Source organism: Lampris incognitus, chromosome 15 (assembly GCF_029633865.1).
Source record: "Lampris incognitus isolate fLamInc1 chromosome 15, fLamInc1.hap2, whole genome shotgun sequence".
Classification (NCBI taxonomy): domain Eukaryota; kingdom Metazoa; phylum Chordata; class Actinopteri; order Lampriformes; family Lampridae; genus Lampris; species Lampris incognitus.
The window spans coordinates 6,227,832-6,516,189 of NC_079225.1; the positions used below are offsets into that span (position 1 = coordinate 6,227,832).

General features: G+C 47.2%; 1 protein-coding gene across 2 annotated transcripts; it reads left to right on the top strand.

Annotated features, from left to right (window-relative positions):
* Positions 1 to 27,544: 27,544 nt before the first annotated feature.
* On the top strand, positions 27,545 to 187,131 carry LOC130125237 (synaptosomal-associated protein 25-A). 2 transcript variants are annotated; one of them, XM_056294749.1, is made up of 7 exons: positions 27,545 to 27,616; positions 41,436 to 41,477; positions 45,744 to 45,792; positions 57,330 to 57,447; positions 66,971 to 67,090; positions 176,454 to 176,598; positions 187,063 to 187,131. In XM_056294749.1, exons 1-7 carry the CDS (start codon positions 27,545 to 27,547, stop codon positions 187,129 to 187,131), a joined length of 615 nt encoding a protein of 204 aa, XP_056150724.1. The 2 variants fall into 2 exon arrangements, with proteins under 2 accessions (XP_056150724.1, XP_056150723.1); XM_056294748.1 differs by lacking the exon at positions 57,330 to 57,447 and adding an exon at positions 57,687 to 57,804.
* Positions 187,132 to 288,358: the final 101,227 nt, after the last annotated feature.

Consider the following 288,358-nt stretch of genomic DNA (forward strand, 5'->3'; position numbering starts at 1 on the left):
GTACAGTAACACTTTTCAGTGGTTAGCTGCTGATCAGCTGAAGGTGGAGCTGATCTACCTCTACCAGCTGGAGGTAAAATTTTACATTTTTGAGAGCAGTTGAGCAGTAGTAGGGGAGAAAACATTCTTCCTCACCCACATATTCAGCTGGGATAGGGAGTCAAACTGGCAACCTTGCAGTGACAAACCAGATTCAGGAACACTGAATCAGGTTTGTGACTGCGTTAGGTCGTGACCTAACATTCTGAGGACAATTACTGGTAAATTCTCTCAGTCAGGCACCCTGTTTATTTTCACACATGACCAAACCAGCTGTGGTCAAGATGTTTTGTTTTTCTCTCTTCCTTACTGAATTGCTCTTCAGAGCCCAAACCAGGGGGCATAAATGTTAACGTGGATAGGTAAATACATAGAATAAAAGAAAAATGGTCCATCCTAACAGTTAAGCCAGTTAAATGCAGATCATGTTGGCTCAGGCCTGATTGCAGTGTCAAACCTTTGTTATGTCTTCCTCTACTCTCTTCACCATGTTTCACTTCTCTCTCTACTGTCCTTCTAATAAAAGCTCAGATATACACGTGCCAAAAATATAATTATTACAAACAATAAGTTACAACATATGATGGAACACCTTGCATGACAATTTTTCTAAAAGTTAATGATTATATTTTAATACAATATAATTATATACCATATTGATGACAACAGATTCTGATTACATTGCAACATACCTGGCAGAATCACAGAAAGTTGAATCAGTTCATCTGGACACAGCGTGTATTGACAAATATATTTCATCACTCATCTAAGTGACCTCTTCAGTTTCAACTGACTGCAGGTATCCCACCCTTATAAACAATACAGTAACTGCAGGTATCCCCACCCTTATAAACAATATAGTGGTATAATGACCAAACCAACGATTGGTTTCATATGCACATAGATGTGACCATTAACTAGAGTTACAATGGCCATGAGTACTATTCACAGAGGTTTGGAAAGGTTGCAATCGCAGCATTGCAAGATGGCGACAGATGTAATCTTAGCCCCCCGTTCAGGGATGGTCGTTTCCTCTTTACATAGATGGCCTCTTTGACTCCCCGTTCAAACCAACATCCCCCTCTATCAAGGACGTGCACATCCTCATCCTTGAAAGAGTGGCCACTGGCCTGTAGATGGTGTAGACTGTGGAGTCCTGGTCTGACGTGTTAGCTGTTCTGTGTTGTGTCATCCTCCTGGCCAGCGTCTTTTTAGTTTCCCCAATGTACAAGTAAAGGCAATCCTCCTGGTACTTAACAGCATAAACTATATTGCTTTGTTTCTGCTGGGGGACCCGATCCTTGGGGTGGACGAATTTTCTGGCGCAGCCTGGTTTTCGGTTTGAAAGCAACTGTGACGCGGTGTTTGGAAAATATGTCTCACAAGGTGAGAGAGGAAGAATCCTCCAAGGAGGAATTATCAAGTGACAGACATCTCAATAAAGCTCAAATTAAGTAAGCACCTACGTAAAGAGGTACTCAGAACTTGGTACCTTCCTGTCTGAAGGAAAGGATCATAACAAAGCTGAAAAATATAATTCCAAACTTCCAAGACTTGAAGATTAACAGCTTTATTTTACCTGAAAATATAGGTTGTGTCCAATTAGAGTTTATTTGGGGATAGAGTGTGACCTGAGAGTTTGTTGAATTACCAGCAACCTCTAACAGTCATAGCTATAAATGGATTTTGAGGGGGAAAAAAGTTTTTTATAGATTCAGAGGGAAATGGGAGATCAGATATTGATAGTTCCTGACATTCAGTTTATTCCATTTCCTCCCAAGTATGGTTTATTTGTTGCAGATAGTAGTGTCTGAAGTTTGGGGTGACTAGACCGTGACAGTCTTTTGTTTGTTGTAGTGTTGTCAGTTTAATTCTTGTTTTTTTTTTCCTGCTTCAAGTATTTGTTAAAGAGTCCCAAGTCACTGAATCACTTAACTTTCAGTTGAACTGGATTCATTGAGAAAATTTAGTTTATTTTTGGTAGTATATTCATTTTTACTGCTGCTATCCTGACAACCCAGCCACTGGGGATGCACAAACCAGAAACCAGTGCATTCTTAGTGCCAGTCCCAAGCCCAGATAAATGGGGAGGGTTGCGTCAAGAAATGCATCTGGCATAAAACCTTTGCCAAATCAAATGCGTGGGTCATAAATCAGATTTACATGCTGGATTGGTCAAGGTCCAGGTTAACAACGACCGCCGACAGTACTCTTGGCAAGCAGGGTGGAAACTATGCCACTGTTGGTTGAAGGTCAAGGAGAGTTGGAAGGCATGTCCAGAGGCAGTGGGAGAAGAAGAAGGGTAGGAGTGTGGAGGTGAGGGACAGAACTTTGAATGTCCGCACTATGACTGGTAAAGGAAGAGAGGTGGCAGATATGATGGAGAGAAAGAAGGCAGATATACCGTGTGTGTAAGAGACCAGGTGGAAGGGGAGTAAGGCAAAGGGCATTGGAGGTGGGTTCAAACTCTTCTACCATGGTGTGGATGGGAGGAGAAATGGGGTAGGAGTAATCATGAAGGAAGTGTATGTCAAGAGTGTGATGGAGGTGAAGAGGGTGTCAGACAGTGTGATGAGTATGAAGCTGGAAATCAAAGGTGTAATGATGAATGTTGTCAGCGCGTATGCTCCGCAAGTTGGGTGTGAGATTGAAGAGAAAGAACAATTCTGGAGTGAGTTGGGTGAGGTGGCGGAGAGTTTACCCAAGGAGGAGAGAGTGGTGATTGGAGCGGACTTCAATGGGCAAGTTGGTGAAGGGAACGGAGATGATGATGTGATAGTGTCAAAGAGAGGGATGTCGAAGGAGAGATTGTGGTGGATTTTGCAAAAAGGATGGAAATGACTGTGATGAATACATATTTCAAGAAGAGGAAGGAACACAGTGACATATAAGGGTGGAGGAAGGTGCAAACAGATGAACTATATCTTATGCAGGAGGTGAAATCTCAAAGCGATTGGAGACTGCAAGGTGGTGACAGGGGAGAACGTAACTAGGCAGCATCAGATGCTGGTCTGTAGGATGACTTTGGAGATCAAGAAGAGCATGAGCTTGAGGGCAGGGCCAATGATAAAATGGTGGATGTTGAAGAAGGAAGCCTGTTGTATGGAGTTCAGGGAGGAGTTATTCAGGGAGGAGTTCATCTTTTTTAGAGTTGTATAATGCAAAGAATGTGTGATTAACCGATTTAGCTTTACGTTTGATGTGCTCAGATGCAGTGAGGGGAGTTTCTTGTAGTAAACCGAAGGTGGGATGCATCCTTGAGAAGTGAATTGGGATTTTACTATGAGCTAGTGAGCTTATGCCCCTCATGTTCCAACTAATAAACTTAATAGATGCTATTGTGATTGGTTAAAGGGTGCTGGAAAAATTAGGGTATGAGTGATCTAGAAAGAGAGAGAAAAAATAAGAATGAAAGATGGTAAACACAGACTCAATTCATTTGTCTATGTAGGATAGGTGTCGTTCCTTTACAGCAAAGAAAGGTGTTCTTTTCCTTTACCTTTATTTCTGCTGTTGCTGCATAACTATAAAGCTGTGGGCAATGTATCTACACATATAAGAGGCAAATGGATAAGGATACACACAGAACATTATGACAGACAAACACAAAAGCGAATATTGAACATTTCAAAGTCAGAGTGGAACAGTGAATAGAGTGAGAACATTGAGAGGTTTGGAAAAAGGGATTAGAGAGGATAGATGTTGAGCAATATTTACATTCCTGACAGTGTTATCTGCTAGTTATTTTTCTGTGTCAGTTATCATAGCTTTCAAAACAACCAGGGCGGGGTGGAGGTATCACGGAACAGTGGACCATCTTCATATAGTTTGTCTACTACCAGTGATACCTGTTTACCGTCCTGCCTGTTCTCTTTCTGGATGGGGTACAGGGCCTTGTTTCATTGATCTCTTGGGGAATTGGTCGTTAAGTGAGAGCTTGGTTTCCGTCAGCTCCCGTCCGCTGCTGAGGAACTGTTAAAACTGGAACTGCTGGAACTGGTCAGATTTGACAATAATGGACCGGGGTCGGGTTCCCACGTGGTTTCCCTGTCTGTGGCCCAGGTGGATGATCTGGTTGACGGTGACCGATGGGAGTTTCAGTGCAGAGAGGAGAAAGTTTTTCACCGTCTTTTCTGTCGGGGATCCTATGTCACGCATACATACTTCTCGTTTGTACATCCAGTAGAGTCTCTTTCATCAATTTATTTTCTTTTTTAATGACGTCTATGTGAGGGCTGTGAGTCAGTGCTAGCTTTCTGCGTTGTCTTTTCGTAATTCGGCGGCTACGTGGTGCATGAAATCCAGGCTCGCTCGCAACTCGGTAAAATCTTCATGTAATGTACTGAGCATGTCCAGGTTTCTGTTGATGGAAGTCAGGACACTTACCTTTACATCGGTGGTCAGTAGGTCGTCTGTGTCGGTGGATGAATCTGCCTTCTTCCTCTTTACTGATTTGTTGCGGTCATCTTCCATGACGCACCGGTTGTAGTAGCGATCGATAAATTATTCAAGGTCCTCCACTCAGGCATATATGGTGTAAAGTTCCGAGCGAGGATCAATGTAATTTGGAGCGGATGGTTTTCATTTTATTTTTAACTAGTAATGTTATTTTTCCGTCCGTCCGGACGTAACTTGAATATTGTAACGTGCACGGATAAGAAGACACGCTGGCCGCTGGCTCGCGAGTCTGACCCTTTAGTCTAGCGGTTAGCGATGCCTCCTACGATGCGGGCGATACGGGTTCGCGTCCCGGCCGCGGCAGTTCCTGTGGTTGCGTTGTCCCCCGAATCCGCTACAATATGTACAACTTGAAACGTTTCACCCGTTTGCTGGTAGGTGCAGGGGAAAGTTTGTCGACAATTCTGTGCATGTCATTGACATTTATCCATGGTAAATCTGCAGGCACCGCAAAAAATATGCCATTGTCAATAGCACACTCCAACAAAAAGAAAACTGTTAGACCGCTGCAGTGGAAACCGGAAGTCAGTGGACTATAGTTATGCACAGAGTGGACACCGGCTGGTTAGACTATGGATGTATTATAGTAGAACTGGATACTAGATCTAAAAATGGCGCCTGTTCGTTCCTATGAGCATAGCTCGCCTGGCGCATATGCCGAAAAAGTTTTTTTTTTTTTTGATTTGGGCAGCATATTTTTAATGCCTAAACGTAACTGAATCCATACATTGGAGAATGCATCAACTGTTTATTGAAAGTTGCGAAATGCATACGCCGAAAAAGTTTCTGGCTTCCGGGTACAAGGGGCCTACTGAATATGCGCAGTAGTGTTACTCCCGTCATGCCTCTAGGCCACGAGAACGAGCGAACCACGTTCAGGATCCGGCGCTGCGCGTTCATGAATGCTACTCTAGCGGACTTCATGGACGCATAAAACACCACTACGGGACTTCACTTATTATGACACAACATGGCTGCGCGTAGGCGCTCGTACATAGTCGTGACGTCATGCAGAAAAAAACAAGATTTTTCTGGGCTTTTTCTGGGCTTTGGAAACAATTTGAAAAGATTAAAACCCCATGGCGTAAAAATATACAATACAAAGAGCAATAATTGACCATGATTATAGCTGCAAGTGTCCTGTCAACAGTTTTACAGGCGTCTCTTTTACAGTGGTGGTCTGTGGGGGAAATGCTTTTTTTGGGCCGCAGGGGATTTTTCGCTGCAATACCGTGTGACCAGTGGAAAAACTGGCGGCAAGGCTGAGCGCCGGCGCCGCCATAGGTCAGACAGCGTACGATCCAAGTCGCCTCCATCTTGGCTCACTAAAAACTACAGCCAATTACAGCCAAGTGGGGTCAACCACATACACTTCTTTTGCTATTCACCCTTTGCAGACGCGTCACAATTATCATGTGACGAGGAAGACTGCGCCATGACGGACGGCAGTAAGCGATAGACCGGGAAATTCAAAAGCGATCAACAAAAACAAACAAAATATTGCGACGGATGAGTAGCTATTATAGTTTAAATTGAAGTGATGGCTACCAATAGTCAGAATAACGTTGTGGAGTTGTCCCGTGAAGTGAGTCACCTTGTAGGACGGCACAAAGAGCGGTATGTGGAGAAGCTAGCGATAGCAGGGTTAGCTAGCGATAGCAGGGTTAGCTAGCGATAGCAGGGTTAGCTACCGACCCGTACCTTCTTCCTACCGATGTGTTCACGGATCTAGCAAAACCGTCCAGTCTGCCCGAGTTCAATCCACACGATCTGTACCACTATGTTACCAACGGAGTGTCCCCACACACAGGCGCTGACCTAAAAGCATACAAATGTCTGGATGCTTACCAGTTCTTTGTAGCTGGTTGGGTTACAGAGTCGCGGTGCTACGCTCACAGCAGGGGGATGTACCTCATAATGGCAAAGGTAAGACATACTAGCTAGCCAGCTGTGTATGTTTTTAACCTGTTTCCCCTAGGATGGCATCAAAACTCAAATCGACTGTAACCAAAAGCAGCTCATACTTCCGTTGCCATTTCATAGTAGGTTACACAGTCTTATATCATATGGGTTATAATATAGTCTATGATATGGGTTATATTATAGTATATAATATGGGTTATAGTATCGTATATAATATGGGTTATAGTATATAATATGATGTGTTATAGTATTGTATATGATATGGGTTATAATATAGTATATGATATGGGTTATAGTATAGTATATAATATGGGTTATAGTATAGTTTAGTATATAATATGGGTTATATTATATAATGTGGGTTATAGTATTATAACCCATATAGTATAGTATATGATATTGGTTATAGTATATTATATATTATAACTTATATTATATACTATACTATAACCCATATCATATACTATGCTGTAACCCATATCATATGTTATGAGTTATAGTATAGTATTGTATATGATATGGGTTAAACTATGGAATATAATATGGGTTATATTATAGTATATAATATGGGCTGCACTATAGTATATAATATGGGTTATAGTATAGTATATGATATCGGTTATGGTGTGGCAGGATGAGGAAAAACACAGGAGACCAAGGCGAATTTGATGTTTATTCCTCAACTCCAAAAAACCAACTGCAGCAGGAACAACCCTTCACCGGCGAGCCCGGGAACGTAAACCACGCCGCCAGCTCACAGTCCTGCTGGGTGAGAGGCATAGCCCCTAGTGTCCGCCACACAGCCCCCCCCTCCCCAACACCCAGAAGGGCCTCCTGGAAAGAAAATTAGTGTCTCACTGGAGGCTTAAGCAGCCTGCCATAACGGCTGCGCCGTCCCTCAGCCGAAACAGTAGGTGAAACACAGTCCAAAGCCGGCTGAGAAGCAGAACGCTGAACCCGTGAAGACACTGCCGGGGTCCTGGAATGAGGACGACCCCGACGGGGAACGTGGGCCGGAAACACAACTTCGCCTACCACCCTGTGCGCCGGTTTAAGCCTATCAAGCGTGACACGGTCCCTACGCCCACCCATATCTAGCACAAAACCCTTAGGACCCGTCTCAAGAACCCGAAATGGGCCATCGTATGGGGGTTGGAGGGGCGAGCGGTGAGCATCATGCCGTACAAAAACAAAACGAGCCGACATGAGCTCCGCAGGCACGAACGACCGCGGAAAACAGTGGTGAACGGGGCCTGGAACCCGAGTGCTGTCGGACAAAAAAGGATAAACGGCCGGACGGGGTCGAGGAGCGGAACTCCCAGGCAAAAATTCCCCAGGGACGCGGAGCGGCTGACCGAGCACCAGCTCAGCGGGTGACGCGTCGAGGTCCTCCTTAGGAGCCGAACGCAACCCGAGCATAACCCAAGGTAAACGGTCCACCCAGTTACCATCCGAGAGCGCAGCGCACAGCGCCGCCTTGAGCGACCGGTGAAAACGTTCACACAAGCCGTTAGCCTGAGGGTGATACGCGGTAGTGCGGTGTACCTGCACACCCAAGGATCGCGCAAGTGCCGACCAGAGCTCTGACACGAACTGGGGGCCCCTGTCTGAGGTGATATCTGACGGAGTGCCGAAACGGGCGACCCAGAAGGAAAGAAAAGCGCGTGCAACATCCGAGGATGTTGTGGAGGATAGAGGGACAGCCTCTGGCCACCTGGTGGTCCGATCTACCATTGTGAGCAGGTGCGTAAAACCCTGTGAAGAAGGTAGAGGGCCCACCAGGTCCACATGCACGTTGTCGAAACGTCTGGCCGGGATCGGAAAGGGTTCGAGGGGCGATTTAGTGTGCTGGTGGACCTTAGCGCGCTGGCACGCTACACATGCAGCTGCCCACCCCTTGACGTCCTTGCGGAGGCCAGGCCAGACGAACTTGGAACCGACCAACTTCACCGACGCCCGAACTCCAGGGTGCGAGAGGGAGTGAATCGAATCGAAAACTCGACGGCGCCAGGCCACTGGAACAACGGGGCGGGGACGGCCAGTGGAGACATCGCAGAGGAGGGCAGGACTGCCTTCCTGCATCACAGCGTCCTCTAGCTTGAGACCGGTACGCGTTGACCTAAGGACAAGGACGTCCGGGTCGCTGGGCTGGTCGGCAGCCATAGCGGAGAAATCCACACCGAGGTGCACAGGACACACAAGCACACGCGACAGACAATCAGCAACAGGGTTGGACTTCCCGGCCACATGCTGAATGTCCGTTGTGAACTCGGAGATTGCCGCTAGGTGGCGCTGTTGACGAGCAGACCACGGCTCAGTCACCTTGGACATGGCAAAAGTCAGCGGCTTATGATCCACATAAGCCGTGAATGGGCGACCCTCCAGCGGGAAGCGGAAATGCCGGGTTGCAAGGTGCAGTGCCAGCAACTCCCGGTCAAAAACGCTGTACTTGCGCTCGCTATCCCGCAGTTTGCGGCTAAAAAAATGCGAGTGGCTGCCACGCATTCGCCACACGCTGTTCAACCACAGCCCCCACGGCTATGTCAGACGCATCGGTTGTTAAAGCTATGGACGCCGTGGGTGTGGGATGGGCGAGGAGGGCAGCGTTTGCCAGGGCGCACTTAGCTTCGTCAAAGGCCTGGACCTGTTCGGGAGTCCAGTCGACAGGGTCGTTAGCCTTCTTAAGTCGCAGGGCTTCGTAAAGTGGCTGAAGGAGGTGGGCAGCGCGAGGGAGGAAACGGTTATAGAAATTCACCATGCCCAAGAATTCCTGCAATGCCTTAACAGAGACTGGGCGGGGGAAATTCCGCCACCGCTTGCACCTTAGAAGGCAACGGGACCGCGTCTTGCGGCGAAATGCGGTGACCCAATAAGTCAATCATCCGTGTTCGTCCAGACGACGGAAAACCTGTTTCAGGTGCGCCAGGTGCTCTTCAGCTGACGGACTGGCCACTAATATGTCGTCGAGATAAACGAACACGAAAGCAAGGTCACGCAACACCGAGTCCATCAGCCTCTGAAAGGTTTGCGCTGCCCCCTTCAAGCCAAAAGGCATGCGCATGAACTCAAAAAGCCCAAACGGGGTGATCACTGCGGTCTTGGGCACGTCCTCTGCGCGCACGGGAACCTTATGATAGCCGCGCACCAGGTCCACCTTAGAGAACATAGTGGTACCTGCCAGGCGTATGGAAAAGTCCTGTATGTTTGGGATGGGATAGCGGTCATTGGCGGTGACGTTGTTCAGGCGGCGAAAATCGCCGCAAAGCCGCCACGACCCATCCGCCTTGGGCACCATGTGAAGCGGCGAGGCCCACGGGCTGTTGGAACGCCTCACTATACCCAGACGCTCCATGATGGCAAACTCCTCCTTAGCTGTAGCCCATTTTACCGCGTCGAGGCGCCGCGCGCGCGCAAAAACTGGCGGTCCCAGAGTGGGAATGAAATGTTCTACCCCGTGTTTAGTAACCGCGGTGGAAAAGGCAGGCGTAGTCACCGATGGAAAATCCGCCAGTAAACACTGAAAAACATCCCCTAATGCTAAAAGGTTAGCGTGTGTTAACGGCCCGGCTCCCCCTGTCTCACACGAAACAGTGGCGAAAGTCACAGCATCAATTAAACGGCGGTTTGCAACATCAACCAGCAGACCATTAGCACACAGAAAATCCGCGCCGATAATAGGAACAGTAATGGCGGCCACTACAAAGTCCCACTCAAAATGGCGCCCGTGGAAGCAAACAGTCACCAACCTTGTGCCAAACGTCGCAATGGACGAACCGTTAGCTGCACTTAACTGTGGGCCGCCGCCTTCGGCCGACCTGTCTGTCTTAGCAGGAGGGAGTAGGCTCTTTTGCGAGCCGGAGTCCACCAGAAACCGTCTTCCTGACATCGTGTCCTTAATGAAGAGCAGCTCACTACGTCCGCCAGCGCCCACAGCTGCTACTGAGCGCTGGCCCTGGAGTTTCCCGCCGCCTCAAACGTGCACGGAGGGACGCAGCGCCTCGCCTTGCCGCCGAACCACCGGTGGAAGAAACAGACGCCTCTCCCGCGCCGTCTCCGTGCAGTCACTTCAGCCACCACTGCCGGGTCCGCGTCCTCCGACGTCGGCTGCAGAGGCTCCGATGCCACACTCTGCACAGAGAACCGTCTGGTAGCCAGCAGGACCCGATCGGCCTCCTCAGCCAAACCTCGGCAGGCACCAGCGGCCAGACACGGGGAGTTAGCCAAAGCCGCGCGCACAGGAGACGGGAGCTGGCGCAGGAAAACGTGCGGGAAAAGGAACCCACCTTCGTCTGAGCCTAGCAGCGACAGCATATTGTCCATGAGATCCACAGCCGTCCCGTCGCCCAAACCGGATAGGGAAATGATTATATCTGCCCTCTCTGCGGTAGATAGGCTGTACCTCCGGAGCAGAAGATGTTTGAGGGCGACGTATTTATCGTGTTGCGGAGGGGCGCGAAACAGCTGCATGGCACGGCGTGTGGACTGCTGGTCCAGCGCAGCGACGACCAAATAGTATCTGGAGTCGTCCGCGGAGATTCCACGCAGGTGGAACAGCGCCTCGACATGCTGGAACCACGAGGCCGGGTCGCTCTGCCAGAACTCTGGGAGTTTCACAGCCGCGGCGAGAACGGCCGGCTGTGAGAGTTGGGGCGGCGTGGCCGAAGTGGATTCACACTCCTCTTCTGCTCCAAACATGTTCAATTCGGGGTCACCAATGTGGCAGGAATGAGGAAAAACACAGGAGACCAAGGCGAGTTTGAACTTTATTCCTCAACTCCAAAAAACCAACTGCAGCAGGAACAACCCTGCACCGGCGAGCCCGGGAACGTAAACCACGCCCCCAGCTCACAGTCCTGCTGGGTGAGAGGCATAGCCCCTAGTGTCCGCCACAATGGTATAGTATATGATATGGGCAATAGTATAGTGTGGAGGACGAAAGAAAGGAGACAAGACCACTTCTCCTTTTGACCACACAGCCGTAGGGTCATTTATTTCCTCCAACCAACTCAAAATCAACAGTTCAATATCTTCACACCACAGCCTCGTGTCTACCCACAATACCCCTTGCTTACCCCCGCCCACTGTCTTAAAGGGACCGTCTCTCGCTCACATGGTGAATATCTGACCTGCAAGTAGGTCACTATACATGCCCCCCCAGCCCCCCAGAATTCACCATGACAAAAAGAAAAAAAATTCAACTGGCGGGGATGAATAATGCGGCCAAAACGGCTCCTCCTGAAAGGCGTAGGTTTGCTGCCACATAGTCATGAATTACTGAATATATATAAATATAAGTTATCGAAGTGTCTGGGTTGTATATAATTCAGTCATAATCAATCACCTCATGGTTTTGTTGTAACTCATCAAGCGATTGACTGATCTTGCAGTGTGGGTTTTGATGTAACTCTACAGTGTAGTGTTTGAAGTGATGGACTTATCTTGCAGTGTGGGTTTTTATGTAACTCTACAGTGTAGTGATTGAAGTGATGGACTGATCTTGCAGTGTGGGTTTTGATATAACTCTACAGTGTAGTTATTAAAGTGATGGACTGATCTTGCAGTGTGGGTTTTGATATAACTCTACAGTGTAGTGATTGAAGTGATGGACTGATCTTGCAGTGTGGGCTTTGATATAACTCTACATCGTAGTGATTGAAGTGATGGACTGATCTTGCAGTGTGGGTTTTTATGTAACTCTACAGTATAGTGATTGAAGTGATGGACTGATCTTGTAGTGTGGGTTTTGATATAACTCTACAGCATAGTTATTGAAGTGATTGACTGATCTTGCAGTGTGGGTTTTGATATAACTCTACAGTGTAGTGATTGAAGTGATGGACTGATCTTGCAGTGTGGGTTTTGATATAACTCTACAGTGTAGTGATTGAAGTGATGGACTGATCTTGCAGTGTGGGTTTTTATGTAACTCTACAGTATAGTGATTGAAGTGATGGACTGATCTTGTAGTGTGGGTTTTGATGTAACTCTACAGTGTAGTTATTGAAGTGATTGACTGATCTTGCAGTGTGGGCTTTGATATAACTCTACAGTATAGTTATTGAAGTGATTGACTGATCTTGCAGTGTGGGTTTTGATATAACTCTACAGTGTAGTGATTGAAGTGATGGACTGATCTTGCAGTGTGGGTTTTGATGTAACTCTACAGTGTAGTTATTGAAGTGATTGACTGATCTTGCAGTGTGGGTTTTGATGTAACTCTACAGTATAGTTATTGAAGTGATTGACTGATCTTGCAGTGTGGGCTTTGATATAACTCTACAGTGTAGTGATTGAAGTGATGGACTGATCTTGCAGTGTGGGTTTTGATATAACTCTACATCGTAGTGATTGAAGTGATGGACTGATCTTGCAGTGTGGGTTTTTATGTAACTCTACAGTATAGTGATTGAAGTGATGGACTGATCATGTAGTGTGGGTTTTGATGTAACACTACAGTGTAGTTATTGAAGTGATTGACTGATCTTGCAGTGTGGGTTTTGATATAACTCTACAGTATAGTTATTGAAGTGATTGACTGATCTTGCAGTGTGGGTTTTGATATAACTCTACAGTGTAGTGATTGAAGTGATTGACTGATCTTGCAGTGTGGGTTTTGATATAACTCTACAGTGTAGTGATTGAAGTGATGGACTGATCTTGCAGTGTGGGTTTTGATATAACTCTACAGTGTAGTTATTAAAGTGATGGACTGATCTTGCAGTGTGGGTTTTGATATAACTCTACAGTGTAGTGATTGAAGTGATGGACTGATCTTGCAGTGTGGGCTTTGATGTAACTCTACAGTATAGTTATTAAAGTGATGGACTGATCTCGCAGTGTGGGTTTTGATATAACTCTACAGTGTAGTTATTAAAGTGATGGACTGATCTTGCAGTGTGGGTTTTGATATAACTCTACAGTGTAGTTATTAAAGTGATGGACTGATCTTGCAGTGTGGGTTTTGATATAACTCTACAGTGTAGTGTTTGAAGTGATGGACTGATCTTGCAGTGTGGGTTTTTATGTAACTCTACAGTGTAGTGATTGAAGTGATGGACTGATCTTGCAGTGTGGGTTTTTATGTAACTCTACAGTGTAGTTATTGAAGTGATTGACTGATCTTGCAGTGTGGGTTTTGATGTAACTCTACAATGTAGTGATTGAAGTGATTGACTGAACTTGCAGTGTGGGTTTTGATATAACTCTACAATGTAGTGATTGAAGTGATTGACTGAACTTGCAGTGTGGGTTTTGATATAACTCTACAGTGTAGTGTTTGAAGTGATGGACTGATCTTGCAGTGTGGGTTTTTATGTAACTCTACAATGTAGTGATTGAAGTGATTGACTGAACTTGCAGTGTGGGTTTGTGTCTTTCTCCATGTTTAATAGGATGGGCTGTTTGCTGCAAACATCATGCTTGTAGGTTTTGCGAAGCTGAAGCTTGTTTAAGAACATGTTGAACATGTTTCAGGTATTTTTTTGCACAACAACTGACTCGTGGTATGCTTGACTTAGGACTTCTTGAGAGGTTCAATAGGTCAAAGTTACACAGTTTGTGAGAGCAACACAGTTACGTTACTGTGCTCTTCTTTACTTGTACCAAGGCACTTGTGAAGAGAAGCAAGGAAACTTATTCAGCAGCTACTGAGTGTGTAGTAAAAAAAACCAAATAAAAAACTTCTATTTTAACACTAGAAAAGCCCACCCTGTAGGCGGGGGATGCTTCTCCAACAAATGTTTGCAGTCACAATAATATCTACTACAAACTTTTAATGCAAAAGTAGTAAACACCATGCTTATAAGCTGTAATCTATAAATCCTGTTGGGTTTTTTTAAACAGAAAAAATGCAATCAAATCTGTTTCAAAGGGTTTTTTTTATGATAACTTTTCAGCCCACAGATGCTCAAGATCCAGCGAATTCAGGGACAGCCGCGGGAACCGCCACAGCCAGGACGCGAACCCGTATCTCTTGCACCGCGGGCGACAACGTTAACCAGTCAACTAAAGGGTCTGACCCATTTGCCAAGGGCTACCGAGCCTATCCATCCATGATAGTTACATTGACCCTTTCCTTCGGGATTCGAGTCCCCGCGAATCGCCACCGCCAGGACGCGAACCTTGGGTTCCCGCACGGCGGGCGGCATCGCTAACCGCTCGACTAAAGGGTCCGACCCGTTAGCCAAGTCTACTTACTCGTGCACGTTACACTACCCCCCCCTTTCGGGAAGTTCAGCATACCAGCTCCCTCACGCCTCTGGACGCACGCGCTTCCGAAGACCTCACCGTCTCACCATCCCACTTCTGACACCAATGCAGCGAATTAGTGGGGCAGCCCGAGACTCCTCTCTGCAGTCGAAACAGAGAAATCTCATGATTTCCTTGAAGCGTTTCCTTTCCATTGTTTCTCTGAAAAAAACCCTGAGCAGAAGCTCTCAATATTCAGGTTTATGCTACCATATATCCCATGAGCATGTACGATTCCAACGAAAGCTTTTAGTTCATTCATACACAATCATGGATGTTGTGCGCCTCAGACACTCTGCAGTCCCTGACGTGTGTCAGCATGTCCATGTCAAATAAACAAAGAAAGCTGCTGAGCTTACTGGATGTTTTTGTTTTAGCATAATCAGTTGGCGCTGTCTCCGTTAGAATAGTATGCGAATGCAGCCTACCTGGACCCTCACTGACTGTCTGCTCAAACCAAATCATGCCATCTCGCACCATCTCATCAGATTCTAGTAGCAGAGAGATGACTTCTTATGGTTCCTTTCGTTTTGTTGTAGCCACGGCAAAGTGATGTAGTAGGAAAATACTGTGCCATTGACTTTAGACCAGGTTTTTGTTGGTCAATGGTGCAATCGCTTTCTGCTGCCTCAAGATAGCAATGCATCAACAATACGCCTGACTACACCTCATTTAAAGATCAACACGCCAATGGGCGCACAGATTGGTGCAGGTACATTTGCTATTTAAATAACGTGGGCACTGGGCAGGAGAATGACAACTGCGTAGGTCAGATACTAGCAATGGCATGCTCTTTGCACCACTTCGCGCCAGGTGTAAAACGTGGGGTCCTTAAACTCTAACCCCCAAAACAGCCATTTACACCACTTTTTATTATTATCCATATATTTGTGAAGTGATATTATACATTCTTGAAAAATACTCAGAGATAGCCAATCCACTTATGGGGGTCCATTATGTTGCTGGCGCAGAGCTGGTGGAGGCACAAATGCAGGCTGGTTAGCATTTTCCTCAAGCGCAAGGTGAGTTTTCCTCGCCTGCGACCGTTTGGTAATTTCATGGCTAAAAAGGAACCCGCCTCTGCCAAAATGGGTGGCGCGGCACAGCTTGGGGGGGGGGTATAATATGCTGTGCCTGGGCACTATGTACGCATATACAGACCGAAGACAGGCGTGCTATTTTCTGTAACTTTATTCACCACGATGTCAATACCAAATCCGGTCTGTCCTCTAATAGCATCCCTACATCAACCCCGTACTATATATATGTTCCCACACATATCCTATCAGTACATCTGCCCCTTTTAGCTTAATGTCAGACTTTCTTAAAAGTGCTTTTCTTTCTTCAGTAAGCATGTCACTTATCTTGAACAATAAACATGAACAGTCGCTAACAGTGCTATCTATTGTGGATTACTCTCTTTTTCCTCTCCTTTTTTTTTCTTAGAGACATTCCTATCATTTAATAAAACAACAACATAGTACTGAATGTCTACTCACTAGGGGTCAGGGTAGACTACCTGGGTCTCCGAAGCTGTGCAAGGATTATTTTGCCTTGTGAAACAAACCACAGCTTTCTAACTTGTGACTATAAGTCTATTCTCTTGGGTGGTCTTATGGACCGGCCCGATCTGGTCACTGTGGGAGTCTCTGGAACGACCCTGATGTGAGATCTATTTCTCCTAAGACTTCCTGAGGGCAGGTCTATGTTAAAAGACCTTGGTGTATGAGCTGGACCACAAACAGTTCCTGTTTCGTTTGCGTTCTTCACCCAGACCGTTTGTCCTGGTCTGAGCTCTTGTCTTGTCTTGGTGTTGTGTCTTTTGTCATACCAGGAAGCTTGTTTCACTTTCAAGTCCTGATCCTTCCTCCTGAAAGCCTGGATGTCAGGCCAACCTGGCTGTAGCTTCTCCTGACTGATGGTCAAGGGCGTTCTGATGTTACGGCCCATCAGCAGTTGTGCAGGGGATGACCCGTGGGCCAAGGGGGTGGCTCTGTAAGCCATGAGGGCCTTGTGCGGATTCTCCCCTCCCCCTTCTTCAGGAGAGACTTTACCGTTCTCACAGCTCTCTCGGCTTCCCCTTTACTTTGAGGGTAGCGGGGGCTGCTCGTTATGTGTGTGAAGCCATAGTCTCTGGCGAAAGATGCAAACTCCGCTGCAGAGAACTGGGGGCCATTATCCATGACAACAGTTTCTGGGACCCCATGGCGTGCGAAGATAGACTTCAGCTTCTCTGTCACGTGGGCTGTGGTGGTGGTTGAGAGGTTGGCTACTTCTATGTAGCACGAGAAGTAGTCAATCACCACGAGGTACATCGCATTGTTCCACTGGAAGAGGTCCGCCGCAACGTGCTGCCACGGCCTGTCGGGCAATGGTGCCGTCAGCAGTGGCTCCGGTGCATTGTGAGCCTCATGTGCACAGATCTCACAGTTTTCCACTTCCTGTTTGATTTGACTGGTTAGACCTGGCCACCATATTGACTGCTGCGCTCTGGCGGCACGCTTTGTCATGCCTTGGTGGCCTTCATGAAGTTTGTTGAGCATCTCCTCTTGCATGGTGAGCGGGATGACAAGTCTCTCGCCCTTCAGCAGTAGCCCGTCTGCCATCAGCAGGTCCTGGTGATACTGCCAGTACGGTTGAAGTTCCAACGGAAGACATTTTCTGTTTTCAGGCCATCCGGTCTGCACCATGTTTTTGAGCTTTTTGCAGATATCATCTGTGTCCTGTGCGGTCCTGATCTGAGCCAGCCTGCCATCCGACGCTGGCAAGTGCTCCATTATTTGGTTGATGGACATGCACACATCCTGCTCCAGCTGCCTGTCCTCTGCTGTGGGCTCTCCACATGTCTAATAATGTCTAAATAGGTGCATTGACCTATTTGCATCAGCAATCTAGTCAGAGGACGCATGGAAACATAGTATATCCAAACGTTTTTTCAATGGGTGTTAGCCTACGCATTTCACCCCACTGAAAGAAATCATTCAACCAATAGCAACACTAATTAAATGTAATGTTCTGAATAAGTTAATCAGAAAACGTGTATATGTGGTTATGGAATTTGATGTGAATCAAAGTATTTGCACTTAATCATAATGCACAGTAAATTCAACCAAACTTTACAAAGTGAATAGCTCTCTGGTCTGTACAGATGTATCCACTAGTACAAACTGTCTATACTAGAACAGAACCCTCATTTGATTAAAAGTTAAGTCACTTAAATATTAATCAAATGGCACAGCAAAACAGCACGGTGGCGCAGTCGGCGGCACGGTGGTTCAGTGGTTAGCGCGGTCGCCTCACAGCAAGGAGGTCCTGGGTTCGACCCCCGGGGTAGTCCAACCTTGGTGGTCGTCCTCTGTGTGGAGTTTGCATGTTCTCCCCGTGTCTGCTTGGGTGTGCTCCGGTTTCCTCTCACAGTCCAAAGACATGTAGGTCAGGTGAATCGGCTGTACTAAATTGGCCCTAGGTGTGAATCTGTGTGTGTGTGGGCCCTGTGTGATGGCCTGGCGGCCTGTCCAGGGTGTCTCCCCGCCTGCCGCCCAGTGACTGCTGGGATAGGCTCCAGCATCCCCCGCGACCCTGATTGCAGGATAAGCAGTTAGGATGATGAATGGATTCGGATAATGGATTAATCAAATGAGTGGAACAGGTTTGTTTTTACTGAGTCACAGAACCGAGACATGAAAAGCCACTCCCGCATCAGAATATTGTGTCCATTGTCAATCTCTGTAGGCTTGTGGACAGTGTGACAATACTGAAGTCAATTTGTACATTATGTAAGCCAGGCTATATAATAAGGACTTGTGTGCTGCCACAAATATAGCTAGGATTTATTTTGTTTTGTCACAATTTATAGGAATTGTGTATAAAATTGGCCAATGGCGGCGGTGTAGCGAAATAATTTATCAATGCTGGATTTTACACATTGTAGGGGCACCGTACTGTACATAATTCACATCCAGCCTTTACCAGTACAGTTGTTAGGTCATTTGTTGATGATGTGCTGTTCTGCGACTTGTGTGTGTACTTTTACTTAGATGTGAGTGAAGTTGAACTGCAGCTAATTGCAATTACCCAATTACAAATTACAGTTACCCAAATGCAATTACATTGCCCAAAACGGCTACCAAACTGGCTACCTCCGTGTTGATTAAATTACGGCTTTTGCCTGGTATACCAATACCAATTTGTGGTTATGGCCCTGATATGAGGTTTCCAAGATAAGGATTCATCAAGCAAAATGCCAAGGAATTGTTAAAACACATTAGTTATAGGGATGCTATCGATTACGATTTTAGATGAGTTAAAAATCCCTGATTTAAGACCAAACAAGATAAGCTTGTTTTTTTAATGTTAAAGTGATACTGACATCAAAATCTGAAAATTCCTATTGATAGGCTATGTTCCGAGTTGGAATGTGACCACAGAGAAATTCAGTGGCCAAAGCAGCGTGTCTGCGGCCACTCGAGAGAGATCTGTGATTGACTGTATATTGTGTCCAATGACAAAATTGTGCCGGATATGTGGACACCAGTCAATCTGCATATAGGGTGTGTCCGTAGCGAGATGCTATAAAACCACGGAGAAGCCGTTCTTTCACCCCCTCCTGCGAACTATTTGGCTCGAGTTTGTACTATTTTGCTGAGACTTTATTATTGATTTTGCTACGACGTATTGCTATCTATCTATCTATCTATCTATCTATCTATCTATCTATCTATCTATCTTACAGTTATTTGTATCACCGAATCCTCCTCCTTGAAACTGTAATTCTCACAGAGGATCTCACTCTCGCTATCCGACATTTTTTGTAAATAACAAGTGACGAGCGGTACCGAGCCCAATCCACTCAGGGAGACCGTAGCCAATAGCTTTGAATTCATAAAACCACACATATTTTCGGTTATGATTCAAACTCCCAATATTAAAAAATGTGTTCAGAAAGGGCATGTCAGTCTCTTTTTAGGTGATGGTTTGTTTGACTTAAACCAAATAGAAAGCTTATTAGGTTCTTCATTTAACACCTTAATGATGGTGTTAGGATCTTAATATGAATAGAAGACACTTGTGTCATGTGTCATCTGCAAATAAAATTTTAGACAGCTTGTCTGAAACATTGGGGAGGTCATTAATATATATCAAAAATAACAAGGGCCCAAGAATTGAGCCCTGTGGTATGCCAGAGTACGGGAAGAGAAGGAAAATGGGTTCCATTATAGGACACAAACTGCTGTCATAACTGGAGTGCACTCCAAGATGTGAAAGCTTCTGAAGAAGAATATGGTGATTAACTGTCAAATGCCTTAGATAAGACTAAAAAAATACAGTGTTTTCCTCTGTATCTCTAGCTTTGTATAGTTAATTAATTAGATGTGTAAGTGCCATAGATGTTGAATGTTTCTTTCTAAACCCATACTGATGTGTCTATATTAATATTGTACGAAGACGTTCGATTAGTCTTTGATAGATGAGCTTTTCAAGTACTTTAGATATAACAGGCAATATGGAAATTGGTCTATAATGATTAAAAACGGATGGGTCATCATCTTTATAAATATGGGCAACCAGGGAGAAATATAACTGCTGGGGAGCCAATTAGGGAAATGGGGCGCAGGTGAGCAGGGCAGGGCAGGAACATGCATGCCAATCAGGGAATGGGGAACAGGTGAACCTTGAAGACTGAGACCACACCATGACATGACATATGGTTGCTAGGATGAATCTTGGAGGCCAAAGTTGGAACAACTTCTGAGAAACATCTATTTAAATTGTGGGCAGTTAATTGTGGATCAGTGATAGGACCCCCATCAACCTTAAATTAATTAGGTAACTACTGGTATTTATTGATTTATTTTTTGTTGAGCATACAATTGTTCTCCAAAGAAAGGTCATGTCTTTTATGTTAAGACAATTCTACTTTGTAGTGGTGTTTTTCAGATCCTCTGATAATGTGGTTTAGTTTATTTCTATAATTTTTAAATTGGGCAGGATTAAATGGAATGGAACTGAGAATATATTTTGGCACAATCTATGTTTAGTATTCAAGAGTTTCGTGATGATTGCCATTATCTACAGTTTGGTCAGTTTATGATGAGGTTTGGGAGACACCAGTAGAAGGGGAAAGCACAGATCATAGGCCTGAGAGATACATTCTGAAAACTAAGTAAAAAGCCTTTTGTGGGTCTACAGACTGAATGATGTCTGACCATGGCTACTCGCTGATCATTAATCCGAACTTCGCTATATTTGCTTCATTGAAGGTTCTCTTATATTTGGGATATAGTGTAAATGTAGGCTTATCTTGTTCCTTGAATATTATTAAAAAGATCAGGCTATGGTCAGCAATATTCATACACAGAACTCCTGATGTCATGTTCTTACCCAACACATTTGTAAATCTATTGTCTATCAGGGTGGCAGAGGTCTTTGTCACTCTGGTTGGTACTGTAATCATAGGATGAAAATAATAAGAGAACATTGTGTCAGAGTCCTTAATTAAATTATTGGTCTTATAGTTTACAATATTGATACTGAAATCACAAATTAAATATCAGTTTTTCCCTTCTTTAGAAATAATATTAAGAACATTTGCTAAGTTAGTATTGAATACAGACAAACTAGAGCTAGGTGGTCTATAGACACATGCAATAATGGTCTGGTGGGTTTCAACAACCACAGTCATTTGATCTTCTCTGCATCTCAATATATGATTATAGTTTTTCAATTCGTACAAATCTGCATTGTCTTTAGTCAACCGGGATTCAGCCAGCCCTATTACATTAAAAGAGAAGTCGAGGCTGGCCAAACAAAGGCCTAAGTTATCATATTTTTTGGCAGGCTGTGAACATTAATATGTAGAAGGGAGAGGTCACTCTTCATTTTTTGGAGGTCAAAGGATTTAAATTCGTTCTCACGGTAGTAATCAGATATTCCGAAAGAATCTTGTTTCAGTTGAGCAAAACAGTTTGTGTCAGGGTCATAATTATATAAAATGTTCGATGTTGGGGAGTCCCGACATTAACTATCTGATTGTTGGAAGGTATTGGAAAAGTAGTCTATTAAAGGTCCATTTGCTTGATCATATAGGTCAGTGTTTGTGTGTAGTAAGAAAGCGACTGATGTAGGGAAATTTTGGTAAAATGTTTCAGATTGCTTGGGTGGAGATGATGTCATGGTATTTTGGAAGGGAGAGAAAAACATGTTAAAAGGTAGTCACCATATGTATTGGGGTCCTGGTGGCACAGATTCACTCATGCTATGTGGTTGCTGTTATCTGCTGAAGCTTCCGTGGTTTAGCTACCAGTCTGTTGTAGTTGATGACAGCATAAATTCCTCATTCCCTAGCTTGTTTCATTGGTGGAATGAGGTCTGCTCTCTTCTTCCCTAGCGATTGAGAGAAGTCCTCAGTTATATAAATTGTAGTGCTGTTGAGGTGAGCTCTCACCTTGGCAATAATACGTTCTTTGTCTTTGTGCCTCAGTAATTTCACTACAATTGGTCTTGCTTTTCCAGAGTTCTGTTTCACGTTTCCAGTGCATTGGGCTTTTTCAATTTCAGTAGACTTGGGGTCAATTTTCAGTTTGCTGTTCAAAAACTCTCTGACCTTACGTTCAGTATCTGACCAAGACTCATAGACCTTGTCCTGTATCAGACTGTCAATAATTACATTGTTTCGTCAACTGTGATTCAATTTTGGATATGATGCCTTTGTTTTCAGAGCTTATGCACTGAGAGAACAGAGACTGCAGTTGTGATTCAAATGAACCAACTTTCTTCTCCATCTCGCTCAAGTCATCAATTTGGGCTTGAGAGAATTAAAGACTGGATTTAACTTCCTGAAACTCTGATTAACCAGAATTGGTGGAATCCATCAATTCTGCAGATTCCAGTTGCAGATTCCAGTCTGCAGATTCCAGTTGCAGATTCCAGTCTGCAGATTCAGTTGCAGATTGCAGGATCATCTTGGTGAAGGACATGATGATCGCCTCTTATCTGTTAAGCATTTCCGCATAGAATAACTTCTGCTGCTCCATCATATCGCTCATGGTTTCCATAGAGACATAGTCCTCATCATTAGTGATGATTTTTTTATTACTGCTACGGGACATGTTTACCTGCTGTTGAAGCTGCAATGGATGGATTCTCAACACTGAAGAGATCCGCTGGGGCCTTATCGGGGCCTAGTTGCTATTTTCCTCGGTCCCTAGCTGCAGCTACCCATGGTATCTTAGCCTAATTGCGTCTGGGTCTACACTACTAAATAAACAGAGCCAGAGTCGGTGTCAGAACAAATCCAACCAGGTGGCATTGCAGTCCCCCCCCCGGGGGGGGGACTGCATTTTGAGAACTCAATCTATGATGTAAAATGGTTGATATTACGAATTTGCGGTCAACAACCAACACACCAATCCAGTTCTAACTTCAAAACATGATGCAAATTCTCTCTTACACACACACACACACACACACACACACACACACACACACACACACACACACACACACACACACACACACTATACAAAAAATAGCCTATGTTCAAACCATGTCTCTCTCTCTCGCTCTCTCTCTCTCTCTCTCTCTCTCTCTCTCTCTCTCTCTCTCAGTGTGCGCAATCTCACTGTGCGCGTCATTAGAACATCATTTGACATACACTACATAATCTTCTCTTGCCACATAAGTTCAGACAGACCCCAAAAATCATTCAACACTGTGCAATAATCATGAAAGCCAAGGCTGGCATCATAAAGTGAATTAAATGCATGGCTTACCTTTAGAAGATCGGCAAGCAGCGAGTGTTGGGGCTGAACCTCCTAAGAATGATTTCCTTCCACCTTTTGCATTTTCGGGTCAAGACTCTCGCAAATGCTAGCTGAACCAACTGGGGCTTTCTTTTGTGGAGCATTGCGCGTCTGTGGTCCGAAAATACGTTTCTCAGAGTGGAGAATGAATTCTTGCAAATTGCTGTGGAGGCGCCAATTGTTAAGGTATGTTTGACAGTGGTCAGTACACTGGGCATTGGGACCAGATGTGTGAGGTACTTTGAGAGAATGTGCTGTATCTTCCAATTCCCCCGACTGGCTGTGATGGTTTTTGTGAGCTAAAAAACTGTTTAGCAACTTCGTACACTGTCTCAATTATAGGTGATCGTGACAGGTCCGTAACATGTGGAAATTCCAAAGCTAGCACTTATGCTAGCAGGTGCATCATGTCTGCTCACAAAAGGCGACTCTTGTTCTTCAGAGGTGGTAGTGCTGGGTGCATTTGCTCCCTCTTCTGTTGGTGGAGCTGGAGGAGAAGCATCACCTTGTAGCCATTTTCTTATATCAAGTTTTCTTTGTTCAAAGTGCACTCGGATAATTGTTTGCTCTCACTGAAACATATTAGTGCCAAGCACTTTCTCAGTGCTCGGTCCCCTTCTCTTCTCAATATGTACCACCTCACTTCATCCGCTGCCATGTTTTCTCATACCATTGCTATGCTGACGATATGCCTTGCGGATATCTCTACATGGATGAAAGAACACCACCTTCAGCTTAAACTATCTAAGACTGAACTCCTTATCATCCCAGCCAGTCCATCTTTACAACAACAGATCAATATCCGGCTCAGATCAACCCAACTCATGCCCACAAAATCTGGCCGAAACCTGGGTGTCAAGACTGATGAACCTTAAGGTTCACGTGGCCTCGATTGCTTGGTCGTACCCATTTGCCCTGTACAACATCAGGAAAAATAGACCGTACCTGTCTGAGGATGCAGCACAACCTTAAAGTGATACTGACATCAAAATCTGAAAATTCCTATTGATTGTAATGTGACCACGGAGAAATTCAGTGGCCAAAACAGCGTGTCTGCGGCCACTCGAGAGAGATCTGTGATTTGACTGTAGATTGTGTCCAATGACAAATTGTGCCAGTGGATGCGTAGACACCAGTCAATTTGCATATCGGGTGTGTCCGTAGCGAGATGCTATAAAACCACAGAGAAGTCCTCCTGCTAGCTACTTGGCTCGAGTTTGTGCTATTTTGCTGAGACTTTATTATCAATCTTGCTACGACGTATTGCTATCTATCTATCTATCTATCTATCTATCTATCTATCTATCTATCTATCTATCTATCTATCTATCTGTCTGTCTATCTATTTATCTAAATATCTATCATCTATCTATCTAACAGTTATTTTTATCATCGAACATATTATTCACCAAGTTGTATTGCACTGCTGTGCCGTAGGCCTACCACCATGCCATGGTTTCTACGGCAAATGGCGAGCAGTACCGAGCCCCACCCACGTGAAGACAGTAGCCAATAGCTTTGAATTCGTAAAACCACATCTATTTTTGCTTATTATTCAAACTCCCAAAGTTAAAAAATGTGTTCAGAAAGGGCACGTCAGTCTCTCTTTAATGTTTGCTTACAAAACGGCAACTAAAACGGCTCCTGCCTACCTGAACTCCCTCATTCAGGACTACACTCAATCCTGCTCACTACACTGTACCAATGAAAGGCAACTGGCATTTCTGCCACAACGGGGCCCTAAGTAACTAGCCAGACTCTTCTGTACTTCCCCGGTGATGGAACGAGTTACCAAACTCCATTTGATCTGCTGAGTCCCTCTCCATCTTTAAGAAGAAGCTAAAGACCCAGCTCTTTCTCGAACACCTCCACACCTGATGGTTTTCAGCTTTTTTCCTGTTTTTCAGGGGTCGCCACAGCAGATTTTACAGTTTCCATCAGGACCCTGTGAGGGCACAGCACCAATGCTGGCTGTTGTTCGTGTGGGCCTTGACCGATCTGGTATGCTCTTGTCGGTCCACATACTGATTTGGCAAAATTTTACGTTGGATGCCCTTCTTGACACAACCACTAACCCTATGGGCAGAGGCACAGGTAAAGCACTGGATGCCATCCCAGTATTCATGGACTTGTGCCCATGCCTGTTGCCACCACACCTGATGGTATTCATATTTTAAAAAAGAAATTGCTTCTATGCACCCTATGCATTGCCTTTGTGCATTGCCTGTTGACACCTATGTCGTATCAGACTTGAACCTATTTTTTGGCACTTATGTGCGTTGTCGCATCCTGCTTGTGTTGTATTAACTGTCAGATGTACTTCGTTTTGGATAAAAGCATCTGCTATATAAAACGTGTAACATTGTAACGTGCTCACTGTATTTTATGCTCTTATCTTAACATGCATCCTGAGTGTGGGTGGGAGGTCGGTGGGGAAGGGAAAGGGGCTGGCAGGGGATGCAGTTGGTGAGGGTGAGGGATATGATAGTGTGCTTATCAAGCCTGCAGTAAAACCCATTTAGATCGTCAGCCAGTTGATGGTTCCCTGCAGTGTGGGGGGATGGTCTCCTGTAGTTGGTAATGTCTTTCAAACTTCTCGAGACTGGTACTGGGTCATTGTCAGAAAACCTGTTTTTCAACTTTTCAGAGTAGCACCTTTTTACCACTCTGATTTCATTGTATTTTTGCCTTTGTTATACTGGATCCTATCTCCACTCCTGTAGGCTTCCTCTTTGGCCCAACGAAGCTGCCTGAGTTTTGCTGTGAACCAGGGCTTATTGTTGTTAAAGGTACAGAAAGATTTGGTGGGCACACACGTCCTCACAAAAGCTGATGTAAGATGTCACAGTGTCAGTAAGTTCGTCCAGGTGCCTGTCACCTTGGCCAACTCCGGAAAAGTAGAGTCCAGCCCCTCTCCATGAATTTGATACCAGAGCCCATGCTATGTGTACAGGTGAGCCCAACTATAGCTAGATGGTACTGCTCCACCTCCTGCACCAGCTCAGGCTCCATCCCTGCCAGAGAGGTGGCAGTCCACGTCACATTACCAATCTGCAATGCCGAAAGTTGGCACGCCCCGCCTGCATTGCACCCTACCCCAATGCTCGTCCCCGGGGGTGGTGGGTCCATGGGGTGATAAATACTTCAATATTTTTTAATTTATGCTCAAATGAGAAAATATTTTCATTACACTTGATTCATTTGTGAATTTAATTTATGTTAAAAGAGCATTTCTCTGGGAGGTGGCTCCCCGCCCCACCTCAGTGGCTCACCTGATAGAGGGGTACCACATAAGGCTGAGTCCTTACCGCAGTGGCCCGGGTTCGAATCCTCCCCGGGCCCTATGCTGCATGTCGTCCCCTGTCCCTCTCCCGCCTTTCATGTCTCTCTCTCTACTATCACTATCCAATAAAGGCAGAAAATGCCCCCCCCAAAAAAATAAAAATATTAATAATCAAAAAAAAAAGTAATTTCTCTGACACTAGCTTTTGTGTCATGATGTCATAAGTCAATCAATTCCACATTACATGCACCACTACAAGACATCGGTCTGTAAACGCTCTCTGTGTAAAAATCTATGTCCTCTCTTGCTAATTCCCTGAATTTCACACCGGCTTTCATAAACTATTGTCCACTTCCTCTCTTTTACTTAAGTCCAGATCAAACTAACACCAAGCACTGGTGCTTCTTAATCCAGCACTATACCATCATCAAATCAAGAATGTTATCTGGTGACAGAAGATCAGGCGGATTATTATGTATTTGCAGTGTTGTGGCCTGATCCTGATACCTTAAAACCCTCCTACATGCCACTGCTAGAGTGAAAGGCTGGATTTTGAACTGTACTACACAAAATGTTAAAGGTTTTATTTGTTGTTTCGTTTTCCAAACATCCGAAGCCTATTTGACAATACCACTTAGGAGCGGTGGCTGTCTGTGAAGTGGCATCTATCCACATATCACTAGTTCTAAATATTTGCATCTGTTTGCCTTTTTTTTTGCAGTCCTCCTCAGATTTCCACTAGGCTCTTCTCTTCCCTGTTGGAGACCACCTCCATCCCCAACATCCTGCAGCCATGGCAGAGGACGCAGATATGCGCAATGAGCTGTCCGATATGCAGCAACGTGCCGACCAGCTGGCTGATGAGGTAAGAACAGCACATTCCTTTGCTTCCGGTATCGGTCTGATGGCGCGCTCTTGAGCATTATCTAGTGTGCAAGATGAGGAAAGTCCTCCAAACCAAAGACATCCTAGGATAAATATATGGGGAATGGACTAAATATGACAGCTACCTAAAAACTGTTATTTTCCTAAAATGCTAACGCTCGGTCATTCTGCACTTTTGGCACCTAAAATGGCTGTCCTTGTTTTCCAGCTCATGCTGTTAACACAACACAGTACACAGTACAGTATCACAGTACAGTACAGTACACAGTACAGTATCACAGCACAGTATCACAGTACAATACAGTACACAGTACAGTGTGACAGAACAGTATCACAGTACAGTACACAGTACAGTATCACAGAGCAGTATCACAGTACAGTACAGTATAGAGTACAGTATCATAGTACAGTTCAGTACACCGTACAGTATGACAGAGCAGTATCACAACAGTACAATATCACAGTGCAGTACACAGTACAGCATCACAAAGCAGTATCACAGTACAGTGTACAGTGCAGTATCACAGTACAGTATGATAGAGCAGTATCACAGTACAGTACACAGTACAGTATCACAGTACAGTACAGACCAAAAGGGTGAGATCGCTGAAGCAAGTGGCTGAAATGAGTTTCCTCCGTAGGGTGTCTGGGCTCAGCCTTAGAGAGAGGATGAGGAACTCGGACATCCGAAGGGAGCTTGGAGTAGAACTGCTGCTCCCTTGCATCAAAAGGAGCCAATTGACCTTTCGCAAAGTACCGCCCCAGAATGGTGCTTGTCCAATCCTACCTTAGCAACGGTCCGTCAAGCTTCCAGACACACAACAAAATGCTGAAACGGTGTGCCTATGGGATCTGCAAATCGGATACTAGATATCTGAAAAGTTTGGAGGGGGTGTAATTTTCTTTCCCTTCCCAAAACCCAGAACGCAAGAAGTGCAATGTCGGCAATAGATTTGGCAGTATAGCAGACCCCATGGCCAGCTTAATCCATCCAAAATCAACAAAAATACCTGTCTGCTCCAAGCTTAGCTTGCTACTAGCTATTATTGATAGCTAATACAGCTAACGTATTATTACTGTTACTTTCACCCACACAATGCGCTGATTTCTTCCTTCATGTTTTAGTGTTTTCAGGCTACTTCCTGGATAGTTCTGAAATGCTTGATGGGCATAGCAACAGTAACTAAGGGGGGCGGGATTTTGCGAAAGGTCAATTGAGGTGGTTCGGGCATCTGATTAGGATGCCTCCTGGGCGCCATCCTTTGGAGGTTTTCTGGGCGCGTCCAAATGGGAGGAGACCCTGGGGTAGACCCAGAACTCACTGGAGGGGCGACTTGTCCAAACTGGCTTGGGAACGCCTTGGGGATCCTCCAGGAGGAGCTGGAGGACGTTGCTGGGAAGATGGACGTCTGGAGTGCCCTACTTAGCTTGCTGCTGCCATGACTGAAATGAAATAATAATAATGATAATAATAATAATAGTAATGATTAAAAAACAGTCTCAAATACAATAATTGTTGGACCGCACTGCATTTAGAATTGCACAGTAACTTGGTGTTTGTTGGCTGCTGCCTGAGGCTAAGGGCTGCAGATGTTTGCCTCAGTTTGTGTTTCTATATTTGTGTGTATGCATGCACATATGTCTGCATCCATTGGCAGCTGACCTTACAAAATGATGCATAACAGTATTTAGTGGTAATATATGTATGTGTAGTAGAAGTAGTAGTAGTAGTGGTGATAGTACAAAGCAGTATGTGCATATATTTGTGTTGTGTACGTGTGTATAAAACATTGTTGTAAATATCAGGATTCATTCTAACCTGCTCTCTGTAAGTGTGGGAGGTGCATTTAATGACATACTCATTAACATGCCTTTGTAGAGCCGAAGGAACGGAGAAGACCGTAGGTTCACACTTTAGCCGTGTAGGCAACTTTCTTTAATCCACGGTAAATCAGAGAGAGAACAAAACCACAGCTCGACTGAGCGGAGGTGGCAAGAATAATCAGAAAACTGGCTGGACAACCATAACTTAACCCTGCGTTAACCTGCCAGGGCAACCATGACTTAACCCTTAGTTCCTGGGTTGAATTCTGTCCCCAATACGTGTCCACCACATGAGCCCCCCCAGAATTCGCCCTAGTAATCGAAGTCAGGCAGGCGCGGGGGGACGACAGGCCGTCCGAGGCGGCTCCGGATAACAGGGGCCGGAGTGTTTCTGGGAGGCATTGACGCGGGCCTGTGGAGGTCGGCCTGAGGAGCAGAAGAGGCAGCTCGGGCCTCCACGGGGGGAGGAGGCGGAGCCGGGGGACGACCGCGACGAGGAGGTTGGGCTAACTCCAACGGCTGCGTCAAGTCCAGGTGTGCGGGTTTAACTCGGTCCACTGAAACATGCTCGGCCGTGCCCCCAAAATCCACCACCAGGTGCTTAGTTCCCCGTTCCAGGACGCGGAAGGGGCCGTCATAAGGGGGCTGCAGAGGGGGGCGGTGTGCGTCATGACGGATGAACACGTAGTCCGCTGACTGCAGACCTGGGGGCACCTGGGACACCGGAGCGCCGTGTTGGGCGGTAGGGACGGGTGTGAAAGCTCTGACCCCGTCCAGCAAGGAGGCTCGTTGGTCCACAGCTGACCAGGGACGCGTTGCATTGGGCATGAAATCGCCTGGGACTCGCAGCGGCGTGCCGTACACCAGCTCCGCAGAGGAGGCTTGTAGGTCTTCCTTCGGGGCGGTCCGCAGGCCCAGCATGACCCATGGGAGCTTGTCGACCCAGTTGCAGTCCTTGAGAGTAGCCCGAAGCGCAGCCTTCATGGACCGGTGGAAGCGCTCACATAGGCCGTTCGCCTGAGGGTGGTAGGCGGTAGTGCGATGAAGCTTGACGCCCAGAGCCTCACCCACAGCATTCCATAGCTCTGAGGTAAACTGTGGCCCGCGGTCAGATGAAAGGTCGGAAGGCGTACCGAAACGTGAGACCCACGACCCAATAAAAGCCCGGGCCACATCAGCAGACGTCGTGGATGCCAGGGGAACAGCGTCAGGCCAGCGCGTAGTCCTGTCCACCACAGTGAAGAGGTAGGTGAACCCATGGGAGGGGGGTAGGGGACCAACCAGGTCGACGTGGACATGGTCAAATCGTCTCTCCGGCACTGCGAAGCGTTCCAGGGGCGCCTTAATGTGGCGGTGTATCTTAGCCCGCTGACAGGCAACACACGAGTCGGCCCACGCTTTCACGTCTCTCTTAAGTCCCTCCCACACAAACTTAGCAGAGGTCAGGCGCACGGATGGCTTACTGCCTGGATGAGAGAGGCCGTGCACAGCTTCAAATACGGGGCGTCTCCAGCTGTGCGGGACGATGGGCCTGGGCTGTCCTGTGGAGACGTCACACAGGAGGGTGACACCTGTGTCGCTGAAAGGAACGTCCTGCAGGCGGAGCCCCGTGTCGGAGGCCCGGAGACGGAGGATGCTCGGGTCCGTGGCCTGGTCAGCAGCCATCTGTGCATAGTCAAGGCCTAGGTGGACCGCTCCAATCACCGCCCTAGAGAGGCAGTCAGCTACCTGGTTAGACTTACCAGCGACGTGCTGGATGTCAGTAGTGAATTCCGAAATGAAGGAGAGTTGTCGCTGCTGGCGAGCGGACCATGGCTCGGCCGTCTTGGACATGGCAAACGTGAGGGGCTTGTGGTCCACGTACGCAGTAAACTCGCGGCCCTCTAGCAGGAAACGGAAATGCCGGACGGCGAGCCAGAGACCGAGGAGTTCCCTGTCAAAAGTACTATACTTGTGCTCTCGGGGTGTAAGCTGGCGACTGAAAAAGGCCAAAGGCTGCCAAGCCCCCCCAACCCACTGTTCGTGAACCGCACCAACAGCATAGTCCGATGCATCCGTGGTTATGGAAATAGGCGCTGTAGGTGAAGGATGCGCTAGCAGGGTAGCCTGGGAGAGCGCAGCTTTAGTCTCGGTGAACGCACGGTCCCGCTCTGCTGTCCAGTCGACCGCCTGGTTGGGGGACATGCCTTTCAGCGCCTCGTACAGTGGCCGGATGATAAAGGCGGCTCGGGGAATGAAGCGGTGGTAGAATGTCACCATCCCGATGAACTCCCTGAGCGCACGAGCTGTTTGGGGGCGCGGAAAGGCCGCCACCGCTTCCACCTTTGAGGGCAGGGGGACTGCCCCGTCCCCAGTGATGCGGTGCCCGAGGAAATCAATGGCTGTCAGCCCGAACCGGCACTTCGCCGGGTTGACGATCAGCCCATGCTGGCTGAGGCGTGTGAAGAGGGCATGAAGATGGGACAGGTGTTCTTCCTCGGAGGCGCTGGCGATGAGTATGTCGTCCAAATAGACGAAGATGAAAGGAAGGCCACGGAGCACTGAATCCATCAGCCGCTGAAAGGACTGGGCCGCGTTTTTGAGTCCAAATGGCATTCGTAGGAATTCAAATAGGCCGAATGGGGTAGTCACCGCTGTCTTGGGGATGTCTGAGGGGTGCACGGGAACTTGATGATAACCACGGACCAGGTCGACTTTTGAGAAGACGCATTTGCCAGACAGGTTTGCAGAAAAGTCCTGGATATGCGGGACAGGATAGCGGTCGGGCGTGGTGGCGTCATTTAGTCGGCGGTAGTCCCCGCATGGGCGCCAACCTCCATCAGGCTTAGCGACGATGTGGAGTGGGGACGCCCACGGGCTGTCAGAGCGGCGGATGATCCCCATGCGTTCCAGGTGCTCGAACTCAGACTTGGCAATGGCGAGTTTGGCGGGGTCGAGACGCCTGGCTCTGGCGTAGACCGGGGGCCCCTTCGTAGCAATGTGATGCTCCACCCCATGCTTAGCGGTGGGTGCAGAGAAGGTAGGCTGGGTGAGGTCAGGGAACTCAGCGAGGAGGCGGTTGAACTTGTCTGCCTCTGAGAGAGAGTTGGCTAGACCTGCATAGGCCGCTTCCCTCCGCGTACATGCGAAGGAGGAGAAGGTTAAGGCATCGACCAGACGGCTGTTCTGAATGTCCACTAGCAAACCGTAAGCGCACAAAAAATCAGCTCCGAGGAGGGGAAGCGTTACATTGGCCATGACGAACTCCCACGTGAAACGTTGTCCACCAAAACACAGTTCTACAGACCGCACGCCGTAGGTGTGGATAGGGCTGCCGTCAGCCGTCGCCAACTGGGGGCCCCGCTCCCCGCCCATGATGTCGACGTCAGTAGCAGGGAGCACGCTTCTCTGTGCGCCCGTGTCACAAAGAAATCGCCGACCGGAGATGGTGTCGAGGATGAAGAGTAGCCTGCTCGTATCGCCAACACTCATGGCCACTACTGAGTGTTGGCCCTCTCGTTTCCCGTCGGCCTGTAGTTGCAGGGGGAACGGCACCGTTTAGCTTTCGCACCAAATCGAGCGTGGTACATACAGAGTCCAGAGGGCTTGTAGCGGTCTGATGCTGTGGCGCCACCGTCGGGCCACGCCCGCGATGTCGGCGGGGGGCCAGTGAAGGTAGGAGCCAGCACCCCGGCATGGGAGGAACGTTGTGTAGCGACGAAGAATCGGTCAGCCTCCTTTGCCAGCTCACGGGGATCAGTGATGGTGGAGTTAGCGAGCGCAGTCTGGACGTGGGGCGGCATGTTGCGCAGAAACAGCTCCATAAACAGGAAACATGGCTTTTCTTGACCCAGTAGGTTTAACATCCTGCTCATTAGCTCCGATGGTTTGCCATCTCCCAAGCCCTGAATTGCGAAGAGGCGACGTGCTCTCTCCGTTGTTGACAGTTCAAAAGTTTCAAGGAGGAGATGTTTAAGTGCGGCGTATTTACCATCGGCCGGTGGGTTGGTTATGAAACCGCTTATCCTGGAAGCCGTAGCGCACCCCAGCGCTGCCACTACGTAGTAGTACCTGGTCTCGTCTGCTGTTATGTCTCTGAGCGCGAACTGTGCCTCAGCCTGCGCGAACCACGTAGCCGCGGAAGACTCCCAAAACTCCGGCAGTTTAATTGCAACGGCGTTCGTAGCCATAATGTGTGTGGTTTCAGAAAACTTATCCGAAAACCGACGTCGGGGTCACCAGTGTAGAGCCGAAGGAACGGAGAAGACCGTAGGTTCACACTTTAGCCGTGTAGGCAACTTTCTTTAATCCACGGTAAATCAGAGAGAGAACAAAACCACAGCTCGACTGAGCGGAGGTGGCAAGAATAATCAGAAAACTGGCTGGACAACCATAACTTAACCCTGCGTTAACCTGCCAGGGCAACCATGACTTAACCCTTAGTTCCTGGGTTGAATTCTGTCCCCAATACGTGTCCACCACACCTTGATCTTTGCAAATGAGATTTTGTATGTGAACACGAGTACATTTCTATGCATACTAATGCATGTTCAGCCAATATTGTGTGTGTGAGATTATACATGTACGCTGCAAAACTATTGATTATTTTCATTATTGATTAAACTATTGATTATGAACTAATGTAGTGTATAAAATACCAAAGAAATATTGTCAAATACCCGTAACAAGTTCCCAGAGCTATAGTGATGTCTTAAAAAAAGGTATTTGCACTTTTGAAGTTGTATCCATCAAATGTTTGATAAATGACTTAATCAATTGCCAACAGTTTCTTTGTTGACCAATCATTTCAGCGCTGCTTGTAAGTGTATAACACAGACAGCAAGAGAAGGGCACTATAGGAAAGGAAGGCATCGAGAACATCAACTCCAGTGGTGTTCTGCTTCTTAGCAAATGTGCTCAGTACAACCTCACCAACACGAACACTCTGTTTCACCAGAAAAACAAATTAAAGGCATCTTGGAGACACCCCCGCTCCAGATAGTGGCATCACCTTGACTATGTCATTGTACAAAGTAGGGACCACCTTGATGTGAGCATCACAAGGGCCATGATCGATGCAGATGACTGCTGGACAGATCATCGCCTCATCTGCTCCATGTTGTCCATCAAACTCAAGAGGAAGAAGAGTGTTCAAAAAAAGCAGATCCAGCCAAGGCTTAACCTTGAAAACCTGAATGAAACTGCCACCCAGCAGCGACTTCAGTCCTCTCTTGGAGAAACCCTCCAATAGGAGTATTCTGATGACATTGAGAAGAACTGGAGCCTGCTCAAACCCACCTCTCTCGACACCTGCAAAACCACCCTTGGTTCAAAGTCCAGAAAATACCAGGACTGGTTTGATGAGAATGACACAGAGATAGAACAGCTCATCTCCAAGAAAGGGAAAGCCTTTTGTGCCTGGCAAAATGATGTAACCTGCAAGGCTAAAAGAGTGGCTCCCTCCAGAGCCAAGGCGGACAGCTAGAGATGGATGAGGGAGCATAAGAACTCTTGGACAGAAAAGGCCCTCGAAATCCAGTGACTGGCAGACTCGGGTAACACCACAGGCTTTTTCAGCGCTACTAAGGCCGTCTACGATCCAAGCAACCATGGGTTAAACCCCCTGCACTCAAAGGATGAGCAGAAGCTGATGGACAACGAGTCCATTAACAACCAATGGGAGGAGCACTTCCGTCCTCAACTGCAACTCCTTAACTGCAACAGCACAGCTGAACCAGACTGCCAGCCACATTCCCCAGAGTCCCATCAGAGAAAACATTGGGGAACCCCCCACCATGACAGAGGTTCAAGGTGCCATCAGGAGCCTTAAGAACAACAAGGCAGCCGGTCCAGATGGGATCCCAGCTGAGATTTTAAAGAAAGGTGGACCAGAGCTCCTGTACCACATCCATGCCCTCCTCCGCAAGGTCAGGGAAAAAGAAGAACTTCCCTCAGAGCTGAGGAATGCTCTAATAGTGGCCATATTCAAGAAAGGGAATGAGGCAGAATGTGGAAACTACAGGGGCATCGCACACCTGTCAACAACAAGCAAAGTCCTTGCTCACATCCTCACAAACTGACTGCTACCACTGGCTGAGGACGTATTCCTAGAATCTCAGTGTGGCTTCTGCCCATCTAGAGGTACAGCAGACATGATATTTACAGCATGTCAATTGCAGGAAAAAAAAGGCCGTGAACAAAAGCAGCATTTTTACGTTTTTCATAGACCCGACAGAGGCCCATGACTTTGTAGACCGCCAGGCTCTGTGGAGCATACTATCAAGATATGGCTGCCCTGACAAATACATCAGATTATTGAGGCTTCTACATGACGGCATGTCAGTCACAGTGCTCAGCAACAGCAGCTCTGAGTCAGAGCCTTTCACTGTGGAAACAGGGGCCAAACAAGAATGTGTCAACCTCTTTGCCTTCTTCATTGCTGCCATACTTCATTGGTAGAGAGCTGCCCAATCCTATTTAGAACTGATGACAGGCTCTTCAACCTTAATTGGTTCAAGGCCAAGAGAAAAGTCTGCAACGCCACCATCATGGAGCTTCAATGTGCAGATGACAACGCCATCCCAGCACACTCCACAGAAGACCTCCAGGACATTTTGAATGCCTTTACCAAGGCATACAGAGCCCTGGGTCTAGCATTAAACATCAAAAAGACCCAAGTCCTATATCAACCTCCACCCAACCAGCCATCTACCCAGCCCACCATAAAAGTGGACAACAAAATTCTTGAAAATGTTGATCACTTCCCCTACCTCGGCAATCTTCTCTCCTCAAAAGTTGGCATTGACTCTGAGGTCAACCGTTGCCTGAGTTGTGCTAGTGGTGCTTAGGAAAATAGTCTTTGAAGACCGAGACCTAAAGGCCCAAACAAAACATCTGGTCTACAGAGCTGTTGTTCTCCCCACCCTGCTGTATGGAGTAGAGTCATGGACTACCTACAGCAGGAACCTGAGAGCCCTGGAACAATATCACCAAATATCCTTACAAAATATCCTGAGGATCAGCTGGAAGGACAGACGCACCAACATCAGCATTCTGGAAGGAGCCAACATGATTAGCATCACCACCACAATAATGCAGCACCAACTCTGATGGACAGGCCATGTCATCTGCATGTCCAACACATGTCTCCCCAAACAGATCCTGTACTCCCAGCTGAAGGAAGGTCAGCAAGCTCCTGGCAGGCCAAAGAAACGTTTCAAGGACAATATCAAGACCAGTCTGAAGAAATTCAACGTAACATCGAACAACAGGGAACACATTGCACTGGATAGGTGCTCCTGGAAGAAATCCGTGCAGGAAGGAACTGCACGTCATGCAGCAGCAAAAAAACAACAGCATCACAAGGAGAGAGAGAAAAAGGCTCAACCACCACTACTTTCCCCTGTCCACACTGCACCAAAGTATGTGGTTCTCATATCGGCCTCTACAGCCATCTGAAGACCCACAAGTACACAACCCAACAGAGAGGACAGTCATACTCGCTGCGAGTGACTGCTGCCTCTGATGATGATGATGATAATGATGATGATGATGGTGTGTGTGTGTGTGTGTGTGTGTGTGTGTGTGTGTGTGTGTGTGTGTGTGTGTGTGTGTGTGTGTGTGAAAGAGACAGAGAGAGAGCAAGAGAGAGAGAAGAAAGATAAAAGATAGGGTAGTGAAAGATAAAGAAAAAACCTCGGCCCTGGCTCAGAGGAGATCAGCCCAAACCCCTCCAGTCTCACATATGACTCACACTGGCACAGCTGAGCAGAATATTAAACACGGACACATACTCAGCCACACAAATACAGGGCAAGCACAAAATGGCAGCATCCGGATAACAGTTTTCTCTGCGCTGCACTGTCATAGACCACCAGCAACCCAAAACAGTCGCGCACTGAGACAAAACTGCAAGTCATGTGACAGGCATTTGGTATATAAGCACCATATAAATACCATTAAAATACTAGAGAAGTGGAATCTTGCTTAGCTGATTTAGGAAAGTGGGAACACAAGATGTCAGCAAAAAGGAGGGAGGGAAGGGGAAAGAGATAATGATGAAAGAGCAGAATGGATGAGGATGGAATAGGAGGTGAGGTGAGGTGAGGGAGGGAAAGAATGAGTGAAGTAGAAGTAGATGGACCAGTATAAGAAGGAAAAAGGCCAGAGATGGCCACATCAACATTGGCCATTTAAATTAAGGTTGAATCCTTCCCTTTATTCTCCAATCCCCTCCTTACTCGCTTTTCTGTATTCACCCCATCCATCCTGCCCAGCCTCCACCACCTTCAGGGGATCAGTAGTGTAACAGTGAGCGAGGATGTATGAGTCCAAGCTGCAGTAATGCAAGATGGAGAAATCCCACTTCTCTCCATGTAGTGTATCCCTTGCTAGCACGTGGAAAGTAAAATACAAACTGAATTCAGAAAAAGTTGAGACGGTATGGAAAAATGCAACAATGATTTTGCTTCGACTTTTATTTCATTGCAGACAGTATGAACACACGCCATTTCATGGATTTTCTGTTCAAGTTCATTTCATTTGTACGTATACATCCATTCCCGCCATTCAGGCCTGAAACACATTCCAAAACAAGTGGGCAAGGCACGGAAATCCTCCTGGCACCGAGCAGCCTTCTGCACACATCACTAAGGCATGGCTGCAGAAGAAGCGGGTGCGGGTAGTGGACTGGCCTACCTGCAGTCCCGACCTGTCCCCAGTAGAAAGTGTGTGGTGCATTTTGAAATGCAAACTATGTAAACAGAGACCCTGTACTGTTGCACACCTTAAGATTTGTTTGCAGGAAGAATGGGACAAAACTACACCTGAAACACTCTACCACCTGGTTGTCGTCAGTCCCTAAAGGTCTGCTAAGTGTTGTGAACAGAAATAGCAGCTTTACAAAGTGGCAAAAGTGTTACTTCCCCAGCCTCTTTTGAAATATGGTGCAAGAGTCAAAATTGAAATAAGTGTTTATTTTGAAAAAGCAGTAAAATTCATGAGGTAAAACATCAAATCATGTGATGTTGTATTGTTTTCAATGCAACACAGGTCAAAGCTCATTTCAAATCACTGTTTTCAGTTTTAATTTTAATTAGGGTTGTGGAAACCTGCTGCAGTCCATCACTACACAGACCAGGAAGAGGCTGCAGGATGGAGCAAGGGGGATTGACTTGTTTTTATTGCGTGGGCCTGTTGCATGAGTAAAGATGAAATAAGCAAATTGGTATTTTGACAGTATCCCAAACATGTTAGCATTGTGTTGACTTATAGTGCAGACTTACACATGCAGCTCATATCTTTTATTAGTTGATCGATTCATTTCTCAATATCTATTGTTGTTGTACTCAACACTGCCATCACCAGGCAGGTTTCAGAGGTTCATGTCTCAGTGAGCTTCATGAGTTCATGTTGACTTGTGGTCAGTAGATGCCAGGTCGTGGTCCTCGGGTGTCCTGGTGATTGTATGAATGGGTTCTACAGTGGAGCAGTACCTATGTATACACAGTGTCACAGCCATACACAACATCTGTGCATTGTGAGTTTAACTTGTTGACACTTCCTGTGCTGATCTGATGGTGTTGTGATGTGGAACCCATATGAAAAGCTGTGTTGGTGCCACGTCATAGCAGGATAGTGTGTTCATATCATAGCAGGATAGTGTGTGCACGTCATAGCAAGATAGTGTGTGCGTGTCATAGCAGGATAGTGTGTTCATATCATAGCAGGATAGTGTGTTCATATCATAGCAGGATAGTGTGTGCACGTCATAGCAGGATAGTGTGTGCACGTCATAGCAAGATAGTGTGTTCACATCATAGCAGGATAGTGTGTGCACATCATAGCAAGATAGTGTGTGCGTGTCATAGCAGGATAGTGTGTTCACATCATAGCAGGATAGTGTGTTCACATCACAGCAGGATAGTGTGTTCACATCATAGCAGGATAGTGTGTTCACATCATAGCAGGATAGTGTGTTCACATCACAGCAGGATAGTGTGTTCACATCATAGCAGGATAGTGTGTTCATATCATAGCAGGATAGTGTGTGCACGTCATAGCAGGATAGTGTGTGCACATCATAGCAGGATAGTGTGTGCACGTCATATCAAGATAGTGTGCGCGTGTTGTAGCAGGATAGTGTGTTCACATCATAGCAGGATAGTGTGTTCACATCACAGCAGGATAGTGTGTTCACATCATAGCAGGATAGTGTGTTCATATCATAGCAGGATAGTGTGTGCACGTCATAGCAGGATAGTGTGTTCACATCATAGCAGGATAGTGTGTGCACATCATAGCAGGATAGTGTGTGCACGTCATATCAAGATAGTGTGCGCGTGTTGTAGCAGGATAGTGTGTTCACATCATAGCAGGATAGTGTGTTCACATCACAGCAGGATAGTGTGTTCACATCATAGCAGGATAGTGTGTTCACATCACAGCAGGATAGTGTGTTCACATCATAGCAGGATAGTGTGTTCACATCACAGCAGAACAGTGTGTGCGTGTCATAGCAGGATAGTGTGTTCATATCATAGCAGGATAGTGTGTTCATATCATAGCAGGATAGTGTGTTCACATCATAGCAGGATAGTGTGTTCATATCATAGCAGGATAGTGTGTGCACGTCATAGCAAGATAGTGTGTGCGTGTCATAGCAGGATAGTGTGTTCATATCATAGCAGGATAGTGTGTTCATATCATAGCAGGATAGTGTGTGCACGTCATAGCAAGATAGTGTGTTCACATCATAGCAGGATAGTGTGTGCACATCATAGCAAGATAGTGTGTGCGTGTCATAGCAGGATAGTGTGTTCACATCATAGCAGGATAGTGTGTTCACATCACAGCAGGATAGTGTGTTCACATCATAGCAGGATAGTGTGTTCACATCATAGCAGGATAGTGTGTTCACATCACAGCAGGATAGTGTGTTCACATCATAGCAGGATAGTGTGTTCATATCATAGCAGGATAGTGTGTTCACATCACAGCAGGATAGTGTGTTCACATCATAGCAGGATAGTGTGTTCACATCATAGCAGGATAGTGTGTTCATATCATAGCAGGATAGTGTGTGCACGTCATAGCAGGATAGTGTGTGCACATCATAGCAGGATAGTGTGTGCACGTCATATCAAGATAGTGTGCGCGTGTTGTAGCAGGATAGTGTGTTCACATCATAGCAGGATAGTGTGTTCACATCACAGCAGGATAGTGTGTTCACATCACAGCAGGATAGTGTGTTCACATCATAGCAGAATAGTGTGTTCACATCACAGCAGAACAGTGTGTGCGTGTCATAGCAGGATAGTGTGTTCATATCATAGCAGGATAGTGTGTTCACATCATAGCAGGATAGTGTGTGCACATCATAGCAGGATAGTGTGTTCACATCATAGCAGGATAGTGTGTTCAAATCATAGCAGGATAGTGTGTTCACATCATAGCAGGATAGTGTGTTCACATCATAGCAGAATAGTGGGTGCACATCATAGCAGAATAGTGTGTTCACATCACAGCAGAACAGTGTGTGCATGTCATAGCAGGATAGTGTGTGCATGTCATAGCAGAATAGTGTGTTCACATCATAGCAGGATAGTGTGTGCATGTCATAGCAGGATAGTGTGTTCACATCATAGCAGGAGAGTGTGTTCACATCATAGCAGGATAGTGTGTTCATATCATAGCAGGATAGTGTGTTCACATCATAGCAGGATAGTGTGTGCATGTCATAGCAGAATAGTGTGTTCACATCATAGCAGGATAGTATGTGCATGTCATAGCAGGATAGTGTGTGCACTTCAGGAGCTGTAGAACAGGTTCTCATGATGATGAAGAAGTGGTGCAGATGTGCACAGAGCTGTACATGCATGACTGTGACTTCAGTAGTATGAACTTTTGTGTGTATTGCAGTTTACAAACCTCAATCCGATCTCTCATCTGTGATCGTCTCAGATATTAATTCATCCTCTCTTTCGTTTCCCCCTCAGTCACTGGAGAGTACCCGGCGTATGCTGCAGCTGGTGGAAGAGGTAAGACATATCCTTCATGTAGTACTGTGGATTGTGGCTCTCTCTCCTTGTTTACCGTGTCGTTAAAAGCAACAACGGACAACATGTTCCACAGCAGGGATAGCAGACTATATGCAGTGAAACTAGAAATAAAACATCTCTTGGATACACCAGTAAAGTGTCGAGTGTAGATGACCATGTGAAACACATTCTTTCAGGAAGAACTTACTATCTACTGTAAAACCTAGACTTGAAGCTTTTCAGTCATTTATGAATCTGAATAAATATGGAGAAGTCCCTGAACTTGTACTGTATACTTTATATTGTATACTATATATAGTATATATATATATGTGTGTGTGTGTGTGTGTGTGTGTGTGTGTGTGTGTGCGTGTGTGTGTGAGACATCGGAGGCAGTGATACAGAGAAATAGAGAATACTCATGAACCATTTGTATGATGAATGAATATTATAGATAACATTGCTTTGGCTGTCTGTGAATGTTCTCATTCATCCAGGTCATGGTTATCCAAAGAAATTGAATCGAGTGCAACTGGACTTGGTATATATCCATATATACCAACTGGATAGTTGGTATATATGCAGGATAGTGCAGTTGGTATATATCCATATATACCAACTGGACTTGGTATATATCCATATATACCAAGTCCAGTTGCACTCGATTCAATTCCCTTGGATTGCTTAGGCTGTTCTGTTCATGTAATGTTCATGCTACACTGTACAGAGAGGGAAAGAAAGAGATAGAGAAAGAGTTAAGATAGTGGAGGTTGTGCACCATTTGGCAGGATAGCATTAGCAGATGGACTTTGCCAGCTTAGAAAAAGAGAGACAGAGAGCAACAGACATAGAAACAGATGCAAAGAATGAGGGACAAAGTGTGTCAGATAAATACAGGGATCCATATAGAGATGTAAGTACTATGCATGGAAAGACAGACCAAAACAGAGAAAGACAGAAAGAGAAAATTACAACCGCATGCCAGTGACATGTGCTATCATGCAGACTGAAATTAACATAGAAAATACAGAGGGAAGGAGAGAAAAAAGGGAGGACGAGAGAGAGAGAGAGAGGAGTTGAGTGTAGATAGCTACAGAGGAGGGCTTTCAGTGCAGTGCAGCGCAGTGCAGCACTGTGCAGTGCAGCGCTGTGCTGTGCTGTGCAGTGCTGTGCAGTGCAGTGCAGTGCAGTGCAGCGCTGTGCTGTGCAGCGCTGTGCTGTGCAGTGCAGCGCTGTGCTGTGCAGCGCTGTGCTGTGCTGTGCTGTGCTGTGCTGTGCTGTGCTGTGCTGTTCAGTGCAGTGCAGTGCAGTGCAGTGCCATGCTGTCCTCACCAGCTCCCACTTCATACCTCCAGGTCATATTGATCATCAGTCAACATCTCATTACACATCACGTCCTCACAACCATGGCAGGAGTGGAGGGTGGGGCAGGAGAGGGAGAGAGAGAGTGTCTCAGAAAGAGGGTTTGCAGTACCTCCAATGAGCTACACAGATATTATGCTTTTATGATTTACAAATGTATTTTTAATTCACTAATGTGAATTTAATGTGCATGTGTGCACAGAAGTGTATGTAAACAATTGCATATATACTTTTGGGAGTAGATAAAACTTAGGAAGTCGATGTGTAAGAGCAACTGTGGTAGCTTTAAAACTGCAAAAGAAGATAGGAGGTAGTGTGTGTCTGTGTAACTAACTAGTAACTGTGATTTCCCATCCAATAACATGAAATAGAGTCCCTACTGAGATAAACAGGCAACCTACAAATGTTCAGTCCTTCTGCACATCACAAAATTAGAATGATCCAGGTAACATGTGGCTGGCATGAGGAAGCAGCGTCAAGCTACGTGCACTCCCTTTCAGTCTTCTATGGGAACCTGGTTGATTATTCGCGGGATTTCCACCAGGGTCATGTTTGAACAACTTGGGGACTCCTCATAAAATGAGGGATAAACTACAGTATAATTCATGCGTTGCAGGGATCCTTATTGCTCCATTCACTCCTGTGAAATGTGAAATTCTTCAGTTTTGTAATGCCAGAGCAGCGAGCAGCAGGGAGTGTGGAGATGTTTGTGAGTCCAGACGCTGATGCACATCTACCACGCTTCTTCCCAGCAGGTGCTACATCATAGCAAAAGATGATGACACCACTACACACCAATTGCTCTACCCTGGGAATACTCTTTCTGCACAGAATCAAAAAGTGTAGCCAGACAAACATTTTGGTGACTCTAATTTTACTTCTAGATACCTGTACAGGCTCAGCTGTGTAGAAGTATCATTCAGAAGTAATAAAAGCAAAGATTTAATGCTAAGGGCTTAAAGGGATAGTTCAAGCCAAAAATGAAAATTCTGTCAGTATCTAGTCCCCCTCATGCCCATAGAAATGTGGATCAGTGTTCTGTTTCAACACAACATTAATGGAGTTATGTAACACAATGCCTGTGCAGCATTCTTCCAAACAAGACAGGTAAAACAGTTTAAAGCCAGGTAAAACGGTTTAAAGCCAGGTAAAACAGTTTAAAGCCAGGTAAAACGGTTTAAAGCCAGGTAAAACAGTTGAAAGCCAGGTAAAACAGTTTAAAGCCGGGTAGAATGGTTTAAAGCCAGCTAAAACAGTTTGAAGCCAGGTAAAACAGTTTAAAGCCAGGTAAAGCAGTTTAAAGCCAGGTAAAACAGTTGAAAGCCAGGTAAAACAGTTTAAAGCCAGGTAAAATGGCTTAAAGCCAGGTAAAACAGTTTAAAGCCAGGTAAAACAGTTTAAAGCCAGGTAAAACAGTTTAAAGCCAGGTAAAACGGTTTAAAGCCAGGTAAAACGGTTTAAAGCCAGGTAAAACAGTTTAAAGCCGGATAGAATGGTTTAAAGCCAGCTAAAACAGTTTAAAGCCAGGTAAAACAGTTTGAAGCCAGGTAAAACAGTTTGAAGCCAGGTAAAACAGTTTAAAGCCAGGTAAAGCAGTTTAAAGCCAGGTAAAACAGTTGAAAGCCAGGTAAAACAGTTTAAAGCCAGGTAAAATGGCTTAAAGCCAGGTAAAACAGTTTAAAGCCAGGTAAAACAGTTTAAAGCCAGATAAAACAGTTTAAAGCCAGGTAGAATGGTTTAAAGCCAGGTAAAACAGTTTAAAGCCAGGTAAAATGGTTTAAAGCCAGGTGAAATGGTTTAAAACTAGGTAAAACAATTTAAAGCCAGGTAAAACAGTTTAAAGCCAGGTAAAACAGTTTAAAGCCGGGTAGAATGGTTTAAAGCCAGGTAAAATGGTTTAAAACCAGGTAGAATGGTTTAAAGACAGGTAAAACACTTTGAAGCCAGGTAGAATGGTTTAAAGCCAGGTAAAACAGTTTAAAGCCAGGTAAAATGGTTTAAAGCCAGGTAAAATGGTTTAAAACCAGGTAAAACAATTTAAAGTCAGGTTAAACGGTTTTAAGCCAGGTAGAACGGTTTAAGCCAGGTAAAACAGCTTAAAGCCGGGTAGAATGGTTTAAAGCCAGGTAAAATGGTTTAAAACCAGGTAGAATGGTTTAAAGCCAGGTAAAACACTTTGAAGCCAGGTAGAATGGTTTAAAGCCAGGTAAAACAGTTTAAAGCCAGGTAGAATGGTTTAAGCCAGGTAAAACAGTTTAAAGCTAGGTAGAATGGTTTAAAGCCAGGTAAAATGGTTTAAAACCAGGTAAAACAATTTAAAGCCAGGTAGAATGGTTTAAAGCCAGGTAAAACAGTTTGTCTATACAACCCCTTATCCCGAAGTGTGTAATGTTGGCAGATCTGGATGCTGTAATCTGCTTTGCCATTCTCTTAACTACTAAGGAGAGGAAAGACACACAAACACATCTTCACTTGTCATGTACCTGAGTAGAACTAGGTTATCACCAGTACACGATAATATTTTTGCTCAATATAACACCTTGATGATATAAACCATGAATGTCAAAAAGTCATTCAAATTTCCCCGGACTATGTGGGAAACTTAATGAGTAAAAAACAAGCTCTTCACTGCCTTGGTAGCAGCAGCTGATGTGTTTGCAGCAAGCCTAGGCCGGGTTCAGGAAGCAAGAGGAATTGAGCTGGTTCTGACCACTGACCCAGACCCAGTCTGGCTCTTGTTGAATGAAGAATTTAAAGGCTAATGACAATGCATATCTTGCTAGAGATAAAGATGCTCCAACCCTTAATATTCCTCCCTACAAAATGTTCTGTTTCTCTTTCTTCTAACTTTATTTTTCCCCTTCCTCCACCTCTCCTCTCTGGCTGATGGCTACTGGGGAGTAGAGCAAAGATGCTGGCATCAGGACTCTGGTTATGCTGGATGAGCAGGGAGGTAAGTTCTCAAGCAGGGGCAAGTCAGAGAGACTGGATGTAGCAACACCTAGGTATTGATTACTAAACTATTTATGCACAATGAATTTATTCTGATGACGCCATCATCATAAATTATAAGTTTAAAGTGTGGCTACATTCACATTTTAAACTGCAATCCATGAGGTTTTTTTTTTTTACAATTTTATCCATTTGAAATGTGACGATGATGTGGCGATTTTGTTGCCCAATCAATCAATATTGTTGCCAAACAGCACTATGTTGGGGCCAGAGAGAAATAGATTTTCTTGGACTACAAACAAGGTGTAGCAGCCGTTGTAGCTACTTTGCCATCTGCTTACTAGTAAATAGTCCACACCCTTGTAAACATGTGATCCTGGGACCAACGCTAACGCAGGCAGTCTAAACTCCGTCAGACTACATCCATCGTCACATTGTTCTACAGTTATATCCATCATCTGTCTGACAGAAGCATCGCCTCATCAGCATCACATTTCAGACTTTTCCTGCTGGATTTGTTCCCAACAATGAAGTGGGAGGCGCTGCCCCAGTGTTGGCCCTGCCCTGTCACAACACCATTAGCATAACACCGTCACAACACCATCAGCACAACACCATCACAAAACCATCGCCACAACACTGTCACAACACCATCAGCACAACACCATCAGCCCAGCACCATCACAACACTATTAGCACAATACACCACAACACCATCAGCACAATACCATCACAGCACCATCAGCACAGCGCCATCACACCACCAGCACACCATCATCAGCACAACACCATCAGCCCAGCACCATCACAACACTATTAGCACAATACACCACAACACCATCAGCACAATACCGTCACAGCACCATCAGCACAGCGCCATCACAAAACCATCACCACAACACTGTCACAACACCATCAGCACAACACCATCACACCACCAGCACACCATCATCAGCACAACACCATCAGCCCAGCGCCATCACACCACCAGCACACCATCATCAGCACAACACCATCAGCCCAGCACCATCACAACACTATTAGCACAATACACCACAACACCATCAGCACAATACCGTCACAGCACCATCAGCACAGCGCCATCACAAAACCATCACCACAACACTGTCACAACACCATCAGCACAACACCATCACACCACCAGCACACCATCATCAGCACAACACCATCAGCCCAGCACCATCACAACACCATTAGCACAATACATTACAATACCATCAGCACAACACCATCAGCAAAATACCGTCACAGCACCATCAGCACACCATCATAACACCATCAGCAGAACACTATCGGCACAACACCATCAGCACAACACCATCAGCACAATACATCACAATACCATCAGCACAACACCATCAGCACAATACCGTCACAGCACCATCAGCACACCATCAGCACACTATCAGCACACCATCACAACACCATCAGCACAACACTGTCAGAACACTATCAGCACAACACCATCACAACACCATTAGCACAACACCATCAGCACACTATCAGCACACCATCACAACACCATCAGCACAACACCATCAGCACACCAGCACAGCACCATCAGCACAGCACCGTCACAGCACCATCAGCACAACCGCATCACAACACCATCAGCAGTGCTATCCAGAGCCCGGAGAGTTAAAGATGATAATGGTGTGTAATCTGACTCCGTGACCTGGGTGGATAAAATAATGATGTATTAAATGTTATGGATTGCAGCTTAAGAGATAAAGCAAGAAAGGAAGGAAGGAAGGAAGGAAGGAAGGAAGGAAGGAAGGAAGGAAGGAAGGAAGGGATACAGATAACATTATTTACACAGAGCATACATTAAAATGTCGCCAAGTTAATTATGGTGTCCAAACATTTGTGAATGGATGGATTGTTGTTTGGATTCATTTAAATGCATTACCAAAAAAAAAAAAGATCTGAACTTCTTGAGAAATCATTTCCAATGTTTCTTTCTTTTTTTTATTTAAAGCATGGTTTAAGCTTCCTTTGGTCACATGTGTCAGTTTAGCTGAAACTTGAAGAAAGATTTATTTCAGTCTTTCATTCGTCTGAATTTTATTCCTCTAATTTTCTATATGTTTTTGCAAATATGTTTTTCTTTTTTCTTTTTTGCCTATTCTTTCTTTGATTTTCCTTCACTAACAGTTTTCCTCTTGCCAGAGACAACAAGTGAATTTTTGAAATACCCAAGTGCCAAAATAATATTGACTTTCAGCGGAGAATAAATCCTCCCATCCATACCAGTGCCAAACCCGACAGCTCAAGATAAAAGAAATACGAACATAAAATAAAACAAAATGTTTCCTGTTCATTAAGTGATTGTTGTAACAGCTTTCCTGGCAACCAAAGGCAGGGGGGCTTCAGCCTGATGTCGTGTGCGTGTGTCTGTGTGCACGCGCGTGTGTGTGTGTGTGTGTGTGTGTGCGCGTGTGCGTGTGCGTGTGCGTGCGTGCGCGCGCCACTGATGCCTTCACATTCCCCATGTGCTACCATGTTCTGCCACAACTTGTGGCACGCTACCATGACAGTGTTGTTGTGGACAGCGGTGTTCAGGTGGACAACGGTGTTGTGTACCTTCGATAGCTGCTCAGCTTTGCAGAGAAAGGAAGGGTTCTAGTGACCAATACGACGACCCAGCAAGACTCATTGTCCAACCTTTTCCAATAGCAATGGCAGCTGGAATCTGCTGGACAACCCAGCCCAGCTGACATGCCAGACATATATAGCTATAGATATAAATATAGAGTTTTATAGATATAGATACGTATAGTTATATAGATATAGAGCTTTATAGATAGAAAGATATAGCTATAGAGATAGAGATATACAGTTAAAGATAGATGTGGATATAGAGACATAGCTATAGATATAAATATAGAGTTTTATAGATATATATATATATAGCTATATAGATATAGAGCTTTATAGATATATAGATATAGCTATAGCTACAGAGATAGAGATATACAGTTGAAGATAGGTGTGGATATAGAGACATACTAGATATAGATATAGATATAGAGAAGTAGATGTAGATATAGATAAGAGATATATAGATATTGCTGTAGCTATATAGAGATAGAGATATATAGTTAAAGATACAGGTGTATAGAGACATTGATATAGATATAGAGCTGTAGATACAGATATAGATATAGAGATGCAGATATAGAGACATAGACATAGATGGAGATATAGATATATAGATCGATATAGTGCTATAGATGTAGCTATAGATGTAGACATAGACATGGATATAGATATGTATAGATATAGATATTGCATCTATCTTTATCTACATATCTATATGTCTGTCTATATCTTATGGATAGCGATATAGAGATAGGTAGATAGAGACATAGAGATATAGAGATAGGTAGATAGAAATATAGATAGATGTATAGATATAGATGGAGATATAGAGATAGGTAGATAGAGATGTAGATATAAGTGTGTGTGTGTGTGTGTGTGTGTGTGTGTGTATAGAGATAGAGATGTGGCTATATAGATATAATGTAGATAGAGATATAGATATATAGCTACATAGCTACTATGTATAGCGATATAGAGATATTGTGGCGGACACTAGGGGCTATGCCTCTCACCCAGCAGGACTGTGAGCTGGGGCGTGGTTTACGTTCCCGGGCCCGCCGGTGCAGGGTTGTTCCTGCTGCAGTTGGTTTTTGGAGCTGAGGAGTAAAGTTCAAACTCGCCTTGGTCTCCTGTGTTTTTCCTCATTCCTGCCACAGTGGTGACCCCGAATTGAACATGTTTGGAGCAGAAGAGGAGTGTGAATCCACTTCGGCCACGCCGCCCCAACTCTCTCAGCCGGCCGTTCTCGCTGCGGCTGTGAAGCTCCCAGAGTTCTGGCAGAGCGACCCGGCCTCGTGGTTCCAGCATGTCGAGGCGCTGTTCCACCTGCGTGGAATCTCCGCGGACGACTCCAGATACTATCTGGTCGTCGCTGCGCTGGACCGGCAGTCCACACGCCGTGCCATGCAACTGTTGCGCGCCCCTCCGCAACACGATAAATACGTCGCCCTCAAACATCTTCTGCTCCGGAGGTACAGCCTATCTGCTGCAGAGAGGGCAGATAGAATCCTTTCCCTATCCGGTTTGGGCGACGGGATGGCTGTGGATCTCATGGACAATATGCTGTCGCTGCTAGGCTCAGACGAAGGTGGGTTCCTTTTCCCGCACGTTTTCCTGCGCCAGCTCCCGTCTCCTGTGCGCGCGGCTTTGGCTAACTCCCCGTGTCTGGCCGCTGGTGACTGCCGAGGTTTGGCTGAGGAGGCCGATCGGGTCCTGCTGGCTACCAGACGGTTCTCTGTGCAGAGTGTGGCATCGGAGCCTCTGCAGCCGACGTCGGGGGACGCTGACCCGGCAGTGGTGGCTGGAGTGACTGCCCGGAGACGGCGCGGGAGAGGCCTCTGTTTCTTCCACCGGCGGTTCGGCGGCAAGGCGAGGCGCTGCGTCCCTCCGTGCACGTTTGAGGTGGCGGGAAACTCCAGGGCAGCGCTCAGTAGCAGCTGTGGGCGCTGGCGGACGTAGTGAGCTGCTCTTCATTAAGGACACGATGTCAGGAAGACGGTTTCTGGTGGACTCCGGCTCGCAAAAGAGCCTACTCCCTCCTGCTAAGACAGACAGGTCGGCCGAAGGCGGCGGCCCACAGTTAAGTGCCGCTAACGGTTCGTCCATTGCGACGTTTGGCACAAGGTTGGTGACTGTTTGCTTCCACGGGCGCCATTTTGAGTGGGACTTTGTAGTGGCCGCCATTACGGTTCCTATTATCGGCGCGGATTTTCTGTGTGCTAATGGTCTGCTGGTTGATGTTGCAAACCGCCGTTTAATTGATGCTGTGTCTTTCGCCACTGTTCCGTGCGAGACAGGGGGAGCCGGGCCGTTAACACACGCTAACTTTTTTGCATTAGGGGATGTTTTTCAGCGTTTACTGGCGGATTTTCCATCGGTGACTACGCCTGCCTTTTCCACCGCGGTTACTAAACACGGGGTACAACATTTCATTCCCACTCTGGGACCGCCAGTTTTTGCGCGCGCGCGGCGCCTCGACGCGGTAAAATTGGCTACAGCTAAGGAGGAGTTCGCCATCATGGAGCGTCTGGGTATAGTGAGGCGTTCCAACAGCCCGTGGGCCTCGCCGCTTCACATGGTGCCCAAGGCGGATGGGTCGTGGCGGCCTTGCGGCGATTTTCGCCGCCTGAACAGCGTCACCGCCAATGACCGCTATCCCATCCTACACATTCAGGACTTTTCCGCAGGTACCACTATCTTCTCTAAGCTGGACCTGGTGCGCGGCTATCATCAGGTTCCCGTGCGCGCAGAGGACGTGCCCAAGACCGCAGTGATCACAACGTTTGGGCTTTTTGAGTTCATGCGCATGCCTTTTGGCTTGAAGGGGGCAGCGCAAACCTTTCAGAGGCTGATGGACTCGGTGTTGCGTGACCTTGCTTTCGTGTTCGTTTATCTCGACGACATATTAGTGGCCAGTCCGTCAGCTGAAGAGCACCTGGCGCACCTGAAACAGGTTTTCCGTCGTCTGGACGAACACGGCCTGATAGTCAACCCGGCCGAATGTCAGTTTGGACTGCCGGTGATTGACTTCTTGGGTCACCGCATTTCGCCGCAAGGCGCGGTCCCGTTGCCTTCTAAGGTGCAAGCGGTGGCGGAATTTCCCCGCCCAGTCTCTGTTAAGGCATTGCAGGAATTCTTGGGAATGGTGAATTTCTATAACCGTTTCCTCCCTCGCGCTGCCCACCTCCTTCAGCCACTTTACGAAGCCCTGCGGCTCAAGAAGGCTAACGGCCCTGTCGACTGGACTCCCGAACAGGTCCAGGCCTTTGACGGAGCTAAGTGCGCCCTGGCTAACGCTGCCCTCCTCGCCCATCCCACACCCACGGCGTCCATAGCTTTAACAACCGATGCGTCTGACATAGCCGTGGGGGCTGTGGTTGAACAGCGTGTGGCGAATGCGTGGCAGCCACTCGCATTTTTTAGCCGCAAACTGCGGGATAGCGAGCGCAAGTACAGCGTTTTTGACCGGGAGTTGCTGGCACTGCACCTTGCAACCCGGCATTTCCGCTTCCTGCTGGAGGGTCGCCCATTCACGGCTTATGTGGATCATAAGCCGCTGACTTTTGCCATGTCCAAGGTGACTGAGCCGTGGTCTGCTCGTCAACAGCGCCACCTAGCGGCAATCTCCGAGTTCACAACGGACATTCAGCATGTGGCCGGGAAGTCCAACCCTGTTACTGATTGTCTGTCGCGTGTGCTTGTGTGTCCTGTGCACCTCGGTGTGGATTTCTCCGCTATGGCTGCCGACCAGCCCAGCGACCCGGACGTCCTTGCCCTTAGGTCAACGCGTACCGGTCTCAAGCTAGAGGACGCTGTGATGCAGGAAGGCAGTCCTGCCCTCCTCTGCGATGTCTCCACCGGCCGTCCCCGCCCCGTCGTTCCAGTGGCCTGGCGCCGTCGAGTTTTCGATTCGATTCACTCCCTCTCGCACCCTGGAGTTCGGGCGTCGGTGAAGTTGGTCGGTTCCAAGTTCGTCTGGCCTGGCCTCCGCAAGGACGTCAAGGGGTGGGCAGCTGCATGTGTAGCGTGCCAGCGCGCTAAGGTCCACCAGCACACTAAATCGCCCCTAGAACCGTTTCCGATCCCGGCCAGACGTTTCGACCACGTGCATGTGGACCTGGTTGGCCCTCTACGTTCTTCACAGGGTTTTACGCACCTGCTCACGATGGTAGATCGGACCACCAGGTGGCCAGAGGCTGTCCCTCTATCCTCCACAACATCCTCGGATGTTGCATGCGCTTTTCTTTTCTCCTGGGTCGCCCGTTTCGGCACTCCGTCAGATATCACCTCAGACAGGGGCCCCCAGTTCGTGTCAGAGCTCTGGTCGGCACTTGCGCGATCCTTGGGTGTGCAGGTACACCGCACTACCGCGTATCACCCTCAGGCTAACGGCTTGTGTGAACGTTTTCACCGGTCGCTCAAGGCGGCGCTGTGCGCTGCGCTCTCGGATGGTAACTGGGTGGACCGTTTACCTTGGGTTATGCTCGGGTTGCGTTCGGCTCCTAAGGAGGACCTCGACGCGTCACCCGCTGAGCTGGTGCTCGGTCAGCCGCTCCGCGTCCCTGGGGAATTTTTGCCTGGGAGTTCCGCTCCTCGACCCCGTCCGGCCGTTTATCCTTTTTTGTCCGACAGCACTCGGGTTCCAGGCCCCGTTCACCACTGTTTTCCGCGGTCGTTCGTGCCTGCGGAGCTCATGTCGGCTCGTTTTGTTTTTGTACGGCATGACGCTCACCGCTCACCCCTCCAACCCCCATACGATGGCCCATTTCGGGTTCTTGAGACGGGTCCTAAGGGTTTTGTGCTGGATATGGGTGGGCGTAGGGAGCGTGTCACGCTTGATAGGCTTAAACCGGCGCACAGGGTGAGAGGCGAAGTTGTGTTTCCGGCCCACGTTCCCCGTCGGGGTCGTCCTCCTTCCAGGACCCCGGCAGTGTCTGCGTTCTGCTTCTCAGCCGGCTTTGGACTGTGTTTCACCTACTGTTTCGGCTGAGGGACGGCGCAGCCGTTATGGCAGGCAGCTTAAGCCTCCAGTGAGACACTAATTTTCTTTCCAGGAGGCCCTTCTGGGTGTTGGGGGGGGGGCTGTGTGGCGGACACTAGGGGCTATGCCTCTCAGCCAGCAGGGCTGTGAGCTGGGGGCGTGGTTTACGTTCCTGGACTCACCGGTGCAGGGTTGTTCCTGCTGCAGTTGGTTTTTGGAGTTGATGAATGAACATCAAACTCGCCTTGGTCTCATGTGTTTTTCCTCATTCCTGCCACAATATAGCTATAGTTAGAGATATACATATATGTTGATAGAGATATATAGATAGAGACATAGAGATATAGATAGAGATATGCATATATGTAGATAGAGATATAGATAGAGATATACATATATGTAGACAGAGATATAGAGATATAGATAGAGATAGAGGTATAGATAGAGATATGCATATATGTAGATAGAGATATATAGATAGAGATATAGAGATATAGATAGAGATATGCATATATGTAGATAGAGATACATAGATAGAGATATACATATATGTAGATAGAGATAGAGATATACATATATGTAGATAGAGATATATAGATAGAGAGATAGATAGAGATATACATATATGTAGATAGAGATATATAGATAGAGATAGAGATAGAGATATAGGAGGATCAATCAAACCATCGAGTTAGCCGGTAATGACAAAATACCCACACACTATGTATCAATCCATATGTCACTTTTGTACAATCCGTGAAGTAATTCAGTTTGATGATTGGCCTGGTATAGGTTTGTCACATAAACCCTGAAAATAATTTATGTTAATACAGCATAATGCATAATATTTGATCCACAATTCATCAGTTATTCTGTAATCATGTTGTAAACCGTTATAGATCCTGTTTGGTGGGTACTAAATATCACACCATTTACTATTCTAAATGTGCACATGCACATATTTAGCAACGATGCACGCAATTGAAGGGTTTCAAGCGGGCAGCATTATCTTATTAGACTGATGCAGAGATACAGACCAGATTGTGAGCTCTGGTTTGGGCATCAGCTGCAGTCCAGCTCTTCATAGGCTGGAGGGGCTGTGAAGCTCTCCAGCCATCCTGACACGGAGAGCCCAGCGGCTGAGTCTGTGCATCACAGTACCACCGCTGTTCGCCAGTGGGGATCACATCTCTTAGTTCCTCCATCTCTCCATCCTCATTCTTCATCCCCTCTTCTCTACTCATTGAACCCCTCCACAGTCACCAAGCTGCAGCCACATGCCCCCGCTAGACAGACACACAGCTGACTACAGCGTCACCTACTGCACAAGGCTCATGGCCTGTAGAGTTTAAGTAATAGAAATTGGAGCCTACGGGGTGTCTGGGTAGCATGGCAGTCTATTCCGTTGCCTACCAACACGGGGCTCGCCGGTTCGAATCCCCGTGTTACCTCCGGCTTGGTCGGGCGTCCCTACAGACACAATTGGCCGTGTCTGCGGGTGGAAAGCCAGATGTGGGTATGTGTCCTGGTCTCTGCACTAGCGCCTCCTCTGGTTGGTCGGGGTGCCTGTTCAGGGGGAAGGGGGAACTGGGGAGAATAGCATGATCTTCCCACGTGCTACCTCCCCCTGGTGAAACTCCTCGCTGTCAGGTGAAAAGAAGCAGCTGGTGACTCCACATGTATGGGAGGAGACATGTGGTAGTCTGCAGCCCTCCCCGGATCGGCAGAGGGGGTGGAGCAGAGACCGGGGCGGCTCGGAGAGCAGGGTGATTGGCCAGGAACAACTGGGGAGAAAAAGGGGGGAATAAAAAAACAAATTTTAAAAAAAGAAAGAAATTGGAGCAAGCATCCCAGCAAACAGGTTTAGATCTGCATGAATAAAGCAGAGGCATAGAGAAGGCCGCTCATGTTGTAAAGACTGTAAGAGTGCCCAGCTGACTGAACAAGACTTGTTGCTTGGCTGGATCAGCTGACATTATTGCATGACAAACAGGGGTTTTACAAATCTGACAGTCAACAGACTTGTTCCGAAGTCTGCTTCATCTTTTACTCTGCCCCACACTTCTACACTCACCTCAGATGATGTGGTACAATAACAACAAATATGCTACAATAACGTTTAAAGACTCAAATTATTTTGCTTTATAGGAGAAAAAATGGGTTTCCGTGCAATAAACCAAGTATCAAAGAAATGTGAGGTCTTACCACCTGCTAACCAAAACCCCACAAAGCTGCAGTCTGCATTATAGTTATAATGAACTGTAATGTACACTACCGCCTGCCCAGAAAGCCACACATGTCATGTTCATTTTGATGCCATTCGTGTCGGTTAAGTGTGCTTACTCTTCCAAAGGGATGATTTAAGAATTTAGGTCCTGTTTTCAAGACTTACTTTGACTAAAACAAACAGGGGCTTCCATTACCAACACTTTACCCACAGCCCATACTGACCACTTAGCTCCTCATCGCTGCTGTCTGACTGCATGTCTATACATGTATATGCATGCATGCACTATACATCCGTATGCATGTCTATACATGCACTATACATGTTTAAACATGTACTATCCATGCACTATACGTCTGTATACATGTCTATACATGCACTATGCATGCACCATACATGTTTAGACATGTGCTATACATGCACTATACATGCATATATATGCACTATACGTGTCTATACATCCACTATATACATCCACTATGAATGTCTATACATACATATGTATAGACATGTATATACAAGCTTTATACATGCACTATACATGTTTAGACATGTACTATACATGTCTATACAGATCTATACATGCACTATACATGTATGATGCATGTCTAGACATGTATAGACAGGTATAGTGCATCTCTATACATGTCTAGACATGCACTGTATATGTCATACATCCACTATATACATGTACTATACATGTATATGCATGTGTATAGACATGTACTAGACATGTCTATACATCCACTATATTTGTGATGTTGGGCTATACAAATAAAATTGATTTGATTTAATTTGATTTGATTATATACATGTACTATACATGTCTATACATGTGTATTTGTGTATAGACATGTACTAGACATGTCTATACATCCACTATATCCATGCACTATACATGTCTATATGTGTATATATGTGTATAGACATGTACTATACATGCATATACATCCACTATATACATCCACTATGCATGTCTATACATACATATGTATAGACATGTATATACAAGCATTATACATGTGTATACATGCACTACAGGACTTGACAGCAACAAGGAAGCCGTACACTTCACTGCCCCACCTCTTACATTTTGACTGTTAATCTGCACAGAGCTGAGAGATTGTTTGTAAAAACAATTCCATGATCCTGAAGCCATGAGAAACAACTACCAGGTGGCAAAGAGTGTTGTTTTGTCACTGGACTTTGATGATGATTTTTTTTACGACAGATACTCTTAAATATTCTCTTAAATAGTATGTGAAACATTACTTATTTCTCTCAAAATTCTCATTATTCTCTCTCTAAAGGTAGAAAATGCCGACATTGGAAAGGTTACTATTTCATGAATTCAATGAAAATTCGATATATGTTTGTCCTAATTCTGCTAAAATGCCATTCTCACTTCCAGTGATGCACAGAACTGTATTTCCAGCCCACAAATCAATGCGTGCACTCAATAAAAATGAACACAGTTAAAGTCATGAAGTCATAGTCTCTCTCGGCACACACGCACATGCACGCGCACACGCACACACATTAAGTGTACATTGATGTCATTCACGCAACGTGCTACAAGGTGCATGCTAACGCAGGCAGCACAAGACACTCAGGCTTGCGCCACACAGGTAGGCCAGTTTCTGCTTATGGTAACTCATAATTTGTCAATGAAATTCATTCCACTACTTTCATCCTTTGTCCTGACCAGAGCAACTCGATCGTGTTGAAGATGGCATGAACCATATCAACCAAGACATGAAGGAAGCCGAGAAAAATTTAAAAGATTTAGGGAAATGCTGTGGGCTTTTCATATGTCCGTGTAACAAGTAGGTACTGTCAGTGTGCCCCAAGGGTCTTTGCATATGTGGTGGCGTCCAGTTTTATCTCTTTTTGTTTGTTTGTTTGTTTTCTTTCTTTTTACTTTCTTTTGTCAAAGTGAGTGTCTGAAGTTGTTGTCTTCTCTCCTTTATTCTCTTTTTCTCTTTCTCTCTTCTTCTTTCCTCCTTCCTCCATCTTTTTCCTTGTGCTTCGTTCTATGGGGGATAAATGACTTGTGTTTAATCAGAGCAACTGGAGCGCATCGAGGAGGGAATGGACCAAATCAATAAGGACATGAAGGATGCAGAAAAGAATTTGAACGATCTAGGGAAATTCTGTGGTCTTTGCTCCTGTCCATGTAACAAGTAGGTGCTGCTTGCCTGCCTGCCTGCCTGTCATTCAAAAAAAAAAAAGTAAAAGAAGTGACGTTAGAATGATTGTCAGACTAGTCTGCTCTGCTCCAGCTCCAGCCCACGTCTGACAATGGACTCTGGTCCTTTCACATCCATTCAGGATAACTTGATGTGCTGTCACATACTTTCAGATGCATGCTCTCATGCTCACACCGAACAGTTGTCATTACCTAGTAAACATATCGCAAAACAAGTCCATGTTCTGACAATAAGTGCAGCAACATAAATACATAGATATAGATAATAGGGGTACATATGCACACTTAAATAGAATTACTGATTCATAAGCAAACTGGGGAGCTTCTTAGGGCTCGTTGCACTGGACTGGTGCCCTAAAACTTCCCATAATGCTCAGTCCCATGTCTAAGGCCATCCCTTAATACTGCAAGTCTGGGCCATCACAAAATCCCAGGTGTCTGAACAGTACATTAGTGGTTGAAAACAGAACACCGGACAATTTCTATTTGAACATGCAAACTCTTAAACCAAGCTCATGTATGTCTATCAAGCTTATGTAGTCTGCACACCAGGGTAGACTGCAGTCATGTGACTACAGGAATACATTGCAGGACCCAAATTCAATAAATCCAAGCACCGAACACACTCTCACACTCAAGATCAAGGTTCATCAACAAGTGCCTCTCTAAAAGCCCTTTTACCAAGGGCCCTCTTTTCTCTGAGCTTGCACCTTTGTCTCTGAGCACTTTTGTCATGGGAGATGTGTAGCCATTACAGAAGTTCCTCCTTTGACATAATTACTGGATTGCTGTTGCGCAGACTTTGCACTGGAAACAAAATTATTCCTGAACAAATCTGCAGTGATAATGCAGGACAAATGCAGGGTGAAGGGACTTCTACAATGGACACTACTGAAGCATCTCTCCCCATCAGTGGACTTTATAACCACTTAGATTTGACTGAAAAAGCAGGGCTAGGATTCCCAAAGCGTCTTTGCCCTGAGACCATTCTGACATGACTAACCTATAGTCATCCTATGACGTTGGTCTTAAAATGCCTCTGGGAAGCCTGGCCCAGGGCTGTTTGATAAGCCTCCTCATCTGCATGATCTTTACTGCTACTCTAACATCCAACAAATCCCCACCTTTGCAGGCAACTAGATCTTGTTCTTCTTTCTAAACACATCCCCTCGCAAGTGCCACTAACATGGAATGACCAGCGAGCATGACCCTTTGAATGTTAATGCATGCATGATGATGCAACTCATGATGGTGATAATGGTCATCAAATCTTTGTACTGTATGTATATTTCATCAAAGTCCAGCAGTAGAACGCCTGAGCGCCTTCTCTGGTCAACTGAATGGTTCTGGAAGTCGGTAGTTCTGGGGAAAAAAATAGATTCAAGTACTAGATGTAAAAAAAGGTTGAAGAGAAAATACATAGAATTTCAGAATTTAACAAAACTTTATAAGGAATTGAAAATACAAGCCTGAAGATTGTCACTTTTATTTTCCTGACATCTGTGGTGACATCAGTAACTGCATTAGTATTTGATGACTCTAAAAATCAATTTAACATACAGGCTTCTTGTGTCAGCACTTCCCCAACACTGACTAAACAATTCTGCTTTAACCTGAGTTTAAGCTATTTATTTATTATCTGGTGCCAAAGCTTTGTTACAAGCTTAGCTTGCAATTTCTGCCACTGCTTTGCTTCTTCATCAAACTTGCTGAAGACTATAACAATCTGTGGTCCAGACACCGATTCTTTTTGTGTAGTTATAATAACAGAATGAGAGAAAAACAGCTGATTTGACAAATAAAATCTTTACAAAGTACATAAATATATAAAAGAAGAGAAGATTTTGCACGGCAGAATTCAAACTTAAGTACTTATGTTAAGAGGAGGAAGAGAGGAAAGAGCTAGAAATGAAGGTAGGACGGATGCATGCACAGTGGCATGTTGTTAGACTCAGGAGTGTACAGCAGGTGTGTATCCTGTTGTCCACTGTGTTGTCACAGTGGACCTGGATTACAACAGAGAGACAGAGACTCTGTAGAGATGTTCTCTCTGTAAATGAGCACACTGTGCCACTGCAAATGTCCCATGTCCTTGTCTTTGCATCGCTCCCCATGACAAGCCAGGCAACTGCTGCTTTGTTTTGCCTCTAATTCTGCTGCAGCTTGCAGCAGCGCTACCTCTCCCGGCACAGCGCTGTGCTATATGAGCCATGATCTCTCACTAGCTGTTCTGCAGCACTCTCAACGCTCTCTGCCCTCAGGGACCCCGTTCACATTTAGGTCAGCCATATCAGATAACATCATGATACCCTGCTTCCAAACTGGCTAAAAGTGAGAGCACTGATACATGGATGATAGATGGGCATGCAAAACAGATTCGGTTGGATTTTATTCATTCTTCAGAAACTCAGAACTCATTTCTGTAGTCCTTTGGATAGTCATCCTTTTGGATCGCCAGACAGCCTACCAGAATAAGCAGATTCCTTTTGTTTCCAAACTCTTTGGATATGGCTCTCAGTATGCCAGCATTTGTGGATTTTAATTGGCGACTAGATTAACTTGCTAGTCCCTCTAGTGCTCTGTAAAAAGGAATAAGTGCACTTTAATCATGAATCCACACCACCTCTATGATCCAATCAGATCTTCTCAGTGGATCGTAAGAAATCTGATCACAGAAGTGCAGTTTGTCCAGAAAACCAAAAGCATGGGATAAGAAACTGATCACATGAAACCAGTCGCTGAAGAGGAGAGGAGAGGAGAGGAAAGGAAAGGAAAGGAAAGGAAAGGAAAGGAAAGGAAAGGAAAGGAAAGGAAAGGAAAGCATGGTCAAGTTGCGCAAATTTCACAAGGAGAACTAAGAAATAAGAAGAGGATAAAAAGGAAAAGAGCAAGGAAAGAAAATGACCAGACCATCAGGGAGAATAAGGGAAGGAAGCTAAAAAGAGAAGAACATGAAAAGAAAGAAAAATGTAGAAAAGTAGAGGACTTTGACTATGCTGGCATGCAGATGAATTGTATGATCATAAATTGATACGGGGGTTACTCTGACTATAGAAACAGTCATAGGTCATTTTTGGTTATTAGGGTAAAGTCAGCATCAGAGTAATATGTCATGGAAATTTACCTGCAAACCCTCTGGAACCCCCTGGAACCCTCTGGAACTCTCTGGACTCAGAAATAATTACACAAAACAATGAGGGAGGGTTGATGATAGGACACTTAGTACTGTACAATACAGGACAAATAGTATTATACAATAGGAGAACACCTCCCTGCACATACCATGAGGAGAAATGCCATCAGAGCCCAGGACCTGTCCCTAGAGTCTAACTGACCAAGGGAGTCGCCCCCCTTATCTTCCCTCGTTCTTAGACAAGGAAACGCTTATTGATTGGCCAACTGAACCTTACATTTTCGCTATACATCACACCATAGCTTGGTTAAACATCTGGCCATCACCAGTTACGTGGGATTACAAGACACTGCGTATATGGAGTGAGACAGAGGCCTCCCACCCCCAGTTCTGGAGTGTTCCTTACCCATGTGCTCTCTGGGGGAACATCAGAGCACAAGACGACACACACCTCCTTTGTTCAGGACGTGTGACCAACATGCTATAGGGAGACAGTTACAAAGTATGAGTGCTTCATGCCAAGTTCCCTTCACAGTGCACGGCACGAATAAGGCATCTTTTGTTTTACTGGTCAATTAACACGTCATAGCTGCGCTACTTCAGCTTTACATTTAATCACACACGTTTAACCAGATATCTGTTCAATATAAACATGAATATTGGCTGACAGCTCAATCACTGCTGAAATATAAGAACTAAAGAATACCAAGCTAGAAGAGGACAGTGGCTTGAAGACTATCAAAGGCAAGATTGGGCGACGACAGTTGAAAAAAGGAGTACTGGAGCAGAATGTTATGGACTGGTAATAGTTATAATTGGTCGCACTTTATTTTATGGTGCACTAAGCAGCTGTACTTTGTATCAGATTAGACAAAATTTGAAATTAAATAAAAAGCAAATACAATTAAAATTAAATACAATTTAATAAATACAATTAAAGTTAAATAAATTTAAAATTAAATTAATTTTTTTGAAAAAATCGGATAAGACAAAATTAGACCTAATTTCCCCTCAGGGATGAATAAAGTATTACGATTTTGATTCTGATTCTGAAAAACTAGAAATAATATGTCACATTATTAGACAGTAAACAAACAGTTATACCCTAATCAGATGCCATACACCTAAATTATGCTGTAATTAGAAACTGCATAGTGGACCCAAAATATACTGTACTTAGACACTATTATACCAAATTCTACTCTGATTAGAGATGAAAGATGCTGGTCACTACATCACACTTCCCTTGCAGCCTGGATGTTCCCCGAGTCTTGTGGAGTTTGTAGGTAGTACTAATACATCACCTAGTACACGCTCCCTTGATGCTCTACTGCCACACCAGTTAAGACACCAGACTACAGCAGGGCTCCTACAGCTGAAGGCATGTTACACTTAAGACTTAAGTCATTTTTCGTACCACTTGGAACGAAATTTAGGAGCAACTTTAGAATAACCAAAACCGAAAAAAACTCATCAAATACGTAGGGTTAAATGCTTCTTGTAACATAAATCATTCCTATTTTGGTCCAGTGAAAAGATAGATGGTCTACTTCAAATGGTGAAACAATGTACTACTTTCTAGAGTGGAACGCGTAGATGACAATAACACAAAACAACACAGAACTCATGAATGGTCAGTCAAAAGGACTGAGAACTATAGGATAGCTATTCTACTGCATTCATCAAGTATTTTGTCTTCCTTCATTTTTGGTTATGTTGTTAAACTGGTCTTAATTTTAATTCCGGGTGGTATGAAGAAAAAGTCTTTAATCTAACGTGACTTATGAACCCTGCTTTACTTTATGCTACAGTTCTGTTCTAATGTGTCGCCAATTACTTGCTAAGAAAGTGTAATAAGGGTCTAACGGGGGGGGGGGGTAAAGATGCGATGACCAGGCAGCTTCCATAGCCTAATGTGACTGGGGTCGGACAGGGACATGGCATTATGTCTGATGACTTCACTGGTATGGCAGTAGAGCATCAACTCCGCAGAACATCCAGCCTACACAGGAAGTGTGGCGTAGCAACCAGGTGTCATTCGTTTCTAATTAGAGCATGATTTAGGTGTATGGTGTCTAATTAGGGTGTAACTGTGTTTATTTACTGTCTAATAAAGAACATATTATTTCTAGTTTTTGTCTAATTTGATGATTTTTATCAAATTATACAAAACTATACAAGGTATGGCTTTTTACGTCTTATTAGAGTACCGTAAAATAAAGTGTGACCTTATAATAATTATTATACAGTAATAATTGTTATACTGTAAGAATTTGGGTATCTTGGACTGATTAAAATCTATTAAAATAAATATATACCTGGATATTAGGGAAATCACATTGTTTGAAGTAATTTAATCACTTAAATTGAAACATTGCCCTGAAAGGAAATTGATCTGGATAATCTTCTCAGTAATCTGGGTAATCTTCTCAGTAATCTGGATAATCTTCTCAGTAACCTGGGTAATCTTCTCAGTAATCTGGGTAATCTTCTCAGTAATCTGGGTAATTTTCTCAGTAATCTGGATAATCTTCTCAGTAACCTGGGTAATATTCTCAGTAATCTGGGTATTTGTATTCATTTAAACATACTCGGGGAGTATTTTCACTGTGTGTTTACCACAGTTGTGTCAACAGGGACAGGAATGTAAGCAAATCCTTGCCTCAGTCCATTTCTATGAATAAATCCAGTGTAGGAGTCTGATCCATTGATACAACAAGAATATTCAAATACTCACATGACTTCAAGGTTACACAAAGATCAGCAGCCAAACAAGTAATACAAGCACAGAAAAGAAAGCAAGTCATTGAAGGTTTAATATAATAAAAGAGTGGAGACAAATGATCATCACAGCAAATTAAAATTTCTAATGGGAAATGCTAGCAATGGCCATGCCACAATGTCAGTCTTATAAATAATAGTAAGTTTTGTGAATGTTACTTGTTTGCCTAAATAAATAATAGTAAGTTTTGTGTGTTACTTGCTTGCTTAACTGCTTTGTCATTTGATGGACACAATGGTTGAGGTGCTGCTCCAAGTGATGCATACACTGCCTTGCAAAAATACAGTCAACACTAATTTCTGGATTATAAAAGATGTGTGTTCCTGAACAATGTTATTTTGTGAACACATAAACTAACAGCATGTTCCCAAAGCCAAAATAAGTTATGTTTCACTGACTTTTTATTAATGAATTAAAAACTAAAATATAGTGCTTGCATAAGTATTCAACCGCTTGTGCTCTGAAAGCTCCACGTTTACACATGACAAATTATTCCTGAAACAAACTCAGGTAAACACAATAGGACATAATTAGCGTGCAGCTGTGAGATATTAAAGTAAGGGTCTGGTTTATGGGTACAAAAGCACTCTGTGTAAAGTTCATTAGCCAGGCGTGAACTCCATCAGAACATGAAGACAAAGGAGCAGAATACTGAAGAAACAGACAAAGTGATTAAAATGCAGAAGGCGGGAAAGGGACACAAAACAATATCCAAATGTTTGGATGTCCCACGGAACACTGTTGGATCCATTGTCAGAAAGTGGAAGCTGTACCACACACCACCCAGACACTTTGTAAGACAGACCGTCCCTCAAAGCTCAGTGTCCCAGCAAGACGTGGGCTGGTGAGGAAAGCCACACATGATCCTGCAGTCACTCTGAAGGAGCTGCAGAGGTCAGTGGCTGAAACTGGAGTAAATGTGCATGAGTCAACCATATCACGGCTCTCCATAAATCTGGCCTGTATGGGAGGGTAGCAAGAAAGAAGCCGTTGCTCAAAACTATGCATATAAAAGCATGCTTTGAGTTTGCTACCAAGCATGAGAGAGACCCAGTTAGGATGTGGGTACAGGTTTTGTGGTCAGATGAGACGAAAGTTGAGGTTTTAGGACAAAACTCAAAAATGTTATATGTGGTGCAAACCTAACTCTGCTCATGCCCTAACCCCCCCACACACACACACACACACAGTGAAGCATGGTGGCAGCATAATGCTATGGGTTGCTTTTCAGCTGCAGGCACTGGGAACCTTGTTCACACTGAGGGAAGAATGGATGGACCTAAATACAGGAAATATTGGAAGAAAACCTGTTGCAGGCTGCCATAAAACTGAAGCTGGGGAGAAGGTTCACCTTCCAGCAGGACAATGATCCTAAGCACAAGGCTAAAGCAATGATGGCATAGCTCAGCAACAAAAAGCTGAATATTTTGGAGTGGCCAAGTCAAAGTCCGGACCTCAACCCCATTGAAAATCTGTGGCACAGACTGAAAATCACAGTCCAGAGGCGCCATCCCACCAACCTGCAAGACTTGTACAAATTCTGCCGAGAATAATCATGGCTGTTACTGCAGCAAAAGGGTACTCTACAAAGTACTGATATGTGGTGGTTGAATACTTATGCAAGCATGATATTTTAGTTTTTAATTTATTAATTGAAAAGTCAGTGAAACATAACTTATATTGGCTTTGGGAACATGCTGTTAGAGATTGTGTTCACAAAAATAACATTGTCCAGGAATACATGTGTGAGCATATTTGATAATCCAAAAATTAGTGATGACTGTCAAGGGGGTTGAATACTTTTGCAGGGCACTGTATATTTGAAGTATACATAGGCCTAGTGGAAATGCAAGTAGAGTCGAACATTTAAAAGCAGAGAACCCTAGTCATAAGAGAAATCATCTTCTAACATCCTGTAACTGTCTAGGTCTCAGTAGGTACTTGTCCTTAAGCAAAGCACAAACCCCGTCCCCTCCGCTTAGTCATTGGAAGTTGCTTTAAAGTATCAGCTAAAAGCCAATGCAATATAATCAAGCAAGCAAGCAGACAAAATTAATAAATAAATACATTTTATTAATGCCTTTTTCCTTTTCTGTCTAGCTGTCTTATAACCCCCGGCTTCCCAACCTTCTGAACGACATATCATGTCTTGAATCTCAAAGTTTAATATCGGGCCAAGCTATGTGGTGACACTGTGATTATAAATCATGGTAGTTCAAGTGCTGTATCGGTCAGTATTTCTCCATCTCCTGAAATAGACAGGGATAGATATTAATGCAATGCCACTGGCTGAGGACTTTTTCCTGTCACTGCAAAAGCCTCTTCCCTTGATCACCTTAATGCCATGATGTCGCAGCTTGTCCAGAACCCTCAATGCAGGAGAGAAGGGTTGGCTTTTAACAAAGACAGTGTCAGTAATAATCATGATGTTTTTCTTTGTTGTTGACTCCCTTTAATTTCTGTTTTTTGTTTTGTTGTTTTAGTTACCTTTTTTCTTCCCACAGTTTGTTCTTCTCACCAATCCCTTCCCCAACGATGTGACAGTCCTGTATACTTTATGTTGTGTGCCTGCTGAATGCTTGTCTGGTTCTCTGTTCTCTGTCAAACTGGGAAATTAAACTGTGCAAGGGAGGTGTGGTTTGAGTGGGTGGTGGGTGCTAGCAGGTGGGGTAAGGAAAGGGAAGGGAAGGGGGCACAGTCAAACACTGAATCATGTGTTGTAGTTTTCAAAATGCATGCCTGTTCTATACATAAACCTCATTTGATTCCAGCTTGAGGATTGTATGTGCCTTAGCAGACAAGCCTGGCCTGGCTTTGACTGGTATGTTATATACTTACGAGATATAACATCACATATTGTTTTGTCAATTGATCGTTCATATAACAGCAGAATGAACCAGTCTACCTGCCAAACCAACCTACCAACCAGTCCGTGCGCGCAGTGCTTTGCTTGACTTAGTATAGCCCTTATCGTTACGATATGTTTATGTGCTTGATGCATGATCTCAAATAACACCTCTTTGTTAGCTGTTTTATGTACTTGTATATACAGCAACAGTTCCTCAAATTGAAGGGTCTCTTTAGTAAAGAGAGCCTTAAACGTAAAGAGTCTTTACGTACATTGCTAATAGTGAGCCAACCAGGGTGATGTAAATGATGAATTATGCAGCTAAGTTCTTGAGTGACCACCATCTCCTCATCGTCTTCATGGTTGCCGGTGACCAGGATGAAGAGTGGAGGCAGTAAGGCTTGGGGGAACAACCAGGATGGGGTGGTAGCCAGCCAACCTGCCCGCGTGGTGGATGAGCGTGAACAGATGGCCATCAGTGGAGGCTTCATCCGCAGGTGAGAGGGGGATGAGGGAACAAGGTGAGACAGATATTCTTACAGTAAAACTGACTAAGAGAGAACTGTTGGTTCTGGCCTTCCTTATACACTGAAGCAAGGGTGTTCAGATGTAGCCTCACAGAGCCAGCTGTCGTGGCAATTATTTTATTCCACTCTGACGGTAAACGAGGAGCAATACAAAAATCTCGTACAGTATTGTCACCCTTTAACATGTTCATGAACAGATGCGCAAAGCAGAGATACTTATATGCACGCCGTGATCTCAGAGTGCACTCCCTTTATGCCATGCAGCCCAAACATGCTTATTGTGATGTACCCAGATTTCTCCCTAATCCTGATTAGAAGCAGTAGCTCATCTTTGTTGCTGGACTGCCATTTTAATGGATAACAGAAGTTGCTCAAAGAGGTCATAGGTCAGGTCTGCTCTCGTTCTTATCTTCCCATAATTCCCCAAGACTGTTCCTGCAGAACTTGTTACACTCGTGTGAGTTTCCCATACATCCCTCTATTAGGTCTGTGCATGTTCTCATTCATCCAGGTCATGGTTATCCAAAGGAATTGAATCAAGTGCAACTGGACTTGGTATATAGCCGTGAAGACGTTTCGCCTCTCATCCAAGAGGCTTCATCAGTTCGTGCCATTCTGACTAGACCAAGCTAGTCTGACTGGCTGGTGATGAAACTCAGATATTTATCCTCTTTGGAGTCATTATCAGAGCTAACGATGTCCATGGCTCTTTGTGTTCCGATGTTTAGCAACGCCCGTCGTTATCAGAGGTATTGATATGCGTGGCTCTTTTGTGTTCAGATGTTTAGCAACACCCGTCGTTATCAATAGCTCTGATAATGACGGGCGTTGCTAAACATCGGAACACAAAGAACCATGGACATCGTTAGCTCTGATAACGACTCCAAAGAGGATAAATATCTGAGTCTCATCACCAGCCAGTCAGACTAGCTTGGTCTAGTCAGAAAGGCATGAACTGATGAAGCCTCTTGGATGAGAGGCGAAACGTCTTCACGGATATATACCAAGTCCAGTTGCACTCGATTCAATTCCTTTGGATCCCTCTATTAGCTAACAGTTAACAATATATGCCTTTATAAGTTCACATGGAGAAGACACTCTATAGCACCACCTTCGATTTGCTACCCACAAGCTTTAAAGCATCTACCCAAGCAGTGTAGGCTAAAGTGAAACATAGTATAGCTCATACATGGTCAAATATTAAAAGTAAGCAAACGTCCCATATGAATTGCCCTCACAGTCCCCATTTTTGATTACAGTAAACAACACCAAGTGTTCTAGATAAAACACCAAATGAAAACATGGCCATGGATATACATCCTGAGGAACATCTTACCTCACACAGAATAACTGTGAGGCCTGTCTGTCAGTTGTAAGCATACTGAGATGCATCAGCTTTACATCAACACACTCCACATAAACCCATCAGCCAGACACAATCATCCCATTTCCTCTCGAGCCAAACATCTCACCCCACTCTTGACCAGTAAAAGACTCGAGAGGTTACCTACACTCATCTGAGCAGACACATTACGGAAAATCCAGAGTTGACATTTGGGAAAAATCTATGTGAATACTCAAAATTCATTTAAAAACACAAAATAGTCCCTAGTGTCGATGATAAAAATGATGGAACAGTAAATGGGAGGTGTGTTCATAACACACATACTATATGTAGACTGATTACAGATTAACTAAGTAAGCATTAACATAAAGTAAAGAAAAAGAAACCCAGAACTAAATAAAAAGGATCTGGGGGAACCACTATGAAGCAGTGTTGTAGTTGAGTCAATAAACCTCGAGTCCGAGTCTGAGTCTCGAGTCCCCAGTATTCGAGTCGAGTCCGAGTCAAGTCCCCGTTACCTGAGTCCGAGTCCGAGTCATCAAGATTGAGTCTGAGTCAAGTTCCAAGATGGGCTCCAGTGTTCCACTGTGGCACCATAAAAAAGCTGACATACAAATAAAAAAGGTCTACATGAAACAACAACGACACAGCTGTCACCACTCCAAAGGGAGTTTATTTACTTTGTGACACAACAGCCAGACAAATGCACTTGCAAGCATGTGCACACACACACACACTGTGTGCACAGACAGTGTGTGCACATGCTTTTAGCAAGTGTCTGCAGTGACCTCACTTGATACCTCACTATCAAGTGAGGTCACTGCAGACACTTGCTAAAATCCTTATCATCATCATCATCATCATTACAATACTATGGCATAACCCAGGGATCTGGAGAATATCTGACTTGTACAGCATTAAGTACAGTCTTAATACAATATGTATGATCAACCCAATCATACAAGTAACGATGAAAACAATAACGAGAAAAAGATAATGCCCAAATCAGGGTACAAATGAATGATGCACCCACAGATGCCAAGGGAACAAACACTTCTGAAAAGGGATCCCACCCATGAACAGTATGTAACTCTTTTACCCCTTGTTCAGTATCATTTTTCGATGCGGGTACTTCTGTATCGTCGTTAGTAATACATGCACAGCTTTCGGGGGAGATCACTTTACACATACCACCCAGGGAGGCGAACAGAAGATCCAACGCCATCCTGTTTTCAGGTGCTATGCATCCTACAGCATCTAAGCATCTTGCTGTGGCTGTAATGGCAGCTGTAGACATGCTCATGTGATGTTCTAACATGGCAGACAGGGCTTGATCTATTTCTGGGCTGCATATATGTATATCTTACAAGGGTATCAATATGTCAAACTACACTGAGCAGGTGATAAGGCACATTTGAAGTGATAATAGCTCTGAAACAGACGCCTGTCTGATTAAGGGCATTAAATATGCAAAGTATCACCGACAGGGGGTTTGTCTTGGGCAGCTGTACGCCTGTTCACCACAAGTTAAACAGACTTTCCAGCAGTGCAGGTTGCTTACTGATGTTAACTTAACCGTTGTTACAGTGAGGAGTGTCTGCTGTGATTTCATAACCGGGGTCCTGTACACACAGAAACATCAGGCAGGGCATGTACACGCAGTTGCGAGTCAAAGACTTAGTAGAGAATATAGACCTGGAGCAATTATGTTCAGTAAAACCTAAAAATGCCAACTGTGTCAGCATTTTCCGTGGGGCTGAATGCACCCCAGCCACAATACAGTAAATGTATTGTGGTTCGGCTGCAGGCTTACATTCTGTATCCTTACTGCTGGTAGCAGGCACAGCCAGGAACTCGACACCATATTGAATCATTGCATTTATCATTTTTTCTACTTTAGATACCTTCCACAATACTGCACGGTTCAACTCAAGCAGCCTGTGTGCTTTATTGATTTTTGGATTTTGAGATACTTTATTGATCCCCATACAGAAATCACACTCTGCATCTAACCCATCCTAGCTGTGTTGCTAGCAGCAGTGGCAGCAGCCGTGCAGCACCTGGGGACCAACTCCAGTTGGTCTTGCCATGCCTCGGTCAGGGCACAGACAGGAGTACTAACCCTAACATGCATGTCTTTTTGATGGTGGGGGAAACTGGAGCACCCGGAGAAAACCCACTGCAGACACGGAGAGAACATGCAAACTCCACACAAAGGTTGACCTGGGATGACCCCCAAGGTTGGACAACCCCAGGGTCCTAAGACATAACAGACTGAGGAGGTGTCAAATAGGTGAATATTGAATGCCTTAAAGTCTGCTGCAGACAACGGTACTGAAACTAAAACAGGTGATTGAGATAATGCAGGTAAATGTTGACAAATCCAACAATTAATAAAGTTACGAGAGGTGGCCTATTCTTTCATCATAGTTATAGCGAGAATTCCCCTATAGGCGTTGTATAGCCTTGGAGCCCAGACACACCAAACCGACTAGTGGTGACAAAGGCCGACTGTTGCGTCGCCTCACGTCGCCTGCCGTCTGGGCCAAAAAGTAACACTTGAACACACCGCAAAGACTATACCCGACAGCCAGCATGCACGTTCTGCACTGATTCGCGAAGCTGAACCGCCAATCAGAGTGATCTCTCTCACCGACGGGCTCCCCCCATTCAACATGCTGACTCGGCCATAAAGCTGCCAACAGGGGTCCAACTAGTGCCGATGGTGCGGGACACACTGCAAAAACAAGGGTCACAGATGCTGACCGACTGCCTGACATTCGGCCTGGTTTGTCAGGGCGCTCACACACATAAGAGGGGTTTCAAAAGTTTGAGTGGCTACCGTGGGTTTAGCAATATCTTTACATATGTGTGGATGATGCCCTGGTGGCCATCTGCATTTATAAGACATGTGGGTTTCCCATCTTTTTGGCACCTGACTGTTTCAAGCCCTCAGCTATAGGTTGGTCTGGGACTAACACTTACTTACACCTGACAGTTTCAAGCCCTCAGCTGTAGGTTGGTCTGGGACTAACACTTACTTACAACTGACAGGTTAAAGCTCTCAGTTGTAGGCTGGTCTGGGACTAACACTTACTTACACCGGACAGGTTACAGCCCTAAGCCGTAGGTTGGTCTGGGACTAACACTTACTTGCACCTCACAGTTTCAAGCCCTCAACTGTAGGTTGGTCTGGGACTAACACTTACTTACACCTGACAGTTTCAAGCCCTCAGTTATAGGTTTGTCTGGGCTAACACTTACTTACACCCGACTGTTTCAAGCCCTCAACTGTAGGTTAGTCTGGGACTAACACTTACTTACACCTGACGGTTTCGAGCCCTCAGCTGTCGTTTGGCCCCGGGCTAACACTTACCTGCACCAGACAGTTTTAAGCCCTCAGCTGTAGGTTGATGTTGGACTAACACTTACACCTTACTGTTTCAAGCCCACAGTTGTAGGTTGGTCTGGGACTAACAGGTAGTTGCACCTGACTGTTTCAAGCCCTCAGCTGTAGGTTGATCAGGGACTAACACTTACTTACACCTGACAGTTTCAAGCCCTCAGCTGTAGGCTGGTCTGGGACTAACACTTACTTACACCTAACAGGTTAAAGCCCTAAGCTGTAGGTTGGTCTGGGACTAACACTTAGTTGCACCTGACAGTTTCAACCCCTAAGATGTACGTTGGTCTGGGACTAACACTTAGTTGCACCTGACAGTTTCAAGCCCTAAGCTCTATGTTGGACTGGGACTAATACTTAGTTGCACCTGACAGTTTCAAGCCCTCAGCTGTTGGTTGGTCTGGGACTAACACTTACTTACACCTGACTGTTTCAAGCCCTAAGCTCTAGGTTAGTCTGGGACTAACACTTACTTACACCTGACTGTTTCAAGCCCTCAGCTGTAGGTTGTTCTGGGACTAACACTTACTTGCACCTGACTGTTTCAAGCCCTCAGTTGTAGGTTGGTCTGGGACTAACACTTACTTACACCTTACTGTATGAAGCCCTCAGTTGTAGGTTGGTCTGCGACTAAAACTTACTTGCACCTGACAGTTTCAAGCCCTCAGCTGTAGGTTGGTGTGGAACTAACACTTTCTTACACCTGACAGTTTCAAGCCCTCAGCTGTAGGTTGGTCTGGGACTAACACTTACTTGCACCTGACTGTTTCAATCCCTCACCTGTAAGTTGGTCTGGGACTAACACTTACTTGCAACTGACTGTTTCAAGCCCTCAGCTGTAGGTTGGTCTGGGACTAACACTTACTTGCACCTGACTGTTTCAAGCCCTCAGTTGTAGGTTGGTCTGGGCCTAACACTTACTTACACCTGACAGTTTCAAGCCATCAACTGTAGGTTAGTCTGGGACTAACACTTACTTAGACCTGACTGTTTCAAGCCCTCTGCTGTAGGTTGGTCTGGGACTAACACTTACTTACACCTGACTGTTTCAAGCCCTCAACTGTAGGTTGGTCTGGAACTAACACTTACTTGCACCTGACGGTTTCAAGTCCTCCACTGTAGGTTGGTCTGGGACTAACACTTACTTGCACCTGACAGTTTCAAGCCCTCAGCTATAGGTTGGTCTGGAACTAACAACTACTTGCACCTGACTGTTTCAAGCCCTCAGCTGTAGGTTTGCGTGGGGCTAACACTTAGTTGCACCTGACAGTTTCAACCCCTAAGATGTACGTTGGTCTGGGATTAACACTTAGTTGCACCTGACAGTTTCAAGCCCTCGGCTGTAGGTTGGTCTGGGACCAACCCTTAGTTGCACCTGACTTTTTCAAGCCCTCAGCTGTAGGTTGATCTGGGACTAACACTTACTTGCACCTGACTGTTTGAAGCCCACAGTTGTAGGTTGGTCTGGGACTAACACTTAGTTGCACCTGACAGTTTCAAGCCCTCAGCTGTAGGTTGGTCTGGGACTAACACTTACTTGCACCTGACTGTTTCAAGCCCTCACCTGTAAGTTGGTCTGGGACTAACACTTACTTGCACCTGACTGTTTCAAGCCCTCAGCTGTAGGTTGGTCTGGGACTAACACTTACTTGCACTTGACTGTTTCGAGCCCTCAGTTGTAGGTTGGTCTGGGCCTAACACTTACTTACACCTGACTGTTTCAAGACATCAACTGTAGGTTTGTCTGGGACTAACACTTAATTAAACTTGACTGTTTCAAGCCCTCAACTGTAGGTTGGTCTGTGACTAACACTTTCTTAAACTTGACTGTTTCAAGCCCTCAACTGTAGGTTGGTCTGGGACTAACACTTCCTTACACCTGACTGTTTCAAGCCCTCAGCTGTGGGGTGGTCTGGAACTAAAATTTACTTGCACCTGACAGTTTCAATCCCTAAGCTGTAGGTTGGTCTGGGACTAACACTTAGTTGCACGTGACTGTTTCAAGCCGTCGGCTGTAGGTTGGTCTGGGACTAACACTTACTTGCACCTGACTGTTTCAAGCCCTCAGCTGTAGGTTGGTCTGGAACTAACAATTACTTGCACCTGACTGTTTCAAGCCCTCAGCTGTAGGTTTGCGTGGGGCTAACACTTAGTTGCACCTGACAGTTTCAACCCCTAAGATGTACGTTGGTCTGGGATTAACACTTAGTTGCACCTGACAGTTTCAATCCCTCAGCTGTAGGTTGGTCTGGGACTAACCCTTAGTTGCACCTGACTTTTTCAAGCCCTCAGCTGTAGGTTGATCTGGGACTAACACTTACTTGCACCTGACTGTTTGAAGCCCACAGTTGTAGGTTGGTCTGGGACTAACACGTAGTTGCACCTGACAGTTTCAAGCCCTCAGCTGTACGTTGGTCTGGGACTAACACTTAGTTGCACCTGACAGTTTCAACCCCTAAAATGAACGTTGGTCTGGGATTAACACTTAGTTGCACCTGACAATTTCAAGCCCTCAGCTGTAGGTTGGTCTGGGACTAACACTTTCTTACACCTGACAGTTTCAACCCCTAAGATGAACGTTGGTCTGGGACTAACACTTACTTAGACCTGACTGTTTCAAGCCCTCTGCTGTAGGTTTGTCTGGGACTAACACTTACTTAAACTTGACTGTTTCAAGCCCTCAACTGTAGGTTGGTCTGTGACTAACACTTACTTAAACTTGACTGTTTCAAGCCCTCAACTGTAGGTTGGTCTGGGACTAACACTTCCTTACACCTGACTGTTTCAAGCCCTCAGCTGTGGGGTGGTCTGGAACTAAAATTTACTTGCACCTGACAGTTTCAATCCCTAAGCTGTAGGTTGGTCTGGGACTAACACTTACTTACACCTGACAGTTTCAAGCCCTCAGCTGTAGGTTGGTCTGGAACTAACAATTAGTTGCACCTGACTGTTTCAAGCCCTCAGCTGTAGGTTTGCGTGGGGCTAACACTTAGTTGCACCTGACAGTTTCAACCCCTAAGATGTACGTTGGTCTGGGATTAACACTTAGTTGCACCTGACAGTTTCAAGCCCTCAGCTGTAGGTTGGTCTGGGACTAGCACTTACTTGCACCTGACTTTTTCAAGCCCTCAGCTGTAGGTTGATCTGGGACTAACACTTACTTGCACCTGACTGTTTGAAGCCCACAGTTGTAGGTTGGTCTGGGACTAACACTTAGTTGCACCTGACAGTCTCAAGCCCTCAGCTGTACGTTGGTCTGGGACTAACACTTAGTTGCACCTGACAGTTTCAACCCCTAAAATGAACGTTGGTCTGGGATTAACACTTAGTTGCACCTGACAATTTCAAGCCCTCAGCTGTAGGTTGGTCTGGGACTAACACTTTCTTACACCTGACAGTTTCAAGCCCTCAGCTGTAGGTTGGTCTGGGACTAACACTTACTTGCACCTGACTGTTTCAAGCCCTCAGCTGTAGGTTGGTCTGGGACTAACACTTAGTTGCACCTGACTGTTTCAAGCCCTCAGCTGTAGGTTGGTCTGGGCCTAACACTTACTTGCACCTGACTGTTTCAAGCCATCAACTGTAGGTTAGTCTGGGACTAACACTTACTTAGACCTGACTGTTTCAAGCCCTCTGCTGGAGGTTGGTCTGGGACTAACACTTACTTACACCTGACTGTTTCAAGCCGTCAACTGTAGGTTGGTCTGGAACTAACACTTACTTGCACCTGACTGTTTCAAGCCCTCCACTGTAGGTTGGTCTGGGACTAACACTTACTTGCACCTGACAGTTTCAAGCCCTCAGCTGTAGGTTGGTCTGGAACTAACAATTACTTGCACCTGACTGTTTCAAGCCCTAAGCTGTAGGTTTGCGTGGGGCTAACACTTAGTTACACCTGACAGTTTCAACCCCTAAGATGAACGTTGGTCTGGGATTAACACTTAGTTGCACCTGACAATTTCAAGCCCTCAGCTGTAGGTTGGTCTGGGACTGACACTTAGTTGCACCTGACTTTTTCAAGCCCTCAGCTGTAGGTTGATCTGGGACTAACACTTACTTGCACCTGACTGTTTGAAGCCCACAGTTGTAGGTTGGTCTGGGACTAACACTTAGTTGCACCTGACAGTTTCAAGCCCTCAGCTGTACGTTGGTCTGGGACTAACACTTAGTTGCACCTGACAGTTTCAAGCCCTCAGCTGTAGGTTGGTCTGGGACTAACACTTAGTTGCACCTGACTTTTTCAAGCCCTCAGCTGTAGGTTGATCTGGGACTAACACTTACACCTAACTGTTTCAAGCTCTCAACTGTAGGTTGGTTTGGGACTAACACTTACTTGCACCTGACTGTTTCAAGCCGTCAGCTGTAGGTTGGTCTGGGACTAACACTTAGTTGCACCTCACTGTTTCAAGCCCTCAGTTGTAGGTTTGTCTGCGCCTAACACGTACTTACACCTGACGGTTTCAAGCCCTCAGCTGTAGGTTGGTCTGGGACTAACACTTAGTTGCACCTCACTATTTCAAGCCCTCAGTTGTAGGTTGGTCTCGGCCTAACAATTACTTACACCTGACGGTTTCAAGCCCTCGGCTGTAAGTTGGTCTGGGACTAACACTTACTTGCACCTCACTGTTTCAAGCCCTCAGTTGTAGGTTGGTCTGGGCCTAACACTTACTTACACCAGACAGTTTCAAGCACTCAGCTGTAAGTTGGTCTGGAACTAACACTTACTTGCACCTGACTGTTTCAAGCCCCCAGCTGTCGTTTGGCCCCGGGCTAACACTTACCAGACAGTTTTAAGCCCTCAGCTGTAGGTTGATTTGGACTAACACTTACACCTTACTGTTTCAAGCCCACAGTTGTAGGTTGGTCTGGGACTAACACGTAGTTGCACCTGACTGTTTTAAGCCCTCCACTGTAGGTTGGTCTGGGACAAACACTTACTTGCACCTGACAGTTTCAAGCCCTCACCTGTAGGTTGGTCTGGAACTAAAAATTACTTGCACCTGACTGTTTCAAGCCCTCAGCTGTAGGTTTGCGTGGGGTTAACACTTAGTTTCACCTGACAGTTTCAAGCCTTCAGCTGTAGGTTGGTCTGGGACTGACACTTAGTTGCACCTGACCTTTTCAAGCCCTCAGCTGTAGGTTGATCTGGGACTAACACTTACTTGAACCTGACTGTTTGAAGCCCACAGTTGTAGGTTGGTCTGGGACTAACACTTAGTTGCACCTGACTTTTTCAAGCTCTCAGCTGTAGGTTGATCTGGGACTAACACTTACACCTGACTGTTTCCAACCATCAGCTGTACGTTGGTCTAAGACTAACACTTATTTACACCTGACAGTTTCAAGCATTCATCTGTAGGTTGGTCTGTGACTAACACTTACTTAAACTCGACTGTTTCAAGCCCTCAACTGCAGGTTGGTCTGTGACTCACACTTACTTAAACTTGAATGTTTCAAGCCCTCAACTATAGGTTGGTCTGGGACTAACACTTCCTTACACCTGACTGTTTCAAGCCCTCAGCTGTAGGTTGGTCTGGGACTAAAATTTACTTGCACCTGACAGTTTCAAGCCCTCAACTGTAGGTTGGTCTGGGACTAACTCTTACACCTAACTGTTTCAAGCTCTCAACTGTAGGTTGGTATGGGACTAACACTTACTTGCACCTGACTGTTTCAAGCCCTCAGCTGTAGGTTGGTCTTGGACTAACACTTAGTTGCACCTCACTGTTTCAAGCCCTCAGTTGTAGGTTTGTCTTGGCCTAACACTTACTTACACCTGACGGTTTCAAGCCCTCAGCTGTAGGTTGGTCTGGGACTAACACTTAGTTGCACCTCACTGTTTCAAGCCCTCAGTTGTAGGTTAGTCTGGGCCTAACACTTACTTACACCTGACGGTTTCAAGCCCTCAGCTGTAAGTAAGTCTGGGACTAACACTTACTTGCACCTCACTGTTTCAAGCCCACACCTGTAGGTTCGTCTGGGCCTAACACTTACTTACACCTGACGGTTTCGAGCCCTCAGCTGTAAGTTGGTCTGGAACTAACACTTACTTACACCTGACTGTTTCAAGCCCTAAGCTGTCGTTTTGCCCCGGGCTAACACTTACCTGCACCAGACAGTTTTAAGCCCTCAGCTGTAGGTTGATGTTGGACTAACACTTACACCTTACTGTTTCAAGCCCACAGTTGTAGGTTGGTCTGGGACTAACACGTAGTTGCACCTGACTGTTTCAAGCCCTCAGCTGTAGGTTGATCAGGGACTAACACTTACTTACACCTGACAGTTTCAAGCCCTCAGCTGTAGGCTGGTCTGGGACTAACACTTACTTACACCTAACAGGTTAAAGCCCTAAGCTGTAGGTTGGTCTGGGACTAACACTTACTTACACCTGACTGTTTCAAGCCCTCAACCGTAGGTTGGTCTGGGACAAACACTTAGTTGCACCTGACAGTTTCAACCCCTAAGATGTACGTTGGTCTGGGACTAACACTTAGTTGCACCTGACAGTTTCAAGCCCTAAGCTCTATGTTGGACTGGGACTAATACTTAGTTGCACCTGACAGTTTCAAGCCCTCAGCTGTTGGTTGGTCTGGGACTAACACTTACTTACACCTGACTGTTTCAAGCCCTAAGCTCTAGGTTAGTCTGGGACTAACACTTACTTACACCTGACTGTTTCAAGCCCTCAGCTGTAGGTTGTTCTGGGACTAACACTTAGTTACACCTGACAGTTTCAACCCCTAAGATGAACGTTGGCCTGGGATTAACACTTAGTTGCACCTGACAATTTCAAGCCCTCAGCTGTATGTTGGTCTGGGACTGACACTTAGTTGCACCTGACTTTTTCAAGCCCTCAGCTGTAGGTTGATCTGGGACTAACACTTACTTGCACCTGACTGTTTGAAGCCCACAGTTGTAGGTTGGTCTGGGACTAACACTTAGTTGCACCTGACAGTTTCAAGCCCTCAGCTGTACGTTGGTCTGGGACTAACACTTAGTTGCACCTGACTTTTTCAAGCCCTCAGCTGTAGGTTGATCTGGGACTAACACTTACAGCTGACTGTTTCCAACCCTCAGCTGTACGTTGGTCTAGGACTAACACTTACTTACACCTGACTGTTTTCAGCCCTCAACTGTAGGTTGGTGCGGGACTAACACTTACTTGTACCTGACAGTTTCAAGCCCTCAGCTGTAGGTTGGTCTGGGACTAACACTTAGTTGCACGTGACTTTTTCAAGCCCTCAGCTGTAGGTTGGTCTGGGACTAACACTTACTTGCACCTGACTGTTTCAAGCCCTCAGCTGTAGGTTGGTCTGGGACTAACACTTATTTACACCTGACAGTTTCAAGCGCTAAGCTGTAGGTTGGTCTGGGACTAACACTTACTTGCACCTGACAGTTTCAAGCCCTCAACTGTAAGTTGGTCTGGGACTAACTCTTACACCTAACTGTTTCAAGCTCTCAACTGTAGGTTGGTTTGGGACTAACACTTACTTGCACCTGACTGTTTCAAGGCGTAAGCTGTAGGTTGGTCTGGGACTAACACTTAGTTGCACCTCACTGTTTCAAGCCTTCAGTTGTAGGTTTGTCTGCGCCTAACACGTACTTACACCTGACGGTTTCAAGCCCTCAGCTGTAGGTTGGTCTGGGACTAACACTTAGTTGCACCTCACTATTTCAAGCCCTCAGTTGTAGGTTGGTCTCGGCCTAACAATTACTTACACCTGACGGTTTCAAGCCCTCGGCTGTAAGTTGGTCTGGGACTAACACTTACTTGCACCTCACTGTTTCAAGCCCTCAGTTGTAGGTTGGTCTGGGCCTAACACTTACTTACACCAGACGGTTTCAAGCACTCAGCTGTAAGTTGGTCTGGAACTAACACTTACTTGCACCTGACTGTTTCAAGCCCCCAGCTGTCGTTTGGCCCCGGGCTAACACTTACCAGACAGTTTTAAGCCCTCAGCTGTAGGTTGATTTGGACTAACACTTACACCTTACTGTTTCAAGCCCACAGTTGTAGGTTGGTCTGGGACTAACACGTAGTTGCACCTGACTGTTTTAAGCCCTCCACTGTAGGTTGGTCTGGGACAAACACTTAGTTGCACCTGACAGTTTCAAGCCCTCACCTGTAGGTTGGTCTGGAACTAAAAATTACTTGCACCTGACTGTTTCAAGCCCTCAGCTGTAGGTTGGTCTGGGACTAACACTTATTTACACCTGACAGTTTCAAGCGCTAAGCTGTAGGTTGGTCTGGGACTAACACTTACTTGCACCTGACAGTTTCAAGCCCTCAACTGTAAGTTGGTCTGGGACTAACTCTTACACCTAACTGTTTCAAGCTCTCAACTGTAGGTTGGTTTGGGACTAACACTTACTTGCACCTGACTGTTTCAAGGCGTAAGCTGTAGGTTGGTCTGGGACTAACACTTAGTTGCACCTCACTGTTTCAAGCCTTCAGTTGTAGGTTTGTCTGCGCCTAACACGTACTTACACCTGACGGTTTCAAGCCCTCAGCTGTAGGTTGGTCTGGGACTAACACTTAGTTGCACCTCACTATTTCAAGCCCTCAGTTGTAGGTTGGTCTCGGCCTAACAATTACTTACACCTGACGGTTTCAAGCCCTCGGCTGTAAGTTGGTCTGGGACTAACACTTACTTGCACCTCACTGTTTCAAGCCCTCAGTTGTAGGTTGGTCTGGGCCTAACACTTACTTACACCAGACGGTTTCAAGCACTCAGCTGTAAGTTGGTCTGGAACTAACACTTACTTGCACCTGACTGTTTCAAGCCCCCAGCTGTCGTTTGGCCCCGGGCTAACACTTACCAGACAGTTTTAAGCCCTCAGCTGTAGGTTGATTTGGACTAACACTTACACCTTACTGTTTCAAGCCCACAGTTGTAGGTTGGTCTGGGACTAACACGTAGTTGCACCTGACTGTTTTAAGCCCTCCACTGTAGGTTGGTCTGGGACAAACACTTAGTTGCACCTGACAGTTTCAAGCCCTCACCTGTAGGTTGGTCTGGAACTAAAAATTACTTGCACCTGACTGTTTCAAGCCCTCAGCTGTAGGTTTGCGTGGGGTTAACACTTAGTTTCACCTGACAGTTTCAAGCCTTCAGCTGTAGGTTGGTCTGGGACTGACACTTAGTTGCACCTGACCTTTTCAAGCCCTCAGCTGTAGGTTGATCTGGGACTAACACTTACTTGAACCTGACTGTTTGAAGCCCACAGTTGTAGGTTGGTCTGGGACTAACACTTAGTTGCACCTGACTTTTTCAAGCTCTCAGCTGTAGGTTGATCTGGGACTAACACTTACACCTGACTGTTTCCAACCATCAGCTGTACGTTGGTCTAAGAGTAACACTTACTTACACCCGACAGTTTCAAGCATTCATCTGTAGGTTGGTCTGTGACTAACACTTACTTAAACTCGACTGTTTGAAGCCCTCAACTGCAGGTTGGTCTGTGACTCACACTTACTTAAACTTGAATGTTTCAAGCCCTCAACTATAGGTTGGTCTGGGACTAACACTTCCTTACACCTGACTGTTTCAAGCCCTCAGCTGTAGGTTGGTCTGGGACTAAAATTTACTTGCACCTGACAGTTTCAAGCCCTCAACTGTAGGTTGGTCTGGGACTAACTCTTACACCTAACTGTTTCAAGCTCTCAACTGTAGGTTGGTATGGGACTAACACTTACTTGCACCTGACTGTTTCAAGCCCTCAGCTGTAGGTTGGTCTGGGACAAACACTTAGTTGCACCTGACAGTTTCAACCCCTAAGATGTACGTTGGTCTGGGACTAACACTTAGTTGCACCTGACAGTTTCAAGCCCTAAGCTCTATGTTGGACTGGGACTAATACTTAGTTGCACCTGACAGTTTCAAGCCCTCAGCTGTTGGTAGGTCTGGGACTAACACTTACTTACACCTGACTGTTTCAAGCCCTAAGCTCTAGGTTAGTCTGGGACTAACACTTACTTACACCTGACTGTTTCAAGCCCTCAGCTGTAGGTTGTTCTGGGACTAACACTTACTTGCACCTGACTGTTTCAAGCCCTCAGTTGTAGGTTGGTCTGGAACTAACACGTACTTGCACCTGACTGTTTCAAGCCCTCCACTGTAGGTTGGTCTGGGACTAACACTTACTTGCCCCTGACAGTTTCAAGCCCTCAGCTGTAGGTTGGTCTGGAACTAACAATTACTTGCACCTGACTGTTTCAAGCCCTAAGCTGTAGGTTTGCGTGGGGCTAACACTTAGTTACACCTGACAGTTTCAACCCCTAAGATGAACGTTGGTCTGGGATTAACACTTAGTTGCACCTGACAATTTCAAGCCCTCAGCTGTAGGTTGGTCTGGGACTGACACTTAGTTGCACCTGACTTTTTCAAGCCCTCAGCTGTAGGTTGATCTGGGACTAACACTTACTTGCACCTGACTGTTTGAAGCCCACAGTTGTAGGTTGGTCTGGGACTAACACTTAGTTGCACCTGACAGTTTCAAGCCCTCAGCTGTACGTTGGTCTGGGACTAACACTTACTTGCACCTGACAGTTTCAAGCCCTCAGCTGTAGGTTGGTCTGGGACTAACACTTAGTTGCACCTGACTTTTTCAAGCCCTCAGCTGTAGGTTGATCTGGGACTAACACTTACAGCTGACTGTTTCCAACCCTCAGCTGTACGTTGGTCTAGGACTAACACTTACTTACACCTGACTGTTTTCAGCCCTCAACTGTAGGTTGGTCCGGGACTAACACTTACTTGTACCTGACAGTTTCAAGCCCTCAGCTGTAGGTTGGTCTGGGACTAACACTTATTTACACCTGACAGTTTCAAGCGCTAAGCTGTAGGTTGGTCTGGGACTAACACTTACTTGCACCTGACAGTTTCAAGCCCTCAACTGTAAGTTGGTCTGGGACTAACTCTTACACCTAACTGTTTCAAGCTCTCAACTGTAGGTTGGTTTGGGACTAACACTTACTTGCACCTGACTGTTTCAAGGCGTAAGCTGTAGGTTGGTCTGGGACTAACACTTAGTTGCACCTCACTGTTTCAAGCCTTCAGTTGTAGGTTTGTCTGCGCCTAACACGTACTTACACCTGACGGTTTCAAGCCCTCAGCTGTAGGTTGGTCTGGGACTAACACTTAGTTGCACCTCACTATTTCAAGCCCTCAGTTGTAGGTTGGTCTCGGCCTAACAATTACTTACACCTGACGGTTTCAAGCCCTCGGCTGTAAGTTGGTCTGGGACTAACACTTACTTGCACCTCACTGTTTCAAGCCCTCAGTTGTAGGTTGGTCTGGGCCTAACACTTACTTACACCAGACGGTTTCAAGCACTCAGCTGTAAGTTGGTCTGGAACTAACACTTACTTGCACCTGACTGTTTCAAGCCCCCAGCTGTCGTTTGGCCCCGGGCTAACACTTACCAGACAGTTTTAAGCCCTCAGCTGTAGGTTGATTTGGACTAACACTTACACCTTACTGTTTCAAGCCCACAGTTGTAGGTTGGTCTGGGACTAACACGTAGTTGCACCTGACTGTTTTAAGCCCTCCACTGTAGGTTGGTCTGGGACAAACACTTAGTTGCACCTGACAGTTTCAAGCCCTCACCTGTACGTTGGTCTGGAACTAAAAATTACTTGCACCTGACTGTTTCAAGCCCTCAGCTGTAGGTTTGCGTGGGGTTAACACTTAGTTTCACCTGACAGTTTCAAGCCTTCAGCTGTAGGTTGGTCTGGGACTGACACTTAGTTGCACCTGACCTTTTCAAGCCCTCAGCTGTAGGTTGATCTGGGACTAACACTTACTTGAACCTGACTGTTTGAAGCCCACAGTTGTAGGTTGGTCTGGGACTAACACTTAGTTGCACCTGACTTTTTCAAGCTCTCAGCTGTAGGTTGATCTGGGACTAACACTTACACCTGACTGTTTCCAACCATCAGCTGTACGTTGGTCTAAGAGTAACACTTACTTACACCCGACAGTTTCAAGCATTCATCTGTAGGTTGGTCTGTGACTAACACTTACTTAAACTCGACTGTTTGAAGCCCTCAACTGCAGGTTGGTCTGTGACTCACACTTACTTAAACTTGAATGTTTCAAGCCCTCAACTATAGGTTGGTCTGGGACTAACACTTCCTTACACCTGACTGTTTCAAGCCCTCAGCTGTAGGTTGGTCTGGGACTAAAATTTACTTGCACCTGACAGTTTCAAGCCCTCAACTGTAGGTTGGTCTGGGACTAACTCTTACACCTAACTGTTTCAAGCTCTCAACTGTAGGTTGGTATGGGACTAACACTTACTTGCACCTGACTGTTTCAAGCCCTCAGCTGTAGGTTGGTCTGGGACAAACACTTAGTTGCACCTGACAGTTTCAACCCCTAAGATGTACGTTGGTCTGGGACTAACACTTAGTTGCACCTGACAGTTTCAAGCCCTAAGCTCTATGTTGGACTGGGACTAATACTTAGTTGCACCTGACAGTTTCAAGCCCTCAGCTGTTGGTTGGTCTGGGACTAACACTTACTTACACCTGACTGTTTCAAGCCCTAAGCTCTAGGTTAGTCTGGGACTAACACTTACTTACACCTGACTGTTTCAAGCCCTCAGCTGTAGGTTGTTCTGGGACTAACACTTACTTGCACCTGACTGTTTCAAGCCCTCAGTTGTAGGTTGGTCTGGAACTAACACTTACTTGCACCTGACTGTTTCAAGCCCTCCACTGTAGGTTGGTCTGGGACTAACACTTACTTGCCCCTGACAGTTTCAAGCCCTCAGCTGTAGGTTGGTCTGGAACTAACAATTACTTGCACCTGACTGTTTCAAGCCCTAAGCTGTAGGTTTGCGTGGGGCTAACACTTAGTTACACCTGACAGTTTCAACCCCTAAGATGAACGTTGGTCTGGGATTAACACTTAGTTGCACCTGACAATTTCAAGCCCTCAGCTGTAGGTTGGTCTGGGACTGACACTTAGTTGCACCTGACTTTTTCAAGCCCTCAGCTGTAGGTTGATCTGGGACTAACACTTACTTGCACCTGACTGTTTGAAGCCCACAGTTGTAGGTTGGTCTGGGACTAACACTTAGTTGCACCTGACAGTTTCAAGCCCTCAGCTGTACGTTGGTCTGGGACTAACACTTACTTGCACCTGACAGTTTCAAGCCCTCAGCTGTAGGTTGGTCTGGGACTAACACTTAGTTGCACCTGACTTTTTCAAGCCCTCAGCTGTAGGTTGATCTGGGACTAACACTTACAGCTGACTGTTTCCAACCCTCAGCTGTACGTTGGTCTAGGACTAACACTTACTTACACCTGACTGTTTTCAGCCCTCAACTGTAGGTTGGTCCGGGACTAACACTTACTTGTACCTGACAGTTTCAAGCCCTCAGCTGTAGGTTGGTCTGGGACTAACACTTAGTTGCACGTGACTGTTTCAAGCCCTCAGCTGTAGGTTGGTCTGGGACTAACACTTACTTGCACCTGACTGTTTCAAGCCCTCAGCTGTAGGTTGGTCTGGGACTAACACTTATTTACACCTGACAGTTTCAAGCGCTAAGCTGTAGGTTGGTCTGGGACTAACACTTACTTGCACCTGACAGTTTCAAGCCCTCAACTGTAAGTTGGTCTGGGACTAACTCTTACACCTAACTGTTTCAAGCTCTCAACTGTAGGTTGGTTTGGGACTAACACTTACTTGCACCTGACTGTTTCAAGGCGTAAGCTGTAGGTTGGTCTGGGACTAACACTTAGTTGCACCTCACTGTTTCAAGCCTTCAGTTGTAGGTTTGTCTGCGCCTAACACGTACTTACACCTGACGGTTTCAAGCCCTCAGCTGTAGGTTGGTCTGGGACTAACACTTAGTTGCACCTCACTATTTCAAGCCCTCAGTTGTAGGTTGGTCTCGGCCTAACAATTACTTACACCTGACGGTTTCAAGCCCTCGGCTGTAAGTTGGTCTGGGACTAACACTTACTTGCACCTCACTGTTTCAAGCCCTCAGTTGTAGGTTGGTCTGGGCCTAACACTTACTTACACCAGACGGTTTCAAGCACTCAGCTGTAAGTTGGTCTGGAACTAACACTTACTTGCACCTGACTGTTTCAAGCCCCCAGCTGTCGTTTGGCCCCGGGCTAACACTTACCAGACAGTTTTAAGCCCTCAGCTGTAGGTTGATTTGGACTAACACTTACACCTTACTGTTTCAAGCCCACAGTTGTAGGTTGGTCTGGGACTAACACGTAGTTGCACCTGACTGTTTTAAGCCCTCCACTGTAGGTTGGTCTGGGACAAACACTTAGTTGCACCTGACAGTTTCAAGCCCTCACCTGTAGGTTGGTCTGGAACTAAAAATTACTTGCACCTGACTGTTTCAAGCCCTCAGCTGTAGGTTTGCGTGGGGTTAACACTTAGTTTCACCTGACAGTTTCAAGCCTTCAGCTGTAGGTTGGTCTGGGACTGACACTTAGTTGCACCTGACCTTTTCAAGCCCTCAGCTGTAGGTTGATCTGGGACTAACACTTACTTGAACCTGACTGTTTGAAGCCCACAGTTGTAGGTTGGTCTGGGACTAACACTTAGTTGCACCTGACTTTTTCAAGCTCTCAGCTGTAGGTTGATCTGGGACTAACACTTACACCTGACTGTTTCCAACCATCAGCTGTACGTTGGTCTAAGAGTAACACTTACTTACACCCGACAGTTTCAAGAATTCATCTGTAGGTTGGTCTGTGACTAACACTTACTTAAACTCGACTGTTTCAAGCCCTCAACTGCAGGTTGGTCTGGGACTCACACTTACTTAAACTTGAATGTTTCAAGCCCTCAACTATAGGTTGGTCTGGGACTAACACTTACTTGCACCTCACTGTTTCAAGCCCACACCTGTAGGTTCGTCTGGGCCTAACACTTACTTACACCTGACGGTTTCGAGCCCTCAGCTGTAAGTTGGTCTGGAACTAACACTTACTTACACCTGACTGTTTCAAGCCTTAAGCTGTCGTTTTGCCCCGGGCTAACACTTACCTGCACCAGACAGTTTTAAGCCCTCAGCTGTAGGTTGATGTTGGACTAACACTTACACCTTACTGTTTCAAGCCCACAGTTGTAGTTTGGTCTGGGACTAACACGTAGTTGCACCTGACTGTTTCAAGCCCTCAGCTGTAGGTTGATCAAGGACTAACACTTACTTACACCTGACAGTTTCAAGCCCTCAGCTGTAGGCTGGTCTGGGACTAACACTTACTTACACCTAACAGGTTAAAGCCCTAAGCTGTAGGTTGGTCTGGGACTAACACTTACTTAAACCTGACTGTTTCAAGCCCTCAACCGTAGGTTGGTCTGGGACAAACACTTAGTTGCACCTGACAGTTTCAACCCCTAAGATGTACGTTGGTCTGGGACTAACACTTAGTTGCACCTGACAGTATCAAGCCCTAAGCTCTATGTTGGACTGGGACTAATACTTAGTTGCACCTGACAGTTTCAAGCCCTCAGCTGTTGGTTGGTCTGGGACTAACACTTACTTACACCTGACTGTTTCAAGCCCTAAGCTCTAGGTTAGTCTGGGACTAACACTTACTTACACCTGACTGTTTCAAGCCCTCAGCTGTAGGTTGTTCTGGGACTAACACTTACTTGCACCTGACTGTTTCAAGCCCTCAGTTGTAGGTTGGTCTGGGACTAACACTTACTTACACCTTACTGTATGAAGCTCTCTGTTGTAGGTTGGTCTGCGACTAAAACTTACTTGCACCTGACAGTTTCAAGCCCTCAGCTGTAGGTTGGTCTGGAACTAACACTTTCTTACACCTGACAGTTTCAAGCCCTCAGCTGTAGGTTGGTCTGGGACTAGCACTTTCTTACACCTGACTGTTTCAAGCCCTCACCTGTAAGTTGGTCTGGGACTAACACTTACTTGCAACTGACTGTTTCAAGCCCTCAGCTGTAGGTTGGTCTGGGACTAACACTTCCTTACACCTGACTGTTTCAAGCCCTCAGCTGTGGGGTGGTCTGGAACTAAAATTTACTTGCACCTGACAGTTTCATTCCCTAAGCTGTAGGTTGGTCTGGGACTAACACTTAGTTGCACGTCACTGTTTCAAGCCCTCGGCTGTAGGTTGGTCTGGGACTAACACTTACTTGCACCTGACTGTTTCAAGCCCTCAGCTGTAGGTTGGTCTGGGACTAACACTTACTTACACCTGACAGTTTCAAGCCCTAAGCTGTAGGTTGGTCTGGGACTAACACTTACTTGCACCTGACGGTTTCAAGTCCTCCACTGTAGGTTGGTCTGGGACTAACACTTACTTGCACCTGACTGTTTCAAGCCCTCAGCTGTAGGTTTGCGTGGGGCTAACACTTACTTACACCTGACAGTTTCAAGCCCTAAGCTGTAGGTTGGTCTGGGACTAACACTTACTTGCACATGACGGTTTCAAGTCCTCCACTGTAGGTTGGTCTGGGACTAACACTTACTTACACCTGACAGTTTCAAGCCCTAAGCTGTAGGTTGGTCTGGGACTAACACTTACTTGCACCTGACAGTTTCAAGCCCTCAGCTGTAGGTTGGTCTGGAACTAACAATTACTTGCACCTGACTGTTTCAAGCCCTCAGCTGTAGGTTTGCGTGGGGCTAACACTTAGTTGCACCTGACAGTTTCAACCCCTAAGATGAACGTTGGTCTGGGATTAACACTTAGTTGCACCTGACAATTTCAAGCCCTCAGCTGTAGGTTGGTCTGGGACTGACACTTAGTTGCACCTGACTTTTTCAAGCCCTCAGCTGTAGGTTGATCTGGGACTAACACTTACTTGCAGCTGACTGTTTGAAGCCCACAGTTGTCGGTTGGTCTGCGACTAAAACTTACTTGCACCTGACAGTTTCAAGCCCTCAGCTGTAGGTTGGTCTGGAACTAACACTTTCTTACACCTGACAGTTTCAAGCCCTCAGCTGTAGGTTGGTCTGGGACTAGCACTTAGTTGCACCTGACTGTTTCAAGCCCTCACCTGTAAGTTGGTCTGGGACTAACACTTACTTGCAACTGACTGTTTCAAGCCCTCAGCTGTAGGTTGGTCTGGGACTAACACTTCCTTACACCTGACTGTTTCAAGCCCTCAGCTGTGGGGTGGTCTGGAACTAAAATTTACTTGCACCTGACAGCTTCAATCCCTAAGCTGTAGGTTGGTCTGGGACTAACACTTAGTTGCACGTGACTGTTTCAAGCCCTCGGCTGTAGGTTGGTCTGGGACTAACACTTACTTGCACCTGACTGTTTCAAGCCCTCAGCTGTAGGTTGGTCTGGGACTAACACTTACTTACACCTGACTGTTTCAAGCCCTAATCTCTAGGTTAGTCTGGGACTAACACTTACTTACACCTGACTGTTTCAAGCCCTCAGCTGTAGGTTGTTCTGGGACTAACACTTACTTGCACCTGACTGTTTCAAGCCCTCAGTTGTAGGTTGGTCTGGGACTAACACTTACTTACACCTTACTGTATGAAGCCCTCAGTTGTAGGTTGGTCTGCGACTAAAACTTACTTGCACCTGACAGTTTCAAGCCCTCAGCTGTAGGTTGGTCTGGAACTAACACTTTCTTACACCTGACAGTTTCAAGCCCTCAGCTGTAGATTGGTCTGGGACTAGCACTTACTTGCACCTGACTGTTTCAAGCCCTCACCTGTAAATTGGTCTGGGACTAACACTTACTTGCAACTGACTGTTTCAAGCCCTCAGCTGTAGGTTGGTCTGGGACTAACACTTCCTTACACCTGACTGTTTCAAGCCCTCAGCTGTGGGGTGGTCTGGAACTAAAATTTACTTGCACCTGACAGTTTCAATCCCTAAGCTGTAGGTTGGTCTGGGACTAACACTTAGTTGCACGTCACTGTTTCAAGCCCTCGGCTGTAGGTTGACTGGGACTAACACTTACTTGCACCTGACTGTTTCAAGCCCTCAGCTGTAGGTTGGTCTGGGACTAACACTTACTTACACCTGACAGTTTCAAGCCCTAAGCTGTAGGTTGGTCTGGGACTAACACTTACTTGCACCTGACGGTTTCAAGTCCTCCACTGTAGGTTGGTCTGGGACTAACACTTACTTGCACCTGACAGTTTCAAGCCCTCAGCTGTAGGTTGGTCTGGAACTAACAATTACTTGCACCTGACTGTTTCAAGCCCTCAGCTGTAGGTTTGCGTGGGGCTAACACTTAGTTGCACCTGACAGTTTCAACCCCTAAGATGAACGTTGGTCTGGGATTAACACTTAGTTGCACCTGACAATTTCAAGCCCTCAGCTGTAGGTTGGTCTGGGACTGACACTTAGTTGCACCTGACTTTTTCAAGCCCTCAGCTGTAGGTTGATCTGGGACTAACACTTACTTGCAGCTGACTGTTTGAAGCCCACAGTTGTCGGTTGGTCTGCGACTAAAACTTACTTGCACCTGACAGTTTCAAGCCCTCAGCTGTAGGTTGGTCTGGAACTAACACTTTCTTACACCTGACAGTTTCAAGCCCTCAGCTGTAGGTTGGTCTGGGACTAGCACTTAGTTGCACCTGACTGTTTCAAGCCCTCACCTGTAAGTAAGTCTGGGACTAACACTTACTTGCAACTGACTGTTTCAAGCCCTCAGCTGTAGGTTGGTCTGGGACTAACACTTCCTTACACCTGACTGTTTCAAGCCCTCAGCTGTGGGGTGGTCTGGAACTAAAATTTACTTGCACCTGACAGCTTCAATCCCTAAGCTGTAGGTTGGTCTGGGACTAACACTTAGTTGCACGTGACTGTTTCAAGCCCTCGGCTGTAGGTTGGTCTGGGACTGACACTTGGTTGCACCTGACTTTTTCAAGCCCTCAGCTGTAGGTTGGTCTGGGACTAACACTTACTTGCAGCTGACTGTTTGAAGCCCACAGTTGTAGGTTGGTCTGGGACTAACACTTAGTTGCACCTGACAGTTTCAAGCCCTCAGCTGTACGTTGGTCTGGGACTAACACTTAGTTGCACCTGACAGTTTCAACCCCTAAGATGTACGTTGGTCTGGGACTAACACTTAGTTGCACCTGACAGTATCAAGCCCTAAGCTCTATGTTGGACTGGGACTAATACTTAGTTGCACCTGACAGTTTCAAGCCCTCAGCTGTTGGTTGGTCTGGGACTAACACTTACTTACACCTGACTGTTTCAAGCCCTAAGCTCTAGGTTAGTCTGGGACTAACACTTACTTACACCTGACTGTTTCAAGCCCTCAGCTGTAGGTTGTTCTGGGACTAACACTTACTTGCACCTGACTGTTTCAAGCCCTCAGTTGTAGGTTGGTCTGGGACTAACACTTACTTACACCTTACTGTATGAAGCTCTCTGTTGTAGGTTGGTCTGCGACTAAAACTTACTTGCACCTGACAGTTTCAAGCCCTCAGCTGTAGGTTGGTCTGGAACTAACACTTTCTTACACCTGACAGTTTCAAGCCCTCAGCTGTAGGTTGGTCTGGGACTAGCACTTTCTTACACCTGACTGTTTCAAGCCCTCACCTGTAAGTTGGTCTGGGACTAACACTTACTTGCAACTGACTGTTTCAAGCCCTCAGCTGTAGGTTGGTCTGGGACTAACACTTCCTTACACCTGACTGTTTCAAGCCCTCAGCTGTGGGGTGGTCTGGAACTAAAATTTACTTGCACCTGACAGTTTCATTCCCTAAGCTGTAGGTTGGTCTGGGACTAACACTTAGTTGCACGTCACTGTTTCAAGCCCTCGGCTGTAGGTTGGTCTGGGACTAACACTTACTTGCACCTGACTGTTTCAAGCCCTCAGCTGTAGGTTGGTCTGGGACTAACACTTACTTACACCTGACAGTTTCAAGCCCTAAGCTGTAGGTTGGTCTGGGACTAACACTTACTTGCACCTGACGGTTTCAAGTCCTCCACTGTAGGTTGGTCTGGGACTAACACTTACTTGCACCTGACTGTTTCAAGCCCTCAGCTGTAGGTTTGCGTGGGGCTAACACTTACTTACACCTGACAGTTTCAAGCCCTAAGCTGTAGGTTGGTCTGGGACTAACACTTACTTGCACATGACGGTTTCAAGTCCTCCACTGTAGGTTGGTCTGGGACTAACACTTACTTACACCTGACAGTTTCAAGCCCTAAGCTGTAGGTTGGTCTGGGACTAACACTTACTTGCACCTGACAGTTTCAAGCCCTCAGCTGTAGGTTGGTCTGGAACTAACAATTACTTGCACCTGACTGTTTCAAGCCCTCAGCTGTAGGTTTGCGTGGGGCTAACACTTAGTTGCACCTGACAGTTTCAACCCCTAAGATGAACGTTGGTCTGGGATTAACACTTAGTTGCACCTGACAATTTCAAGCCCTCAGCTGTAGGTTGGTCTGGGACTGACACTTAGTTGCACCTGACTTTTTCAAGCCCTCAGCTGTAGGTTGATCTGGGACTAACACTTACTTGCAGCTGACTGTTTGAAGCCCACAGTTGTCGGTTGGTCTGCGACTAAAACTTACTTGCACCTGACAGTTTCAAGCCCTCAGCTGTAGGTTGGTCTGGAACTAACACTTTCTTACACCTGACAGTTTCAAGCCCTCAGCTGTAGGTTGGTCTGGGACTAGCACTTAGTTGCACCTGACTGTTTCAAGCCCTCACCTGTAAGTTGGTCTGGGACTAACACTTACTTGCAACTGACTGTTTCAAGCCCTCAGCTGTAGGTTGGTCTGGGACTAACACTTCCTTACACCTGACTGTTTCAAGCCCTCAGCTGTGGGGTGGTCTGGAACTAAAATTTACTTGCACCTGACAGCTTCAATCCCTAAGCTGTAGGTTGGTCTGGGACTAACACTTAGTTGCACGTGACTGTTTCAAGCCCTCGGCTGTAGGTTGGTCTGGGACTAACACTTACTTGCACCTGACTGTTTCAAGCCCTCAGCTGTAGGTTGGTCTGGGACTAACACTTACTTACACCTGACTGTTTCAAGCCCTAATCTCTAGGTTAGTCTGGGACTAACACTTACTTACACCTGACTGTTTCAAGCCCTCAGCTGTAGGTTGTTCTGGGACTAACACTTACTTGCACCTGACTGTTTCAAGCCCTCAGTTGTAGGTTGGTCTGGGACTAACACTTACTTACACCTTACTGTATGAAGCCCTCAGTTGTAGGTTGGTCTGCGACTAAAACTTACTTGCACCTGACAGTTTCAAGCCCTCAGCTGTAGGTTGGTCTGGAACTAACACTTTCTTACACCTGACAGTTTCAAGCCCTCAGCTGTAGATTGGTCTGGGACTAGCACTTACTTGCACCTGACTGTTTCAAGCCCTCACCTGTAAATTGGTCTGGGACTAACACTTACTTGCAACTGACTGTTTCAAGCCCTCAGCTGTAGGTTGGTCTGGGACTAACACTTCCTTACACCTGACTGTTTCAAGCCCTCAGCTGTGGGGTGGTCTGGAACTAAAATTTACTTGCACCTGACAGTTTCAATCCCTAAGCTGTAGGTTGGTCTGGGACTAACACTTAGTTGCACGTCACTGTTTCAAGCCCTCGGCTGTAGGTTGACTGGGACTAACACTTACTTGCACCTGACTGTTTCAAGCCCTCAGCTGTAGGTTGGTCTGGGACTAACACTTACTTACACCTGACAGTTTCAAGCCCTAAGCTGTAGGTTGGTCTGGGACTAACACTTACTTGCACCTGACGGTTTCAAGTCCTCCACTGTAGGTTGGTCTGGGACTAACACTTACTTGCACCTGACAGTTTCAAGCCCTCAGCTGTAGGTTGGTCTGGAACTAACAATTACTTGCACCTGACTGTTTCAAGCCCTCAGCTGTAGGTTTGCGTGGGGCTAACACTTAGTTGCACCTGACAGTTTCAACCCCTAAGATGAACGTTGGTCTGGGATTAACACTTAGTTGCACCTGACAATTTCAAGCCCTCAGCTGTAGGTTGGTCTGGGACTGACACTTAGTTGCACCTGACTTTTTCAAGCCCTCAGCTGTAGGTTGATCTGGGACTAACACTTACTTGCAGCTGACTGTTTGAAGCCCACAGTTGTCGGTTGGTCTGCGACTAAAACTTACTTGCACCTGACAGTTTCAAGCCCTCAGCTGTAGGTTGGTCTGGAACTAACACTTTCTTACACCTGACAGTTTCAAGCCCTCAGCTGTAGGTTGGTCTGGGACTAGCACTTAGTTGCACCTGACTGTTTCAAGCCCTCACCTGTAAGTAAGTCTGGGACTAACACTTACTTGCAACTGACTGTTTCAAGCCCTCAGCTGTAGGTTGGTCTGGGACTAACACTTCCTTACACCTGACTGTTTCAAGCCCTCAGCTGTGGGGTGGTCTGGAACTAAAATTTACTTGCACCTGACAGCTTCAATCCCTAAGCTGTAGGTTGGTCTGGGACTAACACTTAGTTGCACGTGACTGTTTCAAGCCCTCGGCTGTAGGTTGGTCTGGGACTGACACTTGGTTGCACCTGACTTTTTCAAGCCCTCAGCTGTAGGTTGGTCTGGGACTAACACTTACTTGCAGCTGACTGTTTGAAGCCCACAGTTGTAGGTTGGTCTGGGACTAACACTTAGTTGCACCTGACAGTTTCAAGCCCTCAGCTGTACGTTGGTCTGGGACTAACACTTAGTTGCACCTGACAGTTTCAAACCCTCAGCTGTAGGTTGGTCTGGGACTAACACTTTGTTGCACCTCACTTTTTCAAGCCCTCAGCTGTAGGTTGATCTGGGACTAACACTTAGTTGCACCTGACTTTTTCAAGCTCTCAGCTGTAGGTTGATCTGGGACTAACACTTACACCTGACTGTTTCCAACCATCAGCTGTACGTTGGTCTAAGACTACCACTTACTTACACCTGACAGTTTCAAGCATTCATCTGTAGGTTGGTCTGTGACTAACACTTACTTAAACTCGACTGTTTCAAGCCCTCAACTGCAGGTTGGTCTGTGACTCACACTTACTTAAACTTGAATGTTTCAAGCCCTCAACTGTAGGTTGGTCTGGGACTAACACTTCCTTACACCTGACTGTTTCAAGCCCTCAGCTGTAGGTTGGTCTGGGACTAAAATTTACTTGCACCTGACAGTTTCAAGCCCTAAGCTGTAGGTTGGTCTGGGACTAACACTTACTTGCACCTGACTGTTTCAAGCGCTCAGCTGTAGGTTGGTCTGGGATTAACACTTACTTGCACCTGACAGTTTCAAGCCCTCAGCTGTAGGTTGGTCTGGGACTAACACTTACTTGCACCTGACAGTTTCAAGCCCTCAACTGTAGGTTGGTCTGGGACTAACTCTTACACCTAACTGTTTCAAGCTCTCAACTGTAGGTTGGTATGGGACTAACACTTAGTTGCACCTCACTGTTTCAAGCCCTCAGTTGTAGGTTTGTCTTGGCCTAACACTTACTTACACCTGACGGTTTCAAGCCCTCAGCTGTAGGTTGGTCTGGGACTAACACTTAGTTGCACCTCACTGTTTCAAGCCCTCAGTTGTAGGTTAGCCTGGGCCTAACACTTACTTACACCTGACGGTGTCAAGCCCTCAGCTGTAAGTTGGTCTGGGACTAACACTTACTTGCACCTCACTGTTTCAAGCCCACAGCTGTAGGTTCGTCTGGGACTAACACTTAGTTGCACCTCAATGTTTCAAGCCCTCAGTTGTAGGTTAGTCTGGGCCTAACACTTACTTACACCTGACGGTTTCAAGCCCTCAGCTGTAAGTTGGTCTGGAACTAACACGTAGCTGCACCTGACTGTTTCAAGCCCTCAGCTGTAGGTTGATCAGGGACTAACACTTACTTACACCTGACAGTTTCAAGCCCTCAGCTGTAGGCTGGTCTGGGACTTACACTTACTTACACCTAACAGGTTAATGCCCTAAGCTGTAGGTTGGTCTGGGACTAACACTTACTTACACCTGACTGTTTCAAGCCCTCAACCGTAGGTTGGTCTGGGAGAAACACTAAGTTGCACCTGACAGTTTCAACCCCTAAGATGTACGTTGGTCTGGGACTAACACTTAGTTGCACCTGACAGTTTCAAGCCCTAAGCTCTATGTTGGACTGGGACTAATACTTAGTTGCACCTGACAGTTTCAAGCCCTCAGCTGTTGGTTGGTCTGGGACTAACACTTACTTACACCTGACTGTTTCAAGCCCTAAGCTCTAGGTTAGTCTGGGACTAACACTTACTTACACCTGACTGTTTCAAGCCCTCAGCTGTAGGTTGTTCTGGGACTAACACTTACTTGCACCTGACTGTTTCAAGCCCTCAGTTGTAGGTTGGTCTGGGACTAACACTTACTTACACCTTACTGTATGAAACCCTCAGTTGTAGGTTGGTCTGCGACTAAAACTTACTTGCACCTGACAGTTTCAAGCCCTCAGCTGTAGGTTGGTCTGGAACTAACACTTTCTTACACCTGACAGTTTCAAGCCCTCAGCTGTAGGTTGGTCTGGGACTAGCACTTACTTGCACCTGACTGTTTCAAGCCCTCACCTGTAAGTTGGTCTGGGACTAACACTTACTTGCAACTGACTGTTTCAAGCCCTCAGCTGTAGGGTGGTCTGGGACTAACACTTCCTTACACCTGACTGTTTCAAGCCCTCAGCTGTGGGGTGGTCTGGAACTAAAATTTACTTGCACCTGACAGTTTCAATCCCTAAGCTGTAGGTTGGTCTGGGACTAACACTTAGTTGCACGTGACTGTTTCAAGCCCTCGGCTGTAGGTTGGTCTGGGACTAACACTTACTTGCACCTGACTGTTTCAAGCCCTCAACTGTAGGTTGGTCTGGGACTAACACTTACTTACACCTGACAGTTTCAAGCCCTAAGCTGTAGGTTGGTCTGGGACTAACACTTATTTGCACCTGACGGTTTCAAGTCCTCCACTGTAGGTTGGTCTGGGACTAACACTTACTTGCACCTGACAGTTTCAAGCCCTCAGCTGTAGGTTGGTCTGGAACTAACAATTACTTGCACCTGACAGTTTCAACCCCTAAGATGAACGTTGGTCTGGGATTAACATTTAGTTGCACCTGACAATTTCAAGCCCTCAGCTGTAGGTTGGTCTGGGACTAACACTTAGTTGCACCTGACTTTTTCAAGCCCTCAGCTGTAGGTTGATCTGGGACTAACACTTACACCTGACTGTTTCCAACCCTCAGCTGTACGTTGGTCTAGGACAAACACTTACTTACACCTGACTGTTTTCAGCCCTCAACTGTAGGTTGGTCCGGGACTAACACTTACTTGTACCTGACAGTTTCAAGCCCTCAGCTGTAGGTTGGTCTGGGACTAACACTTAGTTGCACGTGACTGTTTCAAGCCCTCAGCTGTAGGTTGGTCTGGGACTATCACTTAGTTGCACCTGACTGTTTCAAGCCTTCAGCTGTAGGTTGGTCTGGGACTAACACTTACTTACACCTGACAGTTTCAAGCGCTAAGCTGTAGGTTGGTCTGGGACTAACACTTACTTACACCTGACAGTTTCAAGCCCTCAACTGTAGGTTAGTCTGGGACTAACTCTTACACCTAACTGTTTCAAGCTCTCAACTGTAGGTTGGTCTGGGACTAACACTTACTTACACCTGACAGTTTCAAGCCCTCAGCTGTAGGTTGGTCTGGGACTAACACTTAGTTGCACCTCACTATTTCAAGCCCTCAGTTGTAGGTTGGTCTGGGCCTAACAATTACTTACACCTGACAGTTTCAAGCCCTCAGCTGTAGGCTGGTCTGGGACTTACACTTACTTACACCTAACAGGTTAATGCCCTAAGCTGTAGGTTGGTCTGGGACTAACACTTACTTACACCTGACTGTTTCAAGCCCTCAACCGTAGGTTGGTCTGGGAGAAACACTAAGTTGCACCTGACAGTTTCAACCCCTAAGATGTACGTTGGTCTGGGACTAACACTTAGTTGCACCTGACAGTTTCAAGCCCTAAGCTCTATGTTGGACTGGGACTAATACTTAGTTGCACCTGACAGTTTCAAGCCCTCAGCTGTTGGTTGGTCTGGGACTAACACTTACTTACACCTGACTGTTTCAAGCCCTAAGCTCTAGGTTAGTCTGGGACTAACACTTACTTACACCTGACTGTTTCAAGCCCTCAGCTGTAGGTTGTTCTGGGACTAACACTTACTTGCACCTGACTGTTTCAAGCCCTCAGTTGTAGGTTGGTCTGGGACTAACACTTACTTACACCTTACTGTATGAAACCCTCAGTTGTAGGTTGGTCTGCGACTAAAACTTACTTGCACCTGACAGTTTCAAGCCCTCAGCTGTAGGTTGGTCTGGAACTAACACTTTCTTACACCTGACAGTTTCAAGCCCTCAGCTGTAGGTTGGTCTGGGACTAGCACTTACTTGCACCTGACTGTTTCAAGCCCTCACCTGTAAGTTGGTCTGGGACTAACACTTACTTGCAACTGACTGTTTCAAGCCCTCAGCTGTAGGGTGGTCTGGGACTAACACTTCCTTACACCTGACTGTTTCAAGCCCTCAGCTGTGGGGTGGTCTGGAACTAAAATTTACTTGCACCTGACAGTTTCAATCCCTAAGCTGTAGGTTGGTCTGGGACTAACACTTAGTTGCACGTGACTGTTTCAAGCCCTCGGCTGTAGGTTGGTCTGGGACTAACACTTACTTGCACCTGACTGTTTCAAGCCCTCAACTGTAGGTTGGTCTGGGACTAACACTTACTTACACCTGACAGTTTCAAGCCCTAAGCTGTAGGTTGGTCTGGGACTAACACTTACTTGCACCTGACGGTTTCAAGTCCTCCACTGTAGGTTGGTCTGGGACTAACACTTACTTGCACCTGACAGTTTCAAGCCCTCAGCTGTAGGTTGGTCTGGAACTAACAATTACTTGCACCTGACAGTTTCAACCCCTAAGATGAACGTTGGTCTGGGATTAACATTTAGTTGCACCTGACAATTTCAAGCCCTCAGCTGTAGGTTGGTCTGGGACTGACACTTAGTTGCACCTGACTTTTTCAAGCCCTCAGCTGTAGGTTGATCTGGGACTAACACTTACTTGCAGCTGACTGTTTGAAGCCCACAGTTATAGGTTGGTCTGGGACTAACACTTAGTTGCACCTGACAGTTTCAAGCCCTCAGCTGTACGTTGGTCTGGGACTAACACTTAGTTGCACCTGACTTTTTCAAGCCCTCAGCTGTAGGTTGATCTGGGACTAACACTTACACCTGACTGTTTCCAACCCTCAGCTGTACGTTGGTCTAGGACAAACACTTACTTACACCTGACTGTTTTCAGCCCTCAACTGTAGGTTGGTCCGGGACTAACACTTACTTGTACCTGACAGTTTCAAGCCCTCAGCTGTAGGTTGGTCTGGGACTAACACTTAGTTGCACGTGACTGTTTCAAGCCCTCAGCTGTAGGTTGGTCTGGGACTATCACTTAGTTGCACCTGACTGTTTCAAGCCCTCAGCTGTAGGTTGGTCTGGGACTAACACTTACTTACACCTGACAGTTTCAAGCGCTAAGCTGTAGGTTGGTCTGGGACTAACACTTACTTACACCTGACAGTTTCAAGCCCTCAACTGTAGGTTAGTCTGGGACTAACTCTTACACCTAACTGTTTCAAGCTCTCAACTGTAGGTTGGTCTGGGACTAACACTTACTTACACCTGACAGTTTCAAGCCCTCAGCTGTAGGTTGGTCTGGGACTAACACTTAGTTGCACCTCACTATTTCAAGCCCTCAGTTGTAGGTTGGTCTGGGCCTAACAATTACTTACACCTGACGGTTTCAAGCCCTCAGCTGTAAGTTGGTCTGGGACTAACACTTACTTGCACCTCACTGTTTCAAGCCCTCAGTTGTAGGTTGGTCTGGGCCTAACACTTACTTACACCAGACGGTTTCAAGCCCTCAGCTGTAAGTTGGTCTGGAACTAACACTTACTTGCACCTGACTGTTTCAAGCCCCCAGCTGTCGTTTGGCCCCGGGCTAACACTTACCAGACAGTTTTAAGCCCTCAGCTGTAGTTTGATGTTGGACTAACACTTACACCTTACTGTTTCAAGCCCACATTTGTAGGTTGGTCTGGGACTAACACGTAGTTGCACCTGACTGTTTCAAGCCCTCTGCTGTAGGTTGGTCTTGGACTAACACTTACTTACACCTGACAGTTTCAAGCCCTCAATTGCAGGTTGGTCTGGGACTAACACTTACTTGCAACTGACTGTTTCAAGCCCTCAGCTGTAGGTTGGTCTGGGACTAACACTTCCTTACACCTGACTGTTTCAAGCCCTCAGCTGTGGGGTGGTCTGGAACTAAAATTTACTTGCACCTGACAGTTTCAATCCCTACGCTCTAGGTTGGTCTGGGACTAACACTTAGTTGCACGTGACTGTTTCAAGCCTTCTGCTGTAGGTTGGTCTTGGACTAACACTTACTTGCACCTGACTGTTTCAAGCCCTCACCTGTAAGTTGGTCTGGGACTAACACTTACTTGCAACTGACTGTTTCAAGCCCTCAGCTGTAGGTTGGTCTGGGACTAACACTTCCTTACACCTGACTGTTTCAAGCCCTCAGCTGTGGGGTGGTCTGGAACTAACACTTAGTTGCACCTGACTTTTTCAAGCCCTCAGCTGTAGGTTGATCTGGGACTAACACTTACACCTGACTGTTTCCAACCCTCAGCTGTACGTTGGTCTAGGACTAACATTTACTTACACCTGACTGTTTTCAGCCCTCAACTGTAGGTTGGTCCGGGACTAACACTTACTTGTACCTGACAGTTTCAAGCCCTCAGCTGTAGGTTGGTCTGGGACTAACACTTAGTTGCACGTGACTGTTTCAAGCCCTCAGCTGTAGGTTGGTCTGGGACTAACACTTATTTGCACCTGACTGTTTCAAGCCCTCAGCTGTAGGTTGGTCTGGGACTAACACTTACTTACACCTGACAGTTTCAAGCGCTAAGCAGTAGGTTGGTCTGGGACTAACACTTACTTGCACCTGACAGTTTCAAGCCCTCAACTGTAGGTTGGTCTGGGACTAACTCTTACACCTAACTGTTTCAAGCTCTCAACTGTAGGTTGGTCTGGGACTAACACTTACTTACACCTGACGGTTTCAAGCCCTCAGCTGTAGGTTGGTCTGGGACTAACACTTAGTTGCACCTCACTATTTCAAGCCCTCAGTTGTAGGTTGGTCTGGGCCTAACAATTACTTACACCTGACGGTTTCAAGCCCTCAGCTGTAAGTTGGTCTGGGACTAACACTTACTTGCACCTCACTGTTTCAAGCCCTCAGTTGTAGGTTGGTCTGGGCCTAACACTTACTTACACCAGACGGTTTCAAGCCCTCAGCTGTAAGTTGGTCTGGAACTAACATTACTTGCACCTGACTGTTTCAAGCCCCCAGCTGTCGTTTGGCCCCGGGCTAACACTTACCAGACAGTTTTAAGCCCTCAGCTGTAGTTTGATGTTGGACTAACACTTACACCTTACTGTTTCAAGCCCACAGTTGTAGGTTGGTCTGGGACTAACACGTAGTTGCACATGACTGTTTCAAGCCCTCTGCTGTAGGTTGGTCTTGGACTAACACTTACTTACACCTGACTGTTTCAAGCCCTCAATTGCAGGTTGGTCTGGGACTAACACTTACTTGCAACTGACTGTTTCAAGCCCTCAGCTGTAGGTTGGTCTGGGACTAACACTTCCTTACACCTGACTGTTTCAAGCCCTCAGCTGTGGGGTGGTCTGGAACTAAAATTTACTTGCACCTGACAGTTTCAATCCCTAAGCTGTAGGTTGGTCTGGGACTAACACTTAGTTGCACGTGACTGTTTCAAGCCCTCTGCTTTAGGTTGGTCTTGGACTAACACTTACTTGCACCTGACTGTTTCAAGCCCTCACCTGTAAGTTGGTCTGGGACTAACACTTACTTGCAACTGACTGTTTCAAGCCCTCAGCTGTAGGTTGGTCTGGGACTAACACTTCCTTACACCTGACTGTTTCAAGCCCTCAGCTGTGGGGTGGTCTGGAACTAAAATTTACTTGCACCTGACAGTTTCAATCTCTAAGCTATAGGTTGGTCTGGGACTAACACTTAGTTGCACGTGACTGTTTCAAGCCCTCGGCTGTAGGTTGGTCTGGGACTAACACTTACTTGCACCTGACAGTTTCAAGCCCTAAGCTGTAGGTTGGTCTGGGACTAACACTTACTCACACCTGACTGTTTCAAGCCATCAACTGCAGGTTAGTCTGGGACTAACACTTACTTAGACCTGATGGTTTCAAGCCCTCAACTGTAGGTTGGTCTGGAACTAACACTTACTTGCACCTGACGGTTTCAAGTCCTCCACTGTAGGTTGGTCTGGGACTAATACTTACTTGCACCTGACAGTTTCAAGCCCTCAGCTGTAGGTTGGTCTGGAACTAACAATTACTTGCACCTGACTGTTTCAAGCCCTCAGCTGTAGGTTTGCGTGGGGCTAACACTTAGTTGCACCTGACAGTTTCAACCCCTAAGATGAACGTTGGTCTGGGATTAACACTTAGTTGCACCTGACAATTTCAAGCCCTCAGCTGTAGGTTGGTCTGGGACTGACACTTAGTTGCACCTGACTTTTTCAAGCCCTCAGCTGTAGGTTGATCTGGGACTAACACTTACTTGCACCTGACTGTTTGAAGCCCACAGTTGTAGGTTGGTCTGGGACTAACACTTAGTTGCACCTGACAGTTTCAAGCCCTCAGCTGTACGTTGGTCTGGGACTAACACTTAGTTGCACCGGACAGTTTCAAGCCCTCAGTTGTAGGTTGGTCTGGGACTAACACTTAGTTGCACCTGACTTTTTCAAGCCCTCAGCTGTAGGTTGATCTGGGACTAACACTTACACCTGACTGTTTCCAACCCTCAGCTGTACGTTGGTCTAGGACTAACACTTACTTACACCTGACTGTTTTCAGCCCTCAACTGTAGGTTGGTCTGGGACTAACACTTACTTACACCTGACAGTTTCAAGCGCTAAGCTGTAGGTTGGTCTGGGACTAACACTTACTTGCACCTGACAGTTTCAAGCCCTCAACTGTAGGTTGGTCTGGGACTAACTCTTACACCTAACTGTTTCAAGCTCTCAACTGTAGGTTGGTCTGGGACTAACACTTACTTACACCTGACAGTTTCAAGCGCTAAGCTGTAGGTTGGTCTGGGACTAACACTTACTTGCACCTGACAGTTTCAAGCCCTCAACTGTAGGTTGGTCTGGGACTAACTCTTACACCTAACTGTTTCAAGCTCTCAACTGTAGGTTGGTTTGGGACTAACACTTACTTGCACCTTACTGTTTCAAGCCGTCAGCTGTAGGTTGGTCTGGGACTAACACTTAGTTGCACCTCACTGTTTCAAGCCCTCAGTTGTAGGTTGGTCTGCGCCTAACACTTACTTACACCTGACGGTTTCAAGCCCTCAGCTGTAGGTTGGTCTGAGACTAACACTTAGTTGCACCTCACTATTTCAAGCCCTCAGTTGTAGGTTGGTCTGGGCCTAACAATTACTTGCACCTCACTTTTTCAAGCCCTCAGTTGTAGGTTGGTCTGGGCCTAACACTTACTTACACCAGACGGTTTCAAGCCCTCAGCTGTAAGTTGGTCTGGAACTAACACTTACTTGCACCTGACTGTTTCAAGCCCCCAGCTGTCGTTTGGCCCCGGGCTAACACTTACCAGACAGTTTTAAGCCCTCAGCTGTAGGTTGATGTTGGACTAACACTTACACCTTACTGTTTCAAGCCCACAGTTGTAGGTTGGTCTGGGACTAACACGTAGTTGCACCTTACTGTTTCAAGCCCTCTGCTGTAGGTTGGTCTTGGACTAACACTTATTTACACCTGACTGTTTCAAGCCCTCAACTGCAGGTTGGTCTGGAACTAACACTTACTTGCACCTGACGGTTTCAAGCCCTCCACTGTAGGTTGGTCTGGGACAAACACTTACTTGCACCTGACAGTTTCAAGCCCTCACCTGTAGGTTGGTCTGGAACTAACAATTACTTGCACCTGACTGTTTCAAGCCCTCAGCTGTAGGTTTGCGTGGGGCTAACACTTAGTTGCACCTGACAGTTTCAACCCCTAAGATGAACGTTGGTCTGGGATTAACACTTAGTTGCACCTGACAATTTCAAGCCCTCAGCTGAAGGTTGGTCTGGGACTGACACTTAGTTGCACCTGACTTTTTCAAGCCCTCAGCTGTAGGTTGATCTGGGACCAACACTTACACCTGACTGTTTCCAACCCTCAGCTGTACGTTGGTCTAGGACTAACACTTACTTACACCTGACTGTTTTCAGCCCTCAACTGTAGGTTGGTCCGGGACTAACACTTACTTGTACCTGACAGTTTCAAGCCCTCAGCTGTAGGTTGGTCTGGGACTAACACTTAGTTGCACCTGACTGTTTCAAGCCGTCAGCTGTAGGTTGGTCTGGGACTAACACTTTGTTGCACCTCACTGTTTCAAGCCCTCAGTTGTAGGTTGGTCTGCGCCTAACACTTACTTACACCTGACGGTTTCAAGCCCTCAGCTGCAGGTTGGTCTGGGACTAACACTTAGTTGCAACTCACTATTTCAAGCCCTCAGTTGTAGGTTCGTCTGGGCCTAACAATTACTTACACCTGACGGTTTCAAGCCCTCAGCTGTAAGTTGGCCTGGCACTAACACTTACTTGCACCTCACTGTTTCAAGCCCTCAGTTGTAGGTTGGTCTGGGCCTAACACTTACTTACACCAGACGGTTTCAAGCCCTCAGCTGTAAGTTAGTCTGGAACTAACACTTACTTGCACCTGACTGTTTCAAGCCCCCAGCTTTAGGTTGGTCTGGGACTAACACTTAGTTGCACGTGACTGTTTCAAGCCCTCAGCTGTAGGTTGGTCTGGGACTAACACTTACTTGCAACTGACTGCTTCAAGCCCTCAGCTGTAGGTTGGTCTGGGACTAACACTTACTTACACCTGACAGTTTCAAGCGCTAAGCTGTAGGTTGGTCTGGGACTAACACTTACTTGCACCTGACAGTTTCAAGCCCTCAACTGTAGGTTGGTCTGGGACTAACTCTTACACCTAACTGTTTCAAGCTCTCAACTGTAGGTTGGTTTGGGACTAACACTTACTTGCACCTGACTGTTTCAACCTGTCAGCTGTAGGTTGGTCTGGGACTGACACTTAGTTGCACCTGACTTTTTCAAGCCCTCAGCTGTAGGTTGATCTGGGACTAACACTTACTTGCACCTGACTGTTTGAAGCCCACAGTTGTAGGTTGGTCTGGGACTAACACTTAGTTGCACCTGACAGTTTCAAGTCCTCAGCTGTACGTTGGTCTGGGACTAACACTTAGTTGCACCGGACAGTTTCAAGCCCTCAGTTGTAGGTTGGTCTGGGACTAACACTTAGTTGCACCTGACTTTTTCAAGCCCTCAGCTGTAGGTTGATCTGGGACTAACACTTACACCTGACTGTTTCCAACCCTCAGCTGTACGTTGGTCTAGGACTAACACTTACTTACACCTGACTGTTTTCAGCCCTCAACTGTAGGTTGGTCTGGGACTAACACTTACTTACACCTGACAGTTTCAAGCGCTAAGCTGTAGGTTGGTCTGGGACTAACACTTACTTGCACCTGACAGTTTCAAGCCCTCAACTGTAGGTTGGTCTGGGACTAACTCTTACACCTAACTGTTTCAAGCTCTCAACTGTAGGTTGGTCTGGGACTAACACTTACTTACACCTGACAGTTTCAAGCGCTAAGCTGTAGGTTGGTCTGGGACTAACACTTACTTGCACCTGACAGTTTCAAGCCCTCAACTGTAGGTTGGTCTGGGACTAACTCTTACACCTAACTGTTTCAAGCTCTCAACTGTAGGTTGGTTTGGGACTAACACTTACTTGCACCTTACTGTTTCAAGCCGTCAGCTGTAGGTTGGTCTGGGACTAACACTTAGTTGCACCTCACTGTTTCAAGCCCTCAGTTGTAGGTTGGTCTGCGCCTAACACTTACTTACACCTGACGGTCTCAAGCCCTCAGCTGTAGGTTGGTCTGAGACTAACACTTAGTTGCACCTCACTATTTCAAGCCCTCAGTTGTAGGTTGGTCTGGGCCTAACAATTACTTGCACCTCACTTTTTCAAGCCCTCAGTTGTAGGTTGGTCTGGGCCTAACACTTACTTACACCAGACGGTTTCAAGCCCTCAGCTGTAAGTTGGTCTGGAACTAACACTTACTTGCACCTGACTGTTTCAAGCCCCCAGCTGTCGTTTGGCCCCGGGCTAACACTTACCAGACAGTTTTAAGCCCTCAGCTGTAGGTTGATGTTGGACTAACACTTACACCTTACTGTTTCAAGCCCACAGTTGTAGGTTGGTCTGGGACTAACACGTAGTTGCACCTTACTGTTTCAAGCCCTCTGCTGTAGGTTGGTCTTGGACTAACACTTATTTACACCTGACTGTTTCAAGCCCTCAACTGCAGGTTGGTCTGGAACTAACACTTACTTGCACCTGACAGTTTCAAGCCCTCAACTGTAGGTTGGTCTGGGACTAACTCTTACACCTAACTGTTTCAAGCTCTCAACTGTAGGTTGGTTTGGGACTAACACTTACTTGCACCTGACTGTTTCAACCTGTCAGCTGTAGGTTGGTCTGGGACTGACACTTAGTTGCACCTGACTTTTTCAAGCCCTCAGCTGTAGGTTGATCTGGGACTAACACTTACTTGCACCTGACTGTTTGAAGCCCACAGTTGTAGGTTGGTCTGGGACTAACACTTAGTTGCACCTGACAGTTTCAAGTCCTCAGCTGTACGTTGGTCTGGGACTAACACTTAGTTGCACCGGACAGTTTCAAGCCCTCAGTTGTAGGTTGGTCTGGGACTAACACTTAGTTGCACCTGACTTTTTCAAGCCCTCAGCTGTAGGTTGATCTGGGACTAACACTTACACCTGACTGTTTCCAACCCTCAGCTGTACGTTGGTCTAGGACTAACACTTACTTACACCTGACTGTTTTCAGCCCTCAACTGTAGGTTGGTCTGGGACTAACACTTACTTACACCTGACAGTTTCAAGCGCTAAGCTGTAGGTTGGTCTGGGACTAACACTTACTTGCACCTGACAGTTTCAAGCCCTCAACTGTAGGTTGGTCTGGGACTAACTCTTACACATAACTGTTTCAAGCTCTCAACTGTAGGTTGGTCTGGGACTAACACTTACTTACACCTGACAGTTTCAAGCGCTAAGCTGTAGGTTGGTCTGGGACTAACACTTACTTGCACCTGACAGTTTCAAGCCCTCAACTGTAGGTTGGTCTGGGACTAACTCTTACACCTAACTGTTTCAAGCTCTCAACTGTAGGTTGGTTTGGGACTAACACTTACTTGCACCTTACTGTTTCAAGCCGTCAGCTGTAGGTTGGTCTGGGACTAACACTTAGTTGCACCTCACTGTTTCAAGCCCTCAGTTGTAGGTTGGTCTGCGCCTAACACTTACTTACACCTGACGGTTTCAAGCCCTCAGCTGTAGGTTGGTCTGAGACTAACACTTAGTTGCACCTCACTATTTCAAGCCCTCAGTTGTAGGTTGGTCTGGGCCTAACAATTACTTGCACCTCACTTTTTCAAGCCCTCAGTTGTAGGTTGGTCTGGGCCTAACACTTACTTACACCAGACGGTTTCAAGCCCTCAGCTGTAAGTTGGTCTGGAACTAACACTTACTTGCACCTGACTGTTTCAAGCCCCCAGCTGTCGTTTGGCCCCGGGCTAACACTTACCAGACAGTTTTAAGCCCTCAGCTGTAGGTTGATGTTGGACTAACACTTACACCTTACTGTTTCAAGCCCACAGTTGTAGGTTGGTCTGGGACTAACACGTAGTTGCACCTTACTGTTTCAAGCCCTCTGCTGTAGGTTGGTCTTGGACTAACACTTATTTACACCTGACTGTTTCAAGCCCTCAACTGCAGGTTGGTCTGGAACTAACACTTACTTGCACCTGACGGTTTCAAGCCCTCCACTGTAGGTTGGTCTGGGACAAACACTTACTTGCACCTGACAGTTTCAAGCCCTCACCTGTAGGTTGGTCTGGAACTAACAATTACTTGCACCTGACTGTTTCAAGCCCTCAGCTGTAGGTTTGCGTGGGGCTAACACTTAGTTGCACCTGACAGTTTCAACCCCTAAGATGAACGTTGGTCTGGGATTAACACTTAGTTGCACCTGACAATTTCAAGCCCTCAGCTGAAGGTTGGTCTGGGACTGACACTTAGTTGCACCTGACTTTTTCAAGCCCTCAGCTGTAGGTTGATCTGGGACCAACACTTACACCTGACTGTTTCCAACCCTCAGCTGTACGTTGGTCTAGGACTAACACTTACTTACACCTGACTGTTTTCAGCCCTCAACTGTAGGTTGGTCCGGGACTAACACTTACTTGTACCTGACAGTTTCAAGCCCTCAGCTGTAGGTTGGTCTGGGACTAACACTTAGTTGCACCTGACTGTTTCAAGCCGTCAGCTGTAGGTTGGTCTGGGACTAACACTTTGTTGCACCTCACTGTTTCAAGCCCTCAGTTGTAGGTTGGTCTGCGCCTAACACTTACTTACACCTGACGGTTTCAAGCCCTCAGCTGCAGGTTGGTCTGGGACTAACACTTAGTTGCAACTCACTATTTCAAGCCCTCAGTTGTAGGTTCGTCTGGGCCTAACAATTACTTACACCTGACGGTTTCAAGCCCTCAGCTGTAAGTTGGTCTGGCACTAACACTTACTTGCACCTCACTGTTTCAAGCCCTCAGTTGTAGGTTGGTCTGGGCCTAACACTTACTTACACCAGACGGTTTCAAGCCCTCAGCTGTAAGTTAGTCTGGAACTAACACTTACTTGCACCTGACTGTTTCAAGCCCCCAGCTTTAGGTTGGTCTGGGACTAACACTTAGTTGCACGTGACTGTTTCAAGCCCTCAGCTGTAGGTTGGTCTGGGACTAACACTTACTTGCAACTGACTGCTTCAAGCCCTCAGCTGTAGGTTGGTCTGGGACTAACACTTACTTACACCTGACAGTTTCAAGCGCTAAGCTGTAGGTTGGTCTGGGACTAACACTTACTTGCACCTGACAGTTTCAAGCCCTCAACTGTAGGTTGGTCTGGGACTAACTCTTACACCTAACTGTTTCAAGCTCTCAACTGTAGGTTGGTTTGGGACTAACACTTACTTGCACCTGACTGTTTCAACCTGTCAGCTGTAGGTTGGTCTGGGACTAACACTTACTTGTACCTGACAGTTTCAAGCCCTCAGCTGTAAGTTGGTCTGGAACTAACACTTACTTGCACCTGACTGTTTCAAGCCCCCAGCTGTCGTTTGGCCCCGGGCTAACACTTACCAGACAGTTTTAAGCCCTCAGCTGTAGGTTGATGTTGGACTAACACTTACACCTTACTGTTTCAAGCCCACAGTTGTAGGTTGGTCTGGGACTAACACGTAGTTGCACCTGACTGTTTCAAGCCCTCAGCTTTAGGTTGGTCTGGGACTAACACTTAGTTGCACGTGACTGTTTCAAGCCCTCAGCTGTAGGTTGGTCTGGGACTAACACTTACTTGCACCTGACTGCTTCAAGCCCTCAGCTGTAGGTTGGTCTGGGACTAACACTTACTTACACCTGACAGTTTCAAGCGCTAAGCTGTAGGTTGGTCTGGGACTAACACTTACTTGCACCTGACAGTTTCAAGTCCTCAACTCTAGGTTGGTCTGGGACTAACACTTACTTACACCTGACAGTTTCAAGCGCTAAGCTGTAGGTTGGTCTGGGACTAACCCTTAGTTGCACCTGACTTTTTCAAGTCCTCAGCTGTAGGTTGATCTGGGACTAACACTTAGTTGCACCTGACTGTTTGAAGCCCACAGTTGTAGGTTGGTCTGGGACTAACACTTAGTTGCACCTGACAGTTTCAAGCCCTCAGCTGTACGTTGGTCTGGGACTAACACTTAGTTGCACCTGACAGTTTCAAGCCCTCAGCTGTATGTTGGTCTGGGACTAAAACTTAGTTGCACCTGACTTTTTCAAGCCATCAGCTGTAGATTGATCTTGGACTAACACTTACACCTGACTGTTTCCAACCTTCACCTATACGTTGGTCTAGGACTAACACTTACTTGCACCTGACAGTTTCAAGCCCTCAACTCTAGGTTGGTCTGGGACTAACTCTTACACCTAACTGTTTCAAGCTCTCAAATGTAGGTTGGTTTGGGACTAACACTTACTTGCACCTGACTGTTTCAAGCCCTCAGCTGTAGGTTGGTCGGGACTAACACTTAGCTGCACCTCACTGTTTCAAGCCCTCAGTTGTAGGTTGGTCTGGGCCTAACACTTACTTACACCTGACGGTTTCAAGCCCTCAACTGTGGGTTGGTCTGGAACTAACACTTACTTGCACCCGACTGTTTCAAGCCCCCAGCTGTCGGTTGGCCCCGGGCTAACACTTACCTGCACCAGACAGTTTTAAGCCCTCAGCTGTAGGTTGATGTTGGACTAACACTTACACCTTACTGTTTCAAGCCCACAGTTGTAGGTTGGTCTGGGACTAACACGTAGTTGCACCTGACTGTTTCAAGCCCTCAGCTGTAGGTTGATCAGGGACTAACACTTACTTACACCTGACAGTTTCAAGCCCTCAGCTGTAGGCTGGACTGGGACTAACACTTACTTACACCTGACAGTTTCAAGCCCTCAGCTGTAGGTTGGTCTGGGACTAACACTTACTTACACCTGACAGGTTAAAGCCCTAAGCTGTAGGTTGGTCTGGGACTAACACTTACTTGCACCTCACAGTTTCAAGCCCTCAACTGTAGGTTGTCTGGGACTAACACTTACTTACACCTGACAGTTTCAAGCCCTCAGCTGTAGGTTGGTCTGGGACTAACACTTACTTACACCTTACTGTGTGAAGCCCTCAGTTGTAGGTTGGTCTTGGACTAATAATTACTTACACTTGACTGTTTGAAGCCCTCAACTGTAGGTGGGTCTGGGATTAACACTTACATCTAACTGTTTCCTGCCCTCAACTGTAGGTTGGTCTGCGACTAACACTTACTTGCACCTGAATGTTTCAAGCCCTCAGCTGTAGGTTGGTCTGGGACTAACACTTACTTACACCTGACAGTTTCAAGCCCTCAGCTGTAAGTTTGTCTGGGACTAACACTTACTTACACCTGACTGTTTCAAGCCCTCAACTGTAGGTTAGTCTGGGACTAACACTTACCTAGACCTGACTGTTTCAAGCCCTCTGCTGTAGGTTGGTCTGGGACTAACACTTACTTACACCTGGCTGTTTCAAGCCCTCAGCTGTAGATTGGTCTGGAACTAACAATTACTTGCACCTGACTGTTTCAAGCCCTCAACCGTAGGTTGGTCTGGGACTAACACTTAGTTGCACCTGACAGTTTCAACCCCTAAGATGTACGTTGGTCTGGGACTAACACTTAGTTGCACCTGACAGTTTCAAGCCCTAAGCTCTATGTTGGACTGGGACTAATACTTAGTTGCACCTGACAGTTTCAAGCCCTCAGCTGTTGGTTGGTCTGGGACTAACACTTACTTACACCTGACTGTTTCAAGCCCTAAGCTGTAGGTTAGTCTGGGACTAACATTTACTTACACCTGACTGTTTCAAGCCCTCAGCTGTAGGTTGGTCTGGGACTAACACTTAGTTGCACCTGACAGTTTCAAGCCCGCAGCTGTAGGTTGGTCTGGGACTAACCCTTAGTTGCACCAGACTTTTTCAAGTCCTCAGCTGTAGGTTGATCTGGGACTAACACTTAGTTGCACCTGACTGTTTGAAGCCCGCAGCTGTACGTTGGTCTAGGACTAACACTTACTTGCACCTGACAGTTTCAAGCCCTCAACTCTAGGTTGGTCTGGGACTAACTCTTACACCTAACTGTTTCAAGCTCTCAAATGTAGGTTGGTTTGGGACTAACACTTACTTGCACCTGACTGTTTCAAGCCCTCAGCTGTAGGTTGGTCTGGGACTAACACTTACTTACACCTGGCTGTTTCAAGCCCTCAGCTGTAGATTGGTCTGGAACTAACAATTACTTACACCTGACTGTTTCAAGCCCTCAACCGTAGGTTGATCTGGGACTAACACTTACACCTGACTGTTTCCAACCCTCAGCTGTACGTTGGTCTAGCACTAACACTTACTTACACCTGACTGTTTTCAGCCCTCAACTGTAGGTTGGTCCGGGACTAACACTTACTTGTACCTGACAGTTTCAAGCCCTCAGCTGTAGGTTGGTCTGGGACTAACACTTAGTTGCACGTGACTGTTTCAAGCCCTCAGCTGTAGGTTGGTCTGGGACTAACACTTACTTGCACCTGACTGTTTCAAGCCTTCAGCTGTAGGTTGGTCTGGGACTAACACTTAGTTGCACCTCACTGTTTCAAGCCCTCAGTTGTAGGTTGGTCTGGGCCTAACAATTACTTACACCTGACGGTTTCAAGCCCTCAGCTGTAAGTTGGTCTGGGACTAACACTTACTTGCACCTCACTGTTTCAAGCCCTCAGTTGTAGGTTGGTCTGGGCCTAACACTTACTTGCACCTGACTGTTTCAAGCCCCCAGCTGTCGGTTGGCCCCGGGCTAACACTTACCTGCACCAGACAGTTTTAAGCCCTCAGCTGTAGGTTGATGTTGGACTAACACTTACACCTTACTGTTTCAAGCCCACAGTTGTAGGTTGGTCTGGGACTAACACGTAGTTGCACCTGACTGTTTCAAGCCCTCAGCTGTAGGTTGATCAGGGACTAACACTTACTTACACCTGACAGTTTCAAGCCCTCAGCTGTAGGCTGGACTGGGACTAACACTTACTTACACCTGACAGGTTAAAGCCCTAAGCTGTAGGTTGGTCTGGGACTAACACTTACTTGCACCTCACAGTTTCAAGCCCTCAACTGTAGGTTGGTCTGGGACTAACACTTAGTTGCACCTGACAGTTTCAAGCCCTCAGCTGTAGGTTGGTCTGGGACTAACACTTAGTTGCACCTGACTTTTTCAAGCCCTAAGCTGTAGGTTGGTCTGGGACTAACACTTACTTGCACCTCACAGTTTCAAGCCCTCAACTGTAGGTTGGTCTGGGACTAACACTTAGTTGCACCTGACAGTTTCAAGCCCTCAGCTGTAGGTTGGTCTGGGACTAACACTTAGTTGCACCTGACTTTTTCAAGCCCTCTGCTGTAGGTTGGTCTGGGACTAACACTTACTTACACCTGGCTGTTTCAAGCCCTCGGCTGTAGATTGGTCTGGAACTAACAATTACTTGCACCTGACTGTTTCAAGCCCTCAACCGTAGGTTGGTCTGGGACTAACACTTAGTTGCACCTGACAGTTTCAACCCCTAAGATGTACGTTGGTCTGGGACTAACACTTAGTTGCACCTGACAGTTTCAAGCCCTAAGCTCTATGTTGGACTGGGACTAATACTTAGTTGCACCTGACAGTTTCAAGCCCTCAGCTGTTGGTTGGTCTGGGACTAACACTTACTTACACCTGACTGTTTCAAGCCCTAAGCTGTAGGTTAGTCTGGGACTAACATTTACTTACACCTGACTGTTTCAAGCCCTCAGCTGTAGGTTGGTCTGGGACTAACACTTAGTTGCACCTGACTGTTTCCAACCCTCAGCTGTAGGTTGGTCTGGGACTAACCCTTAGTTGCACCTGACTTTTTCAAGTCCTCAGCTGTAGGTTGATCTGGGACTAACACTTAGTTGCACCTGACTGTTTGAAGCCCGCAGCTGTAGGTTGGTCGGTACTAACACTTAGTTGCACCTCACTGTTTCAAGCCCTCAGTTGTAGGTTGGTCTGGGCCTAACACTTACTTACACCTGACGGTTTCAAGCCCTCAACTGTAGGTTGGTCTGGAACTAACACTTACTTGCACCTGACTGTTTCAAGCCCCCAGCTGTCGGTTGGCCCCGGGCTAACACTTACCTGCACCAGACAGTTTTAAGCCCTCAGCTGTAGGTTTATGTTGGACTAACACTTACACCTTACTGTTTCAAGCCCACAGTTGTAGGTTGGTCTGGGACTAACACGTAGTTGCACCTGACTGTTTCAAGCCCTCAGCTGTAGGTTGATCAGGGACTAACACTTACTTACACCTGACAGTTTCAAGCCCTCAGCTGTAGGCTGGACTGGGACTAACACTTACTTACACCTGACAGGTTAAAGCCCTAAGCTGTAGGTTGGTCTGGGACTAACACTTACTTGCACCTCACAGTTTCAAGCCCTCAACTGTAGGTTGGTCTGGGACTAACACTTACTTACACCTTACTGTATGAAGCCCTCAGTTGTAGGTTGGTCTTGGACTAACAATTACTTACACCTGACTGTTTTAAGCTCCCAGCTGTAGGTTGGTCTGGGACTAACACTTACTTGCACCTGACTGTTTCAAGCCCTCAGCTGTAGGTTGATCTGGGACTAACACTTACTTGCACCTGACTGTTTGAAGCCCACAGTTGTAGGTTGGTCTGGGACTAACACTTTCTTACACCTGACAGTTTCAAGCCCTCAGCTGTAAGTTGGTCTGGGACTAACACTTACTTACACCTGACTGTTTCAAGCCCTCAACTGTAGGTTAGTCTGGGACTAACACTTACTTAGACCTGACTGTTTCAAGCCCTCTGCTGTAGGTTGGTCTGGGACTATCACTTACTTAGACCTGGCTGTTTCAAGCCCTCAACCGTAGGTTCGTCTGGGACTAACACTTAGTTGCACCTGACAGTTTCAACCCCTAAGATGTACGTTGGTCTGGGACTAACACTTAGTTGCACCTGACAGTTTCAAGCCCTAAGCTCTATGTTGGACTGGGACTAATACTTACTTGCACCTGACAGTTTCAAGCCCTCAGCTGTTGGTTGGTCTGGGACTAACACTTACTTACACCTGCCTGTTTCAAGCCCTAAGCTTTAGGTTAGTCTGGGACTAACACTTACTTACACCTGACTGTTTGAAGCCCTCAACTGTAGGTTGGTCTGGGACTAACACTTACTTGCAACTGACTCTTTCAAGCACTCAGCTGTTGGTTGGTCTGGGTATAACACTTACTTACACCTGACAGTTTGAAGCCCTCAGTTGTAGGTTGGTCTAGGACTAACACTTACTTAAACCTGACAGTTTCAAGCCCTAAGCTGTAGGTTTGTCTGGGACTAACACTTAGTTGCACCTGACAGTTTCAACCCCTCAGCTGTAGGTTGGTCTAGGACTAACACGTAGTTCCACCTGACTGTTTCAAGCCCTCAGCTGTAGGTTTGTCTGGGACTAACACTTAGTTGCATCTGACTGTTTGAAGCCCTCAGCTGTAGGTTGGTCCGGGACTAACACTTACTTGTACCTGACTGTTTCAAGCTCTCAGCTGTAGGTTGGTCTGCGACTAAGACTTACTTGCACCTGACTGTTTCAAGCCCTCAGTGGTAGGTTGGTCTGGGACTACCAGTTACTTACACCTGACTGTTTGAAGCCCTCAGTTGTAGGTTGGTCTTGGACTAACACTTACTTACACCTGACTGTTTTAAGCCCTAAGCTGTAGCTTGGACTGGGACTAACACTTAGTTGCACCTGACTGTTTCAAGCCCTAAGCTGTAGGTTAGTCTGGGACTAACACTTACTTACACCTGACTGTTTGAAGCCCTCAGCTGTAGGTTCGTCTGGTACTAACACTTACTTACACCTGACTGTTTGAAGCCCTCAGCTGTACGTTGATCTGGGACCACCACTTAGACCTGACTGTTTCCAGCCCTCAATTGTAGGTTGTCTGGGACTAACACTTACTTAGACCTGACTGTTTCAAGACCTCAGCTGTAGGATGGTCTGGGACTAACACTTACTCACACCTGATAGTTTGAATCCCTCAGTTGTAGGTTGGTCTGGGACTAACACTTACTTACACCTGACAGTTTCAAGCCCTCAGCTGTAAGTTTGTCTGGGACTAACACTTACTTATACCTGACTGTTTCAAGCCCTCAACTGTAGGTTAGTCTGGGACTAACACTTACCTAGACCTGACTGTTTTAAGCCCTCTGCTGTAGGTCGGTCTGGGACTAACACTTACTTACACCTGGCTGTTTCAAGCCCTCAGCTGTAGATTGGTCTGGAACTAACAATTACTTGCACCTGACTGTTTCAAGCCCTCAACCGTAGGTTGGTCTGGGACTAACACTTAGTTGCACCTGACAGTTTCAACCCCTAAGATGTACGTTGGTCTGGGACTAACACTTAGTTGCACCTGACAGTTTCAAGCCCTAAGCTCTATGTTGGACTGGGACTAATACTTAGTTGCACCTGACAATTTCAAGCCCTCAGCTGTTGGTTGGTCTGGGACTAACACTTACTTACACCTGACTGTTTCAAGCCCTAAGCTGTAGGTTAGTCTGGGACTAACATTTACTTACACCTGACTGTTTCAAGCCCTCAGCTGTAGGTTGGTCTGGGACTAACACTTAGTTGCACCTGACAGTTTCAAGCCCGCAGCTGTAGGTTGGTCTGGGACTAACCCTTAGTTGCACCTGACTTTTTCAAGTCCTCAGCTGTAGGTTGATCTGGGACTAACACTTAGTTGCACCTGACTGTTTGAAGCCCGCAGCTGTAGGTTGGTCTGGGACTAAAACTTAGTTGCACCTGACTTTTTCAAGCCCTCAGCTGTAGATTGATCTTGGACTAACACTTACACCTGACTGTTTCCAACCTTCAGCTGTACGTTGGTCTAGGACTAACACTTACTTGCACCTGACAGTTTCAAGCCCTCAACTCTAGGTTGGTCTGGGACTAACTCTTACACCTAACTGTTTCAAGCTCTCAAATGTAGGTTGGTTTTGGACTAACACTTACTTGCACCTGACTGTTTCAAGCCCTCAGCTGTAGGTTGGTTGGGACTAACACTTAGTTGCACCTCACTGTTTCAAGCCCTCAGTTGTAGGTTGGTCTGGGCCTAACACTTACTTACACCTGACGGTTTCAAGCCCTCAACTGTAGGTTGGTCTGGAACTAACACTTACTTGCACCTGACTGTTTCAAGCCCCCAGCTGTCGGTTGGCCCCGGGCTAACACTTACCTGCACCAGACAGTTTTAAGCCCTCAGCTGTAGGTTGATGTTGGACTAACACTTACACCTTACTGTTTCAAGCCCACAGTTGTAGGTTGGTCTGGGACTAACACGTAGTTGCACCTGACTGTTTCAAGCCCTCAGCTGTAGGTTGATCAGGGACAAACACTTACTTACACCTGACAGTTTCAAGCCCTCAGCTGTAGGCTGGACTGGGACTAACACTTACTTACACCTGACAGGTTAAAGCCCTAAGCTGTAGGTTGGTCTGGGACTAACACTTACTTGCACCTCACAGTTTCAAGCCCTCAACTGTAGGTTGGTCTGGGACTAACACTTACTTACACCTTACTGTATGAAGCCCTCAGTTGTAGGTTGGTCTTGGACTAACAATTACTTACACCTGACTGTTTTAAGCTCCCAGCTGTAGGTTGGTCTGGGACTAACACTTACTTGCACCTGACTGTTTCAAGCCCTCAGCTGTAGGTTGATCTGGGACTAACACTTACTTGCACCTGACTGTTTGAAGCCCACAGTTGTAGGTTGGTCTGGGACTAACACTTTCATACACCTGACAGTTTCAAGCCCTCAACTGTAGCTTGGACTGGGACTAACACTTAGTTGCACCTGACAGTTTCAAGCCCTCAGCTGTTGGTTGGTCTGGGACGAACACTTGCTTACACCTGACTGTTTCAAGCCCTAAGCTGTAGGTTAGTCTGGGACTAACACTTACCTAGACCTGACTGTTTCAAGCCCTCTGCTGTAGGTTGGTCTGGGACTAACACTTACTTACACCTGGCTGTTTCAAGCCCTCAGCTGTAGATTGGTCTGGAACTAACAATTACTTGCACCTGACTGTTTCAAGCCCTCAACCGTAGGTTGGTCTGGGACTAACACTTAGTTGCACCTGACAGTTTCAACCCCTAAGATGTACGTTGGTCTGGGACTAACACTTAGTTGCACCTGACAGTTTCAAGCCCTAAGCTCTATGTTGGACTGGGACTAATACTTAGTTGCACCTGACAGTTTCAAGCCCTCAGCTGTTGGTTGGTCTGGGACTAACACTTACTTACACCTGACTCTTTCAAGCCCTAAGCTGTAGGTTAGTCTGGGACTAACATTTACTTACACCTGACTGTTTCAAGCCCTCAGCTGTAGGTTGGTCTGGGACTAACACTTAGTTGCACCTGACAGTTTCAAGCCCGCAGCTGTAGGTTGGTCTGGGACTAACCCTTAGTTGCACCTGACGTTTTCAAGTCCTCAGCTGTATGTTGATCTGGGACTAACACTTAGTTGCACCTGACTGTTTGAAGCCCGCAGCTGTAGGTTGGTCTGGGACTAAAACTTAGTTGCACCTGACTTTTTCAAGCCCTCAGCTGTAGATTGATCTTGGACTAACACTTACACCTGACTGTTTCCAACCTTCAGCTGTACGTTGGTCTAGGACTAACACTTACTTGCACCTGACAGTTTCAAGCCCTCAACTCTAGGTTGGTCTGGGACTAACTCTTACACCTAACTGTTTCAAGCTCTCAAATGTAGGTTGGTTTGGGACTAACACTTACTTGCACCTGACTGTTTCAAGCCCTCAGCTGTAGGTTGGTCGGGACTAACACTTAGTTGCACCTCACTGTTTCAAGCCCTCAGTTGTAGGTTGGTCTGGGCCTAACACTTACTTACACCTGACGGTTTCAAGCCCTCAACTGTAGGTTGGTCTGGAACTAACACTTACTTGCACCTGACTGTTTCAAGCCCCCAGCTGTCGGTTGGCCCCGGGCTAACACTTACCTGCACCAGACAGTTTTAAGCCCTCAGCTGTAGGTTGATGTTGGACTAACACTTACACCTTACTGTTTCAAGCCCACAGTTGTAGGTTGGTCTGGGAATAACACGTAGTTGCACCTGACTGTTTCAAGCCCTCAGCTGTAGGTTGATCAGGGACTAACACTTACTTACACCTGACAGTTTCAAGCCCTCAGCTGTAGGCTCGACTGGGACTAACACTTACTTACACCTGACAGGTTAAAGCCCTAAGCTGTAGGTTGGTCTGGGACTAACACTTACTTGCACCTCACAGTTTCAAGCCCTCAACTGTAGGTTGGTCTGGGACTAACACTTACTTACACCTTACTGTATGAAGCCCTCAGTTGTAGGTTGGTCTTGGACTAACAATTACTTACACCTGACTGTTTTAAGCTCCCAGCTGTAGGTTGGTCTGGGACTAACACTTGCTTGCACCTGACTGTTTCAAGCCCTCAGCTGTAGGTTGATCTGGGACTAACACTTACTTGCACCTGACTGTTTGAAGCCCACAGTTGTAGGTTGGTCTGGGACTAACACTTTCATACACCTGACAGTTTCAAGCCCTCAGCTGTAAGTTGGTCTGGGACTAACACTTACTTACACCTGACTGTTTCAAGCCCTCAACTGTAGCTTGGACTGGGACTAACACTTAGTTGCACCTGACAGTTTCAAGCCCTCAGCTGTTGGTTGGTCTGGGACGAACACTTGCTTACACCTGACTGTTTCAAGCCCTAAGCTGTAGGTTAGTCTGGGACTAACACTTACTTACACCTGACTGTTTGAAGCCCTCAGCTGTAGGTTCGTCTGGTACTAACACTTACTTACACCTGACTGTTTGAAGCCCTCAGCTGTACGTTGATCTGGGACCACCACTTAGACCTGACTGTTTCCAGCCCTCAATTGTAGGTTGTCTGGGACTAACACTTACTTAGACCTGACTGTTTCAAGCCCTCAGCTGTAGGATGGTCTGGGACTAACACTTACTTACACCTGATAGTTTGAATCCCTCAGTTGTAGGTTGGTCTGGGACTAACACTTACTTACACCTGACAGTTTCAAGCCCTCAGCTGTAAGTTTGTCTGGGACTAACACTTACTTACACCTGACTGTTTCAAGCCCTCAACTGTAGGTTAGTCTGGGACTAACACTTACCTAGACCTGACTGTTTCAAGCCCTCTGCTGTAGGTTGGTCTGGGGCTAACACTTACTTACACCTGGCTGTTTCAAGCCCTCAGCTGTAGATTGGTCTGGAACTAACAATTACTTGCACCTGACTGTTTCAAGCCCTCAACCGTAGGTTGGTCTGGGACTAACACTTAGTTGCACCTGACAGTTTCAACCCCTAAGATGTACGTTGGTCTGGGACTAACACTTAGTTGCACCTGACAGTTTCAAGCCCTAAGCTCTATGTTGGACTGGGACTAATACTTAGTTGCACCTGACAGTTTCAAGCCCTCAGCTGTTGGTTGGTCTGGGACTAACACTTACTTACACCTGACTGTTTCAAGCCCTAAGCTGTAGGTTAGTCTGGGACTAACATTTACTTACACCTGACTGTTTCAAGCCCTCAGCTGTAGGTTGGTCTGGGACTAACACTTAGTTGCACCTGACAGTTTCAAGCCCGCAGCTGTAGGTTGGTCTGGGACTAACCCTTAGTTGCACCAGACTTTTTCAAGTCCTCAGCTGTAGGTTGATCTGGGACTAACACTTAGTTGCACCTGACTGTTTGAAGCCCGCAGCTGTACGTTGGTCTAGGACTAACACTTACTTGCACCTGACAGTTTCAAGCCCTCAACTCTAGGTTGGTCTGGGACTAACTCTTACACCTAACTGTTTCAAGCTCTCAAATGTAGGTTGGTTTGGGACTAACACTTACTTGCACCTGACTGTTTCAAGCCCTCAGCTGTAGGTTGGTCTGGGACTAACACTTACTTACACCTGGCTGTTTCAAGCCCTCAGCTGTAGATTGGTCTGGAACTAACAATTACTTACACCTGACTGTTTCAAGCCCTCAACCGTAGGTTGATCTGGGACTAACACTTACACCTGACTGTTTCCAACCCTCAGCTGTACGTTGGTCTAGGACTAACACTTACTTACACCTGACTGTTTTCAGCCCTCAACTGTAGGTTGGTCCGGGACTAACACTTACTTGTACCTGACAGTTTCAAGCCTTCAGCTGTAGGTTGGTCTGGGACTAACACTTAGTTGCACGTGACTGTTTCAAGCCCTCAGCTGTAGGTTGGTCTGGGACTAACACTTACTTGCACCTGACTGTTTCAAGCCTTCAGCTGTAGGTTGGTCTGGGACTAACACTTAGTTGCACCTCACTGTTTCAAGCCCTCAGTTGTAGGTTGGTCTGCGCCTAACACTTACTTACACCTGACGGTTTCAAGCCCTCAGCTGTAGGTTGGTCTGGGACTAACACTTAGTTGCACCTCACTGTTTCAAGCCCTCAGTTGTAGGTTGGTCTGGGCCTAACAATTACTTACACCTGACGGTTTCAAGCCCTCAGCTGTAAGTTGGTCTGGGACTAACACTTACTTGCACCTCACTGTTTCAAGCCCTCAGTTGTAGGTTGGTCTGGGCCTAACACTTACTTGCACCTGACTGTTTCAAGCCCCCAGCTGTCGGTTGGCCCCGGGCTAACACTTACCTGCACCAGACAGTTTTAAGCCCTCAGCTGTAGGTTGATGTTGGACTAACACTTACACCTTACTGTTTCAAGCCCACAGTTGTAGGTTGGTCTGGGACTAACACGTAGTTGCACCTGACTGTTTCAAGCCCTCAGCTGTAGGTTGATCAGGGACTAACACTTACTTACACCTGACAGTTTCAAGCCCTCAGCTGTAGGCTGGACTGGGACTAACACTTACTTACACCTGACAGGTTAAAGCCCTAAGCTGTAGGTTGGTCTGGGACTAACACTTACTTGCACCTCACAGTTTCAAGCCCTCAACTGTAGGTTGGTCTGGGACTAACACTTAGTTGCACCTGACAGTTTCAAGCCCTCAGCTGTAGGTTGGTCTGGGACTAACACTTAGTTGCACCTGACTTTTTCAAGCCCTCAGCTGTAGGTTGATCTGGGACTAACACTTACACCTGACTGTTTCCAACCCTCAGCTGTACGTTGGTCTAGGACTAACACTTACTTACACCTGACTGTTTTCAGCCCTCAACTGTAGGTTGGTCCGGGACTAACACTTACTTGTACCTGACAGTTTCAAGCCCTCAGCTGTAGGTTGGTCTGGGACTAACACTTAGTTGCACCTCACTGTTTCAAGCCCTCTGCTGTAGGTTGGTCTGGGACTAACACTTACTTACACCTGGCTGTTTCAAGCCCTCGGCTGTAGATTGGTCTGGAACTAACAATTACTTGCACCTGACTGTTTCAAGCCCTCAACCGTAGGTTGGTCTGGGACTAACACTTAGTTGCACCTGACAGTTTCAACCCCTAAGATGTACGTTGGTCTGGGACTAACACTTAGTTGCACCTGACAGTTTCAAGCCCTAAGCTCTATGTTGGACTGGGACTAATACTTAGTTGCACCTGACAGTTTCAAGCCCTCAGCTGTTGGTTGGTCTGGGACTAACACTTACTTACACCTGACTGTTTCAAGCCCTAAGCTGTAGGTTAGTCTGGGACTAACATTTACTTACACCTGACTGTTTCAAGCCCTCAGCTGTAGGTTGGTCTGGGACTAACACTTAGTTGCACCTGACAGTTTCAAGCCCGCAGCTGTAGGTTGGTCTGGGACTAACCCTTAGTTGCACCTGACTTTTTCAAGTCCTCAGCTGTAGGTTGATCTGGGACTAACACTTAGTTGCACCTGACTGTTTGAAGCCCGCAGCTGTAGGTTGGTCTGGGACTAAAACTTAGTTGCACCTGACTTTTTCAAGCCCTCAGCTGTAGATTGATCTTGGACTAACACTTACACCTGACTGTTTCCAACCTTCAGCTGTACGTTGGTCTAGGACTAACACTTACTTGCACCTGACAGTTTCAAGCCCTCAACTCTAGTTTGGTCTGGGACTAACTCTTACACCTAACTGTTTCAAGCTCTCAAATGTAGGTTGGTTTGGGACTAACACTTACTTGCACCTGACTGTTTCAAGCCCTCAGCTGTAGGTTGGTCGGTACTAACACTTAGTTGCACCTCACTGTTTCAAGCCCTCAGTTGTAGGTTGGTCTGGGCCTAACACTTACTTACACCTGACGGTTTCAAGCCCTCAACTGTAGGTTGGTCTGGAACTAACACTTGCTTGCACCTGACTGTTTCAAGCCCCCAGCTGTCGGTTGGCCCCGGGCTAACACTTACCTGCACCAGACAGTTTTAAGCCCTCAGCTGTAGGTTTATGTTGGACTAACACTTACACCTTACTGTTTCAAGCCCACAGTTGTAGGTTGGTCTGGGACTAACACGTAGTTGCACCTGACTGTTTCAAGCCCTCAGCTGTAGGTTGATCAGGGACTAACACTTACTTACACCTGACAGTTTCAAGCCCTCAGCTGTAGGCTGGACTGGGACTAACACTTACGTACACCTGACAGGTTAAAGCCCTAAGCTGTAGGTTGGTCTGGGACTAACACTTACTTGCACCTCACAGTTTCAAGCCCTCAACTGTAGGTTGGTCTGGGACTAACACTTACTTACACCTTACTGTATGAAGCCCTCAGTTGTAGGTTGGTCTTGGACTAACAATTACTTACACCTGACTGTTTTAAGCTCCCAGCTGTAGGTTGGTCTGGGACTAACACTTACTTGCACCTGACTGTTTCAAGCCCTCAGCTGTAGGTTGATCTGGGACTAACACTTACTTGCACCTGACTGTTTGAAGCCCACAGTTGTAGGTTGGTCTGGGACTAACACTTTCTTACACCTGACAGTTTCAAGCCCTCAGCTGTAAGTTGGTCTGGGACTAACACTTACTTACACCTGACTGTTTCAAGCCCTCAACTGTAGGTTAGTCTGGGACTAACACTTACTTAGACCTGACTGTTTCAAGCCCTCTGCTGTAGGTTGGTCTGGGACTATCACTTACTTACACCTGGCTGTTTCAAGCCCTCAACCGTAGGTTCGTCTGGGACTAACACTTAGTTGCACCTGACAGTTTCAACCCCTAAGATGTACGTTGGTCTGGGACTAACACTTAGTTGCACCTGACAGTTTCAAGCCCTAAGCTCTATGTTGGACTGGGACTAATACTTACTTGCACCTGACAGTTTCAAGCCCTCAGCTGTTGGTTGGTCTGGGACTAACACTTACTTACACCTGCCTGTTTCAAGCCCTAAGCTTTAGGTTAGTCTGGGACTAACACTTACTTACACCTGACTGTTTGAAGCCCTCAACTGTAGGTTGGTCTGGGACTAACACTTACTTGCAACTGACTCTTTCAAGCACTCAGCTGTTGGTTGGTCTGGGTATAACACTTACTTACACCTGACAGTTTGAAGCCCTCAGTTGTAGGTTGGTCTAGGACTAACACTTACTTAAACCTGACAGTTTCAAGCCCTAAGCTGTAGGTTTGTCTGGGACTAACACTTAGTTGCACCTGACAGTTTCAACCCCTCAGCTGTAGGTTGGTCTAGGACTAACACGTAGTTCCACCTGACTGTTTCAAGCCCTCAGCTGTAGGTTTGTCTGGGACTAACACTTAGTTGCATCTGACTGTTTGAAGCCCTCAGCTGTAGGTTGGTCCGGGACTAACACTTACTTGTACCTGACTGTTTCAAGCTCTCAGCTGTAGGTTGGTCTGCGACTAAGACTTACTTGCACCTGACTGTTTCAAGCCCTCAGTGGTAGGTTGGTCTGGGACTACCAGTTACTTACACCTGACTGTTTGAAGCCCTCAGTTGTAGGTTGGTCTTGGACTAACACTTACTTACACCTGACTGTTTTAAGCCCTAAGCTGTAGCTTGGACTGGGACTAACACTTAGTTGCACCTCACTGTTTCAAGCCCTCTGCTGTAGGTTGGTCTGGGACTAACACTTACTTACACCTGGCTGTTTCAAGCCCTCGGCTGTAGATTGGTCTGGAACTAACAATTACTTGCACCTGACTGTTTCAAGCCCTCAACCGTAGGTTGGTCTGGGACTAACACTTAGTTGCACCTGACAGTTTCAACCCCTAAGATGTACGTTGGTCTGGGACTAACACTTAGTTGCACCTGACAGTTTCAAGCCCTAAGCTCTATGTTGGACTGGGACTAATACTTAGTTGCACCTGACAGTTTCAAGCCCTCAGCTGTTGGTTGGTCTGGGACTAACACTTACTTACACCTGACTGTTTCAAGCCCTAAGCTGTAGGTTAGTCTGGGACTAACATTTACTTACACCTGACTGTTTCAAGCCCTCAGCTGTAGGTTGGTCTGGGACTAACACTTAGTTGCACCTGACAGTTTCAAGCCCGCAGCTGTAGGTTGGTCTGGGACTAACCCTTAGTTGCACCTGACTTTTTCAAGTCCTCAGCTGTAGGTTGATCTGGGACTAACACTTAGTTGCACCTGACTGTTTGAAGCCCGCAGCTGTAGGTTGGTCTGGGACTAAAACTTAGTTGCACCTGACTTTTTCAAGCCCTCAGCTGTAGATTGATCTTGGACTAACACTTACACCTGACTGTTTCCAACCTTCAGCTGTACGTTGGTCTAGGACTAACACTTACTTGCACCTGACAGTTTCAAGCCCTCAACTCTAGTTTGGTCTGGGACTAACTCTTACACCTAACTGTTTCAAGCTCTCAAATGTAGGTTGGTTTGGGACTAACACTTACTTGCACCTGACTGTTTCAAGCCCTCAGCTGTAGGTTGGTCGGTACTAACACTTAGTTGCACCTCACTGTTTCAAGCCCTCAGTTGTAGGTTGGTCTGGGCCTAACACTTACTTACACCTGACGGTTTCAAGCCCTCAACTGTAGGTTGGTCTGGAACTAACACTTACTTGCACCTGACTGTTTCAAGCCCCCAGCTGTCGGTTGGCCCCGGGCTAACACTTACCTGCACCAGACAGTTTTAAGCCCTCAGCTGTAGGTTTATGTTGGACTAACACTTACACCTTACTGTTTCAAGCCCACAGTTGTAGGTTGGTCTGGGACTAACACGTAGTTGCACCTGACTGTTTCAAGCCCTCAGCTGTAGGTTGATCAGGGACTAACACTTACTTACACCTGACAGTTTCAAGCCCTCAGCTGTAGGCTGGACTGGGACTAACACTTACTTACACCTGACAGGTTAAAGCCCTAAGCTGTAGGTGTGTCTGGGACTAACACTTACTTGCACCTCACAGTTTCAAGCCCTCAACTGTAGGTTGGTCTGGGACTAACACTTACTTACACCTTACTGTATGAAGCCCTCAGTTGTAGGTTGGTCTTGGACTAACAATTACTTACACCTGACTGTTTTAAGCTCCCAGCTGTAGGTTGGTCTGGGACTAACACTTACTTGCACCTGACTGTTTCAAGCCCTCAGCTGTAGGTTGATCTGGGACTAACACTTACTTGCACCTGACTGTTTGAAGCCCACAGTTGTAGGTTGGTCTGGGACTAACACTTTCTTACACCTGACAGTTTCAAGCCCTCAGCTGTAAGTTGGTCTGGGACTAACACTTACTTACACCTGACTGTTTCAAGCCCTCAACTGTAGGTTAGTCTGGGACTAACACTTACTTAGACCTGACTGTTTCAAGCCCTCTGCTGTAGGTTGGTCTGGGACTATCACTTACTTACACCTGGCTGTTTCAAGCCCTCAACCGTAGGTTCGTCTGGGACTAACACTTAGTTGCACCTGACAGTTTCAACCCCTAAGATATACGTTGGTCTGGGACTAACACTTAGTTGCACCTGACAGTTTCAAGCCCTAAGCTCTATGTTGGACTGGGACTAATACTTACTTGCACCTGACAGTTTCAAGCCCTCAGCTGTTGGTTGGTCTGGGACTAACACTTACTTACACCTGCCTGTTTCAAGCCCTAAGCTTTAGGTTAGTCTGGGACTAACACTTACTTACACCTGACTGTTTGAAGCCCTCAACTGTAGGTTGGTCTGGGACTAACACTTACTTGCAACTGACTCTTTCAAGCACTCAGCTGTTGGTTGGTCTGGGTATAACACTTACTTACACCTGACAGTTTGAAGCCCTCAGTTGTAGGTTGGTCTAGGACTAACACTTACTTAAACCTGACAGTTTCAAGCCCTAAGCTGTAGGTTTGTCTGGGACTAACACTTAGTTGCACCTGACAGTTTCAACCCCTCAGCTGTAGGTTGGTCTAGGACTAACACGTAGTTCCACCTGACTGTTTCAAGCCCTCAGCTGTAGGTTTGTCTGGGACTAACACTTAGTTGCATCTGACTGTTTGAAGCCCTCAGCTGTAGGTTGGTCCGGGACTAACACTTACTTGTACCTGACTGTTTCAAGCTCTCAGCTGTAGGTTGGTCTGCGACTAAGACTTACTTGCACCTGACTGTTTCAAGCCCTCAGTGGTAGGTTGGTCTGGGACTACCAGTTACTTACACCTGACTGTTTGAAGCCCTCAGTTGTAGGTTGGTCTTGGACTAACACTTACTTACACCTGACTGTTTTAAGCCCTAAGCTGTAGCTTGGACTGGGACTAACACTTAGTTGCACCTGACAGTTTCAAGCCCTCAGCTGTTGGTTGGTCTGGGACGAACACTTGCTTACACCTGACTGTTTCAAGCCCTAAGCTGTAGGTTAGTCTGGGACTAACACTTACTTACACCTGACTGTTTGAAGCCCTCAGCTGTAGGTTCGTCTGGTACTAACACATACTTACACCTGACAGTTTGAAGCCCTCAGCTGTACGTTGATCTGGGACCACCACTTAGACCTGACTGTTTCCAGCCCTCAATTGTAGGTTGTCTGGGACTAACACTTACTTAGACCTGACTGTTTCAAGACCTCAGCTGTAGGATGGTCTGGGACTAACACTTACTCACACCTGATAGTTTGAATCCCTCAGTTGTAGGTTGGTCTGGGACTAACACTTACTTACACCTGACAGTTTCAAGCCCTCAGCTGTAAGTTTGTCTGGGACTAACACTTACTTATACCTGACTGTTTCAAGCCCTCAACTGTAGGTTAGTCTGGGACTAACACTTACCTAGACCTGACTGTTTTAAGCCCTCTGCTGTAGGTCGGTCTGGGACTAACACTTACTTACACCTGGCTGTTTCAAGCCCTCAGCTGTAGATTGGTCTGGAACTAACAATTACTTGCACCTGACTGTTTCAAGCCCTCAACCGTAGGTAGGTCTGGGACTAACACTTAGTTGCACCTGACAGTTTCAACCCCTAAGATGTACGTTGATCTGGGACTAACACTTAGTTGCACCTGACAGTTTCAAGCCCTAAGCTCTATGTTGGACTGGGACTAATACTTAGTTGCACCTGACAATTTCAAGCCCTCAGCTGTTGGTTGGTCTGGGACTAACACTTACTTACACCTGACTGTTTCAAGCCCTAAGCTGTAGGTTAGTCTGGGACTAACATTTACTTACACCTGACTGTTTCAAGCCCTCAGCTGTAGGTTGGTCTGGGACTAACACTTAGTTGCACCTGACAGTTTCAAGCCCGCAGCTGTAGGTTGGTCTGGGACTAACCCTTAGTTGCACCTGACTTTTTCAAGTCCTCAGCTGTAGGTTGATCTGGGACTAACACTTAGTTGCACCTGACTGTTTGAAGCCCGCAGCTGTAGGTTGGTCTGGGACTAAAACTTAGTTGCACCTGACTTTTTCAAGCCCTCAGCTGTAGATTGATCTTGGACTAACACTTACACCTGACTGTTTCCAACCTTCAGCTGTACGTTGGTCTAGGACTAACACTTACTTGCACCTGACAGTTTCAAGCCCTCAACTCTAGGTTGGTCTGGGACTAACTCTTACACCTAACTGTTTCAAGCTCTCAAATGTAGGTTGGTTTGGGACTAACACTTACTTGCACCTGACTGTTTCAAGCCCTCAGCTGTAGGTTGGTCGGGACTAACACTTAGTTGCACCTCACTGTTTCAAGCCCTCAGTTGTAGGTTGGTCTGGGCCTAACACTTACTTACACCTGACGGTTTCAAGCCCTCAACTGTAGGTTGGTCTGGAACTAACACTTACTTGCACCTGACTGTTTCAAGCCCCCAGCTGTCGGTTGGCCCCGGGCTAACACTTACCTGCACCAGACAGTTTTAAGCCCTCAGCTGTAGGTTGATGTTGGACTAACACTTACACCTTACTGTTTCAAGCCCACAGTTGTAGGTTGGTCTGGGACTAACACGTAGTTGCACCTGACTGTTTCAAGCCCTCAGCTGTAGGTTGATCAGGGACAAACACTTACTTACACCTGACAGTTTCAAGCCCTCAGCTGTAGGCTGGACTGGGACTAACACTTACTTACACCTGACAGGTTAAAGCCCTAAGCTGTAGGTTGGTCTGGGACTAACACTTACTTGCACCTCACAGTTTCAAGCCCTCAACTGTAGGTTGGTCTGGGACTAACACTTACTTACACCTTACTGTATGAAGCCCTCAGTTGTAGGTTGGTCTTGGACTAACAATTACTTACACCTGACTGTTTTAAGCTCCCAGCTGTAGGTTGGTCTGGGACTAACACTTAATTGCACCTGACTGTTTCAAGCCCTCAGCTGTAGGTTGATCTGGGACTAACACTTACTTGCACCTGACTGTTTGAAGCCCACAGTTGTAGGTTGGTCTGGGACTAACACTTTCATACACCTGACAGTTTCAAGCCCTCAACTGTAGCTTGGACTGGGACTAACACTTAGTTGCACCTGACAGTTTCAAGCCCTCAGCTGTTGGTTGGTCTGGGACGAACACTTGCTTACACCTGACTGTTTCAAGCCCTAAGCTTTAGGTTAGTCTGGGACTAACACTTACCTAGACCTGACTGTTTCAAGCCCTCTGCTGTAGGTTGGTCTGGGACTAACACTTACTTACACCTGGCTGTTTCAAGCCCTCAGCTGTAGATTGGTCTGGAACTAACAATTACTTGCACCTGACTGTTTCAAGCCCTCAACCGTAGGTTGGTCTGGGACTAACACTTAGTTGCACCTGACAGTTTCAACCCCTAAGATGTACGTTGGTCTGGGACTAACACTTGGTTGCACCTGACAGTTTCAAGCCCTAAGCTCTATGTTGGACTGGGACTAATACTTAGTTGCACCTGACAGTTTCAAGCCCTCAGCTGTTGGTTGGTCTGGGACTAACACTTACTTACACCTGACTCTTTCAAGCCCTAAGCTGTAGGTTAGTCTGGGACTAACATTTACTTACACCTGACTGTTTCAAGCCCTCAGCTGTAGGTTGGTCTGGGACTAACACTTAGTTGCACCTGACAGTTTCAAGCCCGCAGCTGTAGGTTGGTCTGGGACTAACCCTTAGTTGCACCTGACGTTTTCAAGTCCTCAGCTGTATGTTGATCTGGGACTAACACTTAGTTGCACCTGACTGTTTGAAGCCCGCAGCTGTAGGTTGGTCTGGGACTAAAACTTAGTTGCACCTGACTTTTTCAAGCCCTCAGCTGTAGATTGATCTTGGACTAACACTTACACCTGACTGTTTCCAACCTTCAGCTGTACGTTGGTCTAGGACTAACACTTACTTGCACCTGACAGTTTCAAGCCCTCAACTCTAGGTTGGTCTGGAACTAACTCTTACACCTAACTGTTTCAAGCTCTCAAATGTAGGTTGGTTTGGGACTAACACTTACTTGCACCTGACTGTTTCAAGCCCTCAGCTGTAGGTTGGTCGGGACTAACACTTAGTTGCACCTCACTGTTTCAAGCCCTCAGTTGTAGGTTGGTCTGGGCCTAACAATTACTTACACCTGACTGTTTCAAGCCCTCAACTGTAGGTTGGTCTGGAACTAACACTTACTTGCACCTGACTGTTTCAAGCCCCCAGCTGTCGGTTGGCCCCGGGCTAACACTTACCTGCACCAGACAGTTTTAAGCCCTCAGCTGTAGGCTGATGTTGGACTAACACTTACACCTTACTGTTTCAAGCCCACAGTTGTAGGTTGGTCTGGGAATAACACGTAGTTGCACCTGACTGTTTCAAGCCCTCAGCTGTAGGTTGATCAGGGACTAACACTTACTTACACCTGACAGTTTCAAGCCCTCAGCTGTAGGCTGGACTGGGACTAACACTTACTTACACCTGACAGGTTAAAGCCCTAAGCTGTAGGTTGGTCTGGGACTAACACTTACTTGCACCTCACAGTTTCAAGCCCTCAACTGTAGGTTGGTCTGGGACTAACACTTACTTACACCTTACTGTATGAAGCCCTCAGTTGTAGGTTGGTCTTGGACTAACAATTACTTACACCTGACTGTTTTAAGCTCCCAGCTGTAGGTTGGTCTGGGACTAACACTTACTTGCACCTGACTGTTTCAAGCCCTCAGCTGTAGGTTGATCTGGGACTAACACTTACTTGCACCTGACTGTTTGAAGCCCACAGTTGTAGGTTGGTCTGGGACTAACACTTTCATACACCTGACAGTTTCAAGCCCTCAGCTGTAAGTTGGTCTGGGACTAACACTTACTTACACCTGACTGTTTCAAGCCCTCAACTGTAGCTTGGACTGGGACTAACACTTAGTTGCACCTGACAGTTTCAAGCCCTCAGCTGTTGGTTGGTCTGGGACGAACACTTGCTTACACCTGACTGTTTCAAGCCCTAAGCTGTAGGTTAGTCTGGGACTAACACTTACTTACACCTGACTGTTTGAAGCCCTCAGCTGTAGGTTCGTCTGGTACTAACACTTACTTACACCTGACTGTTTGAAGCCCTCAGCTGTACGTTGATCTGGGACCACCACTTAGACCTGACTGTTTCCAGCCCTCAATTGTAGGTTGTCTGGGACTAACACTTACTTAGACCTGACTGTTTCAAGCCCTCAGCTGTAGGATGGTCTGGGACTAACACTTACTTACACCTGATAGTTTGAATCCCTCAGTTGTAGGTTGGTCTGGGACTAACACTTACTTACACCTGACAGTTTCAAGCCCTCAGCTGTAAGTTTGTCTGGGACTAACACTTACTTACACCTGACTGTTTCAAGCCCTCAACTGTAGGTTAGTCTGGGACTAACACTTACCTAGACCTGACTGTTTCAAGCCCTCTGCTGCAGGTTGGTCTGGGACTAACACTTACTTACACCTGGCTGTTTCAAGCCCTCAGCTGTAGATTGGTCTGGAACTAACAATTACTTGCACCTGACTGTTTCAAGCCCTCAACCGTAGGTTGGTCTGGGACTAACACTTAGTTGCACCTGACAGTTTCAACCCCTAAGATGTACGTTGGTCTGGGACTAACACTTAGTTGCACCTGACAGTTTCAAGCCCTAAGCTCTATGTTGGACTGGGACTAATACTTAGTTGCACCTGACAGTTTCAAGCCCTCAGCTGTTGGTTGGTCTGGGACTAACACTTACTTACACCTGACTCTTTCAAGCCCTAAGCTGTAGGTTAGTCTGGGACTAACATTTACTTACACCTGACTGTTTCAAGCCCTCAGCTGTAGGTTGGTCTGGGACTAACACTTAGTTGCACCTGACAGTTTCAAGCCCGCAGCTGTAGGTTGGTCTGGGACTAACCCTTAGTTGCACCTGACTTTTTCAAGTCCTCAGCTGTATGTTGATCTGGGACTAACACTTAGTTGCACCTGACTGTTTGAAGCCCGCAGCTGTAGGTTGGTCTGGGACTAAAACTTAGTTGCACCTGACTTTTTCAAGCCCTCAGCTGTAGATTGATCTTGGACTAACACTTACACCTGACTGTTTCCAACCTTCAGCTGTACGTTGGTCTAGGACTAACACTTACTTGCACCTGACAGTTTCAAGCCCTCAACTCTAGGTTGGTCTGGGACTAACTCTTACACCTAACTGTTTCAAGCTCTCAAATGTAGGTTGGTTTGGGACTAACACTTACTTGCACCTGACTGTTTCAAGCCCTCAGCTGTAGGTTGGTCGGGACTAACACTTAGTTGCACCTCACTGTTTCAAGCCCTCAGTTGTAGGTTGGTCTGGGCCTAACACTTACTTACACCTGACGGTTTCAAGCCCTCAACTGTAGGTTGGTCTGGAACTAACACTTACTTGCACCTGACTGTTTCAAGCCCCCAGCTGTCGGTTGGCCCCGGGCTAACACTTACCTGCACCAGACAGTTTTAAGCCCTCAGCTGTAGGTTGATGTTGGACTAACACTTACACCTTACTGTTTCAAGCCCACAGTTGTAGGTTGGTCTGGGACTAACACGTAGTTGCACCTGACTGTTTCAAGCCCTCAGCTGTAGGTTGATCAGGGACTAACACTTACTTACACCTGACAGTTTCAAGCCCTCAGCTGTAGGCTGGACTGGGACTAACACTTACTTACACCTGACAGGTTAAAGCCCTAAGCTGTAGGTTGTTCTGGGACTAACACTTACTTGCACCTCACAGTTTCAAGCCCTCAACTGTAGGTTGGTCTGGGACTAACACTTACTTACACCTTACTGTATGAAGCCCTCAGTTGTAGGTTGGTCTTGGACTAACAATTACTTACACCTGACTGTTTTAAGCTCCCAGCTGTAGGTTGGTCTGGGACTAACACTTACTTGCACCTGACTGTTTCAAGCCCTCAGCTGTAGGTTGATCTGGGACTAACACTTACTTGCACCTGACTGTTTGAAGCCCACAGTTGTAGGTTGGTCTGGGACTAACACTTTCATACACCTGACAGTTTCAAGCCCTCAGCTGTAAGTTGGTCTGGGGCTAACACTTACTTACACCTGACTGTTTCAAGCCCTCAACTGTAGCTTGGACTGGGACTAACACTTAGTTGCACCTGACAGTTTCAAGCCCTCAGCTGTTGGTTGGTCTGGGACGAACACTTGCTTACACCTGACTGTTTCAAGCCCTAAGCTGTAGGTTAGTCTGGGACTAACACTTACTTACACCTGACTGTTTGAAGCCCTCAGCTGTAGGTTCGTCTGGTACTAACACTTACTTACACCTGACTGTTTGAAGCCCTCAGCTGTACGTTGATCTGGGACCACCACTTAGACCTGACTGTTTCCAGCCCTCAATTGTAGGTTGTCTGGAACTAACACTTACTTAGACCTGACTGTTTCAAGCCCTCAGCTGTAGGATGGTCTGGGACTAACACTTACTTACACCTGATAGTTTGAATCCCTCAGTTGTAGGTTGGTCTGGGACTAACACTTACTTACACCTGACAGTTTCAAGCCCTCAGCTGTAAGTTTGTCTGGGACTAACACTTACTTACACCTGACTGTTTCAAGCCCTCAACTGTAGGTTAGTCTGGGACTAACACTTACCTAGACCTGAATGTTTCAAGCCCTCTGCTGCAGGTTGGTCTGGGACTAACACTTACTTACACCTGGCTGTTTCAAGCCCTCAGCTGTAGATTGGTCTGGAACTAACAATTACTTGCACCAGACTGTTTCAAGCCCTCAACCGTAGGTTGGTCTGGGACTAACACATAGTTGCACCTGACAGTTTCAACCCCTAAGATGTACGTTGGTCTGGGACTAACACTTAGTTGCACCTGACAGTTTCAAGCCCTAAGCTCTATGTTGGACTGGGACTAATACTTAGTTGCACCTGACAGTTTCAAGCCCTCAGCTGTTGGTTGGTCTGGGACTAACACTTACTTACACCTGACTGTTTCAAGCCCTCAACTGTAGGTTAGTCTGGGACTAACACTTACCTAGACCTGAATGTTTCAAGCCCTCTGCTGCAGGTTGGTCTGGGACTAACACTTACTTACACCTGGCTGTTTCAAGCCCTCAGCTGTAGATTGGTCTGGAACTAACAATTACTTGCACCAGACTGTTTCAAGCCCTCAACCGTAGGTTGGTCTGGGACTAACACATAGTTGCACCTGACAGTTTCAACCCCTAAGATGTACGTTGGTCTGGGACTAACACTTAGTTGCACCTGACAGTTTCATTCCCTAAGCTGTAGGTTGGACTGGGACTAATACTTAGTTGCACCTGACAGTTTCAAGCCCTCAGCTGTTGGTTGGTCTGGGACTAACACTTACTTACACCTGACTGTTTCAAGCCCTAAGCTGTAGGTTAGTCTGGGACTAACATTTACTTACACCTGACTGTTTCAAGCCCTCAGCTGTAGGTTGGTCTGGGACTAACACTTAGTTGCACCTGACAGTTTCAAGCCCGCAGCTGTAGGTTGGTCTGGGACTAACCCTTAGTTGCAGCTGACTTTTTCAAGTCCTCAGCTGTAGGTTGATCTGGGACTAACACTTAGTTGCACCTGACTGTTTGAAGCCCGCAGCTGTAGGTTGGTCTGGGACTAAAACTTAGTTGCACCTGACTTTTTCAAGCCCTCAGCTGTAGATTGATCTTGGACTAACACTTACACCTGACTGTTTCCAACCTTCAGCTGTACGTTGGTCTAGGACTAACACTTACTTGCACCTGACAGTTTCAAGCCCTCAACTCTAGGTTGGTCTGGGACTAACTCTTACACCTAACTGTTTCAAGCTCTCAAATGTAGGTTGGTTTGGGACTAACACTTACTTGCACCTGACTGTTTCAAGCCCACAGTTGTAGGTTGGTCTGGGACTAACACGTAGTTGCACCTGACTGTTTCAAGCCCTCAGCTGTAGGTTGATCAGGGACTAACACTTACTTACACCTGACAGTTTCAAGCCCTCAGCTGTAGGCTGGACTGGGACTAACACTTACTTACACCTGACAGGTTAAAGCCCTAAGCTCTAGGTTGGTCTGGGACTAACACTTACTTACACCTCACAGTTTCAAGCCCTCAGCTGTTGGTTGGTCTGGGACTAACACTTACTTACACCTGCCTGTTTCAAGCCCTAAGCTGTAGGTTAGTCTGGGACTAACACTTACTTACACCTGACTGTTTGAAGCCCTCAACTGTAGGTTGGTCTGGGACTAACACTTACTTGCAACTGACTGTTTCAAGCACTCAGCTGTAGGTTGGTCTGGGTATAACACTTACGTACACCTGACAGTTTGAAGCCCTCAGTTGTAGGTTGGTCTAGGGCTAACACTTACTTAAACCTGACAGTTTCAAGCCCTAAGCTGTAGGTTTGTCTGGGACTAACACTTAGTTGCACCTGACAGTTTCAACCCCTCAGCTGTAGGTTGGTTTTAGGACTAACACGTAGTTCCACCTGACTGTTTCAAGCCCTCAGCTGTAGGTTTGTCTGGGACTAACACTTAGTTGCATCTGACTGTTTGAAGCCCTCAGCTGTAGGTTGGTCCGGGACTAACACTTACTTGTACCTGACTGTTTCAAGCTCTCAGCTGTAGGTTGGTCTGCGACTAAGACTTACTTGCAACTGACTGTTTCAAGCCCTCAGCTGTAGGTTGGTCTGGGACTACCAGTTACTTACACCTGACTGTTTGAAGCCCTCAGTTGTAGGTTGGTCTTGGACTAACACTTACTTACACCTGACTGTTTTAAGCCCTAAGCTGTAGCTTGGACTGGGACTAACACTTAGTTGCACCTGACAGTTTCAAGCCCTCAGCTGTTGGTTGGTCTGGGACGAACACTTGCTTACACCTGACTGTTTCAAGCCCTAAGCTGTAGGTTAGTCTGGGACTAACACTTACTTACACCTGACTGTTTGAAGCCCTCAGCTGTAGGTTCGTCTCGTACTAACACTTACTTACACCTGACTGTTTGAAGCCCTCAGCTGTACGTTGATCTGGGACCACCACTTAGACCTGACTGTTTCCAGCCCTCAATTGTAGGATGGTCTGGGACTAACACTTACTTAGACCTGACTGTTTCAAGCCCTCAGCTGTAGGATGGTCTGGGACTAACACTTACTTACACCTGATAGTTTGAATCCCTCAGTTGTAGGTTGGTCTAGGACTAACACTTACTTACACCTGACAGTTTCAATTCCTAAGCTGTAGGTTAGTCTGGGACTAACACTTGTTTGCACCTGACAGTTTCAACCCCTCAGATGTAGGTTGGTCTGGGACTAACACTTAGTTGCACCTGACTGTTTCAAGCCCTCAGCTGTAGGTTGCTCTGGGAATAAGACTTACACCTGACTGTCTACAGCCCTCAGCTGTAGGTTCGTCTGGTACTAACACTGACTTACACCTGACTGTTTGAAGCCCTCAGCTGTACGTTGGTCTGGGACTAACACTTAGACCTGAATGTTTCCGGCCCTCAGCTGTAGGTTTGTCCGGGAATAACACTTACTTGCACCTGACTGTTTGAAGCCCACAGCTGTAGGTTGATGTTGGACTAACACTTACACCTTACTGTTTCAAGCCCAAAGTTGTAGGTTGGTCTAGGACTAACACGTAGTTCCACCTGACTGTTTCAAGCCCTCAGCTGTAGGTTTGTCCGGGACTAACACTTACTTGCACCTGACTGTTTGAAGCCCACAGCTGTAGGTTGGTCTGGGACTAACACTTACTTGCACCTGACAGTTTCAAGCCCTCAGTTGTAGGTTAGTCTAGGACTAACACTTACTTACAACTGACAGTTTCAAGCCCTCTGCTGTAGGTTGGTCTGCGACTAAGGCTTACTTGCACCTGACTGTTTGAAGCCCTCAGTTGTAGGTTGGTCTTGGACTAACACTTAATTAAACCTGACAGTTTTAAGCCCTAAGCTGTAGGTTGGTCTAGGACTAACACTTACTTACACCTGACAGTTTCAAGCCCTAAACTGTAGGTTAGTCTGGGACTAACACTTAGTTGCACCTGACAGTTTCAACCCCTCAGCTGTAGGTTGGTCTAGGACTAACACGTAGTTCCACCTGACTGTTTCAAGCCCTCAGCTGTGGGTTTGTTTGGGACTAACACTTACTTGCACCTGACTGTTTGAAGCCCACAGCTGTACGTTGATGTTGGACTAACACTTACACCTTACTGTTTCAAGCACACAGTTGTAGGTTGGTCTAGGACTAACACGTAGTTCCACCTGACTGTTTCAAGCCCTCAGCTGTAGGGTTGTCCGGTACTAACACTTACTTGCACCTTACTGTTTGAAGCCCACAGCTGTAGGTTGGTCTGGGACTAACACTTAGTTGCAACTGATCGTTTCAAGCCCTCAGCTGTAGGTTGGTCTGCGACTAAGACTTACTTGCACCTGACGGTTTCAAGCCCTCTTTTGTAGGTTGGTCTGGGACTAACACTTACTTACACCTGACTGTTTGAAGCCCTCAGCTGTAGGTTGGTCTTGGACTAACACTTAATTACACCTGACAGTTTTAAGCCCTAAGCTGTAGGTTGGACTGGGACTAATACTTAGTTGCACCTGACAGTTTCAAGCCCTCAGCTGTTGGTTGGTCTGGGACTAACACTTACGTACACCTGACAGGTTAAAGCCCTCAGCTGTTGGTTGGTCTGTGACTAACACTTACTTGCACCTGACAGTTTTAAGCCCAAAGCTGTATGTTGGTCTGGGACTAACACTTAGTTGCACCTGACAGTTTCAAGCCCTCAGCTGTTGGTTGGTCTGGGACTAACACTTACTTGCACCTGACTGTTTCAAGCCCTAAGCTGTAGTTTAGTCCGGGACTAACACTTAGTTGCACCTGACAGTTTCAACCCCTCAACTGTAGGTTAATCTGGGACTAACACTTACTTACACCTGACTTTTTGAAGCCCTCAGCTGTAGGTTGGTCTGGGACTAACACTTAGTTGCACCTGACAGTTTACAGCCCCCAGCTGTAGGTTGGACTGGGACTAACACTTACTTGCACCTGACAGTTTCAAGGCCTCAACTGTAGGTTGGTCTGGGACTAACACTTACTTACACCTGACAGTTTTAAGCCCTCAGATGTAGGTTGGTCTGGGACTAACACTTACTTGTACCTGACTGTTTCAAGCTCTCAGCTGTAGGTTGGTCTGTGACTAAGACTTACTTGCACCTGACTGTTTCAAGCCCTCAGTGGTAGGTTGGTCTGGGACTACCAGTTACTTACGCCTGACTGTTTGAAGCCCTCAGTTGTAGGTTGGTCTTGGACTAACACTTACTTACACCTGACTGTTTTAAGCCCTAAGCTGTAGCTTGGACTGGGACTAACACTTAGTTGCACCTGACAGTTTCAAGCCCTCAGCTGTTGGTTGGTCTGGGACTAACACTTGCTTACACCTGACTGTTTCAAGCCCTAAGCTGTAGGTTAGTCTGGGATTAACACTTACTTACACCTGACTGTTTGAAGCCCTCAGCTGTAGGTTCGTCTGGTACTAATACTTACACCTGACTGTTTGAAGCCCTCAGCTGTACGTTGATCTGGGACTACCACTTAGACCTGACTGTTTCCAGCCCTCAATTGTAGGTTGTCTGGGACTAACACTTATTTACACCTGACTGTTTCAAGCCCTCAGCTGTAGGTTGGTCCGGGACTAACACTTACTTGTACCTGACTGTTTCAAGCTCTCAGCTGTAGGTTGGTCTGCGACTAAGACTTACTTGCAACTGACTGTTTCAAGCCCTCAGCTGTAGGTTGGTCTGGGACTACCAGTTACTTACACCTGACTGTTTGAAGCCCTCAGTTGTAGGTTGGTCTTGGACTAACACTTACTTACACCTGACTGTTTTAAGCCCTAAGCTGTAGCTTGGACTGGGACTAACACTTAGTTGCACCTGACAGTTTCAAGCCCTCAGCTGTTGGTTGGTCTGGGACGAACACTTGCTTACACCTGACTGTTTCAAGCCCTAAGCTGTAGGTTAGTCTGGGACTAACACTTACTTACACCTGACTGTTTGAAGCCCTCAGCTGTAGGTTCGTCTCGTACTAACACTTACTTACACCTGACTGTTTGAAACCCTCAGCTGTACGTTGATCTGGGACCACCACTTAGACCTGACTGTTTCCAGCCCTCAATTGTAGGTTGTCTGGGACTAACACTTACTTAGACCTGACTGTTTCAAGCCCTCAGCTGTAGGATGGTCTGGGACTAACACTTACTTACACCTGATAGTTTGAATCCCTCAGTTGTAGGTTGGTCTAGGACTAACACTTACTTACACCTGACAGTTTCAAGTCCTAAGCTGTAGGTTAGTCTGGGACTAACACTTGTTTGCACCTGACAGTTTCAACCCCTCAGTTGTAGGTTGGTCTGGGACTAACACTTAGTTGCACCTGACTGTTTCAAGCCCTCAGCTGTAGGTTGCTCTGGGAATAAGACTTACACCTGACTCTCTACAGCCCTCAGCTGTAGGTTCGTCTGGTACTAACACTTACTTACACCTGACTGTTTGAAGCCCTCAGCTGTACGTTGGTCTGGGACTAACACTTAGACCTGAATGTTTCCGGCCCTCAGCTGTAGGTTTGTCCGGGAATAACACTTACTTGCACCTGACTGTTTGAAGCCCACAGCTGTAGGTTGATGTTGGACTAACACTTACACCTTACTGTTTCAAGCCCAAAGTTGTAGGTTGGTCTAGGACTAACACGTAGTTCCACCTGACTGTTTCAAGCCCTCAGCTGTAGGTTTGTCCGGGACTAACACTTACTTGCACCTGACTGTTTGAAGCCCACAGCTGTAGGTTGGTCTGGGACTAACACTTACTTGCACCTGACAGTTTCAAGCCCTCAGTTGTAGGTTAGTCTAGGACTAACACTTACTTACAACTGACAGTTTCAAGCCCTCTGCTGTAGGTTGGTCTGCGACTAAGGCTTACTTGCACCTGACTGTTTGAAGCCCTCAGTTGTAGGTTGGTCTTGGACTAACACTTAATTAAACCTGACAGTTTTAAGCCCTAAGCTGTAGGTTGGTCTAGGACTAACACTTACTTACACCTGACAGTTTCAAGCCCTAAACTGTAGGTTAGTCTGGGACTAACACTTAGTTGCACCTGACAGTTTCAACCCCTCAGCTGTAGGTTGGTCTAGGACTAACACGTAGTTCCACCTGACTGTTTCAAGCCCTCAGCTGTGGGTTTGTTTGGGACTAACACTTACTTGCACCTGACTGTTTGAAGCCCACAGCTGTACGTTGATGTTGGACTAACACTTACACCTTACTGTTTCAAGCACACAGTTGTAGGTTGGTCTAGGACTAACACGTAGTTCCACCTGACTGTTTCAAGCCCTCAGCTGTAGGGTTGTCCGGTACTAACACTTACTTGCACCTTACTGTTTGAAGCCCACAGCTGTAGGTTGGTCTGGGACTAACACTTAGTTGCAACTGATCGTTTCAAGCCCTCAGCTGTAGGTTGGTCTGCGACTAAGACTTACTTGCACCTGACGGTTTCAAGCCCTCTTTTGTAGGTTGGTCTGGGACTAACACTTACTTACACCTGACTGTTTGAAGCCCTCAGTTGTAGGTTGGTCTTGGACTAACACTTAATTACACCTGACAGTTTTAAGCCCTAAGCTGTAGGTTGGACTGGGACTAATACTTAGTTGCACCTGACAGTTTCAAGCCCTCAGCTGTTGGTTGGTCTGGGACTAACACTTACGTACACCTGACAGGTTAAAGCCCTCAGCTGTTGGTTGGTCTGTGACTAACACTTACTTGCACCTGACAGTTTTAAGCCCAAAGCTGTATGTTGGTCTGGGACTAACACTTACTTGCACCTGACTGTTTCAAGCCCTAAGCTGTAGTTTAGTCCGGGACTAACACTTAGTTGCACCTGACAGTTTCAACCCCTCAACTGTAGGTTAATCTGGGACTAACACTTACTTACACCTGACTTTTTGAAGCCCTCAGCTGTAGGTTGGTCTGGGACTAACACTTAGTTGCACCTGACAGTTTACAGCCCCCAGCTGTAGGTTGGACTGGGACTAACACTTACTTGCACCTGACAGTTTCAAGCCCTCAACTGTAGGTTGGTCTGGGACTAACACTTACTTACACCTGACAGTTTTAAGCCCTCAGATGTAGGTTGGTCTGGGACTAACACTTACTTGTACCTGACTGTTTCAAGCTCTCAGCTGTAGGTTGGTCTGCGACTAAGACTTACTTGCACCTGACTGTTTCAAGCCCTCAGTGGTAGGTTGGTCTGGGACTACCAGTTACTTACGCCTGACTGTTTGAAGCCCTCAGTTGTAGGTTGGTCTTGGACTAACACTTACTTACACCTGACTGTTTTAAGCCCTAAGCTGTAGCTTGGACTGGGACTAACACTTAGTTGCACCTGACAGTTTCAAGCCCTCAGCTGTTGGTTGGTCTGGGACTAACACTTGCTTACACCTGACTGTTTCAAGCCCTAAGCTGTAGGTTAGTCTGGCATTAACACTTACTTACACCTGACTGTTTGAAGCCCTCAGCTGTAGGTTCGTCTGGTACTAATACTTACACCTGACTGTTTGAAGCCCTCAGCTGTACGTTGATCTGGGACTACCACTTAGACCTGACTGTTTCCAGCCCTCAATTGTAGGTTGTCTGGGACTAACACTTACTTACACCTGACTGTTTCAAGCCCTCAGCTATATGATGGTCTGGGACTAACACTTACTTACACCTGATAGTTTGAATCTCTCAGTTTTAGGTTGGTCTAGGACTAACACTTACTTACACCTGACAGTTTCAAGCCCTAAGCTGTAGGTTAGTCTGGGACTAACACTTGTTTGCACCTGACAGTTTCAACCCCTCAGATGTAGGTTGGTCTGGGACTAACACTTGTTTGCACCTGACAGTTTCAACCCCTCAGATGTAGGTTGGTCTGGGACTAACACTTACTTGCACCTGACTGTTTGAAGCCCACAGCTGTACGTTGATGTTGGACTAACACTTACACCTTACTGTTTCAAGCACACAGTTGTAGGTTGGTCTAGGACTAACAAGTAGTTCCACCTGACTGTTTCAAGCCCTCAGCTGTAGGGTTGTCCGGTACTAACACTTACTTGCACCTTACTGTTTGAAGCCCACAGCTGTAGGTTGGTCTGGGACTAACACTTAGTTGCAACTGATCGTTTCAAGCCCTCAGCTGTAGGTTGGTCTGCGACTAAGACTTACTTGCACCTGACGGTTTCAAGCCCTCTTTTGTAGGTTGGTCTGGGACTAACACTTACTTACACCTGACTGTTTGAAGCCCTCAGTTGTAGGTTGGTCTTGGACTAACACTTAATTACACCTGACAGTTTTAAGCCCTAAGCTGTAGGTTGGACTGGGACTAATACTTAGTTGCACCTGACAGTTTCAAGCCCTCAGCTGTTGGTTGGTCTGGGACTAACACTTACGTACACCTGACAGGTTAAAGCCCTCAGCTGTTGGTTGGTCTGTGACTAACACTTACTTGCACCTGACAGTTTTAAGCCCAAAGCTGTATGTTGGTCTGGGACTAACACTTAGTTGCACCTGACAGTTTCAAGCCCTCAGCTGTTGGTTGGTCTGGGACTAACACTTACTTGCACCTGACTGTTTCAAGCCCTAAGCTGTAGTTTAGTCCGGGACTAACACTTAGTTGCACCTGACAGTTTCAACCCCTCAACTGTAGGTTAATCTGGGACTAACACTTACTTACACCTGACTTTTTGAAGCCCTCAGCTGTAGGTTGGTCTGGGACTAACACTTAGTTGCACCTGACAGTTTACAGCCCCCAGCTGTAGGTTGGACTGGGACTAACACTTACTTGCACCTGACAGTTTCAAGCCCTCAACTGTAGGTTGGTCTGGGACTAACACTTACTTACACCTGACAGTTTTAAGCCCTCAGATGTAGGTTGGTCTGGGACTAACACTTACTTGTACCTGACTGTTTCAAGCTCTCAGCTGTAGGTTGGTCTGCGACTAAGACTTACTTGCACCTGACTGTTTCAAGCCCTCAGTGGTAGGTTGGTCTGGGACTACCAGTTACTTACGCCTGACTGTTTGAAGCCCTCAGTTGTAGGTTGGTCTTGGACTAACACTTACTTACACCTGACTGTTTTAAGCCCTAAGCTGTAGCTTGGACTGGGACTAACACTTAGTTGCACCTGACAGTTTCAAGCCCTCAGCTGTTGGTTGGTCTGGGACTAACACTTGCTTACACCTGACTGTTTCAAGCCCTAAGCTGTAGGTTAGTCTGGCATTAACACTTACTTACACCTGACTGTTTGAAGCCCTCAGCTGTAGGTTCGTCTGGTACTAATACTTACACCTGACTGTTTGAAGCCCTCAGCTGTACGTTGATCTGGGACTACCACTTAGACCTGACTGTTTCCAGCCCTCAATTGTAGGTTGTCTGGGACTAACACTTACTTACACCTGACTGTTTCAAGCCCTCAGCTATATGATGGTCTGGGACTAACACTTACTTACACCTGATAGTTTGAATCCCTCAGTTTTAGGTTGGTCTAGGACTAACACTTACTTACACCTGACAGTTTCAAGCCCTAAGCTGTAGGTTAGTCTGGGACTAACACTTGTTTGCACCTGACAGTTTCAACCCCTCAGATGTAGGTTGGTCTGGGACTAACACTTAGTTGCACCTGACTGTTTCAAGCCCTCAGCTGTAGGTTGCTCTGGGAATAAGACTTACACCTGACTGTCTACAGCCCTCAGCTGTAGGTTCGCCTGGTACTAACACTTACTTACACCTGACTGTTTGAAGCCCTCAGCTGTACGTTGGTCTGGGACTAACACTTAGACCTGAATGTTTCCGGCCCTCAGCTGTAGGTTTGTCCGGGAATAACACTTACTTGCACCTGACTGTTTGAAGCCCACAGCTGTAGGTTGATGTTGGACTAACACTTACACCTTACTGTTTCAAGCCCAAAGTTGTAGGTTGGTCTAGGACTAACACATAGTTCCACCTGACTGTTTCAAGCCCTCAGCTGTAGGTTTGTCCGGGACTAACACTTACTTGCAACTGACTGTTTGAAGCCCACAGCTGTAGGTTGGTCTGGGACTAACACTTACTTGCACCTGACAGTTTCAAGCCCTCAGTTGTAGGTTAGTCTAGGACTAACACTTACTTACAACTGACAGTTTCAAGCCCTCTGCTGTAGGTTGGTCTGCGACTAAGGCTTACTTGCACCTGACTGTTTGAAGCCCTCAGTTGTAGGTTGGTCTTGGACTAACACTTAATTAAACCTGACAGTTTTAAGCCCTAAGCTGTAGGTTGGTCTAGGACTAACACTTACTTACACCTGACAGTTTCAAGCCCTAAACTGTAGGTTAGTCTGGGACTAACACTTAGTTGCAAATGACAGTTTCAACCCCTCAGCTGTAGGTTGGTCTAGGACTAACACGTAGTTCCACCTGACTGTTTCAAGCCCTCAGCTGTGGGTTTGTTTGGGACTAACACTTACTTGCACCTGACTGTTTGAAGCCCACAGCTGTACGTTGATGTTGGACTAACACTTACACCTTACTGTTTCAAGCACACAGTTGTAGGTTGGTCTAGGACTAACACGTAGTTCCACCTGACTGTTTCAAGCCCTCAGCTGTAGGGTTGTCCGGTACTGGCACTTACTTGCACCTTACTGTTTGAAGCCCACAGCTTTAGGTTGGTCTGGGACTAACACTTACTTGCACCTGACAGTTTCAAGCCCCCAATTGTAGGTTACTTTAGGACTAAAACTTACTTACAACTGTCAGTTTCAAGCCCTAAGCTTTAGGTTGGTCTGGGACTAACACTTAGTTGCAACTGACCGTTTCAAGCCCTCAGCTGTAGGTTGGTCTGCGACTAAGACTTACTTGCACCTGACGGTTTCAAGCCCTCTTTTGTAGGTTGGTCTGGGACTAACACTTACTTACACCTGACTGTTTGAACCCCTCAGTTGTAGGTTGGTCTTGGACTAACACTTAATTACACCTGACAGTTTTAAGCCCTAAGCTGTAGGTTGGACTGGGGCTAATACTTACTTACACCTGACTGTTTGAAGCCCTCAGCTGTACGTTGGTCTGGGACTAACACTTAGACCTGAATGTTTCCGGCCCTCAGCTGTAGGTTTGTCCGGGAATAACACTTACTTGCACCTGACTGTTTGAAGCCCACAGCTGTAGGTTGATGTTGGACTAACACTTACACCTTACTGTTTCAAGCCCAAAGTTGTAGGTTGGTCTAGGATTAACACGTAGTTCCACCTGCCTGTTTCAAGCCCTCAGCTGTAGGTTTGTCCGGGACTAACACTTACTTGCACCTGACTGTTTGAAGCCCACAGCTGTAGGTTGGTCTGGGACTAACACTTACTTGCACCTGACATTTTCAAGCCCTCAGTTGTATCTTAGTCTAGGACTAACACTTACTTACAACTGACAGTTTCAAGCCCTCTGCTGTAGGTTGGTCTGCGACTAAGGCTTACTTGCACCTGACTGTTTGAAGCCCTCAGTTGTAGGTTGGTCTTGGACTAACACTTAATTAAACCTGACAGTTTTAAGCCCTAAGCTGTAGGTTGGTCTAGGACTAACACTTACTTACACCTGACAGTTTCAAGCCCTAAACTGTAGGTTAGTCTGGGACTAACACTTAGTTGCACCTGACAGTTTCAACCCCTCAGCTGTAGGTTGGTCTAGGACTAACACGTAGTTCCACCTGACTGTTTCAAGCCCTCAGCTGTGGGTTTGTTTGGGACTAACACTTACTTGCACCTGACTGTTTGAAGCCCAAAGCTGTACGTTGATGTTGGACTAACACTTACACCTTACTGTTTCAAGCACACAGTTGTAGGTTGGTCTAGGACTAACACGTAGTTCCACCTGACTGTTTCAAGCCCTCAGCTGTAGGGTTGTCCGGTACTAACACTTACTTGCACCTTATGGTTTGAAGCCCACAGCTGTAGGTTGGTCTGGGACTAACACTTACTTGCACCTGACAGTTTCAAGCCCTCAATTGTAGGTTAGTTTAGGACTAACACTTACTTACAACTGTCAGTTTCAAGCCCTAAGCTTTAGGTTGATCTGGGACTAACACTTAGTTGCAACTGACCGTTTCAAGCCCTCAGCTGTAGGTTGGTCTGCGACTAAGACTTACTTGCACCTGACGGTTTCAAGCCCTCTTTTGTAGGTTGGTCTGGGACTAACACTTTCTTACACCTGACTGTTTGAAGCCCTCAGTTGTAGGTTTGTCTTGGACTAACACTTAATTACACCTGACAGTTTTAAGCCCTAAGCTGTAGGTTCGACTGGGACTAATACTTAGTTGCACCTGACAGCTTCAAGCCCTCAGCTGTTGGTTGGTCTGGGACTAACACTTACTTACACCTGACAGGTTAAAGCCCTCAGCTGTTGGTTGGTCTGTGACTAACACTTACTTGCACCTGACAGTTTTAAGCCCAAAGCTGTATGTTGGTCTGGGACTAACACTTAGTTGCACCTGACAGTTTCAAGCCCTCAGCTGTTGGTTGGTCTGGGACTAACACTTACTTGCACCTGACTGTTTCAAGCCCTAAGCTGTAGTTTAGTCCGGGACTAACACTTAGTTGCACCTGACAGTTTCAACCCCTCAACTGTAGGTTAATATGGGACTAACACTTACTTACACCTGACTTTTTGAAGCCCTCAGCTGTAGGTTGGTCTGGGACTAACACTTAGTTGCACCTGACAGTTTACAGCCCCCAGCTGTAGGTTGGTCTGGGACTAACACTTACTTGCACCTGACAGTTTCAAGCCCTCAACTGTAGGTTGGTCTGGGACTAACACTTACTTACACCTGACAGTTTTAAGCCGTCAGATGTAGGTTGGTCTGGGACTAACACTTAATTACACCTGACAGTTTTAAACCCTAAGCTGTAGGTTCTTCTGGGACTAACACTTAGTTACACCTAACAGTTTCAAGCCCTCAGCTGTTGGTTGGTCTGGGACAAACACTTACTTGCACCTGACTGTTTCAAGCCCTGAACTGTAGGTTAGTCTGGGACTAACACTTACTTGCACCTGACTGTTTGAAGCCCTCAACTGTAGCTTGGTCTGGGACTAACACTTACACCTGACTGTTTCAATCCCTCAACGTTAGGTTGGTCTGGGTCTAACACTTACTTGCACCTGACTGTTTCAAGCCCTCAACTGTAGGTTGGTCTGGGACTAACACTTACTTACACCTGACAGTTTTAAGCCCTCAGCTCTAGGTTGGTCTGGGACTAACACTTACTTACCCCTGACAGTTTTAAGCCCTCAGCTGTAGGTTGGTCTGGGACTAACACCTAGTTGCACATGACAGTTTCAAGCGCTCAGCTGTTGGTTGGTCTGGGACTAACACTTAGTTGCACCTGACTGTTTCAAGCCCTAAGCTGTAGGTTAGTCTGGGACTAACACTTACTTACACCTGATTATTTGAAGCCCTCAACTGTAGGTTGGTCTGGGACTAACACTTACACCTGACTGTTTGAAGCCCTCAACTTTAGGCTGGTCTGGGTCTAACACTTACTTGCACCTGACTGTTTCAAGCCCTCAACTGTAGGTTGGTCACGGGCTAACACTTACTTACACCTGACAGTTTGAAGCCCTCAGTTGTAGGTTTGTCTAGGACTAACACTTACTTACACCTGACAGTTTTAAGCCCTCAGCTCTAGGTTGGTCTGGGACTAACACTTAGTTGCACCTGACAGTTTCAAGCCCTCAGCTATTGGTTGGTCTGCGACTAACACTTACTTGCACCTGACTGGTTCAAGCCCTAAGCTGTATGTTAGTCTGGGACTAACACTTAGTTGCACCTGACAGTTTCAACCCCTCAGAGTTAGGTTGGTCTGGGACTAACACTTAGTTGCACCTGACAGTTTAAAGCCCTAAGTAATATGTTGGTCTGGGACTAACACTTAGTTGCACCTGACAGTTTCAAGCCCTCAGCTGTTGGTTGGTCTGGGACTAACACTTACTTACAACTGACTGTTTGAAGCCCTCAACTGTAGGTGGGTCTGTGACTAACACTTACATCTAACTGTTTCAAGCCCTCAACTGTAGGTTGGTCTGGGACTAACACTTACTTGCACCTGAATGTTTCAGGCCCTCAGCTGTAGGTTGGTCTGGGACTAACACTTACTTACACCTGACTGTTTGAAGCCCTCAGCTGTAGGTTGGTCTGGGACTAACACTTAGTTGCACTTGACAGTTTACAGCCCTCAGCTGTAGGTTGGTCTGGGACTAACACTTACTTGCACCTGACAGTTTCAAGCCCTCATTTATAGATTGGTCTGTGACTACCACTTACTTACACCTGACTGTTTCAAGCCCTCAGCTGTATGTTGGTCTGGGACTAACACTTAGTTGCACCTTACTGTTTCAAGCCCTCAGCTGTAGGTTGGTCTGGGACAAACACTTACTTACACCTGACTGTTTGAAGCCCTCAACTGTAGGTGGGTCTGGGACTAACACTTACATCTAACTGTTTCCTGCCCTCAACTGTAGGTTGGTCTGCGACTAACACTTACTTGCACCTGAATGTTTCAAGCCCTCAGCTGTAGGTTGGTCTGTGACTAACACTTACTTTCACCTGACAGTTTGAAGCCTTCAGTTGTAGGTTGGTCTAGGACTAGCTATTAATTACACCTGAGAGTTTCAAGCCCTAAGCTGTAGGTTCAGTTGGGACTAACACTTAGTTACACCTAACAGTTTCAAGCCCTCAGCTGTTGGTTGGTCTGGGACAAACACTTACTTGCACCTGACTGTTTCAAGCCCTAAACTGTAGGTTAGTCTGGGACTAACACTTAGTTGCACCTGACAGTTTCAACCCCTCAACTGTAGGTTAATCTGGGACTAACACTTACTTACACCTGACTTTTTGAAGCCCTCAGCTGTAGGTTGGTCTGGGACTAACACTTAGTTGCACCTGACAGTTTACAGCCCCCAGCTGTAGGTTGGACTGGGACTAACACTTACTTGCACCTGACAGTTTCAAGCCCTCAACTGTAGGTTGGTCTGGGACTAACACTTACTTACACCTGACAGTTTTAAGCCCTCAGATGTAGGTTGGTCTGGGACTAACACTTACTTGTACCTGACTGTTTCAAGCTCTCAGCTGTAGGTTGGTCTGCGACTAAGACTTACTTGCACCTGACTGTTTCAAGCCCTCAGTGGTAGGTTGGTCTGGGACTACCAGTTACTTACGCCTGACTGTTTGAAGCCCTCAGTTGTAGGTTGGTCTTGGACTAACACTTACTTACACCTGACTGTTTTAAGCCCTAAGCTGTAGCTTGGACTGGGACTAACACTTAGTTGCACCTGACAGTTTCAAGCCCTCAGCTGTTGGTTGGTCTGGGACTAACACTTGCTTACACCTGACTGTTTCAAGCCCTAAGCTGTAGGTTAGTCTGGCATTAACACTTACTTACACCTGACTGTTTGAAGCCCTCAGCTGTAGGTTCGTCTGGTACTAATACTTACACCTGACTGTTTGAAGCCCTCAGCTGTACGTTGATCTGGGACTACCACTTAGACCTGACTGTTTCCAGCCCTCAATTGTAGGTTGTCTGGGACTAACACTTACTTACACCTGACTGTTTCAAGCCCTCAGCTATATGATGGTCTGGGACTAACACTTACTTACACCTGATAGTTTGAATCCCTCAGTTTTAGGTTGGTCTAGGACTAACACTTACTTACACCTGACAGTTTCAAGCCCTAAGCTGTAGGTTAGTCTGGGACTAACACTTGTTTGCACCTGACAGTTTCAACCCCTCAGATGTAGGTTGGTCTGGGACTAACACTTGTTTGCACCTGACAGTTTCAACCCCTCAGATGTAGGTTGGTCTGGGACTAACACTTACTTGCACCTGACTGTTTGAAGCCCACAGCTGTACGTTGATGTTGGACTAACACTTACACCTTACTGTTTCAAGCACACAGTTGTAGGTTGGTCTAGGACTAACAAGTAGTTCCACCTGACTGTTTCAAGCCCTCAGCTGTAGGGTTGTCCGGTACTAACACTTACTTGCACCTTACTGTTTGAAGCCCACAGCTGTAGGTTGGTCTGGGACTAACACTTAGTTGCAACTGATCGTTTCAAGCCCTCAGCTGTAGGTTGGTCTGCGACTAAGACTTACTTGCACCTGACGGTTTCAAGCCCTCTTTTGTAGGTTGGTCTGGGACTAACACTTACTTACACCTGACTGTTTGAAGCCCTCAGTTGTAGGTTGGTCTTGGACTAACACTTAATTACACCTGACAGTTTTAAGCCCTAAGCTGTAGGTTGGACTGGGACTAATACTTAGTTGCACCTGACAGTTTCAAGCCCTCAGCTGTTGGTTGGTCTGGGACTAACACTTACGTACACCTGACAGGTTAAAGCCCTCAGCTGTTGGTTGGTCTGTGACTAACACTTACTTGCACCTGACAGTTTTAAGCCCAAAGCTGTATGTTGGTCTGGGACTAACACTTAGTTGCACCTGACAGTTTCAAGCCCTCAGCTGTTGGTTGGTCTGGGACTAACACTTACTTGCACCTGACTGTTTCAAGCCCTAAGCTGTAGTTTAGTCCGGGACTAACACTTAGTTGCACCTGACAGTTTCAACCCCTCAACTGTAGGTTAATCTGGGACTAACACTTACTTACACCTGACTTTTTGAAGCCCTCAGCTGTAGGTTGGTCTGGGACTAACACTTAGTTGCACCTGACAGTTTACAGCCCCCAGCTGTAGGTTGGACTGGGACTAACACTTACTTGCACCTGACAGTTTCAAGCCCTCAACTGTAGGTTGGTCTGGGACTAACACTTACTTACACCTGACAGTTTTAAGCCCTCAGATGTAGGTTGGTCTGGGACTAACACTTACTTGTACCTGACTGTTTCAAGCTCTCAGCTGTAGGTTGGTCTGCGACTAAGACTTACTTGCACCTGACTGTTTCAAGCCCTCAGTGGTAGGTTGGTCTGGGACTACCAGTTACTTACGCCTGACTGTTTGAAGCCCTCAGTTGTAGGTTGGTCTTGGACTAACACTTACTTACACCTGACTGTTTTAAGCCCTAAGCTGTAGCTTGGACTGGGACTAACACTTAGTTGCACCTGACAGTTTCAAGCCCTCAGCTGTTGGTTGGTCTGGGACTAACACTTGCTTACACCTGACTGTTTCAAGCCCTAAGCTGTAGGTTAGTCTGGCATTAACACTTACTTACACCTGACTGTTTGAAGCCCTCAGCTGTAGGTTCGTCTGGTACTAATACTTACACCTGACTGTTTGAAGCCCTCAGCTGTACGTTGATCTGGGACTACCACTTAGACCTGACTGTTTCCAGCCCTCAATTGTAGGTTGTCTGGGACTAACACTTACTTACACCTGACTGTTTCAAGCCCTCAGCTATATGATGGTCTGGGACTAACACTTACTTACACCTGATAGTTTGAATCCCTCAGTTTTAGGTTGGTCTAGGACTAACACTTACTTACACCTGACAGTTTCAAGCCCTAAGCTGTAGGTTAGTCTGGGACTAACACTTGTTTGCACCTGACAGTTTCAACCCCTCAGATGTAGGTTGGTCTGGGACTAACACTTAGTTGCACCTGACTGTTTCAAGCCCTCAGCTGTAGGTTGCTCTGGGAATAAGACTTACACCTGACTGTCTACAGCCCTCAGCTGTAGGTTCGCCTGGTACTAACACTTACTTACACCTGACTGTTTGAAGCCCTCAGCTGTACGTTGGTCTGGGACTAACACTTAGACCTGAATGTTTCCGGCCCTCAGCTGTAGGTTTGTCCGGGAATAACACTTACTTGCACCTGACTGTTTGAAGCCCACAGCTGTAGGTTGATGTTGGACTAACACTTACACCTTACTGTTTCAAGCCCAAAGTTGTAGGTTGGTCTAGGACTAACACATAGTTCCACCTGACTGTTTCAAGCCCTCAGCTGTAGGTTTGTCCGGGACTAACACTTACTTGCAACTGACTGTTTGAAGCCCACAGCTGTAGGTTGGTCTGGGACTAACACTTACTTGCACCTGACAGTTTCAAGCCCTCAGTTGTAGGTTAGTCTAGGACTAACACTTACTTACAACTGACAGTTTCAAGCCCTCTGCTGTAGGTTGGTCTGCGACTAAGGCTTACTTGCACCTGACTGTTTGAAGCCCTCAGTTGTAGGTTGGTCTTGGACTAACACTTAATTAAACCTGACAGTTTTAAGCCCTAAGCTGTAGGTTGGTCTAGGACTAACACTTACTTACACCTGACAGTTTCAAGCCCTAAACTGTAGGTTAGTCTGGGACTAACACTTAGTTGCAAATGACAGTTTCAACCCCTCAGCTGTAGGTTGGTCTAGGACTAACACGTAGTTCCACCTGACTGTTTCAAGCCCTCAGCTGTGGGTTTGTTTGGGACTAACACTTACTTGCACCTGACTGTTTGAAGCCCACAGCTGTACGTTGATGTTGGACTAACACTTACACCTTACTGTTTCAAGCACACAGTTGTAGGTTGGTCTAGGACTAACACGTAGTTCCACCTGACTGTTTCAAGCCCTCAGCTGTAGGGTTGTCCGGTACTGGCACTTACTTGCACCTTACTGTTTGAAGCCCACAGCTGTAGGTTGGTCTGGGACTAACACTTACTTGCACCTGACAGTTTCAAGCCCTCAATTGTAGGTTACTTTAGGACTAAAACTCACTTACAACTGTCAGTTTCAAGCCCTAAGCTTTAGGTTGGTCTGGGACTAACACTTAGTTGCAACTGACCGTTTCAAGCCCTCAGCTGTAGGTTGGTCTGCGACTAAGACTTACTTGCACCTGACGGTTTCAAGCCCTCTTTTGTAGGTTGGTCTGGGACTAACACTTACTTACACCTGACTGTTTGAACCCCTCAGTTGTAGGTTGGTCTTGGACTAACACTTAATTACACCTGACAGTTTTAAGCCCTAAGCTGTAGGTTGGACTGGGGCTAATACTTACTTACACCTGACTGTTTGAAGCCCTCAGCTGTACGTTGGTCTGGGACTAACACTTAGACCTGAATGTTTCCGGCCCTCAGCTGTAGGTTTGTCCGGGAATAACACTTACTTGCACCTGACTGTTTGAAGCCCACAGCTGTAGGTTGATGTTGGACTAACACTTACACCTTACTGTTTCAAGCCCAAAGTTGTAGGTTGGTCTAGGATTAACACGTAGTTCCACCTGCCTGTTTCAAGCCCTCAGCTGTAGGTTTGTCCGGGACTAACACTTACTTGCACCTGACTGTTTGAAGCCCACAGCTGTAGGTTGGTCTGGGACTAACACTTACTTGCACCTGACATTTTCAAGCCCTCAGTTGTATCTTAGTCTAGGACTAACACTTACTTACAACTGACAGTTTCAAGCCCTCTGCTGTAGGTTGGTCTGCGACTAAGGCTTACTTGCACCTGACTGTTTGAAGCCCTCAGTTGTAGGTTGGTCTTGGACTAACACTTAATTAAACCTGACAGTTTTAAGCCCTAAGCTGTAGGTTGGTCTAGGACTAACACTTACTTACACCTGACAGTTTCAAGCCCTAAACTGTAGGTTAGTCTGGGACTAACACTTAGTTGCACCTGACAGTTTCAACCCCTCAGCTGTAGGTTGGTCTAGGACTAACACGTAGTTCCACCTGACTGTTTCAAGCCCTCAGCTGTGGGTTTGTTTGGGACTAACACTTACTTGCACCTGACTGTTTGAAGCCCAAAGCTGTACGTTGATGTTGGACTAACACTTACACCTTACTGTTTCAAGCACACAGTTGTAGGTTAGTCTGGGACTAACACTTAGTTGCACCTGACAGTTTCAACCCCTCAACTGTAGGTTAATCTGGGACTAACACTTACTTACACCTGACTTTTTGAAGCCCTCAGCTGTAGGTTGGTCTGGGACTAACACTTAGTTGCACCTGACAGTTTACAGCCCCCAGCTGTAGGTTGGACTGGGACTAACACTTACTTGCACCTGACAGTTTCAAGCCCTCAACTGTAGGTTGGTCTGGGACTAACACTTACTTACACCTGACAGTTTTAAGCCCTCAGATGTAGGTTGGTCTGGGACTAACACTTACTTGTACCTGACTGTTTCAAGCTCTCAGCTGTAGGTTGGTCTGCGACTAAGACTTACTTGCACCTGACTGTTTCAAGCCCTCAGTGGTAGGTTGGTCTGGGACTACCAGTTACTTACGCCTGACTGTTTGAAGCCCTCAGTTGTAGGTTGGTCTTGGACTAACACTTACTTACACCTGACTGTTTTAAGCCCTAAGCTGTAGCTTGGACTGGGACTAACACTTAGTTGCACCTGACAGTTTCAAGCCCTCAGCTGTTGGTTGGTCTGGGACTAACACTTGCTTACACCTGACTGTTTCAAGCCCTAAGCTGTAGGTTAGTCTGGCATTAACACTTACTTACACCTGACTGTTTGAAGCCCTCAGCTGTAGGTTCGTCTGGTACTAATACTTACACCTGACTGTTTGAAGCCCTCAGCTGTACGTTGATCTGGGACTACCACTTAGACCTGACTGTTTCCAGCCCTCAATTGTAGGTTGTCTGGGACTAACACTTACTTACACCTGACTGTTTCAAGCCCTCAGCTATATGATGGTCTGGGACTAACACTTACTTACACCTGATAGTTTGAATCCCTCAGTTTTAGGTTGGTCTAGGACTAACACTTACTTACACCTGACAGTTTCAAGCCCTAAGCTGTAGGTTAGTCTGGGACTAACACTTGTTTGCACCTGACAGTTTCAACCCCTCAGATGTAGGTTGGTCTGGGACTAACACTTAGTTGCACCTGACTGTTTCAAGCCCTCAGCTGTAGGTTGCTCTGGGAATAAGACTTACACCTGACTGTCTACAGCCCTCAGCTGTAGGTTCGCCTGGTACTAACACTTACTTACACCTGACTGTTTGAAGCCCTCAGCTGTACGTTGGTCTGGGACTAACACTTAGACCTGAATGTTTCCGGCCCTCAGCTGTAGGTTTGTCCGGGAATAACACTTACTTGCACCTGACTGTTTGAAGCCCACAGCTGTAGGTTGATGTTGGACTAACACTTACACCTTACTGTTTCAAGCCCAAAGTTGTAGGTTGGTCTAGGACTAACACATAGTTCCACCTGACTGTTTCAAGCCCTCAGCTGTAGGTTTGTCCGGGACTAACACTTACTTGCAACTGACTGTTTGAAGCCCACAGCTGTAGGTTGGTCTGGGACTAACACTTACTTGCACCTGACAGTTTCAAGCCCTCAGTTGTAGGTTAGTCTAGGACTAACACTTACTTACAACTGACAGTTTCAAGCCCTCTGCTGTAGGTTGGTCTGCGACTAAGGCTTACTTGCACCTGACTGTTTGAAGCCCTCAGTTGTAGGTTGGTCTTGGACTAACACTTAATTAAACCTGACAGTTTTAAGCCCTAAGCTGTAGGTTGGTCTAGGACTAACACTTACTTACACCTGACAGTTTCAAGCCCTAAACTGTAGGTTAGTCTGGGACTAACACTTAGTTGCAAATGACAGTTTCAACCCCTCAGCTGTAGGTTGGTCTAGGACTAACACGTAGTTCCACCTGACTGTTTCAAGCCCTCAGCTGTGGGTTTGTTTGGGACTAACACTTACTTGCACCTGACTGTTTGAAGCCCACAGCTGTACGTTGATGTTGGACTAACACTTACACCTTACTGTTTCAAGCACACAGTTGTAGGTTGGTCTAGGACTAACACGTAGTTCCACCTGACTGTTTCAAGCCCTCAGCTGTAGGGTTGTCCGGTACTGGCACTTACTTGCACCTTACTGTTTGAAGCCCACAGCTGTAGGTTGGTCTGGGACTAACACTTACTTGCACCTGACAGTTTCAAGCCCTCAATTGTAGGTTACTTTAGGACTAAAACTTACTTACAACTGTCAGTTTCAAGCCCTAAGCTTTAGGTTGGTCTGGGACTAACACTTAGTTGCAACTGACCGTTTCAAGCCCTCAGCTGTAGGTTGGTCTGCGACTAAGACTTACTTGCACCTGACGGTTTCAAGCCCTCTTTTGTAGGTTGGTCTGGGACTAACACTTACTTACACCTGACTGTTTGAACCCCTCAGTTGTAGGTTGGTCTTGGACTAACACTTAATTACACCTGACAGTTTTAAGCCCTAAGCTGTAGGTTGGACTGGGGCTAATACTTACTTACACCTGACTGTTTGAAGCCCTCAGCTGTACGTTGGTCTGGGACTAACACTTAGACCTGAATGTTTCCGGCCCTCAGCTGTAGGTTTGTCCGGGAATAACACTTACTTGCACCTGACTGTTTGAAGCCCACAGCTGTAGGTTGATGTTGGACTAACACTTACACCTTACTGTTTCAAGCCCAAAGTTGTAGGTTGGTCTAGGATTAACACGTAGTTCCACCTGCCTGTTTCAAGCCCTCAGCTGTAGGTTTGTCCGGGACTAACACTTACTTGCACCTGACTGTTTGAAGCCCACAGCTGTAGGTTGGTCTGGGACTAACACTTACTTGCACCTGACATTTTCAAGCCCTCAGTTGTATCTTAGTCTAGGACTAACACTTACTTACAACTGACAGTTTCAAGCCCTCTGCTGTAGGTTGGTCTGCGACTAAGGCTTACTTGCACCTGACTGTTTGAAGCCCTCAGTTGTAGGTTGGTCTTGGACTAACACTTAATTAAACCTGACAGTTTTAAGCCCTAAGCTGTAGGTTGGTCTAGGACTAACACTTACTTACACCTGACAGTTTCAAGCCCTAAACTGTAGGTTAGTCTGGGACTAACACTTAGTTGCACCTGACAGTTTCAACCCCTCAGCTGTAGGTTGGTCTAGGACTAACACGTAGTTCCACCTGACTGTTTCAAGCCCTCAGCTGTGGGTTTGTTTGGGACTAACACTTACTTGCACCTGACTGTTTGAAGCCCAAAGCTGTACGTTGATGTTGGACTAACACTTACACCTTACTGTTTCAAGCACACAGTTGTAGGTTGGTCTAGGACTAACACGTAGTTCCACCTGACTGTTTCAAGCCCTCAGCTGTAGGGTTGTCCGGTACTAACACTTACTTGCACCTTACTGTTTGAAGCCCACAGCTGTAGGTTGGTCTGGGACTAACACTTACTTGCACCTGACAGTTTCAAGCCCTCAATTGTAGGTTAGTTTAGGACTAACACTTACTTACAACTGTCAGTTTCAAGCCCTAAGCTTTAGGTTGATCTGGGACTAACACTTAGTTGCAACTGACCGTTTCAAGCCCTCAGCTGTAGGTTGGTCTGCGACTAAGACTTACTTGCACCTGACGGTTTCAAGCCCTCTTTTGTAGGTTGGTCTGGGACTAACACTTTCTTACACCTGACTGTTTGAAGCCCTCAGTTGTAGGTTTGTCTTGGACTAACACTTAATTACACCTGACAGTTTTAAGCCCTAAGCTGTAGGTTCGACTGGGACTAATACTTAGTTGCACCTGACAGCTTCAAGCCCTCAGCTGTTGGTTGGTCTGGGACTAACACTTACTTACACCTGACAGGTTAAAGCCCTCAGCTGTTGGTTGGTCTGTGACTAACACTTACTTGCACCTGACAGTTTTAAGCCCAAAGCTGTATGTTGGTCTGGGACTAACACTTAGTTGCACCTGACAGTTTCAAGCCCTCAGCTGTTGGTTGGTCTGGGACTAACACTTACTTGCACCTGACTGTTTCAAGCCCTAAGCTGTAGTTTAGTCCGGGACTAACACTTAGTTGCACCTGACAGTTTCAACCCCTCAACTGTAGGTTAATATGGGACTAACACTTACTTACACCTGACTTTTTGAAGCCCTCAGCTGTAGGTTGGTCTGGGACTAACACTTAGTTGCACCTGACTGTTTGAAGCCCACAGCTGTAGGTTGATGTTGGACTAACACTTACACCTTACTGTTTCAAGCCCAAAGTTGTAGGTTGGTCTAGGATTAACACGTAGTTCCACCTGCCTGTTTCAAGCCCTCAGCTGTAGGTTTGTCCGGGACTAACACTTACTTGCACCTGACTGTTTGAAGCCCACAGCTGTAGGTTGGTCTGGGACTAACACTTACTTGCACCTGACTGTTTGAAGCCCACAGCTGTACGTTGGTCTGGGACTAACACTTAGACCTGAATGTTTCCGGCCCTCAGCTGTAGGTTTGTCCGGGAATAACACTTACTTGCACCTGACTGTTTGAAGCCCACAGCTGTAGGTTGATGTTGGACTAACACTTACACCTTACTGTTTCAAGCCCAAAGTTGTAGGTTGGTCTAGGATTAACACGTAGTTCCACCTGCCTGTTTCAAGCCCTCAGCTGTAGGTTTGTCCGGGACTAACACTTACTTGCACCTGACTGTTTGAAGCCCACAGCTGTAGGTTGGTCTGGGACTAACACTTACTTGCACCTGACATTTTCAAGCCCTCAGTTGTATCTTAGTCTAGGACTAACACTTACTTACAACTGACAGTTTCAAGCCCTCTGCTGTAGGTTGGTCTGCGACTAAGGCTTACTTGCACCTGACTGTTTGAAGCCCTCAGTTGTAGGTTGGTCTTGGACTAACACTTAATTAAACCTGACAGTTTTAAGCCCTAAGCTGTAGGTTGGTCTAGGACTAACACTTACTTACACCTGACAGTTTCAAGCCCTAAACTGTAGGTTAGTCTGGGACTAACACTTAGTTGCACCTGACAGTTTCAACCCCTCAGCTGTAGGTTGGTCTAGGACTAACACGTAGTTCCACCTGACTGTTTCAAGCCCTCAGCTGTGGGTTTGTTTGGGACTAACACTTACTTGCACCTGACTGTTTGAAGCCCAAAGCTGTACGTTGATGTTGGACTAACACTTACACCTTACTGTTTCAAGCACACAGTTGTAGGTTGGTCTAGGACTAACACGTAGTTCCACCTGACTGTTTCAAGCCCTCAGCTGTAGGGTTGTCCGGTACTAACACTTACTTGCACCTTACTGTTTGAAGCCCACAGCTGTAGGTTGGTCTGGGACTAACACTTACTTGCACCTGACAGTTTCAAGCCCTCAATTGTAGGTTAGTTTAGGACTAACACTTACTTACAACTGTCAGTTTCAAGCCCTAAGCTTTAGGTTGATCTGGGACTAACACTTAGTTGCAACTGACCGTTTCAAGCCCTCAGCTGTAGGTTGGTCTGCGACTAAGACTTACTTGCACCTGACGGTTTCAAGCCCTCTTTTGTAGGTTGGTCTGGGACTAACACTTTCTTACACCTGACTGTTTGAAGCCCTCAGTTGTAGGTTTGTCTTGGACTAACACTTAATTACACCTGACAGTTTTAAGCCCTAAGCTGTAGGTTCGACTGGGACTAATACTTAGTTGCACCTGACAGCTTCAAGCCCTCAGCTGTTGGTTGGTCTGGGACTAACACTTACTTACACCTGACAGGTTAAAGCCCTCAGCTGTTGGTTGGTCTGTGACTAACACTTACTTGCACCTGACAGTTTTAAGCCCAAAGCTGTATGTTGGTCTGGGACTAACACTTAGTTGCACCTGACAGTTTCAAGCCCTCAGCTGTTGGTTGGTCTGGGACTAACACTTACTTGCACCTGACTGTTTCAAGCCCTAAGCTGTAGTTTAGTCCGGGACTAACACTTAGTTGCACCTGACAGTTTCAACCCCTCAACTGTAGGTTAATATGGGACTAACACTTACTTACACCTGACTTTTTGAAGCCCTCAGCTGTAGGTTGGTCTGGGACTAACACTTAGTTGCACCTGACAGTTTACAGCCCCCAGCTGTAGGTTGGTCTGGGACTAACACTTACTTGCACCTGACAGTTTCAAGCCCTCAACTGTAGGTTGGTCTGGGACTAACACTTACTTACACCTGACAGTTTTAAGCCGTCAGATGTAGGTTGGTCTGGGACTAACACTTAATTACACCTGACAGTTTTAAACCCTAAGCTGTAGGTTCTTCTGGGACTAACACTTAGTTACACCTAACAGTTTCAAGCCCTCAGCTGTTGGTTGGTCTGGGACAAACACTTACTTGCACCTGACTGTTTCAAGCCCTGAACTGTAGGTTAGTCTGGGACTAACACTTACTTGCACCTGACTGTTTGAAGCCCTCAACTGTAGCTTGGTCTGGGACTAACACTTACACCTGACTGTTTCAATCCCTCAACGTTAGGTTGGTCTGGGTCTAACACTTACTTGCACCTGACTGTTTCAAGCCCTCAACTGTAGGTTGGTCTGGGACTAACACTTACTTACACCTGACAGTTTTAAGCCCTCAGCTCTAGGTTGGTCTGGGACTAACACTTACTTACCCCTGACAGTTTTAAGCCCTCAGCTGTAGGTTGGTCTGGGACTAACACCTAGTTGCACATGACAGTTTCAAGCGCTCAGCTGTTGGTTGGTCTGGGACTAACACTTAGTTGCACCTGACTGTTTCAAGCCCTAAGCTGTAGGTTAGTCTGGGACTAACACTTACTTACACCTGATTATTTGAAGCCCTCAACTGTAGGTTGGTCTGGGACTAACACTTACACCTGACTGTTTGAAGCCCTCAACTTTAGGCTGGTCTGGGTCTAACACTTACTTGCACCTGACTGTTTCAAGCCCTCAACTGTAGGTTGGTCACGGGCTAACACTTACTTACACCTGACAGTTTGAAGCCCTCAGTTGTAGGTTTGTCTAGGACTAACACTTACTTACACCTGACAGTTTTAAGCCCTCAGCTCTAGGTTGGTCTGGGACTAACACTTAGTTGCACCTGACAGTTTCAAGCCCTCAGCTATTGTTGGTCTGCGACTAACACTTACTTGCACCTGACTGGTTCAAGCCCTAAGCTGTATGTTAGTCTGGGACTAACACTTAGTTGCACCTGACAGTTTCAACCCCTCAGAGTTAGGTTGGTCTGGGACTAACACTTAGTTGCACCTGACAGTTTAAAGCCCTAAGTAATATGTTGGTCTGGGACTAACACTTAGTTGCACCTGACAGTTTCAAGCCCTCAGCTGTTGGTTGGTCTGGGACTAACACTTACTTACAACTGACTGTTTGAAGCCCTCAACTGTAGGTGGGTCTGTGACTAACACTTACATCTAACTGTTTCAAGCCCTCAACTGTAGGTTGGTCTGGGACTAACACTTACTTGCACCTGAATGTTTCAGGCCCTCAGCTGTAGGTTGGTCTGGGACTAACACTTACTTACACCTGACTGTTTGAAGCCCTCAGCTGTAGGTTGGTCTGGGACTAACACTTAGTTGCACTTGACAGTTTACAGCCCTCAGCTGTAGGTTGGTCTGGGACTAACACTTACTTGCACCTGACAGTTTCAAGCCCTCATTTATAGATTGGTCTGTGACTACCACTTACTTACACCTGACTGTTTCAAGCCCTCAGCTGTATGTTGGTCTGGGACTAACACTTAGTTGCACCTTACTGTTTCAAGCCCTCAGCTGTAGGTTGGTCTGGGACAAACACTTACTTACACCTGACTGTTTGAAGCCCTCAACTGTAGGTGGGTCTGGGACTAACACTTACATCTAACTGTTTCCTGCCCTCAACTGTAGGTTGGTCTGCGACTAACACTTACTTGCACCTGAATGTTTCAAGCCCTCAGCTGTAGGTTGGTCTGTGACTAACACTTACTTTCACCTGACAGTTTGAAGCCTTCAGTTGTAGGTTGGTCTAGGACTAGCTATTAATTACACCTGAGAGTTTCAAGCCCTAAGCTGTAGGTTCAGTTGGGACTAACACTTAGTTACACCTAACAGTTTCAAGCCCTCAGCTGTTGGTTGGTCTGGGACAAACACTTACTTGCACCTGACTGTTTCAAGCCCTAAACTGTAGGTTAGTCTGGGACTAACACTTACTTGCACCTGACTGTTTGAAGCCCTCAACTGTAGCTTGGTCTGGGACTAACACTTACACCTGACTGTTTCAAGCCCTCAACGTTAGGTTGGTCTGGGTCTAACACTTACTTGCACCTGACTGTTTCAAGCCCTCAACTGTAGGTTGGTCCGGGACTAACACTTACTTACACCTGACAGTTTTAAGCCCTCAGCTCTAGGTTGGTCTGGGACTAACACTTACTTACCCCTGACAGTTTTAAGCCCTCAGCTGTAGGTTGGTCTGGGACTAACACCTAGTTGCACATGACAGTTTCAAGCGCTCAGCTGTTGGTTGGTCTGGGACTAACACTTAGTTGCACCTGACTGTTTCAAGCCCTAAGCTGTAGGTTAGTCTGGGACTAACACTTACTTACACCTGATTATTTGAAGCCCTCAACTGTAGGTTGGTCTGGGACTAACACTTACACCTGACTGTTTGAAGCCCTCAACTTTAGGCTGGTCTGGGTCTAACACTTACTTGCACCTGACTGTTTCAAGCCCTCAACTGTAGGTTGGTCACGGGCTAACACTTACTTACACCTGACAGTTTGAAGCCCTCAGTTGTAGGTTTGTCTAGGACTAACACTTACTTACACCTGACAGTTTTAAGCCCTCAGCTCTAGGTTGGTCTGGGACTAACACTTAGTTGCACCTGACAGTTTCAAGCCCTCAGCTATTGGTTGGTCTGCGACTAACACTTACTTGCACCTGACTGTTTCAAGCCCTAAGCTGTATGTTAGTCTGGGACTAACACTTAGTTGCACCTGACAGTTTCAACCCCTCAGAGTTAGGTTGGTCTGGGACTAACACTTAGTTGCACCTGACAGTTTTAAGCCCTAAGTAGTATGTTGGTCTGGGACTAACACTTAGTTGCACCTGACAGTTTCAAGCCCTCAGCTGTTGGTTGGTCTGGGACTAACACTTACTTACAACTGACTGTTTGAAGCCCTCAACTGTAGGTGGGTCTGTGACTAACACTTACATCTAACTGTTTCAAGCCCTCAACTGTAGGTTGGTCTGGGACTAACACTTACTTGCACCTGAATGTTTCAAGCCCTCAGCTGTAGGTTGGTCTGGGACTAACACTTACTTACACCTGACTGTTTGAAGCCCTCAGCTGTAGGTTGGTCTGGGACTAACACTTAGTTGCACTTGACAGTTTACAGCCCTCAGCTGTAGGTTGGTCTGGGACTAACACTTACTTGCACCTGACAGTTTCAAGCCCTCATTTATAGATTGGTCTGTGACTACCACTTACTTACACCTGACTGTTTCAAGCCCTCAGCTGTAGGTTGGTCTGGGACAAACACTTACTTACACCTGACTGTTTGAAGCCCTCAACTGTAGGTGGGTCTGGGACTAACACTTACATCTAACTGTTTCCTGCCCTCAACTGTAGGTTGGTCTGCGACTAACACTTACTTGCACCTGAATGTTTCAAGCCCTCAGCTGTAGGTTGGTCTGTGACTAACACTTACTTACACCTGACAGTTTGAAGCCTTCAGTTGTAGGTTGGTCTAGGACTAGCTATTAATTACACCTGAGAGTTTCAAGCCCTAAGCTGTAGGTTCGTTTGGGACTAACACTTAGTTACACCTGACTGTTTCAAGCCCTAAGCTGTAGGTTAGTCTGGGCCTAACACTTAGTTACACCTGACAGTTTCAACCCCTCAGAGTTAGGTTGGTCTGGGACTAACACTTAGTTGCACCTGACAGTTTCAAGCCCTCAGCTGTTGGTTGGTCTGTGACTAACACTTACTTGCACCTGACTGTTTCAAGCCCTAAGCTGTAGTTTAGTCTGGGACTAACACTTAGTTGCACCTGTAGTTGCCCTACAGTTTAGGGCTTGAAACAGTCAGGTGCAAGTAAGTGTTTGTCCCAGACCAACCAACAGCCCTCAGCTGTACCTTGGTCTAGGACTAACACTTAGACCTGACTGTTTCCAGCCCTCAGCTGTAGATTTATCCGGGAATAACACTTACTTGCACCTGACTGTTTGAAGCCCACAGCTGTAGGTTGATTTTGGACTTACACTTACACCTTACTGTTTCAAGCCCAAAGTTGTAGGTTGGTCTAGGACTAACACGTAGTTCCACCTGACTGTTTCAAGCCCTCAGCTGTAGGTTTGTCCGGGACTAACACTTACTTGTACCTGACTGTTTCAAGCTCTCAGCTGTAGGTTGGTCTGTGACTAAGACTTACTTGCACCTGACTGTTTCAAGCCCTCTTTTGTAGGTTGGTCTGGGACTAACACTTACTTACACCTGACTGTTTGAAGCCCTCAGTTGTAGGTTGGTCTTGGACTAACACTTACTTACACCTGACTGTTTTAAGCCCTAAGCTGTAGCTTGGACTGGGACTAACACTTAGTTGCACCTGACAGTTTCAAGCCCTCAGCTGTTGGTTGGTCTGGGACTAACACTTACTTACACCTGACTGTTTCAAGCCCTAAGCTGTAGGTTAGTCTGGGACTAACACTTACTTACACCTGACTGTTTGAAGCCCTCAGCTGTAGGTTCGTCTGGTACTAACACTTACTTACACCTGACTGTTTGAAGCCCTCAGCTGTACGTTGGTCTGGGACTACCACTTAGACCTGACTGTTTCCAGCCCTCAATTGTAGGTTGTCTGGGACTAAAACTTACTTAGACCTGACTGTTTCAAGCCCTCAGCTGTAGGTTGGTCTGGGACTAACACTTACTTACACCTAATTGTTTCAAGCCCTCAGCTGTAGGTTGGTCTGGGACTAACACTTACTTACACCTGACTGTTTCAAGCCCTAAACTGTAGGTTAGTCTGGGACTAACACTTACTTACACCTGACTGTTTGAAGCCCTCAGCTGTAGGTTCGTCTGGTACTAACACTTACTTACACCTGACTGTTTGAAGCCCTCAGCTGTACGTTGGTCTGGGACTACCACTTAGACCTGACTGTTTCCAGCCCTCAATTGTAGGTTGTCTGGGACTAACACTTACTTAGACCTGACTGTTTCAAGCCCTCAGCTGTAGGTTGGTCTGGGACTAACACTTACTTACACCTGATTGTTTCAAGCCCTCAGCTGTAGGTTGGTCTGGGACTAACACTTACTTACACCTTACTGTTTCAAGCCCTCAGCTGTAGGTTGCTCTGGGACTAAAATTTACTTGCACCTGACAGTTTCAAGCCCTAAGCTGTAGGTTGGTCTGGGACTAACACTTACTTACACCTGATTGTTTCAAGCCCTCAGCTGTAGGTTGGTCTGGGATTAACACTTACTTCCACATGTAGCAAAACAATAGCAATTGCCAAAGAAGGTTGAATCAGCTCATCGGGATACAACGTGTACTGACAGATACGTTTCATCACTCAGCTAAGTGCTATCTTCAGTTTAAACTGACTGCAGGTGTCCCACCCTTATAAACAATACAGTCCCTAATGACCGGAACCAACGACCAGTTTCGTATGCAAATATGATGTGTATATGAAACTGGTCATTAGTTCCAGTCATTATACATCTCTCCCCATCTTACAATGCCGTGATTGCAACGTTCCCTAATCCTCTCTGAATAGTACACATGTCCTGTGAAACTCTGGTTAAAGCTCACACCCATATTTGCATATGAAACTGGTTGTTATGCAATTGCAGTTTAGATGATGAGAAACGTGTCTGTCAATAATCGTTTTGTCCAGATGAACTGTTTCAGCCTTCTTTGATTTTCTTACCTGGGTTACTGAGCGTACCTCAATAGAACTCAGCATTTTTTTTAACTGCATACAATAATCAAGCATTACTTCTTCTATGAGGTCTGAGCTGAGGACCTGCTTTTTCAGGGGAAGGGCTATTCCAGTGTTCATGTCTGCTTGTGTGGATTTCAAACGGTGACAAACCTGTTGCAGCCCTCCCTCTTGCTCACATGGCTATCAACACTAACGGTAGTGTTTTTATCCACGAGTCCTGTCTCATCACAACATTAGGGCAATTTATTTTGAATTGCTCCATTTTCTCTCTCAACTACCCCACCACTCTGTGGATGATAGGTACAGTGTTGCCTCAGATTGATACCCAAAAATCTTGAAAGTTGTTTAATAGCACTAATTACCATAGGCGGCGTCCGCGGTGACGTAGCGGTCTAAGCATCGGCTTGGTGTCGATGCAGTTGCCCACTGGGGACTGGGGTTCGCGCCCCGGTCTCGTCAGATCCGACTATGGCCGGACTCGATGAAGCAGCAATCATTGGCAACGCTGTCTTCGGGAGGGGGGCGGAGTCGGCTTGTGTTCGTCATGTGAATGCGTCTCTCTGTGTGTCGGAAAAACAGTGGTTCGGCTTGGATTCGCCTTGTCACGAAAGTGGGGAGGCGCTTTCCTTCGAGACTGCCGGCCGGAGAGATGCAGTTGGCGAACGCATGCAATACGAGGGTGGGTGTTTGAATTAAAATAGGGATCAATTGGCCACTAATTTGGGAGAAAAAAGGGAAAAATCAGAAATAAATTTATTAAAAAAAAAAAAAATTACCATAGGCGAAGATCCCGGGGGAGGGGGACACGACCCCCCCATCTTGGGAAAATATGATATATTCCCCCAATATATCACTATAAACATAACTATGTAATTTCAATAATATTAATAATACACAACGAAAGCACCTGTGCTGATTATAGACACTTAATAGTGCATATTTAAGTTTCAAAAGGTGATCCCCCACCCTTTGCATCACAATGGTTTGATTTTCCCCTCCAAAGTTGATATCAGATTTTTGCCCCTGCTAATTACAAAATGAGTTCTGCTGATCTTCCATGGCATTCCCCGTCTGGGAATAATCTCTCTTTCTAGCACCTTTACTACTGTGGAGGAATCTATCTTTCCGGTAGGGAAAACTTCAACCCACTTGGAAAACATATGAACAATCACAAGACAATGTTTCAATAATTCTTTCCCTCACATGGTGTTAGTTCAATGAGGTCCATCTGCAGGTTGGTCTGAGGGAGGGTGGCTTGAGGCTTGTGTGATTTGCCCTCTTGTGGCATTATTTTTCAAACAAATTCAACATTTTGAACGAAACTTTTGGGAATAATTTGTGAACCCTCTCGTAAACCAATGTTTGTTTACTGTGTCCACTATCCCCTCTTTTTTTTGATGCATGATATTTTCCATTTGCCAGTTTTACATGAAAAGGAAACAAACACGTAGGCAGGCAAGGACGTCCGTACATGGACTGTCATATATTATTTACATATGTGCACCCAAACTTTTTTCTTTCTTTCTCTCTGTCTCAGCTGACTAACTTATCAACACAGACATCACTAAACCTCCTTTTCTGTTCTTAGTTTGTGTGAATGGTCTGTCTGGGTCAGGCAGTCCTAAAGTAGGCGTGCTAGTCAAATTCTGTTTTAGTTGAGTGAAAGCTGCGTCAGTAGCCTCTGTCCACATCACATTGTCAGTTGGTTTTAGTCCATGGCCATGCGTAGAAGCCTCCAGCGATGCATAGTCACAGATCCACTATGTACAGTAACCTGTCATCCCTAAAATTAATGTTAATTGTCTCTTAGTTAGAGGTTTTGGAATGTTGAAGATGGCTTCCACTCATTTTGAGCTCAGTGTTTTGCCAGTTTTAGAGCTCGTGTGCCCTAGAAAGGTGACTTTTTTCCTGGATGAATTGCAACTTACTCAGACCAGCCTTGTGGCCCTGCTCTGCCAGATGTTTTAGCAATGCAGTATCAATCTCACAAGTTTGTTTTGTTGAGGAACAGATCATTAAATCATCAACATTTTGTATTAGTGCGCTCCCTGCTGGAGGACAAAAAAAATAACCAGACTTGGTTGCAAAACTTGAGAGTAGACTGCTGGGGACTCAACCTTGTGGCATCCTGGTCCATGTTTATGTTTTACCCTGAAATGTGAAAGCAAACCAATACTGAGAGTTTGTGTACACAGGGACACTGAAAAATGCATTAGCCAAATCAACAACAAAAAACCACATGCCACAACCACAATCAGGTGGTACCTGTGAAAGTATTATATGTGGGTTAGGCATTATATGTGCCCGTGCATTGCACTGCTGCATTTACTGATTGTAAATCTATCAGGAATCGCCCCTCTACTGGTTGATTCTCTGGCCGTATCTTTTTAACTGGTAAGACAGGCGTCCTCACTGTGCAGTGTGCACATGGGGTAATGAGTCCTGCTGCCAGTGAACTGTTAAACACTTGTGTTATGCCTATTACCGCCTCTGGTTGTAGCTGATATTAATAATGACAATAAAAACGTTATTTATATACTACTAATACTACTACTACTACTTCTACTACTTTCAGCTGTTCCCGTTAGGGGGCGCCACAGCAGATCATCCGTTTCCACCTCTCCCTGTCCTCTGCATCTTCCTCTGTCACACCAGCCACCTGCATGTCCTCCCTCACCACATCCATAAACCTCCTCTTTGGCCTTCCTCTTCTCCTCTTCCCTGGCAGCTCCATATTCAGCATCCTTCTCCCAATATACCCAGCATCTCTCCTCCACACATGTCCACACCATCTCAATCTTGTCTCTCTTGCTTTGTCTCCAAACTGTCCAACCTGAGCGGTCCCTCTAATATACTCGTTCCTCATCCTGTCCTTCTTCATCACTCCCAATGAAAATATTATCATCTTCAACTCTGCCACCTCCAGCTCCACCTCCTGTCTTTTCATCAGTGCCACTGTCTCCAAACCATACAACATAGCTGGTCTCACAACCATCTTTTAAACCTTCCCTTTAAAACTCTCGCTGGTACCCTTCTGTCACACATCACTCCTGACTCTCTTCTCCACCCACTCCACCCTGCCCTTACTCTTCTTCACCTCTCTTCTTGCATGAACATATGCTGTGGTGACATGTGAGTTTGTGCTATTTTTAAGCAAATTGGAGGTTATCTATCTTGGCCCTGATGGCAGCAGATCCCATTGATATATGTACAGTGGCTTGCCATACCATAATTGTACACACTGACCTGAGATGTTTAATACTCTAGTGACTTTAATTCCTTCCTCTGTACAATGCAATATCAAGCCCAACGTACAGTAAATCTGTGGCTAACAGATTTACAGGGCAATATCTGCAATGATTTTTTTCCCCTGTCACCGTCTTCCTTGGCACTGACAATGGTGCAGTACATAATTATTTTACTGCAACCCTGGTGCTGCTACAGTATTAATATATCTACCAATCAATTTTGGGAGGAATCTGAAATTTTTTTATTATTATTATTGAAACTGTAGCTATGGAGTCAACTATAAACATGATATTTTTTTGTGTTTTTTTTTCCTGACACTTCCAATATCATTGCTGGTAAAACCTCTCATCTACTCATTTTTATCATGTTGAATGTATCTCGGCTGTCATGTGTGTGTGTGTGTGTGTGTGTGTGTGTGTGTGTGCGTGCGTGCATGCATGCATGTGTGTGTATGAGAGAGACGTCTGGGGTGCACTCAGCAGACTCCAGAAACTCCCCCATCCCCGCAGCCAGTCACACCTGTGTACACAACATGTATGAGTCCAGTGGGTCCCTGTCTCTTTCTTGGTTCGGTACAGTCTTTTGCCCAATGGTCAGGGGCCTCACAGCTCCCAAATTTGTCATTTCAAGGTTCTGCACTGCAGGGTCCTCTACTCGACCTCTGCCGTGCCCTCTGCTTCTCCCTCTGCAGTGCCTCAGTTGGTGCTCTGCTTAGTCTTGAGCTGTGCCAGCTGTGCCATTTGAAGCTTATCAGTCAACTGAGTTTTGGCTCATTGGGCTTTTGTCTCCAAGAGTTTCCTATTCTTTTCAACATGGATGGCATGCTCCTGAACAGCAGCCACATGTCCTTTGTCCCAGCCCACACAGTGTTTGCAAACCTGGCGGCTGATTTCTTCCTACATGCCATCCAGGCAACAGTTTTTGAGCTGGGTATGGGGAGTCATTTTGCTCATTCAGTGGTGCTGGTGGTGCTAGACCGGGGTTTTCTCTGAAAAGTTTTATCAGTCTGACTCAAAAGTCATCCACAGTCTCTCCAGGCTGCTGGTTGCAGTCTTATATTGTCCCCCATCTCATGGTAGCCAGGAAATTGTCTCTCATTCTACCACAGAGTCCCTCCACATGGTGCCAATAATCAGCATAATCTGCCCACTTATAATGGTCAGTTTCATCCTTGGCTGTACCTGCCTGGTATGGACGTGGGCAGTCGCTGGGCTCCACGTGATGGGCTGTACTGCTGCAGCCAGCTGTTCGCGGGCCTCTTGATATATTGGAGCAGGCTGCTGTGGATCTGCGGCAGGCTGCTGCTGGTCTGCGGTTCTCTGATGAGCGGCTGAGACGAGAAGGAGGTGCAGGTCTTTCTGCAAAAGCTGTGGACAGTGATTAATTGCCCCCCTTTCTCTTTTCACCTGTCTTTTCTTTGCCTCCTCTTTCCACATCATAAATGCTTTCCAAACTACTTTAACTTTCCCTTTTTCACTTTCATATTTTTCATTCTTATCTTGCAGTTGTTGTAGCTGATTTACTCTAAAACTACCACTTTCAGGAAATCCAAATTTCTTTTCCCACTTTGGAACCTGTTTACAGGAGTCATTATCATGTTTTTCACATATGATTTTTGCAAATCCTTTCCTACAAGACTTGTCAGTTTGCTTTGGTTTTTCCCCATTCTGTTATACCGCAGTCACTCATCATCATCATCAGGTCGCGTATCCTCAGATAAAGTCACTTTCTTACCCGGAAATTCCCTAATCCTGACATTCAATTGACATTATTCATTATTTCCTTTGCCAATGGGTTGCCACCCCTAAGTTTAATTAAATAAAAATCAATATTAAACAATTCCGGAAATGGTGGATTGCTCCCTCCGGGTTGGGGATGAGTTGTTGCCTCAAGTGAAGGAGTTCAAGTAGAGAGAGAGATTGACAGACGGATTGGTCCAGCATCAGCAGTAATGTGGATGTTGTACCGGTCCGTTGTGGTGAAGAAGCAGCTGAGCCAGAAGGCAAAGCTCTCAATTTACCAGTCAGTCTTCGTTCCAATCCTCACCTATGGTGATGAGCTTTGGGTAGTGACCGAAAGGGTGAGATTGCAGATACAAGTGGCTGAAATGAGTTTCCTCCATAGGATGTCTGGGCTCAGCCTTAGAGATAGGGTGAGGGCTCGGACATCCAGAGGGAGCCTGGAGTAGAGCCGCTGCTCCTACGCATCGGAAGGAGCCAGTTGAGATGGTTGGGGCATCTGATTAGGATGCCCCCTGGGCGCCTTCATTTGGAGATTTACCGGGCATGGCCAACTGGGAGGAGACCCCGGGGTAGACACAGAACTCGCTGGGGGGAATACATGTCCAATCTGGCCTAGGGACACCTTGGGATCCCCCAGGAAGAGCTGGAGGGTGTTGCTGGGGAGAGGGACGTCTGGAGTACTCCTGCTTAGCTTGCTGCCACTGTGACCCGACCCCAGAGAAGCATGAACATGAAAAGATGAGATGAAAGACGAGACAATTCCTTTCCCCACAATCTCACAAACTGTCTCTTTTCACCCCCAGGAGTTGGTTACAAGCAGTCTTCAGGAGAGGTAGACTTCCTGGGTCTTAGGCAATTTTTCACCCCTTTCACCAGTGTGGCTGGCTAGATTCAATCTGCAGAATGTGGGTCAAGGAAGAATATGAAGCAGGCTTCCCGGATCAGCCCCCAAATTGTCATGGCAATTATTCAATTCCACTCTAACAATAAATGAGGAGTGAGACAAAAATCTCTTACAGTATTGTTACACTTTAATATGCTCATGAACAGATGCACAAGGAATCAGAGCCAGGAATCAGGAACATGCATGCAAGCATGAAGATATGGGAAAGAGTAATAGAAGCTAGGTTAAGAGAAGAGGTGATGATCAGCGAGCAGCAGCATGGTTTCATGCCACGAAAGAGTACCACGGATGTGATGTTTGCTTTGAGAATGTTGATGGAGAAGTATAGAGAAGGCCAGAAGGAGTTACATGGTGTCTTTGTGGATTTAGAGAAAGTTTATGACAGAGTGCCGAGAGAGGAGGTGTGGTATTGTATGAGGAAGTCAAAATGTGGCACAGAAGTATGTAGGAGTGGTGCGGGATGTGTATGAAGTCAGTGTGACTGGTGAGGTGTACAGTATGAATGACAGGTGGGTTCAAGGTGGAGGTGGAATTACATAAAGGATCGGCTATGAGCCCATTCTTGTTTGCAATGATGATGGACAGGTTGATGGATGAGATCAGGCAGGAATCTCTGTGGACTATGATGTTTGCGGATGATATTGTGAGCGAGAGAGAAGAGGAATGAAAGTCAGTAGGCACAAGATGGAATACATATGCATCAATGAGAGGATGGACAGTGAGGATGCAAGGAGTAGAGGTGATGGAGTATGAGCTTAAATACTTGGAGTCAACTGTCCAAAGTAATGGGGAGTTCAGAAGAGAGGTGAGAAAGAGAATGCAGGAAGGGTAGAGTGGGTGGAGAAGAGTGTCAGGAGTGATTTGTGACAGAAGGGTACCAGCAAGAGTTAAAGGGAAGGTTTACAAGATGGTTGTGAGACCAGCTATGTTATATGGTTTGGAGACAGTGGCACTGATGAAAAGACAGGAGACAGAGCTGGAGGTGGCAGAGTTGAAGATGGTAAGATTTTCATTGGGTTTGATGAAGAAGGACAGGATTAGGAGCGAGTATATTAGAGGGACAGCTCAGGTTGGACAGTTTGGAGACAAAACAAGAGAAGCAAGACTTAGTATCCAAAGGAGTTGAATCAAGTGCAACTGGACTTGGTATATATCCGTGAAGACGTTTCGCCTCTCATCCAAGAGGCTCCCTCAGTTCGTGCCTTTCTGACTAGATCAAGCTAGTCTGACTGGCTGCTGATGAGACTCAGATATTTATCCTCTTTGGAGTCGTTGTCAGAGCTATTGATGTCCATGGCTCTTTGTGATCAGATGTTTACCAACGCCCGTCGCTAACAGAGCCATAGATATGAGTGGCTCTTTTGTGTACCGATGTTTGGCCACGCCCGTCCTTATCGGAGCTATTGATATGCGTGGCTCTCCTGTGCTCCGATGTCCAGCCGCGCCCGTCGCCATCGGAGCTATTGATTTCGTTGGGGGTGTTAGTTTCGACTTCATTATTCAGTGGTCATGAGAGCCGTTGGAGCCATTAGTGAGCGACTGTTGTTCTTGGAGGCTAGGCTTCTTGAGTCTCCTGGGTAGAGATGAAAGGATGGCATTGTAAGTGGGAGATAGGTGGTGTCGCAGACCTCCTCCTCTGTTGAGGGATGGTTTTTCCAGTTTCGCATAGATGGCTTCCTTCACCCCTCTTTCAAACCAGCTATCTTCCCTGTCCAAAATGTGTACGTTGCTGTCTTCGAAGGAGTGTGTCTTCTCCTTTAGGTGTAGATACACTGCTGAGTCTTGTCCTGGGGAGTTTGGCCTTCTGTGTTTGGCCATCCGTTTTTGTAGTGGTTGTTTGGTTTCTCCTTTGTATAGGTCAGTGCAATCCTCATATCATTGTACAGCATACAGCAGATTTCTTTTCCGGGTGTGTGGTACACGGTCTTTGGGATGAACCAGTCTTTGTCGGAGTCGGTTGCTGGGTTTGAAGTATACTGGGATGCAGTGTTTGTTGAAAATTCTACTGACTTTCTCGGAAACCCCAGAAAAATACGGAATGACTGTGCTCTTCCTTCTGTTCCCTTTCTCCTCGTCGCTCATCTGGTTGGTCTTTCTGGAACGTGTTGCAGTTTTCACAAAGGTCCAACTGGGGTAGCCGCAGGTTTTTAAAGCTCCCCTCAGGTGTTTATGTTCTTCTCGTTGGGCCTGAGTGCTGCTGGGCACATTGTCAGCTCTGTGTTGCAAAGTTCTGATGACGCTCAGTTTGTGTTCCAGAGGGTGGTGTGAGTCGAAAAGTAGATATTGGTCTGTGTGTGTAGGTTTCCTGTAAACCCCAGTGTGGAGGCTCCTGTCTTCCCCAATGTGGACGTCACAGTCCAAGAAGGGCAAACTGTTGTTTTTTACGTCTTCCCTTGTGAACTTAATGTTCTTGTGCACTGAGTTGATGTGTTTGGTAAATGCTTGCACCTCTTGTGTTTGGATTTTGACCCATGTGTCGTCCACATATCTGAACGAGTGGCTCGGAGATGTTCCTCTGAAGGAGTTTTGGGCCCTGTGTTCTACCTCTTCCATATATAAGGTGGCCACAATGGGCGATACTGGTGAGCCCATTGCACAGCCATGTTTGTGTCTGTAAAACGGGCCCCTGAATTGGAAATATGTAGTGTTGAGGCAAAGGTCCAGTAGTTGGCAAATCTCATCTGGGCTGAGGTCGGTCCTATTGTGGAGGGTGTCGTCCCGTAGCAAACGTTGCCTCACAGTTTCCAAAGTCTCCATGGTTGGGATGCAGGTGAATAATGAGGTCACGTCGTAGGATACCATGGTTTCATCCGGTTCCAGTTTTACGCTTTGGACCTTGTCCACGAAGTCAATGGAGTTTTGGATATGGTGTCGTGTTTCGCCCACCAAAGGGGTCAAGATGTTGGCTATATGTTTGGCAATGTTGTACGTGACCGAGTTTATGCTGCTGACAATGGGCCTGAGGGGGGTTCCATCTTTATGGATCTTAGGGAGTCCATATATGCATGGAATGTTATCTTGTGGGTAGAGACGGTGGTATTGTATCCGATCAATGGTTCCTCCTTTCTGTAGTTTCTGTAGGTACTCTATTATTCTCCTCTTGTAACCACTAGTAGGATCGCGTCTCAGAGGTTCATAGGTGTCGGTGTCGCTGAGTAATGACTTGATCTTGGCGTGGTAGTCTGTTGTGTTGAGGATAACCGTGCATCTCCCCTTATCTGCTGGAAGGATAGTGATGTTTTCATCCTTGCTCAGGGCAGTCACGGCTTTCCTTTCCTCCGTGGTTAGGTTGGAAGGAGGGAGTTTCGCATTGGACAGAGCTGCTGACACCTTTAACCTAAGCTCTTCCGCCTCAGTTACTGTTAGCTTGTTTTTCCTTATGGCTGATTCTGTGGATGTGATGAGGTCATCTATAGGTAGTTGTTTGGGTGTCATGGCGAAGTTCAGTCCTTTGACTAAGACCTCCTTCTCTGATTGGGTAAGTACCTTGTCCGACAGATTCTTGATCCATCTGTTCTGCATTCCGTTTTGTGTGGGATGCTCTGTCTTTTGTCTCCAGGTAAGTATACCTGCTTGGGTAGTGTTGTTGGTTCATCGCTGTAAGTTTTGAAGCTTCCTTGTCTGCCTTTCTTTGGTTTTGTGGTGTTGAGATAGTTGGGCTTTCTTGGTGAAATCAGTGATCCTCTCCAAGACTGCACTAGCCAAGTGGGATAACGACGGGCGCGGCCAAACATCGGTACACAAAAGAGCCACTCATATCTATGGCTCTGTTAGCGACGGGCGTTGGTAAACATCGGATCACAAACAGCCATGCATATCAATAGCTCTGACAATGACTCCTAGAGGATGAATTCTGAGTCTCATCACCAGCCAGTCAGACTAGCTTGGTCTAGTCAGAAAGGCACGAACTGAGGAAGCCTGTTGGATGAGAGGCGAAACGTCTTCACGGATATATACCAAGTCCAGTTGCACTTAATTCAACTCATTTGGATAACCATGACCTGGATGAATGAGAACATTCACAGACAAGCAAGATTGAGATGGTTTGAACGTGTGGAGGAGAGATCCTGGGTATATTGGGAGAAGGATGCTGAATATGGAGCTACCAGGGAAGGTAAAAGAGGACAGCCAAAGAGGAGGTTTATGGATGTGGTGAGGGGGGACATAAAGGTGGCTGGTGTGACAGAGGAAGATATAGAGGACAGGAAGAGATGGCAATGGATGACCTGCTGTGGCGACCCCTAACGGGAGCAGCCGAAAGTAGTAGTAGATCCAGATGGTAGCTAGCTGACTAAGCAGAGTGAGAAGAATCACAGATGAAATATGGGTGAGAGTCTGCCAGTGAAACAGGGCAGTGCTCAAGTGAAATTTCAACTTGGGGATATGTGATCTATGGGGTGTTTGTGTGTATATGTATGTTTTTATGTACTGTGTCTATGTGTGCAGGGTAACAGATGATGCCCGGGAAAATGAGATGGATGAGAATCTTGAGCAGGTGGGAGGCATCATTGGTAACCTGCGCCACATGGCCCTGGACATGGGTAATGAGATCGACACCCAGAACCGCCAGATCGACAGGATCATGGAGAAGGTATGGAACACAAGCACAAGTGGATTGAGTTTTCACAGCGGTTTTAATCTTATTCATGTGGATGGCTTTAGTTGGAAAAAACTACTAAAACTACTACTAAATGTTCTCTTCTTTCTTATTCTGTTATTCTATCTTTTTCATAAAACTGAATTGTATTTTAATTGTGTGTTTCTCCCAAGATTCTATTTCTGATTTGTTTTTCAACTAATCTTAATTAAAAATGGACGTAACAGATCCTGGGCAGAAGTAAGACAGAGTTAGCTGTATTTTTAAAATATATAGCAAAAGAATACATCCCTTCACTTCTGCCAAAGAGCCATTTGAAAGCTCAAACTGATCGACAGCATCTAGAAATCAATGGAGACAGCGGCTTGCTAAGAACTCCTCTGACTAATAAGGAGCGGCATTTTTGTCTCTGCTTCTAGCACTTAGGACAGCCTCAGAGACCAGATTGTTTTCTCCTTGCATTTTCTTACCCGATAGCTGCCAGAATGCAGAGTTTAACAAAATATTAAAAAAGGTCTTCTAAATCAAAATGGCTATTACGACTTTAAAGAGTAAGTTAACCGCAGACAACTTCAGTGAAGATTTCTGACAGGTACAGGCTAAAAACCATGTAAATGTTAAAACATGGCAGGCTGGTCTTGGTACTCGGTGATGTCAGTATAGCAGGATCAACACCGCTGCAGATAATAACATTAATAATGGAACTGTTGAACATAGGTTTGCAAAATATTCAGCAGAGACAGCGCTATTGCCAGTTTAAATACTAGCTCTGTCTGTACGTCTGTCTGCTAATGCTGATAGGTGTGCTGGTACATCTAAATCAAATGGGTCCATTATTACTGTTATGCTGTGTTTATACTGCTATGCTCACGTCATAGATACCCAGACTATACTGGAACATTTTAACCCTTCTGTTGTCTTCTGGGTCATGACCCATAACAGGGTTTAACAGCAGAGAAAAGACTCAAAATGATGTTTTTTCAACCTGAAATGTGATGACTTTTCCTACAGTGACCCCAACATTAGCAACACAGGATGACTTTTCCTACATTGACCCCAATATTAGAAACACGTGAGGACTTTTCCTACAGTGACCCCGACACTAGAAACATGTGAGGACTTTTCCTACAGTGACCCCGACATTAGAAACATGTGAGGACTTTTCCTACAGTGACCTCAACATTAGAAACATGTGAGGACTTTTCCTACAGTGACCTCAATATTAGAAACATGTGAGGACTTTTCCTACAGTGACCCCGACATTAGAAACGTGAGGACTTTTCCTACGGTGACCCCAACATTAGAAACATGTGAGGACTTTTCCTACGGTGACCCCAACATTAGAAACATGTGATGAATTTTCCTAGTCATCCCAACATTAGAAACATGTGAGGACTTTTCCTAGTCAGCCCACCATTAGAAACATGTGAGGACTTTTCCTACAGTGACCCCAACATTAGAAACATGTGAGGACTTTTCCTACAGTGACCCCAACATTAGAAAAATGTGAGAGCTTTTCCTACAGTGACCTGAACATTAGAAACATGTGAGGACTTTTCCTACGGGAACCCAAACATTACAAACATGTGAGGACTTTCTCTAGTCATCCAAACATTAGAAACATGTGAGGACTTTTCCTACAGTGACTCCAACATTAGAAACATTGATGACTTTTCCTGCGGGAACCCAAACATTAGAAACATGTGAGGACTTTCCCTAGTCATCCCAACATTAGAAACATGTGAGGACTTTTCCTACAGTGAACCCACCATTAGAAAGATGTCAGGACTTTTCCTACAGTGACTCCAACATTAGAAACATGTGAGGACTTTTCCTACGGGAACCCAAACATTACAAACATGTGAGGACTTTCTCTACTCATCCAAACATTAGAAACATGTGAGGACTTTTCCTACAGTGAACCCACCATTAGAAACATGTGAGGACTTTTCCTACAGTGACCTCAACATTAGAAACATGTGAGGACTTTTCCTACAGTGACCTCAATATTAGAAACATGTGAAAACTTTTCCTACAGTTACTCCGACATTAGAAACATGTGAGGACTTTTCCTACGGTGACCCCAATATTAGAAACATGTGAGGACTTTTCTACAGTGACCCCAACATTAGAAACATGTGAGGACTTTTCCTAGAGTGACTCCAACATTAGAAACATTGATGACTTTTCCTACGGGAACCCAAACATTAGAAACATGTGAGGACTTTCCCTAGTCATCCCAACATTAGAAACATGTGAGGACTTTTCCTACAGTGAACCCACCATTAGAAACATGTCAGGACTTTTCCTACGGTGACCCCAACATTAGAAACATGTGAGGACTTTTCCTACAGTGACTCCAACATTAGAAACATTGATGACTTTTCCTACGGGAACCCAAACATTACAAACATGTGAGGACTTTCTCTAGTCATCCAAACATTAGAAACATGTGAGGACTTTTCCTACAGTGAACCCACCATTAGAAACATGTGAGGACTTTTCCTACGGGAACCCAAACATTACAAACATGTGAGGACTTTCTCTAGTCATCCAAACATTAGAAACATGTGAGGACTTTTCCTACAGTGACTCCAACATTAGAAACATTGATGACTTTTCCTGCGGGAACCCAAACATTAGAAACAGGTGAGGACTTTCCCTAGTCATCCCAACATTAGAAACATGTGAGGACTTTTCCTACAGTGAACCCACCATTAGAAAGATGTCAGGACTTTTCCTACAGTGACTCCAACATTAGAAACATTGATGACTTTTCCTACGGGAACCCAAACATTACAAACATGTGAGGACTTTCTCTAGTCATCCAAACATTAGAAACATGTGAGGACTTTTCCTACAGTGAACCCACCATTAGAAACATGTGAGGACTTTTCCTACAGTGACCTCAACATTAGAAACATGTGAGGACTTTTCCTACAGTGACCTCAATATTAGAAACATGTGAAAACTTTTCCTACAGTTACTCCGACATTAGAAACATGTGAGGACTTTTCCTACGGTGACCCCAACATTAGAAACATGTGAGGACTTTTCCTACAGTGACCTCAATATTAGAAACATGTGAGGACTTTTCTACAGTGACCCCAACATTAGAAACATGTGAGGACTTTTCCTACGGTGACCCCAACATTAGAAACATGTGATGACTTTTCCTAGTCATCCCAACATTAGAAACATGCGAGGAATTTTCCTACAGTGAACCCACCATTAGAAACATGTCATGACTTTTTCTACAGTGACCCCAACATTAGAAACATGTGAGGACTTTTCCTACGGTGACCCCAACATTAGAAACATGTGAGGACTTTTCCTACACTGACTCCAACATTAGAAACATTGATGACTTTTCCTACGGGAACCCAAACATTAGAAACATGTGAGGACTTTCCCTAGTCATCCCAACATTAGAAACATGTGAGGACTTTTCCTACAGTGAACCCACCATTAGAAACATGTCAGGACTTTTCCTACGGTGACCCCAACATTAGAAACATGTGAGGACTTTTCCTACAGTGACTCCAACATTAGAAACATTGATGACTTTTCCTACGGGAACCCAAACATTAGAAACATGTGAGGACTTTCCCTAGTCATCCCAACATTAGAAACATGTGAGGACTTTTCCTACAGTGAACCCACCATTAGAAACATGTCAGGACTTTTCCTACGGTGACCCCAACATTAGAAACATGTGAGGACTTTTCCTACAGTGACTCCAACATTAGAAACATTGATGACTTTTCCTACGGGAACCCAAACATTACAAACATGTGAGGACTTTCTCTAGTCATCCAAACATTAGAAACATGTGAGGACTTTTCCTACAGTGGACGCACCATTAGAAACATGTGAGGACTTTTCCTACAGTGACCCAAACATTACAAACATGTGAGGACTTTTCCTACAGTCACCTCAACATTAGAAACATGTGAGGACTTTTCCTACAGTGACCCCGACAATAGAAACATGTGAGGACTTTTCCTACAGTGACCCCGACATTAGAAACATGTGAGGACTTTTCCTACGATGACCCCAACATTAGAAACATGTGAGAACTTTTCCTACAGTGACCCCAATATTAGAAACATGTGAGCACTTTTCCTACAGTGACCCCAACATTAGAAACATGTAACTACTTTTCCTATGGCGACCCCAACATTAGAAACATGTGAGGACTTTTCCTACAGTGACCCCAAAATTAGAACATGCGAGGAATTTTCCTACAGTGAACCCACCATTAGAAACATGTCATGACTTTTTCTACAGTGACCCCAACATTGGAAACATGTGAGGACTTTTCCTACTGTGACCCCAATATTAGAAACATGTGAGGACTTTTCCTACAGTGACCCCAACATTAGAAACATGTGAGGACTTTTCCTACGGTGACCCCAACATTAGAAACATGTGATGACTTTTCCTAGTCATCCCAACATTAGAAACATGCGAGGAATTTTCCTACAGTGAACCCACCATTAGAAACATGTGAGGACTTTTCCTACATTGACCCCAACATTAGAAACATGTGAGGACTTTTCCTACGGTGACCCCAATATTAGAAACATGTGAGGACTTTTCCTACAGTGACTCCAACATTAGAAACATTGATGACTTTTCCTACAGGAACCCAAACATTACAAACATGTGAGGACTTTCTCTAGTCCTCCAAACATTAGAAACATTTGAGGACTTTTCCTATGGGGACCCCAACATTAGAAACATGTGAGGACTTTTCCTACAGTGACCCCAAAATTAGAACATGCGAGGAATTTTCCTACAGTGAACCCACCATTAGAAACATGTCATGACTTTTTCTACAGTGACCCCAACATTAGAAACATGTGAGGACTTTTCCTACGATGACCCCAACATTAGAAACATGTGAGAACTTTTCCTACAGTGACCCCAATATTAGAAACATGTGAGGATTTTTCCTACAGTCACCTCAACATTAGAAACATGTGAGGACTTTTCCTACAGTGACCCCGACAATAGAAACATGTGAGGACTTTTCCTACGATGACCCCAACATTAGAAACATGTGAGAACTTTTCCTACAGTGACCCCAATATTAGAAACATGTGAGGACTTTTCCTACAGTGACCCCAACATTAGAAACATGTCATGACTTTTTCTACAGTGACCCCAACATTAGAAACATGTGAGGACTTTTCTACAGTGACCCCAATATTAGAAACATGTGAGGACTTTTCCTAACGTGACCCCAACATTAGAAACATGTGAGGACTTTTCCTAGTCATCCCAACATTAGACACATGTGATAACTTTTCCTACATTGACCCGAACATCAGAAAAGTGAAATGTTGTTTTTGTTCATATTTCCATGAAAGCTGTACACCACTAGGGTACTAAGACTGTTTTAGAAACATGTGAGGACTTTTCCTACAGTCACCACAACATTAGAAACATGTGAGGACTTTTCCTACAGTGACCCAAACATTAGAAACATGTGAGGACTTTTCCTACAGTCACCTCAACATTAGAAACATGTGAGGACTTTTCCTACAGTGACCCCAACATTAGAAACATGTGATGACTTTTCCTACAGTGACCCCGACAATATAAACAAGTGAGGACTTTTCCTACAGTGACCCCGACATTAGAAACATGTGAGGACTTTTCCTACGATGACCCCAACATTAGAAACATGTGAGGACTTTTCCTACAGTGACCACAACATTAGAAACATGTGATGACGTTTTCTACAGTCACCACAACATTAGAAACATGTGAGGACTTTTCCTACATTGACCCCAACATGAGAAACATGTGATGACTTTTCCTACAGTGACCCCGACAATAGAAACATGTGAGGACTTTTCCTACAGTGACCCCGACATTAGAAACATGTGAGGACTTTTCCTATGGGGACCCCAACATTAGAAACATGTGAGGACTTTTCCTACGGTGACCCCAACATTAGAAACATGTGAGGACTTTTCCTACAGTGACTCCAACATTAGAAACATTGATGACTTTTCCTACGGGAACCCCAACATTAGAAACATGTGAGGACTTTCCCTAGTCATCCCAACATTAGAAACATGTGAGGACTTTTCCTACAGTGAACCCACCATTAGAAACATGTGAGGACTTTTCCTACAGTGACCCAAACATTAGAAACATGTGAGGACTTTTCCTACAGTCACCTCAACATTAGAAACATGTGAGGACTTTTCCTACAGTGACCCCAACATTAGAAACATGTGATGACTTTTCCTACAGTGACCCCGACAATATAAACAAGTGAGGACTTTTCCTACAGTGACCCCGACATTAGAAACATGTGAGGACTTTTCCTACGATGACCCCAACATTAGAAACATGTGAGGACTTTTCCTACAGTGACCACAACATTAGAAACATGTGATGACGTTTTCTACAGTGACCCCAACATTAGAAACATGTGGGGACTTTTCCTACGGTGACCCAACATTAGAAACATGTGAGGACTTTTCCTAGTCATCCCAACATTAGACACATGTGATAACTTTTCCTACATTGACCCCAACATCAGAAAAGTGAAATGTTGTTTTTATTCATATTTCCATGAAAGCTGTACACCACTAGGGTACTAAGACTGTTTTAGAAACATGTGAGGACTTTTTCTACAGTGACCACAACATTAGAAACATGTGAGGACTTTTCCTACAGTGACCCCAACATTAGAAACATGTGATGACTTTTCCTACAGTGACCCCGACAATAGAAACATGTGAGGACTTTTCCTACAGTGACCCCAACATTAGAAACATGTGAGGACTTTTCCTACGATGACCCCAACATTAGAAAAATGTGAGGACTTTTTCTACAGTGACCCCAATATTAGAAACATGTGAGGACTTTTCCTACAGTGACCCCAACATTAGAAACATGTAATGACTTTTCCTATGGGGACCCCAACATTAGAAACATGTGAGGACTTTTCCTACAGTGACCCCAACATTAGAAACATGTGAGGACTTTTCCTACGTTGACCCCAACATTAGAAACATGTGAGGACTTTTCCTACAGTGACTCCAACGTTAGAAACATTGATGACTTTTCCTACGGGAACCCCAACATTAGAAACATGTGAGGACTTTCCCTAGTCATCCCAACATTAGAAACATGTGAGGACTTTTCCTACAGTGAACCCACCATTAGAAACATGTGAGGACTTTTCTACAGTGACCCAAACATTAGAAACATGTGAGGACTTTTCCTACAGTCACCTCAACATTAGAAACATGTGAGGACTTTTCCTACAGTGACCCCAATATTAGAAACATGTAATTACTTTTCCTACGGGCACCCCAACATTAGAAACATGTGAGGACTTTTCCTAGTCATCCCAACATTAGAAACATGCGAGGACTTTTCCTACAGTGAACCCACCATTAGAAACATGTGATGACTTTTTTCTACAGTGAACCCAACATTAGAAACATGTGAGGACTTTTCCTACAGTGACCCAAACATTAGAAACATGTGAGGAAGTTTTGCTACAGTGACCCCAACATTAGAAACATGTGAGGACTTTTCCTACAGTGACCCAAACATTAGACACATGTGAGGACTTTTCCTACAGTGACCCAAACATTAGAAACATGTGAGGACTTTTCCTACAGTCACCTCAACATTAGAAACATGTGAGGACTTTTCCTACAGTGAACCCACCATTAGAAACATGTGAGGACTTTTCCTACAGTGAACCCACCGTTAGAAACATGTGAGGACTTTTCCTACAGTGACCCAAACATTAGAAACATGTGAGGATTTTTCCTACAGTGACCCCAACATTAGAAACATGTAATGACTTTTCCTACGGGGACCCCAACATTAGAAACATGTGAGGACTTTTCCTAGTCATCCCAACATTAGAAACATGTGAGGACTTTTCTACAGTGACCCCAATATTAGAAACATGTGAGGACTTTTCCTACAGTGACCCCAATATTAGAAACAGTAGAAACATGTGAGGACTTTTCCTACAGTGACCCCGACATTAGAAACAGGTGAGGACTTTTCCTACGATGACCCCCACATTAGAAACATGTGAGGACTTTTCCTACAGTGACCCCAATATTAGAAACATGTGAGGACTTTTCCTACAGTGACCCCAACATTAGAAACATGTGAGGACTTTTCCTAGTCATCCCAACATTAGAAACATGTGAGGACTTTTCTCTACAGTGAACCCACCATTAGAAACATGTGAGGACTTTTCCTACATTGACCCCAGCATTAGAAACATGTGAGGACTTTTCCTACAGTGACCCAAACATTAGAAACATGTGAGGACTTTTCCTAGTCATCCCAACATTAGAAACATGTGAGGACTTTCTCTGCAGTGAACCCACCATTAGAAACATGTGAGGACTTTTCCTACAGTGACCCCAACATTAGAAACATGTGATGACTTTTCCTACAGTGACCCAAACATTAGAAACATGTGAGGACTTTTGCTACAGTGACCACAACATTAGAAACATGTGAGGACTTTTCCTACAGTGACCCCGACATTAGAAACATGTGAGGACTTTTCCTACGATGACCCCCACATTAGAAACATGTGAGGACTTTTCCTACAGTGACCCCAATATTAGAAACATGTGAGGACTTTTCCTACAGTGACCCCAACATTAGAAACATGTGAGGACTTTTCCTAGTCATCCCAACATTAGAAACATGTGAGGACTTTTCTCTACAGTGAACCCACCATTAGAAACATGTGAGGACTTTTCCTACATTGACCCCAACATTAGAAACATGTGAGGACTTTTCCTACAGTGACCCAAACATTAGAAACATGTGAGGACTTTTCCTAGTCATCCCAACATTAGAAACATGTGAGGACTTTCTCTGCAGTGAACCCACCATTAGAAACATGTGAGGACTTTTCCTACAGTGACCCCAACATTAGAAACATGTGATGACTTTTCCTACAGTGACCCAAACATTAGAAACATGTGAGGACTTTTGCTACAGTGACCACAACATTAGAAACATGTGAGGACTTTTCCTACAGTGACCACAACATTAGAAACATGTGATGACCTTTTCTACAGTGACCCCAACATTAGAAACATGTGGGGACTTTTCCTACGGTGACCCCAACATTAGAAACATGTGAGGACTTTTCCTAGTCATCCCAACATTAGACACATGTGATAACTTTTCCTACATTGACCCCAACATCAGAAAAGTGAAACGTTGTTTTTGTTCATATTTCCATGAAAGCTGTACACCACTAGGGTACTAAGACTGTTTTAGGGTCATGTGTGACCCTAATACACGTGTGGGTCATGCGACCCTATAAAAACGATTGGTGTCCACTGATTAACTGCAGTCTTTCTGCACTGTGAAGAGGTAAAACCCAGATAGTCAAACAGTTTGTGATGAATGACAACTTGTTTCTTCGTGCAGAATAGATTTGGGGTTTAAAATTAAATGAACTTGCTTTAATTTAGAGGTTTAATGAACACAGCTCATAATGACCCTGAAGACAAGGGCAGTGTACCGAATGTGTGGACAACAAAAGGGTTGAACCTTTACATGGTTTTAAACCTGTAGATGTCAGCAAACCCACTAAATGGTCTAGGGTTTAGTTACTCTTTAATGAAGAGGATTGGTGGGGCAGGCTGTTTCTTTTCCAAGCGGTCATTTTCTTACTTTAACTGGTTCATATCCTGGAGCAGCACCAACACAGTCCTCTACCACTGCTCACACAGCAGCTCCCAGTGGACAAGCCAGCAAGTTAAATGTGTTTTTGAAAAGGGGGAGAAAGTTTCTCAGTCACTTTCCCCACTCAGTCACAGGATTCCAGTGACTTCATCCTTGACCTTGACTAGAGACGATCAGGTCACAAGGCCATAGTTCGAACCTCTGAGTTACTGTATCACTGGCCACAAAGGTTCCCAAACCACCAGCCAACAGAACAAATACAGATAAAATGATCTCAAGTGGAAGCTTGATAAGGCAACTCAGAGAAAAGAAAAAAGAAAAAATACTTGTACACAGTAGTGCATGACAGAAACAAAGCACATACCGTATGTGATACATACTGTTAGTAGAACTTAACCCTGAAGCAGTGTGAGTAAACATTACTTATTTGAGTCCATTGGGCCACCAGGACACCCCCAAAATGGATTCTTTAATAGCACAAGGAAATAAACATTACAACATTCTTATCAAAGCGCCTCTCTTAAGATTGATACCAAATGGGGAATTACAATAAAGCAGCAGTGGATGTCATCTTCTCAGAAGGAATACAAATATCATCTTCAGTAGGACCATAAGAAGGATATTTAGAGCACCACATCTGTTACATGGTGGCAAGTTGAAGTCATAAATGCATACACATACTTGGTAGCTCATTTTCTAACTAATTGTAACTGTTTGCTGAGCTTTTGCTTTCTTTTCTACACCCAGGCTGATTCCAACAAGACCAGGATTGATGAGGCCAACCAGCGTGCCACAAAGATGCTGGGCAGTGGCTAAGCTCCCCAGGCCCCGAGCCTCCTCCTCCTGGATGCCCGTGCCACTTGTCAACAGGCACAAACATGCTTTCATTCTGGTATTGACCTTCTCAGTTTGCACACATGCACATATCACCTCCCCTCCCATTGTAAATGTTGTTCTGTGTGTTGTCCGTCGAGCTTTTTCAAGATGATTGTCCTTGTGAAAAGATGATTTCTTCTTATACTCCGTATATCGTATATCATTCTTTCCAAAGGTTGTATATAAAGTGCTGACTTGATGGATCCCTAGCTCACCTATGAGGTTTTTATTCTCTTTATTTGTTTTTCAATATTTCTGTCATGTTTTTTATTTTGATGTTGTCATGACAAAATGTAATTTAAGCAGTGGTACAGTCGGATGAGCACTTACAATCAAAAGACAGTCTTCAGTTAATTTTTTCTCCTCATCATCATCATAATGAGTTACTGTTTGGACAATGTGCAACTAGACTCTGTAGCTGTATTAGACATAGCATTCCGAGTGTTGTGAATTGTGCATTTTCTGCATGACAAATGGTAGAACTTAGAGTCTTATAAATAAAACCTGTCTGAAAAATATATATAAAAAAATAACATGGCAGTAGCAGATTGACAAAATGCATGCTCAGTATTAGGACACAGTTGATCTTTCCATACTCCTACAAGTTTGCAATAGTGCCACTCTTTCTGTCTTGATATATTTACCAACTGTGACCATCTTGTTGTAAAATAATGCAAAAGGGATCAACACAGTAAAGAGAGTATGACAAAAATTGAGGACTTGGGGTTGTATTTCAAAAAAGACCTGTTTTCTAAACGAATATGCAGTTCAGTGCTGATGTTGATGATGTGCTGAAAGATGGGGACTGGTTGTGTACTGTAAAATAGGTTTTGGATGCTCTGAAAAAATAAACGTTTGCAATGTAAAGCGAAGATGCATATTTCTGAGAGACCTTACTTTTATAAGAAGACTGTATCTGTAAGTTTATTCTCCCCGTGTGGTTTGTTATCGGTACAGATAATTATAATATTGAATAACTCTAAAAAATATACTCTGAAACAAACAAAAAATACATACAAAATGTTTTTTGTTGCTTCTGTATATTAGAGCTATGCACACCAAATGGCCAAAATGTTACGTAGTTACAGTAAAATGATTAAATACCTTCAACCTGAATGACTCCGTAGGTTAAACTGTGAGATTGATGTCCTCAACGCATGTGATATTAAAGACTCCCTCTGTATTCTGTCAGTGTGTGAAGTGGTGGACATTTTGTAGCTAGCTGAATTGATTAAAAGTAATAAACCCTAGTCAGTGTCTGTCGTCATTGTTCCTATCAAGAGGCTCCTGCGTCCTTTCAAAGTGAGCAACATGTGTGTCCAGCAATGTCACCTGTAGGGAATGTCACCTGTAGGGAATATGCGCAGAGGAACTGAAACGTGCCAATCAACCAGTGCGTTTACGTGCACAGTTAAGTCGAGGTACGGTTATAGCTCGATTAGGCCATGTAATTGCACTACTGTCGTCGTCCCAGTCAGGGCCGGATTAAGACGCTGTAAGGCTCAGGGCTTTGACCACATTTAAGCCCCCCCCCCCCTTTCACCTGTGGTTGTATAGCGCCTATAGGCCTACCTGTCGCAGTGTTTCAGCACCATAGACAGCGCCGTCTTTGTATCCAGACACAGGCAGAACAGTCCATCTGTATCTCGGCCTATTACCCATCAAATAAAATTCAGTCGGCTACATTAAATGGCGTCGTAGACAAGCTCTCAACATACGTAGGGCCTACACTTTCAACATAACCGATGCACAGATAGTGCAGACATTTGCAACAAGTCGCCAGCAGAGTCATCACAACACACGCACACCAGTGATCATCATTGTAAACCCCAGGTGACACCACAGCATCATACGCAAATAACGGAGCTCGCCATGTTGCATCAGCACTAGACATTCACATTCAAAGCAGTTGATGAAAAAAAAAATTGCTAACTTACCCACTCAGGAGGTCTTCCTTCTTGCTTTTCGAGCCGAGAAGTCCGCAATAACATCCTCAAAATCCATTTACCTTAACAAGTCACTTTCCAAAGACATGCGAGTCAGATGCCTTAGTCTGTTTTGTCCCATTTTGTTCTTAATCAACGACAGCTTGGAGAACGGCCGCTCCTCAGATGCGTTGGTCCCCGGCAAAGCCAAGTATATGTCAACATTGGGAAATACGTAGCTGATGTTCCTTTTCTTAATCATGAATAAGAGTTGCCTTGCGGGTTGGTTTTGGTCCTTTTTTATAAGCTCTTTAAAGTGGACCATTTCCTCGACTAAGCCTTCTTACAAAACATTTGGATATTTCTCTTGTAGGCTAATGGATGAAGAACGAATTTTGTTGTCTGGAAGGGATTGTATAATATTAAGAAATCCAAAACAGTGATCAATTCCCTACAAGTTTGTTGACAAAAACAGTGAACACATTCACGGCAAACTTTTCTTTCCCAGACAGATTTTGTTGACCGTCAGGCCCCGGCGGTTCGTCAGCCCGCTTTGTGCGCCGCCGCTCTCTCCGTGTGTCACGTCTATACGTCTCGGACGGAGACACTTAGTGACATGCCTTTAGCTTGGGCTTCAAACAGTTCATAATGATCACGGAGGCCAGCAACCTGTGTTCGAATTATGTGGGAGCCAATGGGAGCTGCGCTCCCATGAAGGGGGGCATTAGCTCCCTTGAAAGCTGTAAAACTCTAGATCTGTGGGGGTCTTTAACAAAATATTTAAATACAAATAATGTATCTTTCGTTTTTAGGATTCTTTATGTTAGTGAAATAAATTGTTTTAAATAAATATGTTTTCGAAAAGAACTACCCACCATTATTCGTCAGTGAATAGGACATTTGGCTGCACTTCACCACCGAGACACTGTGAGGCGCTGTAGGATAGCCTAAAGCAACCTTGGTTTTGGGAAACCCGGTATGCTTGAAACGTTGACAGGGGCGCCAAGGTGCGGAGAAGGACCGTTATTAATGTTGTCTTAACATTGTCTTAGCTAGTCACATCAGGTAATGCGCAGTATTTTTCACCATGCCTCCTCCTCGGCCACCAAAAAGACAGCTCACTGCAAGCCTGCTGGACTTTGGTTTTAACAGCTCAAAAGCTAAAAGTTGCTGATTCAGAAAAAGTCAGCGACGTTAGCGTTAGCTCGGCTGCTGCTAGCAACATTTCTGAAGAGGACTCGACCACCACAAACGGTAACGAGGTAAGGCTCGATCAAGTCATTTTGCATTTTCTACAGAAAAGCATGGCTAGCTAACACTCTTTCAGATTAATTTTGAATTTCCCGTTTAGTTAGCAGTGTTTAGTATACGTTAATGTGTGTTTATGTAAACTAACGTTATGCCTTCCTATAGGTTCGCCTGGGCTCTAATGTTGGTACAACCATAGACATAAAAGACTAGACGCCGCATCGACCGCTACTGCCTATTGGCGCTGACGAGCCGTGGGGCCGCCATCTTGGACCGGTCACCCGCTCCACTCAGTGTAATGTGTTTGGTAGGCGCAATGAACTGTCAGCGCAGTTAATCAATCATCACTCGCTGAATACCAAACTGATTTCCACGCCTTTTTTGTTGCTGAAAACGTCATACATGTAGCTATGATACAGGACACATGGTTTGACGTATTTTAATATTCATAGTTGGCTTAACACTAATAGAATATTCTGATGTATGATATATGTGATGTATGATAGGTAGCTACCGTATTGTTCTGAATATAAGACGGGGTTTTTACCCTGGAAATACGTATGAAAAAGTGGGGGTCGTCTTACATTCGCGGTCTAGACTTTTGAATGTCAATATACAGTCTCACTCAGTCAGATTTGTTTCAAGACCGTTCTAAAATTAGACCACTTCGATGGTTAATGCAGTTATTGAAATGTTGAAATGGTTATTTTTTCACTATGAGATGGATAGTCTCAATAGACTACAGTTTATTTTCATTTGTATGCTATTTAAATAACATGTCATTCATTTACAAATGTATTTACATTTTTTTATTTAAATGTGACGATTTCATCTAAAATATATTGAAAACATAATTTTATTTAAAAGCTGTTAAACAGACTACCTTGTTTTATTCAATGTGTTTTTATTATCATTATTTTCAAATATAATGTTTTTCTTTATAAAACCAATATTTGCTCTTCAAAAAGTATTTTTCCAAAAATGAGTCTTGAAAAAGGGGGGGTCGTCTTATAATCAGGGTCGTCTTATATTCGGAACAATACGGTATTTAGCAAAACACTCACAATATATATATATATATATGTACATGAATTCTGGAGTGAGTTGGACGACATGGTGGAGAAGGTACCCAAGGAGGAGAGAGTGGTGATTGGAGCGGACTTCAATGGACATGTTGGTGAAGGGAACAGAGGTGATGAGGAGGTGATGGGAAGGTATGGAGTCAATGCCTGAGGAGTGGAGAAGACGCATACTGGTACCGATTTTCAAGAACAAGGGCGATGTGCAGAACTGTAACAACTACAGAGGTATAAAGTTGATCAGCCACAGCATGAAGATTTGGGAAAGAGTAATAGAAGCTAGGTTAAGAGGAGAGGTGATGATCAGCGAGCAGCAGTATGGGTTCATGCCACGAAAGAGCACCACAGATGCGATGTTTGCTTTGAGAATGTTGATTGAGAAGTATAGAGAAGGCCAGAAAGAGTTGCATTGTGTCTTTGTAGATTTAGAGAAAGCTTATGACAGAGTGCCGAGAGAGGAGGTGTGGTATTGTATGAGGAAGTCAGGAGTTGCAGAGAAGTATGTAGGAGTGGTGCAGGATATGTATGAGGGAAGTGTGACAGTGGTGAGGTGTGCGGTTGGAATGACAGATGGGTTCAAGGTGGAGGTGGGATTACATCAAGGATCGGCTCTGAGCCCTTTCTTGTTTGCAATGGTGATGGACAGGTTGACGGACAAGATCAGGCAGGAGTCTCCATGGACGATGATGTTCGCGGATGACATTGTGATCTGTAGCGAGAGTAGGGTGCAGGTTGAGGAGAGTCTGGAGAGGTGGAGGTATGCACTGGAGAGAAGAGGAATGAAAGTCAGTAGGAGCAAGACGGAATACCTATGCGTGAATGAGAGAGAGGATGCAAGGAGTGGCGGTGACAAAGGCATTTGAGTTTAAATACTTGGGGTCAACTGTCCAAAGTAACGGGGAGTGCAGTAGAGAGGTGAAAAAGAGAGTGCCGGCAGGTTGGAGTGGGTGGATAAGTGTGTCAGGAGTGATTTGCGACAGAAGGGTACCAGCAAGAGTTAAAAGGAAAGTTTACAAGATGGTTGTGACACCAGCTATGTTATATGGTTTGGAGACAGTGGCACTGACGAAAAGACAGGAGGCGGAGCTAGAGGTGGCAGAGTTGAAGATGCTAAGATTTTCACTGGGAGTAACGAAGAAGGACAGGATTATGCACGATTATATTAGAGGGACCGCTCAGGTTGGACGGTTTGGAGACAAAGCAAGAGAGGCAAGATTGAGATGGCTTGGACATGTGTGGAGGAGAGATGCTGAGTATATTGGGAGAAGGATGCTGAATATGGAGCTGCCAGGGAAGAGGAGAAGAGGAAGGCCAAAGAGGAGGTTTATGGATGTGGTGAGGGAAGACATGCAGGTGGCTGGTGTGACAGAGGAAGACGCAGAAGACAGGAAGAAATGGAAACGGATGATCCGCTGTGGCGACCCCTAACGGGAGCAGCCGAAAGTAGTAGTAGTAGTAGAGCCGAAGGAACGGAGAAGACCGTAGGTTCACACTTTAGCCGTGTAGGCAACTTTCTTTAATCCACGGTAAATCGGAGAGACAACAAAACCGCAGCTCGACTGAGCGGAGGCGGCAAGAATAACCAGAAAACTGGCTGGACAACCATAACTTAACCCTGCGTTAACCTGCCAGGGCAACCCTGAATTAACCCTTAGTTCCTGGGGTGATTTCTGTCCCCAATACGTGTCCACCACATGAGCCCCCCCCAGAATTCGCCCTAGTAATCGAAGTCAGGCAGGCGCGTGGGGACGACAGGCCGTCCGCGGCGGCTCCGGGAAAGGGAGGCATTGACGCGGGCCTGTGGAGGTCGGCCTGAGGAGCAGAAGAGGCAGCGCGGGCCTCCACGGGGGGAGGAGGCGGAGCCGGGGAACGACCGCGACGAGGAGGTTGGGCTAACTCCAACGGCTGCGTCAAGTCCAGGTGTGCGGGTTTAACTCGGTCAACTGAAACATGCTCGGCCGTGCCCCCAAAATCCACCACCAGGTGCTTAGTTCCCCGTACCAGGACGCGGAAGGGGCCGTCATAAGGGGGTTGCAGAGGGGGGCGGTGTGCGTCGTGACGGATGAACACGTAGTCCGCTGACTGCAGACCTGGGGGCACCTGGGACACCGGAGCGCCGTGTTGGGCGGTAGGGACGGGTGTGAAAGCTCTGACCCCGTCCAGCAAGGAGGCTCGTTGGTCCACAGCTGACCAGGGACGCGTTGCGTTGGGCATGAAATCGCCTGGGACTCTCAGCGGCGTGCCGTACACCAGCTCCGCAGAGGAGGCTTGTAGGTCTTCCTTCGGGGCGGTCCGCAGGCCCAGCATGACCCATGGGAGCTTGTCGACCCAGTTGCAGTCCTTGAGAGTAGCCCGAAGCGCAGCCTTCATGGACCGGTGGAAGCGCTCACATAGGCCGTTCGCCTGAGGGTGGTAGGCGGTAGTGCGGTGAAGCTTGACGCCCAGAGCCTCACCCACAGCATTCCATAGCTCTAAGGTAAACTGTGGCCCGCGGTCAGATGAAAGGTCGGAAGGCGTACCGAAACGTGAGACCCACGACCCAATAAAAGCCCGGGCCACATCAGCAGACGTCGTGGATGCCAGGGGAACAGCTTCAGGCCAGCGCGTAGTCCTGTCCACCACAGTGAAGAGGTAGGTGAACCCATGGGAGGGGGGTAGGGGACCAACCAGGTCGACGTGGACATGGTCAAATCGTCTCTCCGGCACTGCGAAGCGTTCCAGGGGCGCCTTAATGTGGCGGTGTATCTTAGCCCGCTGACAGGCAACACACGAGTCGGCCCACGCTTTCACGTCTCTCTTAAGTCCCTCCCACACAAACTTAGCAGAGGTCAGGCGCACGGATGGCTTACCGCCTGGATGAGAGAGGCCTGGGCTGTCCTGTGGAGACGTCACACAGGAGGGTGACACCTGTGTCGCTGAAAGGAACGTCCTGCAGGCGGAGCCCCGTGTCGGAGGTCCGGAGACGGAGGAGGCTCGGGTCCGTGGCCTGGTCAGTGGCCATCTGTGCATAGTCCAGGCCTAGGTGGACCGCTCCAATCACTGCCCTAGAGAGGCAGTCAGCTACCTGGTTAGACTTACCAGCGACGTGCTGGATGTCGGTAGTGAATTCCGAAATGTAGGAGAGTTGTCGCTGCTGGCGAGCGGACCATGGCTCGGCCGTCTTGGACATGGCAAACGTGAGGGGCTTGTGGTCCACGTACGCAGTAAACTCGCGGCCCTCTAGCTGGAACCGGAAATGCCGGACGGCGAGCCAGAGACCGAGGAGTTCCCTGTCAAAAGTACTATACTTGCGCTCTCGGGGTGTAAGCTGGCGACTGAAAAAGGCCAAAGGCTGCCAAGCCCCACCCACCCACTGCTCGTGAACCGCACCAACAGCATAGTCCGATGCATCCGTGGTTATGGAAATAGGCGCTGTAGGTGAAGGATGCGCTAGCAGGGTAGCCTGGGAGAGCGCAGCTTTAGTCTCGGTGAACGCACGGTCCCGCTCTGCTGTCCAGTCGACAACCTGGTTGGGGGACTTGCCTTTCAGCGCTTCGTACAGTGGCCGGATGATAAAGGCGGCTCGGGGAATGAAGCAATGGTAGAATGTCACCATCCCGATGAACTCCTTGAGCGCACGAGCTGTTTGGGGGCGCGGAAAGGCCGCCACCGCTTCCACCTTCGAGGGCAGGGGGACCGCCCCGTCCCAAGTGATGCGGTGCCCGAGGAAATCAATGGCCGTCAGCCCGAACCGGCACTTCGCCGGGTTGACGATCAGCCCATGCTGGCTGAGGCGTGTGAAGAGGGCGTGAAGATGGGACAGGTGTTCTTCCTCGGAGGCGCTGGCGATGAGTATGTCGTCCAAATAGACGAAGATGAAAGGAAGGCCACGGAGCACTGAATCCATCAGCCGCTGAAAGGACTGGGCCGCGTTTTTGAGTCCAAATGGCATTCGTAGGAATTCAAATAGGCCAAATGGGGTAGTCACCGCTGTCTTGGGGATGTCCGAGGGGTGCGCGGCAACTTGATGATAACCCCGGACCAGGTTTTGAGAAGACTCGTTTGCCAGACAGGTTTGCAGAAAAGTCCTGGATATGCGGGACAGGATAGCGGTCGGGCGTGGTGGCGTCATTTAGTCGGCGGTAGTCCCCGCATGGGCGCCAACCTCCATCAGGCTTAGCGACGATGTGGAGTGGGGACGCCCGAGGGCTGTCAGAGCGTCGGATGATCCCCGTGCGTTCCAGGTGCTCGAACTCAGACTTGGCAATGGCGAGTTTGGCGGGGTCGAGACGCCTGGCTCTGGCGTAGACCGGGGGCCCCTTCGTAGCAATGTGATGCTCCACCCCATGCTTAGCGGTGGGTGCAGAGAAGGTAGGCTGGGTGAGGTCAGGAAACTCAGCGAGGAGGCGGTTGAACTTGTCTGCCTCTGAGAGAGAGTTGGCTAGACCTGCATAGGCCGCTTCCCCCCGCGTACATGCGAAGGAGGAGAAGGTTAAGGCGTCGACCAGACGGCTGTTCTGAATGTCCACTAGTAAACCGTAAGCGCACAAAAAAATCAGCTCCGAGGAGGGGAAGCGTTACATTGGCCATGACGAACTCCCACGTGAAACGTTGTCCACCAAAACACAGTTCTACAGACCGCACGCCGTAGGTGTGGATAGGGCTGCCGTCAGCCGTCGCCAACTGGGGGCCCCGCTCGTCAGTAGCAGGGAGCACGCTTCTCTGTGCGCCCGTATCACAGAGAAATCGCCGACCGGAGATGGTGTCGAGGATGAAGAGTAGCCTGCTCGTATCGCCAACACTCATGGCCACTACTGAGTGTTGGCCCTCTCGTTTCCCGTCGGCCTGTAGTTGCAGGGGGAACGGCACCGTTTAGCTTTCGCACCAAATCGAGCGTGGTACATACAGAGTCCAGAGGGCTTGTAGCGGTCTGACGCTGTGGCGCCACCGTCGGGCCACGCCCGCGATGTCGGCGGGGGGCCAGTGAAGGTAGGAGCCAGCACCCCGGCATGGGAGGAACGTTATGTAGCGACGAAGAATCGGTCAGCCTCCTTTGCCAGCTCACGGGGATCAGTGATGGTGGAGTTAGCGAGCGCAGTCTGGACGTGGGGCGGCATGTTGCGCAGAAACAGCTCCATGAACAGGAAACATGGCTTTTCTTGACCCAGTAGGTTTAACATCCTGCTCATTAGCTCCGATGGTTTGCCATCTCCCAAGCCCTGAATTGCGAAGAGGCGACGTGCTCTCTCCGTTGTTGACAGTTCGAAAGTTTCAAGGAGGAGATTTTTAAGTGCGGCGTATTTACCATCGGCCGGTGGGTTGGTTATGAAACCGCTTATCCTGGAAGCCGTAGCGCCCCCCAGCGCTGCCACTACGTAGTAGCACCTGGTCTCGTCCGCTGTTATGTCTCTGAGCGGCGCGAACTGTGCCTCAGCCTGCGCGAACCATGTAGCCGCGGAAGACTCCCAAAACTCCGGCAGTTTCATTGCAACGGCGTTCGTAGCCATAATGCGTGTGGTTTCAGAAAACTTATCCGAAAACCGACGTCGGGATCACCAGTGTAGAGCCGAAGGAACGGAGAAGATCGTAGGTTCACACTTTAGCTGTGTAGGCAACTTTCTTTAATCCACGGTAAATCAGAGAGACAACAAAACCACAGCTCGACTGAGCGGAGGCGGCAAGAATAACCAGAAAACTGGCTGGACAACCATAACTTAACCCTGCGTTAACCTGCCAGGGCAACCCTGACTTAACTCTTAGTTCCTGGGGTGAATTCTGTCCCCAATACGTGTCCACCACACCTTCATAGTTCATCGTCCAGTTTGGTGTTTATGTTAGCACAGCTGTTAGTGTTACCATTAACGTTACGGTAGCATGGACAGCACAGCTGTTCAGCTAAGGTGTGCTTTCAATACCCCCACCCCCATGCATGGAGTCCACTACCTGCAGATATGGTCTTCTGAAGTAAATAAAAAGCTGTAACGTCACACTGACCATGTCCCCATTCCTTGACTGTAACGTTAATATGTTCTGCCTAGTGCCTTGTGCTTGTGCTTTTATTCAGTTCAAGTATTCCCCCTCCCAATGAGGGAAAGCAATGATGCTGGACAAACACGTAGACCAGGGGTTCCCACTCTTTACTGACTTAAAGCCCACTTCAAAATCTCAAAAGTATTCGGGGCCCACATGTGTATTTTTCTCACACAACCTTCTTTCCCTCTGTCTCATTATTTTCTTATTCTTACTAACTGTACGTTTCAAATGCATTATCATGTAATGGGAAGAGAAACCCCTCAGAAGTTATTTACTTTTACTGGAGAGCACTCTGATCCAATAACACACCGACACCAAGTCACACTTCCATAATTGTTTTTATTTAGAGCTCTGCTTTCGGGTTAACTATACAAATAACAGGAAAAATATCTTTGGACTGTGCATGTTAAGGTAGATTTCTCAGTCAAAAATAAGTGTCAAGGGAATACAAAAAAACTCCACAGCAAAACAAAACCATGAGAGGGAATATGAACTATGAAAGGAACTGTCCCCAGAACTGTCTGCCGGAACGGTCTCCTCTTCTCTGTTGGCCCCGTTCTCGTCCTCTTGGCTCGGTCTGTATTCTATGAGACACTCCTGTGTTCTCCAGTCATCCACCAGCCCCTATAAATACACCCAAAAAGCATGCCTTATTAGCAGAATATTGGCTGTGTTTCCTATTCTGATTCAAAAATACTACCTGATGTGTGGAGTGTACAGCCTATGTAACTCAGGGGAGAGGCTTGATCCCATTGAATCTCACAACACCAAACTCTAACCCTAACCATTAGAAACCTGTGCCTAAATGTATCTGTCCAAAGCAGTCCCTAAACTTGACAGTCTATAATTGTTACAGTGTACTCTATGGGATCTAGCCTTAAACATTTATGTGACATGGAGGCTAAAGTCATGAGCAACCAATGTTGTTTCAACCCTGTAAAACATCTCCTATCAACAGCTATGCTACCTGCAGATTGACTTGGTCAACAGAAGAGTGTCTGTGGCTGTTTCTGACTGAGGAGATGATGTTGTAGAAGTCTTTATCACAGGGATAAAACCTTCTCTTCGTCGGGGGAGGTAGAGGGAGGCCCTGTCCTCTGAAAAGGTCTTGGACATACTTGTTCACTTGTCTCTTGAATTCCAGGAGCCTCCTGGCTCCAGGCAAGGCTAGCTGCTCTACAAAGCTAACTATCCTGGGGTCTACAGCCTCTCGAACCTCAGCGGCCTATAGAACGAATAATAATGGCATGAATATTTAGGAAACAAATTTCGACATGTAAACATCAAGGCAAGGAAAAAAACGTTGGATTCCCATTGGTTGTCAGTTATGGGCATGAGTAGTAGGGCAATTGGAAGGCGGGTCTAAGCAAATGGGACCCGACCTGTTTGTCAGGAAATGTTTAGAAAGGCAATAAATCGAAGGACTCCAGACAGGGGCGGATCTACAGGGTGGCAAGGGGTGGCAGCTGCCACCTCTGGGACACAGTCTTGCCACCCCATTTATAAATCAGATAATATGTTTTTAAAGTATATTTTATGTACATGCATGGTGAAGGTCAATGAGACCCGCACCAAACTCATCTCAAACAGAAGTCGCCGATTTAGAATCCCCCTCCCCCTCACAGGCGCGGATCTACAGGGTGGCAAGGGGTGGCAGCTGCCACCTCTGGGACACAGTCTTGCCACCCCTTTGCCACCCCAGGAAAAAATCTCTAGATCCACCACTGACTCCAGATCATGGAGAAACCATAAAACCATACAAGATCTGGAGTACTGGTAAGGGCTAGTGGATCAACTACCCTGCATTTACATTGAAATGTCAGAGTACATTGTCAGAGTAATACATTATAGGCCTACAGCTCAACATGGCTTTGTTAGAATGTCCCTGCACTGGTTTTAATTACAACTCCAAACCCTTGGTAGCTCACGTAAAATTAAGGTTATTACGAAGGCAGGTGGAAATGTTGAGGATGTGCTTCAGTCGGTGGCATTCTCACTTATTTTATTTGAACTCCAAAAGCCAATAAAAAAATTAGGGTAGGGGGCAAAATGGGAGGGTCGGTAGGCAATGGGAACCCAAAGATTTTTTTGGGCCTAAGTAATCAAAGCAAAATACATGGGCTACTTGACACTGACCTCTCCATATATCGGGTGATTCTTATGGTCTTTCTCTGTTTGGCATCATCAGCTTCAATCTGAAAAGCATACAATACAAAGCAAGAGAAGGTAACACAAAAGCTTAACATGATGAAGATAAACGACTGTTGCAACTCTATACAGGAAATAGAGGAGTGCCACCTTGCTGATTTTATTCTACATGTGCTTACAATCACTCAGATAGCATGGTCAGAACTAAATGGTGTGCAGTTAAAAGATAAATGTTTAAAAAGGAAATACTTGGAAATACCTTGTAAAGATATCGGAACATGGCTGCTGAGCAGTCAATGTCATGTGACCAAAATGCAACCCTACCTGTCGTACTCTGTTGCCTAATGCTAATGTTATCTCTCATTTGGAGTTGTTTTAGGACCTGATAGACTCCAATTCAATACTTTTTAAAAATACTATTAAGGCCTTTAAGATATGTTTTTAAATTTAATACTTTTTAAGGCATTTAATGCCCAGTAGAAATACTGCCATTTGAAATTTGGTTGATGCAGGGAACAAATAAAAGCTCCTTGTTCAAAATAGAAAATACCTTGTAATCAGGGAATCTGATAAGATGAGCCACGTTGATTCCAGCTGGGCAGTCAAGCTTCTTGGAATCTTGCAGGTGATGACGTCGAGTCTCTTGATAGGAGTGGTCTGAATGGTCACCAAGCTAAGATAAATATGGAGAGAAGACCCCAAACTGAAAATATGTCTGCATGGTGTCAATAGTATTAAAGTAATATACATCAGGTAGTTCCAGTACGGGTGGAAAGGGGTATTGGCTCCCATGGCATGGACAAAACTTTTAGAAACACTACGGCTCACCGTGTAATATCCCTTAAAAGCAACCACCTACATGTATATGTAACCCACACAGAATATGCAGTCACTAAAGGGTTAACTAATTGAGCGTCAATTCACATGACGCTAGCAGAGGGCGCATGCGCACTATTTTTACACCAGTCATGAGAGATTTTCCTTCGTATGAAGTTGCGTGAAAGAGCTCCAGCTCATTTGGCGAAAATAGACAGAAATAAATGAAGATATTCAGTTAATTATTATCAGGAGCTGTGCGTAAGATAGTCTCCTGTTAGTAACTCAAGTGCTGCATCGTGAGAGCCCGGTTTCCTGCTGGGTTTACCGTGTTTTCCCTGCCCAAAACTCCGATGGGTTTTTCTTTATCCTGGATTTGGTTTGGTTCCACACCATATCGACTTGGATGGCGAGCCTGTCCCAGTGAGGACTCTCCACAGAGGGAAGGTTTGGACGCAGCGTGGCCAGCTGTGTCGCTTTCCATCCTGCGGAGTGACTGAACTGATCTGCTGCATCAGGGTATCGGATACTGGATTCCAGATAAGGAACACTTGGAAGTGTTTTGTGTTACTACCCGGGTAGATCAACTCTCCACTTTATTTTCAAAGACAAACCAAAAGACAATTTATTTCCACTGTTATTTTTCCTAAAACAAAGAGCTCTATTTTATTTTGGGGTATTTTCCATTACAAAAGAAAACATTATTGTGAATGGTGTGTTGCAGAGATTGTGCAATAAACCTGCCAGCTGTTCTGTTATAAAAGCGACGTCTCCTTGTGAGTCTTGTCAGCCACACTACTCAGAGCCTAGGAGATTGATGTATAGTGTCGCGGTTTTTCTATAGCCCGGATAACTATGGATGGAGGCGGGGACTTTTAGGTGCGACAAACCGGGCTTCACCACCGTTTGCTAGATAGCTGCGCCAATGCTAGAGCTAGCCTGCTAGTTAGCTAGTTAGCCGTGTGCTAATGGGTTAGCAAGCTCACCTTGGGACCAGGGCTGGTGATGGAACAGGGCGGCTGAGCTCTAGGCGGGGCGGGAGATGGATGGCTGCTCTCCGGGGTGCGTGTCTCTCTCTCTCTCTGTACTCTGGCTCCGGTGTGACCGGGTGAGTGTCTCTCTCAGTCTCTCTGGGGAAGCTCTCGGGGGTAGTCAGCTAGCTACAGGTACCGAGGCAGTCTGCTGCTAACACTACCACTGCTAGCCACCGTATCTACTGTCTAGCCCAGGATACGCTAGGTTTCCCTGCTCTATCCCACGCTAAGGTGACAGTCTACGATATGGTTACTAAACAGTTCTGGCGCTTTGTCTCTCCCGCGGTGTCTAATATAGTTGCGTCTGTGACAGCGCGAGCTAACCTGTGATTGGTCCTCTAGCTGCACAAGCCCAGTGCAACAGTCCAAGTACATCCCCAGGCATTTCCCACTACACTGCCCCCCTCCAGCACTGTTGAGTCCCTTCAACATAAATGAACAACAGACTACAAAGATCAGTCTGATTAATCTAACACGATAAACGGGACAGAACACCCGCGAAATGAACTAGGCCCGGAACAAAGGGCGTCAAACAAATGTGGGTGGTCGCTATCCATACTGGACTCTTGTGACTAGCCTAGTAACCCCCAAGTCAACTAGTCACGTCCGTCAAAGTTAGTCTAGGAGCCAGGCGGGCCTCCGGACTGGCCGGCCCCGTCTGGTGGTGTACGGGAGATGGGACTCAGCGGCGTCGGCTTCATCTCCTTCTGGGTCAGGGGCGTTGGACTGCCCGCCCGGAGCACAGGCTGCTGTCCCATGACGTTGGGTGATTGTCGACTCGCCTGAAGAGTAGCTGGCAGCAGTGTGTTGGAGCGGCTGGAACCGAGCCGGGGAGCCTGGTGTGCTGGGTCCTCCATCGTCGTTTGCGTGGAACAGGTCCTCCAGCCGGAGATCAAGGTCTTCATCGATCTCCTCCTGCTCTGTCACTCCTTCATACTCCTCTGTTCTCTGCGCCCCCGGCTCCTCCATGTCAGCAGCGGGAGGACCTCCTTCAGGTGTTTCCTGCGGCCCTATGGCTGGTGCTGGAGCAGACAACAGAGCATGGCGCCTCCGCTGAATCCAGACCGGCACGTCGTCTGAGAGGTAGGGTAGCAGTCGATCGTGGTGGAGGACTCTCTCCTTACGACCTTCCTGGACTCTGTGCAAGACGTCTCCCATCTTCTCTGTGATGAGGCCGGGACCTCTCCACCGTGGCTTCAACTTTGGAGATTGACCCTTCTTCCTGGTGTCGTCCCGGACATACACTAGATCTCCAGGGTGAAATGTGCGTTGTCGAGCACGTAGGTCGTGGTCCTTCTTGTTCCTGAGCTGGGCAGCACGGAGATGCTGGCGCGCCACTTCGTGGGTGTCCCGCATGTTCGCCTCCAGGTCAGCAACGTACTCGGCTGGGGAAGTGCGATGAACGTTGGCTTCCTGCACCCTCAGGGTGAGTCCTTGCGGCTGGTTGACTTCTCGCCCAAGCATCATCCGGTTTGGTGTGTAACCCGTACAGGCATGGGGTGAGCTGCGGTAAGCCCCGGCGAGGAGGTGGAGGTGTTGGTCCCACTCGCTCTGGTGTTTCCCCACGTAACAGCGGATCATTTGCAGGAGAGTTCGGTTGAACCTCTCGACTTGACCATTGGACGCAGGATGGTAGGGGGTCGTTCTGGTCTTGGCCACCTGGAGAAGTTCACAGAGCTCACGAAACAGGGCACTCTCGAAGTTGCGTCCCTGGTCTGTGTGGATCTCCAGGGGTACTCCAAACCTGGAGAGGAACTCCTGTAGCAGCTTCTGAGCGGTGATCTCTACAGTTTGCTCGGGGATCGGGGCCACCTCCACCCAGCGCGTGAACTGGTCCACCATCACAAGGATGTATCGGTTCCCCATCTTGGATACTGGGAGCGGTCCAACCACGTCGATGTGAACCCTGTCCGTAGGAGCGCCGGCCTGGTACATCTGCAAGGCAGCTCTGCCTGTTCTTCCAGAGGATTTACACGCCTGACATTCAGGACAGCGTCGGACGAACTGGTTCACACTGTCAGTCAGACCAACCCAGAAGAACTCTCTGCGAACTCGATGGTAGGTCTTCTCACGGCCCAAGTGACCGGACAGCAGGGCGCAGTGACACAAACGTAGGACCTCTTCTTGGAGCGCTGTTGGAACAATGAGACGGAGGATGGATGGCGTGTCAGCTCCTTCGTCCCAGCGGTAGTACAGGACTCCATTTCGCCTTTCTACTTGCGTCCAGACCAACCAGTACTTCCGTGCAGCAGGTCCTTCCAGCGCCATCTCCTCTTCTTGTTGAAAGCCCAGGGGCGTGCGCCGAGCCGGTTGTCGGACAGGTTGGCCTTCGCTAGTGTTGATTCGGTGCTGGACCGCATCGAAGCGCCCCAGGTCCGCGTCACTGGCCGCGAACACGCCCTGGTGTTCAATCAGGAGTTGTTGCAGGGCCCTCCGCTGATCCTCATCCAACCCTTCACTGGCGGACTCATACAGGGACGACAGATGGTCAGGCAGACCCATAGTTGGTGACGACTCCATCCGTCGGACTGTGGCTGGTTCATTTTTTCGGCTCATGTCGTCCTCTTGTGGGGCCTGAAGCTCCTCTTCCGCCTCCACTAGCACGCCGAGGCAGGCTCCTTTCTTCAGCCTAACTTCTTTCGGCATCAGGTTACACAGTCGCACAGGGACGTGTGGGGCAACGTTGACCAACACACTGCCAGATGAAACTCCCTCGGTGAGGCCAGCAGGCTCCAGGACGGCGGAGATACCTGCCTTGGGGCTTTCCACCACACCCCAGACGTCCTGCTCGCTCTCCGCTGATAGTGTCAAAGAGTCCTGCAGCAGTACGCGAGAGACGGCGTACTCCCCCACGGACGTACCCACGATAACTGTGGCCACTGGCTCCCCTTCGACGTAGACCTGGCCTCCCCCGGATACAGTGACATGAGCGGCCAACATGAGATCTAGGCCCAGGAGGAAGGGGTCGCGGATGGGCGCGATGAACACATCGCATTCGATGGTCTTGGGGCCCAAGCGGATGGTCACCCTATACTTCGGGGTTTCAGCCATGTCTTTACCCTCTTCAGCGTTACGCAGAATGGCGATTCCGACGCTCGGCTGGTCGGCCAGATTTAATCGTTGGAATGTGTCTCGGGACATCACCGTGGCTTCGGCCCCTGTGTCAACGATGCACTTCAGCTGCAGGCTGTTCACGGTGATGGGAATGACGAGACTGGGTCCATTCCCCGAGGCTCGGCCGAGATTGACTGATGGCTGCTCGCTGACCTTCCTCGGAGCCCTCGGGCTTGGTGACCGTGAGTTACACTCTCGCTTGAAATGGCCCTCCTCTCCACACTGGTAACAGGTCCCTTTGCTGCGGGAACTTGGGCTCGGGGACCGCTGCGCGCGTTGCCCCGTGTGCGCGTAGGTAGCCCGCTCAAGCGTCCTTCCCCGTTCCACTCCTACTTGTTCTTTGGCCATGTACCGCTCGATGTTTAAGAGCACCTTGTTAATGTTGTCGATGCCACTGGCCAGGGTCTTGAGCTCGGGGGTGCTCATGCTGTCTCCTACCGGCGGAGGACTTGGAGAGCTATCGCGACGCCACTCGTCTTCCCATGCTACTCGCCGGATTCTCCCTTTTCCTTCAACCTCTCGCCCCAGCGTCGCTTTAAAGTCATACTCGCGTGCCTCAACCTTCCTGATTGCTTCAGCTAGTGTTTTGGGTTCTGCCCCCAGGACTTCATACGCGATGTTTTGGTTCTTCAGCCCGCACAGAAAGGCTTCTGCAGCGTAGGCCTCCTGCAGTGTAACACCAACCTGCGGGTATGCCAGTGTGACAAGTCTCCTCACTTCCTCGCCAAACTCATAGAGGGTCATCTCTCTGGCCTGCTTAACCTCGCTGAGTTTACGGCGCGCAGTTCCCTCAGGCAGCTCTTTACCGTAGCGGCGGCGTAACTGGGTGATGAGCGCGTGGTAGTCATCTTTTATCGGAGCCGGCTGCGCGATGACAAAAGACATGGCGTTGTCCCTCAGTCGGAGATACAAGGCGTCCAAACAGGTCTCGTCAGTCCAGCCCCTCTTTCTCGCCATCCGTTCGAATGGTCCAACGAAACTATCCCAGTCGCCCTTACCATCAAAAGTGGCGAGGAGCTTGATGTCATTTTCGTGTCCTCGGTCGGGACCTTGTGAGCTTCGGTTGCCGCTCCGACTTTGAAGGTCTCCTGTCTGGCTCTGTTGACCTCTAGAGGAACCTGCCTGCCCTCCAACGCTGTCATCCAGCAGGTTTCGGCCGCCGTTGCTGTCCAGGGACATTTGGCCACCCTGCATCCCGTCGGGGGGTGGTACTGCAGTCGCTCCATTTTTTCCACCATGACCGATCGGAGTGCTGGTAAGTGGTGCGGGCTCACTGGGTCCATTTCCTGTATAGCGCAGGGCTGCTGGGGCCGCTTTGCTGCTCGGCCTGGCTGGCGTCTCCTCGTTGCGCCGGTCGCTCAAGTTAGCCACTGCGGCCATAGCTGCTGGCCACAGGTGATCAGCGCCGTCTCGCTGTCTGGCCCCTGGGTTCTCCCGGGCCGGGGTGAACTGCGAGAGTAGGCTCATGTCTTGCACCGTTCTGCTAGTTCGTTCTCCGACCACAGCCCCTGCCGACCCTACACCACTATCGCTTTGAGGGCTACTAGGAGAAACCCCTTGCTTCACTACTTGAGCGATGGGCGACAAACCGGGAGGCTCACCTTGGATATCTGAACGATGACGGGCCCAATCGGTGCGCTGAATGGGAGGTGTGGGTGGACGAGATCGCTTAGCCACCGCTTCCGCTAGTCCATCGATACGCGCTGTGAGGGCCTCCATCTGCATCTCTATCTGGCGTTGCATCTTAACCTGGGTCTGGCGTTCCATGTTTTCCATCTGGCGTTGCATCTGAACCTGGGTCTGGTTCATGGTTTCCATCTGCGCCAGGAGGAGCTTCATCCAGGCGTGCTCTCCGGGGTCTTCTGTCCCCACACCAGCACCATCCAGACTCAACTCAGACTGTTCTTTTACATTTTCTTTGTCCTGTGACATTTTTATTTTTCCACTGATTTACGTGACTACTGAAGAAATTACAGTGCTTCACAAAATGGCTGACTCACTCAGTTGCTAGCTAGCTATAGCGATGCCGCCAAAAAGCTGCTAAATGCTGCTTTGAAATGCTGCAGAATGTCAATGCTAATTAGCTAGCGCCACTGGACGTCCTTTTGTGCACTTTCAGGGTGAAACTCAGTGAAAAACAATATCCTCACAGTGTGAATGGCGTTGAGAAACTAATGAGTCTTTTTATTCACTTTTTCGTTTGGGTTCCACTTCATAAAGAAGTTTCTTATTCACTTTTTTCGTTGGGGTTCTACTTCACGAAGAAGTACAAAATGGCTTCTTGCTAGCTGGGTTAGCTCACAGTGTGCAGGCTGAATTATGCCGCCATGTGACCGGGGCAGGATCCTCCGGTGTTGAGATTATGGCGAATCCCAACCTTTTATCCCACTTCTGACACCACTTGTCGCGGTTTTTCTATAGCCCGGATAACTATGGATGGAGGCGGGGACTTTTAGGTGCGACAAACCGGGCTTCACCACCGTTAGCTAGATAGCTGCGCCAATGCTAGGGCTAGCCTGCTAGTTAGCCGTGTGCTAATGGGTTAGCAAGCTCACCTTGGGACCAGGGCTGGTGATGGAACAGGGCGGCTGAGCTCTAGGCGGGGCGGGAGATGGATGGCTGCTCTCCGGGGTGCGTGTCTCTCTCTCTCTCTGTACTCTGGCTCCGGTGTGACCGGGTGAATGTCTCTCTCAGTCTCTCTGGGGAAGCTCTCGGGGGTAGTCAGCTAGCTACAGGTACCGAGGCAGTCTGCTGCTAACACTACCACTGCTAGCCACCGTATCTACTGTCTAGCCCAGGATACGCTAGGTTTCCCTGCTCTATCCCACGCTAAGGTGACAGTCTACGATATGGTTACTAAACAGTTCTGGCGCTTTGTCTCTCCCGCGATGTCTAATATAGTTGCGTCTGTGACAGCGCGAGCTAACCTGTGATTGGTCCTCTAGCTGCACGAGCCCAGTGCAACATTCCAAGTACATCCTCGGGCATTTCCCACTACAATAGCTATCGTTTCTAATTCAGAAGAGACGTGCTACATAAATCTTGGCGAGCCAGCCAGGAGTGGTTTTATTCATACGTGTATATACAGAACAGCTTGGCACATTTGTTCACAACTTATTATTATCCCTCAGACTGTAAATTGTTGTTTAATTTTTTTGGTTGTTTTACATTTCACTTACTGCAACGTGAATGTTATTCAGTCTGAAAATATTGAGGTGCCCAATTCAGTCCTAGTCGGTGGTCTCTTTGGCACTAAGGTAGATGAGGAAGTGATTGAATTTTGGGGGCAATATGGGTCTATAGCAGGAGTGGTTAAGATTGAAAGTTCTGATGCTGATTTCAAGAACACAGCTGTTGTTGAGTTTCAATTTGCTCAGCTATTCAAACACTCCAGCGTGACCATGCCACAGACCCTCTTCTGATCCCAACATTACCCACCACATCCAGTTTTTGTCTAGCCTTTACACTGCTAGTGCAGGCTCAAGCCTAACCCAATCCTACCTCTCTGAGTTGAAAAATGTTGCAAAAATGAGTGGTACAGATTTTGAGAAAGTACTGCTAGAGGAGTTGGCCAGAATTCAACATTCTGCAAAACAGGACCGCCCAGTTGAACATGAAGAGCTTACAGTGGACAAAACCCCACCATATTCCCCTTATACAAATGCAGTGGCAGCACTGGCGACTGACCAGACCCAAAGTGACCCAACCACTCACTCCAGCGTGTCTATGAATATTGATGGTATTCCGTCCCCACTCAAACAGGTCTCGGAGGCTCCACCTAGTGGTGGCAGATCACCCTACCAGTTATCACCCGAACAACTTAGTACACCTGAAGTCCAAAGAGTGGTGGTGGAACACGTAGTGAAGAGTAGTGACACGTCTTCAATACATTACGGCTTTTCCAAGTTGAGGTCTTTCTCCGGAAAAACTCCTCGTCCAAGCCTGGAATGTATTGAGTTGTCTAGTCTATGCACATCCTAATGGCCCCAGTCTTCTTTCTGACTACAACTATTAGGGAAGCATAGGGGCTTCGTGACTCTGTTATGATCCCTGCCTGCAGCAGGTCTTGTAAATGCTTTCTCATGTCTTCGATATCTGCAGGAGCCAGTTGGCGTGACCGTTGATGGAAAGGCCGAGAATCAGAAGGTCGGATTCTGTGCTCTACTCCTTTTGCTAATCCCACGTCCATTCGTGCATTGAGAAGACATGAGACTTCTAAGCCAGTTTCTTACATAATCTGTTCTTCCATTGTTCTGAGATAGGAGAGTCTCCAAAATGTATCATACTCTCATCAAAGTCAGAGGAAACAGTCTCCTTAGGGGGAATCGTCGCTACTGAATCAATGTGATACACACATCCAATCACTGTTCCAGCAGGTATGGAAGTTTCTCTTGAAGATTCATTCTTGAGTAGTATTCTCAAGCTGTTGATATCCAATGCCCCACTGGGCACAACCATGGGATGAAAAATCACATCAGCAGGTAAGGCGGCTGCTGGTGATGAGTCTATCATCAGGATTTCTTGAGCAACAGGCTTCTTCATTTCCACTTTGCACACAACATGAGTGTCACCATCTGGGGGTAAGATCAAAGGGCCTGGACCCATCCATCTGACACGTCCAGCCTCATCATCATGGACCGGGACTGCAACACCCTTGAGTGCAAGTTGACTTTCCTTGACACGAACACGAAGGCCTAGTGTTCGGGTGACATCAATGCCATTGTCCTTGCATTGATTCACCAAGCGTCTAACATGGCTCGCATTGGTGCCTACAATGACAGACGTCTTATCTCCAGTCCTGGGGTTAGGACATATGAGAGCTAGGACAGTTACAGTCTGACTGGTTCCTAACACCTCAGCTGGATACTCCACATCAACAACCACATAGACTGCTGGAGTTGTGGGTGGATGTTTTTTGCATGATATTAAATGTTGAATGAGTGGGACCTTCCTCAGTACCGTGGCGGGACAGTAGCAGCAGTGAAGATGTGCTGAGGGTCTGCATTTCAGATTGCATTTGATGATGATTAAATGTAAAATGTAAAAAGTGTTATCAGCTGTCTTGTTTAAAATAATCAAAGTGGCTAAGCACACAGCACTCCTGCATAGCTTTGGAATTGTGCATCTTGCATCTCCATAAAGTCAACTTTCGGGTATTAAGATAAAAAAACAATATAAGTCCTATTAATAATGTATAAGTCACAAGGTGTTAAAGATGTATTCTGCTGGTCATAGAGTTATGATTTGTTTTACAAAGATATCAATCTTTTATTTTATTTTATTTTGAAGGTTTAGGGTGCAGGTTAGGGTTAAAGTTCATGGGTAGGCCGTATGAATACACTATTTTGTTTCATATGCCTGCCTTACATGCACCCAGGGCCTAAATAATAACAGCTTTGTAGAAGGGTGAGCATAAGTAAGTGAGACGCTTAACACAGGGCCATAATTAGTTCAATTAAAAAGGAAATGTTTATGTCTGTTTAATATTGTGTTGAGCTGACAGGTTAAAATGATAATGTAACAGGCCTGCATCAATAAAGAACCATAACACACAAAGACTCTACATACCTCCATGCTGAGCTGCCAGACTGCTGTGCTTACTTACATGCTTTTGAAGGTGATGGATTTCATTTGGATTTTCTACTTTGTCGCAGAATGGGCAGTGATTACTTCTGCAACACACTGCACATCTTTCTACTTTGGCTTCTGCCCTCGTTTTAAGGTTGTTTGATGCATCTGTGGAGGTTACACACACACACACACACACACACACACACACACACACACACACACACACACACACACACACACGAAATATTTCACACACATGTCGTCAATGGGCCAGCAAAATATCAGCACCATTCAAGGTGGCAAAGGGTCACAGTCCCAGGTTGTTCTTCACATATCAGTGAACATATTGATATACACTCACCGGCCACTTTATTAGGCACACCTGTCCAACTGCTCGTTAACGCAAATTTCTAATCAGCCAATCACATGGCAGCAACTCAATGCATTTAGGCATGTAGACATGGTCAAGACGATCTGCTGCAGTTCAAACCGAGCATCAGAATGGGGAAGAAAGGTGATTTAAGTGACTTTGAACGTGGCATGGTTGTTGGTGCCAGACGGGCTGGTCTGAGTATTTCAGAAACTGCTGATCTACTGGGATTTTCACGCACAACCATCTCTAGGGTTGACAGAGAATGGTCCGAAAAAGAGAAAATATCCAGTGAGCGGCAGTTCTGTGGGCGAAAATGCCTTGTTGATGCCAGAGGTCAGAGGAGAATGGCCAGACTGGTTCGAGCTGATAGAAAGGCAACAGTAACTCAAATAACCACTCATTACAACCGAGGTATGCAGAAGAGCATCTCTGAACGCACAACACGTCGAACCTTGAGGCAGATGGGCTACAGCAGCAGAAGACCACACCAGGTGCCACTCCTGTCAGCTAAGAACAGGAAACTGAGGCTACAATTCGCACAGGCTCACCAAAATTGGACAATAGAAGATTAGAAAAACGTTGCCTGGTCTGATGAGTCTTGATTTCTGCTGCAACATTCGGATGGTAGGGTCAGAATTTGGCGTCAACAACATGAAAGCATGGATCCATCCTGCCTTGTATCAACGGTTCAGGCTGCTGGTGGTGGTGCAATGGTGTGGGGGATATTTTCTTGGCACACTTTGGGCCCCTTAGTATCAATTGAGCATCGTGTCAACGCCACAGCCTACCTGAGTATTGTTGCTGACCATGTCCATCCCTTTATGACCACAGTGCTCCCATCTTCTGATGGCTACTTCCAGCGGGATGACGCGCCATGTCATAAAGCTCGAATCATCTCAGACTGGTTTCTTGAACATGACAATGAGTTCACTGTACTCAAATGGCCTCCACAGTCACCAGATCTCAATCCAATAGAGCACCTTTGGGATGTGGTGGACCGGGAGATTCGCATCATGGATGTGCAGCCGACAAATCTGCAGCAACTGCGTGATGCTATCATGTCAATATGGACCAAACTCTCTGAGGAATGTTTCCAGTACCTTGTTGAATCTATGCCACGAAGGATTAAGGCAGTTCTGAAGGCAAAAGCGGGTCCAACCCGGTACTAGCAAGGTGTACCTAATAAAGTGGCCAGTGAGTGTATATCAATCAATCAATCAAGTCTTACTTTATTCAGACACAAAGGTAGGTCCATTTTAAAGACAACAACAAAGAAATACAACACAAGACAAGAACACAAAAATATAGCTAAAACAGCAGCTCACAAGTCCACCATGATTAAAAGCTGCAGACATTTTTTCCAGTGTCCCAGAAACAAGAGGAGGACCTGGTGTCACTTTGTGTAGGCTCAGTTAACAGTATTATAATTACATTCTTAAATCGACACATACATGTGTACATAACATTCCTCAACACAACATGAAAAGTGGGAACATTACTAGTCACAAACACGTGACCTGCACTTGTCCATCTTGGAAGCTTGAGTAAGATTCTGAATGCATCATTATATGCTACCTGCAGCTTTTTCATTGTTGCTTTGCTATAAGTGCGCCACAAGTGGGCAGTACAGAGTGGAGTACAGTAGGCCCCAAAAAGAGCAGTTTTAACATCATCTGCACACATTTGAACTTTGCGTGCCAGCATATTGGCTTGTGCATACAGTCTGCAACACTGGGGCTACACATCATCGACATCACATAGATCATTCCTGATCATGTGACCCACAAATCTCATTTTGTTCACCACATTTAGTGCTTGGTCTGCCAAGAAGAATGAGGGAACATATTGCTGCTCGTCCTCCTTGGTTTTAGCACGCATGACAACACTCTTTTTGGAGTTAAATGTGATGTCATGCTGCACACCATAACTTGAGCAGACTCTGAGCAGTTGCTGTAGGCCAGCACTATAAGCGCACAGGAGGACTAAGTCATCAGCGCACATCAGATGGTTAATAAGACTACTCAACCATACAGCCAGTCTTACACTCAACGTTTTGGAGAGATCATCCATATACACACTGAAGAGAACAGGCGACAGTATTCCACCTTGTCGGACCCCAATGGTCACTGGGAAGGGGGCAGATATATTCTTACGCCATCTGACTTGCATGGTTTGATATGAATACCAAAAATGCAAGATCCTGATCAAATAAGAGGGGACCCCTCACTCTTGTAGTTTAAAAAAAGCTTTTGATGCATCAAAAAACACATAAATACTGTAGTGTTGTATCTTCTATATTTATTATCAACTTCCTGCAGTGCATATATGCACAAATCTGTGCCGTGTTTATTTTTAAAGCCAAACTGATTGTCAGTAGTTGATATGTATTCTTGAAGCCTATCCAAGAGAATTGGTTCCAATACTTTGGAAAGTATGCTAGCCAGAGCAACTGGCCTATAATGTTCTGGATATTTTACCAGTTTTGTCTGTGATTACTGGCACTAGTAAGACAGACAACATAGAGTCAGGTAGGATGCCCTGCATTAACAATCCAGAAAAACACACAGCCAGTAACACTGAGATTCTGTGGCTAGCATGCTTCAGATGTTCTGCTGTTATTTGGTCAAGGCCACATGCTTTGTTCACTGACAATTTCTCAATGGCGTAGCACACGTCATCAGGTCTAATAACCACATCATCATTGTTAGAGACGTCACCAACATTAAATCCATCACTCTTTACACAAATAAAACTGTCTCCATAGTGTTTTCTCCACAGTTCAGCAATATTTCCAGGCCCAGTAATCCCATCAATGCTGGATGGTAGGGCATCTTACTATTATTAATAACCTCAACTTCCTTCCAGAAGTCATAGACATTATTCTGCTGAGGCTTTGTGGCCATGGAGTTTGCCCTCATGGCCTGCTCATTTCTTTTAATAAAACGTACAGCATATTGAAGTCTAGCGTTAGCCTGTTTCTTGTGTTCACACTCTGGCCCACGCCTGGCTCTTCCTGATGAGACCCAGTTTCTAGAAGCTTCTTTGGCCTCTACATGCAGTTCTGCTACATATTCATTCCACCCTGGCCTGACATCACGTTGTTTAGCCCTTTTTTGGTGGAATGATTTACTGCCATTATTTAGACATTTCACAGTTGTATCATACCTTATACATATAGCAGACCAGGCCGCGTCCGGTGGGCCCAGGGGCCACGGCCGCCACCTGGAGCTGGGCCCGAGGAGGAAGCACTGAGGGCGGTGTGACTGGACGTGGGAGTGGGACAGGCTGGGCTAGCTGCTAGACCATGCAGACCGGCGGTCCATGCAGACCGGCGGTCCCGACACTCATGCTGTCTGGCGTTCGTTCTCTGGAAAGGGACATTTTGGACTGTGCTGCAACTTTACTGAATGCACTGTGTTGCTGGCTGTTAGTGTGGGTTTATTCATTTATTTTGCGTTGTTCTCCCCGTTGTTGTATGTTTTTGCTGGTGTCGTTTTCTTGTGATGCGTTTTGTGTCTTTTGTGTTGCACTGCTGTGGGCTGGGAGAAAGGAAATGTCGTCTCTTTTGTGTATGAAAGTGCATGACTGAGATGACAACAAACTGCTTCTGACTTCTGATATGCCTGCAAGCTAGCAACAATAGCCAGCTAATTTAGCTGGTCTGTCGTTTGCCTATCAAGCCAACATGTAGAATGGACAGGACAGGCTAGTTAATGTCAAAACTAGCGGCACAAAATGTCCTTAAACTAACAGTTTTGTCCCGTTTCCTTCTCTTTTTGGTTAGAGCCAGCTCAGCGTGCATTGCAGGGTGTAACATAACGTGTATTTATCGTCTGCTGCGAGAGAGAGAGAGAGAGAGAGAGAGAGAGAGAGAGAGAGAGAGAGAGAGAGAGAGAGAGAGAGAGAGAGGGAGGGGAGAGGGGAGAGAAAGAGAGAGAGGGAGAGAGAGCGGGAGAGAGAGAGAGAGAGAGGAGAGAGAGAGAGAGAGAGAGAGAGAGAGAGAGAGAGAGAGAGAGAGGAGAGAGAGAGAGGGAGGGAGAGGGGGAGAGAGAGAGAGAGAGAGAGAGAGAGAGAGAGAGAGAGAGAGAGAGGAGAGAGAGAGAGAGAGAGAGGGGGAGAGAGAGAGAGGGAGGGAGAGGGAGAGAGAAGAGAGAGAGGGAGGGGGGAGGGAGAGGGGGAGAGGAGAGAGAGAGGAGAGGGAGAGGGGGAGAGAGAGAGAGAGAGAGAGAGAGAGAGAGAGAGAGAGAGAGAGAGAGAGAGAGAGGGAAGAGAGAGAGCGAGAGCTCGCCACTTGGTGTACTCTGCTGGGTGTTGCTGCACGTCCGGGTCTATTACGGCTTATAACGTCTATTTAGCTGCTCTTTTGACAGGTCTGTCATATACACATTTGTTCATTGTGATGTGGAGAACAACGTAGGACCACTGAACCCCGTCACCAGTTCCGGAGCACGCCAGAAACCTCACACTAAACATTTGGCCAACGTTGACCCTGGTGTTTCCGGAAGCTAGCTTGGTCTAAATCCCCGGTCTAAATGTTCTTGCATGCAGCCATTACGGTACGACACGTTGTGTGTTTGCTTCCGCGTTGTAATGCGAATCCCCCCACCCGCCAACAATGTGGGCGCGCACCACGTTGCCTTAATGGTGATTTAAACCTGAGCTAAAACACATTAAAGCGCTTCGCTGAGCTGCCTTGGTGGACATGATATGAACTATTATGACTAACTGGTTAGTAACAGCTTCTCTCAAATACCTGGATACAGTTGCCACTTACTGAGGTAGAGGCTAGTTCCCATCGATGCAGAGGACGGAAATGGACTGGAGCAGAGAACGGTCAACTGAGCATGCGTCGAGATGTGGTTAACGATTGGTCCGTTACCTAGCGACAGCACACCGGTAGCTAGCTAGTAAACTAACCTAGCTAGTAATAATGGCCCTAATGGACGAAAGCGGTTCCTTTTTAAAAGAATTTCAAGAGGAAACAAAAACGAGGTTCATCGTAAAATGTGTGGATGCATTATGTAAAGACAAAGGTATGTTAGGCTTGTAGAGCCGAAGGAACGGAGAAGACCGTAGGTTCACACTTTAGCCGTGTAGGCAACTTTAATCCACGGTAAATCAGAGAGCAACCAAACCACAGCTCGACTGAGCGGAGGTGGCAAGAATAATCAGAAAACTGGCTGGACAACCATAACTTAACCCTGCGTTAACCTGCCAGGGCAACCATGACTTAACCCTTAGTTCCTGGGTTGAATTCTATCCCCAATACATGTCCACCACATGAGCCCCCCCAGAATTCGCCCTAGTAATCGAAGTCAGGCAGGCGCGGGGGACAACAGGCCGTCCGCGGCGGCTCCGGATAACAGGGGCCGGAGTGTCTCTGGAAGGCATTGACGCGGGCCTGTGGAGGTCGGCCTGAGGAGCAGAAGAGGCAGCTCGGGCCTCCACGGGGGGAGGAGGCGGAGCCGGGGGACGACCGCGACGAGGAGGTTGGGCTAACTCCAACGGCTGCATCAAGTCCAGGTGTGCGGGTTTAACTCGGTCCACTGAAACATGCTCGGCCGTGCCCCCAAAATCCACCACCAGGTGCTTAGTTCCCCGTTCCAGGACGCGGAAGGGGCCGTCATAAGGGGGTTGCAGAGGGGGGCGGTGTGCGTCGTGACGGATGAACACGTAGTCCGCTGACTGCAGACCTGGGGGCACCTGGGACACCGGCGCGCCGTGTTGGGCGGTAGGGACGGGTGTGAAAGCTCTGACCCCGTCCAGCAAGGAGGCTCGTTGGTCCACAGCTGACCAGGGACGCGTTGCATTGGGCATGAAATCGCCTGGGACTCGCAGCGGCGTGCCGTACACCAGCTCCGCAGAGGAGGCTTGTAGGTCTTCCTTCGGGGCGGTCCGCAGGCCCAGCATGACCCATGGGAGCTTGTCGACCCAGTTGCAGTCCTTGAGAGTAGCCCGAAGCGCAGCCTTCATGGACCGGTGGAAGCGCTCACATAGGCCGTTCGCCTGAGGGTGGTAGGCGGTAGTGCGATGAAGCTTGACGCCCAGAGCCTCACCCACAGCACTCCATAGCTCTGAGGTAAACTGTGGCCCGCGGTCAGATGAAAGGTCGGAAGGCGTACCGAAACGTGAGACCCACGACCCAATAAAAGCCCGGGCCACATCAGCAGACGTCGTGGATGCCAGGGGAACAGCTTCAGGCCAGCGCGTAGTCCTGTCCACAACAGTGAAGAGGTAGGTGAACCCATGGGAGGGGGGTAGGGGACCAACCAGGTCGACGTGGACATGGTCAAATCGTCTCTCCGGCACTGCGAAGCGTTCCAGGGGCGCCTTAATGTGGCGGTGTATCTTAGCCCGCTGACAGGCAACACACGAGTCGGCCCACGCTTTCACGTCTCTCTTAAGTCCCTCCCACACAAACTTAGCAGAGGTCAGGCGCACGGATGGCTTACCGCCTGGATGAGAGAGGCCGTGCACAGCTTCAAATACGGGGCGTCTCCAGCTGTGCGGGACGATGGGCCTGGGCTGTCCTGTGGAGACGTCACACAGGAGGGTGGCACCTGTGTCGCTGAAAGGAACGTCCTGCAGGCGGAGCCCCGTGTCGGAGGCCCGGAGACGGAGGATGCTCGGGTCCGTGGCCTGGTCAGCGGCCATCTGTGCATAGTCAAGGCCTAGGTGGACCGCTCCAATCACTGCCCTAGACAGGCAGTCAGCTACCTGGTTAGACTTACCAGCGACGTGCTGGATGTCGGTAGTGAATTCCGAAATGTAGGAGAGTTGTCGCTGCTGGCGAGCGGACCATGGCTCGGCCGTCTTGGACATGGCAAACGTGAGGGGCTTGTGGTCCACGTACGCAGTAAACTCGCGGCCCTCTAGCAGGAAACGGAAATGCCGGACAGCGAGCCAGAGACCGAGGAGTTCCCTGTCAAAAGTACTATACTTGCGCTCTCGGGGTGTAAGCTGGCGACTGAAAAAGGCCAAAGGCTGCCAAGCCCCCCCCCCCCCACTGTTCGTGAACCGCACCAACAGCATAGTCCGATGCATCCGTGGTTATGGAAATAGGCGCTGTAGGTGAAGGATGCGCTAGCAGGGTAGCCTGGGAGAGCGCAGCTTTAGTCTCGGTGAACGCACGGTCCCGCTCTGCTGTCCAGTCGACCGCCTGGTTGGGGGACATGCCTTTCAGCGCCTCGTACAGTGGCCGGATGATAAAGGCGGCTCGGGGAATGAAGCGGTGGTTGAATGTCACCATCCCGATGAACTCCCTGAGCGCACGAGCTGTTTGGGGGCGCGGAAAGGCCGCCACCGCTTCCACCTTTGAGGGCAGGGGGACTGCCCCGTCCCCAGTGATGCGATGCCCGAGGAAATCAATGGCTGTCAGCCCGAACCGGCACTTCGCCGGGTTGACGATCAGCCCATGCTGGCTGAGGCGTGTGAAGAGGGCATGAAGATGGGACAGGTGTTCTTCCTTGGAGGCGCTGGCGATGAGTATGTCGTCCAAATAGACGAAGATGAAAGGAAGGCCACGGAGCACTGAATCCATCAGCCGCTGAAAGGACTGGGCCGCGTTTTTGAGTCCAAATGGCATTCGTAGGAATTCAAATAGGCCGAATGGGGTAGTCACCGCTGTCTTGGGGATGTCTGAGGGGTGCACGGGAACTTGATGATAACCACGGACCAGGTCGACTTTTGAGAAGACGCATTTGCCAGACAGGTTTGCAGAAAAGTCCTGGATATGCGGGACAGGATAGCGGTCGGACGTGGTGGCGTCATTTAGTCGGCGGTAGTCCCCGCATGGGCGCCAACCTCCATCAGGCTTAGCGACGATGTGGAGTGGGGACGCCCACGGGCTGTCAGAGCGGCGGATGATCCCCATACGTTCCAGGTGCTCGAACTCAGACTTGGCAATGGCGAGTTTGGCGGGGTCGAGACGCCTGGCTCTGGCGTAGACCGGGGGCCCCTTCGTAGCAATGTGATGCTCCACCCCATGCTTAGCGGTGGGTGCAGAGAAGGTAGGCTGGGTGAGGTCAGGGAACTCAGCGAGGAGGCGGTTGAACTTGTCTGCCTCTGAGAGAGAGTTGGCTAGACCTGCATAGGCCGCTTCCCTCCGCGTACATGCGAAGGAGGAGAAGGTTAAGACATCGACAAGACGGCTGTTCTGAATGTCCACTAGCAAACCGTAAGCGCACAAAAAATCAGCTCCGAGGAGGGGAAGCGTTACATTGGCCATGACGAACTCCCACGTGAAACGTTGTCCACCAAAACACAGTTCTACAGACCGCACGCCGTAGGTGTGGATAGGGCTGCCGTCAGCCGTCGCCAACTGGGGGCCCCGCTCCCCGCCCATGATGTCGACGTCAGTAGCAGGGAGCACGCTTCTCTGTGCGCCCGTGTCACAAAGAAATCGCCGACCGGAGATGGTGTCGAGGATGAAGAGTAGCCTGCTCGTATCGCCAACACTCATGGCCACTACTGAGTGTTGGCCCTCTCGTTTCCCGTCGGCCTGTAGTTGCAGGGGGAACGGCACCGTTTAGCTTTCGCACCAAATCGAGCGTGGTACATACAGAGTCCAGAGGGCTTGTAGCGGTCTGATGCTGTGGCGCCACCGTCGGGCCACGCCCGCGATGTCGGTGGGGGGCCAGTGAAGGTAGGAGCCAGCACCCCGGCATGGGAGGAACGTTGTGTAGCGACGAAGAATCGGTCAGCCTCCTTTGCCAGCTCACGGGGATCAGTGATGGTGGAGTTAGCGAGCGCAGTCTGGACGTGGGGCGGCATGTTGCGCAGAAACAGCTCCATAAACAGGAAACATGGCTTTTCTTGACCCAGTAGGTTTAACATCCTGCTCATTAGCTCCGATGGTTTGCCATCTCCCAAGCCCTGAATTGCGAAGAGGCGACGTGCTCTTTCCGTTGTTGACAGTTCAAAAGTTTCAAGGAGGAGATGTTTAAGTGCGGCGTATTTACCATCGGCCGGTGGGTTGGTTATGAAACCGCTTATCCTGGAAGCCGTAGCGCACCCCAGCGCTGCCACTACGTAGTAGCACCTGGTCTCGTCCGCTGTTATGTCTCTGAGCGCGAACTGTGCCTCAGCCTGCGCGAGCCATGTAGCCGCGGAAGACTCCCAAAACTCCGGCAGTTTAATTGCAACGGCGTTCGTAGCCATAATGTGTGTGGTTTCAGAAAACTTATCCGAAAACCGACGTCGGGGTCACCAGTGTAGAGCCGAAGGAACGGAGAAGACCGTAGGTTCACACTTTAGCCGTGTAGGCAACTTTAATCCACGGTAAATCAGCGAGACAAACAAAACCCACAGCTCGACTGAGCGGAGGTGGCAAGAATAACCAGAAAACTGGCTGGACAACCATAACTTAACCCTGCGTTAACCTGCCAGGGCAACCATGACTTAACCCTTAGTTCCTGGGTTGAATTCTGTCCCCAATACGTGTCCACCACAGGCTATCTTTATCCTACCCCTTTTCCACTTAAATTAGCGGGTAAAGCCGGGTTGTTTTAAACGGCCGAGAAGCCGTTAAAACTTGCCGAATGGCAGCTTTCACACGGCCACTAGCCGAGTAGGCCTCCGCCTTTCTGTTTGCTTTGTTTGGCTGATCGCAGCAACATCAACGCGAATGTCTGTGACTGCCTGGCCAAGCAGTACTTCGGCAGAACCAACAGATTTGCTTGTCAACGTGATTGCATCTAAATGCTGCTAATTAACGCCATGGAAAGCTGCCCTGAAAACGAGTTATTCACGAACGCGCCGGATAAGGGGCGGGAATGAGCGGGTCTACCCGGGTGTCCTGTTTACATCAATGCCGAGCGGAGCTGAAGCCGATAAAACCCGTGTTTATTGCAGTCGACTGGATGCCCATTTTACCATTTGCCACTGGCCAAAAAGCCGGGTGTAAGCGGGTGTTTTGGCCAGGTGGAAAGGGGCTTTCACTGCGCTGTCGTTGAACAACAGGTTCTGCTCTGCATAACTTGGGGTAACGGGAACGTATTTAATGTCCACAACATAGCTAGTAACGTTAGATAACAAGTAACCATGTAGCCTAGATTGTGTTTACCTGTTGACCTTTTTATACAGAATGGCAGCCATCAATTGGGATCCAACAAGTTTATTCGGAGTGGTCGAAAGATGACGCCCCATCAATCCCCTGCAGTGGAGTTCCCTTCGTATTTGTTGGGTACAAAACGATGGTGGGCCATCAGGGCAAGGATGTGGGAGCCAAAAAAACGAGGCACTATGCTGAGGCGAAATCAAAGGAAACAGTAAGTTGTCACTTCTGTCTTGGACTCTCAGAATTGTTTAATGCACCATTGTCCATATTAGTCAACACACTAAAAATAAGCACCAGTTTCATGTAGAATTATGTCCAACATGTATTATTCGTTGCAGACTCAAGAGCATAGTTTTCGCAAAGGGAGGTATCTCCTGCAAGATACAAAGAAGGTTGGATGCCCAGCTGGGGTGCACCTCACCCATATTTGCCGTTTTCCAGCATTCAAGGTTAGATTAACTAACCTTTTTATTTAACCGTTTTTTTGGGGGGGGGGGTTCAGTACAAAATGTAACTTATAGATAGACTGTTTATAAACAATGAGAACATGAAGAAATTGATTAATGCCTCAAAGAACATGAACAACTCTGTTTACCTGTGTTGTTGAACAAATCTACTTTGCTGTTAGTTGAATGAGAACAGGGAGAGTCTGAGAGTGAGAAAGGCGGCTGCAGTGAGGCTTAGAGAAGCTCTGAAAAGGGACCCCATTGTCTGGGAAAATGTATTCTTTGTGAAGACACCCACAGCCGGTGCACATGTGGGACACCCAGTCGAGGGAGAGGTATGGTAATAAACACAGTAGAACACAGTAAGAATGTCAGGTAGTGTTTATGTAGACTAGATAGTCTACACCTCAGGAATGATTCTGCAGTGACTGGTGATAAATTAAACCTGTGCTTAGGAGAGATGGGACTAAAGCCTAATTTATGTCTTGTTTCAAAGTGTAGTGCGACGCGCAGCTGGATAAAAATGATGCAAATTCGACAGTTTTGATGTAAAGCCGACACTTTTAGAGGGTCGGCGACGGGTGTCGTGTACCTGCTGATTTTTGTAAGGTTGCAGATGCCTTCATAAGTTTCGCGCAGCTGTGATAGGATGAATAAATTAGCCTTAAGGCTGAATCTTATCATACTTATTTTTACACTACTAAAATAACCCTTATGTTATATTGATACATTTAGTGTTGACATGTAAATTAATTAGCTAAAGGGAATGTTGTTTCATGAAGTCCCTATCATTAAGGCGCTAATCACTTTGTACTATATTATCCTGAAGGCTGCCTCTATCCGTGAGCCTATTGACAGCAGGGTGGAGCAGCGCATCTCAGAACTCACCAAGCAAGGGGTCAAGAGGAGCAGTGAGATGCGTCGACACATTGCACAGTATGTCAACACTGACTTGTTTAGGGGAGCCAGCCCACCACCACTCACAAGGAGGAGATTTCATACCTTAGACAAAGACATACGAAATGTGATGTCAAAGGCCAGAGACGAGGGGCGACAGTCCAAAATTGATCAAGTCAATTTGCAAGTGAGTGAAATGTTCATTTAAATCAAACATTCGATAATATACAATGGAAACACATGCATATCTCTACTGTTTTAATATACGTACATGTAATAAACAGGAGCTGGTAGAAAGCCACAAGCTGAAGGGCCCAAAAGACAGCATCCATCTTCGGTTTAATAGCGAATCAGAGGACCTTCTATTCTGTTATCAGTCCGAGTGGCAGCAGAAGAGCCTGCAGCTGTATGGCAAAGACATCTGCTTACTTGATGCAACATACCGCACCACACGCTATGCATTGCCATTGGGTTTTTTTGTGTGTACGCACAAATGTGTGCTATGTGGTAGCGGGTGTCTTTGTCGTACAGCATGAGCCGACTGAATCAGTCAAGGAGGCTCGAGTGTTTTTATGGAGTGGAACACAAATTGGTCTCCAGCTCACTTCTTGGTGGACTATAGTGAGGTGGAAATCCAAGCTGTGGAATCAACCTTTGAAGGTAGGTAACTATGACCTTCCTATTGCACCACCTTAATTATGTTAACCCCTCATAAATAAAGGTTATTCGGGAGACAGAAATGACTCTTCACACACGTACATGCTGAAACAGTCTGTAAAGTGTAATTGGGAGTTGAAATGCTTTTAATTGCATGTATCAACAAAGATCCTAATGTCTCAATATTTTGAACCTAACAAGGCACACAGGCTGTGCTGTGTGATTTCCACCGGGAGAAGGCATGGGTGGAATGGGTCTGAAAACAGGCACACGGCATTGAGGACCAGGGTGCCCTGCTGAAGATGCTGAGGGCGATTGCTGCAGCCGACACACCAGAAGCCTTCCAGCAGTCCGTCGACTTCTTGGCTAATAGCTCCATGTGGAAAACCAACAGCATGTTGCAAAACTGGTTCTCTACGACGTGGCTCTCAGAAGCCAAGGTAAATTGGTCACATCGTAGCATCGTATTACCCCCAATAATGAAAGAAATGGGGTATTTTCTAATGAAGGCAAATATGTGTAAAATACACCTGAAATTAACTTATAATCCTATCGTAACTATCACAGTTTAGCACGACCTTGAGTATGTTATTTGATAATACTTTTTTATTAGTTGTGATATATATGTTCACATTGTCAAATTACTTTTTATTACATCTTTAGAGATGGGTCCCAGTGTTTAGGGATGAGACTCTACCTGTCACCATCACTACGAATAATGGTGTTGAACGACAAAATTAGACATTCAAACACTGCTTCTTGGACGGGTGCAAGGACAGCACCTTAACTGAGATGGTGACTATAGTTATCAACAGCTATGTCCCATACATGCAAAAAAAGTAAGATCCCAGTTATTATGCAAATCATCTAAAGACTAAATTTAAGAATTCCCCATTATGCTTGTTTCTACGAGTTTACTTATGTGACTTTTATTTTCCAGGTACACTGAGCTCAGTGTGAGGTGCTCATCGGGGTACAAGCAGTACAATAAGTCAGTGCCAGCCTTTCTAAACAGTCGGCCGAAGGACATGGTCAAACATGTTCTTCAGAGAATGGACACTTCCTTGGGGGCAGAGGATATTGAAACTCTAGGGGGAGGAGTGTTCAATGTCCACAGTGAGACGAAGGATGGCGCTTCCTACATTGTCAACTTCGGAGCCAGCAACACCATGCCAAGCTGCCAGTGCCAGGACTGGAAGCGGCACCGCTTACCCTGTAAGCACTTCTGTGCTGTGTTCCGGTCTGTCCCCGGATGGACATGGAATGAACTGGGAACAACATACTACAGGGAACAACCCATGTACATTCTGGACCTAAACTGCTTCTGTTCAGAGAACAGTGAACCGATACCAACTGTTGTCACAGGTATACACACTGTTTTACCATTGGGGTGTATTCTTAACATGTTAATGCGGGACGACATAATTAACATGATTTATTTCAAGGGTAATGACAATATAGTTTTTCTCCTCCAACAGACACCACAGACACAGCAGAACCAGACACAGCAGTCACTGTTCCAGACCTCCCCCTCAGAAAGTCAAGCAAGAACCTTCTTAGGAGGGAGTGTATCTCCACCCTGAAGAACGTCATGGAGAGTGTATACTTGCTTGACACTGAAACAACGCTGCTGTCTTGTAAGGAGCAGCTCATGTCCTTGCAAGCAAGTATACAAGGGATGGTGCCGGTTGACGATGGTCTGAACTTAGGTCTGCCGTCTAAAAGAAGGCAAGTGAATACCACCACATCTCTTCCAAGAGTATATGGCAGGCCAAAGAACAGGCACACCAATCGGTTTGGAGCAAAGGCTGAAATGATGCGAGAGTCGGCTGCCTTCAAGGTATCATCCCACTGCCTTCCCAAGAAAGGGAAACGGGGAACCAGTTCTGCAAGGGAGGTAAGGTCACAGCTATTGGTTGTGTTTCTCAGTGTGCTGTTTTACACGGTGCACAGTCTGAACAGTATTAATCAGCAATAATGCACTTTAACCGCACTCTTTTTATGCTTGATTTTGCACACAAAAGGCTATTGCTGCTCTGCTGATACTGATACGTTGTTGTTGCTAATTCCATGGCCGCCCAGCTTCAGTAGGGAAGCAGGGAGGAGAGAAGAGAAGAGGGGGAGGAGAGGAGAGGAGAGGAGAGATACGGAGAACAACAGCAAAGGGGAGAGGAGACTAATGTTGAGTGTAATTGTAAATAGTTATTATTAAAACCCAATCTTTCTCACTGTGTGTTGTATTATTTACTAATATTGGAGGTATCATGCAATTCCTGTTTACTAACTTCAAAAATATGTAAGTGGGTTGAATGTGTTTATCTTGGTCGTATTCTCAACACAGCCCAGAGTAGGTAGTGCTGATCCAGTCAGTACTTCTTAGATCAGCTTCTCCACTACTACAGGGAGAACTGATCCTGCATGTGTACTCCTAAATCAGAATCATTTTATTTAGCCAAGTATTTTTTGCACATGCAAGGAAAGTGACTTGGTGAGGTTGGTGCATACAAGACATAAAACAACAAACAAGAATTAAAATGAAAATATTGTACATGTTTATTTACACTGGGGGGGGGGTAGTCCCAGTCAGTGAGAGGCAGGGGGCTTGTTTGTGAGCCCCACTGCCACTCACTTGTTTCACTGGTGTGTGGTTTTGGTCTTGATAGCCTAGAACCTTTTGCCTCATGAAAGTCTATGGAAGAGGTGGTGACCGAGATGGGAAGGATCAGCAACGATATATCCTGCTTTCTTCCTGGTCCTGGAGTGGTACAGGTCTAGGAGAGACGTTAGGTCACAGCCGATGACCTTCTCAAAAAATGCAGTGTGCATGGTAAAACCATGTGAAACCACAATGTGCATTTATATGGGCCTCCAAGAGCAGGGTTGAAAACAATGCCTATAAATTAACCAGGTTAAAATAGGTTCCCAACCCCGGTCCTAGGGGAGCCCTGTGTATGCTGGTTTTCGTTCCAACCACAATTGAAATCCCAGAATTTTAACAAGCTGTTCATTTTTTTGGGTGCTTTTGTGTTTTTCACACACCTGATTCTGCTAATCAACCACTAGAGTCTTTGCTATGTACCTTGATTAGTAGAATCATGTGTGTTACTGCTTCATTGAAGCAAAAGCACCCACACTGGCCCTTTCTGGATAAGACTGGGGACCCCTGCTCTATCAATCAATGAATTTTATTTAAAGTGTAGAATCACCATGCAACATGGTCCACTTGGTACACTTTACAATTAAAAGGATAAATACGAGAAAGCATACAGAAAAAGTTACAATAAAACCACATTAAAAACACCAAAGTTAAAGAGATGTTTGTATATAGTAAAAACTAAAACTCTAAAACACGATATAATCATGAAAAAGCTTGTTAAAATTCTGGGATTGCAATTGTGGTTGGAATGAAAACCAGCATACACAGGGGTCCCCCAGGACCGAGGTTGGGAACCTCTGGCTTAGAATGAACACGGACTGTTAACAAGGCTAGCCATCTGTGGCTAACGTAGGTTAAACAGTAACAGTAAACACATATAGCGATGTCAGATTATGCACATGAAGAACAAAGCCCATCTCTTAGATACATAGCGGCTGGTTCATTATGGTAACGTTATACCTCGTATCATTAGAGCGGACACACGTGGTCACGTTGTGTAGCTACAACTCTTCACGCTAAGCTATGTAGCTAGCTGTAGGTCAAAACACTTAGCATCGGTGATCACAAACGCCAGTTAACTTAGCTAAGTTAATGACCTAAAACAGCGGACAATCGGTGATCACAAACGCCAGTTAACTTAGCTAATTACCTAAAACAGCGGACAAAGGGTAACGTTTACTAACTTTGCTAAATCAGTAACAAGTCCTTAGCGAACCACCGTGCGGCTCTGAACAAATAATAAAGTTCGTCTTACCACAAAGTTCGCGCGCCGTCTGCACATGCGTAGTCTTGAAAAGTACAGGAAGCGCAAGAGACCAATACAAACTGGATGTGTTCTAACCCCGCCCACTGTATCTGATGTAACCACGCCCTAGAGCCATCCCTGCCCATTGGTTCTAAAGTCTCAGCTCCTCCCACGCTGTGTCGTCACAGCGTTCCATCCCGGCTCACAGTGTATATAAACTGGTGCGCTCCGCCTGGCCGCACAGTTCCTTCTAGACTCTAGCAGGAGCAACACGAGAGTAAAGCGCCGCTGTAAAGAGATCACTGAAGACTACGAGGTAAGCATCTTTACACTGTTATGGACCCATCGTTTTCTACATTCTCCTTATTGTAAAGCCACTTAGAGTGTTAGAAAAGCGCTATATGAGTTTGATTTATTGTTATTACTGTTATTATTATCATTATTATTATATTTATTACTATTATATTTATTATTATTATTATCATTAAAAAAAGTCAAGTGTGATTGTACCTTCAGTGAAAAGGTAGATGATGAATTGCATTTGTTGCTTTGTGTAATTTTACGTTTTGGTGCAAAAGTGTACTGTTTTCAGTGGTCAAGCTTATTTTTGTTTCACTGGCTTTTTTCTGTGTAACTCAAATCTATGAACTACTTTACTGTGGTACCCTGTGCTAATTGAATAGACTCTCAAAAACTAGGTTTTTTTTAAAGAAAAAAAACAACCTTTTTTTAATGCAACCTGAATGTTATTAGAATGTCCTGTAAATATTTTTAAATATAAACGAACGGTAACCATCAAGGAATGTTCCCAAGACGTACTTTGGAGGTAGTGTGAGAAAATCCAAGAAACATCACCGTTTTAACTATAATTAATGTCCTCGGTGATTTACATATGAAACCGGTGTTAGATCACCGGTGTTAGATCACCGGTTTCGGTCGTAATGCAACTGTACTCTTGATGAGGTTGGACCTGCAGTCAGCTGAGACTGACGAAGTCGCTTCGATGAGTGATGAAACGTTTTTCCCACTAAACTTGATGTCCAGATGAACTGATTCAATTTCTCTGGGATTTCTACACCTGGATTATTGAGCACTTAGTGCAGTACCCGTTCAAAACGAATTTACACCTGTTGTGTAAATGCGTAATCTGAGTGTGGGGACAGTTGAGCTGTGGTATTTACTACCGTGACGTCATCACGTCTGTATGTTTGACGAACATTAGCCCTAATGGTGATTTAAGCATTAGCTAAAACACATTAAAGCGCTTCGCTGAACTGGTTGGTGGACATCATATTAACTATTATGACTAACTGGTTGGTAAAAGGTTCTCTCAAATACCCTGATACAGTTGCCACTTTCCACAAAGTTAGCGCGCCGTCTGCACTTGCGTAGTCTTGAAAAGTACAGGAAGAGCAAGAGACCAATACAAACTGGATGTGTTCTAATCCCGCCCACTGTATCTGATGTAACCACGCCCTAGAGCCATCCCTGCCCATTGGTTCTGCAATCTCAGCTCCTCCCACGCTGTGTCGTCACAGCGTTCCATCCCGGCTCACAGTGTATATAAACTGGTGCGCTCCGCCTGGCCGCACAGTTCCTCCAAGACTCTAGCAGGAGCAGCACGAGAGTAAAGCTGTAAAGAGATCACTGAAGACTACGAGGTAAGCATCTTTACACTGTTATGGACTCATCGTTTTCTACATTCTCCTTATTGTAAAGCCACTTAGAGTGTTAGAAAAGCGCTATATGAGTTTGATTTATTGTTATTACTGTTATTATTATCATTATTATTATATTTATTACTATTATATTTATTATTATTATTATCATTAAAAAAAGTCAAGTGTGATTGTACCTTCAGTGAAAAGGTAGATGATGAATTGCATTTGTTGCTTTGTGTAATTTTACGTTTTGGTGCAAAAGTGTACTGTTTTCAGTGGTCAAGCTTATTTTTGTTTCACTGGCTTTTTTCTGTGTAACTCAAATCTATGAACTACTTTACTGTGGTACCCTGTGCTAATTGAATAGACTCTCAAAAACTAGGTTTTTTTTAAAGAAAAAAAACAACCTTTTTTTAATGCAACCTGAATGTTATTAGAATGTCCTGTAAATATTTTTAAATATAAACGAACGGTAACCATCAAGGAATGTTCCCAAGACGTACTTTGGAGGTAGTGTGAGAAAATCCAAGAAACATCACCGTTTTAACTATAATTAATGTCCTCGGTGATTTACATATGAAACCGGTGTTAGATCACCGGTGTTAGATCACCGGTTTCGGTCGTAATGCAACTGTACTCTTGATGAGGTTGGACCTGCAGTCAGCTGAGACTGACGAAGTCGCTTCGATGAGTGATGAAACGTTTTTCCCACTAAACTTGATGTCCAGATGAACTGATTCAATTTCTCTGGGATTTCTACACCTGGATTATTGAGCACTTAGTGCAGTACCCGTTCAAAACGAATTTACACCTGTTGTGTAAATGCGTAATCTGAGTGTGGGGACAGTTGAGCTGTGGTATTTACTACCGTGACGTCATCACGTCTGTATGTTTGACGAACATTAGCCCTAATGGTGATTTAAGCATTAGCTAAAACACATTAAAGCGCTTCGCTGAACTGGTTGGTGGACATCATATTAACTATTATGACTAACTGGTTGGTAAAAGGTTCTCTCAAATACCCTGATACAGTTGCCACTTTCCACAAAGTTAGCGCGCCGTCTGCACTTGCATAGTCTTGAAAAGTACAGGAAGAGCAAGAGACCAATACAAACTGGATGTGTTCTAATCCCGCCCACTGTATCTGATGTAACCACGCCCTAGAGCCATCCCTGCCCATTGGTTCTGCAATCTCAGCTCCTCCCACGCTGTGTCGTCACAGCGTTCCATCCCGGCTCACAGTGTATATAAACTGGTGCGCTCCGCCTGGCCGCACAGTTCCTCCAAGACTCTAGCAGGAGCAGCACGAGAGTAAAGCTGTAAAGAGATCACTGAAGACTACGAGGTAAGCATCTTTACACTGTTATGGACTCATCGTTTTCTACATTCTCCTTATTGTAAAGCCACTTAGAGTGTTAGAAAAGCGCTATATGAGTTTGATTTATTGTTATTACTGTTATTATTATTATTATTATTATATTTATTACTATTATATTTATTACTATTATTATTATTATTATTATCATTAAAAAAAGTCAAGTGTGATTGTACCTTCAGTGAAAAGGTAGATGATGAATTGCATTTGTTGCTTTGTGTAATTTTACGTTTTGGTGCAAAAGTGTACTGTTTTCAGTGGTCAAGCTTATTTTTGTTTCACTGGCTTCTTTCTGTGTAACTCAAATCTATGAACTACTTTACTGTGGTACCCTGTGCTAATTGAATAGACTCTCAAAAACTAGGTTTTTTTAAAGAAAAAAAACAACCTTTTTTTAATGCAGCCTGAATGTTATTAGAATGTCCTGTAAATATTTTTAAATATAAACGAACGGTAACCATCAAGGAATGTTCCCAAGACGTACTTTGGAGGTAGTGTGAGAAAATCCAAGAAACATCACCGTTTTAACTCTAATTAATGTCCTCGGTGATTTACATATGAAACCGGTGTTAGATCACCGGTGTTAGATCACCGGTTTCGGTCGTAATGCAGCTGTACTCTTGATGAGGTTGGACCTGCAGTCAGCTGAGACTGACGAAGTCGCTTCGATGAGTGATGAAACGTTTTTCCCACTAAACTTGATGTCCAGATGAACTGATTCAATTTCTCTGGGATTTCTACACCTGGATTATTGAGCACTTAGTGCAGTACCCGTTCAAAACGAATTTACACCTGTTGTGTAAATGCGTAATCTGAGTGTGGGGACAGTTGAGCTGTGGTATTTACTACCGTGACGTCATCACGTCTGTACGTTTGACGAACATTAGCCCTAATGGTGATTTAAGCATTAGCTAAAACACATTAAAGCGCTTCGCTGAACTGGTTGGTGGACATCATATTAACTATTATGACTAACTGGTTGGTAAAAGGTTCTCTCAAATACCCTGATACAGTTGCCAATTTCCACAAAGTTAGCGCGCCGTCTGCACTTGCGTAGTCTTGAAAAGTACAGGAAGAGCAAGAGACCAATACAAACTGGATGTGTTCTAATCCCGCCCACTGTATCTGATGTAACCACGCCCTAGAGCCATCCCTGCCCATTGGTTCTGCAATCTCAGCTCCTCCCACGCTGTGTCGTCACAGCGTTCCATCCCGGCTCACAGTGTATATAAACTGGTGCGCTCCGCCTGGCCGCACAGTTCCTCCAAGACTCTAGCAGGAGCAGCACGAGAGTAAAGCTGTAAAGAGATCACTGAAGACTACGAGGTAAGCATCTTTACACTGTTATGGACCCATCGTTTTCTACATTCTCCTTATTGTAAAGCCACTTAGTGTTAGAAAAGCGCTATATGAGTTTGATTAATTGTTATTACTGTTATTATTATTATCATCATTATTATTATTATATTTATTACTATTATTATTATTATTATTATCATTAAAAAAGTCAAGTGTGATTGTACCTTCAGTGAAAAGGTAGATGATGAATTGCATTTGTTGCTTTGTGTAATTTTACGTTTTGGTGCAAAAGTGTACTGTTTTCAGTGGTCAAGCTTATTTTTGCTTCACTGGCTTCTTTCTGTGTAACTCAAATCTATGAACTACTTTACTGTGGTACCCTGTGCTAATTGAATAGACTCTCAAAAACTAGGTTTTTTTAAAGAAAAAAAACTTTTTTTAATGCAGCCTGAATGTTATTAGAATGTCCTGTAAATATTTTTAAATATAAACGAACGGTAACCATCAAGGAATGTCTCAAGACGTACTTTGGAGGTAGTGTGAGAAAATCCAAGAAACATCACCATTTTAACTCTAATTAATGTCCTCGGTGATTTACATATGAAACCGGTGTTAGATCACCGGTGTTAGATCACCGGTTTCGGTCGTAATGCAGCTGTACTCTTGATGAGGTTGGACCTGCAGTCAGCTGAGACTGACGAAGTCGCTTCAATGAGGGATGAAACGTTTTTCCCACTAAACTTGATGTCCAGATGAACTGATTCAATTTCTCTGGGATTTCTACACCTGGATTATTGAGCACTTAGTGCAGTACCCGTTCAAAACGAATTTACACCTGTTGTGTAAATGTGTAATCTGAGTGTGGGGACAGTTGAGCTGGGGTATTTACTACCGTGACGTCATCACGTCTGTACGTTTGACGAACATTAGCCAAAAGAACGACTGACTGCGCAAGGGTTGAATATACGTGAACTAACTCGTGGAAGAGGGAGGGATAAGTAAAGCGAGCGAGAAAGAGAGAGAGGCAGAGAGAGACACAGAGAGAGCGAGAAAGAGAGAGGCTGAGAGAGAGAGGAAAGAAAAGTGTAACTGAAAAAGTGAAAGGGGAGCGAGGTAGTGTGCGCTGTCATTTGGTTTGAGCTACACAACGAAGCGGCTGTCGTCTGGGAAGGAGTTTGTTTCACAGCGACGCTGACATCCTTCTTTTATTCTTTTATTCTTTATTTCAGACCCCCATTAATCACTGCTTCAGCAGCGACTATTGCACAGCTGTTGTTTGTCATCTCCATAAAAGTTGTCATGTGTGATCTGGGTCATCGGCGCTCTCCCATCCCCTGATTGGTGTTTTTTGTTCACCTGCGCCCGTATGCCCAAATTACCCTGATTGCCCATCTTCACTCACCCCCCCTTTCTCTGATTGGCTGTCCGGTTCCTGCCCTATTCTGTGCAAGCGCGCCCAATCTCCCTCCCCTTTCTCCGATTGGTTGTACTGGTGTTACGCACCCGCACGCCCAATCTCCCTGATTGGCCTCCACTGGGTATATATGCACCTAGGTTGCTCTGACTCGTCAGTTCGTTTCTCACTCATTGGGCTTAACAGCAACACAACATCCTGTCCTTAGACCCTCTGTGTGTCTCAGAAACACAGAAAGACTCTTGGTAACGGGTGCCTTGTCTGTTTGTGTGCTTCCCCAATGTCTGTACTTGCCGTCTGTTCCCTCTATAGTGTAATTTTGTGACCGAGTGACCCTTCTGCCGAGCCTGAGGTCTGTTTACCGAGGTACCCTTCCACCGACCTCGATGTCTGTTTCCGAAGCGGTCCTTACACCGCCCCGGGTTTCTGTTTCCCGAGCGTCCCTTCTGCTGCGCCTGAGGTCTTTTTACCGAGCGGCCCCTCCCCCACCTCCGAAGCCTACTCCCCGAGCGGCGGCCCTCCCATCGCCTCCAAAGTCCGGTCCCCTAGGGGCAGACCTTCCACCGCCTCCCAAGTCTGGTCCCCGAGCGGCGGCGCTTCCGATGCCTCTGAAGTCTGTTTCCCAAGCGGCCCTTCCACCACCCCAGGTGTCTGTTTCCCAAGCGACCCTTCTGCCGCGCCTGAGGTCTGTTTCCCGAGCGGCCCTTATGCCACCTCAGAAGCCTGGTCTCCGTGCAGCGGCGCTTCCGCCGCCTTCGAAGTATGGTCTCCGAGCGGCCATTTGTACGCCTCTGAAGTCTATTTCCCAAGCGGCCCTTCCGCCATCCCAGGTGTCTGTTTCCCAAGCAACCCTCCCGCGCCTGAGGTCTGTTTCCCGAGCTGCCCTTCCGCCACCTCCGAAGCCTACTCCCCAAGCGGCGGCCCTTCCATCGCCTCCAAAGTCTGAACCCCTAGTGGCAGACCTTCCGCCGCTTCCCAAGTCTGGTCCCCGAGCGGCGGCCCTTCAGCTACCCCAGGTGTCTGTTTCCCGAGCGACCCTTCTGCCGCGCCTGAGGTCTGTTTCCCGAGCGGCCCTTCTGCCACCTCCGAAGCCTACTCCCCGAGTGGCGGTCCTTCCATCGCCTCCAAAGTCTGATCCCCTAGTGGCAGACCTTCCGTTGCCTCAGAAGTCTGGTCCCCGAGCGGCGGCGCTTCCAACGCCTCTGATGTCTATTTCCCAAGCAGCCCTTCCGCCACCCCAGGTGTCTGTTTCCCAAGCGACCCTTCTGCCGCGCCTGAGGTCTGTTTCCCGAGCGGCCCGTCCGCCACCTCCGAAGCCTACTCCCCGAGCGGTGGCCCTTCCATCGCCTCCGAAGCCTGGTCCCCGAGTGGTGGCTCTTCCGCCGCCTCCGAAGTCTGTTTCTCAAGCGTCTCTTCCACCGACCGAGATGTCTGTTTCCCGAATGACCCTTCTGCCGCGCCTGAGGTCTGTTTCTCGAGCGGCCCGTCCACCAACCCCGAAGCCTGTTTCCCGAGTGGCCCTTCCGCCACCTCGGAAGCCTGGTTCCCGAGCGGCAGACCTTCTGCCACCTCCGAAGACTGCTCCCCGAAGGGCGGCCCTACCACCGCCACCAAAGTCTGTTTCCCGAGCTGCCCGTAAGCGGTGTCCGAAATCTGTTTCCCGAGCAGCCCTTGCACTGCCTCCGAAGTCTGTTCCCCGTGAGGTCTGTGGCTGTGCTGCTGGTAGCTCTTGCTGTTTGTTTTCACGGTAAAGTCAGCTGTCTTTGCCGATGAACCGGCTGGTCTGTTCCTGAGCCATCGGCTACCCCAATACTTTCAAATATGCTCCCTGAACGGTTGCCCTGCCCCCTCTGAAGCCTGCTCCTCAAGCACCTGTCCCGCCACCTCCCCGAGCGGCGTTCCTTCCGCTGACTCTGAAACCTGCGCCTTGAGCGGCAGTCCTTCCGCCTCCTCCGAACTCTGCTCCCCAAGTGGCGGCTCTTCTGATGCTTTCGAGGTCTGTTTCCCAAGCAGCCCTTCCGCCATCCCCAAGGTCTGTTTCCCGAGCGGTCCTTCAGCCGCTCCTGAGGTTTGTTTCCCGAGAGGCCCTTCCACCGATTTTGAAGTCTGTTTCCCGTGCTGTTAGTCCTTGCGCCACCGGCCGGGGAGGTGATGTGTTGCTGTGCCGCGGGCCGCCCTTGCCGACGGGTGGTCAGTTCCTGAGCCGTCAGCTGCCCCACTGCCTCCGAAGCCTGTTCCCCGAGCGGCTGACTCTGAAGCCTGCTCCCCGAGTGGCGGCCCTTCCACCGCCTCCGAAGCCTGCTTTCCGAGTTGCGGCCCTTCTGCTAAAGCTTGGTCCCTAAGGGCAGCACTTCTGTCACCTCCAAAGCCTGCTCCCCCAGCAGCGGCCCTTCCGCCTACCCCAAAGCCTGCTCCCCAAGCGGCGGCCATTCCATTGCCTCTGAAGCCTGCTCCCCAGCGGCGACCTTTCCGCTGCCTTCAAACCTTGCTCCCTGAGTGGCGGCCCTTCCGCCACCTCCAAAGCCTGGTCCACAAGCGGCGGCCCTTTCGCCGCCTCTGAAGCCTCATACCGGAGCGGCTGCCTCGCCACCTCTGAAGCCTGCTGCCCAAGCAGCGTTCCATTCGGCTGACTCCGAAGCCTGCTCCCCGAGCGGCAGCCCTTTCACTGTCTCCGAAGCCTGCTGCCTGAGTGGCAGCCCATCCGCCACCTCCGAAGCCTGCTGCCCAAGCAGCATTCCATTCGGCTGACTCCGAAGCCTGGTCCACGAGCTGCGGCCCTTCCACTGCCTTCAAAGCCTGCTGCCTGAGTGGCAGCCCATCCGCCACCTCCTGGTCCACGAGCTGCGGCACTTTCGCCGCCTCAAAAGCCTTGTTCCCAAGCGGCGGCCCAGCCGCCTGTGAAACCTGCTCCCCGAGCGGCGGCCCTTCCAAAGCCTGCTCTCCAAGCAGTGGCTCTCCCACCACATCCGAAGCCTGCTTTCCGAGTGGCGGTCCTTCTTTTGCCTCCGAAGCCTGGTCCCTGAGGGCGGCATTTCTGTCACCTCCAAAGCCTGCTCCCTGAGCAGCGGCCTCTGTAGCCTGGTACCTAAGCAGTTGCCCCACTGCCTCAGAAGCCTGTTCCCCGAGCGGCTGCCCCGTCGCCTCCGAAGCCTGCTGCCGAAGCAGCGTTCCATTCAGCTGACGCCAAAGCCTGCCCCCCAAGCAGCAGCCATTCCGCTGCCTCCGAAGCCTGCTCCCCAGCGGTGACCTTTCCGCTGCCTTCGAAGCCTGTTCCCTGAGCGGCGGCCCTTTCGCCGCCCTCTGAAGACTGGTACCGGAGCGGCTGTCTCGCCACCTCCGAAGCCTGCTTCCCGAGCAGTGGCCCTTTCACTGCCTCTGAAGCCTGCTCCCCAGTGGCGGCCGTTCTGCTGCCTTCAAAGGCTCCTGCCTGAGTGGCGGCCCTTCCGCCGCCTCCAAAGCCTGGTCCACGAGCTGCGGCCCTTTCACCGCCTCCAAAGCATTGTTCCCAAGCGGTGGCCCGGCCGCCTCCAAAGCTGTTCCCCGAGTGGCTGCCCCACTGCCTTCGATGCCTGCTGCCCGAGCGGCGTTCCATTTGGCTGACTCCGAAGCCTGTTCCCCGAGTGGCGGCCCTTCTGCCGCCTCCGAAGCCTACTCCCCGAGTGGCGGCCCTTCTGCCACCTCCAAACCCTGTTCCCCGTGTGGCGGCCCTTGAGCAGCGGCCCAAGATGATATGGGTGAAGAGAAGAAGAAGGCACTGATCAAACTGGTGCGAGAGAAGCAGCGCTCTGTCGCTTTGGCAGCCTATAACGAGCTTGAACTGGACCTGAAGGAACTGGAGGCTGCCAACAAGAACCATGACGAGGCCCTTAAGTTGCTGAAGAAATTCCAGGCCCAGATGAAGAAACTAACCAGGGAGCTAAATAAAAAAATGTTCAGCAACAGTATTGAAGTCTCCTCCGAAAATGTATCTAACAGTTTGGAAATGTATATAACCAGTGAAGAAGACGTTTTTTCTAATCTGTCAATATAATGATTATTGTCTGTTTGAGAGTTAAAACCATAAACATTAGCTACAATGTAATTACTGAAACTTTTCCATTAAAACGGTGTTTCAAAATGCAAACACCAGCTGAGCCTTCTGACCCATGAGACAGCCATAAATCACATCCCCACTGTGATCTCCAGAAGTTACTGTCTTGTTCAGCTGAGTGAGATTCTTGTATAAAAGAAGTCAGTATCATGTTGTTTGCAAAATAGAAATGTAGCCTTACGTTTGACGTGATTTCTTAGACCGCTCGCGTTTAATGAAATAATAGACAAAGACATAATGAATAAAAAGAAAAGATGGTAGATTGATACACCAAGTAAATGGTAATACACCGAAATAGAAAACGTACGGACCGTGAGAATGTATTAACAAGGGAATGAAAACTGCAAACCTTTAAGGAAAATTTGTGTTACGGCTCGCCCATCCTGCGCCTGCAGCCAATCAGCTCGTCAGGGCTGGGCTTAGTCTCTGCTGAGTTTTTTTCCCTGCGGAATCATCCTGCCGTGTCCGCAATTGGGATTACCCGTGAGTTTTCCCGTATTTTCTCTGTTTGTTGGTGACTACCCACAAAGCGACTCGCCGGACTCTTTTCGTTGCCTTGCATGTTGTCCCGTTGGACCTTTGTATGAACTGTTAATAAAGTATGCCAGTTTCAGCGAACTCTATCTCTGCTTGGTGTCGTGCGCTTGGGGTCTTCCACAAACCTCAACAATGTGAACATAAGGTGCAGAATCAAATAACAGTGTGAACATGAGGATAAATAACAACATGCTCAATGTGGCAAATATCCTCTCTTAAGAACACTATTTTACTCATTTCTCTTAAAGAAAGAGGTACATAAACCAAGCTGCTTTTAACTGTACCATGTGTTATCTTTTATGTAACATTTGTACATACCAAAATATTTTAATATCCAGCTTAGCAGCTTTTAGCATAAGTTATGGCATCTCGCTCCTAATTAACTTGGTAGATCAATTAAATTATCATTAAAAAATAATCTCAGACATTAATGCAGAAAATAAAAAAAAATAAAAAAATGAGTGACACTGTAAACTGTACCTTGGCTGTACCTGTGCTAAGTTTGGCTCACCAACCGTGACTCTAAGGTGGGAAGATTTCTGATCCATTCACAAAAGCACGGCCCCCAACAAAGAAAGCCAGCTTGTTTTCTTTCGGTGCCTTTTCTACGGTGGCCCAACGTTTATTTCTCCTTTCCCCGTCTTCTGCAGACAAGTCCTCTGCCAGCTTCAAATTGTTATTCTTCAGGAAGATTGAATTTTTGGCAGAACGCCAAACAGTGGTGCAGTAGATCCGAGAGGTGACTTGAAGGATGATGCCTCTGGGTTGGGTGTTGTTCGGCTTCCTGGGACCAAGGCGATGCACCGTGTCAATTACGTCTGGTATTTTATCTTTGGTCTCTGGAAGAAGAGCTTGGCACAGATGGATGACTTCTTTCGCACGTCCCGTTTCTCCTTTTCATTTAAGCCACAGAGTTATAGATTCCAGTGGCGCGAGTAGCTTTCCAAATGAGATATCCGTTTCTCAGGTGTGTTAGAGATTGCTTCATGTTTTATGATCTGTGACTCAGTGTCTTCCACTCCATCCTTCATGGTTTGATCTCAGCACACACAGAGTCAAACGATTCTTTAATGCCTGCAATCTGCCTAGCGTTTTCCTTAACGGCTTCTTTCACTTCTGCAATCACACTGGAGTTGTCACTGACCATCTTTTCCAAGGTGTTGGATCTGTTGTTTATCAGCAAGGAGAGAAACCAGAGCTGGGAGAGAATGGATTGATCTCCTTGTTTTCAGTTCTTCTCTGTTTAATGGCAGGAGACATAGAAGGTGTTTTGGGAAGAGATCGAAAATCTTCCATCATCGTAATGTCATCCTCCAGTCAATGTCAGAAATCGTGAGTGTGACAGAGACCAAGTCAGAGGTCTCAAATGAGCTCAACCGACTGGTGGCCATTGAGGCCACTGAGATTAACTCTATCCTCTCTGAGATCGCTCAGAAGCCAGTGCTGGAGCCCTAAGGTATTTGTGGGTGGACGTGTTCATAAAACCCACACTCTCCACGGCATTGTTGCCGCCATGGGCACCACCATGAGAGGGTGCCTAGAAAAGATGATGGGCTGCTGCACAACATTCCAGTCTACAGCCATAACCACCACTGACCCCTCAGCATAGGAGGAACTCCAAAGTGTTGAGGATGCTTCGATGATGTCTGACCTTGATGTCATCGATTCCGAGAGACCACCCATGCATGGAGCTGATGGATACCATGGTTGCTACCACTTTTGAGAAGACAGTGGCAGCCATAGATCCAGGCATGCAACACCTTGCTTGTCAGAACCTCAGACCTTGTTCTCACAAAGTGGTGGCCCAAGTCACTACACCACAAATGGGACACATAGGGCAAGGTTTGCACAGTTTGTATAAAAATACATTGGTTACACATTGACTTTTTCTTTCTTTTTCAGATGCACTAAAGGGATCTCTGATGTGGTCTGTGCAATGGTGGGTTCTACAAAACAGATTCCAGGGGACATGGAAGCTAAGTCAGAGCCCATGCAGGCCTTACGCAGCCCCATCATTCCTTCAGTCATGTTTTGTCCAACCAGAGGCTGCATGTGACTCAACCACAACCAGCACTCTTGACAGCGTTCCTCCTACTAAGAGAGTCTCAGTCCTTAGCATTAATGCTTTGGACACTGTAGACAAGGAGGAGGATATCAGTGGAGGTAATTGAGTGGCTGGTGGGGAATGTTCTGGAGTCAGATGACGAGGGCGGAGAACAAAAAAAATCTGAGACTCGCACCTCCAGCAGTGAGTTGAAAGCCATTGCAGAACAACTTTTAACTAAAATATTTGCCCTTGTTATGGGATATATTAATAACAATGCGTTCTAACTTTAACCATTCCCATGTGTTTGATCAATAAAATTACTGGTTGCACCAGAGTCAACCACCATTTTCAGATTTACTCCCCCTACACAAAAGGGAAATCTCTCAGTCATTTCCATTAATCACAAATGTAAAGTCATGTCTCCTTCTACACTGTTGACAGTTTCTTTGTAGGCCTGCCATTTGTCAGGCACACTTTTGAGAAATGATCCTATTGTGTTTAGAAATCATGTCAGGACACAGCGCTGTCACTCGACACAACCTCTGCGTTGCATTGTTTATTTAGACTGACACAGCGTCACAGGCAGACCTGATCAAACAACCCAGAGGCAGCAGGCATCACCAATCAATCCCAGCACAATAGAACAGCACCAAATCAAATGGAGCACTGTCGATGTGTGCAGACATAACATCACCCCCCCCCCCGGCAAGATTTCAAACATGAAAGGTTGATACAAAGTCCTCTAGGTGGCCAGGGCTTAAACATGTGCGAACAGCTCGCGAGGCGGCCTGAGGCTGCGCAGGCCGAGATGGGGAGGGGGGAGGCAGGGGAAACTGAGGTCCAGGAATGTCTGGGGCCCGTGTAGGAGCTGCATGAAACCCCAGGGCGTCTTGCCATACTGAGGGAATGGCTAAGGTTGTGTCACCAGCTGTGTGTGGCATAGCTGACACCTTCCGTAGACGACTGGAGTGCCACCAAGTGCCATCGCCGAGGAGGTAACTGGCTGGGCCCAGCTGACGGGTGACTTGGAGAGGACCAGTATGAAGCCATTTTATTGTCCCTGTGGGGCCTGCGGACCCTGACCCAGTCTGACACATTAATGTCTGGCACCTTGGTTCGCTTTGACTGGTCAAACCATTGCTTCATCCGCATCTGCTGACGAGTGACTGAGGCTCTGACCCCAGAGGGAGGTGCCTGGGGTGTGGAGAGGCGGAGCTTGTCAAGGGGCATGCACAGTTCCCGGCCCAGCATGAGAGAGGCTGGGGAGACGCCTGTGGTCGAGTGCTGTGTGGCCCGATAGTGCAGCAGAGTGTGACGGATGGCCTGCGTGAAAGAGCACCCTTGGGCCATGTGTGCTCTGAGGCCGTTCTTCAGTGACTGGTGAAAACGTTCAACGCCGCCATTGGCCTGGGGGTGGTAATACACAGTGCGTACTATATGACAGATGCCCTTGTTTTCGAGATAAGCAGTGAACTCAGCAGAGACCAGCTGAGGACCGTTGTCAGTGGTGATGGTCTTTGGGAGGCCCCAGCAAGAGAAGAGAGAGTCAAGGAAGTCAATGATGATCTGTGAGGTCACAGTGCCAGAAGTGGTGAGTTCAGGCCATTTTGGGTGTAGATCGTAGGCGACCACCATGAAGCGTTGGTGGTGGAGAACTCCATGGATCTCACCACAGATGTCCAACTGCAGGTGTTCCCAGGGCTGAGAGGGCCAGGCGAGAGGTTGCAGGGGTGGGGGAGCCTGGTGGCCAGTCTTGCCACTCACAAGGCAGGCAGAACAGTCCTTCACCAGAGCCTCAATATCTCTGTCTATCCCCGGCCACCACACCAGGTTTCGGCAGCGCTGTTTCAGTTTCACAATGCCCAGGTGGCCTTCATGCGCCATATTCAAAAGACGCGCACGGAAAGCACCTGGGACCACTGTGCAAAACCCACGTGCCACGCAAGTGTCGTTCCAGCAGGAGAGCTCCTGTCTGACTCGGGAGAACGCAGCCAGCTCCTCTGGGACCTTGTGAGGCCAGCCGTTCTGGATGTAGATGCAGAGCTGGGAGAGGACAGGGTCCTGTTCGGAGACTGCCCTCAGCTCCTGCAGAGAGGCAGTGGCCTGAGGGGTGTGTGTAGCATTTGGACAATGTCCTTTTCCACACAGTCAGTGTCCGTCTGTGGAGCTGGGGTGGAGACAGAGCGAGAGAGCAGGTCGGCGACAACATTGTCTCTGCTTGGGGTGAACTGCAGGCTGAAGTTGTACTGGCGGAGGCAGTCAGACCAGCGGTGCAGCCTCAGGGGTTTGTGGCCTGTCCGAGATGTGGACAGCAGCGCTGTCAGGGCCTGGTGATCTGTCCTGAGGGTGAAGGAGCGGCCATAGAGGTAGAGGTGTCACCTTTCACAAGCCCAGATGCAGAGGCTAACACCTCACGCTCACCCACGGAGTACCGCTGCTCGGTCAGGTTGAGGGCACAGGAGGCGAAGGCGATGGGCTTCTCCACACCGTTCTGGGTTTGAGACAGCACAGCCCCTATCGCTGTGGCTGATGCGTCACAGGTCACAAAGGTGGAGCTGGAGATGTCGAAGTGAGCCAACACTGGTGGTGAAGTCAGTTGAATCTTGAGATCACGCACAGCGTCACTGCATGCCTTTGACCACACCCATGGCTCGTCCTTACGCAACAGCTGGTGCAGCGGTGCTGTCGTCGCAGAGTACTGGGGAAGAAACCTCAGGTAGCCTGTCATATCCCAGGAAGAAGGTGACCTGGGCGGCCGAGCTGGGCTCAGCGATGGCTTGAATGGCGTCCACGTTGGATTGTAGTGGAGTTACACCGCTCGCTGACAGCTGGAACCCCACGAACTCGATGCCTGGCAGAGACAGGACACATTTCTCAGCATTGCGAGTTAGCTTGTGCTTGGACAGCGCTGCGAATACCATGTTGAGGCGCTTGTCGTGGATTTCACTGGTGGGCCCGTGTACCACTATATCATCCAGATAAATGGCCACGCCCAGTATGCCAGCCAGCACGGAGACCATGTTGGCTATCTGTCGGCCTGTCTATACATGGACACAAACACGTAGGACAGAATAAGGGGATTGTTGGGCAAGCTGGTAGCATGGGATGAAGGTAGAGGAAGGGATTTAATGTTTAGAGACGTCAGGAAAAGAATAAAATAATTAAATAAATAAAGGGCGCTCAGTCATGTTCTTTATAGGGGCACAAAATCCCTGGCGGCACCCCTGTGTGCGGGTGAGCGTTAGGCCTAGCCCTTCTTCTAGCAGTTTCCTCCGCACATAGTATGTTGATGTACATCTACTCAGGATAGCATCTCTTATCTGATTATCAGAACCCCTCCCCCAAAACCCACATTCCCTGGCTGCCTGCCTGCCGCAAACGAGTGGAAAATTGTTGTACAGTCTCACCTGGCTTTTGGGACAGCTTGTGAAATGCTTGTCTGGCATATGCTGCGTTGATTTGGGGTACGAAGTTAGCGCATAGTCCGCTGGCTGACCTGTGTTCGGTAACGTCGAGAATATGTCTTGTACATCTGGTCCGGCTAAGTGTAACAGTAGAGCTCTTCTCCGCTGTCTCGTAGCATCTGTAGAGTCGTCCTCGATAATGAGTCCCTTGCCATCGGCATATAGCTCGAACACTGGCTAACGTCTTCCTGTCCATCTTGGACCCAGCGTGGCTGGCTCGGCGAAGCAGGCTTGATTATCTATCTAACTACACGAGCACGGTCGTTATCCTCGTCGCCAGTGTTGTGTCTGTCTGTCTTACGACATTCAGTTAGACCGATAGACATAGCGAATTAAGTCATACACGTGACACGGACCTATTCAACTAGTTATCATCCGTGTTAATGGTAGCCATGCTCACATAATCGATAAGGGGCTTCCAGGTCTTGTCAAAAGATTTGCTAGAGTTTTTGTGGGAAAATCTAATCTTTTGAGTTTAATGTGAGATAGTATCTCCCTTACCCATCTATTTTGTGAGGGAGGAAGAACATGCTGGTGCCTTGTAAAGAGTTGTAAATGCCAAGACACGTTGTTTTATCGAAGGGAAATTGGGTTTTATCGAAGGGAAATGGGGCGGGACTCCAATTCGAGTTGTAACAGGTTCAGGCTTAAGGTTCATACCAAATATTGTCCCAACTGTGTTAAAAATGTGATGCCAGAAATCTGTTAGATTTGGACAGGACCAAAACACGTGAGTATGGTTTGCGGGTGATTGCTTGCACCTATTGCAAGTATCATTGGTATCTGAGTGGATTTTTGCCTGTCGGACATGAAAAGAACCTTGCGCTGGAGTAGACCATCCCTAGCACACATACGTAGAAGTTGAGTGGACCAGATCAAGAATATGGTACCACTGGTCGTCCGGTATTGACACACCAATTTCCTGCTCCCAAATCTCCTTCAAATGGGTTGTCAGATTCGGATTAAGGGAATGGAAGGAGCCATAAATCATGGAAATGGGGCGTTTCTGTGCAGGGTCCAAAGTAAGAGGAGAGTCAATAGCCGTTCAAAGGAGGGTGGTTAGGGAAATGGTAATTAGTTTTTTTTTTCAATAATATTTTTTTTTGGAATGAACATTGGGTGTACAAAAAACATACTAATACAATGTGAATGGAAATGATTGTCCCTCCGTATTATGGTCCCCCCCACCCCCCCACCCAGCCCCCTCCCAGCTAACCCTCACCCGTTCCCGATGCAAAAATAAATAAAAATAGAATATTAATTACAGTAATAACAGTGGCGGCTGCTGACCAAAATTGTTGGTGAAGCAACTAAAAAAAAGAAAAAGAAAGAAAGAAAAGAAAAAGAAAAAGAAAAAAGGCGCAACGGCAATCTCACTTTTTATCTCCTGAATGGTAGCAGCATTCATTAATTCTTGACCATTTTGTGTGGTCTTAGACATCCCAGAAAACACAGTGGCCGATTTCTAATCAATACCATAACATCGTCTGCGTGTGCTACAGCTGAAGTACAACCTGGAAAACAAAAACAAAGAAAAACATCCGAGAGTTCTTTTCTGAGTTTGTGAAGAAAATGCTCGATGGAAAGGAGTACAGCATCCCAGAAAGTGCGCATCATTGACGTACTCCCCTCTGTACATTAAAAGGTGCAGCCAAACCACCATTAATTTTTAGTATACTCGCAATATCACGGTACAGTACCTGGATCTTGGCTATGAAACCTGGGCTGAACCCAAACGCATTTAGCGTCTGCCACAGATACTGGTGTTCAACCCGGTCAAAGGCCTTTTCTTGGTCTATGGAAACGAGACCAGTATCGGTAGTATATGGGTTTGAACATATACACAGATTGATTCGGTGGTGAGCCTATACTATAGGTAATACGACGAGAGGCCAGTAGGCGCGCTCTCGGGCGGATGTACTTAAGTAGAACTGAAGTCGGTTAGGATACGCATGCACGGTTGTTGTGCTTTGTTCCTGAATAAAGTTCATAGGAAGGACTCCCCGCCAGTCTGCTCATCAGTACAGACCACAACATGGTGTCAGAAGTGGCGGCGTTTGATGTTTAATCGCCGAAGAAGACGAGAGACCGAGAGAAGAGAGTGGTGAGCTTGTCACAAAGTCCCAGTGACTAAATGTAAACGTGTTGGGTCGGAAAGTCAGTAGAGGTAGGGGTTACGCTAACGCGGAAGAGAAGACAAAATGGAACAGTTTAAATCACCACCTCCGTTAGTATTAATAGGCAACATATGTGAAAACTGGCGCGGATGGGGGCAAAGATATAGGTTGTACATGACGGCAACTGAAATGTGGAAAAAGGAAAAGGAGGTGCAAGTGGCGATATTACTGCACACGCTAGGCGAAGAAGCGCTCGAGGTGTACAACACACTTGACATAGCCAGGGCCGAGCCCCAACACGTGCAGGGGGACCACATATTGCAGGCTTTCAGAGACTACTGTACGCCAAAGAAAACGTGGTATTTGAGAGGCACCAATTTTGGACGTATGCAATGCAAGAACCGATGCACATCGACAGATTTGTCACAGAGCTAAAACACAGGAACAAAGACTAACCGAAAATGACACGCTGAGAGACAAAATCGTTTTCAGTGTGACAGATAAGCATCTGAAAGAGAAACTGCTGAGAGAACCTAACCTGACTTTAACTAAAGCCATTGATATTTGCAGGGCATCAGAGATAGCCAAGGAGCAAATCAGCATAATGGTGTGCGCAAAGAAGGAAAATGAGGTGCATGTAATAACAGAGGCAACAAGACCAATAAGGCAAAATAAAGCTAATGTCAACAAAACAGCGTTCAATGCTCATCATAAAAAGGAGAAATATGTCAACCAAACAAAAATATGCAACAGATGCGGAAAGACACATGGCCCAAAAGCATGTCCAGCATATGGAATGAAGTGCAGAGCTTGTGGGAAGGGCCATCACGTTTCCAAGCTGTGCAGAATGAAAGGAGTGCAAGCAGTGCAGACAGTGGATTCACTCTTTGTGGGCAGTCTGGAGTGCACCCAGGTAAATGCACTGAGTAAAGCTAGTGATATGCCGTGGCGAGCTACTTCATCAATTAGAGGAGTGCCCATCATCTTTAAACTAGACACGGGTGCTGACGCTAGTGTTCTCCCTCTACTAGAGCAGGTCAGAAAACTCCTAGGCAAAGTATGCCTTAGTCCCACAAACACAGTATTAAGAGCCTATGGAGGTAACCAGATAAAGCCAGCCGGTAGCACCTATACCTGAAATGCAGTACTGAGTGAACAAAGTCCAAGCCATTAAGCAGTCAGCATCTCCAGTTCTTGGAAGAGCAGCATGTGAGGAGTTGAACTTGGTCAGACGTGTTGATGAAATCAAGGAGAGCTCACCTGCAACCAAAGAAGAGCTGGTGAGGCAGTATCCAGAGGTGTTCCAGGGGCTTGGGGAGTTCCCTGGTGAGCATCATATTCACACTGACCTAGAAGTGACCCCCGTGATCCATGACTGCAGAAAAATCCCGTTTGCCATCATGGACAAACTAAAAAAGACACTGAATCAGCTGGAAAAAGCTGATGTCATCACTCCAGTAACAGAACTGACACAGTGGGTGAACAGCTTGGTAATAACTGAAAAGAAAATGGCTCACTCAGACTTTGCCTTGATCCTTGAGAGCTGAACAAAGCCATCAGACAACAGCACTACTCCACACCGACACCTACAGATGTCCAAAGCAGACTGTCAGGCAAGAGAATATTTACAATACTCGACGAAAAAGACGGATACTGGCGAATTAAGCTGGACAGAGCATCGTCGCTGTTATGCACCTTCAACACGCCATGGGGGCGTTACAGGTTCAAGCGTATCCCATTCGGTATAAAATCAGCCAGCGAAGTCTTCCAACAGAAGAACAGTGAAACATTTGGTGACATTGACGGTGTACAGGTGATAGCTGACAATATGATCATCGCTGCAGCTGATGAGAAGGAACACGCCGAGATACTGCACAAGGTAATACAGAAAGCCAAAGATGAATGTTAGGTTTAATGCAGACAAAGTGCAGTACAAAGTGACGGAGGGGAAGTACATGGGACACGTGATAAACCCTGAGGGAGTACGGCCAGACAGTGACAAGGTGAATGCTATTGTACACATGCTAGCACCAGAAGATAGAAAGAGTCTACAAAGGCTACTTGGTATGACTAAGTACCTGTCCCAATATATAGCTAATAAAGCAGCAGTGACAGCCCCTTTACGGCAGCTACTGAGGAAAGATATGCAGTGGCTGTGGTCACATGAACCCGATGCTTCCCTGAACAAACTCAAGACAGCACTAACTGGGGCTCCAGTGCTGAAATTCTTCAACCCAAAACAGCAGATAGTCCTCCAAGCTGATGCATTGAAAGATGGGCTAGGTGCGTGCCTGCTGCAGCAAGGACAGCCAGTGGCATATGCATCCAGAGCCCTAACACAGGCCGAGCGCAGCTATGTGCAGATTGAAAAAGAACTGCTTGCGGTCGTGTTTGCGACACGAAAATTCCACCAATACGTGTTTGGTGCACATGTGGTGGTGCAGTCACACCACAAGCCTCTGGAGGCTATATTCACAAAGCCATTTAGGACAGGCACCTGCCAGACTACAACAAAAGCTGGTACAGCTTCAGCGTTATGATCTCCACATCAAGTACACGCCTGGAAAGGAAATGCTAATAGCAGACATTTTATCCAGAGCGTTTGGTGCTGTGGAAACACAAGAGGAGTCCATGAATACAGACGAAAAGGTAGTCTATGCCACGGAAGCAACTGAGGTTCTGGAAAGAGAGATGCACGAGAGGCTTAAGATGGCAACTGAGGAGGACCAGACCTCGCAAAAGCTACTAGACATTCACCGGAGAGGGTGGCCAAAGCACAAAAACAGACAGATGCTGGTCTTAAAGTCTATTGGCCAATCAGAGACACAATCACAATAAATGGGGGGGGGGGTCCTGATGACAGGAGACAGATTCATTATCCCTAAAAAGTTGAGATCAGACATGCTACAGCGACTGCACATAGCCCACCAAGGAGTACAACGGACCAAAGAACAGGCACGCAAGTATCTATATTGGCTAGGCATATCGGCTGATATGCAGCAAATGGTTGGGAGCTGCCCCACCTGTCAACAACACCTGCCGAAGAATCAGAAGGAGCCACTAAAATGCCATGAGCTGCCAGAGCTACCATGGTGCAAATTAGGTGTGGACATTTTTGAGGCAAATCTTTCCTCCTCACAGTAGATTATTTCTCAAAATATCCTGAGGTCCAACAAGTGCGTGACAAAACAGCAAGCACAGTAATAGCAAAGCTGAAGGCTGTGTTTTCCAGACATGGTGTTCCGAAGGAAGTGGTGAGTGACCATATACCATTTGCTAGTGCTGAGATGAGTCGGTTTGCAAGTGACTGGGGCCATAACATGGACATTCTCAAGCCCAGGCTATCCACGGTCTAACAGGATGGCAGAACACACATTAAAATCATGCTAAAGAAGGCAGAGCAGACTAAGACAGACCCCCACCTGGTTCTGTTGACTTTAAGGAACACTCCTGTGACTGGACTTGGTCTCTCTCCTGCAGAAATGCTGATGGATCGGGTCCTAAGAAGCACATTGCCAGTAGCCAGTGCTGTGCTCAAAACAAGGCATCCGACAAGAGTCAAGCAGAGGCTACTTAACCTGCAACAAGACAAGGAGAGTACTACAACCAACATGCAAGACCTCTCTCTGTGCTCAAACCAGGAATGGCTGTCAGTATAGAGACTCCACAAGGCTTGAAACCTGCCCTGGTAGAACAGAAGAGACAGGAGCCGAGATCATATAATGTTGTGACAGCTGCAGGACAAAGGTACAGGAGGAATAGGAGGGACTTGAGAACAATTCAGAATGACACACATACTGAAATAGAGGACGGTAATGTCAGTGTCACTGAGCAGCCACCTCCAAGCGAGCCTGCAGAACCACATGTACATGACGCGACAAGAAATGTGGAGCAACCAGTCAACTGTTCAGACACACAGGTCCAACACACCAGAAGTGGCAGGCTGGTAAAGGAGCCTACCAAATTCAGTGATTTTCAAATGGGCCAACAGTAAAAGTTATGCTCCTACAGAGGGTCATGTACTAGAAACCTCTGACCCCGGTGACAGTGTACAAGGAATGTACAGAGTTCTTAAGAAAAAGAAAGAAAGAAAATGTAATGAATGTCTAGTATGAACAATGAATGTATGAATAATGTAACACTGTACTGATGTCAAGAATAAATATAGTAAACATTCAAAGCCAGACCTTTAAACAGTTCATAGTGGTCTTGTAGACAGTGTTATATCTCCATTTTGATATATCTCCAAACTGACAGATAGTGAAACAAACCAGTCTATAATGTGATTGTTGTGTTTTTTTTGTTCTGTGGAAAAGGGGGATGTAGTATGTGGGTTTGAACATATACACGGAGTAATACGGTTGTGAGCCTATACTATAGGTAATACGACGAGAGGCCAGTAGGCGTGATCTCAGGCGGATGTACGTAAGTAGAACTGAAGTCGGTTAGGATACACATGCACGGTTGTTGTTCTTTGTTCCTGAATAAAGTTCATAAAAAGGACTACCCGCCAGTCTGCTCATCAGTATAAACCACAACAGTATCTACACTCACCGGCCACTTTATTAGGTACACCTTGCTAGTACTGGGTTGGACCCCCTTTTGCCTTCAGAACTGCCTTAATCCTTCATGGCATAGATTCAACAAGGTACTGGAAACATTCCTCAGAGAGTTTGGTCCATATTGACATGATAGCATCACTTAGTTGCTGCAGATTTGTCGGCTGCACATCCATGATGCGAATCTCCCGGTCCACCACATCCCAAAGGTGCTCTATTGGATTGAGATCTGGTGACTGTGGAGGCCATTTGAGTACAGTGAACTCATTGTCATGTTCAAGAAACCAGTCTGAGATGATTCGAGCTTTATGACATGGCGCGTTATCCTGCTGGAAGTAGCCATCAGAAGATGGGAACACTGTGGTCATAAAGGGATGGACATGGTCAGCAACAATACTCAGGTAGGCTGTGGCGTTGACACGATGCTCAATTGGTACTAAGGGGCCCAAAGTGTGCCAAGAAAATATCCCCCACACCATTACACCACCACCACCAGCCTGAACCGTTGATACAAGGCAGGATGGATCCATGCTTTCATGTTGTTGACGCCAAATTCTGACCCTATCATCCGAATGTCGCAGCAGAAATCGAGACTCATCAGACCAGGCAACGTTTTTCCAATCTTCTATTGTCCAATTTTGGTGAGCCTGTGCGAATTGTAGCCTCAATTTCCTGTTCTTAGCTGACAGGAGTGGCACCCAGTGTGGTCTTCTGCTGCTGTAGCCCATCTACCTCAAGGTTCGACGTGTTGCGCGTTCAGAGATGCTCTTCTGCATACCTCGGTTGTAATGAGTGGTTATTTGAGTTACTGTTGCCTTTCTATCAGCTCGAACCAGTCTGGCCATTCTCCTCTGACCTCTGGCATCAACAAGGCATTTTCGCCCACAGAACTGCCGCTCACTGGATATTTTCTCTTTTTCGGACCATTCTCTGTAAACCCTAGAGATGGTTGTGCGTGAAAATCCCAGTAGATCAGCAGTTTCTGAAATACTCAGACCAGCCCACCAACAACCATGCCACGTTCAAAGTCACTTAAATCACCTTCTTCCCCATTCTGATGCTCGGTTTGAACTGCAGCAGATTGTCTTGACCATGTCTACATGCCTAAATGCATTGAGTTGCTGCCATGTGATTGGCTGATTAGAAATTTGCGTTAACGAGCAGTTGGACAGGTGTGCCTAATAAAGTGGCCGGTGAGTGTATACCCAATGAGCCAGAGATTTCCAAAACATACCCAATTAGGGTGATATTATCACTTATTAACCTGCCGGGCACACAGTAAGGCTGGTCAACATGAATGGCTTGTTACAGCTCTCGAATGAAGACCAGAGACCAGTGTAGCCAAGTCTGAATCCTCCACATATTCACTTTTAAAGAGTTCATCGTAGAAGGAGGTGGCATATCTGCGGATTTCAGGGGTTCCCATTATCGTGGTTCCATCTTCGGAGCATAACGAATGAGTGATCTTCTTCTGACCATTCCTTCGCTCCAAACCAAACAAAAAACAAAACCTATGATGGGGCATCCATTTGAGACACATTCATGAAAGGTGAGCAGACCAGAGCTCCATGTACTGTGGTGCCCAACCGGTTGGCTAAGGCAGCCTTTTTAGCTTTAAGGGCTTCAATATGCCCTTGATTTCCTGTAGAATCCACTGAACTCTGTAATTCTACTACTTCAACCTCCAGTTCTTTAAGAGATCGGGTAATGTGCTTAGTGGCATTGCCAGTATACTGCTGACATAACTGTTTTATTTTGCTCTTTCCTATATCCCACCATTGCTGTACTGAAGAAAAGGTGGTTCTGCTTTTTCTATGTAAAGCCATAGAAATGCAAGAGCCTCTCTGAAAGATCTATCATGTAGAAGACCAGTATTAAAATGTCAATATGCACCCTGTACTTGAACATTACGAATGAAAAAGAGCACTGAACAAGACAATGGTCAGAAAAACCAACAAGAGTTATTTGACTTGCTTGAAAGATACCAAAATGATGTTAAAACAATAAAAACAATGCATCTGGCCAGAGATAACAAACTGTCCTTGGAGTGACTGCAGGTGTACCGCCTGTCACTCCTGTTAAAACCTCTCCAAACACCTTTTCGTCATGGGGTTCAGTGAACCGCTTAAGTTTGGCAGAAGAAGCGGGATGAGGCTCTAGATGGTTCCTGTCTAGTTTGGCATTGTCCGTACAATTGAAATCTCCTCCCAGAAACAAAACAACAACAACAAAAAACATCAGTACAATGGCGAATTACATCACAGGAGATGTTCAACAGTCCTGGTCTCTCAAAGCCCGAAACGGGCTTAAACATTCACAAACATCACTTGCACACCTTCATATTGTGCCGTGACTTGTAGAATATGACCACACGCTATTTCCTCCACCTCAGAAGAAGAGGGACTAAAACTGTTGGAAAAAAGCACACCGGCGCCGCCGCCACCGTCAGCTAACATGGCTTAGGATGACCTTCCCGGGCCGCTCCTTCTTCGTCACTTCCATTCACGGCGTCCGTCACGGTGAGTTTCTTGTACAAAAACCCAGCTAACCTTTTCATTCCTACCGGTGTGAGAAGAGAAGCTCTTTTCACATCGCTCCTCGCTCGTTTATATTTACAGACCCTATTTTCAAATCAGCCATGAAAAGCAAAGAAGTTGTCTCCACAACAAGAAAAACACATACTAACAATATGTGAAGAATCGATGTTGTCTTCATCATCATCATCATCATCATCTGATGATGAAGACAAAATTGAATGGTATCGGTCGGATACTGTGCGCGTGTACTCGTACTCGTAATCATAAAACTGCTCCGATACAACAACACCCGATACCACTTTAGGGCAGCGTTACATGCACTTCCCAGTTGAGCGGGGAGGCGGTAGAGGAGGAGCAATGTCAGCCGTGGGGACATACTTCAAAGTAAACAACGGTGACAAAAGTAAAGCCGACTGCAAATTATGCTCAGCAAACTTTAGTGGCCAGTCGATCCCTATTCTAGTTCAAACACCACCCTCGTACCGCAGGCGTTCGCCAACCGTATCTCTCCGGCCGGCCGGCCGGCCGGCCGGCAGTCTGGAAGGAGTCGCCTCGCCACCCCTCCATGCCGAACCACTGCTCCCCCCCCCCACGTGCATATCTTCTTTACACACGCGACATGGTCATGGTGTCAGAAGTGCCGTGAAACTGGGTCGGTGCGCCGCCTGACAAGAAAAAAGAAGAGATTGGCGAGCAAGTTAAATGAGTAACAGCGAAGAGGAGCAGGGTGGTAAAGGAGCTGGGCCTGAGAGTAGGAACATTGTACGCCGGCCTGATAGAGACGGCCTTGGAGTAGAAACACTATGTGCACCCACCTCATTAGGACGGCCTTGGAGCAGGAACGCCATGCACATAAATCTGATTAGGACACGCGCTACACCTGCAAGACATATAGGATGATCTACAAGAAGCGTCCACCTCTTCGGATGGACTCGAAGGTTCACCGATCCTCCCCAAAGCCGACACTGTTAGCAGAAGTCAGGGTGAAAGTGCTGGTAACCTCTCCCCTAGGTCATAGATGAACTAGTCGGACGATCACAATTCCCGGCCAGACGTAGACGGAGAACCGAGGGGCGGACGACTAGACAGACCAACGTATTAACAGATATAACTATGAATGACAGTCATGAAGACAAGGGGAACAAGGGTTATAATGGGAATAATGACTATGATGGTATGCCTTTGTTTAGGGTTGTGGGCCCTGGATCAGTCCCTTCTAAGAGCCAAAAGAGATGAAGTGAAAAGGGGGGAAGAGTTCAGGTGCAGTCAGGGACCAGGCGGGAGAAGGGGGTGGTACAACTCGTGGGTTAATTGGACCCATCCAGTAGGCACCACTGCCACATATCAGGTAAGGCTTTGCGACCTGTTCCCGTGTCCAGAAGGTCAGGAAGATTATTGGAAAAAACAGCCAGTCTACATATGCCGGAAGGTGTTGTGGCCCAGCTGTTATAAATGGTCTTATGTAGACGCATACACAGGGGACATAGGGAGTCACCGCAAAGAAGATTACGGCAAATATATGAAAGTTCAATTGCTTGCTTGCTGGTTGTCCATCGTGCCCGATGATGACCATCTTCTTCTATTTGTGGGTCCTTTGAGGACTCAGATAGCAGAAGATACCTGCGCAGAGATGGTTTTTAAAGTGGTATGGGGGGTGCACTTCTCCCAACGCCACATGACTTGATTGTAGAGGAGATGGTTCCGATGGCAAGGGGGATCCCTAGACGACCGGCACCTCCACACAACTGCAGGGAGCTGCCGGAAATCCAGTTTTTCAGAAACCGCCTCAAAGCGTGCCGCCACAGCTTGCTTTTCTGTTGGGGTAAGCTCCCTTAGCCTTATGTCTTCCAGACTCACCCACAAGGCAGCGGGGCAGTGGTTGATAGGTGCCAGGGCGTGTCCACCAGGGTGGGCCTGCACACCATATCTCTGGGGCCCACTGCTGCTCCGAGATCCCCTGCCAAGTTAGCCTGGGGCCGCAAGACCCCAGTTACCATGTGTGGCCACGGGGAGGCCTGGCAGGAGTCTTGGTGAAGGAGAGGCTATGTACTGGCAAGGGAAGGCTTACACGCTAGGATGCTCCCCTATTCGCCACAAAGGCTAGCCAGCGGCAGCAAGCTAAGGGCAGGAAGGACACAAGCGGGTTGGAAGAACACATGCACCTTCCCTCCAACTACACACTGCTGCACTAGACGCATCACAACACCCTGTGTGTATGTACATACAGGGTGTTGTGATGCAGTAGGAACGCTGTGTACGCCGGCCTGATTAGGACGGCCTTGGAGCAGGAACGCCATGCACATAAACCTGATTAGGACACGCGCTACACATGCAAAACAACACGAGGAAAACGTAATCGACAATGACGAAGGGAAACCAAAAAAGAAGATCACGCCTGTCTCTGAAAAAGCACCACGCCTTGTTGTTTTAGTATATATCACTATGTGTTTCTGTTATTTGGCAGACGACTCCCGGTTGCACCGAGGGTACGTCTCCAGTGCTGCAGCATTACCTGTGAACTATTTGTTGTGTGCCCAATAAAACATCACGAACCAGCAAGAAGTCGTCTGACTTCTTATTTGCCTATGTCGACCTGAATCAAAGAACCGGGCGAGCCTTCTGCAAAAGATAAGACTCAGCAATTGCTGACGTGACCCGGATTCTGGCTCAACGGACACTTCGACACACTCCGGGACTACAGCCAACCGTCGCCAACTCTCCATCCAAACTGCAGGAGCTCTGTAACTAAGGTGAGCAGAATACCTTTTCTATAAAATTCTGCCGGACCCCGGTCCGTTTGCAAATTGGATGGAGAGGGGGAGATGGAGGAGAAAAGTCCCTACTAAGAAGTATGAGAAAATATAATTGTATTGTGGCATATGCAATGAATATGTTTCACATGTAATGTTTAAAACACATAGAGAAACACCACAAGGGAAAGAAAACAAGTGTCCTAGTTTAGTACAGCAAAACCATTTGGACAAAATAAGACGTAATCAAAAGTATGAGTCTGGGACCGTCTTTTTCTCTCCTGTAAAAACGGAGAGTTGTCGCAAATTTAGGAAGAAATAAGTAAAAGAAAGAATAAGGACACAGGGAAAGATTGTTGTTTTTCACAAACTGTGGGGTGGTTTCCTGGTTTACGAGACTTTTTTGCCTGTGTGGAAGTTTTAAACACATACCAGGCTCCGAAACCAGTGTGTTTGCTTGTCAAATGGGGAAGGCCTAGCAGAATATAAGGGATAAGAGATAAGGTCAGGGACCTAGAACACTGTATAGCGCCTCCAGAGTAAAAGGGGACACTCGGGGAGTGATACCTGAGCGAGAGTTGAAGTGAAGGTACGGCCGCCCCGTGTGGGTAGAAGCCTGCTGTATCGTTCTCGCTCGAGGTGATCAAAATACCGGCGGCTGACATTGGGTGATCCGACGGGGCCCCAACCTCTTCCGTGGCTGAGTTCCCCGCCCTCCCCAGGACCTAGAGTCCACTTGGTTGGCGCGTCAGTGTATGTGAACAAAGTGTGTCTTGAAAATGTCTGATAAAATTAAAGCAGTGATAGATGGCTGGCAAAAACTCCCCATGACACATTAGGCAGGGTGCTGCACAAAGCCCTAATGTTAAGAGCATACAGGACTCTGCCCGGAGAAAGAAAGACATTGGCAAAAAAAAAATTAGTAACTTGGGCACATGAAATGCAGGAAGAAGGCCTGCTAGGGGCGTGGACTGATCCACCACCCAGCGCACAACTACTAGAACAATATGAGACACAGGCCCGCGTTAAAGCGGCTAAGGCGGAAGAAAAAGTTGGACAGACGGGATGTCTAACAAAGAAATCACGGATACGAAAAGCAGAACGAGAGGCAGACAGACAGGCCACCATGGCCGTCTGGTTTTTTGAAACGTTACAGACTATGCCGAAAACGCCGAAACCAACTCAGCCAGAAACAAAGCAGAAAAGAGCAGGATAAAGCAACCAAAATGAAGGAGGAAGAAGCAGAAAAAGGGGGGCCCAAACTAGGGGAACATCTTTACCCGACTATAGAAACCCAACCCACTGCCCCTCCACCATATAGTCACAACCCGTTGGTAGAAACACCCTCGGCGTCGAAAACACGACCCCAGGGCACAGTACAAGATATACAGGCCCCTCTAATGGCCATTAAAGGCGGGGTCATGGATGTAAGCCTCGCTCCAGACAATGCAGAAGACGCTCCCATCACTCAAGCAGACCTGGAGCAGAAACTCGCGCTGATAAGCGAACACATGAACGAGATAGAGGGGGGAAAAAAAGGAATAATAGAGCTATGGGGAATGACCGCCCAAGAACAAGAGAGACGAGGAATGGCGTATGCTAGTAGCTAAGAAAGACCTACTGAAGAGTCAGAGGAGGGGAACGACAATGTAATGCAAAAACCAGACAGTAGGAATAGAGGGGACGAAGAGTGGAAAGAGATGGATGTGGGAAAGAAGATAAAGCAAGAAACAGCAACTAAAGCTAAGACTGGGAAAAAGAAAGTTGTACAAAAAGTAGACAGTAACAGTGAGGATAATACAAGTGATTCAGAAGGAAACAGCACAGGAAGTAATTAAATGGCTGGTTAAAGAACTCATGCCCAAATATGGGTTGCCAAGAACCATCAGATCAGATAATGGTACCCACTTCACAAGTGAGGACCCTCAGAAGGTTGAGGAAATGTTTGGGATCAAACACAAATCCGGCTCAGTCTATCACCCTGCCTCCCAGGGACTGGTGGAAAGAGCAAATAGGAGGAACAATTGGGGAAATGTATGTAGCGAACTAAGCCTGAAATGGCTAGACGTCATACCATTGGTACTACCATTGCCTGTCTCTGAAAAAGCACCACGCCTTGTTGTTTTAGTATATATCACTATGTGTTTCTGTTATTTGGCAGACGACTCCCGGTTGCACCGAGGGTACATCTGCAGCGCTGCAGCATTACCTGTGAACTATTTGTTGTGTGCCAAATAAAACATCACGAACCAGCAAGAAGTCATCTGACTTCTTATTTACCTATGTCGACCTGAATCAAAGAACCGGGCAAGTCTTTTGCAAAAGATAAGACTCAACACATCTATGTGGACTGTGTCATGGAAAGCGTATGTGTCAGCCCTTCATACATGGAAAATCTGAAAGAGCAGCTGAAAGCTGACAGTGTGTGCTCACGCGTCATGACACTGTGCACAGAAGGATGGCCAGCACATGCAAGACAAGAACCGGTGATGAAAAACTCCTGGCCAGAGCGAGCTGCACTCACAGTGAAAGACGGCTTACTGCTGAAAGACACACGGCTCGAATACCTTCAGCAATGCGGAACGACGTGCTAGTCAAACTACGCGAAGGACACCTAGGTGTGGTAAAGTGTAGAGCACGTGCTCGTCAGTCTGTGTGGTGGCCAGGACTCAGCCAGCAAGTAAACGAAACGGTGCTCAGCTGCAGGACATGCATACAAGAGCGACACAATCACAAAGAGCCACTCGTGCCATCAGAACGCCCTGAAAGACCACGGCAAAAGTTGGGGGCGCACCTGTTTGTCCTGGGAAGTAAAACGTACCTGCTTGTTGTTGTTGATTACTTCTCCAGGTATGTTGAGATTGCACAATTATCTCACACCAGGTCCACTGACGTCATTGTGCATTTAAAGTCGATTTTTGCCCGCCATGGCATCCCAGATGTCCTGATGTCGGATAATGGGCCAGTTTTCTGGACAAGCCTTCACTTCCTTTACGGCTTCATATGGGTTTAAACACATCACCAGCAGCCCGAGGTGTCCACAGAGTAACGGTGAAGCAGAACGGGCAGTCCAGACCGTGGAAAACCTCCCGAAAAAGGCAGGAGACCCCTACCTGGCTCTACTCGCCTATAGAGCTACACCTCTCCAGAGTGGTTACAGCCCGGCTCAGCTCCTCATGGGCCGGCGTCTTCGCACCGCGGTGCCGACTCGTCCATCTCAGCTGGACCCTGCTCTGCCTGACAGCATCACTTTGGCCCAGTCAGAAAAGGAGAAGAGGAGGTCAGATGCGGAAAACTACAACAGGCGACACCGGGCCAAAGCTCCATATATAAAAAATAATTTAAAAAAGCTAGCTCTTTCAACACACGCAATTTGATGAAACAACTGAAGAAGCAACACGACGCCGCGTGGAAGGCGTCTGCTAACAGCAGCGGGAAACAGCAACAAGCAACTCGGCAGCAAACGCTGCAGAAGCGAGAGGACGGCAAGTGCAGGGACACCCGCGGGCGGGGAACAGCGCAGCTGGGACATGCAGCCGCATGTTCACGTGTCAGGAACGACAAGGTTGCTACACTGAAGTGTGGTTACGTCACAGTGAAATGTGGCAGCGCCATGTTTCAGAAGAACTTACGACCGCATGTTCACATGTCAGGAACGACAGGTTGTTACGGCCAGAGAATGAACAATGTCTGATGAAAATAAAACACATTTTCAAAGTAATTGTAAGACGTGTAATGGCATTATTCAGTACTCATATCGGTACTCGGTATCGGCAACTACTGAAATGTAAGTACTTGTACTTGGTCTGAAAAAAAGTGGTATCGGTGCGTTAGTTGTGCTTTGACTTTTGTCGCAATGTTGTTGCGGCGGTAAATGTGTTGGCCACTAAAAGCCCCCTCTTCCTCCCTCCGCGCGTGCCACAGGCGGAAAGCAGGGGAACACTTGTCACTTTAACTGCCCTTTGACCTTTAGCTTCAGTTCAAAACACAGATTTTCTCAAGGGGAGAAAAAATGGTTTCATCCTCTTGGGATGGCGTCCACTCACATTCCTCATCACATGAATCATCCGACGCTTTCTTAGCCTCGGCACCACCCTGCTCTTCGTCAGACATACTTCATTGTTGGACCCTTCTCCTCCGCAGACATGTGTTCATCTATCAGTCCATCACTGACCACACTTTCCACACTCTGACCGCAGCTTTTGATCTTTGTCACATGCCTTCTCCTCTGTCAGCTTGTGTTTTTCTGGTTCTCTCCGGTCTGGCCATTGTCGGCTTCATTCCCACTCTTGGCTTGGTCCTGTTCCTCAGTCTGCTCCCTGTCCTGCGTGTCTGCCTCGGTCTCCCCTGCTTTCTCTGCAGGCTGCTGTGCACCGGGCGAGTCAGACTCGGCTTAGGCTGCGGTGCTTCAGGCGGGTTCGAGCTGGTCTGCTCCCCGGCCTCAGGGCAAGACCCAACCAAACGTCCTTCTGCACCACAACCGAAGCATTTCATGGTCTCCGAGGTGGCAAACACGTTGTAACTAAAACCGTCCACTTTGACAGTGAAAATCAGGTCTAAGTCACCCGTGCTGTCCTTGAGGATCACGAAGACCTGTCTTCTGTGACACACAACGTGTCTTGGTTTTGGCGACTTGGACCCTAGCAGAACCAGTTTAATGGGGGACACCAGCTGCCTGAAACGTGACAGCTCCATGGCCAACACTTTATTTTTAATAAACGGAGGTGTGTTTGAAATGGCGATCTTCTTTGCCAGGTTCACCAGCGGGAGAACAGCTGAAAGAATCACGACGCCCTTTTCCACCACCTCTTCACCTCCGGCCACGTCATCTAGCAAACTGACAACAACTTTGTTCATGTGACAAGCAGACTTCACACTTTCAAAACCGACAACCTCCCCGACAGCATAGCTGGTCTCCTCCACCAAACAGCATAGCTGGCCTACTCCACTGAACAGAATAGCTGGCCTCCTCCACCCAACAGCACAGCTGGCCTCCTCCACTGAACATCATAGCTGGCCTCCTCCACCCAACAGCACAGCTGGCCTCCTCCACCCAACAGTTTAGCTAGCCTCCTCCACCCAACAGCACAGCTGGCCTCCTCCACTGAACAGCATAGCTGGCCTCCTCCACCAAACCGCACAGCTGGCCTCCTCCACTGAACAGCATAGCTGGCCTCCTCCACCAAACAGCACAGCTGGCCTCCTCCACTGAACAGCATAGCTGGCCTCCTCCACCCAACAGTATAGCTGGCCTCCCCACCCAAAAGTATAGCTGGCCTCCTCCACTGAACAGCATAGCTGGCCCCCTCCACTGAACAGCATAGCTGGCCTCCACCACCTAACAGCATAGCTGGCCTCCTCCACCCAACAGCATAGCTAGCCTCCTCCACTGAAGGGCATAGCTAGCCTCCTCCACCCAACAGCATAGCTGGCCTCCACCACCTAACAGCATAGCTGGCCTCCTCCACCCAACAGCATAGCTAGCCTCCTCCACCCAACAGCATAGCTAGCCTCCTCCACTGAACAGCATAGCTAGCCTCCTCCACCCAACAGCATAGCTGGCCTCGTCCACCCAACAGAATAGCTGGCCTCCTCCACCCAACAGCATAGCTGGCCTCCTCCACTGAACAGCATAGCTGGCCTCCACCACCTAACAGCATAGCTGGTCTCCTCCACCCAACAGCATAGCTAGCCTCCTCCACTGAACAGCATAGCTGGCCTCCTCCACCCAACAGAATAGCTGGCCTCCCTCACCTAACAGCATAGCTGGCCTCCTCCACCCAACAGCATAGCTGGCCTCCTCCACCCAACAGCATACCTGGCCTCCTCCACTGAACAGCATAGCTGGCCTCCTCCACCCAACAGAATAGCTGGCCTTCTCCACCTAACAGCATAGCTGGCCTCCTCCACTGGAGAGCATAGCTGGCCTCGACCACCACCTAACAGCACAGCTGGCCTCCTCCACCCAACAGCATAGCTAGCCTCCTCCACTGAACAGCATAGCTGGCCTCCTCCACTGAACAGCATAGCTGGCCTCCTCCACTCCACCCAACAGAATAGCTGGCCTCCTCCACCTAACAGCATAGCTGGCCTCCTCCACTGAACAGCATAGCTGGCCTCGACCGCCACCTAACAGCACAGCTGGCCTCCTCCACCCAACAGCATAGCTAGCCTCCTCCACTGAACAGCATAGCTGGCCTCCTCCACCCAACAGAATAGCTGGCCTCCTCCACCCAACAGCATACTTGGCCTCCTCCACTGCCTAACAGCATAGCTTGCCTCCTCCACCCAACAGAATAGCTGGCCTCCTCCACCTAACAGCATAGCTGGCCTCCTCCACTGAACAGCATAGCTGGCCTCGACCGCCACCTAACAGCACAGCTGGCCTCCTCCACCCAACAGCATAGCTAGCCTCCTTCACTGAACAGCATAGCTGGCCTCCTCCACCCAACAGAATAGCTGGCCTCCTCCACCCAACAGCATACTTGGCCTCCTCCACTGAACAGCATAGCTTGCCTCCTCCACCCAACAGAATAGCTGGCCTCCTCCACCAAACAGCATAGCTGGCCTCCTCCACTGAACAGCATAGCTGGCCTCGACCACCACCTAACAGCACAGCTGGCCTCCTCCACCCAACAGCCGACACTCGGTAATGTTTTAACTGCATGTCGGCATGTCAGCTTCTCCAGCTCTGCACTACTACTGACAACGGGCATAGTGTCCGGCTGCCAGCGGCACTACCAAACTACACCCAAAAACCTAACCACCACCACCTAATAACAACAAACTAAACACAGAACAGAAAGAGAAAGAGAAAGCATAGAATTTTCACTCACACCGAAGCGAAAAACACTGTAACTCCGTTCACTCACTTGCACTTCTGCTCACTTCCCCTCGAGAGAGACAGAGACAGAAGGAGAGAGAGACAGAGAGACAGACAGACAGACAGAAACAGAGACAGAAGGAGAGAGAGACAGAGAGCATTTATTTAAAGCATTCCAAATTCAAGAGGTAAGAAACAGTCCCCTCAGTCAGCTGGTTGTGAAACTAACTGACAACGTAACCACTGACACAGATGAGTTTCAGACCAGCACTGCTAACCAACCACAGATCAGAGTAAACCACATCATCACACAATGCAACAACTCATATGTGGAAAACTGGGACACAGAAACCAAATGACAACACAAATGAGAATGTTATGGGGCCCTAAAAAGAGAAGACAAACTGGCTGACTGTCTGTCCACTGTCAGAGACAGTCAGCACAGACACATCCTTACCAAGTACAGGCTCACTGACCACAGTCTAGCCACTGAAAAGGGCAGACACACAACATATCTTGGCTACCAAAAGAGCAAAGAATATGTGGTCAAAACCAGATTCCAAACGTTCCACTCCTGGATGTGAAAGAACAATGGCCACTTTAGGAGAGGGCCAGAGTGCACATCTTGCGGCACAATGTGTCAGAATGCCATAGCCTAAGGGTCAGTGAGTGACCAAAACACTGTCAGTTACTGTCAGTTGCTGTTCAAGTATTCTTGTTTCTGCCAGATCTATGTATTCCTTTCTCCTTTTGTTTTTTTTTTGTTTTGTTGTTTTGTACTCTGTTGACCTATTTTGCTTTGGCAACATGATAATTAATGCAGTCACGCCAATAAAGCATAATTGAATTGAACTGAATTGAACTGAATTGAATTGAACTGAATTGAGCTGAATTGAGAGGGAGCACATGAGAGAGAGCACATGACAGAGAGAGAGAGCACATGAGAGAGCACATGAGAGAGAGAGCACATGAGAGAGAGCACGAGAGAGAGAGAGCACATGCGAGAGACCACGAGAGAGAGAGAGCACAGCACATGAGAAAAAGAGCACAGCACATGAGACAGCACATGAGAGAGAGCCCATGAGAGAGAGAGAGCACATGAGAGAGAGCACATGAGAGAGAGAGCACATGAGAGAGAGCACATGAGAGAGAGCACATGAGAGAGAGAGCACATGAGAGCGAGAGAGCACAGTACATGAGAAAAAGAGCACAGCACATGAGAAAAAGAGCACAGCACATGAGAGCCCATGAGAGAGAGCACATGAGAGAGAGAGCACATGAGAGAGAGCACATGAGAGAGAGAGCACATGAGAGAGACCACGAGAGAGAGAGAGCACAGCACATGAGAAAAAGAGCACAGCACATGAGACAGCCCATGAGAGAGAGAGCCCATGAGAGAGAGCACATGAGAGAGAGCACATGAGAGAGAGAGCACATGAGAGAGAGCACATGAGAGAGAGCACGAGAGAGAGCACAGCACATGAGAAAAAGAGCACAGCACATGAGAGAGAGCCCATGAGAGAGAGAGCCCATGAGAGAGAGCACATGAGAGAGAGAGCACATGAGAGAGAGCACATGAGAGAGAGCACATGAGAGAGAGAGCACATGAGAGCGAGAGAGCACAGCACATGAGAAAAAGAGCACAGCACATGAGAGAGAGCCCATGAGAGAGAGAGCACATGAGAGAGAGAGCACATGAGAGAGAGCACGAGAGAGAGAGAGCACAGCACGAGAAAAAGAGCACAGCACATGAGAGAGAGCCCATGAGAGAGAGAGCACATGAGAGAGAGCACGAGAGAGAGAGAGCACAGCACATGAGAAAAAGAGCACAGCACATGAGAGAGAGAGCACATGAGAGAGAGACAGCACATGAGAGAGCACATGAGAGAGAGAGCACATGAGAGAGACAGCACATGAGAGAGAGACAGCACATGAGAGCACATGAGAGAGAGCACAGCACATGAGAAAAAGAGCACAGCACATGAGAGAGAGAGAGAGAGAGAGAGAGAGAGAGAGAGAGAGAGAGAGAGAGAGAGAGAGAGAGAGAGAGAGAGAGAGAGAGAGAGAGAGAGAGGAGAGAGAGAGAGAGATTGATGCAGTGGTGGAGGAGGGGAGTGTTATGTAAGGGTATGCTGCATTATGTGAACATGACTCTTTATCATCCACAGAAAACAATACCATCCCGCTGGAACGAGGGCTGGGAAAAGAGGAAAGAAAGGAGGGGAGAGGCAGACAAAAGACAAATGATCAAAAAAGCGCTATGTAAATGTAATGATTATTATTATTATAGAAAAGACAGCAGGACGTTAGACAGAAAGGAGGTAATCTGAGCAGCTAAGAGGATTCAGGGAGGTGGGACAGAGATAGAGAGAACGAGAGAGAAAGCAAGGAAGAGGGAAACAGAGACAGGAAGTGACAGTGCAAGAAAAAATGGAAAGATGAGGCGCGGGGCAGCCGGGGACAGAGGGCTGCTGGGTGTTGTTCTGCAGTCCAGTCTGAACAGCCTGCAGTGATCTGCAGGGTGGAGTCTGTTCTGTTTACTGGACAGAGCGGCGGGTTGCTGGTGAGGACGACACATTACCAGCAGGAAAGGAGGATTGTTACTTGGAGGGGAAGAGAGGTAAAGAGGAGGGAGAGATGGAGAGAAGAGGAGGGAGCAGAGTCAAATCAGTGAGCAGAGCAATGATTCAATTATGACAGAGACAGAAAGACATAAGAAAAAAGAGGAGGCATGAGAAAAGAAAAGAAGAGGCACAAAGAAGGATGGACAGAGGAGGAGAGAAGATGACTAAGGAGAGGGGTGAGGAGAGAACTGCTGCACTGCCACAGTGGCAGTGCAGCAGTGCTCGATTAGTGCGTTGGACATGGTTCGCAGGTCACTGTCACTCCTCACCCTCGTCGATTTCCCCCAATGAGCTTGTGACAACACTCCCTTCAAAACGACCAGGAAGCTTTCTTGAGCGGGGGGGGGGGCAGACTGAGTACATCCCAGTTCTCAATGTCATTATCTGCCATCATCTCATTCGTTGTTGCCAACATCTTTGAGAACGCACTGTCACCGGAGCGAATGTCTGTCAGTACTTGTTTGAAGTCTTCTATCAAATCAACAGTGTCCGTCACTGATGTGCTGATGAACTGGAGACTTTTTGACACAAAGTCTGATTTGCTAAACAACTCCTTAAAGAGTACAAGGAGGAATATGAACTTTTTTGTTCTCATCTGCTGCAGTAGCGGCTGTGCTTCAATCTGACTTTGTCCTCCATCCTCTGCATATCGCGCCAGTACTTCTACGATGACGTCATACAGAGTGAATACTTCACTCACCGCAGCCGATCTCGAATCCCATCTCGTGTCACATCCACGCTCCAACTCCAGTGGCCTCTGATCGGGCCGCATCTCTCTTGCACGTTAAGGAAACGAGCGTGACGTTCGGTGCCAGACATGAAGGTGTGCAAAGTGTTCAGAGAATCGAAAAAAGTTGTGGCATCCGTCGACGTCCGTGCCACAGCTGACGAGAGGACGAGATTAAGTCGGTGAGAGTGACAGTGTACGTACACAGCATTTTTGAAGGTGCCCTTTAGGATAGCTTGAACACCCCCCTTATGCCCAGACATTACGGAGGCACCATCAAATCCAAAACCGACGCACATGTTGGGGTCCAGCTCAACAGGTCGCATCAGCTGTCAAGTCGTCTGTGTCTACAAGGCCAACCGCGCGTTCTCTCACATTCCCCTTGTAAACATACCTTTAAGCAAACGGCCACTAGCTCCTTCTTGGAAACGTCCTTACACTCGTCTGCAAGAATTGCGTAGTAAGATGAAGATCCCTCATGCAGTTCATGTTTTATCCGTCGCAACAGGAGAGTGCATGCAGCATCTCGCAGGTCATTCTGAATTTCGTGGCTGAGCATCTTTGCATTGCCAGGGATCGCATCGAGTCGCTCTTGGGTTGCTTTGTCATGCCTGCAGATGAATTTATGAAGTTCGAGGAAATTGCCTGCATTTTTGGTCTCATTCTCCCGGTTACCACGCAGGGGTATTTCTGGTTTGGCACAAGTGAGCAGGATGTCAATGATGACCTTTATATGCTCCCGATTCCTCTCTATGATTTCACCCTGTCTCCCACCTATGTTGACGAGTTGGTGGATGACAGAGCCACGCTCAGTCAGTGATCGCTTGTAGTTGTTGAATTTCTCGAGCGCAAATGTGTGCGTCTTGCTGTTTTGGTGCTTAAAACAAGCGTGTTTTAGATGCTTCCAGTCCCTGTATCCGGCGGCAGCGTGACTGAACTTCTCTTCTTTCCCCCTCTCTCCGAAGTGTCGGCACATTTTACAAAAGACTGCACCCTTCTGAATGCTGCATTCCAGGAAATGGTACTTGGTATACCAGTGTGCGGCGAAACTCCTCTTCTTGTCCCGTATCGTTGTGACTGGGTACTGTTTCAGTATTGGCTGCGTCGCTGGCTCATCTGCAGCCGAAAAATCCACTGCTGCAACGTTACCTGCAGGGGTGCAATCCATGAGTGAAAAAGTTGACAAAGATCCAATACACGAATAAAATAAACAACATATTTTGGATTAAAATGGATAAAGGTGACATGTTTGCAACACATACCTGGGGCTGAATCCTCCACTCGCGACGAGGTGGAGGAAGATGCACTAGCATCCATGCTGCTGCTAGCATAATCCGTGCTGCTGCTGCTAGCATAATCCGTGCTGCTGCTGCTAGCATAATCCGTGCTGCTGCTGCTAGCATGATCCGTACTGCTGCTGCTAGCATAATCCGTGCTGCTGCTGCTAGCATAATCCGTGCTGCTGGTGCTAGCATAATCCGTGCTGCTGCTGCTAGCATGATCCATACTGCTGCTGCTAGCATAATCCGTGCTGCTGCTGCTAGCATAATCCGTGCTGCTGGTGCTAGCATCCTGAGGTGGCGGAGAGGAAGAGCGTGGAGTTGTGGATACCAACTCTTGCTCATCTCCTGGTTGTAGTGACGACTCCGAGTCTGACACCGTTCGTGCACGTTTAAAGAACTTAAACAAAATTGGTTGCGCCATAGCCTCCACCCACATACGGTAGCATAGCCGACCGCTTATATGTTTTCGTGAAAAAAAGCAACGCTTGGTATGGCAGTTGGAACTAGCCTAGCCTATCCCGCCGGCGTCGAACATCACATCACGTGTCTCATGAACTTGCTTGCGCATGAATATCAACATATAAAATTATGTTTATAAAAACTATTTTTAGCACAAAATCGTGCGATTATTGGCTGATTTCGAATCATTTATGACTAAATTAAAATTTGTAAAAAAAAATTATTTTTTTTGGGTAGGAAAATTGTAAGGTGGGCCTGGTGAAAAGTGGGGGGGCCTAGGACCGTCAGGCCCACCCATAACGCCGGGCCTCTCATCGGATAAGGAACAACTCCCTAAAAAAAACCTTTAACAGGGAGAAAAAACAGGAAGAAACCTCAGGGAGAGCAACAGAGGAGGACCTCTCTCCCAAGACAGACAGCGTGCAATGGATGTTGTGTTTACGCAATTTACATAATACAACATTGAAAGAGGTTAATAGAATTATAATGGACTTATGAAATTAATAAAGAATATGATGCACAGGATGCCAAGCAGTGTCCAGACGCCATCAGAACAGTCCAGGACCCAAGCCACGCAACCAGCATCATCATGTAAATAAAATTATATGAGGAGAGGAATGGCAGGCAGCGTCCAAGTGGAGACCGCCATCACCATGGAGACCTGGGAGGAGAGCCGACTGCAAGTGCACACAAGGGAGACTCACATGACACCATTCAAACACAGAAAAAGAGAACGAAGACGACATCATTCAGAGAGAGAGAAAAGACGTGAGAGAAGAGAACAGTTTGCAATAGTCATTAGTCATAATCTATACTCAATAATCTATACTCTATAATCTCGTCGGCAGAACAGTGGTTGGTAAATTCATTGAGACAGAAAACCAACCTGCCATCCAGTCCAGGTTGTGAAGCATTCAACTTAAAGGCAACTAATGGTAAACTAAGGCAAAAAGATGAGTTTTAAGTTTGGATTTAAAGACTCAACAGACTCTGATGGTCTGATGGCAGCAGGCAGGTTATTCCACAACAATAGAGCCCGACAGGAAAAGGCCCTGCTGCCACCAGCTGACTTCTTTTTAACTTTGGGTACACACAGGAGCCCTGTATTTTGAGAACGAAGAGCTCAAGATGGCATGTAAGGTTTAAGGAGATCAGACAGGTAGGATGGGGAAAGCCCATTTAGGATTTTATAAGTTAGCAGAAGCACCTTGTATTCTGATCTAACATAGATAGGAAGCCAATGAAGGGAGGCAAGAATTTGTGTAATATGGTCAAACTTCCTAATTTAGTTAGGATTCTAGCAGCAGCATTCTGAACCATATGAAGACTTCTAGTACTAGAATGTGGCAGACCTGAGAACAGAACCTTACAGTAATCAAGTCTGGATGAAACAAATGCATGTATTGGAGTCTCTGCGTCAGCCATGGAGAGAAAAGACCGAATTTTAGCTATGTTACGTAAGAGAAAAAAGGCAGTCTTGGTGATTTCTTTAATGTGATTATCAAATGAAAGGCTGGGATCAAACGTAACACCAAGATTTTTGGCTGCCACACTTTGTGAAACCACAGAGTTGTCGATTTTTATCGTTACTTAATCAAATTGGTGTCTGTGTCTAGCAGGGCCAATGACCAGCATCTCGGTTTTATCCGAATTTAAAAGCAAAAAGTTAAGTGACATCCAGTTTTTCACAGCAGCTAAGCAGGCCTCTAAGTTAGTCATTTGAGTATGATCATCAGCCCTTATAGGCACATACAACTGAGTATCATCAGCATAGCAATGGAAATTTATTCCATAACTGCGTATAATTTGGCCAAGAGGTGTAATGTAAAGAGAGAAAAGTAGAGGGCCAACAACTGAGCCCTGAGGCACACCATATTTAACGTCAGAAAAATTTGATATAATATTACTATAGCAGACACAGTGTTCTTCCAGATAAGTAGGATTTAAGCCAAGAGAGAGCTAAGCCAGAGACACCAAAATTACAATTTAATCTATCTAATAGTATACAGTGATCACTGGTGTCAAAAGCTGCACTGGGGTCAGTAGTAGAAGCACAGAAGTGGAATCAGAGTCGATAGCTAGTAAAAGATCATTCACCACTCTGGTCAGAGCAGTTTCAGTGGAGTGGCAGGGCCTGAAATCCGACTGAAAAGGTTCATAAAGATGGTTTTCTTTTATATGGGTCGAACGTTGTTGATACACAACTCTCTCTGGTACTTTAGAGAAGAATGGAAGATTAGAGACTGATCGATAATTATTAAGAGACCCTGGATCGAGGTGCGTTTTTTTAAGTAGAGGTTTAACAACAGCTGTCTTAAAACTGCTCGGAACAATGCCAGTAGTAAGAGCTAAATTAACAATATCTAGCACTGTACATCCAAGAAAAGGCCAGAGGTCTTTAAAAAGTTTTTCTGGTAAGGGATCAAGTAGGCAAGCAGTTGGTTTAGAAGCTGACAAGAACTTACTCAAAGTATCAAGACAGATAGTCTCAAAAGCTGTAATAACTGGGACTGTCAGTGACCCATTGTGTAGATATGAATTTAGTAAGACAGGATGTGCAGGAGTAGATGGAGTTGAAGCACTGATTTTGTTTAAGATCTCATCAATCTTATTGCAGAAAAAATCCAGAAATTAATGGGCTGTGAATGGTCAGCAGCCAATAGACGGCTGCTTTTTAATAAGTCTAGATACAGTGTCAAAGAGAAATCTGTGGTTATGTTTATTAATATTTATTAAGTAGAGAGATACGCTGTTTTTGCAGCAGATAAAGCACGCTTGTATTTCAATAAACACTCGTGCCACGATAGGTAAAAAACTTCCAATTTTGATTTTCGCCATTTACGTTCCAGTCTCCTGTAGGTCCACGTAAGAGCATGTGTCTCATCATTAAACCAGGGTGTAGGCCTCTTTAGTCGCCTAGCTCTGGTAGTGAGAGGTGCAACTGAATCGAGGAGACTAGAGAGGGCCACATTTAAGTCACTAGTGAAATTTTCAACAGTCAGTTACCACAGTGAAAGGAGCCAAGACTTCAGGCAGCTGCTGGCCAAATGCAGCTACAGTGGAGGGACCAATATGGCAAGTGGCAATTACATCTGTGCTGACATTAACTGGACAGGCCAATAAAGCTTCAAATTTGATGATAAAATGATCTGACACAGCAGATGTGATTGGTAAGACATTCAGATCAGAAACAGCTATTCCTTTAGATAAAACCACATCAAGGGTGTTACCGCTGCAATGAGTCGACTCTTGAACAAACTGAGCAAACCCAAAAGTATCAACTAGTGCCTGAAAGGCTTTACTTAGAGGATCAGCAGCCTTATTCAGATTAATATTGAAATCACCAAGAATTAGAATCTCATCAGAGTGAGTAACAAGGCCTGAGACAAATTCTCCAAATTCTTCAAGAAATAATGAGTAACAGCCAGGAGGCCGATAGAGTATCACAATTTGGACTGAGCCGAGTCTATTCATGGCTGAGGGAGATGGACCAAGAACAAGAGACTCAAAAGACTGGAATTTAGATTCGAGTCTAGAAGTCAGATTTACATATTAAGGCAATACCCCCACCTTGTTTATTGGCCCGAGCTACAAGGGCATAAGTATAGACAGGTGGGGAAGCTTCATTTAAGGGAGGAAAACATTTGGTTTCAGCCATGTTTCACGTAACCCAATCATATCAAAACTATGTTCAAGAATCAGATCATTTATTAGTAAGGCTTTAGTAGACAGTGATCTGATATTTATCAAACCACATTTAAGCATCTTGTGGAAGTGATCAGTAGTAGGCAGAACTTTAGAGCTACCAATAGGTGAAAGATTAATTGGAATTAGACACCTTGTTGACAGTTTTGGCAACCAACACTTTGGACGATATGTGGTCACATTCTTGATAACATTAGCTGTTTGGTTCTGTAGATTATTAGGTACTTTGTTGCACATTTCACCACTACCAGTGGTAGGAATAATTACTAGATCATTGTGATTCACACATTTAGGAGAGGAGAGCTTGGGAGCAATACAGCAGGGTAGGGAGACTGTCTCAATGCTATAGACCAAGCTATCAGACTGATAATTTACACCATGAGAAATTCCCTGACTAACATTAATTAAACTACTTGATTCCATATCCGCACTAGATTTAAACCTAGCAGGCTCTCTAATCACCTGCAACCTGCTGAATGATAAGTCCCTAGTGTCAAAGTAAACAGCTATCTATATTGCTAGACAAAAGAGCGGCGCCGTCCCCAGTAGGGTGAATGCCGCCCGCTTTCAGCAGGTAAGGGAGGCCCCAGAAAGAAGGGCAGTTATCAACAAAGCCGAATCCCTGCTCATTACAGTAATGCGCCAGCCAGCGGATTCATTGAGGTGAGCCTACTGTACATCTCATCATTACCCCTCACAGGTAAGGGACCAGAGATAATTAATCAATGCCGACACATCTTTCTGGCAAACTCAAGCATTCTGACTAAGCTGGCTTTTGTGATCTCTGATTGCTTCATCCTTGCATCATTGGTGCCAACATGAATAACAATGTTGCTGAAAGTAGTGGTGCTGTGTGCCTGGGTTCCCTGACTCTCCCTCCGTGATGCCAGCACCCGAAGATTAGCCTCTATGTCGGAGACTCTGGCCCCGGGTAAACAGTGAACCAAGGCTGGCGAAGCTAATCTAATATTGTGGGTAATGGAGTCTCCTATCACTAGCGTGCGTTGCTTTACTCTGCCGACAGAAGGGGGAGAAGCACGATGGCCGATAGGACTACCAACAGGGCTGGTGAGTGGAGAAAACCGGTTTGCAGTCGGGAGAGGTGACTGCAGACCAGGCCACACGACTGGTGGCTTGCTCTTTCGAGCCTTCCCACGCCAGTAAACAGACAAACTCTCCACCGCATCTGCCGACGAAGCTGAGCTAGTGCTAACAATAGCAGGCCTGCTGTCAGGCCCGGGGCTACTGAGCTAGTGCTAACAATAGCAGACCTGCTGTCAGACCCGGGGCTACTGAGCTAGTGCTAACAATAGCAGGCCTGCTGTCAGGCCCGGGGCTACTGAGCTAGTGCTAACAATAGCAGGCCTGCTGTCAGGCCCGGGGCTACTGAGCTAGTGCTAACAATAGCAGGCCTGCTGTCAGGCCCGGGGCTACTGAGCTATTGCTAACAATAGCAGGTCTGCTGTCAGACCCGGGGCTACTGAGCTAGTGCTAACAATAGCAGGCCTGCTGTCAGGCCCGGGGCTACTGAGCTAGTGCTAACAATAGCAGGCCTGCTGTCAGACCCGGGGCTACTGAGACCGAACCAGACCTACAGTATAGCCTACGGCCCAGTCAACAGAGTGCTCCGCGGGGAGTCGGAGGGACCTCGTCGCGCAGGGAGCCAAACGTTTCACCTAGGAAAGGAGAGACATTCATTTGAGGTAAGCTGGCGCCCAACAGCCTACTAGATAGTTAGCCTCTGCCGGCCGAGCTCAGTGGTGGAGTAGGCGCTGCAGCGGCCCGGGTCTTAAGCCTTCCAAGTACCCTAGTGCACTCGGGTTTATTGTGGGATTATGCGAGTGCTCCCTGCGTCGGAGGTGACTAGAGTGGAGTGTTCCCTGGTTAGAGGGGGCAGTTAGTTGACCCGGTTGGTTTCCATGTGTATGTAGTGGTTTGCTAATATTTGGGGTGCAATAGCAAAAGTAACCTTCGGTCTCTCCGGCGTTATCCAGGCGGTCGGCGGAGGAAGACAGAAACAAAACACAATTCAACCACTGGTTCCAGCTACAACAGAGGGTTCCAGGCTAGCCATACGATTCTCCCGGCGTCAGATCAACCATAGACAAGGATAGGCACTTATCTAGAAGGAGGGGGGACAAATCCCTACCCGTCCGCTGATGCTTCCAGGCCTCCGGTGGACTCGGCTCCGTGGCTGCTGCCGTCCGGTTCACGTTCTGATTAACGGGGTGGACCCGAAAAGCCTCCCCTCGAAGCCATCTGCCGGAGCTACAAGTGGTTCGGCGGCGGCCGAGACTTCCACGGTTCGGCTCCGAGGACGACTTCCGAGTGACACTGGCGGCTTTAAAACCCGAGACCAGGACGGCGGAGGAAAGTTTAGATCGGGTCAGCCCCCGCGTCTGACAGGCACGCTCACTGTAATACTCTCTAGAATATTGTGACGTGGTTAAATAATGGACTTCTTAGACACCCTTTCAGAGTTAACAAGTAAGCTTTTAATGACCGCAAGTCAAAAAAGTCAGAACAGACACAAGTTTGTTTGGGTCTTCGCTCTCCCCTTTTCCGGCCACCGAAGCGACCCCATCTACCTGCCTACTCTTTACCCTCATGGTGGGAAGCAGCATGTTATCTAATCTAGCTTCTCTCATAACGTCCCCATTACCTTCCACCACACCACCGCTATCTGTAACAGATATGTCCGTTTTTAACATGTTCCATATCCCACAACATAACCAAAACATCGACCGCTCAGTTGCATTGTGGGTAATATGTGAATGAACCTCGGGGCAGAACACTAGTAGAATTCGCCACACTGCCCCCTTCCTTGAAAGACCACGTCCCGTTGGCCTAACCCAAATCCCATGTGGATGGGTCCATCCACCATGAGGGTTTCTTCCGCCGAGCACCTCTCCCATCCCGGGCTGCGCCTTGTCGCGGGCTGCTGATAGATGACGGGGGCGGCTCTGCATTCGCTGGGTCTGAGCCCCCACCTTCGACGTCACCGCTGTTTCTATTCGTGGCCAGGGAGGTTGGCTCTGATCCAACAGTGTCCTCACCCCCTCCCTGGACCCCGGTAACCTGGTCTACAGAGGAGGAGGAGTCTGGCACCCCACCTCCTCCCACCGCACTTTCAGTCCCAGCTGGGTCACTTTCCCAGCTTAAGTAAGGTGCGAGGCGATCTTGGTGAAGGATGACTATCCGAGGGCGGCTGTGGAGCTTCACTCTATAGGTAACCTCTGAGATCCTCTTCAGGACGAGGCAGGGCCCTTCCCAGTTGCTGTCCAGCTTTGGGGACCGTCCCTTCTTTCGCCGTGGGTTATACACCCATACGTTGTCCCCCTGCTGGTATGCTTTGCGGTGGCAACGTACATAATAGGCTCTCTTCTGCCTTTCCCCTGCAGAGGCCATATTCTCTCGAGCCAGCTGATGAGTAGCCTCCATCCGGTCCTGTAGTGCGTCTACATAGTCCTGGCCTGGCGGCCCTCGTACTGGTGGGTTTGGCGGTTTGCCAAAGACCAGATCCACAGGCGTCCGTAGCTCCCTACCAAACATTAGTGCGGCTGGGGTGCACCCCGTGGACTCCTGAATAGCTGACCGGTATGCCATGAGTACCAGGGGCAGATGGCGGTCCCAATCCTTTTGATGCCTTGCCGTGAGCATGGCTAGTTGTGTGACCAAGGTCCGATTGAACCGCTCAACCAGGCCATCACTTTGAGGGTGTAGGGGAGTGGTCCTGGTCTTCCATACCCCAAGGCGCCGACACATCTCCCCAAACACCTGGGATTCAAAATTGCGTCCCAGGTCACTGTGCAACTCTTCTGGCACCCCAAACTGGGTGAACATCCCCTCAATGAGGCAGTCTACCACCGTGGCTGTAGATTGGTCAGGGATGGCATAGGCCTCGGGCCACTTGGTAAAATAATCCATCACTGTGAGAATGTAACGATTACCATCTTCTGTCACGGGGAATGACCCAACCATATCCACCCCAACTCTTTCCATGGGCGCCCCCACCCTGTATTGCTGCAGGGGGGCATGGGATTGCCCCGCTGGCCCCTTCTATGCATTGCAGGTGTTGCAGTTACGGCAGAACCGCTCCACGTCTCGCCGGCACCTCCCCCAGTAGAATCTTTCCTGCAGCCGCCGCAGAGTTTTGGTAATGCCAACACTTCTTGTTGTAGTGCGTGGGGAACAACTAGTTGCTAGGTACTGCCTCCCCTCCTTGGCTCTTCCCACACGTGATAGAGGCAGCCCTCACGAAGCATGAGCGAATTCCACTGTCCCAGCAATGCCTTGGTGGTGGGGGAGTGGGGACCTGCCATCTCTCTACTTGGGACCTCTTTATGTGCTAGCCAATGTATCACAGGGCTCAGGTGGCTATCCCGACGTTGGACTTCCCCTATCTTGGTTGGTGACATCTCCTCCAGTGGTGCACTTGGGACCACAAGTGTCCGCACTGTAACCCGATTCACCCGTTGCTGTTCTCGAGTCTCCAACCGGCTACAATGGCGGCAGGCCTGATCCGAACAGGGGCGTCTGGAGAGAGCATCAGCATTATTATGTCGGCTGCCTCTTCGGTGCTCCGTGGTAAAGGTAAATCCCTGCAAGGTCTCTATCCATCTGGCTACCTGCCCTTCTGGTTCTTTGAAGCTAAGCAGCCAGCGGAGTGGTGCATGGTCCGTCCTCAGTAGGACGTCCTTCCCATACAGGTAAGGCTTAAAATGCCTTACGGCCTGTACTACTGCCAGGAGTTCTCTCTGAGTCACACAGTAGTTCCTTTCTTCCTTACTCAAGGCTCTACTGTAATAGGCCACCACTCTTTCCCCTTCCCCACTGGGCTGTGACAGGACTGCTCCCACACCTACATCACTGGCGTCAGTGTCAAGTATGAATGGCCGCTGCCTGTCTGGGAGGGCTAGCACTGGTGCTTGGGTCAATGCTTTCCGGAGTATCTGAAAGGAGCTCTCACATGCTTCAGTCCAGTGAAACCGTCGTCCCTTCTCGGTGAGCTGGTGGAGCGGACGGGCTTTGTCTGCAAAGGCGCGCACAAACCGACGGTAATATGATGCCAGTCCCAAAAAACTCATCTCCTTTCCTGAGGTGGGCGTTGGCCAATCTCTGACTGCAGTGATCTTGTCATTGTCTGTGGACACACCTCCGGGCCCCACCACATGTCCAAGGAACCTTGTCTCTCGCTGCAGTAGATTGCATTTCCTCGGATTGAGTCGTAGGTTGGCTGCCTTGATGCGTTCGAGCACCAGTCGGAGGTTGGAGAGGGCCTCAGTAAACGTAGCTGCATGCACCAGGAGGTCATCCAGGTACACCACGCAGGCAGAGCGAGGGATGGGGCCAAGGACACGTTCCATGAGGCGTTCAAATGTGGCCGGGCTATTACATAAGCCAAATGGCATGACTGTGAACTGCCAGAGTCCTCGGCCAATGGTGAACGCAGTCTTTGCCCGGGATTCTTGGGCCATCTCTACCTGCCAGTACCCACTTCTTAAATCCAGGAAGCTGAACCATTGGGAACCCGCCACACAGTCCAGAGCTTCGTCGATGCGGGGGAGTGGGTACGAGTCTTTCCGGGTCAGGTTGTTTAGTCGCCGATAGTCCACACAAAATCGGAGGGAACCATCCTTCTTGGTAACCAGCACGGCAGGGGACGCCCACGGGCTATCGGAGGGTTCAATGATCCCTGCAGCTGCCATCTCCTGGATCTTTGCTTCTGCCTCTTGAAATTTTATCAGAGGGAGACGGCGAGCTCTCTGGCGGACTGGGTCCGCATTACCAGTGTCAATGTGGTGCTGTACAAGATTGGTGCGGCCATACGCCAGATCACTCGAAGCGAAGAGGTATCTGTTCTCTATCAGCAGGTTCCGTACCTGCTCCCCCTCTTCTTGGCTCAAACCCTCCATGCACTTTTGGGCCAGTTCTTCCAGTGCAGAGGCCGTTTCTGGTGATGTACCTTCCCATGGCCCTGAAGCCAAGCACAAGATCCGTGGTCCACCTTTATTGCCCCCCGGATAGCTGCGTACGGTATTGGCATTCAGCACTTGGTTGCCCACCTCCAGCTGTGGACCGGCCGCCCGTACCACTGCACCAATGGCTCTCAAGGCATCCAGTCCAAGGATACAGCTCTCTCGTATGTCTGCTAGCCAAAAGTCTTGCTGTACCTCCATTTCTCCCATCTTAAGGGTCAGTTTACTTCTTCCCTCCATTCTAGCACACTGACCTGTAACTGTCTCCATCTTTACTTCTGTCGGCATCCACTGTACTTCTTCTCCTAGGACCCCTGGTCTCACCAAGCTGATGGTGGATCCGGTGTCAACCAGGGCAATGCAGGTATTGCCATTCAGCTGACAGGAGACATGGAGGCTGAAGCCAGCGCCAATCCGTCCAACGACTCTGGGATTATTTCTCCGGGGGGAGGTTGTGTGGGCCGGCCAGTCCCCCTCTAGGCCGACCCTTGGTCGTTTCAGAAGAGGTCGGTTCAGAAGAGGCGGCGACTTGGGTGACAGGCCTCCGTACTCGTTGGTAAAAACGTCTGTTTGTCTTCTTACACTGCCTTCTTTGGTGCCCTGGTTTCCCACAGCCCCAGCACAGAAATGTCTCTGCTTGTCGTGTTGCCTGGACGGATGTGCGCGGCTCCCCTTCACTTTCCTGCAGTGCCCGCACATGATGGTGCAGTGTTGGGGCCGCTCCTTTTTCTGCCATAATGGCCTCCACCTCCTCTGCCCTATGCAGCGCCTCTTCAGTGGTGAGTGGCTTTGCCAGCCGCACCTGTTGCCTGAGGTGAGGTGGCTGTAAAGCCCGTAGGAAGGAATCCAGGGCCAGGCATTGGATGGCAGATTGGGGTATATCAGGATACGCACGGCTCACCAGGTGTTGAATGTCAGCCACCAGGTTACCCAACTTCTCCTGGCCTTGTCTCTGTCTTGAATGGAGGCTAATCAGTGATTGGGTGTTGCCAAACCGGCGACCCAGGGCAGTGGTTAGCGCCCCCAGTGATATCTCTCCAGCCGCCAGGTCTAGGAGTACCTGCCTTGCTTCTCCCTCCAGGGCTGTGGCTAGGTTGACTACTTGTTGATTTTCTGTCCATCTCATAACCCTAGCAATCAGGTTGAACTGAGCAAGGAATCCTTCCCAGCTGGAGCTCCCGTCGTAGCGCCCCAACTTTACCGAGGGAGTGTTTGGGCTTGGCCAGGGGTCGGTACAGTTGGTGAGTCTTGTTCTGGAACCATATCTGCAAGGTGTGTTCCACTCTCCATTAGTGACAAATGGGGCAGTGTGTAACTTGGGTTGAAGTTCCCTCTCAGTAGATCGTGTCCAGCTTGCTTCTGCTGCTGCTGTTGTTGTTCCCCCCTGGAGACATACTCTCCAGTCGTGCCCAACTTGCTCCTGATGGCCGCCGCTGGTGGCTCTCTCTCCACGGGTCATGTCCAACTTGCTTCTGGTGGCTTCCCCATGGCTTGAAGCGCCGGCTGTTTTTCGTCGCACAGTCGAGGCAGGCCTCGGCGGGGACTCCTCATCGGACTCGCTCTGAAAGAGAAGAATTTTTCCATTTCCTTGGGACTCCGCCCCTCGGACATTACCCAGCGCGTCTACCGCACTCAGGGGTGGGCACGGGTCTCCCCCTTCCTGGGGCCGCACTGCGCTACTCCCATCTGGCAGACAGAGCAGACCTCTGATCTCTTTTTCTAGAGCAGCGATTTCCATACGCTCACCGGCCGACTTTCAGTTACGCTCTTTGGCCAACATTTGCGGTCTAAAGAAGTCCATCCCACTTCTGACACCAATGTGACGTGGTTAAATAATGGACTTCTTAGACACCCTTTCAGATGTAACGTGCATGGATAAGAAGACACGCTGGCCGCTGGCTCGCGGGTCTGACCCTTTAGTCGAGCGGTTAGCGATGTCTCCTGCGGTGCGGGCGATACGGGTTCGCTTCCCGGCCGCGGCAGTTCCTGTGGTTGCGTTGTCCCCCGAATTCACTACATTGGTGTCAGAAGTGGGATGGAGCGACCGTAAGGCCATCGGAAGCGTAGGCGCCCTGAGGCATGAAGGAGCTGATATGCTTAAGCACGGGGACGCGCTTCCCGAAGGACGGGGGTAGTGTAACGTGCATGGATAAGAAGACACGCTGGCCGCTGGCTCGCGGGTCTGACCCTTTAGTCGAGCGGTTAGCGATGTCTCTTGCGGTGCGGGCGATACGGGTTCGCTTCCCGGCCGCGGCAGTTCCTGTGGTTGCGTTGTCCCCCGAATTCGCTACATTGGTGTCAGAAGTGGGATGGAGCGACCGTAAGGCCATCGGAAGCGTAGGCGCTGTGGTGTATTGGATCGAGCACTCGGTGCTCGATTGTGTTGGACTGTCACCACTACTGAGTTCTGTAATACACTGGTCGAGCCTAGTAGTGTGTGATGTCTCCGTCAGTAAAGATCAGACTTGTGCCGCATCCTCGTCTCCGTGTACTTATATATATATTAGTGATTAAATTAGTAACCCACGAATAGTAACACTACAATAGCGTACATAAGAGAAGTCACAACATGGTGTCAGAAGAAGGAGTTACGGTATAATTCGAGGGCGGTACTTCAACGAGTTCGCTGGTAGCTGAGGCAGCTAGCTAACAAGTGCTAGCCTGCGCACAAATATGGAACAGTTCAAGCCGCCACCACCGCTGATCCTTACCGGGAATGTCGCAGAAAACTGGAGGAGATGGGAACAGCGTTTCCAGCTGTACATGACCGCTTCAGGTGCGTTGGATAAGGAAGAGACGGTTAAAATAGCCATTCTGCTTCACACCATCGGCGAGGAGGCGCTAGAAGTGTATAACACACTCACCATCATCCCAGAAGGAGACGACGAATCGATGGAGGACGTTCTGAAAGCCTTCACGGACTACTGCAGCCCTCGGAAGAACGTCGTGTTCGAACGCCATCAATTCTGGTCGCACACGATGTCAGCAGGAATACCGGTGGACAGATTCATCACAGAGCTGCGCCAGAAGAGCAAAGACTGTGAGTTTGGTAGACATGAAGATGACATGATAAGGGACAAATTAGTGTTCAGCATAAATGATGCCCGTTTGAAAGAAAGACTGTTACGTGATAATGAGCTTACTTTGCGCAGGGCCGTAGAGTATGTAGATCAGCCGAGCTCGCTAAGTCACAAATACAAGCGATGCAGACGTCACATGTTGTCCAAGACGCCTCAGTGGAGGCATTGAAGAAAGCAACAGGGCAAACGCGCACGGGCAGCTGGAACAAGAACAAAACGAGCAGCAAGAGGCATGTAGCAACAACTCTCTGCCACAAGTGTGGAAATAAACATGAGCCCCGTCAATGCCCAGCTTATGGTGCAGTGTGCCACAAATGTGGTAAGAACAATCATTTTTCCAAGGTGTGTAAATCAAGCACTGAAAAAAGCGGCAATTACAAGACAAAGTGCATAATCTAGAAATTGAAATTGATTCCTTATATATAGGCATGATTGGAAAATACAAAAACAAAGCAGCCCACCAAGCTAAAGGCACTGTATGGCGTGAAACAGCCACGGTCAGAGGCGTAGCAATTAACTTCAAGTTGGACACAGGCGCCGATGCAAATGTGCTTCCTATGCGCGTATTCCGGCAGCTACCAGGTCCCGTTCAGTTACGGCCCACAAAGACTGTGCTGATTGCTTTTGGTGGTGCACGACTACCCTCAGATGGTGTTGCATCTCTAGATTGCCGCACGTCTAAGCATACGGCTATATTGGACTTCCATGTTTCTAGCCGAGCTGGCAAGCCAATCCTGGGTGGAGATGCGTGTGAAGAGCTGCAGCTGGTGAGAAGAGTCGAGGCGCTTGCACAGGGGCGTAACCACGGGTGGGCCTGGCCTGTCACAGGCCCACCCATTTCAAGCCCAGGCCCACCCAATCACGCTGGCTTACAAGCACGTAGGCCGGCCCCTTTTACGTACGTAGAACTGCAAAATCTGAGCGCGCATACCATCACGCTCTGTATTTTTCACTGCTGCTAACTAGCCAATAGCCAACAGTTAGCCATAACTTATGGAATGGCGAAACAAAGTTCAATCTTCCGCTTTTTTAAAAAGCCACGGATGGAGGAGGAGGAAAGCACACCTGCTGCAGCACCGACTGAGCCGCCCAATGAGAGTGAGATACCGCCGGAGAGAACGACAGAGGAGGCTACAGCTTCTCCGTTGCAGGCAGCTTCTCCTCCCCCCTCTGACGACGGTGAGACGATTCCCTTGACCATGCCACCGTCAGATTTGTCTGCTGTGGATGAGCCACCCACACAGCCTAAATTAGTGTTCCCCGCAACCAACATTTCAGGAAAATTACGTTCTTTTTCCCATAAGTGATATGAAGAATTTAAGTGGCTTGAATACAGCTCAGCAAGGAACGCTGTTTTCTGTAAAATGTGTAGGCATTTCCCCGAGCCCCATATGGAAAACACGTTTTTTCGAAGCGGGTTTGTAGATTGGAAGCACCTCCGCCAGGCATGCTCGAAACATCAGGCTAGCAAACCCCATTGTATTGCACTTGGTAAATTTGAGGGTTCGGAATGGACCGTTTTCGTTCAGGCACTGCGTCGTAAAGTGGAGAGGGGTCAGTGTCACCCATCCCTCATTGAAGTGCTGGACAGCTGCAACTCTGACGTTTTCCCAAACATGAACAGACTGTTAAGGGCAATGATCCCCATTCCCCTGACTTCATGTACTGTTGAAAGACTCTTCTCCACTACAGGCCGTATCAAAACATGTCTAAGATCTTCCATGCTAACTGCACGCCTCAACAATCTATCCCTGTTGTCTTTTGAAAGGGAACTTACTGACTCTTTGGACTATGATGAAATAATCTCGATCTTCAACGCTCGCCCTCGGCGTCTACACATTGTGCTGTAAAACGTGTACTATAGGCCTATAGCTTACATGTTGTATCATGATCTTTTAGACCGAGTCGGGCTGTTTTCCTCAGTGATGTTTAAATGGTTGTGCAGAGCCTGGCGAGAATGACTGGGGTGGTATTTGTTTAAGTGGGTTTTTATTAAAGTTTTAGTATGTTTCTTGGTCACGTACTAAAAACCTGTGTTATGTGTTTACTGCTGTAATGTGTTCGAATTTGCGTCTTGTTTGAAGGATTATTGCTGGAAAATTTTGGCCCATCCATTTTCATTCAGGCCCACCTACAAACATATTCCTGGTTACGCCACTGCGCTTGCAGTGGAGTCCCCACAACCAGCAAAACCTCCGGCCACCAAAGAGGAGCTGCTACAGAGGTATGCGGAGGTCTTCACAGGATTAGGCGAATTTCCTGGAGTTCATCACATACACATTGACCCCAGCGTCACGCCTGTGATTCACGCGTGCAGGAACGTACCACTCTCCATCATGGACTCACTAAGAGAGACACTCACAGACTTGCAGAACAGGAAAGTCATAACTCTTGTCAATGAACCTACAGAATGGGTGAACAGTCTTGTTGCCACAAAGAAAAAAAATGGAGCGCTAAGGGTATGTTTGGGTCCTTGCAACCTGAATGAGGCAGTCAAGCGTCAACACTACTCCATTCCTACACCGGAAGACGTGCGCAGCAGGCTAACAGGAAAATCCATCTTCTCCATCCTAGATGAAAAGGATGGATACTGGCAGATCAAGCTAGATGAGCCGTCGTCTAAGCTATGCACCTTCAACACGCCGTGGGGCCGGTTCCGCTTCCTCAGACTCCCATTCGGGATCAAATCAGCCAGCGAAGTGTTTCAACAAAATAACTGTGAGACCTTCGGCGGTATCCCAGGTGTGTACATTATAGCAGACGACATGATCATCGCAGCGTCATCAGAGCGGGAACACGATGAAATCCTGCAGAAAGTAATGGAGAGAGCCAAGACCGCATATGTGAAATTTAACAGGGACAAGATCCAATTTAAGGTTGATACTGTAAAGTACATGGGACACGTCATCACGGCAGCAGGACAGAGAGCTGACGACACAAAGATCAAAGCGATTGTCGACATGCCAACCCCGGAAGACAAACAAAGTCTCCAACGTCTGCTGGGAATGACAAAATTCCTAGCGCAATACATACCAAACGAAGCCTCACTCACGGCACCCCTCAGACAGCTGCTCAAGAAGGATGTAGCGTGGCAATGGTGCCCGCACCACAGCTCAGCGCTAAAGGCACTAAAGACCACCCTCACACAAGCCCCTGTGCTGAGATACTACGATCACAAGCAGCCTCTCACTCTACAAGCAGACTCCTCAAAGGATGGACTGGGAGCCTGTCTGATGCAGGACGACCGCCCAGTGTGCTATGCCTCACGAGCGCTCGCCGACACAGAAAAGAGGTACGCACAGATAGAGAAAGAGTTGCTCGCTATAGTGTTTGCTGCTAAGAGATTCCACCAGTATGTCTACGGCAGACCAGTAACTGTCCAGTCCGATCATAAGCCTCTGGAGGTCATCATGCGCAAGCCGCTGAGCAAAGCACCTGCGCGGCTGCAAGGTATGCTTTTACAACTGCAGAGGTATGATCTGAGTGTAACATACACACCAGGCAAGCACATGTACATTGCCGACACACTCTCACGCGCTACAGCTAGCAGAGAAGGTGACCATATTGATGAAAACCCTTGTGATGAGAGAGTTGTGTATGCCTTGGATGCCACAGATGCCTTGAGCGAGGAAACACTCAGCCAATTAAAGAAAGCAACGGCAGCAGATAGCGAGCTGCAAGCTGTGTGTGAGAAACACAAGAAAGGCTGGCCCATGAAGAAGAAAAGTTTGGACAGAAAACTACACGCCTACTGGGCAGTAAAGGACATTATAAGCATGGAAGATGACATTGTCTTGGTCGGAGACAAAATCATCATACCCCAGAGCCTCAGGAGCACGATTTTGGAGAAGCTGCATCTTGCACACCAAGGAGTGCAGCGCACAAAAGCCAGAGCAAGAAAGTCTCTCTACTGGCCCGGCATGGCACGAGATATAGAGGCAATGGTGGAAAAGTGCGTGCAATGCCAGCAGCTACACCCCAAACAGCAGGCTGAGCCACTTATGCCGCATCAGGTCCCAGAACTGCCATGGATGAAAGTCGGAGCTGACATCTTCAAGCTACACGGTCAGTCATACCTGTTGTTAGTTGATTACCTAACCAAATATCCTGAAGTGCTCAACATATCTGACAAAACAGCATACACAGTAATCCAGAAGACGAAGTCTGTGTTTGCCAGACACGGGATTCCTAGGGAGATAGTGAGTGACCATTTCCCATTTGCCAGCTATGAGATGAAGTCATTTGCAGCTTCATGGGAGTTCAAGCTCACACACTCCAGCCCAGGTTTTCCCTCTTCAAATGGCATGGCTGAGAGAGCCATAAAGACAGTGAAACATGCGCTGAAGAAGGCAATGCAGACCGGCACTGACCCACAACTGGTGCTGCTGTCACTGAGGAACACACCGGTGACAGGACTGGACGTATCACCTGCACAAATGTTGATGGGGAGAGTTCTACGAAGCACACTTCCGTGCTCCAGTGCTGTGCTGACACAATCAGTCCCACAGCACATTCGCAGCAAGATCCGGAACCTGCAGTTCCGCCAAAAACAACATTACGACCAGTGTGCAAAGCCCCTGCCAGTGTTGACCCCAGGAGACACCGTACACATGCAAACGCGGCGCGGCTGGGAGCCTGCCGTTGTCATCCGACAGCGAGATGAACCACGGTCCTACACTGTGCAGACACCGGCTGGGAGGATGCAGAGAAGGAACAGGCGACATCTGAGGAAGATACATCCGAGCCTATTCAGAGACACGGACAGTGAGGAACATTTTGACCCAGAGGTACAACTCTCACCCTCACAAGCGCCTGTGCCAGTTGACTCACCACCACATGACCTGCCACCACACGACCCTCCTCCGGTGACTACAGGCAGTACACCCACATGCTACACAAAGTGCGGCAGAGCAGTTAGGCGCCCTGCCAGATACAATGACTAACCTCAGGGTTCTTTTGTGTGATCATTCAAGTGTTTATTAAGAAAAAGAAAAAAAAGGTGAAACAAAGAGTACAAGGTGTGTTTAACCTGAAATGTTGCAAGATTGCTGAATGTTCAAAATGTTTACATGCTAACCACCAGAATGTGAAAAGGAAATGGTTTAGGTTGTTTAATGAGAGTCATCTGTCATTTAAAAAACATGCTGTATTAATCATTGAAGTATGCAAGTAGAAAAGACTTGTTCAGTGTTAATGCCATAGTGTTAATGGTTCGGTAAAGGGTCTACTGTTGAAGCAACTGATGAGTAGGCCACATCTCAGTTGGAAAAGAGGGGTGTGGTGTATTGGATCGAGCACTCGGTGCTCGATTGTGTTGGACTGTCACCACTACTGAGTTCTGTAATACACTGGTCGAGCCTAGTAGTGTGTGATGTCTCCGTCAGTAAAGATCAGACTGGTGCCGCATCCTCGTCTCCGTGTACTTATATATATTAGTGATTAAGTTAGTAACCCACGAATAGTAACACTACAATAGTGTACATAAGAGAAGTCACAACAGGCGCCCTGAGGCGTGAAGGAGCCGATATGCTTAAGCGCGGGGACGCGCTTCCCGAAGGAGGGGGGTAGTGTAACGTGCATGGATAAGAAGACACGCTGGCCGCTGGCTCGCGGGTCTGACCCTTTAGTCTAGCGGTTAGCGATGTCTCCAGCGGTGCGGTCGATACAGGTTCGCCAGCATATGGTCTGACAATGGGTCTGAGGATCTCATCCCGGTACCTAATGGCAGTCATGGTACCTCTGGCTAGCACGTAGAGGTCTGTGCGGCCCTCCAAGGATATGCCTCCCCAGACCATCACCGACCCACCGCCAAACCGGTCATGCTGGAGGATGTTGCAGGCAGCAGAACGTTCTCCACAGCGTCTCCAGACTCTCTCACGTCTGTCACATGTGTTCAGTGTGAACCTGCTCTCATCTGTGAAGAGCACAGGGCGCCAATGGCGAATCTGCCAACCAAGATGTTCTCTGGCAAAGGTCAATCGGGCTGCACAGTGTTGGGCTGTGAGCACAGTATTGTATTTTTAAATCACGTCAGGACACAGCGCTGTCGCTCGACACAACCTCTCCGTGGCATTCTTTATTTAGACTGACACAGCATCAAAGGCAGACCCGATCAAACAACCCAGAGCCCACAGGCATCACCAATCGATCCCAGCACAATAGAACAGCACCAAATCAAATGCAGCACTGTCGATGTGTGCAGACATAACATCCCCCCCCCCCCCCCGGCAGGATTTCAAACATGAAAGGTTGACACAAAGTCCTCTAGGTGGCCAGGGCGTAAACGTGTGCGAACAGGTCGCGGGGCGGCCTGAGGCTGGGCAGGCCGAGGTGGGGAGGGAGATGGCAGGGGAAGCTGAGGCCCAGAAATGTCTGGGGCCCGTGTAGGAGCTGCATGAAGCCCCGGGGCGTCTCGCCATGCTGAGGGAATGGCTATGGTTGTGTCACCAGCTGTGTGTGGCAGAGCTGACACCTTCCGTAGACGACTGGAGTGCACCGAGTGCCATCGCTGAGGAGGTAAGTGGCTGGGCCCAGCTGACGGGTGACTTGGAGAGGAGAGGACCAGTATGAAGCCATTTTATTGTCCCTGTGGGGCCTGCGGACCCTGACCCAATCTGACACATTGATGTCTGGCACCCTGGTTCGTTTTGACTGGTCAAACCGTTGCTTCATCCGCGTCTGCTGACGAGTGACTGAGGCTCTGACCCCAGAGGGAGGTGCCTGAGGTGTGCAGGGGCGGAGCCTGTCAAGGGGCATGCACAGTTCCCGGCCTAGCATGAGAGAGGCTGGGGAGACGCCTGTGGTCGAGTGCTGTGTGGCCCGATAGTGCAGCAGAGTGTGACGGATGGCCTGCGTGAAAGAGCACCCTTGGGCCATGTGTGCTCTGAGGCCGTTCTTCAGTGACTGGTGAAAACGTTCAACGCCGCCATTGGCCTGGGGGTGGTAGTACGCAGTGCGTATATGACGTTTGCCCTTGCTTTCGAGATAAGCAGTGAACTCAGCAGAGACCAGCTGAGGGCCGTTGTCAGTGGTGATGGCCTTTGGGAGGCCCCAGCGAGAGAAAAGAGAGTCCAGGAAGTCGATGATGATCTGTGAGGTCACAGTGCCGGAAGTGGTGAGTTCAGGCCATTTTGAGTGTAGATCGTAGGCGACCACCATGAAGCGTTGGTGGTGGGGAACTCTATGGATCTCACCGCAAATGTCCAACTGCAGGTGTTCCCAGGGCTGAGAGGGCCAGGTGAGAGGTTGCAGGGGTGGGGGAGCCTGGTGGCCAGTCTTGCCACTCACAAGGCAGGCAGAACAGTCCTTCACCAGAGCCTCAATATCTCTGTCTATCCCCGGCCACCACACCAGGTCTCGGCAGCGCTGTTTCAGTTTCACAATGCCCAGGTGGCCTTCATGCGCCGTATTCAAAACACGTGCACGGAGAGCAGCTGGGACCACTGTGCAAAACCCACGTGCCACGCAGGTGTCGTTCCAGCAGGAGAGCTCCTGTCTGACTCGGGCGAACGCAGCCAGCTCCTCTGGGACCTTGTGAGGCCAGCCGTTCTGGATGTAGGTGCGAAGCTGGGAGAGGACAGGGTCCTGTTCGGAGGCTGCCCTCAGCTCTTGCAGAGAGACAGTGGCCTGGAGGGGTGTGTGTAGCATTTGGACAATGTCCTTTTCCACACAGTCAGTGTCCGTCTGTGGAGCTGGGGTGGAGACAGAGCGAGAGAGCAGGTCGGCGACAACATTGTCTCTGCCTGGGGTGAACTGCAGGCTGAAGTTGTACTGGCGGAGGCGGTCAGACCAGCGGTGCAGCCTCAGGGGTTTGTGGCCTGTCCCAGATGTGGACAGCAGCGCTATCAGGGCCTGGTGATCTGTCCTGAGGGTGAAGGAGCGACCATAGAGGTAGAGGTGCCACCTTTCACAAGCCCAGATACAGGCTAACGCCTCACGCTCTCCCACGGAGTACCGCTGCTCGGTCAGGTTGAGGGCACGGGAGGCGAAGGCAATGGGCTTCTCCACACCGTTATGGGTTTGAGACAGCACAGCCACTATCGCTGTGGCTGATGCGTCACAGGTCACAAAGGTGGAGCTGGAGATGTCGAAGTGAGCCAACACTGGTGGTGAAGTCAGTTGAGTCTTGAGATCACGCACAGCGTCACTGCATGCCTTTGACCACACCCATGGCTCATCCTTACGCAGCAGCTGGCGCAGGGGGGCTGTGGTCGCAGAGTGCTGGGGAAGAAACCTCAGGTAGTAACTTGTCATACCCAGGAAGGAGGCGACCTGGGCGGCCGAGCTGGGCTCAGGGATGGCCTGAATGGCGTCCACGTTGGATTGTAGTGGAGTTACACCGCTCGCTGACAGCCAGAACCCCACGAAGTCGATGGCTGGCACAGAGAGGACACATTTCCCAGCATTGAGAGTTAGCTTGTGCTTGGACAGGGCTGCGAAGACCATGTTAAGGCGCTTGTCGTGGATTTCACTGGCGGGCCCGTGTACCACTATATCGTCCAGATAAATGGCCACGCCCAGTATGCCAGCCAGCACGGAGACCATGATTTTCTGGAAGCAGCTAGGGGCGGAGCTGAGACCGAAAGGCATCCTGGTGTAGCGAAACACTCCTGCATGTGTCACAAAGGCTGTGAGGTTTCGGCTGCTGGGGTGAAGGGGCACCTGTAAGTACCCCTGTCTGAGGTCGAGCTTGGAGAACACCTCAGAGCCATAGAACTGAGCAGTGAGTTCTTCTGAGGTGGGCAGTGGATACTTATCAGGGACCACTGCCTTATTTATTGCACGTAGATCGACGCAGACACGCAGGCCCCCCGACTTCTTCTTAGCCACCACGAGGTTTGAGACCCAAGGTGACGCGTCCACCGGTTCAATGATGCCAGCTTCCAGCAGTTGTTGCAGCTCGGCGGAGACCCCATCACGGAGAGCCAACGGGATGCGGCGCAGTGGTTGGATGACAGATTTCACAGCAGGGTTGAGGAGAGGTTGATGGGTGAAGGCGGAGAGGCAGCCCAGCCCCATAAACAGCGATGGCCACTTCTGCTGCCAAGGTGTGGCGACAGTCAGGATTGCTGCCCCCCTTGTGTCTAAGAGGGAGAACCCCAGAGCGGAGAACAGGTCCAGGCCCATCAGGTTGGCCCCACGGCGTGCCACATGAAAAACTGCATTGGGCACCAGCTTGGTTCCATAGCGGACAGTCACTTGGAGAGAGCCAACCAGATCGATTTTGGAGTCACCATACCCACAGAGGACAGCTGAGGGTGCGGACAGTGGCAGTGAACCGAAAAATTGACTGTAGGTATCAACATTCAGGAGAGACACACTTGCACCGGTGTCCAACAGCAGGGGGATGCACACATCAT

Bases quoted from the DNA above. Each gene is read 5' to 3' on its own strand.
- LOC130125237 (XM_056294749.1), top strand. From the start codon at position 27,545: ATGGCAGAGGACGCAGATATGCGCAATGAGCTGTCCGATATGCAGCAA. The intron at 27,617-41,435 runs GTAAGAACAGCA...TTTCCCCCTCAG, and splicing joins CCGACCAGCTGGCTGATGAG to TCACTGGAGAGTACCCGGCG. The intron at 41,478-45,743 runs GTAAGACATATC...ACTGGGGAGTAG, and splicing joins TGCTGCAGCTGGTGGAAGAG to AGCAAAGATGCTGGCATCAG.